Genomic DNA, 273307 nt, shown 5'->3' on the forward strand with positions numbered 1-273307 from the left:
AACTCATCCTCTTCTGGATTGTTAAGACAGGCACATAGGTGAGTTGAACAATGCTGCTGAAATCACCAGCAGTTAATGGGGAAAAAAACCTCCCACAAAGAAAGCACAAAAAAAACCCATAACCACCTCCTGCAAAGAGGAAATTGATAGATTCAATGCATTCCCAATCAAAATCCCAGCAGACTTTTTTTAGTAATTGACAAGCTGATTCTAAAATTTTTGTGGAAATGCAAAGGACCTAGAATAGCCAAAACAATTTTGAAAAAGAACAAAAGAAACTTCTGTTCTGCTTTCATGACTTTTTTTTTTTTTTTTGGTGAGGAAGACTGGCCCTGAGCTAACATCTGTTGCCAATCTTCCTCTTTTTGCCTAAGGAAAATTGTCCCTAGGTTAACATCTGCACCAGTCTTCCTCTATTTTGTATATGTGATGCCACCACAGCATGGCTTGATGAGCAGTGTGTAGGTCCGTGCCCGGAATCCAAACCCTCAAACCCTAGGCTACCAAAGCAGAGCATATGAACTTAACCACTGCACCGCGAGGTTGGCCCCTCAAGACTTATTTTAAAGCTACAGTACTGGTATTAGCATAAAGATTGATACATAGATCAATGGAACAGAATAGAGTCCGTAAATAGATCCACACAAATATGATCAATTAATGTTGAACAAAGTTGCCAAGGAAATTCAATGGGGAAAGGATAATCTTTTCAGCACATAGTGCTGGAACAACTGGATGGCCATATGCCAAAACAAAACAGAACAAAACTTGACCCTTAGCTCACACCATATTCAAAAATTAATTCAAAAGACAAATGTAAGAGGAAAATTATAAAAAATAGTGAAAATAATAGGGCACAAAAAGCATGAAAAAGAAAAAACAAATTTGACATCATCAAAATTAAAATCCTAGGGCCGGCCGGGTGGTGCAGTGGTTAAGTTCACATGTTCTGCTTTGGTGGCCCAGGGTTCACTGGTTCAGATCCTGGGTTGAGGACATGGCACCACTTGTCAAGCCATGCTGTGGTAGGCATCCCACATATAAAGTAGAGGAAGATGGGCACGGATGTTAGCTCAGGGCCAGTCTTCCTCAGCAAAAAGAGGAGGATTGGCAGCAGATGTTAGCTCAGGGCTAATCTGCCTAAAAAAAAAAATTAAAATCCTTTGTTCTTCAAAAGACACTGTTAAGAAATTTAAAAGGCAAGCCACAGACTGGGATAAAATATTTAAACATATATCTGACAAAGAACTTGTATTTACAATACATAAAGAACTCTTACAACTCTATAAGACAAATAAATAAAAACTGACCAATCGATTTGAACAGTTACTTCATCAAAGAAGATATACAGATGGCTAATTAGCACATGAAAAGATGCTCAACATCATTAGTCAGTAGGAAAACACAAATTAAAAAGCACGGTGAGACACCACTACTCACCCACTTAGAATGGTTAAAAGAAAAAAGACTGACCTTACCAGGTGTTGGCAAGGATGTTGAGCAACTGGACGTGAGCAACTGTGCTGCTGGTAGGAATGTGAAATGGTGAAATGGTCGGAAAACAGTTTGGCAGCTTCTTAACAAGTTAAACATATGCTTACCTTATGACCCTGCCCTTCCACTCCTAGGAATTTACTCAAGAGAAACCAAAGCTGTACACGAACATTCATAGCAGCTTTATTTCTAATAGCCCCAAACTGGAAACATATCCGTTGACTGGTAACTGGATAAATAAATTGTAGTTTATCCATATAATAACTACTCAGCAACAAAAAGGAAAGAACTAGTGATGTACACATAATATGGATAAATCTCAGAATAATTACACTGAGTGAAAGAAGTCAGACGAAAAAGACTATATGCTTCCATTTATATAAAATTCTAGAAAATGCAAACTTAATCTGTATAGCCCCCAAAGCAAAACAATGCCTCTTGGGAACATGGAGGTAGGATGGGCCGCTAGGGTGAAGGATATGTTCCTTATCTCGATTGTGGTAATGTTTTCACAGTGTGAAAACATATTGAAACTCATCAAATGGTACGCTTTTGATATATATAGTTTATTGTATGTCAATTATATATCAATAAAGCTGTTAAAAGAAACAATAAAATAGCAATAATATTGTGTGCTTTGGTTTACAAAGTTTGCAAAGCACTTTGTGATCTTCACAGCACCCAAGTAAGGGAGGGAGCCAGGCAGTATTTTCCTGGTTTCACAGATGAAACACTTAGGCTGAGAGAGGTAACAGGATTTACTCCGAGCCACAGCACCAGGATGTAGGTGAGTTGGGCTGGGATCCATGCCTTGGATTAGATTGGTAGGGTAAAAAGCACGGGAATTTATCCCAACCTGTCCCAGCCATTTACTAGCTGGGCTCCTCATGTTACCTCTTTGTATCTTCTTTTATTGTGAAATAGAACATAGGTACAGAAACATACATAAAACATACATGTACAGTTTAATAAATAATTATAAGATGAACACCCATGTAATCACGACACAGGTAAGTCAAGAAACATATTGCCAACAGGCGGCTCTCTCTACGTCCCCTCCCCTCCACGACCCCATCCCTGCACCGCCACCCCTCCCCAGGTAACCACCATCTTTCTGATTGCCACCCTGGTGTAAGCCCCTATCATCTCTCTTGGATTATTGCAGTATCCTTCTAACTAGGTCTCTGTAATCTACCCTCACCTCCTGCCCCTTCCTTCTCAACACAGCAGTCAGAACATCCCAACACAGCAAGTCAGATCATGTCACTCTGTTCAAGACCCTGCAATAGTCCCCCATTTCACTCAGAATGAAAGCTACCCTCCTCATCACTCCCTGTGCTCCAGCCACCTGGCCTCCTTACTGACTTTGAACAGGAAAATGCCGGACATGCCCCTTGCTTAGGGCCTTTGCTCTGGCTGTTCTCTCAGCCCCAGATGGCCTGAATTGGCCTGGAATGCTCCCTCCCAGCCACTTAACTGACTCTCTCCCCTCCTTCAGGTATTTGCTCAAATCTGTCCTTTGCGTTGAGGCTTACACTGACCACCCTATTTAGTACTGCAACCTATTTGCCCTCCCAATCCCATTCGGGAATCCCGACCCCCTACTCTGTTTTCTTTTTTCCACAGCACCACTTTCTGATATACTATATAACTTCTGTCTTTATTTTATAGATTGCGTGTTGCTGTTTCCCCTGATAAGATGTGGGCTAACAAGGGTGAGCATCTTTGCTTGTTTCATTCACTGTCATTGCTCCAGTGCCCAGAATAGCACAGGGCACGTTGCAGGTATTCAGTAAATAGGTGGTGAATGGAAGAACCACTCTCTATTTTTTTGGTGATAATTGTTTCCTTGCTGTTCTTTGTAGTTTTTCCACCTCTGTACCCATTCCAAATAATGCAATTTAGTTTTGCTTTTTTTAACTCTATGTAAATTGAATCATGCTCTATTTGTTTTTTTATGTTCCACTTTCTTTTGCTCAACATTATGTTTTTGAGATTCATTCATGTTGTTTTACGTAACTGTCATTCATTCATTTTTCCCTGCTGTCAAGTTTTTCATTGTATGAATGTACCACAACCCATCCATCCATTCAACTGTTGAAGTCTGGGCCCTGTCCTGTCTGGTTTTTGGACAATCTCGAATGTGTCTCCTGGCACATGTGTGTGAGGTTCTCCGGGGTACACACCCAGGAGTAGAGCCGCAGGGTCTCTCCATTTTATGAGACAATGCCAAACTGTTTCCCGAGTGGTTGCATCAGTCGGCCCTCCCATCTGCAGTAAGGTCTCCTCTTTCGGTTTCTCCTGTATTTCCTTTGTGAAATAAGAGAATCGGACCAGGGGATTTCTGAGGCCGTTTGGGCTCTAATGTTGTATGACTCTGTGATCAAGGAGCCCTGAATAAGTAGTACCTACGTTATGAGGGAGAGAGGTGAACACAACCCATGCTTGGGATGAGGCCTCCAAATGTCCTAGGTGGGGCACTGTCCTAAACTCTTAAGATTGGTGTCGAGGGAGAGACTTTGGCCCTGATGGAGTCTAGCAACGCTTATTTGTACACCATGACCTCTGCTTCTGCCTGCCCTTGAGAGAATTCTCAAACACAGAACATGGTGAACAGAGACAAGAAGCAGAAAAACCAACCTCATTCAGAGATAAGGTTCTACATGTCAAGTAAGAGTCAAGGGTAGGAGATGTGTGTGGGGGAGGAGCTGTGCAGCTTCTGTCTTAGGACAGGAAGTGGTCAACTGCCTTCCTAGGGGAAGGAAGGCTTCATGAAAGAGCAAGGAATTTCACAGGAACATACCTCTTCAGAAGGAGGCAGCAGCAGTTTTTAACAGAGTGAGGATAGAGTTGGGTGACTTTGGGAAGAGGCCAGCCAGGAGCCAGTTGGTCTGGCTGGAGAATATTTCCCCGAGCACAGATGCTGGCTGTGACCCCACCTCCCTGGGGAGCTTCCCCAGGACACACGGGCCCTTTGGCCCCAGTTGGAGGCTGGTCAGTGTTGGGCAAACAGTGAGTGTTGCAGAAGTGAGAACCCTCCTGGTTCTTCATAGGGTGGATCATGATGGGTCTCTGCCATAAGCCCCTACCTCTGGATCTCACAAGGAGAGGGGGGATTTAGAACAGTGCCCTCAGATAGACCCTCCTCCTGCCTGAATCTCCACCCTCCTCCCCTTTCCCTCCCTTACAATTTCTTTTTCATTCACACGTTCATTTCAGTGTTTATTCAGTCGTGCATGCGGTGAGTGCCTAATATATACCTGGCCTCGTGCTAGACACTGGGAATGCCAAAATGAACAAGGCATACTCCTGGATCTTGAGGAGCTCAGAGTCAAATGTGGGAGACCCCCTGGATGTGATTTTCTTCCCCTCTTCCTCTCCTGCAGCAGGTGTTAGGGAACAGGACAAGGGACCTGGTGGCAGAGGGTCAGTTTCTCATCTGCAAAATGACACTAAGTTCAAGGGGTTGGCCTCTTCCCAAAGTCACTCCCAACTCTACCCTCACTCTCTTAAAAACTGCTGTGAGGCATTTAACATCCAGGCCTTTGACATAGTAGGTGCTGAATGAATATTAGCTAAAAGGGATTATAATCCAGGAGGGACTCATTAGGCAGTCTAAGCCTTCTGAAACTGAGGTAGCATGCCCAAAGCCTGGGCACAGAGATGGTGCCTATATCCTTCTGTGTCCAGTGACATGGGCCCAGTCTAGAGGTGGGGGGAGGTGGTTCAAATGGGGGAAAACAGAAGAGTTTAGAACTTTAAAGTCAGAAAATGGAAAGATGAGAAGATGGGGCCCAGATCGGTTAATTCACAGCAGAGGAGTCTTTGTAGAGGCACAGTGGGGGAATGAGAGAGTCTTTCCTGGGGCGGTTGAGGGTTAAAGGTAGAGGCCTGGAATGGGACCACTGAGAAAACTGAAACATCTCAGTGGTCGGCTGGCTCATGGATCCTCTGGCCAGCACGTCTCCTCCCTCCCTCCCTCCCTGGACAGTTCCTTTCTTGTTGCCCCTGCCCAGGACTAGTCAAACTTGGGCCCAGCAACACCTAGATAGGGGACCAAATCACTCAGCAAATATTTATCGAGCGTTTGCTATGTACCAGGACCTATTCAAAGTGCTGGAGACAAAGCAGTTGAAGAAAACAGAAAAAGATCCCTATCTTCACGTATACATGCAAGTATATCTGAAGGATAAATTGTTAGAAATGGAATTGATGAGGCAAAGGGCACGTGCATTTTAATTTTTTTCTGATATTGCCAAATTGGTGTCCAAGAGTTTGTTACAGTTTCTGTTATATTCGGACGCCTGTTTCTCGATGAGTGCATCTTTCTTTTTCTTTTCTTTTTTAAAATGATATTTTTCTTTTTTTTTTTTTTTTTGAGGAAGATTAGCCCTGAGCTAACTACTGCCAGTCCTCCTCTTTTTGCTGAGGAAGCCTGGCCCTGAGCTAACATCGTGCCCATCTTCCTCTACTTTATACGTGGGATGCCTATCACAGAATGGCTTGCCAAGCGGTGCCATGTCCGCACCCAGGATCCGAACCAGTGAAGCCGGGCCGCCGAAGCGGAACGTGCGAACTTAACCGCTGCGCCACCGGGCCGGCCGGAGTGCATCTTTCTAAGCAGAAACTGCTGCTCAAGTGAGTCCTCCTGACTACCGTCTCCCTGCTAACCCTTGAAGACCCTGAGTTGCGGTCCCCCAAGGCCAGAAATGGAGCACCTTCTAGGAGATGTTTTCTTTGCCTACAGAGAGGTGACCTTTCTCCAAAATTGTGCTGTTTGGGGAGATTCTTGGTAGGGGTGGAGCCCAATCCATGAAGGGGGAGAAGATTTTCTAGGAGAGGAAAGAGGAGTGAAGAACTGCCTTTTCTTTCTTTTTTGAGGAAGATTAGCCCTGAGCTAACATCTGCTGCCAATCCTCCTCTTTTTGCTGAGGAAGACTGGCCCTGAGCTAGCATCCGTGCCCATCTTCCTCTACTTTATATGTGGGACGCCTACCACAGCATGGCTTGCCAAGCGGTACCATGTCTGCACCCGGGATCCGAACCAGCGAACCCCAGGCGGCGAAGCCGAACGTGTGAAGGTAACTGCTGTGCCACCGGGCTGGCCCCAAGAACTGCTATTTCAAAAGGATGCTTGTGAGGGAAGGGACCAGAAAGTGACATCATCAGGGATCACTTGGTTCAGGCATGAGCAGCAAGTTTAGCTGCCCTACTCCTGGTAGTTGTACTGCTACAACTGGATTGAGGGGAGGAGGGCTTGGGGAAGTTTTTGTCCACAAGAATGTTGAAACACTGTTGCAGTATAAGTATGACCCTTGGTGCTTGGCAGGGACACAGGCGTGCTGATTCTTTGCACAGTGGGCTGACCCCTTCACCTGACCTGGTCAGCCCATGATTCTTCTTCCTGGGGCTAGACAGCTGTTAGGGTCAGGGAGCTGCTAAGAGACCTACAGGACTGGGGTAGAGGTAAGGAAGCTCCAGAATGTCAAAGCAGTAAATACACGTCCTGGTTTCCAGGACTGTCTGATTTCAAATATTCTGCCCCGCGAGTTTACCAGCACCTGTCAGACCGAGTTGTCCCGTCCCAGTTTTTGGTTTGGAAAATATAGTCTGTCTCACAAGTAATGGAGAAAGGGGAGGCAGCAGTTCATTCATTCCAGTGTCTAAGCGTGGGATTGCCGGGAGGGCGCGGGTAGCAGGAGACTGGCAGAGATGGCCCCAGCCCTATGCTGGAATCTATCGTTGAATTCTCAGCTCCTCCCTGAAGTGTGGTCCGGAACGCTTGTGAGGTGTGCCTGGCACTCTCCTACCCTACCAGCTCACCCCTTCCCCCGCCCTATCCCACACTGGGAGGTCTGATCTAATCTCTCGGCCTGGCCCCACCCACTTAATGGAGAGGGTTCATGTGCAAATGGGAAAGCAGTCTGCCAGGGCTGCTTAAAAAGCACGTCTAAGCAACTGGTGGCAGATTTCAGGCAGCCAGGATGCGGCCGTCAGTTTCTCCCAAGGCGAAAGAGGAAGGAGAGTCCAGGTCCCCAAAGCTGCGCCACAGCCTGTTCGGGCAAACGCTTCATCCCGACAAAGCCCCCATCAGAGCGGCGGGCCACGCAGCCCCTAAAACATCAGACCACTGTCCCCAGCCTCGTACGTTCTCCACCCGCGGTAGCCCGGCCCATCTCCCCATCAGAGGCCCCGCCCCCAACCTCGCCCCGGCCTTGGGGACTGGGGAGAGGAGGTGCCCGCCCGCCATCAGGGATGGACGCGCCAGCTGGACTACAAGTCCCAGCAGCCCCTGGGCCACGCCCCTAAAGGCGGGGCCATACCGAGTAGCGAATTGAGAGGAGCCCTGGCGCTCAGGCTAGGGAACGCGTGTGACCAATCGCGGGGCGGCTCGCGCTGTGTGCCGATGGGGGCGGGGAGAAGCCCCCCTTCTCCCACTTCAGAGCCCAGACAAAAGCGGGATCCCGGGCTGCTTCGCGAGGTTGGAGCGCTCCGGGTAGTGGGCCGTGAGTCAGGGCCTGTGGAGGGAGCGCGGCGCACGGACTTTCGCGGAGGGGTGAGTGGGGGGCGGCTGCTTTCGCGGGAGGGCCCCCACCTGCCCCAGGAGCTTCCTGCTTCCCCCCCGCCCCGAACCCGGAACCACCTCTCCCGACGCGGGCTTAGTGCTCACGCCCCCCTCCCTGCACCTACTTGGAAGTTTTGGGGGTCTTTGCTTTAGATTAGCCTTCGCCCGGGACCTCGGCCGGTGGCCGCGTGTCGACTCTCCCCCCCACCCCCCTTTCTCACATTCCAGTTCCTGGGAGTTTGCATAGGGCTTGCCACCGTGTCTTGCTTCTCCTCTCTCCGCTGAATTGTATTTGCCCCATCCTGGCGCTCCTCACCCCCACCTGAGGGCGGTCATCGCGCCACTTCTTGCCTCATCCGGGTCCCCCACCGGATGCGGGGGCCGGGAAGTAGCGAGAGCGGTGGCCACACGCCCCACTCTGGCCTCTCCCCACCCGGGCTCAAGCCCTTCCTCTTAGTTCTGTGGGGAGTCGACTGAGGCCCGCGGAAGTGGAGGGAGCGAGCCCGGCGGGCCACGCGGGCAGGGCTGCCCCAGGGTGCCCGGGGCCTGGCCTCGCCGCGAAGACCTGGCCGTGGAACGGCCGCGCTGGAAGGACCCTGCTCGCTCTGGAGATGGCCTCCAAGCGACAGATGACCGGGGTGCCCGTCTCCCTCCTCATCCCTGACGCCGAGCTTGGCTAAGGCAAGGTCCTCAAGGAGCGTGAGGATGCTGCCGCCGCCCTCCTGTCGGGCCTGGCAGAGGGCCAGTCCCAGCGCCTGCTGGCCTCTCCAACCTTGGCAGATACTGTGTAGTACCAAGGTGTTCTGCCATTAGGTGGTCCCCGGCAGTCTGCCTGGGAAGAGGATTTTGGAGAGGATGGTGGGTAGCCGTGCATAGCACCGTGTGGTCACACAGCCCACTCCTCTCTCCGCCCTTTATCTTTGCTCTCTGTTTCAGGCAGCTGAGTTCCTTGGATTTCTGAAATGGGTGAGGGACAGCTGGTAGACCCCAGCTGCCGAGAGGGGTAATTATCACCTCTTAGAGAGCTTTTTAAGCAACTTGGGGGACGGTGATGGGAAGACCCCTCAGACACCGGGCAACTGGTGTCTCCACCCTCACTCTGACACCATGCTCGCTGCAGTAGGGGACACTCACAGAATTCTGCCCCTCTCCTCTACTCCAGGGAATGCCTGTTCTCTCGAAAACCCCCGTCCTACAGATACAACCTTAAAATGAGTGCTTTTTGTGCTTCCCAGAGAGAGAGACCCTAAGAAACATCCCCAGTGATTCCTCTCCACTGGCTGTGTCCCAGGGGTGTGTTCCTGGGAAACAGGCTCCTTTTATTCAGCTTTGGGCTGCTTCTGCCCTTGGTGGCTGCTGTGGATGAACTCAGTCCTGGGTCACTTATCCTGTCTGCAAAAAAGACCCAGTTTAGCTCATCAGGTCCCTCCCTTGGAGTGTGTATGTGTGTATTTTCAGGTTCTTTGGCATGATTTCCCCCAAATGGTTTACACGTTTAGCTGATACTAGGTAACAGTTCCTGGGGCCCCAAAGTGGACCCCCGGAGTCTTAGCTGTGCCCTGAAAACATCTGTCACCAGTTTGACAGTACATTTAGTTCCTAAGACTTTAGTGGGGTGCTCCCCAAACCCGGATTGGTATACACTTTAAGTCCTATTGTCACTAGAGCAAATACTCTTTTCTTTGTTTTTTTTTGAGGAAGATTAGCCCTGAGCTAACATCTGCTGCCAATCCTCCCCCCCCCCTTTTTTTTTGCTGTGGAAAACTGGCCTTGAGCTAACATCCGTGCCCATCTTCCTCTACTTTATATGTGGGACGCCTACCACAGCATGGCTTGACAAGCAGTGCATAGATCCTCACCCAGGATCTGAACTGGTGATCCCCGGGCCACTGAAGCGGAGTGTGCAAACTTAATTGCTGTGCCACCTGGCTCACCCCTAGAGCAAATATTCTCAACTGGTGGTTTGGGCCATCACTTCAGAGTCATAGATCAGCACCTTGAAGTGAAAGGCACTGTCAGGTATGTGCACATTTTTCTGGGCTTTTTTTCAGATGCTCAAAAGAGTCTGACACCTCAAATAGGTCAAGAGCTACTGCCCTAAGAGACTTCAAGATCCTGCTGAACAATTAAACTTCCGATTTTTCTCCACCAAGTCCACTCCTTGAGTTCAGGAGCCTTCTTACCCCACGTTGGTGAATGTGCAGAGCCGAAATTCTTTTCCAACTTTTATTCTGTCATATAAGGGCCTCCTCATCTAAGCCAAAGTACTCTAGTGGCAAATCTGTTGTTTTGGTAAACTGGCAAATCTTTTCTATCCTGTATCATCCCCCTCTTGTGTCTTTTCTCCCACCCTTCTCCCGAGGACCTTATGGAGATGAGCTCTTGGATCTAAGGTTTCATCTGGGGCTCAAGAAAATTGTGATTTTCCAGCTGCAGAAGATCCCTTTTGTCACCCTTGTCCTTTCCAAAGTTGGGTCTTTGACTGTTTTGGGGGGTGCCAGTTTTGGGGGTTTGTTGTTCTGGGAGTGTCTGTTAGACTTCTCTGCTGGAGAGGCTTATCTGAGGGGCTTCCTGCCTCCTGGAGTGTGTCATCACTTGTGCCTGCTGTGTCTAAACTGCTGAGGGTGGTCAGAAGCTGCCCCCTCCTTTCTCTGCTTGATCCACCCTGGGCTGCATTCTCTTTTGGGGGTGGGGTGGGGGGAGGTATACCCATCTGATTTCAAGACCAGTTTTTCTGGTCTGAGTCAAGAAGGTTGGGAAATGGAGCTGAAGTGAGTGGGGGGTGGAGGACTTTGGGGGCACAGGCACTGGTGGAGGTATCTCCTTTGGAAACTCATGTGCAGAAGCAGCTGGAAGTCATCCCAGGGGAAAGCCAGAAAAGGGAACATCTGTGAGCCCCTTCCCAGCTACCTTACTTTGAGCCAGACGCCAGACTGAATGTGCCCTTTGTGCCCAGCTGAAGGCTAGCTGGGAGGCTGAGGGAGCTGGCCAAGCCAGCATTACAACCTGAGTCCCAGCCTAGCCAACTGAGAGGGAGGTGCAGAGTGGCATCTGGAATGTTGGCCTTTCCTGAGCTGGGGATGGACACCAACTTTCCTGCATGTGTAAACTAGCCAGCTCCCTAATTCCACCCTCCTTTATTTGCACTTGACTTTTCTCCCCCAGCAAATTGAACAACTTCACTTGTTTGTGGGAGAGACAGGACTGACTTTTCCTGATCTGGCCAAGCTCTTGGCATGAATTGCTGGGCTTCCTTTCCCTTCCCCTCCCTCATTCCTCTCCCCAACTGTCCTGTCACTACCTGTGGGAGAAGGGTGTGTCAGGACAAAGCAATGGGAAGGGAAGATGAAGAAATTGTCATCATAGACTCTTTTGTGAGCTGAAGAGAGGACATGGCCTATTTCTTGGAGAAATGGTCTTTTCTCTTGGGTTGAGGTGTGCAGTTTTCTGGGGACTAGGAATAAGAAGGTTTGGATTCAAGTCTTGGGTCCCCTGCTTAGGCTTCGTGGGCAAGTTGTTTTAACCCCTCCGAGCTTTTATTTCTCATCTGAGAAATAGGGTTCTGAATCTCAGTGTACCTCCCAGGGCTCCCACAAGATGAATTTCTGTATACATGTGACTGAGGATGGTTTCTGCCTCCTCCCCCAGCCCTGGCTCACTTAAAGTGACCGGTACAGAGTCGTCCCCAGAGAGGCCTCTGTTTTGCTCTGAATTAGCAGCCAAGTGACTCAGTGGGGAGGGTGGGATGTACTGAAGGTCACAGTTGCCCAGCCTTGTGTCTACTCTGAAGTCAGGGCCGGATGGCTAGTGTCTATGGAGAAATGAGCTCTGAGATGACTCTTCCCCTTTGCTCCTGGGGGCTCGATTCTGCCTAAGGCTGAGTAGATTGCTGGCCTGGCCTCCAACTGGTGGTGTGTGTAAACATGTGAAATGGGTGAGTCTGGGTGGGGGGGATGAAACCTGTCGAGGGGAGTAATGCTGGCATTGCACAGTTCTGGCTGTGCTCCCCATCAGTAAGAGGCAAAGGATGTGTTTCAGTGTCTGTGTGCCTGCCTTGGGTGGGACAACACTCAGGTTTGGGTCACACCACTGGGATTCTTGGTCCCCATCCAGCTACCTTTTGCTCCAGGACAAATGTGGTTATGGGTGAACTGGTTTGCCTAGAGGCAGCTGAGGCGAAGAGTCCCAGGGGAAACACCACCTTTGTTTTTCTCCATCTTCCCTCACCCATCATTTCCTGATCCTCCTTCTTTGCTATCAAGAGTGCTGTTTGAGATCTCCCTTCTATCTCTCCTGCTGAGGCAGCTGTTTTTCTCCCTCTTGAGAAGGGCTAAGATCTGTTTTCCTGTCTAGGGGCAGCTGGGCGTGGGTCTCTATTGCCCTGCCTCTTCTGACCAGCTCCTCTTACCCCGACAGGTAGAGCAGGTCCCTCTGCAGCCATGTCGGCCAAGGCGATCTCAGAGCAGACGGGCAAAGAACTCCTTTACAAGTATATTTGCACCACCTCAGCCATCCAGAACCGCTTCAAGTATGCCCGGGTCACCCCTGACACAGACTGGGCCCACCTGCTGCAGGACCACCCCTGGCTGCTCAGCCAGGTGAGCCTTCCCACCTCCTGGGCCCTTCTTCCAGGCCTGGAGTCTGAGGAAGAGAAAGGGTCAGTTTGTTGGAGATGTCCGAGTGGGTCACGTGGTAGCAGACTCCCTGCATCAGTGCGCAGTGCATGAGCTGGGCAGAGTTCTGTGTCCAGCTCTGGGCTCCGCATTTTGAGGCGCTCTGGCATGATTTACAGAGCACCAGCATGGAACTAGACAAACTGGAGTCCACATTGCAGCTCTGTCTATTAACCATGTGACCTGCGGCAAGCCTTTCACCTCTGAGTTTTGGATTCCCCAGATGTCAGATGTTCATAACACTCACCCTGTGGGCCATAGAGATTAGTGAATGTCTGGAAAGCATTTAGTATGCTGCCTGGCACTTGGTAGGTGCTCAATAAAAAGTAGGTATGTACCCCCTCCCCCTTTCAAAGTAGAGCATATCAGGAATGGGCCATGAGGAAGTGTGATGTTGTACTTTGTGTAGAATGGCTAATGGCCCTGAGGGGGCCAGCCTGGAGCAGAGGCTCCTCTCTTCAGATCCCTGCAGGGCCATTGTTGGGAAGGCTTGGGAAGCTTAGACATCTTTGGCAGGTCCCAGAGAGCAGGACTAGGACCAATGGTGGGGGTTTCAGAGATGCAAATTTCCCCCCACTATGAGGCAACCCAACCACAAACGAAGCTGCCTCCAGAGATAGTGAATTTCCTGGCCCTGGAGGTGTATGATCAGTGCTAGGGGCTGCTTAGGATTTTAGATGGTTTTCAGACATGGATGGGGTTAACCAGATGACCTCTAAGGTCCTTTGTCACCCCAACGCTCTGTCTCTCTGTTCTTCCTTTTGGAACTCGGGCGCTGTCCATGTTCTGAGGAGTTTATGGTTTAATGGAGCTAAGATCCCATGTAGGGATTGTGGGGGATCACTTATTCATTTAGCAGGTATTTGGTGAGCACCTGCTTTGTGCCAGGTCCATCCTGGGCACAGATGGCTCTAGATTTCTGCTTGTCAGAAGATGTAGGCTGGGATAGGTGAAGAAGCTTCTGGGAGCCAGGTGGGGTTGGCTTTGCGAATAGAGTGGATGGGAAGCCACCCAGGCTGTCCTGTGCTTTGGGTCCCCAGACTATCACCTCTTACTCTACCCTCTCTTTCCTCATTCTGAATACAACCTCCTCTCGTTCCAGAGCTTGGTGGTCAAGCCAGACCAGCTGATCAAACGGCGTGGAAAGCTGGGCCTAGTTGGGGTCAACCTTACTCTGGATGGGGTCAAGTCCTGGCTGAAGCCACGGCTGGGACAGGAGGCCACCGTGAGTCTGGGTATAGGGTTGGGGTGGACGTGTTATGGTAACAGAAGCAAACATGGTCGCCTCCAGTTCAGCTGCCCTGTGGATCACCCCCGCAACCGATCAAATTGCAGCCTGGGAAAGGTGGGAGTGCTGAGAGCTGACTGAGGCAGCAGGGCCGGTCCTGGCGCTCATTGCCAGCTCTCCCTGTCAGGAAATGGCAAGATGTGCTGCAAAAGGAACACCAACACAGTTTGAGAGCCAGGTGGAAATGGTCTGTTTCTTTAATGACTGTCATGGAGGTGGGACTCTGAGGCCCATTCTGGGAACGCCTTTCTTGCCAGTTTCCGCAGAGTGTATGGTAGCTTGTCCTGACATGCACACCTAAGATGGTGGGTAAAAAAAGTTGAAGAAGGGAGATGCAGAATCGTTTAGGCAGAGATGTTATTGAGCCAAGAACCTAGGATGAGACTGTTAATAATGCTGAAGAGTAAATCCAGTTCCTGGCTTCTCCTGGCCCGGTGATTAATGTCAGCTCTGTAGATGAGAGAGCTGAAGTGAAGTATGGCTTAGGAAGGCTATGAGATGCTCAGAAATAAAGTTGCCTTTCCTTTTCTTCTCACTCCCAGAGGGAGTTGGAGACTGAAGGGGAGGGAACGGGCTGCCGCTTGGCTTACACTGGGGAGGATGTGCCATCCACACTGTTCTTTGTCCCATCCTGGGTGACCGGGGACCAGGGGAGAGGTGTTCTCTTCCTTGGCTGCCCCAGAAGTAGGATGAAGGTGGCGGTGGAGCTGTCTTTATCTCTTACTGAACTTCCTCAAATCAGCTCTTTATGTGAGTTCCCCAGTTTCTGGCTGTCGTGGGTGAAGAGGGATCCTTGAAGTTGTACACGGGCCGAGGGGCAGAGGGGTCTTGACCTTCATGCTACCGGGCCTTTGGGCAGAGGCAGCAGGGTTGGGGGCTGAGCAGTATCCCCAGGGAGGTCATCACGCTCCCTCTTCCTCAGCTGGCTGTTGGGAGGGGGATGTCGGGGACATCTGAGCTGGCAGCAGTGTCCGCCCTGGCAGGAGTGGCTCATTACCTCTGATGGATCACTGTCTGGTCCCTGACTCAGCAATGACACACGGGCGGGTGGGGCCTTCAGGGCATGCTGGGATGAGGGCTCTTTGGCCTTGGCTGCCACCAGGGATCCAATCAAACTGATTAGCTCTGCAGGCCTGTTGTCCTCAGTCAGGAAAGTCTGCGTGGAAAAGTTTTCCCTGTCCAGCTCCCCCCTGCCCCCAATTCCCCATGCCTGGACTCATGTCCTTGGGCTGGGTCTCCTTGCCTGAGCTGTGGGATAGATAGCCTTGATTTGTCTGAGCTTTTTATTTATTTATTTTAATTTAACATTTTATTTTTTTCTGAGGAAGATTGGCTCTGAACTAACATCTATTGCCAATCGTCCTCTTTTTTCCCTGAGGAAGATTGTCACTGAGCTTATATCTGTGCCAGTCTTCCTCTGTTTTATGTGGGATGCCACCACAGCGTGGCTTGATGAGTGGTGCCATGTCCGCCCCCAGGATCCGAACCTGTGAACCCCAGGCTGCCCAAGCGGAGTGTGTGAACTGAACCGCTACACCACAGGGCCAGCCCGTCTGAGCTTTTTAGTCTGTGCGACGACATCAGGGGGATGACTCCTGATCTTTGCTTTTGGGGTTAGGGCAGTGTTGCAGCTCATTTGTCATCCTCCAGAGGAGGCAGAATAAGAATGTGCAAGATCGGTACGTGTCGAAGTGTGGCTGGCAGAAGGGCAAGCAGATGGAAGAGGGGCTCTCCTGAGGACTTCTTTGGCTTAGGGGTCTGTGACCCCATTGCCCTGGTTTCTGGAGAAATCTCTTTGCTGAGTGTTGTGGTAGTGCTTGGGTCGCACCTCTGATGGGACACTGAGGTAGAGGGAGCACAGGGCCATCCCTCCTTCTGCCCTGGGTGGTGAGAAACACTGCCCATCTGAGCTTTCTCTCTCTTGATCTCCATAGGTTGGCAAGGCCAGAGGCTTCCTCAAGAACTTTCTGATCGAACCCTTTGTCCCCCACAGTCAGGTACGTGTGAGGTGGCTCCAAGCTGGGTTTTCTTCCTCCTGGATCTTTGTGTTTGTCGACCCCAAAATGATGAGAGGAGAAATTAGGTTGCTGGAGCAAAGTCAAGGGACCAAAGTTTCTGAAGTTGTGCTGAGGATCTGAGGATGCTACGGAGCAGGGAGTCCAGAGATGAAGGAGAGGGCTTAGTTTGCAGCAGGGAGGAATCAGGGCTGGTAACAGAGGGGACTTCCCAGTGCTGGGATGAGAAAGGCTTGAAGGCAGGACCCCATCCCCCAGATCAGGTCGTGCTGGCTCAATCTGGACTGTCCCCCAGCGAGGCAGTGGCCTCTCTTCTCCTGTTGTTCCCGAGGGAAAGCTGGTGAACAGGTCATCCCTCGTGAATGTTCTCTACTGGGTTTTAGAAATGAGACCGCAGGAGTTGGGCCATTCATCCCCAGTTCAGTCCCCCTCACCCGTGTGGTGCTCTCTTCCCCTGTAAGGCGGAGGAGTTCTACGTTTGCATCTATGCTACCCGAGAAGGGGACTACGTCCTGTTCCACCATGAGGGGGGTGTGGATGTGGGTGATGTGGATGCCAAAGCCCAGAAACTGCTCGTCGGCGTGGATGAGAAGCTGAGTCCTGAGGACATCAAGAAGCACCTGCTGGTTCACGCCCCTGAAGACAAGAAAGAGTTGAGTGAGAGGGCTGGTAGGGAGGTGGCAGCAGGGGGACAGGGAAGGCCAGCAGCCTCTGGGCACAGCAGGGAAAGCAGAGGGTGGGAGGTGGGAGCAGGCAGTAGGCACAGCCCCTCCCTGTCCCAAGGAGGGGAGCTGGGGACAGGGGAGAGGCTCCCTCCAACTGAAATATGCTGTCAGCATCCCTCACCTCCTTGCCCCTATCTGTCTGGCACCTCCTTGTCTGGCCCTGTGCCTGACAGCTCTTTCTGCCTCAGTGGCTGAAGAGCCATGTCCAGGGAGCAGGGTTTGCAGAAGAAAATGAGGGGTTGGCAGGTGTTGGGAAGTGGAGCTGTCAGTGGCAGTGTGATTGCTGCTCAGCCCGCTTCCCTGATAGACTGACTGTCCTTCTCTCCCCCCCTTTAGAATTCTAGCAAGTTTTATCTCTGGCCTCTTCAATTTCTATGAGGATCTGTACTTCACCTACCTCGAGATCAACCCCCTTGGTAACTGGCTTTGCTGGGGTGGGCTGGGGCAAGGGCCAGTTATAATGGGGCCCCTGTGCTTATAGTAACCCTGGCCTTGACTTTCGGAGGACCAGACGCCCACTTGTAGAGGGCAGTACTGACAGGCGTGTGTGCAGAGTCCTCTCCAGGCTCCTTGAGTGCAGGCTCCTGGTTCTGCGTTCTCAGAAGACAGTGATTATTCCTCTCTTTAACCAACTCCAGCTCCTGTTTTTGGTCTTCATTGGTTCTGTGATGGGGAGTTCCTGGTTTTGATCTGATTTTGCGCTCTGTGGCCGTTCCTGCCAGTGGGTCAGCCTGTTCTACCAGGAGCAGGCCTGCCTCTGCACTGGTCTGACCCTTCAGGCCCTTCTTTCCCCTCTCTGTCCTCGGAGGCCCCCGTGCAGTTCCCCCTCTGGGAGTTGGTCAATCATTGACAACCAAGGCTGAGAGGACCTTGGTCCAAGCCTTGTGTGCTGTGAAGGAGGCAGATGGCGTGAGCTGGTTCTGGCCGGGGCTTCTCAGGGCAAAGTCCTCATTCTAGATTCCAGCTGGGGCTAATGGGCCAGATGGTTCTGTGCTAACTTAATTAGCTAAATGGCCCTGGGGGAAGCGGAAGATGGATTCCAGTGAGGTGGCAGTAAATGAACCCTGCTGGCTGGGGGCCCAGTGCACCCATGGCTTCCTACTACCCTCGACAATGAGGCTTCCCCTAGCCAGACCCCAGGAAACCCAGATGTACATACCTAGTGGGGGTCTTCAAAATACTTTTTTTTTAACGGCAGGGCCCTGGCTGGGTAAATGGTTAGATATTTAAGGCATGGAGTGTAGCCTTTTATAAAAATGTTTAAAAATTGCTATGGCAACTAAGACAAACTTTACTATCACATTACCTTAGGTCAAGGAGGGGAAGCTGGTCTTAACAGGATTTGTTTTCCCTTTAATGGGGGAAGGCTCTGTCTCTATAACGGCCCTTCTGGTTTCTTGACAAGCTAGGGAATTGTTAGGCCTGTGTGGGACCCCGTGGGAGCGGTGTGTGAGGAAGTCTGGGGGTTTGGATGTTGGTGGTCACTTCTGCCTGTGGGTCGGTGTCTGATTGCCTCTGCTTTTCTCAGTCGTGACCAAAGATGGCGTCTATGTCCTTGACTTGGCGGCCAAGGTGGATGCCACTGCCGACTACATCTGCAAAGTGAAGTGGGGCGATATAGAGTTCCCTCCGCCCTTCGGGAGGGAGGCTTACCCAGAGGTAAGGCTGGTTTGGGGAGAAGATGGAGACTGATGGGGGCCGGGGGAGGGTGACTAATCTCAGATAAGCATCTGGCCCCCCCTTGCGGGCAGTATATTTGGCAGGGAAAGGAAGGCCAAGAACCATTTAATTTTCTTAAAACCCCAAAGGGGATGGGGTGGGAGTCAGCCAAGCCTCTGAATCCTGGCCAGAAATCCTTTTAGACTTCTCTCTCAATCAGCCTCCCTGGGCTCTTAACTTGATTTCTTGCTTCTCAGTAATTCCAAGTGGCCCCCCCAAATCCTGTTGGGAAGGTAGTTCTCTCAGCTGCTTGCTGAGAATTTTAATTGCTCTTTCCCACCCTGTCCTCTGAGAGGTCCTCACAGCAGGATCAAACCCGGGTGATGTAACCCAGGCCAAGAGAAGAGGCTGGGCTGGGCCAGGAGACAGGGTGGGGTCTGGGGAGGGGGAAGGGGCATGTGATGAACTAGGCAGGCAGATGCTAGGACTGGGGGCCCTGATAGAAGCAGAGTGATATTGCAAGGACCAGGACTTGGGCAGAGAGCCAAAGACTTGAAGTCAGAGAAAGGAGTTGCGAAGTTTGTCCCCAAGCGGTGACTGTGGCTGTGGGTGGTTTTGGTACTTGAAGACACCGTCATGTTCCGGGCACATAGGGCCCTGCAGAGCCCCTTCTCCCTGACCTTATTAAGGTAATTGATGACCTCTTCGTGCATCTCCAGGGAAAGGGGAGGAGAGGGTCTTGGGATCTGGAACCTGGTGAAGGGGGTGTCCCCAGGGCACCCACCTGTTGCTGTGTGGTCCCTAGGAAGCCTACATTGCAGACTTGGATGCCAAAAGTGGGGCAAGCTTGAAGCTGACCTTGCTGAACCCCAAGGGGAGGATCTGGACCATGGTGGCTGGAGGTGGTGCCTCTGTCGTGTACAGGTGACTGAGGGGGCTGCTGAAGGAGTGCTAGCCAGGTCCACACGTACGTGACCTGGGTCAGGTTGCTTCATTTCTGGAGGTCTCTAGTTTCCCACCTTGGTGCAGAGCAGGAACTTGTGGGGCATCCCAGGGGGGTTTGAGGGGCGCTGGTGAGGGCCTGCACCTTCTTATTTACTTCAAGATGAAGTTATTGTTACTAGTTTTAGATCTTATAATTAGTCACGTGTTCTCCATGCAAAGGTACAGCAAAAACAGAAAATGAGACAAAGTGAATGTTGCCTGGCCGTTCCCCATCCCTCCCCGACCAGGGCACCACGGTGGCTGCGTTGCCGTGTCCTTCCAGGAGTTTGAGTGCCTGGATAAGTCTTCATACTTCCACACTTCATAGAAATACTGGGATCATATTCTGCACCCTCTGTAGTAGTTGGGGGTTTTTCACCTGAGGCACAGTCAGCGTCTGCTGGCTTCTGGCATGTTCCCCCGTGGTTGGCTGGGCTCTTTTCTCGGCTGCAGCAGTTTTCCTTCCCTATTGGGCAGCCTGGCAGCAACTCCTGGAATGTGTGTTTTTTCCTTTGTGTCGGGAGGTGCTCCTTGTGCATTTTCCCTACCATTGGTGCTCCAAGGCCTCCCCTGGCCCAGGGCAGGCAGAGTGCACTGCCCGGGAGAGTCTGATGCAGCACAGTTAACCTTCAAGGGTGATGCATGTGGGGCTGGAGGGTGGGAGGTGAGAGGTCAGTTCCACAGCCTGACTTCAGGGCTTCGGGGTTGTCTGCGTGTCCTCCCAGGCACCAGGCTGCCACCCTCTGCGGCTTGAGTAGAGCCAGCACTGACTTCCGTGTCTCCCCGGCAGTGATACCATCTGCGATCTAGGAGGTGTCAATGAGCTGGCCAACTACGGGGAGTACTCAGGTGCCCCCAGCGAACAGCAGACCTACGACTATGCCAAGACGATCCTCTCTCTCATGACCCGCGAGAAGCACCCAGATGGTGAGACGCACACATGCTCCTTCCCCAGGACAGCCCAGCGTCCTGCAGTGGGAAGAAGTTTGGGCTAGGAGGCACTGAGGTTGTGGTCCTGGTCCTTTGCAATCTAGGCTAGTCATTTAACTTCTAGACCTCAGTTTGCCTGGCTGCACAATGGTGATGTGTATGTGACACCCTATGAGCAGGTGCAAGGGAGGCAGTGGCAGCATGGTCTTACTCTGACTGCTGTAAGCTTCGTTCTTCGTGACCCACTTAGACATTTGTTACCTAGGCTGTGCGAGTCCAGCCACCCTTTACTCCCTGTCCAGTATTTGCGGGCTACACATACCAGTTCCCCTTCCCTTAAGCTGGATAGAGATTCCCACCAGGGGTATCCAGAAACCAGGCTGGGTTGCCAGTAGGAATGATGTAGAGAGTCTGTGGGTTTGAATTAACCACCTGCTCGGTGGTGTAGGTCATGGAGAGTTGAGCTGATAAGGCTGGCAGACCTCTGGAGAGACTAGCCTTCTCCCCCTCGCCTCTGCACTGATACCTCCTAACAGCTGGGGGACCCTCGCTCAGAGGAAAGAGAACTCTCCTGGTTGATTTCTGGCAGGATGCTCAAGTCTACCTTCCTAACCCTTTTTTTTTTTAAAGATTTTATTTTTTTTCCTTTTTCTCCCCAAAGCCCCCTGGTACATAGTTGTATATTCTTTATTGTGCGTCCTTCTAGTTGTGGCACTAACCCTTTTTTGACTTCTGTCTTATTCCAAACCCAGGCAAGATCCTCATCATTGGAGGCAGCATCGCAAACTTCACCAATGTGGCTGCCACATTCAAGGTAACCAGCAGCAGGGGACAGTGCAGTTTCTGGGGAGTGTGGTTTCAGGGGAAGCGGGGGAAGGAGGTTCCCACAAGCAAGGTTTCAGACAGAAGCAAGTTCCCGTGCATTACCCAGTCCGGGTAGGGGCTCTTGCCCTAAGGTCCCTTGGTGGAGATTCAGAAGACACGGGGGCCGATCTAGATCAGAAGCTGTGTGTCTCTGGGCAAGTAGCTGACACTTGCTGGGCCATCAGTCTCCCATCTGAAGTGTGAGGACAAGGGGAATTTCTGCCTTCCTCCTTTTCAGGACCAAGTCTTGAAGAATTGGCTCAGTTGACCCTCCTTTTTAACACTCTGTTGTGAGACTCTCTGGGTTCTTTACAGCTTCTAGACTGTGTGTCTCCATCAGCAGCTCCTTCTCCAAAAGGTCAGAGTGAGGACAGTGTTTTGATGATCTGGGGCTCCTGCTCATCCAGCCGGGGGCCGGTGTGCTTGGGTCCCTCTGCACAGGTCAGGGATCAAGAAGGATGATAGAGCTGACATGTCTCAAAAGGCAGCCACCTCAGGAGGCCGTTTATTATTCCACACTGTCAGATGCTCATTGAAGCTATTAAGAAGAATGTGCTCCATCTGGTCGTTCCATATAACTTTTGAGAATAATGAATAAATAAATGTCAACCTTGGAAGGCTAAGCTCTCCAGAAGTGGGGGACCAGGCCTCATCAGTCCTGCTTAAAACACGGTGTCCCTAATTCGACCTGATTCAACAGACAAATCTGAGTCAGGTCAACCTCAACATTTGTTTTAATTTCTGAGCAATCCTGTACTAAAGGCAGCACTGGTGATAAGGCCTCCTAGGGCTGGAGCAGGAACTGGGTATCAAGCTCTGGGTGAAATGCCTTGCCTGATGCACGCTGGATTCCTGACCCAGTAAACTAGCCCTCTGTCTGGAGAGGCAGAACTGACGCACACCTGTACATTCTCCTGCGGTTCCAAAGTTGATCCCATTACAAGGGCTAGTCCCCTAAACTGCTTGAAGGAGCTTTTGTAGGACTTTGACATTTAGGTAGCCCATGTCCTGATACGTCTGAAAACTCTTGCATAGGAGCCTGGCATAGATTTTTCCCCCTAAATTGCAAGAACAGATGATAAGAATGACTGTAGATGGGACAAGAGAGAGACCAGAGTCCCACCCACGTTGGAGGCCCAGCACCTCCCCATGGAGGCGTGTCACTCCCCAGGACTCCAAATTCTCACCTCAGCAACCTTACAAATGATGACATGTCCTAGCCTTTGGGTTGCTAGTTCACAGTTCAGTCCACACATGTAAAATTTGTGACTGCCAGGGCCTGCCACGCCTCAGGAGGAGCAGTCCCTGGTACTTTTGTCAGGGATATAATTAATTGATTTATGGTGGCCTTATTTTTAACTTTTTTTGTGAGGAACATTGCCCTTGAGCTAACATCTGTGCCAGTCTTCCTCTATTTTGTATATGAGATGCCGCCACAGCATGGCTTGATGAGCTGTGCTAGGTCCATGCCTGGGATCCAAACCTACGAACCCTGGGCCACCAAAGTGGAGCACGTGAACTTAACGACTACGCAACTGGGCCAGCCCAAAGGGCTGCTTTACTTTTAGTCACGTGTCTGTTGCCCCTTTCTGTCCCTTTCAGGGCATCGTGAGAGCGATTCGAGATTACCAGGGCCCCCTGAAGGAGCACGAGGTCACGATCTTTGTCCGAAGAGGTGGCCCCAACTATCAAGAGGGCTTACGGGTGATGGGAGAAGTTGGTAAGATGGGGGACTTTTCCCTCCCACCCTGTGTCTTGGTGGCCTGCCTCCTTGGGATTCCTGAAGGAGCCCGTCTTTGGGCACACCTGTGCTCCCATGCTGCCCTTTCTGCATGTCCAGCTTGCTTCTACTTCCATTTTCTGCCCTCCTCTGACACAGAGCACCTGTCCTAAACTTCAGAATAGGCAGGAACACATTTTCATTCAGTTATTTTCTTAACAAATATTTGTGGCACACCTGCCCTGTGCTGGGCTCCGTGCTACATAAGCACTGGGGTTACGCACAGCAGACAGACAGCAAGCCCTCGTGCAGGTGAGAACATTGGCTGTTCTGTAGTGCTAAGTGCCATGAAGGACAAAGAGCAGGGTAAATAGCATGTGTGGGAGGGGACGGGGCAGTTTTAAATGGAGTAATCAGAGAGTGGTTGACCAAAAAGGTGACATTTGAGCAAAGACCTGGGGGAGAGGAGGGAGCAGGGCAGGGGTGGCTGTGTGCAGAGGAGAGTGCAAGTTCCAGGGCCCTGAGGTGGGAGCTGCCTGCACGCAGGACCAGTGGGGAGGACCTGGGACTGGGGCCAAGGGAGCAAGGGGCAGGGTGTTGGGAGACAGAGGCAGAGAGGCAGTGGGAGCAGACATGTGGGGCAAGTACAGGTCCCAGGAGCACTTGGCTGTGACCCTGGGCTGGCAGCTGCTGGATGACTTTAAGCAGGGGAGGTACACACTTTGACTTAGGTTTGAAAGGGTTATTTTGGCTCCAGGGTGGAGAAGAGACCCAAGGGCAGCCAGGGTAGAAGCAGGCAGACCACTTAGGTGGCTGTGACAGCAGTCCAGGACAGCATGGTGGCCTGGACTGAGGGTAGAGGTGGAGGGAGACAGAGGTAAGGGGTCAGGCCCAACCTCTGGTGGCCTGGATGTGGGGGATCAGCAGGGAAGGGTCTGGTAATTGGTGGAATGGGAGAAGGTTGCCCCTCACTGAGATGAGGGGGAGGGTGCAGCATGCCTTTTGATTTCCCTTCTCCCTTCTGCATTTTGAGTGTCTCCTGTAGGTTCATGAGACCTCACACCAGAGCTTTCAAGTCTAGGACCACATCTCATCAGTCAGGGCTAGAATCAGGTCTCCCTAAGTTGACCTGATTGAACTTGAAACACATGAACTTCGTGACCAGCAGCTTTGGGCTTAAGTAAAAGTGCAGGCCCCATTGCAAAGAACAGTCACGTGTGGAGCAGGGCTTCACGTGAAGTGCCACAGGGGTGACAAACATAAGACACTCTTGCTCAGTGAGCGTGTCCTCTGATTGAGCATTTTTCCGTCTTTCCATTTTTCCAAATCTGGCATCCATGGCAAACACTTAACCCATGTAAATCACTTGAAGTGGTACGAAGTCCTAGTTTTCCTCTAAAACTGCATAGCTGCCATGGGTCCAGCCCTTGGGGCAGCACATGAGTATTACTCAGTCATGGCTGGGACCTTAAACAAACAGTGACTCTGAGGAAACGCTGTCAGATAGGGATCTGTATGGGGAGGAGAGTGACTCCTGAGGTCAGGAAGGCCTTCCTTGGAGGTGGCAGGTGAGTTGAGCTGAGTGATGAAAGAGAGCAGCTGGGTGAAGATCTGGGCTGAGAGCTGCATGCGGAGGAATAAGCAGGGCCAGAGCCCAGGGGAAATGAGCCCAAGTGTCTGGGAACAGAGGCCAGGCCAAGAAGGCTGGAGCATGGCAACTACAGGCCAGGAGGCCCGGTCTGGGAGCCAGGGTCCAGGCTGTGTGTGGAAGGAGTGCAGACTCTCATAATGCCTGTGGTTGCTTGAGAGTGTCGACACAGAAAGTGCCAGACATCGGGCAGGACTCAAAAGGGACCTTTGGAGAGTCTTGGGAACTTGGGCACTTATTTGAAGACCTGAATGATGATTCTTTTCCCTCCCTCACAGGGAAGACCACTGGGATCCCCATCCATGTTTTTGGCACCGAGACTCACATGACAGCCATTGTGGGCATGGCCCTGGGCCACCGGCCCATCCCCAATCAGCCGCCCACGGCGGCCCACACTGCAAACTTCCTCCTCAACGCCAGTGGGAGCACATCGGTAGGTGCCGGCCGTCCTCCGCCTTAAAGCATGCCATGCCCTCTGTGCTGCCCCTTGCACCCCCCATCCTGTCAAGGACAGAACGTCCCTCCTCTACCCATTTGAGGGCCTTGGGGAAATTTGGGGGGCAGGTAGTACATGGCTGGTTTCTGGATCTCTGGCCAGTTTTCCTCTGCCCCAGTCAAGATGTATAATGAAAAGACCATAAGTTTTTAAATCAGACTTGAGTTCAAATCCTGGCGAGGGAGGGACCTTGGCAGGTATTGTACCTGCCCAGAGCCTCAGTTTGCTCATCTATAGCATGGGGACAATACTAATTCCTGTCTCAAGAGGTGGTTAGAATGGTACTTTTGGAAGCAGCTTATAAAGAGCAGTGCCGTACATAGTTTTTGGAACCTGATTTCTTTGATGCCTGAAGGACTAATGGCTTTTCTTCTCAGCTGCTACCTGTGACTCTTTCTCTCTCTCCTTGTCCCACACCAGACTCCAGCCCCCAGCAGGACAGCGTCTTTTTCTGAGTCTAGGGCTGATGAGGTGGCACCTGCAAAGAAGGCCAAGCCTGCCATGCCACAAGGTAACTCCCAGCGGCTTCAGGCCTTCCTGTGCCCCTTCCCTTTCTGGGCTCCTTCTCTTTCTGGGCCAGCAGAGGCGGATGGCAAGCACTTTGGGCTTTGCTATGAGAGTGGATGTGGGGCGTGGGATGGGAACAGATCACGTGGGTGTGATGACTCAAGCCTTCTCCGAGGGCTCTCCCGGTGCTGAGGACCCACGCTGCACCTGGGCCACCTCACTCCCCACTGCCTTCTCTGCCACCTGCTTATTTCCTGTGGGGGGGGTGTGTGAGCTGGGCAGGGAGGCTGCGGGGGAGACAGGGCTACAGAAATAGCAGGAGATGGGAAGATCTCCCAGACTCTCCTCTTAAGGGGAGGCCAGGAGCCCGGAGCTCTGGATGGGAGAGCAAGCACCCATATCAGTGGCTCCCGAGCCGCCCCACCACCACCCCCATTATCCTGAGGCTCCTACAAAGACATTCCCTTCCTGCGAGCCTGCCATAAGAGCACACGGCGTCTACCAGCCCCTCTGTATTTGTGCCTCCTTGGTCTCTCTGTCCTCTGATTCATCAATGATGTGATCCCTGGCAGCTGGCCCTTGCAGCCAGCCTTAGGCGACTGGCGTTAGTCCGCCCTGGGCTGCTGGGTTTGTGCAACCTCTTCCTGGTACACACAGGACGGGCTTAAGGCATTTTGTGAAATAGTGCCACTGGCTCCAGGCACTTGGGATTGGAAGCCACTGCCCTGTGGCCCCTGAACCAGCAGCTTTGTCCATAGCACAGAATGACTGGTCCAACCCCACGCTGGCCTAATCATCTTATTGTGCTTCATGGGGACAAAACAAGATTGGCATTAAGAGGGTGGGACTGGGCCAGCTGTCACTCCACGGGGCTGGGGGGCTTTGGTGTTCAGCACACCCTCCAAGCCTTTGTGCCCCCCTGCCCCCTTTCTGCCCGCTTTGGTCCTTTCTCGCTTCCGCTCTGCTGATCGGTGCTCTCTCCTCTTCTGTCGGCTTTACTCCTGTCTATTGTGGAATAGACGGAGATGGTGAGGGTGTCAGCCTTACAAGACTTGTCCGTGGGACCCTTCCCTATTCCCACCCTGTCCCTCTGAAACCTCCAGCCATCAGCGGGTCACTCAGTTGCCTTGGTCATTTTCTTTGACAGATTCAGTCCCAAGTCCAAGATCCCTGCAAGGTAGGATGCCCCTGCCCGCCCCAGCTCTGTGTGCGGCTTGTGAGCGGGTTACAGTCCTACCGTGTGCTTCGTTTCCCCCTCCCCAGTGGGTTGCAGTGTTGTCTGGGATATTTTCTGTGCCTGCCTCAGTGTTACCTGCCCCCAAGTCCTAGTCTTCGCTCTCCCTCCCTTCCCAGCCCTGCTTAGTATGAGCCCTGACTCAGCGCTCTCCTGGCCATGAGGCTGTCTCTGGCTCCACATAGGAAGAGGGTGGAGAGTGCAGAAGGAGCCAGAGCCAGGCCCACTGCCTCGGAGAGTGGAGTGGTGTCCAGGAGGGAGGATCGTCCTGGGAAAGATGGAGCCATCGAAACAGAAAGGGGCATGGCAGAGTGCAGTGGGCGAGGAGGGGGTCATGGACCACCCCGATTCTCATCTCCGTCTCATGATGTCTTCCTTTGCTTACTTTTACCACCTCAGCCTCACCACTGCCGACTTCGTCCCAGAACTCCCAATACCAGGGACGAGTTTAGATTTCTCTAGAGTTTGGGTGGAAGACAGATTTGAGAAGGAGAGAGAGAAACCCAGAAGGATGTGCAGTTTGTAGAGGGGATCTGGGCTTTGTCTGGTGTGTGAGGTCACTGCTTACGACAGGTGTTTTCTGAGTATGCTCACGCATGCTCACACCTGCATGCACAGGCACACACATTCACCAATGACCGAGCTGAATAGATTCATCGTTTCAAAGCATCAGGGCTTCCATTTAACTTCTGACACTTGCAGCTTTGGGAAATTCCACCCTGGGGCAGGGGAATCTTCTGATGACGACATTTGACTCCTTGCTAAGGGGAGGGAATGAGTAACTAGGCAGCATGCTGATGTCTCCAGAAAGGCCCAGAATGCAGCCCTCTGACCATCTACCTCTAATCCCTACATTTTCTGCCTCTGGTAAGATCCATTGTTACTAAAAGACCAGACACGAGGCTGAGGCCTGTGCAGAGAACAGGGGCGAGTCTCTCTCAGAGAGCTCTTCCAACCCGGGAGGAGGTATTCTTCCCCGCAGGCCCTGAGCTGGGCTGAGAAGTGGGAGGGAAGACAGACTGCTGGGGTGAGCCTCCCTCAGCAGGGCCGGAGGAGGAGGCTGGGTTAAGGTGCTTAGCCCCTGGAGCGGGGGCTCCCTGTAAGGCCTCCCTGCTGCTGCTGGGCTGAGGGTTGCCCCCTTCAGCTTTGGCTTCTCTGTGCTCAAGGTGGTGAGCGCTCTAGGTCTGCCCCTTTCATGCTGGAGGTGCAGGTGGATTTATAGAGCTTCCAGGCTTTTCTGATTTCTGTAGCCTTTTGGGTAGACAGAGGTGTGTGTGTGCACAGAAGCCCATGCTGACTCGGGTGTGGGTTCCCTCGAGAGTGGGGAGCGGGAGCGCCACATTGGCTTATCTTCCTCCTCCTCAGCTGCCGTTGAGTTGCATCTTAAGTTAGGGTGTGATCCTGGCTCTGACGCTAGATGACCTAGGCTCTCCATCATTTGGCATCTCTGGGTGTTAATCTCCTGGGACCGGGAAGTGAGGGAACTGGATTAGGTGTCTTCTCTTCTTCTGTGATCTCATGTCTCATTGGAACCCAGATGAGTCTGGGTGACACTAAATCTCAGGTATTTGCAACATCAGGAGCCTTCTGTCATGAGACGCTCTTGGCTGCGATGGAAGAGGCCAGCCCGCAGAGGGATAAGACTCCTACGTACCTTGGGAAAGTTATCTCTTAAATTTGTTTAATCGGACCTCGAATTTGGTTAGCGAAGTCTGCACTAGTACAGTAGGTTCTTTAGTACCAGAGGCCACCGAGCGGGTGCACTGTCTCCCCAGCAGAGTAGTGAAGGGGCCTTTCTCTCCAGGCGGAGGAGTGTACTTCTGCCAGCTGTTTTTGTTCCCTCCTTCTTCCCTTAATGCCTTCCTGGGCCACTGAAGAGCTCTAAGAGCTGGGTTCTGAGCGGGAAGGAGCCGGCCAGTAGAGGGAGGAGGACAGGAGGAGTGGCCAGCGTGCTGCCCCTGCCCCTGCCTGACCCCAGGCCAGAACCTCAGTTATAGATGAGGCTGCAGCAAACCTCTTCCCTGGACCTACACTGGCTTGCAGTCATGAGAATTCAAATGCTGACCCGAGCTGTTTTATGTCCAGATTTACAGGTTATAAGGATTGGTGGGGAGTTGTTTAAAGTCCTGTGGCCACCATAATTGGGAGAGCTTAACGTTTCTTTCCAGTGACTTTAAAAATAATTTATCAAGCCGCCAGTCACATGTAAGCAGGAGGCTGATTACCTGCCGTCCTGTGAACCTGAGCGGTCCTGTAGGCATTCTCCGCCTGTGGGCCGTGCTCTGTGTACAGAGTCCCTTCTCTGTTCATTGCTGAGCTATTTACCAGCCAGGCAGGTCTTCTGAGCTCTTTTTTCTCTCCTGCTACCTCTTCCCAGGAGAAATCAAGGCACCTCTCCCCCAGGTTCTCCAGATTCTATTCTCTTGACGTTCCTTTGCAGTTTTGATGAGCCAGCCTCCCTGGACTCAGGGTGTGGAGGGGTCTGGCAGGTAGCCCCTGTGGGTCTCCAGGGGGTGTGTGTTCGGGGTGCACTCGCTGTGTCTCTGCCCACCAGGAAAGAGCGCCACCCTCTTCAGCCGCCACACCAAGGCCATCGTGTGGGGCATGCAGACCCGGGCCGTGCAGGGCATGCTGGACTTTGACTACGTGTGCTCCCGAGATGAGCCCTCAGTGGCTGCCATGGTCTACCCTTTCACGTGAGTCACACTACGGCAGGGAGGCTGGAGATAGCTGCCTGGTGGGATTTCCCCATCAGTCTCCTCCCTCACTAAGCCTAAGCTCGGGGAGCAGCTGGTTATCCCCTTTGCTGGTAAAGATCAGTGTTGCTGGGATTTGCTGGGAGCAGTCAGTATTCCAGGGGGTGTTTTCCTACAGATAGAATCTCTTAGAGGGCAGAGTCCTGCCTTTCCACCCTCTGGGGAAGCTCGTACCCTTGGCCTTCCCCTCCCCAGCCCTGACAGGTTGAGGGTGTCCTGATTCCTCCTCCACCTTTCTCACAGCGGGGACCACAAGCAGAAGTTTTACTGGGGTCACAAGGAGATCCTGATCCCTGTCTTCAAGAACATGGCTGATGCCATGAAGAAACACCCAGAGGTAGACGTGCTGATCAGCTTTGCCTCTCTCCGCTCTGCCTATGACAGTACCATTGAGACCATGAATTATGCGCAGGTAGGTCCTGGGGCCCTGGGGGGCGGGGGAGCAGGGAGAGCTCCTGAATGGACAAAGGGCCTGGGACTCGGGACTGGCCAGTGATCAGGGTGAAAGTGGTTGGAGACACTTGACCTTCAGAAGGCAGTGTAGTAACCGAGGGCAGGTGCGCTGACCTGGGCTGACGCAGAGTCAGTTCAGGGTTGTCTGTGCCCCCTAGACCCTCTCTGAGCCTGCTGAGACTGGCTTTAAAAACAGAATCAAAAGCACTTTATTCCTTATTAGAAAATTATTACATATTTATTGTAGGAAATTTAAATACTGGTAAGTAAAATGAAAAGTATAAAGACCTCAAGTCCCGTTTCCCAGAAACGTGGCTGCCGACGTTTCAGTGCATCCTTCTCCACACCTTTTCCTGGATTGGAACAAATGGAATAATATCATATATAACCATTTTCTGATCCATTTTCTTCAGTTACTCTTTCTACGTCAATAAGTATTTATTGGCGACATCACTTTTGCTTTTTCAAGTCTTGTGCTGAGTATCTTGGATTAACATTTGCATCTATCCTTAATAACTTCTCCAGCATAAACGTCTGGAAGTCAGACTGCTGCGTCAGAATGTGCAGATTTGCAAGGCTTTGCTCCATCTTGCCCAGGTGCCCTCCAGAAAAGTCGTATGGACGCAAACGCCCATCAGTAGTGAGAGAATGCCCATTTCCCTGGACCCTTCCCAACGCTGAGTGTTTGGATTTTAAAAACAGATTTGACAAAATGATAGGCATTCTGTATAATTTGCATCCCTTAGATTACTAACTAAGATGAGCTTTTAAAAACATTTATTGGCCATTTGTATTCTGTGACTTGGCCTCCTCTCCTTGTCTTTTTTCTTAATAATTCCTAAGAGCCCTTATGGATTAAGATACTGATTCTTCTGTTCAAACTTATTGTCTGATCCCAGCCTGGCTTAGTTTGGTTTATGACTGCAAACATAAACTTGTTTGGCATCTAAATGAAGCAAAAACAAAAGTGTACCTGCTGAAAATGAGATGCTTTTTTAGTCTAGAGCAGAGGTTGGCAGACCACAGCCCAAAGACCAAACCTGGCCCTCTGCCTGTTTTTGTAAATAAAGTCTTATTGGGACACAGCCGTGCTCATTCATTTACAGATTGTCCATGGCTGCTTTCATGCTACAAAGACAAAGTTCAGTCGTTGTCACAGAGACCACATGACCCACAAACCTGAAATACTATCTGGCCCTTCCTAGAAAAAGTTTGCTGGCCCCTGGTGTAGAGTCAGAGATGGTTCCTGATCTTTCTGTTCCATCCCCACCTGCTCTGGCTTCCTCCCCCAGCCCACTCCCTGGTCTGAGTGTGGAAGCAGCTTGTTTCTGTCATATACTGGCCTGGTCCTGTGGGGATGTAGAGTCAGACACTCAGAGGGCACAGTGCAGAAAGCCGTAGATAGATGCTTTGTGAGCGGGCACCAGGACAGAGGGCGAACAGGTGGGTCTGAGTCTCATGAGTTTTTGGATGGGAGAGAATATAGCAGCTTTGACTGTATGTAGCAAGTTTTCGGAACATTGGCTCCTGATTGGTCACCGCATCACCACGGTGTTAACCAACGGAGATCGGTTTCAGGTGTCCATGCCTCTCTTTTTGGGAGAGGGTTGGCATGATCGGGATAGAAACAGAGGCCTGTGGGGAGAAGGGGGTGCTTATCGTTAGCAGTACTTTGTCCTTAGAGCCGGGAAGGGGGTGGGGGTGGGTTCTTGAATGGTTGCTGCCTGTTGCCCACCTGAAGCGAAAAAAGTTAACGGGGAAGGACTGCTGTCATCCTTTAGATCCGGACCATCGCCATCATAGCCGAAGGCATCCCTGAGGCCCTCACGAGGAAGCTGATCAAGAAGGCGGACCAGAGGGGCGTGACCATCATTGGACCTGCCACTGTGAGCGTGCCTTCCGGAAAGCCTTTTACGTTAAGGCTCTCTCATAAAGTCTGGGTCCTCAGGAAGCCCCCTTGTTGACTCCTCTGTCTCCCTCCTAGGTTAAAAAGATTGAGAGTACCTGCTGAAAGTCAATCTGTCCATTTCCAGTTAATTTTTTAAAGGGTTCTCCACTCAGTCCTTACCACCTTCATGGTTCCAAGCGGCTGATGAGAAGAATTTGAGTTTTAAGTGTTTGTCCCCCCTCATATAACCACAGTGTAGTCTTCCATTCTTCCTCTGACTAGAAACCAAAGGAAAATCCACCTGGAGGCTTTTTTTACCCAAAGGTCTTCATGTAAGAAGAAATCACTCTGAATACTTTTTTGTTGTGTGTTTCTATTCAGTTGTTGCATTAAAAATTTGTGTGAAGCTACGATTTCTGAACTAACCAGGGGACCCTTCATCTCAGAGGCAGGGCCTGGTTTTGAGCAGAGGTGCACACCTGTGTTACACGCCTTTCCTGGGAGTTGTCGCCCTTTTAGAGCAAAGGAGGCTCCTTACCCCCGAGTACACATATCTGAATCTGCAACAGTAAGCTGTGTTTTACAAATAAGGCTCTCTTTTTCCTGTGTAATGTCTCTCGGGGGAGACGAGATTCTTCCTAAGCAAGAAACCCAATGCAGCTATTAGCTTTCTTGGTTCATTTTCTCCCCAGCCTGGCCGGCGTGGGCTGGGCAGGTCCCACCGGGCTCTGTGATTCCCCTGAATTCTGTGGTCAGTCAGGAGCTCACTCTTCCTCCCTGACTGCTGTTTCTGCCCCTGCAGGTTGGAGGCATCAAGCCCGGGTGCTTTAAGATTGGGAATACAGGTGGGATGCTGGACAACATCCTGGCCTCCAAGCTGTACCGCCCTGGCAGCGTGGCCTACGTCTCGCGTTCTGGGGGCATGTCCAACGAGCTCAACAATATCATCTCTCGGACCACAGATGGTGTCTATGAGGGCGTGGCCATTGGCGGGGACAGGTGATCAGCTAGGGGGCCACACCGAGTGTGGCAGGCTGGGAGACAGGGCCCTGAGTCCTCTAATCTCTGCTTGCTGCTGCTGGGTTTCAAGCGCATGGGAATGTTGCTGAAGTCCATAAAGTGGGGCAATTCTCCTTTTGTCTCAGGATTGACATGAGCCTAAAATCAGAAAATATAGGGAAAGATGTTTTGTTTTTTAAGGTATGGTTTTTTGGTGAGGAAGATTGGCCCTTAGCTAAAAGGGAAAGATGCTTTTAAAAGGTGTTTGGGGTTTGGGGGTAATTCTGTTTGTTGTCTGAGGTGTGGCCATAGGGAGGCAGCAGAGTGCAGTGGTTAGCGGGACCAGTTCTGAGATGGGACCAAAGGAGTTGAAATCTGAGTTTCCCTGTTTACCCAGGGGTGCATCCTGGGCAGGTGACTTACTCTCCCTAGACCTCCATCATTTGCACATATCAAATGGGTAAAATAATCCCACCCACCTCATGGGGTTGTTGGGAGGATTAAATGAGGTCATGTATACAAAGCGGCTAACACAGGGCCTGGCACTTAGTATGTACTCACTAAGTGTTAGTGTAGTTAGTAATAGGGAAAGGAAAAGCTCTATTCCTTTACTCTCTACTGCCAGCACACTCACATTTCTGGCCACCAAATGTGGAGGCAGTTTTCCCACATGAAGCCGTTTTCCAGTTCTCTGCAGACACCAAATCGTGTCCTCGAACTCAGTTCAGCTCTGACACTATCCACCTGGACCAGCATCAGTTCCTCCAGGTTAAGGGCTGAGGCTCACAAGGCTGCCTCCCTAGCCCCTGCTTCAGATGCCAGTCACCAGTCTGGGCCTCTGGTACTTCTGACCGACTGGTTATAAATCGGTGATTTCCATGACCCGCCCCCCACCCCCCTCGGGTTTGATCCTTTGCTAGAATGGCTCACAGAACTCAGGGAAAGTTTGCTTACTCGCTTACCAGTTTACTATAAAAGGATACAACTCAGGAACAGCCAGATGGAAGAGATGCACAAGGCAGGTGAGGCGGGCAGTGCCGGGAGCTTCCATGCCTTCTCTGGGCACACTACCCTCCCAGCACCTTGGTGTGTTCACTCGCCCGAAGATCTCCAACCCCCGTACCTGAGGGGTTTTTATGGAGGCTTCATGTAGGCGTGGTCGGTCATTAATTCCACTTCTCTTGAGCATATCAAAAGCACATGAAGATCTGCAGAGAAGCTTGCATGGCCTTAAATAATCTTTTTGCAGACAAAAAGACTCATGTGACAGTAGGAAAAAATATATATATATACAGACCTATATATGGACCTTCTAGCAATAGCCTGCCCTCCTAAAACATAGTTTGCACATTGTATTAATTATCTATTGCTGTGTAAAAAAAAACAACAACAAAGCTTCAAATGACAGTAAATATCTACCCTCGGGGTTGCAGTCAGCCGTCAGCAGGGCCGTACTCAGCTGGAAGAGGCTGCTCCACGTGGCTGGCAAGGGTTCTTCTCTGGGCTTCTCTACAGGCTGCTTGGAGTCCTAAGGACTCAGCAGCTGGCTTCCCCCAGAGTGAGCAATACAGAGAGAGTGCCAGAAAGAAGCGTTGTTTTCATAACCCCACCTTGGAAGTCAATATCACAGGATCATTTGTGCCACATTTTGTTCATTAGAAGCTAAGCATGAAATCCAACCCATATTCAAGAGGAGAGGTGTGAGGTTCCCTTTTAAAAAGTATTTGTGGACATGCACTCTCCAGGACCTCTTACTCCAAGCGAGCCTCTCTGGGCTTACTGACTCCTCTTCCCTCCCTACCCTTCTCTTCCCTTGTGCGCCATTTACTGCCTCCTCCTCGCCCCCCGTTATCCCTAAGGCATCTCTGGACCCTCCCTGGGCATCCACACCAAGAAGACCCCACAGTGTTCCTCGTACAAGCGTGCTTCCCACACCTGTATACACACCCCAACATCTCCTCCTGATCCCATATGCCCCCCTGCTCTCCCCAGGTACCCCGGCTCGACATTTATGGATCATGTGTTACGTTACCAGGACACTCCAGGAGTCAAAATGATTGTGGTTCTTGGAGAGGTGAGTTATTTAAAAAAAATTTTTTTTTCTGATTGCAAAAGTAATGTATGACCTCAGTTTTTTAAAAAATTCATGGACTTTAGTTGTATATAACTTAAAATGACTGTCCCTGGTAATCACACCGCCTAGACTCTGGGGCCTAGAGGTTGTCACTGTTAACACTGCTCTGTTTGTTTCTGAAAAAGGAATTGTGCCTCCCAGTGCCACAGGACATTTAGTGCCAGTAAAGGAGGAGCTTTGCACTGGCTAGCCATGGTCTGCCTGGCGGGCAGTGCATAGTTGGCTGGAGTAAAAAGTGCATTTTTTTAAACTTGGGAGAGTCCTATAACCCCATCCCTTGCTTGTGCCTCTGATCAGGTCTAGTCCTCAATAATTGTGAGATCAGGAAAGGGGGTCCCAGGGACTCCCCTGGAATACCCATGTCTTCCTTCCATCTGATCTCAATCTCCCGGGCTATTATTTGCTAGAGCCACGTCCCCTTGGTTTATAACCAGGTTGTAACTCAGGACCCTTGTTGACTCTGGCCCCTCCCGATGTGGGACAGGCCTTGCTGCTGCACTGCTGCTCTTGGAGCACTCAGCGTGGGCCCCACTAACCTGTGGGCTTCCTCGGTCCCTGTTCCTCGGCAGATAGGGGGCACTGAGGAGTATAAGATCTGCCGGGGCATCCAGGAGGGCCGCATCACCAAGCCGGTGGTCTGCTGGTGCATCGGGACCTGTGCCACCATGTTCTCCTCCGAGGTACGCCGGGACGGGTCACTCCTGGGCGGGGGTTGAGAAGCCAAGAGGGGCATTTGACGTGAACCGTGTGGTCATCTTAATATTATCAGCTAGTTCCTCCAACAAATGTTGGTTACTTGCATCGTTGTTACAAGGTCCGGCTGGGGCCCTGCTCTCTAGGAGCTGAAATTGAGTTGGAGGAGACAAATTAATCAGCAGATGAAGGCTAGATCAAGGCCCTGAGCCCCTACTCGGAGTAGGGAGCAACCACTGTCTGGAGGAGTTGAGGCGTCACTGAGAGGGTGATGCTTGAACTGCGTCTTAAGGGGTGAGAAGGAGTTTGCTGAGTGAAGAGGCCGAGCGGGGAGAGGACACACCCCAGGCACAGAGCTGGGAGGGGCATGTGAGAAGTTCTGTGTGGGGAGAAGGAGGGGAGCTTTGTTCTCGATGTGTTAACGTGATATGACGTCAGTGGAAGTGCCTGCCAGCAGATTCTAAGTACAGCACGTAAGAGATGGGAGATACACACACTCTCCACCTGGGTCTGGTAAGCCAGACTTTGGCCCCTGTGCTCTGGCTTAGAGAAGCCTCTGCCTTGAAAACCGAGGAAACCACCACTTGTCGCCAGTCAGTTCATCAGTAGCTGAGCAGGCCCTGAGTGGAAGGCCTTGTCCTCGTGCTGTGTATTTATGAAGGGAAAACTTGGCCTTCAAGGCTTCCTGCAACGACGACAATCCCTGCACTTAAACCCTCAGTTCTTCCTACCAGTGAGCCTCGTCACACTGCTCTTTCTCCCTAGGAGGCTTCCCTTTCCCCTGCAGCTTCCTGCCCACCTCTAAGTGGCAATATTTGTCCAGTTGTAAAACACACCTCTCCAAACCAGCAGTTCCATTTGTACAGATTTACTCTATGGGTATGCATACAAAATATTTCAGAGTATATGTGCAAGGATCCTCACTGTAATGTTGTAATGGCCAAAAATGGAAACAACCTAAATGCCGGTCAGGAGGGGACTGTCACCCTGGCACAGCCGTGTAACAGAAAACCAGGCAGGCAGGAGAAGAATGAGGTGGATCTTGATATGTCAGTATATTAAGAGTTTAAGGTATATTAAATCTAAGAAAGGGTGGGGTCTAGTAAATGCTTATATTATGATCCATTTTGGTAAGTGTTAACTGTGTATATGTGTGTATATTTTTTTTCCTAGTAGGTGAAAGGGGAGGGGGGCTGGGTCATGGGGTCCTGCCCATCCTTTAGAGATGAGCTCTGCTTTTACAGGCTTGAGAATCAGCTCTTGGTGATCCTGTGTGACCAGGGCAAGTCACATAGCTTCTCTCTACCTCAGTTTCCTGGGCTGTAAAATGGGATGATATGGGGTTGTTGTGTGGCTTAAATAAGGAAGTAATTGTAAAGGTCTAGCACATACAGGTCTTGGCAACTTTTCATTTCCATTCTTCAATCCACTTATTCCATGAAGCTGTTCCTGATTCTCTTTCTTCTTGACTGCTTTCCCCTCTACCCCGACAGCCAAAAATAATTCCTTCCTCCCCCTCCATTGTTTCTCTTAACTAACTGTGCCTTCTCAGCCCTCGCCCTCCCCACCCCACCACGCTGAGGACATCACCTCCAAGAGGGCAACGACCTTGCTCTTCTGTTTCTGGCTGAGTGCTCATGATTGTCCCATGGGTTGGGCAGGTCCTCAAGAGGTGTTTTTGTTTTGTTTTTTGAGGAAGATTAGCCCTGAGCTAACATCCACCACCAAGCCTCTTCTTTTTGCTGAGGAAGATTGGCCCTGAGCTAACATCTGTGCCCATCTTCCTCTACTTTATATGTGGGACACCTGCCTTAGCGTGGCTCGATGAATGGTGTGTAGGTCCGCACCTGGGATTTGAACCAGCAAAGCCTGGGCCACTGAAGCAGAGCGTGTGAACTTAACAGCTGCGCCACTGTGCCAGCCCCTGTTTTTGTTTTCTAATTAGTTTTTAAAACTTCCTTTATGAAATTTTAAGCATACTTAGATACAAATGCAAATAGTATGGTAACTCCTCAGCTAATGGGTGATTTCTGAATTCTGAACAGGTCACATGACCTTGCAGGACTTTCTGCCCTCTGGAGGAGATATGATAGGTACACAACTAAATCTCTACTCATTGGCCACCTGAGACAGCTCCTGGGGAAAATGAATGAAGAACTGGGGGATGGGAGTAGAGACAAGGGAGTATCGGTAAGGTGGCATTTTTCAGAAGTGTGTTCCACAAAACACTGGTCCTCTAGCAATGTTCTCAAAACAAAACAGAAAAACCCAAACCGAACAAACAGGAAAACAAGAGAACTTCTAGGCATTATGAACATGCAGTATAATCTATTTCCCTTTTAAAATTTTTGCTTTTAGTTTTGCGAAATCTCGGAGTTACACTTGTTTGACTTCCTTGAACCGAGTGTTATCTCAGGTTATTCGAGTGCAGAATCTCTTCTTCTTCCCACCCCATCCACCCGATTATGTCCTACAGAGACTGCATTGGGAACCCACTGTGAGGCATGAGTTTTCAAGTGTTGTTAAACATAGCAGCGGTTCCTAACCTTTTCAACACGTAAGGCCCCTTTTGTTATATATGGTGATTGAGAGCACAGAGGTCAAATTCCCTAGGTTCAAATGCTGCTGCATACTACCCTGTGTGGCCTTGGGCAAGTTACTTTACCCCTCTCTGCTTCCATTTCATTTTTTTATAGGGGACAGGCAGAGCTACTGAAAGATTAAATGAGTAAAGCTCTTAGAAAAGTGCCTGGACGTAGTGAGTGTTATTTAAACAGGTTGGTATCATTATGATGCCCCACCACACCCCACCGTAGGTCAGGGCCCCAGATGTTTCATTAGGTGAATTCCTTTTCCCCCTTGCTTGATCAAAGACACTTGACACTTAGCTCTTCTGATTGGTTTTCTCTTCTCTCTCGCTCACTTCCCATAGCCAGTCAAGCCCCACATTCCACTGGATTGGTATTTTACCTCAGTGCACGCTCAGGTGGAAGGGGGCAGTTGCTAACGGCTGCAGGTGGTTGTTGCTGTGTGGGAGTGCAGGCCTACTGGTGCAAAATCTGGCTTTTTAAGAGAAGCTGGGAATTTGTTTCTTTACATGAAATCTTCTGTTTGTTTGTTTTTTAAATATTGGTACATACTTTATAAAAAGTATGTGTGGGACATTCAGATCATGCCGGTGAGCTCAGCTCAGCCTAAAGTTGGCAGGTTGTAACTTCCCTTCTCACAGATTACTCAAAACCAACCCCGATTCTCTATCCCCTGACCACTGACCCGGGGGAGGCCGAATGAACGTTTTGTGGAGTTGGGCTGTCAGACATTGTGTCCTGGCTCCAGTACACCAGCTGTGTGACCCTGAGTAAGCTCCTGAACTGCTCAGTGCCTCAGTTTCCTCATCCGTAAATGAGAGTCATCCATTGTACCTATTGAGTGAATCTGCTTGAGGCTTGAATGAACTGGGGCATGTAGAACGTTTAGCAGGGTACAGCCCATAGCCAGTGCCGACATGTCCCAGGAGCCTTTGTCCCGGGGGCTAACAAGTCCTGTAAAGTGCTCTCCTTCACCCTCCAGGTGCAGTTTGGCCATGCCGGAGCTTGTGCCAATCAGGCATCTGAAACTGCAGTAGCCAAGAACCAGGCTTTGAAGGAGGCAGGAGTGTTTGTGCCCCGGAGCTTCGATGAGCTTGGAGAGATCATCCAGTAAGTGGACCCTGGGGAGGACCCAGCCTCCTCCTCCCTTACTCTGTCCCTCCTGAGGACAGCAGCCTCGCCGACACGGGTGTGTCGAGATTCCTCCTCCCTCTCGGGAGTCTGGCGCAGCTGTACGATGGTCCAAAATCCTTTCTTTCTCTTTGGCTTTTGTTTTGTTTTTTGTTTCTAGAAGCATAGTTACAGGCTGTTAGGCTGGTGTCAAAACACGTTCAGTTTCTGAGCTTACCTGCTTGCCTGGCCACAAACGAGAGACGAGCATAGAAACGTTTAGAAAGGGTCACCTGTGAGTGATTGTTGAAGTGACTGGATCTCCTGTTGTCTCTTCCCATTCCTCCACTTTGTCCTTGCCTGGCCTCCAGGTTCGGCTTTCTGCAAAGCCTAGTTCAGAGAAGCGGGGTGGGGGGGTCTTGGCCATAACCTGTCTTCATTTAGTTCTCAGGAATCCCACTAGTGAGAATAAGCCTCTGACAGGACTGGGGACAGAGCTGAAGAAACCTGAAGTGTTTGGGTTGGATGGAGGAGCGTTCTTGGGATGGCTTAGAAGAGCCCAGAAGGATAAAATCCACGTGGATGTCTTTTCTCCTGCCCCTCCCCCATCTCCCAGGTCTGTGTACGAGGATCTTGTGGCCAAAGGGGTCATTGTCCCTGCTCAGGAGGTGCCGCCCCCGACTGTGCCGATGGACTACTCCTGGGCCAGGGTAGGTGCCGTGTGTGTCCCCGAGTGTGGGCAGGGGAGGTCTGGGGGCTAAGGAGGGGAGTTTTGAGTTGATTTGGCTGGAACCCCTAGAAACCAGGCAGGCCCTACTACTCAGAGCAACCACACAGCCCCAGCTCTCGGCTCCAGATCCCAGCCCTGACGGAGGCTTCCCCAAGGGCCTCAGAGGAACTGCGTGACAGACTCTTGGATCCCACCCCTTCCTTGTGTGCCAGGGCTTGCAAGGTGGCCCCTCTGACCAGTGGGTCAGTAGGTCCGATACAAGGCCGAGGAGGGCGAGGCACAGCATGGATCTCTCACAGCTGTGTGGCCTGACCTGGGAACCGGGCCAGGCCAGAAGTTGTGCCCTAGAGTTGTCTGCACTCGCTAACGGATTTCAGGGGTAAAGCAGAGTCTACTCTGCCTACTTGTCTGAACGGCATAGATGAAGAGCTCATTTTCTTAATCTACAAGAACTCTTAGAAATCAGTTTTAAAAAGACCCACAACCCATTAGAAAAATGGGTAAGAAATAGACTGTCAACATGAAAAGATGCTCAGTCTCACTCGTTATAAATGGAACCAGAGTAAAAGCTTTGATACCAATTTTCTCCATCAGGTCAGCAAAAATAAAAACATTCTTTGATATGCTACTTGTATGGATGTGAGGAAGCTGCTGTGCTCACTCGTGGTTGATGGGTGTAGAAATTGGCACAGCCTGTCTCAAAGGCAGCTGGGTCACATCAGTCAAATTTAAAAGTGCTCAAACCTCATGGCCCAGCAATTCCATGTCTAGAAAGCTACTTCAGAGAAATGCACGTACACACAAAGAAACACATTGAAGCATATTTTTCTAGTTGACGGTTATCAGTGGAGGAATGGCTAACTTGTAGTATTGTCATGTGGTGGGATGCTATACAGCGGTTAAAAGGAATGAATAGATCTGTCTATGTGCCAACATTTATGGAGTGAGCCCACATTCACTGAGTAAACAGCGTATTATGGGACAGTATATCTGTTATGATATGCACACTGAACAGTGTTGTATGTTCTCCCTGTGTCTATGGATGTATGTAAATAAAAGTAGAAAAAGAAAGGTCCAGAAAGGTGTCCACTCAACTAACAAACACTAAGGCAGGAAACCAAGATGGAGTGGAGGTCAAAGGCAACATAACTTTATCTCTTCTCTTATAGATTTTTAAAGAGGAGAGTGTATTTGTTCATGTTACTTTTGTAATTAAAATCTAATTTAAAAGTATATTTTGGGGCCGGCCCAGTGGTGCAGCGGTTAAGTTTGTGTGTTCCTCTTTGGCGACCCAGGGTTCACTGGTTCAGATCCTGGATGCAGACCTATGCACAGCTCATCAAGCCACGCTGTGGTAGGCATCCCACATAGAAAATAGAGGAAGGTGGGCACAGATGTTAGCTCAGGGCCAATCTTCCAAAAAAAAAAAAAAGTATTTTTTAGTTATAAGATTCAGAGGGGATAATTGAAGAAATAGGCTTAGACAGAGTTGGCCGATGATACATACCCCCATGTGCCCCAACTCTGGAAACAGGAAATTCAGGAGCTCGGTCCCCTCGCCTGGGGAAAGTGGGGGAGCCCCCATGTCCACAGCCATGGGCCTCATTACATTTTGGTGTGGGGTTGGCAGCCAGATGTGGAGTGTCTTAAGATTCTCCCTTTGGATTCATTCTTCCGTTTCTTAGCCAGGTGGCCTTGGGCTGGTGACTGAGCCTCTCTGAGTCTCGTTTCCTCTGCTGTAACACGAGGGATCAGTCTCCTTTGTGAGGTTAAAATGAGCTGATGGATGTCAGTGGTTTAGCGCACTGCCTGGCCCCGCAAATGCTCAGTACTGAACAGAAATGGTGCTGAGGCTGAGCCAGTGCCGTGGGCATGGTGCTCCCATTTTCTACGCCTGAAATCATCGAAGAAAAGGGCTTTTGTGCCTCTTTCTTGGGAGGTGTTTGTCTGAGAGTTGTTGGTTGGCTGCCAGAATTTAAGACATTCCTTGTGACACTGGTTCTGAGAGCACAGTGGGATAGGCCTGGAAACATCTTTGTGGTCACCATAGCACTGCTTCTGTCTGTCCCCACCTCTACTCAGGAGCTGGGCTTGATCCGCAAACCTGCCTCGTTCATGACCAGCATCTGTGACGAGCGAGGCCAGGAGCTCATCTACGCGGGCATGCCCATCACTGAGGTCTTCAAGGAAGAGATGGGCATCGGTGGGGTCCTCGGCCTCCTCTGGTTCCAGAGAAGGTGAGGCCTGGAGGGCAGAAGATAGTAGGGCCCTGCAAGTTGGAGTTAATGATTTTCTCCTGACAAGGGAGTTGGGGTGGGCAGCCTTGGGGAATATGTCCAAGGTCAGTCTTTATGGCCTCAGATCAGTTGAAAGGCCAGAGGGAACAGAGACAGGCTGTTCCCAAGTCTTCCCAAGACAGCAAGGCCAGACTCAGCCAAGAGAAGTAGAAAGCAATGACCTCATCAGACATCCTGAATCAGCCCCTTTCCCCTGGGAACTTTTAAAGAAATGGAACAGTTTAAATGCAGGCCTCTGGGGAGAAAGGTAGGGGTCAGCAGGGAGATGTGGATGGAGCTGGTAGCTCAGAGAGTGCAGGCCTGGTGGAGTTGCTGAACAGGCATAAAGTACCTTGATCGTACTGTGTCCTTTGCAAATTTGGGTCTCATCAGCCTGAATGTGAGAAAAAACTGGTTTTTTTTCAATTCCCAAGCTTACCCCTCCCCTAGGACCAACAGCTGGGCAGGGGGGCCAGCGAGTACATGATTCACAGAGCCCTGGCTTGGGGTGGCACTGGGCAGAGGCCAGGTTGAAATCTTGCTTTGTGTCCTGCCCTCACCTGCAGAGAGGTGGGTCTCAGTCCTGTCTGGGGCCCTTCCTGGGAAGAGCTCATGGGCTGTAACACCTGAGCAGGTTTCACTCTGCTTTTGTGTCCCCACATCTCCAAACTTTATTCTTTTTTTTTTTTAATTTTTATTGAGATTATGATAGTTTACAATCTTGTGAATTTCAGTTGTACATTATTGTTCGTCAGTCGTGTTGTAGGTGCACCACTTCCAGATTTTATTCTTAATTATCAGTTGGGAGGCTGACCATGCCTGGGGCCTCCTACATTGTGGAAGGGACAGGCACCTCACTTCCTCTCTGTCTGGTACCTAAAGGGTAGCCACAAATAGAGGTCCAATCCTCTTGCAGCAACTCATGCTGAAAACTGCTGCCTAAAGAAGAGATTTCAAACCCTGGTTTCTAACTCTTATTTTAAAGCAGAATTTAATTTTAGCAAAGTCCAGAGCTGCTCCAGAATCAGGAGGTTTTTGCCTTGGAGTCATATGAGGGTGTTAGACCTGGATTGGGAGATGCTGCCCTTCTTGACTTTGAGTGACTTATCTGGACAGATGGGAGAAAGTAGAAGCATGGCCTTGTCAGTGAACCTCCTGTTCAGCAGCTCGCCTTTGCCCACCCTCCTCCAGGTTGCCCAAGTACTCCTGCCAGTTCATTGAGATGTGCCTGATGGTGACGGCTGATCATGGGCCAGCCGTGTCTGGGGCTCACAACACCATCATCTGTGCTCGGGCTGGGAAGGACCTGGTCTCCAGCCTCACCTCGGGGCTGCTCACCATTGTGAGTACTGTTATCCTGGGAGGTGGACAGCGGGGACACTGGGCTTTGGCATCATGCCACTTGGTTGCAGCAGGGTCCTGCAAGGAACCCCTGAGTGTAAAACCCCATTGCTGGGGGCTCTTCAGGGCCTGCCAGGTGGGTCTGTGAAGCTGAAGGAGACTCTTACAGCTCAGGGTAACATGGGCTTGCTTCTCCTTCAGGGGGACCGGTTCGGGGGTGCCCTGGATGCCGCAGCCAAGATGTTCAGCAAAGCCTTTGACAGTGGCATTATCCCCATGGAGTTTGTGAACAAGATGAAGAAGGAAGGAAAACTGATCATGGGCATCGGTCACCGAGTGAAATCGGTAAGTTGTTGCTCCCTTACGGGACTGGATCTACAGGGTAGATGGTGAGGAGAGAGCATTGACTTAGCTGGGAATACCCAGGCTCTTGAGTCCCAACATGCAAAAGTTTGGATGTGTTGACAGATGCCAAATATAAAGCAGCTGTTTTTTCCATGATAATACAGCTTGCCCTTAAACAGTTTTTATCTTGTTGAATTGTGGTGTGAAAATATGATGAGCTGGCAATTTGGTAACCTTAGCTTCTGCCCAATGAACCTTATAGGATAAAGGACAAAGGTCAGGGTTAAAGGGACAAATCGGTCACCTTAGGCTAGATGATGTTGTGTGCTACAGTAAGACTACTCCAGAAATCTCAGTGGCTTACAACAGCAAAGGTTTGGTTCTTATTCACCCTACATCCACTGTGGGTTGGCTGCAGCTCTGTTCTCCATCATTTCTGCTGAAGGAGCAGCCCCTATCCAGGGTGTGCTGCCTTATGTCAGAAGGACAACAGCCATGGCAGAACCCCATGAAAGCTCTGACGGCTTCTGCTTGGAAGTTGCATGGCTCACTTTCGCTCACATTTCATTGGTCACAGCAAGTCACATGGTTAAGCATGCCATCACTGGGGCAGGAAGAGCAATAATATCAGGGTCAGCTTGATTGGGAAAAGTGTGGGGGCGTGGTGAATATTTTAAATGGCTAATAGAGTCCCCCATAGTGCACGGAGTCCCTGTGTGTCCTGGGAATGAGTTGTGTTTAGAAATCAAAGGGAAAGAGAAGAGGTACAGCTGTTCAGGGCCTTACAGGGACAGCTCCTTCTAGGTCCCTTAGCCTCGATGTCCTTGGTTCTGTTGCTCCAGAAACCTCATTCAGTCAGTCATTCTGCTGATCCAGGCAGGATGTATGACTCACATTAATAGAAGAGGGCCAGGCATGTGATCTGAGACACCCCCGTCCAGGCATCCAAGTGCCTGGCCAGCTCAGGGTAGGCCTCCAGAGTCTGCTTGATGAGTAAGGACTGCATTAGAACCAGGGCACATGGTTAGTTCTGGGGGACGTTTCATCCTGGCTTTGCTGAACTCTGCTCAGCCGTCCCCAGCTCGAGAGCAGACAGTGCACACACAGCGCAGGGCATCTTTCTGAGATAGCGTCAGCCCTGCACTGCCACACGTAGTCTTTTGGGCTCCCTCCTTTCTGGAGTCCGTTGTGACCTAGCGTGTCTCTTTGCTAAGGGAGGTCTCTGTGGCATTGGGATTCGGCGTGTGTTTAAACCATCTCACTCCCCCACTGACAGATTATTGCTTCCTGTGGGTTTCCTTACATGGTTCGTTGCCATTCAATGCAGGTCCAGAGTTTTTCCTGAAATGTCAGGGGTGCTTTGCTGCCCCACTGCCACCATGTGCTTGCTTAGTTAAAAACTGAGAGCTTGAGCCAGCCCTGATGGCCTGGCGGTTAAAGTTTGGTGCTCTCACTGCTTTGGCGCTCCAGGTTCAGTTCCCAGTCACAGAACCATACTACCCGTCTGTCAGTAGCCATGCTGTGGCAGTGGCTCATGTGGAAGAACTAGAAGGACTTACCACTAGAATATATAACTGTGCACTGGGGCTTTGAGGAAGGAAAAAAAACACTGAGAACTTTGTTACAGCTCAGCTTGACTACTGAGTTGGTGGGCAGCATGGCTACTGCTAGACCCTAAGACTTCTGGTTGGAGAGTGGGTGAGCCCCAGCCCCCTGCTGCTTAGCACCATAGGACCCACAGCTAACTCACGGAACGTCTCCACGTCTCAGTTCCTTGCTTGTAACGTAAAAGGGAGAACCTACAAAGGTTGTTCTGAGGCTCAAATGAGATATGAGAGGACTTCAGAAACCTTGAGCCCCACAGCAGCGTCATAATCTGTGCCACATGGAATCATGCACGTGGCTCAGGTCCCTGAGACACACCTCCCGGATACATTACGTACAGTAGTGTCCACCTGCGACACGACCATGAACACACCCCTTAACAGCAGTGTTAGAGTTGGTTCCTTGGGAACTGTGGGTCACTTTCCAGATCAACAACCCAGACATGCGAGTGCAGATCCTCAAAGACCACGTCAGACAGCACTTCCCTGCCACCCCCCTGCTCGACTACGCGCTGGAAGTAGAGAAGATCACCACCTCGAAGGTAAAGGAGAAAATGTCCCTAGTTCCCGAATCAGTTTTGGGTGAATTTCTTGGGGAAAATGAAAGCCAGGTTACGTTCTAATTGTGCAGCTAAAATCAAACCTGGTTTTCTGGTAAATTTTATTTCAGTTGCATAACTAAGTTCAACAGACATATATGAAGTGTCAACCAGGCGAGTAAGACACGGTCTCTCCTAATCAACCGGGTTGTTTTGGTGGGAGGTTTTTAAATGGTGGTTAGAATTGGTGGTAATCATAGTAGTAGTAATAGTGGGAAATGACAAGGAAGAAGTGACAAATCATGTTAATGCCTTGAATTTTTTGCCTTCCCAGAAACCAAATCTTATCCTGAATGTAGACGGCCTCATCGGAGTCGCATTTGTAGACATGCTTAGAAACTGTGGGTCCTTCACTCGGTGAGCTTTGCGACCCTCTTCTTCTTCAGAACATTGATTGACTTTGTTGTTATTTCTTCCAAACTCTAAAAGCCCTGCATGCTCATTATAGAGGATTTAGAAAATAGGGAGAGGCAGAAAGAAGAAAATGAAAACTGCCTTTTCTCCCACCACTGGGTACACCCCTTTTTTCTCCTTTGAAACCAAAGAGAGCCAACTTCTCGTTCCCGGGTGGAAGTCAGACTGTCTGTGGGCAGGAGGGCCGTCGCGTGAGCCATTTTAAAACTACAAGTCGATGGTGTGTTGCAGGGAAGAAGCTGATGAGTATATTGACATTGGAGCCCTCAACGGCATCTTTGTGCTGGGGAGGAGCATGGGCTTCATTGGTGAGTTGTTGTTATTGTTGTTGTTTTAAGAGTTTTTTGGGGTTTTTTTTTACCCCTTTGGTTTAGCTGTACCACTACCCATGTGGTTGAGTTTCTACAAAAGAGATGTCACGTTGTCTTAACCATTGTTCCTAATCCTTCCTTCCTTCCTTTAACTTCCCCCTTATCTTTATCTTTGTCCCTTTGTTTTTGGAAATGACTTCAGTTGCTAGCCTGAGAAAACAAATTCAACAGTTTCCTTTTACCAAGGCTGGCAGCTGCCTATGGAATGGATCTGGATTTACTTCCCCATTCCTTTGCATCAGGAAGATTTCCCTTCTTTGTCTTCTCTCCTTCACCAAACTTTAATAAACTCACCAACTCTTAACAAAAGGATGCACTTGCTCCATTTTAGGACACTATCTTGATCAGAAGAGGCTGAAGCAGGGGCTGTATCGTCACCCGTGGGATGATATTTCATATGTTCTTCCGGAACACATGAGCATGTAACTGAGACAGGAATCCTCCTGCAGTAAAGTGAAGACAAGAACTCCTCCCCCTGGAAATAGTGCTCAGATGGCTGGCCCTGGAGTTTGCTATAGGATAAGCCTGGATGTAAATAGCCACCAATGTACAGGCAACTGAGGACCAACATCCACAGGCTAACACTGTTCATTCCACACAAAGAAGCTTCATGTTTTTTGTGGGGTTTTTTTTTATACACATAGAAATAAAAACCAAGCCAATACTTGTGACATTTGCTCTGCTCCCTGCTGTATTTATTATCTGGAAGTATCTAAGCACGTCAGGGTAGTGTTTTTCCGCATTGTAGGGTGTTATGATGTTGCTTTCTTTTTTCCTTTAGTTAAATTTTTTTCTTCCCTTGGAGGAAGAGAATGAAACTTGTAAGACCTCAAGATACTATACATTTAAAGCACCCCTAATGTCTTGTTTTTCCATTCTCTCTTCCTCCCCATATAACATGAAGAGCATTGTATTAATCTTATTTTTTTTAGGATGTTTGTATGTTATATGTTAAAGATTTGTTTGGTATCCTGCTGAAATGTTCCATGTTGCAGACCCAAGTCTGCTATGTCAGTGGGATGGATGGGACCATTGCATCCTTAGCCATTGTCACAAAATATGTGGATTAGTAATTTAAAATGTAAAGTTGTAACATACATATTTTAAAATGGAAACACAAAAGAAAAAGCTGTGAAATGTCTTGTGTCTTACGTTCTCTGTATTTATGCAACTGATTTGTCTGTTACTGAAATATGGGTCTAAGGACTCTGCTCCAGCCAGTTTGCATCTGTAATCCACAAAGATTCTGGGCAGCTGCCAACCTCAGTCTCTTCTCTATATTATCATAGTTTGGTTTAAATAAACTATATAGTAACAGTGAAGACATACTGCTGTCTCATGTCATCTATATCCTTTCATCTGCATTCCTTTGAACTGTACTTTCTAATAGTTTTACTACATGTAGTTTTTAAAATGTTTATCCACTTCTTAAAAAAAGAAATCAAAACACTATCTTCAAAAAAACAGAAATCATTCTATCTTCTCCCCTAAATTTGCACCTCCCCTTTCCCCGTGAGCAGGAACCAAAGCCCTGCCCACCAGGATGTTCAAACCAAAGGCACCGAAGTCATCTTTCCCTCTACTTCTCTATCTGGGCGCCAAGTCCCTATCTGGTCTGCTAACTCTGCCCCTAGTTCTACCTTGTACCCTTACAGTCCATTTTCCACGCAGCCACCAGTGATATTTTTCAAAACAGATCTAACTGAGCCACTTCCTTGCTCAAAACCCAAAAGTGGATTTAGTCATCTTAACAAGTATATAGGGAACAGTAACTATGCACCAAGCGCTATGCAAAACACTTGACAAACATCATCTCATTTAATCCTCACAGCGATCTTCCAACGCAGATAATATACCCGTTTTCAGAAGATAAATTCGTTCAGAGATGATAAGTAACTTGATCACCCTCATCCTCGTAGCTGGGGCTCGGTCTCAAGTCTTTTTTTTTTCTTTTTAAAATTTTACTCCAAAGCCATTGTAAATCTTTAAAGATCCTATGTTGCCATACAAGACACCAACAATGGGTGATGGCCTAAGGTGGCTTTTGCTTTACCAGGCGACCGCGAAGAGCATGCCACCCACTAAGGGGAAGGAAACAAGCCATCCTTCCACTGACACCTAGCGGGAGGCGTCGGGGGGCGCAATCACAACTGGCCAGCAGTACGACCGAGCCTTTTCCAAGGTGGGCCGGGCGCGGCGGCGCGTGCGCAGACCCGGGGCCGCCGGCTCCGCCCCGCGCCCACTATTTATTCCCAGAATCCCTCTGTGTCGCACCAGAACGGCCGGATCGTTCCGAGGCTGCGGCGCTCGGGCGCGGCGGCGTCAAGATGGCGGCGGCGGCGGTGGCGGCTGCGGCGGCGGCAGCGGCGGCCGCATCTCTGCAGGTTTTGGAGATGGAGAGCATGGAGACGGCCGCCGCCGGCTCGGCGGGGCTGGCTGCCGAAGTCAGAGGCAGCGGCACGGTGGACTTCGGGCCTGGGCCCGGCTTGTCTGCAATGGAGGCGAGCGGGGGCGACCCGGGCCCAGAGGCTGAGGATTTCGAGTGCAGCTCTCACTGCTCGGAGCTGTCGTGGAGGCAGAACGAGCAGCGGCGCCAGGGCCTCTTCTGCGACATTACCTTGTGCTTCGGCGGTGCCGGCGGCCGTGAGTTCCGGGCGCATCGCTCGGTGCTGGCCGCCGCCACTGAGTACTTCACGCCCCTGCTCTCGGGCCAGTTCTCCGAGTCCCGCTCGGGCCGGGTGGAGATGCGCAAGTGGAGCTCCGAGCCCGGGCCTGAACCCGACACGGTGGAAGCCGTGATCGAGTACATGTACACCGGGCGCATCCGCGTCAGCACGGGCAGTGTGCACGAGGTGCTGGAGTTGGCCGACAGGTAGGCGGGGAGCGGGGGCCGCGGCGCCGGGAGGCGGAGATGCGGATGCTCCAGGGAGAGCGCAGAAGGCGGGGAGAGCAGTGCCCACGGGTGGGCTCGAGTGAGCCCTGAAAAACTGCCTTCACTGGAGACTTAACTGAGCGCCCACCGGGTGCTGTGGAGCAGCCGCTGTGCCGCGCATTGAGGACGCCCCCGGGCAGTCCCGCGAAGGCGCCCTGCTCTGAGGGAGCTCAGATCCCAGGTGGAGGGACAAAGACAGTCGAAAAGAAAGCCTGCGTGTAATAAGTGCTGTGTTGACATTGAAACGGGATGGAAAGATAGTGATTGGGTAGAGGAAAGAGGTTTCTGAGGAGATGACATTTAAACCGACCTCTAAACGGCAAGGAAGAACTGGCCGTGCAAAGATAGGGAACGAACATTCCAGGCAGATAGTGCAACGGCCCTCAGGCAGGATTCAGCTTGGCTTAGAGAAGAACTAAAAGAGAAATCCAGTAGGGCGAAGGGGAGAAGGTGTGTGAAATGCGTTGAAATAAGGAGTTGGATTTTACTGGGTGGTGGGAAGCTGGGTAAAGAAATTATCTGACTTAAATATTTTAAAAGATGATTCGGCTACTGTGGAAAATGGATTGTAGGGGGCAGGAATGGATGCTTCAGAGCCTGGTTAGGAGGCGGGTGAATGCCATTTATGGAGATGGGGAGGAGTCTGTTTTGGCAGTATTATGTTATGGCTGTGTCATTTTAACAAACACTTATTGAGTACCTATTATGCATCAGATCAGACACTGGGTTCTAAGGAGCTGGGGATTCACTGGTGAACAAAACAGACCAAAATCCCTTTTCTCATTGTATTTTTGTTGGTAGATGGACAATAAATAAGTGAAATGGGTAGCGTGTTGGATGATTGTTATAGCTATGATGAAAAATAAAGCATGGTGGGGCATATAGAAAGTGCTGGTGGAGAGAAACTTTTTAAAATTGGATGGATAGAGAAGGCCTCATCAAGAAGACATTTTGCAAAGAACTGAAGGAGGCGAGGTAAAGAGTGTTTTGGTCAGGGGACCCTGGTGTAAAGGCCCTGAGGTGGAGCTTGTCTGGATGTTAGAGAATAACAGGAATTCAGTGTGGCTACATCAAAGGGATGCAGGGTGAGGGGAGAAGGAGGGGCCTCAGGGTCGTAATGGGGATGGATCCAGGTGGCATCGGGTCTGGTAGGCCTGAGGAAGGACTTGAGCCCTTGATCTGAAGGAGATGGAAAGGTTTGGGGCAGAGGAATGGTGTAATCGGATTTGAAGAATTGTGCTGTGTTGGAAAAAGGACGGAGCAGTGGGGAAGGGGCTGCAGGGCAGAAGCAGAGACTAGTTTAGGAGATTGTTGCAATGGTCCTGGAGGCTTGGGCTGAGGAGGGAGACGTAAAGGTGATAAGAAGTACTCCAATTCTAGATATATTTTGAAGGTAGAGGAGATGGATTTGCTGTAAGGCATAAGGGAAAAGACTGCTAGTTTTTTGACCCAAGCAGTTAGATGGAGTTGTTACTTACTAAGATGTGGAAAACTGCAGGAAAGCAAGCTTGGGAGGAAGCTTAGGAGTTTGGTTTTGGTCCAGGAGATGTCTGAATAGGCAGTTGGGTATAAGAGCATTGGGAGCTAGAGATGGGGAGGAAATTAACCTAGGGATGGTAATTAAAGCCATGAGATGGATGAAGTTACTTAGGAAGAGAGGGTAGCTCGAGAAGAGCAGGGGCAGGACTGAGCCCTGGGGTTCTCCAGAATGTTAAAGAGGAGACTGATCCCATGGAAGCCTAGAAAGAACGGGTGTCAGGGAGGGCGTCGCCAATCATGTCAACTCTGTCAACCGTAAGTGATCTTTGGATTTGGTGATAATAGAGGTCTTTGATGGCACATTGACAAGAGCCATTTAAGTTATCTTGCTATAAAGAGCATCAGAAAAATGATACACATGGAGATGTTTGGGGAGGACTCAAGCGAGGTCTGTCTTCCTCTCCCCTGCTAAGATTATATAGAGCATGTTTGTGTGCTGGTAAAAAATGAATCGGTGGAAGGGAAATTGATGTTACAGGAGCAGAGGAATATTTGCAGGAGCAAAAGTCCTTGAAGCCAAGAAGGCGATAGAATCCATCTATGTTAAAAATGGAAAACCTGGGGCCAGCCTTGGTGGCCTAGTGGTTAAGGTCGGTGCACCCCGCTTCAGCGGCCGGGGAACCAGGGAACCGAACCCAGGTTTGGTTCCTGGGCCCCGACCTACACCACTCACCAGTGGCCATGCTGTGGTAGCAGCGGCTCACATACAAAAAGAGGAAGATTGGCAACAGATGTTATCTCAGGGCGACTCTTCTTCAACAGCAACAAAATGGACAAGTTGGACGGGGAAGGCAGAGTGTAGGGTACAGCTGCAGGCATGTTGGGTGGTGGGAAGATGAAGTTTCTGCCTGATTGCTTCTGTTTTCTCAAAGCATGAGGCTGGGTCACCTGTAAGAGGGTGGTGTGGGGCCGGGCGGGCGTAGAGCTGAGAGAGGGAGGTTTATTGAATGTAACTGGATGAAGAAGGGTCATTGTGCTTACGCAAGCTGTGCTGGCCTCCATCCTGTGAGCTTGAGTTTTTAGATTTGTCCCTGCTTTATTGGAGAGTTGCAGGCGAGGAGAGGAGAGAACACCCCAGGCAATTTACGTAAAACTCTAACTGCTCTCCATCTGTCAGCTGCCCAGCACTTTTAGGTGTTCTTCTAAGTGCCCTGCAACCATCACATCAAATCTCTCCATCACTTCTGAGGCAGGATCCCTCTCCCTGCCACCCACCTTGCAGGGCACTTACAACGTAAGGAAGTCATAGGGAGCGCCCAGTGCGATGCCCATCACGTGCAAATACCTAGATGTGATAGCTATTGTTTTCATAGAGCAGTGTTTCCAAACACTGTCTAAGGGAATGTGTGTCAGAATTACCTGGAGTGCCTGCCAAAAAGAGGACCTCTGGGTGGGGGTGGGGGCAGCCTGGGAATCCAGTGACTCTGGCACCCACACATGTCTGAGAGCCACTAGAGCTCTTACCACTCCCCCTTTTCTTTGTTTTATCTCTAAGATGCTGTGTTCCCCGAAGAGGGTGAAAGGAACCTGTCTCATTGATCTTTATACACTAAGCACAACAACTATAACAACAAATGGTTACTGAAATGGGAGAGGCCCGCACTGATGAAGTCATCCTTATATTGTTTACGGTTCTCAGTTCTGGGGACTTCTCTTTTTAAAGCAGTGGTCTCTAATTGGCCACCCTGGCCGAATTCTGCCAGAGTTATGGATTTGGCTGAAACTCTTGTGGTGTTTTGTTTTAACTTTAAATGAATTGAGGTCGGCAGACAACTTCTAGTCAGCCACATGCCAAACCCCCTTCTTCTCTCTTTCAACCTGAACTGTCCTGCACATGTTTTTTCTTGTTGTCGTTTTATTTCCTGGCTTCTTCAGATGTGTAAGTTTGCCTTGCCACCCTACTTAAGGGGAACTGACTTAGGCCACAGCCTCCAAGGACCAGCCCTTCCCCCGTCCCCGGCTGCCCAGGGAGAAAGCTGGTGCAGAGGAGGTTAAAGCCTCTGACATAAAGCCCCCACTGCTGCTCCTTCTGACGTTTGAGTCCCCGAGCGTCCCAGGAGCCACAGTTCCTGTGCCATGGAGTCCACGCTTAGTAGAGTCCCTTCGCTGAGAAGAGGCTGGTGCCTGGCATGGGGTTGGGGTAGGACGGCATGGACAAGTTCGGACTGGGATTTGTGAAAATAAAGTATGGGACTGTTGTACTTTAGTAAAGGATATGTTCTGGAAAACCTTAAATAATTAAGAACGCCATTGTGTGTGTGTTATATATATTATGTGTAATATGTGATTATGCATAAACTATATATAAAATAATTTAAAATATCTATAAAGATTTTATATATGCCTTTAAACACACTCAATTTGAGAGCGTTTGCTTTTCTTCAGATGCTGTGCATCGAGTGAGGTAAAGCTTACCATTTCAATTTGTATAATTCAGATGCTCTCAAAATGCACCCACATAAAATATGCACATTTGAAAATTAATCTTTTCTCTTTCTTTTGGTTTTAGGTTCCTATTAATTCGTTTAAAAGAATTTTGTGGAGAATTTCTCAAGAAAAAACTTCACCTGTCTAATTGTGTGGCCATTCACAGCTTAGCTCACATGTATACCCTGAGCCAGCTTGCTCTGAAAGCTGCCGATATGATCCGGAGAAATTTCCACAAAGTAATTCAGGATGAGGAATTTTATACTTTACCTTTCCATCTCATTCGAGACTGGCTGTCAGACTTGGAAATTACGGTTGATTCTGAAGAGGTTCTCTTTGAAACAGTTTTGAAGTGGGTTCAGAGAAATGCTGAAGAGAGAGAGAGATACTTCGAAGAACTTTTTAAATTGCTCAGGTTGTCCCAGATGAAACCTACTTACCTTACTCGGCATGTCAAGCCAGAGAGGCTGGTGGCCAGTAATGAAGTTTGCGTCAAGTTAGTGGCCGATGCAGTGGAGAGGCATGCTCTGAGAGCTGAGAACATACAGTCTGGCACATACCAGCATCCTGCTTCTCACGTCTCCTTATTACCTCGTTATGGGCAAAACATGGACGTGATCATGGTTATTGGAGGGGTGTCAGAAGGAGGGGACTATTTAAGTGAATGTGTGGGATATTTCGTCGATGAGGACAGATGGGTAAACCTGCCCCATATTCATAATCACCTTGATGGACATGCTGTTGCAGTAACAGAATCCTACGTGTATGTTGCTGGATCAATGGAACCAGGATTTGCTAAGACTGTGGAAAAGTATAACCCAAATTTGAATACGTGGGAACATGTTTGTAGTCTGATGACAAGGAAGCATTCTTTTGGGCTAACAGAAGTCAAAGGGAAGCTCTACAGCATTGGAGGACATGGCAACTTTAGTCCTGGCTTTAAGGATGTCACCGTTTATAATCCCGAGATTGATAAATGGCACAACTTGGAATCGGCACCAAAGATTCTTCGAGATGTCAAAGCACTAGCCATTGAAGACCGGTTTGTGTACATTGCTGCCCGAACCCCTGTGGACCGGGACACGGAAGATGGATTAAAGGCTGTAATTACTTGCTATGATACAGAGACTCGACAGTGGCAAGATGTGGAATCTTTGCCACTTATTGACAATTACTGTTTTTTCCAAATGTCTGTGGTCAATTCAAACTTTTATCAGACAGCATCGTGCTGTCCCAAGAGTTATTCTTTAGAAAATGAAGAGGCGGTAAGAAAAATCGCCAGCCAGGTTTCTGATGAGATCCTTGAAAGCTTACCCCCAGAAGTCCTAAGCATTGAAGGAGCAGCTATTTGCTATTACAAAGATGACGTTTTCATTATCGGAGGCTGGAAAAACAGTGATGATATTGACAAACAGTATCGGAAAGAAGCCTACCGATATTGCGCTGAAAGAAAGAGGTGGATGCTTCTGCCTCCCATGCCGCAGCCCCGTTGTAGAGCCACTGCTTGCCACGTGAGAATCCCCTACCGGTACTTGCATGGCACACAGAGATATCCTATGCCTCAGAACTTAATGTGGCAGAAGGACCGGATCAGACAGATGCAAGAAATACATCGGCACGCCCTAAACATGCGACGAGTGCCAAGCTCTCAGATCGAATGCTAGGTTCTCTAATACGCGCAGCTGAAAACAGTTATACGTACCTGTTTCGTGAGGGTGAAGATGCCCAGACTGTTACTTGAAAAAGTATGTTGATAACTTATTTTCTACCTGAACTAATTATTGCCCCATATAAAGGAAATAGAGGTAAAAACTGAAGAATGGGAAACTCAATTCAATATGTGGCAATTTTTGTTACTTGCGGTGTTTTTCTGACTTTGGTTTGTGTGTGTATGCTAGCTAAATAAGATCTTATTAAAGGCAAGTGGAAAAACCAGGTGTAGTTACTTGGCTGTCTTTCTGCCAACAAGTTTTAACTCCTTTGTCTTTAGGGACTTATGTTTTGAACATGCTTTAAGCACCAATTTTATTTGCACATTTACTTTGATATTCCTTTTCATTTTTTCCTGAATGGTTGGTTTTGGCAAGATCAGAATTTATGCACTGAGCCCTCATCCGCAGGAGGTATGTGCAATAGTGAGACTGAAATTTGAAGGAAAAAGCACAATATTTCATCAAGATTTCAGAATGTTTGCATTGATATTTTGTTGTATGTGTTTATCTAGAAATGCTATTTTTATTTCTAGAAGAGATGACTGATGAGAAATTTGTGATTGGCTCATGCATTTTTAAATATTTTCATTTCTTTTGCAACTGTGTGAGAGACTTCAAGCTATCACTCCAAGATGATGTCGCTGGCAAAAGTATTGATCTTTAGCTGATTGAATACAGAGGAAGTTATATATGTGAAATTTGTTTCTCTAAGAAGAAAAGTATTATTAGTGTAGCCTAAGAAATCAAAGGCATTAAAAAATTTAAAAACACTTTTTTCGGGAGTTGCAGGCTTACTTGAGTATAAGTTAATGAGTATAAATAATGCCTATGACAATCGACACTGAATGCCTTCAATTTTAAATTTTGCTCTAATGCGTATTGTATAGAATCATCATTCCTTTCTAAAAGAAACTTTTTTCAAAATGAAAAGGACATAATTTAGAGAAATGTTGCTAAAGAGAAGCCTTCTTACTTCTCAGCCCTGATTGTTACAATGTTTTATCTAGTTGCCCTAGACTTTCTTTGGAATTTTGCCTGAGTCTAGAGTACCAAATTTGGGTGCATAATTATGGCTCTTAAAAATATATTTCTGTAGTTAGTGTTTATTTATTCTTATGCATCCTTCTGATTCTCTTACGTATTCCCAAGCTTTATACACATTAGCATTCAGGTTGACTCTTAGCATTCAGTTAACAGAACAGACTCCTGCTCTAACGGTTTGCAATGTGCGGCCAGTCTATTTTTCTTGTTTCTTTCAGAATGTTTCTACCTTCTTAGACATTCCGGTATGCCATTCTAGAAGTTGAATTCCAAGTGCAGTTATTTTTTTTCCTAGTCCATTATAGTTTACCTTCCTATTAGTTGTGTCAGACATCAAAAAAAAAAAAGCACAACCAGAATTTTTGGCTCTCAATTTGCTGTAAGACTATTAATGTTTAACCCTTGGACTCTATGCTAAGAACTTTCCTGAAATTTCTAACTTAGTATTCCTGACTGGGACAAAGTTTTTCAGTAAAATGTGTTGAAAATCTGCTTTAAAACAATTTAATTTAGCCTGGGGTGGGGGTGGGAAACTGCAAGTTATATTTCTATGTGAGGATATATATCCTACCCCACCTCTACCATTTTCTCAATTTCCATTTGCTTTTAGTTATTTTAATAACAGCCATTGGGTTCTGAGAAGTGCTAATTCTTAGTTGTGAGAGGTTTATGCAAGTAAGACAGAAAAACCCACTGCGTACAGTCCTCGTTTCTCTGTGCAGACTCCCTTTTCTTGGTGGTGGTGATAATTTAGCAGCTCCCTAGGGTACCAGTTTCTCTCCACAAGGGCGTGATGTTAGGTTTCGGGTTGTTTTGTATCTCAGAGTTGTCTTCTGAGACAATCATTACCAATTTATTTGTAGGCTTGTCTTTTTTTCACATCATGTGGCAGAAATTATGACTCATAAGATTTAGGTATAATCTGGTTTTGAAAACTTGATTGAAACTGTTGTTTTTTGACTCAGCAGGCAGCCTAGGCCATGGCTGAAAAGAAGGGGTAAGTCCTTCCTTGCATGATGACGTGTGCAGGTTTTCCTGACTACTGAATTTCTAATTTTCATATTGGAGTTCACATGTGTGATTTCACATCAATAACTTGTGTTTCTGAAATATCCTAACTAACTTGTTAATAAAGAAAGAAACCAGATTTGCTTAAATCTGTTCAAGGCTGACATTCTGAAATTCTGAACTGGAAGTAACTTCCCAGAGTATTTGGAAAGTTTCTGATTATGATAACCAGCCTAAGATGGCTCTTTAGGAAAGAAATTTCCTTTCTGATGACAACTTAGAGATTGTGTTTGGTAATCTAAGCAGTTAAAAATACAGCTTTAAAAAGACAGCTTAATGTGTATTCAAGCAAACCTTTTTGTTGGTTTTGTTTTTGTTTTGTGGAAGGAAAAGAGAGGAATTGATAATACCAAAAAGTAAAATAACTGCACATAACCTTTTGTGAGGCTGCTTATATCTTAGAGTGGATATCCTTTAACTATACCTACCCCACACGGTTTATAGTAAACATCAGTGTCTCTGGAGAATGTCAGTCATGAGCTCACTGTGTAAGTCTCACTTGCGGTGTTTGCATGATTAGTCTTGTGTATCTTGATATCCAACTTTGCTTTTGCTGTGCCAATTCAAAAATATTTTGCTAAAAACATCTCAAAATTCATTGACATCAGTTTTGTTTTGATCACTTTGTGTCGTATAGTATTTCTGGGACCAAAAAATGTAAAAATACTAACTTTTAAAATATAGAACAGAAGTTTGAAGCTGGAAAGATAGTGTTTATGGAACACTTGTGTGCTTTTGTACTTTAAACTCTTCGGGCTGCTGGTAAGGCAGTTTCCAGGGCACACTTTTTCCCCTCTCTGTTTCTTGACTAGTGTAGCATGTTGTATGTTTAAATACTTCATTCTCTGCTTCATAACTCTAATATGAACACTATACTATAGCTAGGTAAGCTAAATTGTATATTTTAGTTACTTGGCCTAATCAAGCATAAATAAAGGGACTTTTTTTGTACTTCCTCAAATTAAGCTTAAATAAAAAGGGTATATTGGCCACCTTTTGTGTCTTTTGAAAGTATACAGAAGTGTGAGGCAAGTTCTCTGCCTACACTAGAAAAGTAGGGTGCTTATAGATGGCTGATTAACTGCAGAATATTTAAGAAACCATTCAGTTTCCTTTTTTGACTGTCAGACGTTTTGGCACAGTTCATCACTCCGGTTTGTGACATTCTTGAGAATAGTCCATTTTTGTTTTCGTTATAATGCTTATATTCTAACATGTTCTGGTGATTGGAAACAAAAGAGCTCACAGTGGAGTGATGCAATACAATAACAATAACATGATGTCGTAGTCATATTGCTTCAAGGAGTTTAACTGGGGAGCGGAATAACTGCTCTCTCGATTATCTTTGTTAGGGCTTTTGTCTTACTCTATATGACCATTACTACGAATGTCGTACTGAAGCACATACAGTAGAGCACTTGTTAACTTAATCCTCCTGCATAACGCACCCGTGAGAAGTAGTGCTTGCTAGATGTCTAAAGATCTTATGATCCACGTACTAGGGCTCGCCGAGTTATCTGTAAGATAAATTATTAGTTGGAGCTGATACCCAGTGAGTTTTTGGCTGGCGTTATCCGAGCCCCCACTCCACTGAAAGTGAAATCTCGACTCTCCTATGAAGTCAGAGGAGATGTAGAATTTAGGACACTTTGAGACATTACATTGTAAAATAGCTTGTTTTGTGTTCCTAAAGCTATCTTGTTCTGTGTTAAAGCTACTACTTGTCTCAGTGTAAGTTTTAAATAAACGTATTTCTTTAGAGCTGGTTTGTACTGTGTGATTTTTCCTTTTTATTTGCACTGTCAGATATAATTGCCTTCTTCCTTTTTACTCCCTCATTCATCCAATCCTTGGCTCCCTTAAGTTGAACATTTTCCAGTACTCTTACAGGTTTAAACACTGCATTTATTTTAAAAAAGAATTAATTCTTATTGCTTAGACTTTTTATTAGCTAAATGAAGAGGCTCATACAGGTAGGGTGCTTGTTGAAGCAGAGTACTTGACTTCATCTCGCAGTGCTAATCCTGTGAAGTTGTCCCGTCTAGCTGCATATTCCCCAACATTGGCCAGCCCTGGTACCACGCAGCAGCTCAGAGCACTGCGGTATATACTCATGTCGTGAGCATCGTACCACTCGTCGGTCTTTTCGTCATAGCACTCAACATTAAAGGTGGTGGTAAAGCCATTAAAGCCACCCACCACAAACAAGAGGTCATCTACCACCTCGATGCCAAAATTGCTACGAGGATTAAACATAGTGGGGATCGTGCGCCAGGTATTAGCCACTGGGCTGTAGGCTTCTGCGCTCCTAAGGCGATTGGCTCCATCAAAGCCGCCTACCTGCAGACGGCAAAGGAAACACGGTTGGCTGTTAGCCATTGCTTCTGTGCACCAGGAGGCCCTCTTCGAGGGGACCAGTGATTTCATACATCCCTTTTCCACTATCTTCTATGGGGAAAAAAGTTTGAACTGCTTCCCAATGGTAGTGTAAACCCATTTGCTGCTGAAAATCTAAGGGTATGGTTTTTGTGGTGGTACAAGATAAACTCACTGCATATACGTGTTCTCCGTAAGCAATTACGCCTATTCCACTCCTCCTGCTCCTCATGGGTGCTATGACTGTCCACTGATTGCTCTCAGTGTTGTACACTTCTGCTGTGAACAGGCATTCGTTTCCGTTAAACCCACCACATATGTAGACCTGTGTGTAAAGAGAGTTCCAAGATTGTTAAAATTGTTACCTCTGTGGAGTAGAAAGAAAGGGTATGTATATAGCGGTGGGGGGACACTTCTGATGCCAGCCTGTACAATCTGAGTTTCTTTGTTCCACGTTGCTTTTTACTAAGTAAAATAAGAAAAGACAGTTACAAAGGGCCGTTTAGTCTTTTCAGGAAGGCGTTAGTACTGCACAGTGAGTACTGCCACTTCTGTTTTCCATCCACCCCAGAAAACGAAGAAGAGCATTATTTCTGGGCATATTTGCTTCCACTGCCCCCACCGCCCCGTTCTTACCTTTCCATAGAGTGTAGTGGCACTGGCATCACTCCTCTGTTCGTGCATGGGGGCAATGAGTGTCCACTGATTGGTCTCTGGCTCGTAACGTTCAGCAGTGTTGAGACGCACGTAGCCATCAAATCCTCCCATGGCATAAATAAAATTGCTGAGGACTGTCACACTGACATAGCAACGTCTGGAGTGCATCGGGGCCACCTGGTGCCAAGTTTTCTTGACTGGGTCAAAACGCTTAACACTATTGAAATAGTCTACGCTATCGAACCCCCCAATGATATAAACGTAGCCTTTCAAATAGGCTGCCCCGTGGTAGGCACGGGGACTCTCTTCCTCACAAGTGACATTCACCCATCTGTCTGCCCGAGCATCATATGCCTCAATGGCATTGGTGGGGCTCCCACCACTCCAGCCACCAATTGCAAATAGGATGGCATAGGGCAGGCGGGGCCTGGTGAGTGGGTTGGTGAAGTCAGAATTAGAGGGTCCATTCATGTTTAGGTCATACATGGCCTTTAGGGCATTAATGATGACTGGCTTGCATTCCTCGCTGTCTTTGACATAGTCATTCATCTTAACATTGTTCATGAAGTACTCAGCATGCATTAGGGCCAGGCGAACCTAAAAAGGAAATACAGAGTCATTCAGATGAAGTTGAGGGCGCCTGGAAAACCCATATCCCAAACCGCCTGTTTTATAGTCTGCCTTTGAATTGTAGTAGGGTTATATTTTGTTTTGTTTTTGAAATTTAAAACTCACAGTTTAAATATTTGTTTTTTGGAGGTGGTATACATTTGGAGGCTGAGAATGAGCTAGATTGAAGGTACCTCGAGTGGTCACAGAGCTAGCCCATCCCTTGGCCATTGGATGTACTATTAGACCAGAAGGAGCTGTGGTAATTGTTCAGTAATTGAGTATCTGTATCTCTCTATGTAAAATAACATGAATTGGCACCAAATGGCTACAATCAAGTGCAATACTCGTGGTTTTGTTTCTAGTCCAACTTCTATCTTGGGTTTAGGGAGACTCACAAAATGGAAAATAGGAAAGAAAGACCTTTAGAATTTTTTTGAAGACCTTGCCCTTTCCTCCCACTACTAGGGAGAATTTTGGTCAAAGGCTGTCACTGGGGTAGAAGGAACTAGCAATGCAAGGGCAAAGAAAACTGCAAAGTTCCAGAGAATAGTAGCAGATGCCTTCTGTGTAAGTATGTGTAAATACAGCCCTGGACTCTCAGACATCTGAATATGGCTCTTAGGACAATCCCTCTGGGATAAATGAATCAAAAGTGAGCGATTAAGCATCCCACAAAAAACAACTAAACTTGACCTTGGGAAGCAAAACTGAAATATGCTGCTTCCTATTTTGGGGGTCATGAGAGATCCATTTTAAAATTGCCTCAAATACAGCATCTTCTTGTTTGACGTTGAGCTCATCTTTCTCAATGATATCCTTAAGTTCAGTGACTGAGAGCTCTAAAAACTCTGCTGAGACTTTCACCATCTCCTCGAAGTTGTGCAATATGAACATGTAGGCCTTCTGCCTCAGCTCGGGGCAGTAGTAGTAGTCTGTGAACTTGCAGATGCCGATACAATTATCCAAACACAGCTCCGACTTGAGGAACTCACAGCACCCCCTGACAATACCCATGATGTTAAACTGGTCTGCAGCAGCCAGCAGCTTCTCCACATTGTCCGGGGTGATAGGGACGGTCCGGGTGTACGCGTATTCAATAATGAGCTTCATCATGTCGGGGGAAATTCCAGGAATGTTGTATACCTTCTTTTCAGTGTTGTTCCAGCCACTTGTAAACAAAGCTCTGGAAAAAAAGAAAGAAACTAGCAGCCACTGCAACATTTCTCTCCAGTTTCCCCTGTTCTTCCCCACCTCTTCTTGAGCAGAGTTTGGACATTTTCCAAGGAGTGCACAACGAGTATGTTGGAAATAAACTGGCGTGGGGAGGGGGAGGGCAGACTGTACTTTATACACTGAGCAAGAGAATCTTTCCAAGAACCTTGACTTCGGTCACTCTCATCATCCTCAGGATAACTAGGTCCTTTTCCCATTTTGTGGATGGAGGGATCGAGATCGAGAGCTGGGAGTAAGACCCAGGTCTCTTCTGTCCCAACACATTGCCCACCAAATTCTACCTTGCTTAAGGAAATTAAACTTGAGCAGTACACTTTTTAAATAAGTATTATTCAGTCAACACCTATCCAGAATCGGATCACTTCTCACCTCTTTTCTTGCTATCTCCTTGGTCCAAGCCACAACCATGTCTTGCCCAGATTATTGGGAGTAACTTCCTAACTGATCTTCCTGCTTCTGCCCTTGACACCTCCAGAGTTTATAGTCTTATCGCAGCCACCTTATGAGTTTGTATTCATCTGTCGCTCAAAACCCTCCACTGACTTCCCTTCTTACAGTAAAATACAGAGTCCTTACCAGGGGCTACAAAAGTCCTCTGAAATCTGGACCAGTAATACCCCTCTGACCATACTTCCTCCCGTCTTCCCCCTTCCCTCTCATTCCATTCCAGCCCCTCCAGGCTTTCTTCCTTGACTACACCAGAGGTGCTTCCATCTTTGGTCCTTTGAACTTGCTGTTCCCTCTCTGCCTGGAAGGCTCCCCCATACTTCCATATTTCTCACTCCCTCATTCCCTTGACGTCTTTGCTCAAATGTCACTTTGTCAGCAAAGTGATAATCCTATTTAAAATTGCCACCCAGTGTTCTCTATCTTCTTTTTTCCCCTAGCACTTATGATATGTATTTTATTTACTTAATGCCTACTCCTCCTACTAGAAGGTAAGCTTCATGAGAACAGGAATTTTTATCTCTTTATTCATTGTTTTATTTCCAGTACCCAGGATAGTGCCTATCACAGAAGAGGCACTCAATAAATAATCTTTGAAAGAATGAGTGACTACAATTCCACAGCTATTTATTGGGCTGCCCTTATGTAGCTAAGTACTTTTCTAGATATTGAACAAGACGGAAGTCCCTACCCTAATATATTTTGCTTCCTTTTTCTAGGAAGTTTAAGGGAATATAGGCTTAGAGATCAAATTCTTCCCTGGAGCAGAGATTTGCACAGACAGCCTCTGGGCCAGATTTGGCCTGTCTCTTGTTTTTGTACTGCCCATGAACTAAGAACATTTTTACATTTTTTAATGGTGGAAAAATCAAAAGATTTTGTTACACCTGGTAGTTATAATAAATTCGCATTTCAGTGTCCATGAATAAATGTATAGGAACGCAGACAAGCCCTTCAGCCTCGTCTACAGCTGCTTTCCCACTACAGAGGCAGAGTGGAGGAGTGGCAGCAGACACAGTATGGCCTGCAAAGCTTAAAATAGTCACTGTCTGGTCTTTTTGTAGACTCTGCTATAGGTCTAGATGAATGAGAATTTTTAGCCACAGGTGGGATGCGTTCATCATATCTTCACTGGAACGGATCATTCAAACATTTTCAGCTCATGAACAAAAATCCCTCTTCCACTTCCTGGGTTACAATGGTTTTGGCCCAAACTCCCTTTTTCATCTGATAAATATTTTCTTGGTTCTTTCTCCTCATCCCCCTTCGCATCCCCTCAGTCCTTGTTAATTTATCACCCCGTTTGAGATGCAGGCATACCTCGGAGATATAGTGGGTTCGGTTCCAGACCACCACAATAAAGCAAATATTGCAATAAAGTGAGACACAAATTTTTGGTTTCCCAATGCATATAAAAGTTATGTTTACACCATACTGTAGTCCGTTAAGTGTGCAATAGCATTATCTCTAAAAAAACAATGTACATACCTTAATTTAAAAATGCTTTATTGTTAAAAATTGCTAACCGTCATCTGAGCCTTCAGCGGGTTGTAATCTTTTTTGCTGGTGGAGGGTCTTGTAAAAATCTCACTATTTGCGAAGCGCAACAAAACGAGGTATGCCTGTAGTCTCTACCGGGATAGGGACATAAGAGGTGGCTGAAGTGGCACTGTCATCTAGGTTTAAGTAGGAAATCCAGTACGGGTGTCCAACCTTCCCAAAGGTTGGTTTGGGTGAGAATCAAAGAAAAAAAGCAGCAGGCCCACCAACAGTTGGTTGAAAACTAGAAAGAAGAGGCTCTGGCCCTAGCTCGGCCTCTTCAGAAGACAAAGGAGCCAAGCGACAGGAGCCAGAGCTTTGACAGTGTCCCTAAACTTAAGATGGTGGGGTGGGAAAGATGAAATGAACCAAAACATCTCAAAATGAGCCAAATTCCCCCTTTGGCTTAGTTCAGCAACCCTGTTATACCTAAAGTAGGAACTGCAGCTACAGAGGATGTTCTTGTGGGCATTGAATTCAAAGCCATTGACCTTGATGACCACGTCGCAGAGCTTGCCCTCTAGCCTAAGCTCGTTGAAGATCTCACAGGTCATTGCACTCATCTTCCTCTCCATGTGAGGCTGGTGGAAACGTGTGGAGGCCGCTGCGCTCTCCATCTCCATGGCACCCTGGGACCAGCGGAGAGAGGCTGCTCTCCTAGGGTGATGGGGGAGGGTTGTGGGGGGGCCCCTTTAGCCAGCTGTCGCTCCTTTTCCCTACTACATCTTTCATATAGGGCCCATCAGGCAGCCCAAGTTCCAGAATCCTGGGCCCGCAGTGAGATCACTCTCGGGATTGTGTTCTCAGGTTCTGGAACTCTCTCCTGTCCCTGTCCTCCTTCCTTCTCCCCTCCCCCACCACACCACTCAGGCTGAAGACCACGCCACACCGCCTTCTGTGTCCTTGAACCTGGAACAGGACTGTGACCACCAACACCACATGTCAGTTCTTATGAACTCAGATTCCTGTTGGCCACTTCAGTCGCCCAGTTCCGTATCTCTGCAGCATTCATCTGTCTTCTTCTCCACACTTGGCCCCCAGACACTGAGTTCAGGGAAAGCAAGTCAGAGGAGGCAGAAGGCAAGAGGAAAGCTCATTAGATTTGATTCCGGCCCTGCTGTCCAGGGCCTTCCTGCCCGCGGGACTGAGAGTTAGCCACTCATTTTCTTCTGGGATGAGGAGTGGGTGCAGTTAAGGAAGCACCTTCAGGATGTTATCAGAACTCACTTTATGGCTCTTTCACACCCCCTCCCATCCGTTCGCTATTTTGTCGTGCAAACTGTTAAGTCTGGAAGTGACCACTCTTGCCAAGGTTTTTGCTCTAGAAAGAGTGGCATCCAGTAACCCCAACTCCTTGGGACCCTCACCCTCCTCAACACGGAGCCCTGAACCAGGGTCTCCTAGCGGACCCCGCAGCCCTTGAAGGCGGCGCCTGCATCTTCCCGGCATCGCCGGGCTGGCGGGGGACCCGGCGGAGGCGGCGCCTGCGCAGTGCGGCCGCGGGGCGGTCGTTGTCCCCGCGCCGCCAACCCGGTGGCGAGCGCCATGGCGGAGGAGGTGAGGCGGGAGGAAGCGTCCGGCGTGGGGCGGGACCCGACCCCCGGGACGCTCTGGGGCGCGCAGCGGGTTGCCTCGGCCCCGCCGCTCCACCCCAGCAAGTAGGTGCCCCCGGCCCGGCTTCACAGGGCTCCGAGCGAGCCCGGGCTCCCTTGGGCGCAACGGGGTGCCGTGGTCATCGGTTCTCTCGGGTCTCGGGACAGGTGAGCATCCTGATGAAGGCCACGGTCCTGATGCGGCAGCCCGGGCGGGTGCAGGAGATCGTGGGCGCCCTCCGCAGGGGCGGGGGAGACCGCTTACAGGTACTGACCCTGGTGAGGCCGCCGGCTGGGGCGGGGGGCGTTTCTGGGGGGGCCTGGGGAGGTGTCTGCCCATGGAGCCTTCCCGCGTTGCTGCGGACACCTACAAGCCCCCAGCCTCTAGAAATGGCCAGCGGCCTGAGGGCATGCGGGTTGGTTCGCCGGTTTTGCCTTGGGGAAGAGCCCACCTGCCTGAAAACCTGGATTTCAAATTCTCAATACTGTCATGCTGCTTCCTTTAGTTAGAGGGCACCCCACACCAGGCCCCGGGGCTTCTTCTCCACACCAGCCGCGGTCAGCGCGCTCCCCAAGAAGGTGCAGGTGTGGAGATGGGCCATAAAGGTGGAAGCACTTAGGAAGGACCCAGGGCACTGAGATGAGTGCAGTTGAAAGAGTCAAGGGGGTCCTGATTGTTCAGCCCCCACCGCCACCCCGAAGAGGCTGGGCGTCCGGTTAAACGTGTACTAGCTGGGATTGGTTCTTCCTTCCCTCTCTGACCTGTTTTGACTTCCAGTCACCCCCCACCCCCCCCCACCCGGGCAGGAAGGAGCCTGTCTAGGCGTCATCTCTCTCTTGCATTTTAGGTCATTTCTGATTTTGACATGACCTTGAGCAGGTTCGCATACAATGGAAAGCGATGCCCTTCTTCTCACAGTGAGTAACAGACTAGCTTGCTTTGTTGGGCTCCACAAGATGAAGGCTTCTAATGGGCAAGTAAAAGGAGTCTTATGTTTTTGCAGATATTCTGGATGACAGCAAGATCATCAGCGAGGAGTGCCGGAAAGAGGTGAGTTGCTCCCCTGCCTTGCTCAGGAACGGCTCTCACATACTGCTTCAAATGCTTCTCAGTTAGGACCGAAGATTCCGGGATAGAGACCTGAGAAGATTAATTTTTTAAAAATCTGTTGTTGTTGTGCTCAGATGGACCTAGTCGTAATGGACTGAGGCAGCTTTCCCTTATTGGCCCAGACTTAAGATGATTGATGGTCGGAATATGGGAGTTATGTTTACTACTAGCTATAGAGTTAACAGGAGACTTCGTGTTTGTTGTTTAACCCTCCCGCAACTCCGAGAGACGGACAGAACCATTATTGTCTCCATTTAACAGATGAGAAAACAGAGGCTTGGAGAGGTTGAGCAGCTTACCCAACGTCACACGGCAAAGCACAGAGCTTGGCTTTCCCATAAATCTGATTCTGTCCTAAACTCTTTCCACTACCTTATGCCCTTTCCTTGATAATACCGTTTCCTTGGCAAGGCTACAGGTATCAAGAAAAAATTCTGAATTAACGTCAAGGTGTGATGACTCCCATTTCTGTAAGATGCATGCAAATATTGTAAAGGGAACCCTGTAGCCTTGGAGTCCGTTTTCCTTGGCTCCATGTTCTTCCCGTCAGTGCCTCTTTGCCAGAGCAGAGCCGTGCTCATCGTGCGTTTCTCTGCAGGTTGCTGAGCTCTCTCTGCTGAATAACTACATCATTTAGTTCCACTTCGTTAGGAAATTCACTGAATTGCGTCCTAGGTGTCGTTGGTCTGTCATATTGGTCAGCTCTTCTAACACTCTGTCAGGCTTACTCATTACTGAGCTGGGTGGTGAATTCTGGGTAGCGCTTATATTTCTAAAACCTCTCTCTCTGGAGATGACACTTTTCGCTTAAGGTAGGTTCTGGCTCCACTGATTGCCTTTGGCAAGTCACTTTTTGTGGTTCCTCACGTCCCTGATCTTATCAGCCTCCAGAAAGTTGCATCCACAAATCAGACAGTAGCTTTCGATGCCCTCTCTGGTGTAAAAAAGCTAGAGAAAACTAAGATTCTTGCTGTTGATGGGCTCCTCAAAAAATAAATAAAGCAATTTTATGTATACAATCTTTTTTCTTTTCTTTTTTTTTTTTTTTTGCAGGGAAAGATTTGCCCTGAGCTAACATCTGTTGCCAGTCTTTCTCTTTTTTTTTCTCCTCAAAGCCCCACGCATGGTTGTAAATCCTAGTTGTAAGTCCTTCTAGTTCTTCTATGTGAGCTGCCGCCACAACGTGGCAACTGACAGACGGGTGGTGTGGTTCCACGATCAGGAAAGGAACTCTGGCTGCTGAAGCAGTGAGAGCACCAAACTTTAACCATTAGGCTATCAGGGCTGGCTCAAAATCTTTTTTTTCTTTTTTAAAAATTATATTCTTCTGGGGCCACCCAGTGGCTTAGCGGTTAAGTTTGCACACTCCACTTCAGTGGCCGTGGGTTCATGAGATCAGATCTCGGGCGCAGACCTACACACCATTTGTCAAGCCATGCTGTGGTGGCATCCCACATACAAAATAGAGAAAGATGGCCACAGATGTTAGCTCAGAGACAATCTTCCTCACCAAAATAAATAAATAAATAAATAAATAAATAATACTTTTCTGTCGAGTTCTACTATACTTTTAGAAAAATTTACCACACTCAAAAAAACACCCACATTGAGAATCTTAATACGTTTCTGGCACTTTCTGCCTTTATTCGTGTGTGATCTTTGCATTTAACCCTCCTTTGGACCGATGGTCAGGGACTCCATTGATCTCATAATATCCAAGACCGTGCATATATTAAAATTAGGATTCTTTACCAGGTCAATTCCCATTTTTATTGGGCACTGTTACTGACTGACCCTGTGTGACACGATCCCTAACACAGCCTCCCAAAAGGGTCAAGGGTCCTGGCATGTGGAAGGAAACCTTGGTGCAAGGAGCTCATAGAGATGCTCGGGAGGTGGTTCACCTGATGCTGGCCGTGGGAGGGAGTGGTCCACTGACGTGCTGTGTCCCAGACTACAGTCTGCTAGTTCCACTTTCATGATTTTTTTTTTTTGCCATATCTGTGTATGACTTTTACTAAGTATTTTCTTTAAATTGACCTGCTTTTAAAAATCTAAATGCCATTAACTTAGAAAAGAAACAAAGCTTTGTGAAAGCACGAGTTTGATGTGCTAGTTTTCTTCTTCTAATGTACATTTCTAATGGTCAAGCTGAATCTAAAACTACTAAAACGAAAAGTGTTTATCCATGTGACCCTCAGAGTTATCTTGCCTGCCGCCGGAGAAGGTGTACCACATTTTGGGGAACACGGCATTAAATCAGTTCTTACTGGTTAAAGCCTGATGACTGAGCTAATTAACAGCAACAACAACAACAAAATCCTAGTGACCCGGTTATGTGATAGCAAAAGCTCTTTATGTGCCTGATGCTCAGAGCTCGCTCTCTCAGGGTGAGTGCAAGGGGTGACCAGCTCTGCGGATCCCACACTTCCTCACGCAAGGTTGCGTCTTCGGGGTGATTTTCTTCTCCCCCTAAATTGTAGGACTTTGCTGGGGAAAACCTCATGTGGACTAACAGCTTTTCTCTTCATTTGGGTGTCCCAGCTCAAAATGCTCCTTCACCACTATTACCCGATTGAGATTGACCCACACCGGACCATCAAAGAGAAGTTGCCTCATATGGTGGAATGGTAAGTGGTGGTGGCAGTGACAGGCTCCTGCCCTCAGGATGGATTGGTCTGGGAGGGGTGTCTGTTTCCTGAGCTTAACGAGATGACAAGCCCCCTTACCTTACTGGATGTGTACCTGAACGCCACAGGCCCGGCTTTTAGAACCATTGTCCAGACACACCGGGGCTACTGATAGCTACTGCCAGAGCAGGTGCCCACCAAGAACCCTTGGAACGAGTGAGAAGCCCCTGGGTTTGGGGGAATAGCGCTTTGGGGAGATAACCCTCCTACAGAAGCCAGTGTCACTGGACAGAGCCCCAGTCCTCCCGAGAGTCGGGTCGGGGGGAAGGGATTCAGAAGAGCCTTTTTTTTTTTCTTTTTTGTTTAAAGATTAGCACCTGGGCTAACAACTGTTGCCAATCTTCCTTTTTTTTTTTGGCACCTGGGCTAACAACTGTTGCCAATTTTTTTTTTCTGCTTTATCTCCCCAAACCCGCCCTGCACACAGTTGTATATATCTCAGTTGCACGTCCTTCTAGTTGTGGGTTGTGGGACGCCGCCTCAACGTGGCCTGACGAGCGGTGCCATGTCTGCGCCCAGGATCTGAACCCTGGGCCGCCGCTGCGGAGCGCATGAACTTAACCACTCGGCCATGGAGCCGGCCCCTGAAGAGCCCTGACGTCAGCACTCCTCGTGCCCAACTCGTCTCCCTGTTGTGTAGCTTTCTCACCCTTCTCCTTTCAAGGAGCTCCTTCAGGAGATGGCTCTGTGGAAAAGGATGAGCCCTCCGTTGTCATCCCTCCAGAGGGGACATGGCCCTGCAAAGGGACAGGGTGCTGCACTCACTTAGCGATTTGAATTGAGGGTTTTGTGGGGTGTCTGTTTCCAGGTGGACCAAGGCGCACAACCTCCTGTGTCAGCAGAAGATTCGGAAGTCTCAGATAGCGCAGGTGGTCAGGGAGTCCAACGCGATGCTGAGGTAAGCTTTCTGCTCGGAAACGTTTCTGCCAGACTGTTTGGAACTAGTTTGCTCGCAAAAAAGAGGCTGGGAACGAGTGGAAAGGAGTTAGTTGCTGGGAGAGTCAGAAGAGGCTTAGCACCGCGAGCAGCTGACGTGGAAAGTCTTGCTCTCCTCTCTCGATACAGCTAAGGCAGTCTGCTGGTAGTGGACGTAGTGTGCACGTGACCAGGACTTTGTCTCCTAGAACAGACAGCGTCCAGATCATTTTTCCCAGTGGTAAAAAGACTTGTGCGGCCCCATGGTAACTGGTGTTCTTTATCCAGACGTGGGTATCAGCTGGCCTGGGACCCTTGATCATCGGCAGCCTTCACCGTACAGCTCTCCCTGCTGGAGTGTTCTTTCCTGGAGAAGGGATGCGGACACATAGAGGAAGGGGTTGACGTGGGTGCCTGCCCGCAAGGATTATGTGTCCTAACTGGGGAGAAAGGCTAGCTCGTGAAAAGCCAAGAGAGTAGAGACGTGTGCAGACCCAGTGAATGCCGGAGCGGGGTTGGGGTGTTCCTCAGTGAAGCTGCCCCAGGACAGCTGCCTGGTTGTGTTTTGCTAGAGCTAAATAATCCAGAAACAACAACAACAAAAATGAGTCCGTTTATATGAAGTTCAAGGAAAGGCAAAGCTAACCAATGGTGGTGTGAAGTGGAAATGAGGGATGGCATTGACGGGGTGACATGCGGGAACCTTGATCTGGTTAGTAATGGCAGGGGTGTATGTATATGTAAATATGAGCCGAACGCGTAAGATAAGTGCACTTTAACCATTTACTGTATGCATTTTATACATCAATTTAAAATATTTTTAAAAAAGAAAATTTAGGGGCTGGCCCCGTGGCCAAGTGGTTAAGTTCGCGCGCTCCGCTGCAGGCAGCCCAGTGTTTCGTTAGTTCGAATCCTGGGCGCGGACATGGCACTGCTCATCAGACCACGCTGAGGCAGTGTCCCACATGCCACAACTAGAAGAACCCACAACGAAGAATACACAACTATGTACCGGGGGGCTTTGGGGAGAAAAAGGAAAAAATAAAAATTAAAAAAAAAAAAAAGAAAATTTAATAATATATAACCCCAGTAGACTATGAAGAACTGTAGCAGAGGCCGTGCCATTTCAGAGCCTCTTCCTCTCTTTTCAGGGAGGGGTACAAGACGTTCTTCAACACCCTCTACCAGAACAACGTCCCCCTTTTCATCTTTTCCGCGGGCATTGGTGACATCCTGGAGGAAATTATCCAACAGATGAAAGTGTTCCACCCTAACATCCATATTGTGTCCAACTACATGGATTTTGATGAAGATGTAAGCCAGATCTCATTTGGGCTGGGAATAGAAGAGGCGTGGGGACTGCCAGCCAGGACACGTCACCCGAAACATTAGCCCTAACCCGGGGAGGGAGGTGGGGACATGCTCGCTTCTTTGCCCTCGGGCATTTACTTATTTCTTTATGCCAGCTAAGGACAGTTATTTTTGAAGGACCTACTCTTTGGTGTTTGGCCGATAGTCGGCTTCGCTGTGGGGGACCCTAGTTCAGGGGTCAGCCAGGCCCCACGTCTCTGTCATGGGTCATGTGCCACCCCGGGTACTCAAGAGCTTAGACTTTGACTTGTTTTTCTAGAGCCAGAGTTGGGCTGCTCCAACTCACCATGTTCTCTCTTCTTGCCCTTAAAACCAATGGCCGGAATTGTCATCCCTTTGACCTGTGGTCAGGACGCGGCCCACAGCTGAGGCTTAAGACACATGTAGCCTGAACGGTGCTTGTACCACGGGCCTCATGCTTCCACCAGAGCAGGGCATCAGCATATTGGATGGTCCCTGTTCGTTTAGACCAGAGGTTGCAGACTTTTTGTAAGAGGCCAGGTAATCAATGTCTTGAGCTTTGTGGGCTATATGATCTCTGTCACCACTCCTCACTCTGCCACACGAAAGAGCAGCCACAGACAAGACATCAACAAATGGGCCTGGCTGGGTTCCAGTAGACCTTAATTTACAGAAAGTGGCCAACTCTGGCCCATGGGCCTGAGCTTGCCAACCTTTAGTTGAGAAAACAGTGAAGTTTTGGCATTATCTATGGCTTTCAGGACTCCCTTTCCTCTGTGACGGAGACAATGGAAAACTGGCCTTAGAAGTGTCCCCGTAACGCATCTGTCTGTCTCCTGATGATTCAGGGCTTCCTCCAGGGGTTCAAGGGCCAGCTCATACACACATACAACAAGAACAGCTCCGTGTGCGAGAACTCCGGTTACTTCCAGCAGCTTCAGGGCAAAACCAACATCCTCCTGCTGGGAGACTCCATGGGAGACCTCACTATGGCCGATGGGGTTCCTGGGGTGGAGAACATTCTCAAGATTGGCTTCCTAAATGACAAGGTAGGTAGGTGACCAGGGCTCTTCGTGGCTTGCTTCTCCCTCAATTCCTGTTAACAAATGCTTATCAAACACCTTCCATGTGCTAGACACTGTGTTAAGTAGAGGTACCGAAGTAAGACACAAGCCATATTCTCCAGGAGAATATTCCATATTCTCATAGGAAAACAAGACCAGTAACTATGGCTGCGTGCTCACCACACGGCATGACACTGGAGTTCAGAGACGGGGTAACACCAGGCACTTAATTGGAGCCTACGCTTAATGAGTATCCACCACATGCCAGGCACATTAACCCATATAATCCTCACACCAGCCTTCTGAGGAGTAACCATTACACCATTTACACTTGAGGAAACTGAGTCGGGCTGGTTAGGTAACTTGCCCAAGGTGACATAGTTTAGGAATTGGTGAGGCTGACAAAATCCTAAATCCTAAATCATACCTGTAAGGCGTGATTGAGATGGGAGGTGTCAGCATTCTGGGTGTGGGCTTATAATTTAGAGAAGAGAAATACAAGAACAGACCAGGGGCGAAAGCAGTGTGGTCGTAAAGGGGCACAGTATGATATCAAGCTAGAAGGCCACCAGTCCACATCCTCAGTCAGCAGGTGCTGAAGTCCCACAGGATGCTTGGGCCTTGTGAAGATTCAATCCAGATAGATTAGAGGTAGCATCTGGTTTTTAAAATTTAATCTTTCTTACTGTCCTTTTGACATTGACCCAGGGGTTAATTATGGCAGCCCGTGCCCATTGCCATCCATGTCTCCAAAGGGCAGGTCCTGGGAACCTTGAACAACTCCTGGCGAGTTGCAGCTTGAATGTCCTCATCCCACAGCCCCGGGTTCTAGAGAGTCAGAGGCAGTGGGTGAGGCAGGGGGCTGGGGACTTGGGGGGACCCTCAGCCTCCCCTCCCTCCGGGCAGGTGGAGGAGCGGCGGGAGCGCTACATGGACTCCTATGACATCGTGCTGGAGAAGGATGAGACGCTGGACGTGGTCAACGGTCTGCTGCAGCACATCCTGCACCAGAGGGACTGGATGGAGATGCAGGGCTCCTGAGCGCACGGGGGCGGGGCTGGGCCCTGCAGGCCCTGACGAGGAGGGGGCCTCGCAGGGGCCGCTCTGCTGGGAGCACCGCTCTTCTCTGTGTGTGCAGAGGAAAGTCCAGGGCGCCCGAGCTGCTGGGCCCTCGCCCTCCCTCCTCCTTTCCCCAGCACCTTCCGTTGGTGTCCTCCAAGGCTCGAGGGCAGCCCTGCCTGGGGGGAGGGCAGCCAGAGCCGTTCCAGCTGAACTGTGGACCTGCAGGGTGTTGGCACTCAAGGGGTCATTTGGTCCAGGATTCTTTTTGCAAAATTTTTAAACATGGGAAGCTGTCCTTCAAACCGATCTAATGTGCAAAACAGATCACAATAAAGAAGGAACAAACAGCTCTTCGGATCTGCTCCCGGAGTCTGCACCCCTCGGCCCCGAAGGCGCAGGAACCTCCAAGAAGCCACTAGGGCTCCACGGAACACAGCTTGAAAACCACTGAATTAGCCCAGGAGAGCCCGAGCACAGCCCCCGTGTGTCTGTGGGGATCAGGGGGGCAGGCGGGGTGGGAAGGATGCGTTTCTGACCTGGAATGTTTGCCTTTGTTCCCATGCAGCCGTTAAATTCGAAATTCAGCTGGGCTCACTTGGGTTTGGCTGGCCCTGTCTGTGGAGCCCCCACTTTGGGATCCCCAGAGGGATCTGTTTGGGTGGATATCTTCCCTGGGGCCCTTGGCTCCTCTCCCTCCTCCTTCTGTGGGTCCAGGGCCACTGAAATGGATGACCTTAAGAGGGGGGTGAGACTGGGGACCTGAGGGGGAAGGATCTCTGTGGCAAAGTGAACTGGGGGTGATTTCCGCTGTCGTCTGGCGGTCTTGGGCTTCTTCACTTCCTTTCCCTTCTCCGCTCCCTGTTGACTTGGATGCTCAGGAACCACTGCGTTTTCTCTCGGGCACCTATTGAAGAAAAACTAGAGACCAGCCAGTTCACCTGGCATTTTCTTCGCCTGCCCTCCCTCAGAGAATTCGTTCTCTCACCCTCCTGCCCGCCTGGCTGTTGGGAGGTTGTGTTTAGCTGCACGGCTGAAGGAGAGGCAGTGCGAGTGTTGACTGAATGCCTGCTGTGTGCACCTGGATGGACACAGTGACCCTGACAGTGCGTGTAGCTCCCATCTGCAGATGGCTCAGGAAGGACCGGGACTTGTCCCAACTCCACAGCTAGGAGCTAGAGCCAGGGTCTGGGTGTCTCTGACCCAAGCCCTGCTTGTTCCGCATCACGCTGCCCCCATGTGGGCTCGGTTCAGGGCTGTCCTGTGGGCTTTTGGGCAGGGCATGGTTACCATCGGAGGCTGGGTCTGTGGCCACTGTCAGACCCTCAGGGTCTTCTGGATGTTTTGGGACCAGAGAGCGTCAGTCACCAGCTGTGGGGAGAGGCCACATCTCAGGGGGTCCCAGGCATGAAATCGGTGCTCGTGGGGGCAGTTCAGCGAGTCCAGTCCCAACCTGAGCACCCCTCCCCCCCGACGTCCTCTGATGGCTCAGGTCATCTTTGCACTGGCCAGAGTCCAGCCAGGCAGCAGAGGGCAGATGGCCTGAGTGGTGGCTGAAGCAACTCCTCCCCATAGACACCGGAGGCCTGAACTCAACTGCCTTTCCTTCTGACGAGAGGGACAAGGATGGAGCAGGTGGTCATGGCTGGTAGCCGGGAGCAGGGAGAGGTGGGAAGGTGGGAACACTGGAAATCGGCATGAAAGAGTGGGACCGCCCTGTGTGGTTTAATTTAATCCTTGAGCTTCGCGTGTCGTGTTTGAGGTCAGGGACCTCGTCTTTCCGTTCAGCAGGGAGTTAGGAGACAGGCCCCACTCCTCTGTGGACACCCACTCCCCATCCTCCCTCCAGCAGACTGGGGCTCACTTTCCGTGGTGAGGGCCCGGAGTTGGGCCTCAGGGAGGCAGGAACCCCTGGAGGAAGGGGCCGGGACCTGGGGACACAGAGTCTTGAGTGACAGGCAGGAACACAGCCTGCTTTGTTCCCTTTCTTCCCAATCTTTGGGTCTAAAGCCCTCCCCCCGAGAAAGACCAGTTTCTGAGCCGTTGGTGCTGTCTTTTATTTGGCACAAAGGAGAAGAGGATCTGGCACCAGTTTAGCCTTTTGAGTACGCAGAGCTCGCCCCCCCCCCCTTGCCCCTCAGCCCCCAGTAAGCCCCTCTTCCAAGTTTGTCTCAGCCCTGAACCAAGGATTTCGTGGCCCTGAGGCCCATGGAAGTAGGTTTCCTCACCTCTGCTCACTTTCTTCCTCTTCCTCGGTCCCTTAGAGAAAGCAGCTTTCTTTAAGGATGAAAGGTGACACAAAGTCCAGCCCTAAATGTAGCACCATGGGGTCACCTCACCCGCCACTGGATGCAGTGAGGGGAGATAGGACAGGTGAGGTGGGGCTGCCCTCCTGGAGCTGCCCCCTTCCCAGGAAGCAGCCAGAGCTGCAGGAGGAAGGCTGGGGTCCCGCCAGCCCTGGGTCATGCTCCTGGGGAGCTGCCACCACAGAGGAAAGATGCTGGATTTGGGGGTTTGGGGATGGTGAGAAGTACAGATAAAGGGAAGTTTGGGGAGACAAGTGGTGAAGTCGCCTTGCTCAGAGTCTGGTGACATGGAGGGGAGATGTGGGCGAGGGGCCAGCAATGGCTCATTCAACCCCCAGGCTCCACCAATGCCCACATTGGCTCTGTAACTCCAAACTGTTAGAAGGGGTTGGGGTTGGAAGAGAAAGCCCAATAGAGGTCTGTGCTGTGGATGTTACTCGGGCTTGTGGGAAGACCAGAGTTGTCTCCTCTGACCACTTTTTAGACGCTCCCTGACGCTATCCCAGCAGAGGGTAGGGAGACTGCTGGAAGGTCAGCCCCACTGCCCACTGTCCCCCCAGAAGTGGGCCCTCGCGTTTGTGCCCAGGCCCCTGCCCTTCAGAGCTCCTCGTGGACCCGCTCCTGGTCTTCGTCCGACTTCAGCTTGAGTTCCTCGGCAGTGATCTTGCCATCCTGGTTGCGGTCCTGGTTCTGGAACATGTCCCCTATGATTTTCTCCGGGTCCTGCCCAGGCATGAGGCGTCCTTTGCCCTCACTGACTTGAGCCTTGATGAAGGTGGAGAACTGGGCAAGGAGAGCCAAGGGGAGGGTGGGGGTGAGGGTCTCTCCTGAGCAGCTGTGGTGGCCTTGGGAAGGGCCCCCAGGTGGACACAGCCAGTAAGGACTAAGGGAGAAGAGCAGGGTGGAGAGCCTGCTGGGGACAGTCCGCGGCGGGAAATGGGCTGCGTGTGCACCCGAAGAAAAGGCAGACAGGGACCTTGGGCACAGTGACCAGCAGAGGGGCAGGAGCACGGCCACAGACAGGACAGTGGACATGGACAGCGTTCTTGCCACATGCCACCATGCGAGCTGGCTCCTGTTGGATGACAGCGTGGGAATGGTTATTATAAGGGCTGAACTCCTCACCCACCTCCTCTGGGGGGACCTCGCCATCCTTGTTAAGGTCCAGGTCTTCGAACAGGTTGGCAGGAGGGTCCTCATGCCACACAAACAGGTAGCCTGCGGGCAGCCCCTCCTCTCGGGACACCAGCTCCACCTCAAACAGCAGCACTGCACTGCCAGGGACCCCCCGGGCTGGAGGGAGGGAGAAGAGGAGAGAAGGGAAGAGTCCTAGTCAGGCCAGGGTCTGGGCCTGACTTCGAAGGCTGGCCAGGGTGCTCCCCAGCCCACGGGCCTCAGTTTCCCCTGTTGGGGGCTGGAGAGTGGAGCATGGGATGTTTACAGAATCATCCAGAAGGCTTCCCGGACTCCTCCCATCAGCCATCAAGGCCCAAGGCAGCCAGGGGCAAGGGGGACAGAACACCAATCAGACCAGTCTGCCCTCACCTCCGCTCTCCCCGTGTGCCAGGTGCGGGGGCACCACGAGCTGCCGCCTCTCTCCCACACACATGCCCTGCAGGCCCTTGTCCAGGCCTTCAATCACCTTGTTGGCCCCCAGAGTCGCCTCCTGGGGGACCTCATAGTCATGGCTGGGGGAGAGCAGATTCCCAGGTCAGTCCTCGCTGCCCTCGCCCCCAGTTCACACCACCCACTGTGCCCCCTCCACTCCTCCCCACACACCCCAGTTCACACCACCCACTGTGCCCCGGGCGGGCCCAGGACAAGCTCTCAATTCCTGAGTCACTCCTGGCGCCGCCCCACGCAGCAGAGTGCAGGGGCCCAGCGGTCCAGAGATGGGACTCCCTTCTCTTGCCACCGCCCTTGAAGTGTGGCCTTGAGGGCTCATCCCTCCTTGCTTGTTTCCCTCCATAAAAGGGAGCCAGCAGCTCCCTACTGCTAGCTTCCGCCTGCCGCCTGCCTGCAGAGTGAACAATTTCAGCTTCTCATGCTCCCCCTCCCCGACACTTGCTCAGATGGGAACTTAGGGAGGAAGCAAGAGTGGGGGTGCTGTTAGAGGACTCCCCATGCCTGGGCCCACCCACCTGCCCAGCCCCGGCCCTGCCCCGGACCCACGAGGAGAAGAGCCTGGTGCCATCCAGCAGAGAGCAGTTGTAGTGGTATCGCACGAAGTCCCCGGGCTTGGCGGTCTCGTTGCAGGGCTCAGGGGGCCGGGACAGCGTGGTGACTTCCACGGGATCCGCAGGGTTGTGGAAGTCGATGACGTGCACGTCGAAGACCAGCACAGCGGAGCCAGGGATCTTGTCTCCTGGGCCAGAGTGGGGGAGGGGATCAGCTCGCAGTCTAGGAGGGGCTGCTCAGGGTCTCCGTGGAGGCCCCAAGACCTTCCCTGCCCCGGACGGGATGGGGCGGGACGCTTGTCCACAGTCAGCTCTAACACAGTCTTGTTGGGGTGGGGGCGGGGCGCATGCTAATTAGACAGGCCGTTACACAGACCGTCTGGCAGCCTCCCAGGAACTCACCCAGCTGATCCGTGTGATCAGTCCCAGTCTACAGGTGAGGACACTGAGGCTGGGTCTCAACTCCAGGTCCCTTTGCTTCCTAGAGCTATGCCGTTTCTTTCTTCCACAACCACCCTCCCTCCCCAGACTCAGGAGTCTCTGCAGGGCAGCGTGGGAGGGGAGAGCTGGGGGACTGCCCCGGGAGAACAAGATGGAGTCCGTGTGGCAGGAGCTGGGTGGGCTGGAGTCCCCCTTGAGGGGAAGGTTAGTGAGCAGTTTAGGAGAGGAGCTGAGGTGGTGGCTTGGGGACAGGGAACGAGCCTACCAGTCCCGTTCTCCCCATAGGCCAGGTGAGGGGGGATGGTGATCCTCCGGCGCTCGCCCACGCATGCGCCCTGCAGCCCCTGGTCCATCCCGGGGATGATGTAGCCCTGCCCCACGTAGGTATTGTAGGTGTGGTTTCGCGAGTAGCTGCAATACAGGTGGGGGGGGGGGGGTGGGCAGCAGGGAGTCAGGGGACCCTGCCCCTCCGGGCTGCTCAGAGCCGCCCCACCACCTGGTACTTTCCTTCGCGCCTCAGCTGCTTCTGCCTCCGCCCAGCCCCCACGCCCCTCTGCAGGACCCTGACCTGGAATCAAAGAGGGTGCCGTCCATCAGCGAGCCGTTGTAGTGGTAACGCATGAAGTCCCCAGCCACGGCTCTCCGGACACAGCCGGGCGGTAGCTCCAGTGTCTCCAGCTGGACAGTGTCCTTCGGGTTGTGGACGTCAATCAGTAGGACGTGGAAGACCAGGGAGGCATGCGCGGGGATCACGGTCCCTGGGGAAGGGACAGGCTTGAACCATACAAGTGGAGAGCAGATAGGGGCTCCTTCTTGACTCAGGAAGGCCTTGTGCACTGTGCAAAACCTCCACCCTGCTCTCCAAAGCCCGGTTCCCTGCCACCGAGCAGCCCTGGTTCTTGCTCCCCCTGTGCGGTCTCAGTGAGTTTTCCCCAGGCCCACCACCAGTCCATACTGAACCTTTGTGTGGATCAAAATAAAGCACTCCTTCTTAGACAAATGATCACCAAGGGCTAGATTCATCTCTACTTGCCTCCTTGGCTGGGTACCCTTGTGCAGTGCACAACCTGAACAACTGCATGAGGCAACCCACTTGTGGAGAATCCCCCTGAATCCCTGCCTGCCCTCACCATAGCCTTTCTCGCCATAGGCCAGGAATGGAGGAATGATGATCTTCCTTCTCTCTCCAGGACACATGCCCAGCAGCCCCTGGTCCATGCCCTTGATCAGCCAGCCAGAGCCAACGTAGGTATCATAAGTGCCACCACTACTATAACTGCAGAGAATGAGGTAGAGGTGATGCTGCTGTAGTGGGAGAGGCAGGATGGGCACTGGAGTCCCTCCCCAACCATGCCACAGTCCCCAGCGCTCCAGGGCTCCTTCCAGCCCTTACCTGGTGTCAAAGGCGGTGCCGTCCAGCAGTGTGCCATTGTAGTGGTAGCGGACAAAGTCACTGTCCTGGACCATGCGGGGGCAGTGGGGTGGACGCAGCAAGGTGCTCACCTGCACAGTGTCCGCCTTGTTCCACACATCCAGCAGGACCACGTCAAAGTAGAGGGTGGCATCCGGGGGTATGAGCCCCGCTGTGAGGGCCGGGCAGCCAGGTTGGGGGTGGAGTGGAGGTCTGAGCCTCCTGCTTGGCCTCGCCCTCCACCACCCCTATTTCCCTTCTTCCTCATCAAGCTAGGATCCCACCCAGGGCCCTGTTATTTCCCCTCCTCCCAGCCCAGGGGCAGGAGACCGAAACTCTAGTTCCAGACCTGCCGCTATGCATCCTGCGCTGCATATGCAGTGTGACCTTGGGTGAGTCCCTCTCCCTCTCTGAGCATCAGGTTTCTGGCCTTGGGGTCCTTGCTTCTGCCTGCTGGTCTCCTGCATCCCCTGCCAGGGCCCCAGCCGTCTCACCCACGCCGATGCTGCCATAGCCCAGGTGGGGAGGCACAATGAGGCGGCGGCGCTCGCTGACACACATGCCCATGAGGCCTCGGTCCATGCCGGTGATGAGGCGCCCCACGCCCACCACGATGGCCACCAAGGTGGTGCGGTCATAGCTGGGGGGGGAGTGCACAGACGCCTATGGTCACATACATGCACGGCGCACACAAAGGCACAGGCCCCTCCCTGTACACACGTGTAGAGCCATGTGCTCCTCCCCTCCTTCAAGCCTCCTGGGGGGGCCACACTCCCCCCTTAACAGGATGGGCTGGTACAGAAGGGAAGTCCTGAGGAGGCCAGGGGTTTTTATTTGCCTGGGATGGGGGGTGCTTGCTGGTCTGTCTGCTGCTAGTATCTGCTCACAGCAAAGGAGGGATGGGTCCAGCACAAATGGGAGAAGGAGCATTTATTGATGACCTACGATATGCCGGATTAAACGCTTAGCATTTTACATTCGTTGTCTTATTTAGTTTTCTCCCCTGTGAGGTGGGCATTATCGTTTTCATGTTTCCTTTTCTTTTTTTTTTTTTTTGAGGAAGATCAGCTCTGAGCTAACATCTGTTGCTAATCCTCCTCTTTTTGCTGAGGAAGACTGGCCCTGAGCTAACATCCGTGCCCATCTTCCTCTACTTTCTATGTGGGATGCCTACCACAGCATGGCTTGTCAAGCCGTGCCATGTCAGCACTCGGAATCCGAACCGGGGACCCCCAGGCCGCCTGAAGAAGAACGTGTGCCCTTAAACGCTGCACCACCGGGCCGGCCCCCGTTTTCACGTTTCTTATGAGAAAAATTGAGACTTGAGAGATTGACTGACTTGCCCGAAGTCACACAGCTAAAACGTGGCCTGTGGAATGCCAGAGCCCACGTCTGTGCCACTGCACCATCAATTCGTCATCGAGGAAAGGAAGGAGAAGCCGAGCTGGCTGGGGTTTTAATGGCGAGTTTTCAATTCTGAAAAGGCCTATTCTAAAATTGCCAGGGCTTACTTTTGGTTTTAGTTCCAGTTTTAATTTAAAGTTTTCCACAGTTAAGGGAGGCTGGGAGATTCTGCTTTTGATTGAAGGGGCCACGGGTTGTGAAAGTTTTCCAAGCTCAGCCCTGCAGGAACGGGGCCCAGCCTGGGTCCCAGCGTCCTCCCCAGGGAAGCACCCCAACTCCTGACCCCTCCCCAACTCCTGACGGTCCAGGGCTCAGGGCTGTCCTCCTGGCTACTGCCCACTGAGTTGGCTTCACGTCTGGCCTGCTTCCTTCACGGTGCTGCTGTGGGAGCCTGAGCGATGCACGAAGTTTCTACCAGCTCAACACCATCAGGGCCTGCGGCTCCGGCTAGTGTGTACTGACCCGGCTCACAGACGCCCGCACTGTGCCGAGTCCACTTTCATTCATCACCTTGGGTCCTATCATCAGCCTTAGGAAGTAGGGACTCAGTTTTTCAGATTGTTTTTAATCTCCATTTTTCAGATAAGCAAAGTGAAGCTTAAAGAGCCCAAACTCCTTGTCCGTGATCGATCACAGCCTGGGGCTGAACCCTGGGTCTCGGACTCAGGACTTCCCGTTCTTACCGGCAACATGCCACTGATTCCCCAGGCCGAGCTGTGTGTTTGGGGAAGGGTCTAAGAGGGACGGACGGCCTGCGGTGTGGGCTGGGGGTCTGTGCGTGTGACTGGGACCCAAGCTTTAGCCGAGGCCGGTCAGCAGCCCCGTTCTGCCCCCACCAAGCAAAGTGGACTTGCCGGAGCAGACCAAAGGCCTGGAGCAGACCAGAAGCCAGACTCTCAAACCCCAAGGCTGGCAAGATGGGCGGCAGCACTGGCCTGGTAGAGCTAAGATGGAGGGAGGTGGGGGTGCAGGGACACCCAGAGAGAGAGGCACAAGAACCCTCCGAGGAGCCCAGGGTGGCATGTTTGACCGTGTGACACGTAGACAGCCAGGGTCCCTGCACTGAGCTGGGCCCTACACGCCCCGATCCACCCTGCTGTCTTATTATAATGCCCCCCTGCTTTATCCTGCTGGCTGCTGTGGATGACCCCCACCCCTCCACAAAAGGTCCTACTCCATCTTCTGTCACCTCACAGGCACTAAACCTGGGGCTGGAACCAGAGGGGAGGCAGCGTGGCGGGAAGGTAGGGGGGTCCCAGGCTGAGACTGGAGGATTCACATGCCCTGTCCCCAACACTGTGGACCAAAATGTTCCCCAACCCAGGTCTTTAAATAAAGCACCGGGAAGCAAAGAGAGCCGTTCACCTGGATTCTCAAGCACTTTGGGGGATGTGGGGAGCTTGTGTGCAAGAAACTGGGGTCCTTGGAGGGGCGAAGGTTTGAAGCTGAGGGCAGGGATGTCTTTGTGAGATGGATATGTGGGCGTCCCCCCACCCAGGGTGCCGTGTTTGGGGTTAGAGGACCACCAAGTGAGTATAGGGATGCACACACAGCTTAAATGAGGCAACAAGCGAACCCCAGGACTGAAAGAGCCTGGCCCCAGCTTCAGGGAAGGGGAGTGGCGAGTCTGGGGGCACCCAACCCATTACCTCGAGTCAAACTTCTTGCCATCCTCGAAAGTGCCGTTGTAGTGGTAGCGCACATAATCCCCCCTCTGCACTTCCCGGGGACAGGCCCTGGGGATGTGGTACCTTTCGATGACCACATCTTCCAGGGGGCCCCCGGCCGGGTTGGCGCGGCCCAGCCCCCTCCCCACGGCCTGTACCAGCAGCAGCAGCAACTGCAGCAGGGGGAGCCGAAGGAGGGTGTGGCTGGGGGGCCCCTCGCGGAACATGGTGCCTGGAGCTGCGACGGCCGGCAGTGAGGACGAGGGAGAGAGTCGCCGCCGCCAACCTCCTCCCCACCCCTCTCCTCCCCGAGCTGGCTCCCCCTCTTCCTGTCCTCCTTCCCCACCCCCGCCCTGGCTGGTCCACGTGGAATGGGGGTGGGGAGACTGAGCTGGCGGGGCGGGTGAAGGTGGGGTGGAATCGGAGGAGAGGGAGGCCGAGAGAGTTAGAGGCCGAGGAATGCACCACAAAGAACTCCAGATTCCCCCCTCGTCCCCCCACCCCACGCGAGGCTGAGAGACCTGGGGCCCGGAGGGGGAGGGAGGTTAGGGAAAGATGAGAAGTCGGAGCAGACTCCAAAAAAAAAAAAAAAAAAAAAAGTTGAGTGTCTTTTTTTTCCAGAGCCTCCGGGTCCTAAAGCCTGCCTGGGGCATCCCTGGCTTCTTTTGCTGGTACGCCCAAATCTAAGGCCTCTCAGGAGGCTGGTGAGGCTCCAGAAAATAAGGGGTATCTCAGTGCTCCCCCCTACCCTACGTCCCCGGGACTGCCCCCTCAAGGACGAGCTGCTTTGTCCCACGAAAGCCGAACTGCCAGAAGGACTTCCTGACGTGGGGCTGGAGATGGAGCGGGAGGTGGTGGAAGTGGAGGGTGTGAAGGGTCACACCAGGTGCGCGCCTCCCCGTCGGGGGCTGGGGGAGCACTTGGAGTGGCCTTCAGGGCTGGGGGTGGGGAGTGTGCAGAAGGGGCGCTGTGTGGAAGGAAGACCAGCTTCCAGGGTCTGGGCAGGGTGCAGGAGGTGGCACTTGCCTCAATTTCTCGATCTCAACGCGGGGGACTGTCTTTGTATGGAGAGGAGCTTTCCAGGCTCCCCATTCTTGGGGAAGCGTTCCCGGCCCACTCACCATCTGTCAAGGGGACGACCCCCAAAGGCAGGAGGTCTTGCCAAAGTAGGGGACGCAGGACACCACTGGGCCCTCTGAAAAGAGGGGAGACGCAGTCCTCTGGCCCTCGGGGGACCTGACCCAGACATCTCCCCGCCCAGCCCTGCTGCCCCAGTGCCCGGCGCTAAGACCCAGCGGGCGCGCCGGCCCTGCCCTGCGCCGCCCGCCCCCGCGGGTCCGCCCGCCCGGCCCGGACGGCAGCCCCTCCCGGGAGAGCCGGCGGTGCGGCGGGGGCATGGGGCGGGCGGCGTGGGGACTGCTGTGGCTGCTGCTGGGCAGCGCCGAGGCGCAGTACGAGAAGTACAGCTTCCGGGGCTTCCCGCCCGAGGACCTGATGCCCCTGGCCGCGGCCTACGGGCACGCGCTGGAGCAGTACGAGGGCGAGAGCTGGCGCGAGAGCGCGCGCTACCTCGAGGCGGCGCTGCGGCTGCACCGGCTGCTGCGGGACAGCGAGGCTTTCTGCCACGCCAACTGCAGCGGCCCCGCGCCGCCCGCCGCCGCGGCCCCCGGGCCCGCGCCCGGCCCCGACGGCAGCCACGGCGACGAGTGGGCCCGCGAGCTGCGGCTCTTCGGCCGCGTCCTGGAGCGCGCTGCCTGCCTGCGGCGCTGCAAGCGCTCACTGCCCGCCTTCCAGGTGCCCTACCCGCCACGGCAGCTGCTGCGCGACTTCCAGAGCCGCCTGCCCTACCAGTACCTGCACTACGCGCTGTTCAAGGTGGGCCCCGCCCTGCCTCCGAGGCCCAGCCGCCGTCGGGGCGGGAGGGGCGATGCGCTCGGGCACCACCGATCGGCTCCGTCCCCACCCCACAGGCTAACCGGCTGGAGAAGGCGGTGGCCGCGGCCTACACTTTCCTCCAAAGGAACCCGAAGCATGAGCTGACGGCCAAGTATCTCAGCTACTACCGGGGGCTGCTGGACGCGGCGGAGGAGCCCCTGACGGACTTGGAGGCCCAGCCCTACGAGGTGGGGTGGCGGGGTAGGGCCGGCCCGACGCCCCTCCCTGTGTCCCCATAAGGCCTGTAGAGGAGGGGAGGCCTTGGGCTCCCCCTCACCCCCTGCCCCGCTCCCCTCCAGGCCGTGTTCCTCCGGGCCGTGAAGCTCTACAACAGCGGGGACTTCCGCAGCAGCACCGAAGACATGGAGCGGGCCCTGACCGAGTACCTGGGCGTCTTTGCGCGGTGTCTGGCGGGCTGCGAGGGGGCCCATGAGCAGGTGGACTTCAAGGACTTCTACCCAGCCATAGCAGGTATCCCCCACCCGGAACCCTGCGGACATCCCCTTCACCCACAGGCCCTGCTTCCCAGAACTGCTAAGGCCCCTTAACACAAATACTCCTTCACCACACGTTTATGGAGCACCTGCTAAGGGCCTGGGAGGCAGACAGGAGTAAAGTGTTATCCCAGTGGCCCCCGGGGAGCCTTCGGTAGGCTGAGAGAGTCAGACAGGCTAACGGACCCCCTGAGGCTCCCGTAGAGGACTGCACTGCAGTCAGGACTGACCAAGGTGCTGGGCATCCGTACAGAGAAGTGGCGACATCCCCAAAGGGTCTGGGAGGTGGGGTCCACAGGCCCTCCAGGCAGAGGGCGATGCAGGTGCCAAGGTGCCCAGGTGGGAAACAGCCCAGCATTTTGTGGGCAGAAATCACACCTGGCCTGGGATCCCTAACTGTGGGTCCCCTCAGCTGGGGCAGAAGAGCTGTCCTGAGCTGTTCTCTCTGGGCTTCAGAAACACGTCCACACCTCACGTCAGCTCCCTGTGGCTTTGGGGTCGGGGTGGTAAGTCAGCCCAGCCCCCGGTAGTCTTCCTCAGCATCCCTCACCATTGACCGAGCACGTTACGCACATTGTCTCATGAGATCGCACAACGCACTTTCCGGACAAGGAAACAGGCTCAGCGGGCAGAGCTGGGATTGGAGGTCTTTTCCGTGGTCCGCACCAGTGGGAAGGAGCTGTTCAGCATGCCACCAGCTCCTCACCCTGTCTCTCATCCCGCAGATCTCTTTGCAGAGTCCCTGCAGTGCAAGGTGGACTGTGAGGCCAACCTCACCCCCAATGTGGGCGGCTACTTCGTGGAGAAGTTCGTGGCCACCATGTATCACTACTTGCAGTTTGCCTACTACAAGTGTGAGCCTCCTGGTGGGCTGAGGGGGCAGGGAGAGCGCTGCACTGGCAGCATTGCAGAATCGTGGGGAGCTGTCCCTCGGAATCCGAATCGAGGACCCTGGGCGATGGGAGGGAAGGCTGGGGGTGGCCAGGTGAGAGGAGGGGACAGAGAGCAGCCTCAGGGGAGAATTCGAGGGTCTCTGGGGTAAATGATTAGATAGCCAACAACTGCACAGCGCTTGACGGCTTACAGAGCCCTGCCACGTCTGTTTATCTCACTTGATCCTCTTACCAACCCCCTGCAGCTGACATTACTGGACCCATTTTTCAGATGAGGAAACTGAGGCTCTCCTGGCTTGAGGGAGATCCTGGCATCAGCTGGGGCTGGGACGAACAATCTCCAGGGTTCTTGCCATACAGAGATGCCAAGATTCAGACAGAGGCTGGAGTTGGAGTGGAGGGGCTGAGGACCAAGGGGCCAGGAGACCGTTCATGGGTTCACTAGGCAAAGAGATTGAGGGCGAGGCCACCAGCCTCTAATTCCCCAGTACCATTATGCTCAGCTGTGTGAGCTTGAGCAGCTTACCTAACCTCTCTGTGCCTTGGATTTCATGTCTGTAAAATGGGGATGACAGTAACAGTGAGGCTTAATGAGTTACACAGGCCTGGCACACGGTAAGTGCTCAGTACATTCTAGCTTGCATTATTCTTGAGGGGGCGAGTGAGGCGCCCAACAGATGTTCCGGGAGGTGGCTGGGGAGCCAGGGGCAGTGGACTGAATTGGGGGCTGGGGGTGGGCTGGGGGGGTTACCCCTCTGCTGGGGCGAGTGCAGGGCTCCTCACTCCTGTCCTGCCCACAGTGAACGATGTGCGCCAGGCCGCCCGCAGCGCCGCCAGCTACATGCTCTTCGACCCCGAGGACAGTGTCATGCAGCAGAACCTGGTGTACTACCGCTTCCACCGGGCTCGCTGGGGCCTGGAGGAGGACGACTTCCAGCCCCGGGAGGTGGGCACCGCCTTCAGCGACGCTCTCAGGGACCCATGGTTTGATGAATCCTGGCTTCCTGGGAAGGCAGGAGGGGAAGTGAGAAGGAATACGGCTTGTGGTTGGAGTCCTGGGTTCACACCCGGCCCACCAGCTGCAGGGGCCTGGGGAGATTACCTACTCTTTCTGGATCTGTTGCCTCACTTGCAAAATAGGGGTGGTGCTGCCACCTTGACAGCACCGTGCCTGGGCTGTGGGAAATACAAAAATACCTGTCCATTCTGCCTGCTCCTCGCCCCACCCTCATCCCCCTCACTGCTGGCCTTTGCCTTTCGTCCTCAGGGACCCCCTACTCTGGACCAACTGAGGAAACCCCTTGGAAAGTCTTGCCCCTAGGGCAAGCCTGGCAAATATGGGACACATGGTGCCACTGCCACTTTCCCTGTCAGTGGCAGACATTGCTAGTTGATTGAGGAACTCCTTCTCATTGAGCGCTCAGGATCCTTCCTAACCCAGCACTCCAGGCAGCTATGATCCTTGGATCAGCATGTGAGCTGATACCTGTTCCCTGCTCCTTGAGCTGGAAAGAGCCAGAGAACCCAGATCCTAGGAGCTCTGGCTCCGCCACCGTCTGGCAGCAGGGTCTGGCTCACCTCGCTTTCCTGCCCTTTTCCCAGGAGGCCATGCTCTACCACAACCAGACTGCTGAGCTGCGGGAGCTGCTGGAGTTTGCACACATGTACCTGCAGTCAGATGACGAGGTAAGTGGTACCCTGCCCTCCAGGATGGGCAGTGATGGGGACCTTGGTCCTTTTCCTGGGGCCGCTGTGCCAAAGCTCAGCCCCAACTCCTGGCAGTCAGCTGTTGTGAGGCAGGGGAGATTCACCTGTCCCTTATCTACACCTGCCTTCTCTCCTCTCTCAGTGTTCTCGTGCCCTCCTTCTCTGCATGTCTGAATCTTGCTCTCCCGGGCCCAGCTCAAGTGGCACCTCCTCCAGAAAGCCCTTGCTGCATGCCCTGGCTCTGTCTTCTGGGCTCGCGGTGCCAACTCTGACTCTCCATGCCTCCCTGGACCTACAGTTATTTGCAGCCCTGGTCCTTTTCACCCCCAGTCCCCTTCTCCAGCCATTATCCTAGAGTGGGGTCCTCCAAGATGGGGGACCAGGTTATTCCCAGCTCTCCCACTGCACCTGGCACAGAGCTGGCACTCAGAAGCTGAGTATGAACAAACCAGTGAATGAATGAAGGAATGAACGAACGAACGCAGGACGCCAGGAGGGAAGGACCACGGCGTGTTACATTGATTCTGAATGAGGGTTTGAGAGCCTGAATTCTCCGAGATATTGCTGCTCAGTGCTTAGTTATTCATCCCCTCCTTTGCTGATGCCCCCCCGACCCCCACTCATCACACGGGGGCAGGGTCTACACTAGTAGCACCCGGGCTTTGGTGCAGCCAGACTTGGCTCCACCACTTCCTGGCTGGGCAGCCTCCCAGCAAGTCTTAAGTAGCCCTCGGACTCCCATTTCTTCATCCATCAAACGGGGAGAAGAGTGGCCCTCTCACATCATCGTGGTGAAAATGAAATGAGATTGAGTCTGTCAAGCACTTAGTGTAGAGCTGGCACATAGTAGGTGCTCCGGCCCCGTGGTTGGGCGGGGGTAAGTTGATGAAAGGCGCACAGCTAGTGGGGGAGGCCCCGACAGTGCTGCACTGTGGGACGGATCAGCACAGGGCACCAGAGGAGGACTCTAGACCCTGCTGGGGTCATCAGAAGGGCTACATCCCCGAGCTGGTGCCTGGTGGGGGAGGGACAAACAGGAGCTCTCCCGCTCAGCAGAGCAGAGGCGTTTCTGGCTGGGAAGGCTCATGAGCAGACAGTAGGCATGGACTAGCAGTATTCACGGGGGTCTTTATGCTTAAAAGGGGCTGTGGAAAGGGTGATGATGCTTATGCTAACACTGACTCCCTGCTGGTGGAGCCGGGGATCAGCTCAGGGAGGGGGCAGTTTGGGAATAGGCCTTTGCGGGAGAAACCCTCACATCATTCCTGTGTGAGATCTTGAGCCTGGGGAAGGAGGGGCTTTGGGGCCTGAAGTCGGGCGGGGGGGGGGGGGTGCCCTTGGCCAGGAAGGGAGCCGATCCTGGTTTGTGCCCACTGTGACCTGGTTTCTCCCCACACCCCGGGACCCCTCTAGATGGAGCTGGAGGAGACAGAACCGCCTGTGGAGCCCAAGGAGCCCCCGTCCGATGCTGAGTTTGAGGGGGAGGGTGACTACGAGGAGGGCATGTATGCTGACTGGTGGCAGGAGCCGGATGCCAAGGGTGACGAGGCCGAGGCTGGTCAGTGGCTTGAGTCCTGGTGGAGGGATGGGGATAGAAGGACCCATGCCCTGGGCTGCAGGGGCCATAGAATATGCACAGTGGGTGCTGGGACTCTCCTCCGGGGGCTTCCAGCCTGTTAGCAACTCCTGTCCCACTTGTTGTGTTGGGGGGATGGCATCCCTCCTGGAACTGAGGCTAGCTGTGACCCGTTCCTGGGAGCCTCACTCCGGCCTGCCCCACCTCCCCCCAGGACAGCACCCAGATGCCTGTTGAGAGTGGGTGGCGGGCTAACCCCAAGGCTCTCTCCTTTCCTTTTCAGAGCCGGAGCCTGAACTAGCATGAGAAGAGGGCCACCCCTGCACCCCACAAGAGCTTGCGAAACCTTGGCCCAATGGCACCACCCTCACCAGCCTGGGCAGCAGCAAGAACTATTTATTAAAAATGTAAAATGGACATAGCTGACCAGGCCCCATCCCATCCCACCTGTGGGTGCTGTTCCCCAGAGCCCTCGTGCCTCCTCTCTGGGTCTCTGGACCACAGGATGGTGGTGCTGCAGCTGCTGACGGCCCATCCTCCTCCCCATGCTCTCCCCACCTGGACAGTCTCCTGGAGGAGAAGATTCTAGCTCTTCCTAGATGAGGTCTCAGCCTGAATTGCAGACAGCAGAGGGGCAGCTGGTGTCATGAAGAGCACTGGACCAGAAGCCCAGTGGTTCCTAGCAGTGGGTGCTCAATAAACATTTCTTGTTGGATGAATCACAGCGCCTGGGGTCCGTTCTCCTCTGGGCTGAGTGGTGAGGGCGCAGGCCCTTCCGTCCCTCCCTCTGCGTTCATCTCCCCTCATCTGTAAATGCGGAGGCGGGGGAGGGAGCACAGTTTGGGCCGGGGCTGCCCTCTCTGGACCCTGGGTGTTTGTGAGTGAGAGCGAGGAGCACAGCGTGCAGTCGCATCCCGCCGCCAGGGGGCGTGAGGACGCAGTTCCCGCCCGAGTGCTGGGAAGACGGTGGTTTCGGATTTCTAAGAGGGGATGTCCTGCATTTTCCTAGTTCAGCACCGCTTCCCTCAGGGAATGTGGGAGTGTGGGGAGGGGGCCAAGGACACTTACTTCCGGTTTGTACTTTCCAGGCATTTACTGACCCACGTTCCTTAGAGTCAGAGCGCATGCCCTGCCCTTTCTGCCCATTCTGTTCCACAGTGGGCGGGGATTGGGGCCCCATCTCAGTGGCCAGAGGACCCTGGGGATACGGTTTGATAACATGAGACTTCATGGTGGTAGTGGGACTGCCAGACCGGCTTGCCCAATCTTGCGTCGGCTCCAGGAGGCAGAGAGTCTGGAGGTGTGAGGGTGAGGGTGGTGCCCAGCAGCTACCACCCAGCCCTGTGACTCACCAGTGTCCCTACCATGTTCCACAGCAGGGAGGTGGGGGCAAAAGGGGTCCCTCTGGGCAGGGACCCTGGGCCAGGGCCAGCCAGGTAACAGTTCTGCCTCACTCCCCACGTTTCTGGCCTGCCAGGGACGGCAGTGGACGAGGCTTCTCTTCCTACTGGAGAGTGGAGCTGAACCTGGGAAGCCCAGTCTCAGTGTCCACACCCCTGCCCTCCCCCGGGAGGTGCCAGGTGACTGGGCCTGGGCCCCGCCCATCCCTGTGCCCTTGAGGACTCCCTGCCCCATGCCAAGCCCCTCCCCTAGGCCTTTGGTGATGATGAGGATGGGGAGGCCAGGGTCTGAATCTGGGGCGCGGGCGGGATCCAGGCTGGGAGCATCGATGACCTCACTCTCCCTCTCTCCCATAGGTGGGTCTGCAGTGGTAGCTTCTGCAGAGAGCTCCCTGGTGCCAGGGTGGCCCTGCCCCACCCTGCTCCTTTCAAGCTGCTGTGTAGACAGCTTCCACTGAGGCCCCGCCCCTGTTTCTGGGAGGGGCTGCCCGGGGCTGGCACTTCAGAGGGTGGGGAGCGGGGATGTGCTCCAGCGTGCCTGCCATGAGTAGGAGCTTTGGAATCTGGACGGCTGGGTGTAAGTCTGAAAGTGCCTGTGTGCGGGAGTGAGAAGGCCTGTGTGCTTGTGTGTTGTGTGGACGTGTGCTCGTCTGGGTGTGAGTGTGTGCCTACGTGCACATGTCTGAGAATGTGTGGCATGGCAGCATCTTGGGTCTGAGTGTGTCTCTGCACGTGCATCTCCAAGTGTGCATGCATCCGTGAAGGTGATTCTAGAGGGGTTCGTCCACTCACTCAGCATGTATTTACTGAGCACCTGCATGTGCCAGGCACGCTGTGAGAGCCGGGCATACAGCAGTGGGCAAAACAGGCTGAGCACCCTGCCTTCATGGAGCTTGCATCCCAGCCAGGAGACTGGCAGTAAACAATAAATTTTATAATCAATAACTTATCCGCTTATGTTAGATAAGTGAGATGGAAAAATAGAACTGGGGAAGAGCACAGGGGTTGCAGCTTAAGAAGGGTGTTGATGTGTGTGTCCAAGTGTGCATCTGAGAGTGGCGTCTCCGAGTGTGTGGTGGTGAGTGTGTGTGTGTGTGTGTGTGTGAGGGGGTATCCCCTGGGAACAGAAGGCTGGCCCCTCTCTGGGCACTCACCCCCCCATCCAGGCCGTTGCCCAGGCCCTCCCCCTCCAGTCCTTACTCAGCACCCCATTCCCAGCCCCTCCCGCCTCTCCCTGATGCTAGCGTCTCCCCATTGCCAGGCCAGCTTCCCAAACCGGTGAGACGGAGTTCCAGTGAGTTCCAGCGTGGGCCCTCTGGGGCCCTCCAGCCCATTCTCCCAACCCCACCCAGCCCAGACGCCCTGGCTTCCTCGACATCTCTGTCTCACTTGGCTCCTCCTTACCCCGCCCCCAACATCCCCACCCAGCATCTCATCCTTGTGGCATTTGTAGGATAATGAGTAGAAGGTGAGGTTAGGGATGGCCAAAGGGCACTGGGGATGGAGGCCTCACATAGTAGGGCCAGACTCAGATGCCCCAGAGGTGTCCTGGCCCCAGAAAGATCCCATCCTAAGGAGAACATCACGACTACAATGTATTGAGTACCTACTGTGTGCCAGGCACTCAGCAGTTTCCTCGTCACCCTCAAAGAGTCCAGCAGTGTAGGTATCAATTCCCCACTGCCACAGGTGAGGCTGGGGAATCAGAAACAACTTGCCCAAGGTTCCTCAAGGCGGGTGGTGGCTGGGCTGAGCTGGGGTTGAACCTTTTCTCCCCAAATCAGTGCTGCTCAGAGAAGGGAGAGAGAGGAGAAGGTGCCCTGGTCTCTGGTGTTGGCTTTGTCCCTATAGGCTGTCGGCTGGGGCCTGGAGAAAAGGTGAGGGCCAGATGTGGAGACAAAACCCCACACTGCCCAGCCCACTGAGGGAGGCAAGGAGTTCCAGAAGGGAGAGAGGGGAGGAGTGAGGGGTAGGGAGGAAGGGAGGGGGAAAGGAAGGGGAGGAAGAGCAGGCAGTCAGTCAGGCTCCCTCTGCCAGGCCTGATTCCAGGGCCTGGTCCCACCCCCACTGTCAGCAACATGGGATTGGACCGGATGTTAGGGGGCCTGGGGTCAGACTTGCTGGGCTCACTTAGACCAGCCTCTTCTTGAATCTTGAGAAGTGATGGCCAAGGGAGGTGAGGGGGGGTATCCCATGGGCTCCCCCCAAATGCCAGGTAATTCCAATGGAAGAAACTCCCCCCCTTAGGTTTAAGAAATAGTTTTTGAAGCCTCACCGCCGTGTTCCCCTTCTCCGGAAGAGTAGAGTCTCCCCTGGGGACAAAGAGCAACCCCTTTCTCTGTCAGAAGGCCGTGTCCAGCTGGCACAGGGGCCACCAGCGTAACCTGACTGAGGAAGTCCTGGCAGCCGCAGGGCCCAAGCCCCCCACAGCTTCCCCACCCTGGGACTTTCCTCCAGGCCTTCTGCAACTTCTCTCCAAGGACAGCTCTGGCAGGTGGCTCCAATTTCATGGATGGGGAAACTGACGTCCAGAGAGGCAGGATTGGGCCCCAGGCCTGGATCACTCTAAGCATGGCTGGTGCAGCCCTGCCTGGCTCCTTCCCGCGCTCAAGCGCCAAGATGCCTGGGGGGTTAGATGGGAGTGTGCCGGGCTGGGCTGCCCACCAGAGCCAGCTCCAGCCCAGACCCCAGGCCAACCTGGGGACAAGTCACCCTATAATCATCACCTGCCTGGGTCCCACCTGGCGCCGGGGTGCCTGGATAGCATCTCCTCTGTCCCCCAGACAGCCCCTGGGGTGGAGCGCCTCTGAGCCCATGACTCAGGTGGGGAAACTGAGGTAAGGAGGATGTGCCTGCTTGTTTACCCCTCTCCCCTCCGCATGTACTTGATCCTCTGAATCGGCAGAAGAACTTAGGTCACTCGCAAGGAAGAGGACAAGAGAACTTGACATCTTCCATTTCGGGTCACCTTTTCCATTTTTCCTTTTAGAAGAAGAGTGCGACATTATGTTCCTGGAGCAAAGGGAGGGGAGGCCACACGAGATTCCTTCCTTTTCCCTTGACCACTTGGCTAAATCCTTGTGGCCCTCCTGGAGGAGGAGGCTGGGAAGGAGCAAGGTTCAGCTAATCTAAGTCCAGAGTCTGGCCTCTCTCCTAGACCCTCGTGGATGTGGGGAGCAGGGGGCTTTTTGGAGGCCTCACAGCCATGAAGGACATCCTATTAAAAATTTTTGTTACCTCCAAAGGAGGTTATGTACAAGTTACAGAGACACAGGGACAGGAATGAAGTCAGAAAATGTTTGTCATGTGACTTTAACCTTAGCACAATTATTTCGATAACCCTGGTTTTCTTTGGTAATACATAGGCATCCTCAAAGACGGCACTGTCCCTCACCTGCCCCCAACACACACACTCTGGACAGAGATGACTTTTCTCCAGCACCCTCATCAAACGTGGGGTCCAGGCTTCACCCGCCCCCAGGCTCCCTGCCCCTCCCCCTCACCACTTCCAGGTTCTCTGCTGGGGCCATCAATTATCCATGAGCTGTAAGTTGGCTGCCTCTTCAACTGGAGGCTGAAGTGCTGATGAAATATTCAAGGATCTCAACTCTCAAATTCCCTGGTGGCCGAGGGACGGCACTGGGGAAGATGGGATTAATGTACCAGGCTGGGGGCCTCCAAGTGCTGGCCCCAGTCCCCACCCAGGCAGGGGGACCAGGGAGGCGGAGAGGGCGGGCGGAGGTGGGGGAAGGGTCTCTTTGCATCTTGGATTGCTGTGGCTCTGGGTGGTGCCCTTGCTCGCCTAGGGGGGTTAGAGGAAGTGAGGGGAGGTTGTTATTGATTTAGACCCCTGAGGACGCTGGCCAGCCGCAGCCGCCCCTCCCCCAGCCCTGGCTCTCTAATCCCGAGGTTTTCCTGGAGTCACACCTCAAGCTGACTTCCCACAAAATTGGTTCTCATCTCCACCCTTATCTTGTTGGGATGGAAAGAGACCTAAATTTGTGGGAGTGGTGGGCCAATGGCAGGTGGGCAGGTGACAAAGGTTCAAGTCCCAGCTCTGCCAGGAATTTCGTTGTGTAACCCTAGGGACGTTGCTCTCCTGGTTCCAGCCTCAGTTTCCCCATGTATACAAGAAAGGGGGCTCTGATTCAACCATTTCTTCTTCCTCTTCCCAAGGACTCTCGACAGATCAGGGAGAAATTCCTGCCCTCTGTGTGTGTATGTGTGTGTGTGTGTGTGTGAGAGCGCGGGAAGGGGTGGCCTCAGTGGGAAGGGCGCCTGTCAGGGCAGGCATCTCTCCTGGCTTGCTGGGGGAGGGAGGGGCAGGCAGGCTGGAGGGGTGGGTGGGGCCCCGGCTGTGTCAGCCTGTGTTGGAGTCGCCCAGGCCAGGAGCAGCAAGGGGGGTGACTCAGGTGGCAGGGCCTCGCCCCCTCTCTCCTGCCCCAATCCACTCAGGAGGGGGAGGGGGTTGCTCAGAGAGCCAGGGAGACCCAGCTCCAGAATACAATCCTGAAGCTTGGAGCCCACCCTCTTGGGCTCCTGAAGCCCTGGAATTGCACCTTGAGGGGGTTGGGGTGGGTGGGGGTGGGGGGGTGACCCCGGGATAGACATTTTCTGAAGAAGTCCTGACTTTCCTCCACCCGCTTCCTCCACCACCATGGCCCCTGGTATCTCCCCCTGGCCTGTGCTATTTCTGGCCTGTCCTATCTCTGTTTTCTTGTCTCCCTCTTTTCCCTGCCACATTCCATCCCCACCCACACGCCTTGCAGTGAAGTGTCGCTGGAGCTACCTCTGTAATTAAGGGCCCTGCCTGCTGGCTGGGCACTCGCCCACAGGACCAGGCCGTGGGCAGCCTCTGGCCTCCAGGCTCCTCCCCTGGACAAAGGGCAGCAAAAAAGGCAGGACCATCCCCTCCCCGCTCCTCCTCCTTGCACCATCCTGCCCTGCTCTTGCTCCCCTGATGCTTGGGCCCCTCCCGCTAGAAGAGTTTGGGAGCCAGTCTCCCCTCCCCAGCCCTGAAGGGGTCACCCGAGCAAGTCCCCTGCAACACAAGGGGGCAGGGGCAGGAGTGCAAAGGGAGGTCCACACACTGTAGTCCAAAAAAGATAAAACCAAGCAAACAAACTGTTAAATAAGCTATAACTTGATAAGTACATCTCCGCAATGACCAAGATGGAACTGAGAATTCTCAGACTCCTCAGAACACAGCAGCTCCAGGATCACTGGCCCCTGGCCCCCAGCCCCTGGGCCATCTCCCCTTCCCTTTGAACCCTGGGGTCCCCGACACCACAAAGGGCCTCCAGCACATGTGTGTAGACACCCCAGCTTGCTTGTCTGTGCTGTGTCCATCCCGCCCCACAACTGCCCCTCATCACCACTTTGCCTAAATGTGCACATACTACGTACGGTGCTGCTGTCCTCAGGAGGAAGGGCTGGAGTGAGAGACCGCAGCCCTAGAAGCCAGGTCAGCGCTGGGCAAGGAATTGCAGAGTTTCCGTACCCAGAGTGTGGTCTTGAAGGGGAGAGCTATCAACTCTGTGTAGGCTCATCCCTTTGGCCATGTGTGGAGGGCTCAACCCAAGGAGGGCTGGAGAGGGGGCCTTTGGAGGGGCGCCACTCAGCACAGGGGCCCCTTTCCCGGATCTACAATGGCTCTGCCCCCGGGCTCAGAGATGGCCTGTGCTCAAGATGCTTCTCGCTTTTCTTCTTGCCAGCTGATTCCAGCCTGCCACCTGGGAAGGACCCCGGCTTGTGGGCTTTCCTTTCCCTCTGCTGGAACGCCACGGGAGAGGGAGCTGCAGTGTGATGAAAGGGCCCAGCCTCAGCCTGAAGTTTAGCAACCCAGATCCTCACCCTGTTCTCTCTCGATAGAGGTAGCCATCCCTGAGTGTCCCTGAGGCCACCACAGCCGAAGAGGAGGGAAGAAGGGGTGTGTGTGTGTGTGTGTGTGTGTGTATTTGTGTGTTGGGGAGAGAGCGCTAACACATCTGGCATTTGTGTATCTGAATCTGTGCCCATGAGTGTTATCCCTGAGGTGTGAGCACAGAAGGTTGTGTGTGGCTTGTGCAGATCTAAATCTCCGCCTGCCTCTGTCTGGGGAAGGGGCCCCACAGAGAAAGGGCTGAGTTTGAACAGACAACAGAAACTCTCACCTCCTTATATGGCCCAGAGGCCTGGGTGGGGGGGAGGGGAAGCCAGATCAAGTGGGGAGGGCACTTGGCTGTTGTTCACCTTTCCCCAGGGAAGCGCCTCCCCGTCTGCCACCAGCTCCCCTCCCTCCCAACAGCCCCTCCTTGGACCCCTGTCTGCCAGTAGCTTCTGTCTCTGGGGCAGCTTGGAATGGGCCACTGGGCGCCCTTACCTTCTTTATTCCAAGGCCCCGGAAAGCTGCAGTGTTGAATTAACTGTATGTGTTCTTGGAGGCCCAAGGACTCTGCTTCCACTGAACTCTGGACAAGAGAAATGAGTGTAAACTGCAGGAATACGAATTGAGGCTAGACATGAGAAGGAACTTGCCAGTGTTAGAATAAGGAGACAAGGACATTCATGTAAGGGAGGCTGGAGACTCTCCTCTCCTGGAGATTTGTCAAACAGAGAAATCCCTGCCTTTAAAGGCTGGGAGGCAGGGGACTGGGTAAGATGGTCTTGTGGCCTTTCCTTCAAGTTCTAGCTACAGAGGAGACTGTCACACAGTGACTCTCATCCCTGTCCCTAGGCACCTTCCTGCCCTGTGAGACCAAATCCCCTATAAGGACAGCTGATTCGTCAACATCATTTTCTGATTCTTTTCTGTATCCTACAGATGAATCCTCAGTACCTGGCAGGCATGCAGTAGGTGCTTAATAGATGTGCAGAAAACCCCTTGACCTGGGAGGAGAGACGCAGCTCTCATCCCAGCCTTTCCTGCTGTGGTGGCCGTGCCTCCGCCCAGCCCCGGGCTGGCCTGAGCGCTGAGCTTGGGGCTGGCGTGTTGCAGCATGTTCCAGGCTGACACGCAGGGAGCATTCTGGGGAGACACACACACGCACAGGCTTTACTCTGAAGCCTTGTTTCTGCCCCTCCACCCGGCCCGGGCTCCCCAACCCGTCTGCAGCCAACCAGCCCTACCCTGCCTGTATGCTGAAGTCAGGAGAAAGGAAGGAGTAGAGCCAGGCACGGGTCTGGGAAGGGTGTATGCCTGTGTGTGTGTGTTGGGGGGTGGCGGGGAGGAGGGAAGTGGACAGGGAGGGGAAGGTGGGAAGTGGGAGAGGGAGGAAGTGAAACCCAGCCTAGGAGGGTGAGCTCTTTTCCTCCCAAGCTGGGGGCTGGTCACTGCATAGTGTAGCAGGGGTGTAGGTGAGTGGGCAGGGGTGGCCCACTCCAGGAAGACCTCTTGGATGGCATAACCCTCAAAAGTGTGACTGTTCAGCCATCTTTCCCGGTGGGGAAAGTGGTCAAGGATGCTCCTGGGCTTCCTTCACCCAGCCCACCTATGTGCTAGCTTTGGGACTCTAACGCTTCTTTGAGGGAGGACCCTTTCCTGAACAACCCCTCCCCCTACACGCATGCACACACACAGACTGGCTAAGGTGACCTGTTTACACTTAGCCCTCTGGGAGTCCTTTGAAAGTTGGGATCATTTTGATTTTCCATGTCACCAGGCTCTAACTCAGTGCCTTGCATACAGTTGGTGCTCGATACTTAAGTGTTGATGAATGAAGGTCTATAGGACCCCTGACACACAATACAGCCACCAGCAGCACTCATTTCATCAACTACAGGAAGGAAAGACCCTTGTCTTCTTCTTCTTCTTCTTTTTTTTTTTTTTGAGGAAGATTAGCCCTGAGCTAACATCTGCTGCCAATCCTCCTCTTTTTTGCTGAGGAATGTTGGCCCTGAGCTAATATCTGTCCCCATCTTCCTCCACTTTTTTTTTTTTTAATATGTGGGACGCCTACGACAGCATGGCTTGCCAAGTGGTGCCATGTCCGCACCTAGGATCCGAACCGGTGAACCCCGGGCCGCTGAGAAGCAGAACATGCAAACTTAACTGCTGTACCACCGGGCCAGCCCCAGACCGTTGTTTTCTTAACCTGCCTGTTGGGAAGGGCTTTCTGGTAACTAACCCAGACTCTTCTACTACTGAAGGGCCTGCTGCCCCATTTCTTTCAGGCCAGTGTTGATTTCCTTACTGCCTGATTTTCTGCATACCCACCAAATACTTTATCTTCGTCCCAAATCCCTGCTCTCCTGTCTCTTTCCGGAATTTGTTTTTGCCTTTTTGTTGGCTCCTCCCCACTGCTCTGACATTTATGTCAGTGCTGTTAATCCTCCAGGAGAACATGTGGTTTGGTGAGCCTTGAAATTAGAAGAAAGGGGTTCTAGTTTAGGATGTGCCACTTTCTAGTTTTGTGACCTCTCTGAACCTCAGTTTCCTCATCTTTGAAATGAGGATCATTTTGTTGTCCTAACAATTTTTCAGAACAACCATGAGAATGAAAAAAAAAAAAACCCATATCATTAAATTCTAACATTTAGCAATTGTCCAAGTGATTTCACAAACCTTACTTCATGTCATCCCCACACACCCTGTTAAGAGAGAGAGAGAGAGAGAGCGAGCCAATGTACCCATTTTACAGATGAGGAGAAACAGGGGGAACGATGAAGTAACTTGCCTAAAATCATATAGCTGCTAAGTGGCAGAACCCAAACCCAGGCCTTCTAATTCTAAATCTCATGAGCATTCCTTCTTTGGGGAAAAAAATCCCAACCCAGCAAACAGCCTATGAAGTGCTATACAAATATGTTATTATCACTTTGTGGCAAGGGTGAATAAGCCCAAAGAAGCATTATGCCTGACGCTGAGTTGGCTGGCTGGGGAAGGCGTCTGTCCTTTCCCATGGCGCCTCCTGACTCACCTGTTGGACAGGTAGGGGGAAGGGGAGAGTGGTGAGTCTTACCTGCTCAGAGCTAGGGTGGGGCAAGACACACCCCATCCCTCCCATTGGTTCTTTCCTTAGTCTCACTGACAACACCTTGCCCAATCAGGAGGAGGTAACCTTCTATCTGCCAATAGGTGCGGAGTTAGGATGGAACCTCAAGTTGGAGGCCGTCCCCAGAGCCGACTGGCAGTCCCTGGGGCCAATGGCCAGCGGATAAACAGAGGTGGCGATGGAAGAGAACTGGGCGCGAGGCTCCGCCCCTCGATGGGACAGTCAGGCGAGGCGGCCTGTGAGCCCGTATTAGCGGGTGGGCGTCTCCCTCAGGGGCGGAGCTTCGAGGGGGCGAGAGGCGTGGCTTGGCTGTCAGGTCCCTTCGCCTTTTGTTCGGTTACTGAGTTGCTGCCTTGGCCAGAGTCCGGAGCAGCCGCCGCCCGAGCGCGCCGAGCTCAGTTCGCTGCCCGCGCCGGCTCCCAGCCCGGCCCGACCCCTACCCAGCCCGGCCAGGCTCCACACGCAGGTGCGGACGATCGGGGCAGGTAGCGCTGGGGCGAGGGAAGGGCGGCGAGCGGCCGATCCCCGCCGTCTTGGGGCAGGTGAGGGCGGGCGTCAGGGGGCGCCACCCTGCACCGGCGGCAGGGGGCGCGCTGGGGTCCTGGGCGCGGCGACTAAAGGGGCGCGAGGTTTCGGGCCGAGTGCGCTTGGGGGCTCCGTGAGCCGGAGATCTGGGAAGGGTGGAGAGGGATCAGGGCAGGTGTCTCCGGGGTCGCGCCTCCCCCGGGGCCGCGGAGCTCGCCCGATGCCGCGTCCCTGACTCTCCCTGAGTCCTGCGGGGAGACTTTGACCTGCTCCGCCTGCGTCCCAGGGCTCACTCTGTAGTCAGGAATTTACTGTTTGGAAACTTGCTGCCCCTGGTCTCTTTGGGGCCACCCTCACCCCACCTCACGCGTCATCCTCTCCTTCCCTCCCTCCCTACTCCCCCAGGCCTGGGTGGGGCCCTATTGTCTGCTCCCGGCTTGCCCAACTGTGGGGGCCGAGCGCACATTTTCCCAGCGACGCGGGCCCCACCTGCCGAGCAGGTGAGCACACGGAGTCCAGAGGCTCTGCCCTCCCAACTCCCGGAGCCTCGTTGGTTCTGTGCCTGCGGCGCCTCCCTCCCCTCCTGTGGGTGCCGGGCCAGGGCTCCGCCAGGGGAGGTGGGATGGGATGATAGTGGGACTGGCGCAGAGCCCGGCTCCACGCCCAGCTGGTGTCTGGCACCAGTGGCTCGGACGGGGGTCTGAGCGGAGGGGTCGTGCATGGGTAGAGAATTGACTGGCCCAGTTTCCAGTAGATGCCACTTCCAGAGTGTTGATATAGGAACAAGACCATCCTTCTTCTCTCCTCTTATTGTCGGAAAAATCACCCAAAACAAACTTTCCAGTAGGAAGTATTCAGGGCAGCTTTCTCTGGGGGTTTTCCTGCCTCCTTGCCCAAGGCTTTCCCCAGGCTTACGGGGTCCTTCTTCAGCAAAGCCCCCTCCCCCAGCCAGCCTGGCTGAACCGAGGCCAGTGCCTGCGCTCTGACCCTGCCTCCCCGCCCCCACTTCCATCCTGTTTGCTGGGCCCCTGAGGCCTGAGGTGGGGGCCGGGGTGGGGGGGGGCCGAAAGGGGAAGCAGCTTCTTCCTTCTCTTCCTGCCTCCGGGGACCACCACACCCCCTCGCTTGAGGCCTCGGCGAGTGGCTCTCTCCCCAGCCCTGCCCCCCTCCCCAGGAATGGGGGTGGGGCAGGGCCGGGCCAAACAGACGAGGGTGGGGGGAGCGATTGTTCTTTTTTTTCCTCTACCCCATCCCCCACGTTATTTAGCTGGCTGGCAGTTGAGGCCCAAAAGCAAGGAGCAATGGGGCTTGATTTCCATTTGATTTCTGGATTCCCAAGGTGCATTCCTTCTGGAGGCTTTGCAGTCCGTCCCCCACCCACCCCTTTTCCTGGAGAGTTTGATGGGGAACGTTGGGACAGGAGGAAGGCTTTTAGGGGGAATGTTGCAGGCAGAGTTGCATTGGTCACCCCACCCCCATTTCCTGAGAGCCCCTTTCCTGGCCAGAGTTGGGGATCTCCCTCCGCTTTCACACAGGTTTTAAAAAATCTGAAGTGTGGTCTTTTTGCTGGGATTTGGAGCCCAGCCTCCTTGGGGAACAGAGGGGGAATGTAAGTGCCAGGTTCTCCCTCAGTCCTGGGGGGAAGGGAAAATTGGGGGGGAATCGGGGCTGCTTGCCCTGACTCGCTTGGGAAGACCCTACCTCCTCTTGGGTGGTTGGAGATGGAAGAGTGGGGGCGAGGGTCAGACCCTCCCTGCTCATGTGCCCCTGGGCAGGGATCAGGCCCCGCCCTGGGTTAGGGGGAGACTGAGGAGGGACCCCCATCCTTCTTCTGCTCTGGTGGGTGGGGTACCTCTGCGGAGCCACAAGGGTATGGAGTTTGGGCAAAAATAACCTGTTTTCCCTCCTCTCTGCCAAAGTGGAGGAGGGGAAGGCATTGTAATTACATTGGTTCAATGATTAGTTTAGCTAATCTGGTTTGTGGCTGTGATGAAAAGATAATACTGAGGAAGTATTGCTAGGAGGTGCCTGGTGAAAACTGGCTGCTTACTGGACAGGAGAGAGAAGGGAAAAAAGGCAGGGGCCAATTAGTCACTTCTTGCTGGACCAAGCCCTAGCTTGGGTGCCTTGAGCTGTCTCCACCCCCTCCACCCCGCCCCAGCCACGCACCCCAGCTCCACCCTGTTCCCTCTGGAACCTCTCTTTGGGCTTCCCCGGGGCTGAGGCTTTGAGAAGGCAATGTGTAGGAATGGAGGAGATTCAGACCAGGCTTGGCAGCCACGGGGAGTAGATGCGCGAATGGGGGCTGCAGGGGATGTCTCCCCTGGCCTGGGAGGGGTTGGGCAGAGGAGCTACCTTAGAATGAGAAGAGGCAATTGGCTCACCTGCGGGAGGGAAGGGCTGTTTATTCAGAGAGAGATTATAGTCAGGCAGTTTTGAGAAGAGCTATCTGGGCTTGGGTTGAGCTGGGTTTGAATCCCACCCCTGTCACTCATTACCTGTGTGGCCTTGGTCAAGTCGCTTCAACTCTCTGAGCCTCAGTGACCTCCTTGGCAAAATGGGAATAATAATACCTACCTATGCAGTAGGTACTTGACACATGGTTACCTAAAAGGCAAGGGGGGGACTTTTCAGATACCAAACACTTTGATGAACTGTCCTCACTGAATCCTTATGACTGTCCCTAGAGGCAGGTATCCTAACTCCATTCAACAGATGAGGAAATTGAAACTCAGGGAAGTTAAGTAACTTGGCCAAGGTTGCACGGCGAGACCCAAGCAGGGTCAAGACTTGCATTTGGGTTCTTTGGCTCCAGACCTAGAGCCCATCCTGCTGTATCACCCCCACTGTGAAGAATTTTTCTGCCACCCCTTTTTAAGAGCCTCTGCTTGGGCGTTTGGTGGAAGAGAATTCGGAAGGGCCCAGGAAGGTGTGTATGGGTAGCGAAGGTGGGAGCAGGTTTGTCAGGTGAGGGTGACTCATGTCCTGGCCTGCAGCACTCTGAAACCTCCCCTGGGGCTCGGTGGAGGGGGTTGTTTCCCCAAGGCCAGGGGCTGTGGAGGAGGAGGTTGGGGCGCAGAGAAGAGGGCAGGGGTCCAAGCTCCTGGTGCTCCCTGGCTTGAGCAGGGCAGAGCCCTGGGCTGTTCTGGGCTTGTCCCTGTATGGGAAGTGGGAGTTGTCTGCCTTGCTGGGGTCTGAGGCTGTGCCAAGATAAAGGGGGCCTGCTCCTGGTGGAGCGGAGAGAAATGAGAGTCGGATTTAGGACGGGGCCAGCGTCCCGCTGGATTGTGCCAGCCAGTGCTGCCAGGCTGCTCTTGGGCGGGGAGCCGGCCGTCTTCTGCTTTGGAGCCTGGGGGACTCTGTGCTGGGAGTAGGGGTTTTCGACTGCTGGGGGGCCTTTCTGGGGATGGGGATGGGGTCAGCTAGAACCTTGGTCCTCGAGGGAGGGGCTGGTGTCACTGTCTTCTCTGACCTGCTTGGCTCTGGCACCTGCCAACGGGGTACCTGACCCCAAAATCAGGGTTCTGTCTGTGTCGGCACAGCCTGGGTCCTGGGCCTATCAGCACTGGGCTTCTGGGTCCCTTGAAGTCAGGGGGGATCCCGGGCATGGGGAGTATTGATCCTGGAGAAGAGAAGACTGCAGGACTTGATGTGGCAGAGAAGGAAAGAGAATGAACTCAGTCTGGCTGATTGCTGTCACCCTGATTGCAAGAGGCTGATGGGTTTGTAGTTTTCTGTCACCCCCCGAGGCCACAAGAACATCTGGAAGTGATGCTCCTGTGGTTGGAGCGGAGGCTAGACAGGAGGAAGACCCTCCTGTGAGAGAGGAGATCTTGAATTGAAGAGCCGGGGAGAGAGGGAGGCTCAGAGCTGACTCTTTTCTGAAGAGGATGAGGAGGGCACCATCCCTCTGAGCTGGGGAGGCCATCCTGCCCCAGGAGAGAGGGCAGGCAGGGATCCGTGCCCTTTGGGGTGAGTCTGAGGTCTGTTGGGGTCCCTGGGGATACTCTTAGTGGTGTGTCTTTTGGGAGAAGAGGGCCCGGGCAGTGAGAGGGGCAGGTGTCCATGAGCAGGCTGGCCCAGTGACCCCTGTGAAGAGAAAGAGCAGTGTGGCTGGGGCAGCTCACTGGGGTTGGTGTCCCTGTAAGGGACACTGTGAGGCCTCTCTCCTGGGACGCAGTTGAAGCTGTGGAGGTCTGGGGGCATGGACTGCCCCAGTTTCCAGCAATTTCCTTGGCCGGGCCTGAAGAGAAAGCTCTGTGACCACTCATCTTTGCTCCTGGCACCTCAGCCGTTGGGGGCCCTCAGGGCTGGAAGGTCAGCTCCCTGAGACCTGCGTGTGGGTTACATGGCCTGCTTTCTGTCCCCACCATGGGCACAGCGGTTTATTGTCTCCAGTGAGTGGCGGGGAGGGGAGGAGAGTTGGAACAGGGCTGGGCAATCGGTACCTGCTTATTTGGGGGTGAACAGGGGTTGGACTACACGACTCCTCCTCCCTCTTGATTGAAAAAGTAATATCTGATCATTTTACAAAGCAGTTGGGAAGTTTAGAAAAGTTTATGAGAGAAGAAAAAACATCTCCCATGATGCCACTCCGTCGAGGCAACTACCGCTAACATTTCTTTCCCTTCTCTTTTCTTAGCATCCTCTTGTTTCTTAGCCTCGATCTCGATGATCTCATGCTCTGCGTACAGTAACAAATTCTATCCAAACCTTTATCTAAATCCGAGTTTTCTCCAGCAAATGCTGAACAGGGAACTAATAGTCGGGTCTTCTCTGCGCTTCCAGGAGAAGGCCAGGCGGCCACCCCTGCAGGATGAACCCCTGGGCAATCACATGCTAGGGGGTGGATGCCAGCTGGGGTCAGGGCTGCCCAAGCTCCCTGGAGGTGGTCAGGTGAGGACAGGGGGCACTCGTGGCTGGAGATACGTCACTGACACACGTCATCCCCTTGCTGTTGTTTCCCGAGACTAGGTGAAGTGTTTTTCCATTCCTGGGAGCCCTGGTTTGGGGTCATCTGCCGGTTTGGGATTTTGCCCACCCGGGGTCACCAGCTGGTAATGGAGCTCCAGCTGGAGCCCTGTCCAGGGGAGCCCAGAGGCTCCCGGGGTCGAGCCACCTGGCGGACATTTCCGCTCCTCCTGGTCCCCTTCGTTTTCCCACCCTGGTTTGTTTGCTTTGGGAAGGAGCCCAGAAGGAAGAAAACCAACAGCAGCTGGGTCAGCCTGACCTGAGCCTCCCCCACCCCCAGCCGGTCCTGGCGACAGCTTGGGCTGTCCTCCAGACCGGAAGTGAGGGTTTTCCTCCGGAAGTGCAGGATGGGCTCCTCTGTCTTCACTGTCTCCAGGGCCCTGGCCATGCATGGCGCCTGCTTTATTTAGTCTCTGCCCCCTTGGAAAGACCAGTCTCGGGGAGGGTGAGACCACAGTCTCTGCCAAGGAATCTCTAGTGTGCAGGAGTTTCCTCCTGGAGTCGCCGGTCTGAGGGGAGAGGCCTAGTTGGGAAGCCCCAGCCTGATGGGGGAGACAGGGCTCCCAAGGGAAGAAGTGACGTCTGTCTCTGTACTTTTCTAGAGTCTGTTTCCATCTGTGCTTGGGACCGCTGGCCAAATCTCAGCTGGAGCCAGAGACAGAGTCGGGAAGGGTGGGGGCTGACCCTGTTGAGCCAGCCTCTCCCTGGGGGCTGCTATGTGGGGAATGTCCATGCCTGGCTGGCCTGACCACCCCTGGCTGCAGGAGGCAGCACATATGACTGGGGTGAGGGCAGTGCGGTGTCTCCACCTGGCCTCCTCTCCCCTCCCAGGACCCGGACATAGCTCCTCTCCAGCCATGCTCCACCCCACCCCAGGGACTCGGGCCTAGGGCTCGGAGGCAGCTCCCTGCCTAGCCCTCGTCTGAGGTCAGGGAAAGGAGGCCTGGGTCCCAAAAGAGCAGGCTGGCTGCCAGGCACCTTGCCAGGCCTGTCTCTGCCGGCCACTTCCTCTGTCATTTCTTTGGTTCTCTAAGAGAAAGACGGTTGCCTGGGCCTTTACTGTGACAGGGCTCCCATGGTCATGGGTGTGTTCGAGCCATAAGGAAATTGAGTGACTTGCCCAAGGGCACAGGGCCAGGGAGTAATGGCCCTGGATGGAGCCCCTCTCTGACTCCCATGCCCTCCCGCCCTGCCCATAGCTTCCTTCCCCTGTCACTGTCTGAGCAGGTGATCCAAGTCTGCACCGGGTGCTGGCCTCTGGCCCAAGCAACTTCGGGGGACCTGGGCCTGCCTGCTCTTCTCATCCTCTAATGCAGGGTTTCAGAGCCTGGGTCCAGCATGCCTCTTGGCAGCCCATTCCTGTCCCTATTTCCAGGTGTCTTACTGACACTTGGCGCCCTGCAGCCCAGCCCAGCTGTGCCCGTCACTGATGGCGGGTGCTGGTGGGGGCAGGAGCCTGATGTAGCTCTGGTGGGAGTTATTTTTAACGTTAGGGCTGGGCCACACTCTGCTGGGACAGTCTTGGCTTTAGGGTGCCCACCGCCAACCCGCTTGGTTGACCGAGCCAGGGAGGAAGAAGGAATGAAGGGCAGGGTATGCCTCATTGCTTGCTCGAAGATTCCTACCCAGTGTGGACCATTTTGGGGGAAGAAGGGTCCTTTGCACACCCTCTCCAGGTCCGCATCTTCCGTCTTCCTGTCCCTTGCTGTTCTCCGCCCCACCCTGTGATCTTTGAACTGGCTTCTTCCTTCCATGTTGCCAACAATAGAGCGTGTGCTAAACAAAGGCCCCCCATTCAGCTCAGACAACCGCTCTGTGTCTGGCTCTGCCCGTCCCTGGCCAGGGTGCATGGGCAGGGCCCGCGTCTGTCTCACCCGCTTCCACCCTGGCTCTGTCCAGGGACACTGTGGCAGGTCTTACTTCAGGTCCAGGGTGGAGAGGGATGAGACCAAACTGGGTGCGGCCCCCTCCACCCTGGGAACTGCAAAAACAGCACTTGTGTTTCTTGTGGGAGAATTTCCCTGGTTCTCCTGGGGAGTAGGTGGGGAGAAAGGTGGGGCTGGTTGACCGTCCTGCCTGAGGTCTAACTTCTGGCCTTCTTGTTGCAGGAAGAGCTCTCCCCATGGTCCTTCCCTCAAGGAGAGTTCTGGTGTGTGTCCTCTCTGAGTTGCTTTCCTGCTCTGCCCTTGCCCACCCTCCGCCTTCTCTTATCCATCCTGAGAATCCTGCTTCCTTATTCCTAGAGTCTTAGACATCAACATTCCTCTGAGATCACCTGAGCCACCCTTTCTGTAGGTGAAGCACAGAGAGGGAAAGTAATCGCCCAAGGACACCCAGCAAGTTTGTGGCGGAGCTGGGACTAGAAGCTGGGACTCCTGATTTCCCGGCCCCTCCTCTGCCTCCCACTGTGAGCACCCTAGGCCTCTCCAGCCCCGCCTTGGCCAGGGGGTTCAGCTCCAGCCATGCCCCCATCCACCCTGCCCCTCGCTCTCCTCTGCAGCAGGGTGTCTGGCCCTCGCTCCCTGACCCTGGGCATCCCTCTCTCCCTGGATCCCCAGTGAGGAGTAGGGGGCGGCCCTGCCTCACACAGTGAAGCAGACCTGGATTTGAGCAGTGACGCCATGTTCTCCATGTGGATCCTCAGGTTCCTCAGCTAGAAATTGGGGTAATCAAATGCCTGCCAGAGTCGCTTCCGGGGAAGCAGGAGATTCATTTGTTAGTAAACACACGGACACCCCTCCCCCGTGGACCCTTTGACCTCCCTGTGGCCTCTGTCTCGCCCCTGGGCGGCTGTCCAGCCCTCAGCTTCTCTTGGCTCCAGGCCTGGGTGGGCGGGGTGGTGAGAGGCCTGCTGAGGCAACGCCCCTCCTGTGGCCAGCCTTGACCTCGGTGGATGTTGGACACAGGGCCAGAGGGAAGATAGTCCCTGAGGTTCCAGGCCAGGCCCACGCCCCTCTGGCGGCTGAGAAGCCCCGGGGGTAGCAGCCGGCTTTCCTGGCGAGGGCCTTGCGACTTGCACGACCTGCCCGGGGTGTTTTTCCTGCTCAGAGCTGCAGATGTCCAGTTCGTCCGGAGACTGAGGCACAGCGTCCACTTTGTCTGGCAAAGTGGAATCTAAAGGGTTAATGCAACTGTATTTACTACAGAGGCAGCTTCACCTGCTCCCGGCTGGGCTGTCCCAGCCTCCTGCGAGTTCTCTCCTCCCTGGGCGGCTCTGTGACAGGCTTGCTCCTCCCAGACTCTCCTCTATTCTCTCTCTCCCTCCAGGGAGGCGGGGTGCTGGGCAGTGTGTGGTTAAGGTGGGGGTGGGGAGCTCCTCCTGAAATAGCCACACTTGGCCAGTGCCTGGGAAGCAGCTGGACACATCTGGTGGCACTGAACCTGCTGTCTGGTGTTCTGGGCCTGCTTCTGTTTATCGGCCTGAAACTCTGAGTCATTGGGGTGATGCGAGGGGAGGAAAGTGATGGCTGGAGCTGCTCGGACTCCTGCCTCGGCCTGTTACAGGTATGCTCACGGCAGGGGAGGAGACCTGAAGAATCCTTCATCCTCCTCCTTGAGGGTGGCACTGGGAAGACATATCCCTGGTGACCTTTGCTCCTGGGGTGGGGCCAGGCTGCACTGGCCACCCCACCCCTGTCCTCACCCCATCCCCCAACACAGCAGGTTTGAGGTGCTTGGGGCTGCCACCTCATGGCTGGACCAGCCTAGGGTCTGCGTGCTGTCTGAGGTCACACTGGTGTGCAAAGCCCACAGACATGGGTGTCACTCGTGCCTGTGCCTGGGCCCGGCATTTCTCCACTGTGCTACTTTACCTGGTGCAGCCTCAGTTTCCCCATCTGTAAATGGGGAAACAAGCACATGCCTCAAAACCTGCTTTTGAGGCTGGTAGCATTAGTGAAAGGTCTGGCACAAGGAGGGCCCTCCCTGGAGCACAGCTCCCCTGCACCTCCTCCCAGGGGTGGGACGCCGGAGGTCAGCTCCCGAGACAGGGCAGCCGAACAGACCCAGTGGGAATTCACCTCCCTGGTGCAGAGTGGGGCCCAGCTCTTCCTTAACCTCAAGTGCCCCCCAGTCCCTGCAGGGAGAGGGAGGGGCACCTGAAGAGCAGTCACTGCTGAGGCCTGCCCCGCCCCATACCCTCACTCAGCTTCGAGGAGGCCAGGAGGGGAGAATACGCCTTTGGGGAGAGGCAGTACTGGTGGCCACAGCCATGGCCACCATTGTGGAGTACCTACTATGCACCAGGCACCGTGCTGGGTTCTTACAAATATGGTCCTCGCAACACCCTGCGAGGGAGGTGGTCCTACCCCACTATACAGATGCGGACGGAGGCTCTGCGGAGAGCTGAATTGTCCCAGTAGCATGTGGCTGAGATTTGAACTGGTCGGTGGGACCCAGAATTCTGGGAAGGGCTTCTAGGAGGTGGGGTGCTGGAGAGACCGGGGTCTTAGGGCCTGGGCCTCTGGGATCACTGGTGATGCTGCCCCATCTGCAGGAAAGTGAGATCCTAGGGTCTCTGAGAGAGCCTGGGGCGCCCTCCACTACTCCCAGCAGGCTCCTCGCCTCCCCAGAGAAACCTGTCTGGCTCCTTCCCTGCCTGACCTGGTGTCCTGTCCAGTGCCTGGGGTGCAGCTGCCTCACTCCACAGCCTTTCCCAGGGAGACCCAGTGGGTGGGGGTGGGTCTGTGGGACCCCAGAAGCTGCTGGAGGCCGTGAGTGCTTTCTGCTCTGGGAGTGTTGGGCAGGGACCGCAAGGTGAGTGAGCCCAGGCCTGGGTTGCGGCATCTGGCCCTTTACTGCCCCACCCACCATGGAGTTCACCCCACCCTGGCAGGAGGTCAGAGACGCAAGCCCAGGACTCACACATGGGTGTCCCATGATGGTCAGTCTCTCCCTGGGCCTGGTGCTCTTCTGCCCCCACCTCCATCCACGGCAGCCCACTGGGGCCCTTACGGCTGTGGTAGGGGAACGGGTGACAGGCAGGGCCTGATGATGGGCTGAAGCTGGGGGCAGGGCCAGGCGGTGGGACGCCCCACTGGGGCTGCCTGATTTCCCGCCCCTCCTTTGTGTCCCCAGCAGCTACCATGGACGTGATGAACCTGATTGAACAACCCATCAAGGTGACCGAGTGGCAGCAAACGTACACCTACGACTCGGGCATCCACTCAGGCGCCAACACCTGCGTGCCCTCAGTCAGCAGCAAGGGCATGATGGAGGAGGACGAGGCCTGTGGGCGCCAGTACACGCTCAAGAAGACCACCACCTACACCCAGGGGGTGCCCCAGAGCCAAGGTCGGGATCCCTGGGGACTGTTCCATGGGAATATTCCAGCAGAAAACCAGGCCGGGCTCTGGAGGGAGGTCCGAAGAAAGAAGGCGGACTTTAGGGGGCTCCCAGTCTGAAGGGGGAGGCACAGGTCCTGTTCTTAGAGATTCACCCGGTCTGAGGGAGGAGGCACAGCTCCTTCAGGACGCCCCACCTGGGAGGGAGGCAGATTCCTCTTCCGTGAGCCTCTGGTGTAGAGGGGAGGCCTCGACCCTGTCCTCCAGTCTGAAGGAGGAGGCCTAGTCCTTGCCTTCCATGAACTTACAGCACGACGAGGGGGCATTACTACTGCCCTTAGAGAACCGTGGTCTGCGGGGAAGACACAGTCCTTTTGCTCCAGGACCCTCAAGTTTGATGGGCAGGCAGAACTCCAGCCCTCAGGGAGCCCCCAGTCTGGTAGAGGAGATGCAGTTCTCAGGCCTGGGGGCTCCTGGTGGGGGTGGGGAGGAGACTAGGCCACCATATGCTGACATGCGCATAGGCCAAGGCCAGGCAGTGGGGTAACCGACCCAGTGCTGGGGCTTAGTCAGGAATGGGGATGCCCCGCCAGCCCAGGGCACCCCGCCTGTGGGGGAGAGGCATATCTGGGTCCCAACGCCATCCACAGATGCCTCCAGGGCCCTGAACACTGCAGCAGTTGGGCTGTGGGAGCTGGGGAAGGTGCAGGGTGGGCTGGGGCACTATGGGCTCAACCTCTGCACCCCGGGGGGCTCCTCCCTGGCAGCAGGTGGAAGCCTCTTGGCTTGGCAGGGCTGGGCATTGTGTCAGTAGCTACAAGTGCAGCATCCAGGTGGGAGAGCCATGTGGATGTCTCCTCCTTCCTGGCTAATTGCAGGGTGGACCCTCTGCCTCCCTCCCCTGGGGCATCGGTGCCAGGGCAGGGTAGCCTGGGCACCTGTTTGTGGGACTCCCAGACCCACCCAGGTCCTGCTTTCTGAAACCACAGTCCTGGCTTTCCCTCTGATACTGAGCAGCCCTCTGGGCCTCTACGTGCCTGCCCATACAATGGGAGAGTTGCTTCCTCTGGGGATGATGAGAGTGTAATATATATAATCACGAAATTTCAGGGTTGAAAGGGACCTGGGTTGTCTCCTCCTATCCCCCTGATGGTTAAGAGCGGGGCAGAGAGTTGGGGTTTGGGCTCTGGAGTCAGGCTGTCAGAGTTCAGATCGCAGCTGGGGTTCTTCTAACCTCTGTGCCTCAGTTTTCCCATCTGTAAAGTGGAGGTAATAATAGTACTTACCTTATAGGGTTGTTGTAAGATTAAAAGAGAAAATATAAGAAGAGCTCTTAATTCACTGCTATGCACATAACAAGTACTCAGAAAATGTCAGCTCTTCCTATTCACAGTAATAATCGCTAACATTTTTGTAGTGATGTGTGCCAGGCTCGTGCGTCCTTTCTTTTCAGAACAGTTCACAACGCTTATCTCATTTAATTCTCATAAGAATTCCCTGTGATGGACAGAATAAGTGTTCCCCCGTTTACAGATGATGTAACTGAGGTGATGGTGACCTCCCCAAGGTCATTGATTAGAGGCAGAACCGCGAGTTGTCCTGGGGCGGGAGGCAGCCCAGAGAACCCGAGTGGGCTGTCTGCAAGGCGTGCCCTGCAGCATCCCCTGTCCACCTCCTGCTGCTCAGTCTCTGCCTATTGGCCCCCAGGTGACCTGGAGTACCAGATGTCCACGACGGCCAGAGCCAAGCGGGTGCGGGAGGCCATGTGTCCTGGCGTGACGAGTCAGGAGAGCTCGCTGCTGCTGGACACCCAGGTGGAGGGGCAGACCACCAACCTGCAGCGGCTGGCTGAGCCATCCCAGCTGCTCAAGTCGGCCATCGTACATCTCATCAATTACCAGGACGACGCTGAGCTGGCCACCCGTGCCCTCCCCGAGCTCACCAAACTGCTCAACGATGAGGACCCGGTCTGTGAGGGGCCCTGCTGGGGTCGGGGCAGGGCAGGGAGGGCAGAGGTCAAGTGTCTGCAGGGGAGGGCCCTCCCTGGGGTGGAGAGAGGTTGTTGACCTAGAGCCCCATCAGTGGGAAGAGTCTGACTTGGGTCCACCTGAGCTTTTGGGGGGGGTCTCCTGGCCCCCCCTTCTCACAGTGGCAGCCACCCAGCCCATCTGCTCACTTCCTCTCATCCTTGCTCCCCCTCTAAGGTGGTGGTGACCAAGGCAGCCATGATTGTCAACCAGCTGTCGAAGAAGGAGGCGTCGCGGCGGGCACTGATGGGCTCCCCGCAGCTGGTGGCGGCCGTCGTGCGTACCATGCAGAACACCAGCGACCTGGACACAGCCCGCTGCACCACCAGCATCCTGCACAACCTCTCCCACCACCGCGAGGGGCTGCTGGCCATCTTCAAGTCAGGCGGCATTCCTGCCCTGGTCCGCATGCTCAGGTACCCTCTCCTGTTCCTTGTGGGAGCCTGCTCCGCTTGGGCTTCCCCCCTCCCTTCCCTGGGCTTCCATGCATTTATTGAGCCCCTACCATGTGCCAGGTGCAGAACCACGCCCAGTGCTGGTGCTCAGCTGCTCACAGCCTGGCAGGGGAGACAGGCATGTAATTAGTAGGTTAGTTATCAGGTACGGTGTAGGCCAAGGCAGAGGTGTGTGAGATTGCTCAGAGCTGAGAGGCTGTTCACTCTGATGGCAGGGAGTTGGCAGATGAGTGGAGTTTAGCCAGCGTAGATGAAGGGAAGAGCCTTCCAGGCAGAGGGAATAGCATGTGCAAAGTATCTTGCCACCTTTATCTTTCCCAGCCCTGCAGTGTTGAGCAGCTTCTTTCCTCATCCCCATCCCAGGCTGCGAGTTCCCTGAGGGGGAGATGCTGATCTCTCTCCCCTCTGAGCCCCTTGCAGGGCCTCGCTAGCACGTGGCCTTCCACATGGTACTTGCTCAGTAGGGACTGCTGTTCAAGGGGACCTACTATGTGCTCGGCACTGAGCTGGGAGCCGAGGATCAGGAGGAGTCATGGTCCCAGGGGGAGAGGAGAGGTGCTGTGTGCTCTGTGCATGAGAGCGGGGCTGGGTCAAGGGACAGTATTTTAGCAAAAGGCTATTGCCATAGGGGTATCAGTATTGGGGAAGGCTTCCTGGGGGAGGTGGCCCACATTTCTGCCAGGGCTCTGGGCCCCGACTCACACTAACCCCCTGGCCCCGTCCCAGCTCCCCTGTGGAGTCGGTCCTGTTCTATGCCATCACCACGCTGCACAACCTGCTGCTGTACCAGGAGGGCGCCAAGATGGCGGTGCGCCTGGCCGACGGGCTGCAGAAGATGGTGCCCCTGCTCAACAAGAACAACCCCAAGTTTCTGGCCATCACCACCGACTGCCTGCAGCTGCTGGCCTACGGCAACCAGGAGAGCAAGGTGGGCCCCTCCCCACCCCCAACCAGGACCCGCAGCCCACCATTAAGGCCCCTTCCATCCACGGGCATATTTATATGTAGCTGCGGCCATAGCAAATGTACAGCTTTGCATCTGTTTTCTAGACGATATTTTTAAAATCTTTTTTTGCTATATTGTCCTCAAAACCACCCTCTGTAATGGCAAGGCTCATTTCATTAAGTGGAGGCCCCAGGCTTTATTCTGAGGGAGGGCATCTAGGTTGCTCCCAGTTCCACCTTTGTAAACAATGCTGTAATGAACATCTTTGGGTACACAGCTTTTCCCAAAGAGTGGAAAATTTTTCATCTGTAGGGCTAAGGGTTTTTAATACTTCTAGGCTTTACCCCGATTACCAGATTGCTTTCCAAAAGGACTGTATTGTTTTCAGTGCCCTCAGTGGCGATGTGTGTTAGGACAGTTTCACCTCATCCCTGCCAGCACTGTGTATTACCCTTTTTTCAAAATTTTGGCTTATTTAGTAGTCACAAAAGCTATTCAGGTTTTCGCTGAGGCTCAGTAATGACAGCTGCGTTGACCCTCTCGCCCTTCCTTGTCCCTTGTCATAGCCTCTGTCCGTCTTACACATATGCTCCCTCTTCCCCGTAGCTCATCATCTTGGCCAACGGAGGACCCCAGGTCCTCGTGCAGATCATGCGCAACTACAGTTACGAGAAGCTGCTCTGGACCACCAGCCGTGTGCTCAAGGTGCTGTCCGTGTGTCCCAGCAATAAGCCTGCCATTGTGGAGGCCGGTGAGTATTATGGACTGTGAGGTGGCCCATGTGGCCGGGAGGGCCAGCATGGGGGCCCTGTCTAGTGGCCAGGCTCCGTTAACTGTGTTCTCCTATGGCTGACTTGACCCCTGACCCCTGCCCCAGGTGGGATGCAGGCTCTGGGCAAACATCTGACGAGCAACAGCCCCCGCCTCGTGCAGAACTGCCTCTGGACCCTGCGCAACCTCTCGGATGTGGCCACCAAGCAGGTGAGGGAGACGCTCTGGCCTGGGCTGGCCTCTTCAGCCGCCTCATCCTGCCATCTTAGCACGTCCAGCCTCCTGTCCGGGAGTCTGACTTTAGGTGCCACAGGAGGCCTGGGACCTCTCAGTCTTGCCCTGTCATGGCTGAGGCTGGAAGTACCCTGAGGACCTTCATGGCTTTAGCTTAAGGCTCTACTCCCTATTAGGGATTTGGGAAGAAGATTAGATGAAGGGGGCTGATGTCACTAAGCTGGAGTTCAGGTGGTACTAGGGAAGCAGTTTTGACCTAGACCCTAGGGTGGGGAGCTATCGTGTGCCAAGAGACAACTTGGGGGCCCCAGTGACGTAAAAACACAATATAAGGAAAAATACAGTTTCAGGACAAGGCTCCTGGTCCCTCCTGCCAACCTGACTGCCTTTCCTAAGAGCCGCCCATCAGCAGACTGTTTATTGAGCAGCTGCCGTGCGCTGGACTCTGCTGGGCCCTCGCGGACATGGGCTCCTTTACCCCTTTCAACAGGCGGAAGTAGAGTTTGGGGCCTTGTTGGTTAGATGAAGAAACAGAGGCTCAGGGAGTTAAGTTATGGCCCTTGGTCACAGCTAGTAAATGACAGAGCTGGGATTTGAACCCTGGACTGTTGACCCCCGACCCTAGGGTTTTTCTGTTCCACCGCAAGGCCCACTGGCACCCCCTGGGAGAAATGAGGCTTCTGGATTAGGCATGTTTCCTGAAAGTAGGTTTGGCCTGGGGATACTGAGGGGCAGCGGTGAAGGCCCAGAAAAGTGAGAAACATGTCAAAGTGGGTGAGCTCGGCCGCTGAGGCACATGGCCTCCTCAACAACTTCCTCCTGGCCTCAGGGCCTTCCCTCGGCCTGAGTAGGGCTCTGCCTGGATCTGAGGATGCAGAGGAGGGGCAGGAGGGGTTGGAGGAAAGAGCCTGGAGCTTAGACACAGGCCTGGGTTCAGATCCACCCACCAGCTATGGGTCTGGGACAAGCCCCTCAACCTCTCTGAGCCTCAGTTGCCCCACAGGGTGGTGCTGCCCCTCCTGGATGGCAAGATCACGGGGATGGAGGTTCCCGGGCACACACAGGGAGGCCCCAGCGAGTGTCAGCTGAGTGGGCTTCAGACCCCGTTAGGCCATCTCGCTCGCCTCAGACATACCCGGGAGACTTCCTGGAGCTGGGAGTCTCCCTCACTCTCCGCCGCCTCCCCCAACCCTAGGAGGGCCTGGAGAGCGTGCTGAAGATTCTGGTGAACCAGCTGAGTGTGGACGACGTCAACGTCCTCACCTGCGCCACGGGCACCCTGTCCAACCTGACATGCAACAACAGCAAGAACAAGACGCTGGTGACGCAGAACAGCGGCGTGGAGGCGCTCATCCACGCCATCCTGCGCGCCGGCGACAAGGACGACATCACGGAGCCAGCTGTCTGTGCCCTGCGCCACCTCACCAGCCGCCACCCTGAGGCTGAGATGGCCCAGAACTCTGTGCGCCTCAACTACGGCATCCCGGCCATTGTTAAGCTGCTCAACCAGCCCAACCAGTGGCCGCTGGTCAAGGTACCAACTGCTGCTGTGGTGGGGGTTGGGGAGGGGGAGGGGCCCTCTGCAGCAGGATTAGGAGCTGTGTCTGCACAGGCACAGTATTGTAGCAGAGGCGCTAAAATCCAGTGGCTCCAAGAAGATGGCAGTTGGTTCCTCTCTTGTATAACGGTTTAGAATTCCACAGTGGCTCTGCTCGAGAGACCCAGGGTCTTTCCGTCTTGTAGCTCAGCCATCCCTCAGAGAGGAGCTTCCAAGTGTAATATGCATGTGACTGCCCTGGGCGGTCTCATTAAACTGCAGGTTCTGATTCAGTGGGCCTGGGGTGGGCCTGAGACTCTGCGTTTCTAACAAGCTCCCAGGTGATGCTGCTGGTCCAGAGAGCATCCTTCTTGTGTCAGAGGGTCTGGACGAGAGGCTTGTCCTCATGCAAGCGGTGGGACTGTATCATCCCTACAGATGCGTTCTAGCCCCGGAGAAGTGGGAAGGGGCTCGTAGTGACCAGAAAGGCACACATCACCTCAGCCCACACCCCAGAGCCTGGTCATTTGGCCACATCCAGCAGTGTGTTATGTGTCAGATGGCTGTGTGTCCTGCTAAAACTCAGGAGGGATATGAAAAAGGCAAAGGGTAGAGGGGATTCTAAGGGACATTAGTGTCTGCCATGGGGGGGTCAGAGGTGAAGGGGTGAAGCCTTCTCCTCAGGAGGCTGCCTGGGTAGAGGAGAGCCAGCTGGCAGGGGCTCCTGTTGGCTGAGTTGTAGACAATTTAGCAGTGCAGATAAGAATGACTCTAAGTGATTATATACATTGAATTAAAACAAAATCCATAGTGAGGGGAAAAGGGCAGCGTGTGGCCCCTCCTTGGGCTCGGTCCCTGCTGCCAGCCCACAGTGGGGGAGGGTTTGCATCCCGACCCAGCGCCTAAGCGATAAGTGGCCTTGGCATGTCAGATATTCTGTTCCCTCGGCATCATCTCTCACAGGATTTTCACCCCTGCCCTCCTGGCTTCTTGTTTTGAAGATCAAATGAAATGATCAATTGCTTTGCAAGACCCTGAGGGACCCTGGGAGGCCAGAGTGGCTCCTGGGAGATGGGGCACCTGGGGAGGAGACCTCTCCCCAGAGCTGCCCTGCTGGGGCCTGATGACAACATGAGCATCACCAAAGCAGGAGGCTTGGGCGTCACCATAGCAAGCACTCCCTGATAGTCAGGGTTTGGGGAGTATCAGAGAAGCAAGCCAGACTATGGTATCTGTAAGGGGAATTGAGACAGGGGATGAGGTGATGGTCAGGGCGGGGGGGCTGGTGGAATGTTCTGGACTGGGGTATCATTTTAGCAGAGGCCATTAGACATGAGGACTCACAGATGCTGTGCAATCAGGGACATGGGCTGGGAGTAGAATGACTCCCTGGAGATCTTCCAGCATGTCTGTGTGTGGCGTGGGGGACAGAGAGATGATAGGGGAGGGAGGACATGATGCTGGGAAATTAGGATCCTCCGGAGGCCCAAGAAACGCCCTGCTTGTTGTCCCTTTTCTTGCCAGGCTACCATTGGCCTGATCAGGAACCTGGCCCTATGCCCAGCCAACCACGCCCCACTGCAGGAGGCCGCGGTCATCCCCCGCCTCGTCCAGCTGCTGGTCAAGGCCCACCAGGATGCCCAGCGCCATGTGGCTGCAGGCACACAGCAGCCCTACACAGTGAGTGAGCTGTTGGTGCCTGTGGCGGCTCTCCCTGGGGGTCAGGGTGTCTCCTTGTGAATGTGTGTGCACATGAGTGTGTAAGTAGAGAGGCGAGTTGGAACTGATGCCAACTCCAGGGACCACCGAGGTTTGTCAGAGTGTCATGGGGCGTGTGGCCATGTTTAAGGGAGCCACCTGTCGTCATGCCCCGATGCCTCGTCTCGTGCAGGATGGCGTGAGGATGGAGGAGATTGTGGAGGGCTGCACTGGAGCCCTGCACATCCTCGCCCGGGATCCTATGAACCGCATGGAGATCTTCCGACTCAACACCATTCCCCTGTTTGTGCAGGTGAGTCTGGCTAGGTGGGCAGGAGAGGGCCCCACGCCCCTGCTTGTCCCCACTGCTGACAGGGGAGGGTTGGCAGCCACAGCTTGAGGGGCCTGGACCAGGCATCAAGAGACCTTTGGAGAAAAATGGCCGCACCAGGGGTGACCACTTAGCAAACCTCGCATGGAAATGGCTTTCCAAGCTCAAAAGCAAGGGACGAGATCACAAATGAAAAAAATAATCTTGAGATTCAACCATATAAACATTAAAGCCATTTGTATGTCAGAAACAGCCTAAAAAGTATTAAAAAGTAAACAGCAAACTGGGAAAATAATTGTGAGCATCACAACAGATAAGAGTTTAATATCCTTCATATAAAAGAGCTCATTCATACCAGACCCCGTAGTTAATGGGCAGAGCTGGGAGTAATCCCCAGGCGGCTCCTGAACAAATAATGCTCAAATCCAGGAATTTAAAAAAATGATGTCCCCACCCTGCTACCATCCCATGAGAGCCCATTTCCCACTATCAAGTTGGCAAAGAAAAAAAAATGGGAGTGGCCTGTGCTGGTGAAGATGCAATGAAATAGTCAGTTTCATACCCTGCTGATGGGAGCTAAGACGTAAAACTTCTCCAGAAGGCAAGTTTGCAATTTGTGCAGGGAAGCTTTGACCAATTAGAACACGTCTGGACCTCTCTCCTTATGCTATCGCTTAATTTAAAATAGGGGCAAACAGCTAACAATCTCCATGTTACTGATAATAATTGAAAACAAACAAGATGTCCAGTGTTGAGGGAATGGTTCAACAAAGAATGATCCATTATATACAATGATGTTGAAGAACTTTTGGCTTTTGAATTTTTTTCCCTTTAAGTCCTAGAGTTCAGAGTGAGGGATTGGTGCCATAGCCACCGCCAATCGTGATCCATGATGTTTTTTTGTCTTTGTTGTTGTTTTGCTTTTTAGCATTCTTTGTTTTTTATCAATATGAACGCAAAGATTTTTAGAAAAGCTTTTTAGTAATATAGGAAAATGCTTTCTGCTATAATGTCAGGAGAAAAAAACAGGAATCAAAATTAATGTTGTACTATGATGAAAATCCAATGGAAATACGCCAGTGTGTTGACAGAAGCTGTGTCTGGGTGGGGAGTTGTGGCTGGGTTTCTTTTCCATTTCTTTATATTTTTCTTAGACTTTCCACACTTTCTCATATGAGCTTGGGTTGTCTAGAAAGGGGAGGTGGCGATGGGCAGGGCTGTGAGGTGCGCTGCCGGCCTGCCTTACACCTCCTCCCCCTGCGCCCCCTCCCCCAGCTCCTGTACTCCTCGGTGGAGAACATCCAGCGCGTGGCCGCTGGGGTACTGTGCGAGCTGGCCCAGGACAAGGAGGCAGCCGACGCCATTGATGCTGAGGGGGCATCGGCCCCACTCATGGAGCTGCTGCACTCACACAACGAGGGCACCGGTGAGGGGCTGGGCTGGGGGCAAGGGGGCGAGGGGGCAAGGGGGCGAGGGATCAAGGGAGGAGGCTGGGCCTCGTTCCCTCAGCCCGAGTGGAGGTAGGTGCTGACTTGGCTTTTCCTTTTCTCTCTGCTCAGCCACCTACGCCGCTGCCGTCTTATTCCGCATCTCCGAGGACAAGAACCCAGATTACCGTAAGCGCGTGTCTGTGGAACTCACCAACTCCCTCTTCAAGCATGACCCGGCTGCCTGGGAGGCTGTGAGTACCTGGGTTGGACTGCAACATATTGTTGTGCAAGTTGCGCACTGCATAAGGACAACACTTTTAAGGGAGCTCCTAATCGTGTCAACTTCATAGATTTTTATTTTATAATTGGATCATTTATGACAATGTCCAGCAGATGGAAGTAGTAGACCGGGTAGTAGTAGCATCTCTTTTTGACCTACTGAAGTGGCCATTTAATTTTGTTCTAAGTAATATAGTGTTTGAGGCTGGGGTTTCTTTTTCTAACTTGTGCACAGGTGCTGTATAGGCCAGTGGCTGCCCTGACTCTGGGTGTGGCAGCTCCCGGCACCCATTCTCCAGTCCTCTCCCCTCCCACTGATACTCTAGTTCTGTGGGTGCCCTCAAGCATGAGCGGTGGGACCCTCGACCCTCAGGGAGGTGCCTGAGGACAGGAGTTCATCAGGGCACTGGGTAACCCCTCTTATCTTCAGCTCCTCCACGGCTCTTTGCTTTGCCCCGGCCCTCTTTACAGGAGCGGCTCGCGCTGCCCCCAGCCCAGAGCCTGCGTTTTCCTCCTTTCCCCCTCCCTGACGTCTCTCTGTGTCTCCTTCCTCAGGCCCAGAGCATGATCCCCATCAATGAGCCCTACGGAGATGGTGAGTGTGTGCCGAGTCCTCAGGACCCCGGAGAGCCCTGTGGGAGGGGCTGTGTGGCTGTGGGCGAGGGAGAGGCACGTCTCCAGGACCAAAGGACCAGTGGCAACCACCGTGCAGCACCCCCATGTCCTCTAGGTCCCCTGACAAGGGAGTTTGGGGGGATCAGGCCCACCGGGGGTGAGCAGATGGAGAGGAGGAGGCTAAGGAGTCCAGACCCCCTGCAGCGTGGCCTGCAGACCTTGAACGGAGCCCCTTCTCCTCCCCAGACATGGATGCCACCTACCGCCCCATGTACTCGAGCGACATGCCCCTGGACGGCCTGGACATGCACATGGACGTGGACGGGGACTATCCCACTGACACCTACAGCGACGGCCTCCGACCCCCCTACACCATGGCGGACCACATCCCGGCCTAGCCGCTTGGCCCCAGTACGGTGCCTTCCACTTTGCAGCCCTCCCTCATGCCTGCGAGCTGCTGAGACATGCTTTCCCGTCCTTCTAGAACCTTCTGCTCTAGGAGGCCCTCCCTTCTAGAACCTCCTTCTCTAGGAGGCCTTCTCTTCCTTCTAGAACCTCCTTCTCATGGAGGCCCTCTCATGTTTCTGTTGAAACCCTGGCTCCTTTTTGGGGGGAGCAAGTATGGGGCCTTTTGCTGTGAGTTCCCCTGAGGAAGGCAAGGCATGCCTTGGCTGCCTTATTCTGTTATCTTTGCTGGTGGCAAGGAGTCCTGCCCCTTCTGTGGGTAGCAGGCAGGTGACACAGGGTGGCATGAGCTGGTAGGGGATATAGGCCTGCCCTGACCCCGCTACGTCTGCCCCACCCCCCAGGTGCGGCTCCTTGTCAGAGAGGCTATGTGCAGGCGGTGGGGCAAGACAGAAAAGGGCCTGAGCCAGGGGCAGTGGGGCCGTGATTTCCTACCAAGCCCCACGCCTCCAGGGGGCTCCAGAGGGTCCTGTGGCCCTAGCCACCACAGCTTTAGACTCAAACCACCCACTCTGTTGTCCCCTGCTGGCCCTCTGGGCTGCCCTGGACTCCACAGGGCTGTGTTTCCTGCTCTGGGTCTGATTTTTTTCACTGAACTCCACCTGACCAACAGTCCTGAGCCCCGTGGGGTCTCCAGGACCCAAGTTAAGACCCAAAGTCCCAGAATCCAAAGTTTCTCCTGAAAAGTTCAGGGACCGTGCGGGAACATGGGGTGGAGATGTGGAGAGAGTCCCCCGCTCGCTCCAGGATGCTGCCCGCCTCTTTCCAGGACACTGATTGGCTTGGCCCCCTCCTGGGCGGGGGGCCCGTGGACCCACACGACTGCCCTAGCTGACCCCTGAGAAGTGCTCTTGGCTGACCCCTCTGGTGTGCGGTGAGGGGCTCTCTTCCCCTTCCTGTTTCAGACTCCCGCTACCACCTCCTGCACATGGGGGTGGGGGCTGGGGAGGTCCCGGCGGAGAGTTTTATTATTGTCGCTTTATGTTTTTGGTTATTGGTTTTTTTGTATAGACCAAAGCAAAGAAAATAAAACTAACACACAGATCCAGTGGGGGCTGTTTAGGGGAGTGGGGTGGGGAGACCCCTTAGCAGCCCGGCGCCCTCCTTGGCCAGATCCCTCGTGTCCTCACGGCCGCCTTGTGTGTAGGAAAGACAGAGAGAGGGGCGTCTTAGGAGGTTGGGGGGGTGAAGAGACAACTGGAGGGAGCCCCCACTTCGGGGCCACCAGGCCCTCCTCATCTCTCCAGTGGGCAGCCTCCTTGCTGGCCTCTCAGCCCCCAGCCCTGCCCTGCCCCTGTCCGGCCTGAATGCAGATTCAGCGGCTTTCTCCTGGGCATCACGTTCCCCGTGGCCTATAGCTTGGGGTCCAGGCCCCTTATTGGTCTGTGGTGGTTCGTCCCAGCCCCTGTCCCCCCACCCCCCCGCTGTCCCCTCAGCCAGCATCCTCCATGCTCTTTCTTGCCTCCTGATCTTTGTCCCTGCCATTCCCTCTGCCTGGAATGCCTGTCCCTGCTCACTCACTGGGATCCAGCTCAGACCTCACTCCAGGAACATTTCCTCCATGACGTCCACCTGTCCCGGCCAGGCTGAGCTGGTGCCCCTTCTCTGCTACATAGTCCCTGTGCATGGCTGTCATTTCACCCATCATGTTTCCGACTGTCAGCTTATCTATGGTCCCCCACCTGTGTCCCCAAATTTTTCCTGGGGAGAGCTAGTTACAGCACCCCTGAAACATGGCACCTGTGGGTCTGCTCTCACCAGGCCCGTTGTCTCATTTCTACACCTGCCTGGAGCTCGGTGGTGGAGGGAGGCCATGGCCTCCTTCACGGAGGATCGAGGGCACAGGGATGGCTGTGATGTTGGGGGCAGGGCAGGGAGCCCCATTAGGAGGCGGCTGGATGGCGCAGGCGAGAGAAGATGGGCTGACGCTGACGCACTGTAGGAGGGGAGGCTCAGGGTGGGTTTTCAGAGGTCACGGTCTTTTAACAATGCCCTTCATTTGTACCCTGTGTTCGGGGCCTGTCTTAGTCTGCTACAACAGCATACTATAAACAGTGGCTTAACAGACGTTTATTTCTCACAGCTCTGGAGGCTGGAAGTCCAAGATCAAGATGCCAGCCAATATAGGGTCTGGGAAGAGCCCACTTCTTGACTTGTAGGGAGCTGCCATCCTGCTGTCGGCTCACGCAGCCCCACCTCAAATATCATCACACTGGGGGCTAAGACGTCAGCACGTGAATTTAGGGGGACACAGATTCAGCCCACAGCAAGGCCCTAGCAGGAAACACTCAAATCATGTCATTTGAGAAGAATTTGGTAAAGGGACAGTTTGCCAGGGTGTGGGCAGGTATGGGAAACAGCAAGGGCGAGGCGGTACCCTGGGCTAATGACAGTGGCCTCACGAAGGGAGGGAGTGCTTACTGGGGACAGGACCCTGTGGATGAGGCTCCTGACAAGGGGAGGCCCCTTCTGCCCCAGAGGGAGGTGCGACCTCGACTCCCTCCTTCTACAGGTGCTCCCTGTGGGCCAAACCCAACCGGAAACCAGAGGGCCCATCAGTGCGGTCCATTCATGTCCTCTCCCATTCCCAGGGCAGAGTGGAGAGAAGACCTGGAAAGGCCAATGAAAGTTAGCTCAGCACGCTTCCCCCGCCCCCGTCTTCCCAAAAGAGGATCCGAGGTGGCTTACAGGAAGGAATTGCTCTCCAGCCTCGTGACAGGCAGTGAGGACAAGGGAAAGGAAGGGACAGCAAAGCACCCATGTTAGGGGTTAATACTAGCTGTGATTGGACTTCACGTTAGATACTGAGCTCCCTGGCAGCCTGGGCAGAAAGAGAACTAAAGGCAAGTTGATCTCAAAGGAGTGAGTTGGCTACCTTTTCAGCTTTAGTGTGGGTTCCGTCTGAGCCCTGTAGCCTTGAGAAAGTCAGTTCACTTCTCTGAACCTCAATTTTCTCATCTGTAAGATGGGACGATGCCTGTTCCACCTACCAAACACAGTGAAATGAGAAAGCACAGTGATTCCAGGCGGGAAAGGGGGGAAAGGGCAGAAGGCTTTTTCCTGCAGAGGCTGTGCCTTTTTGTTTTCCAGAAGGGCCATCCACACAGGGACGTATCTGGACGTTGGCTGGAAACGGTCACATGACCCTCCCTCACTGCTAACGCAGCTGGGAAATTGAGAACATTTTAGCTTCACACGTGCTCCCTTGATAAAAATCAGGTTCTGATAGTAAGAATGAAAAGAGACATAGACGACGTGGGCTAGACACCAGCCGTGTCTGCCATGACTAGGAATGAGTGTCCTGGACCAACCTCTTCCTTTTATTTTTTATTTTATTTTTTGAGGAAGATTAACCCTGAGCTAACATCTGGCGCCAATCCTTCTCTTTTTGCTGAGGGAGAGTGGCCCTGAGCTAACATCCGTGCCCATCTTCCTCTACTTTATATGTGGGACGCCTACCACAGCATGGCTTGACAAGTGGTGCATAGGTCTGCACCTGGACCTGAACCCGTGAACCCTGGGCCACCAAAACAGAGCGCACAAACTTAACCGCTGTTCCACGGGGCCAGTGCCCCAACCTCTTCCTTTTAGGTAGGCTTATTTAGGGGAGCCAGCAGAAGAGCTGAGTGTCTGGGTTTCAGCAAAGGGGCTGACTAAGTAGCAGACCAGAAAGGGAAACGGGGGCTTAGGTGAGCTGGGCAGACCTGACGGAGCAGCCACACCAAGGACTAAGAAGCCTGGCCCTGTAGCTCTGGGGGAAGGCCCCTGCCACCTGCCATGTCAACATGTCTACCTTGGTGTCAATAATACCAATGGAGACAGAGCCACCATTCACAACAGCACGTGCCACGCTGACAGCGAGGGAGTCACTCACAAGATGGCAGAACCACGGCTCCCCAGAAATGGCAACAAGCCAGGATGAGAGGCAGAATCCAACGAGGTGGGGTTTCAGTATCAAGTTGTTGAGCTAAGTCTTAAAAATGCGATCATCTGTGAACCTAAAACTCTCAAAGTCTGGCCATTTAAAAAACCCAAAAAGTTATTCAAAACTAAAAAATGTTATTCAAGTAAGCCTTACACTAGAAAAACTTTAAAACACGTCTACATGAGGTTTCCAAAGTATATAACTTGGCTTAAAGGATATAATCAAGACAAAGTAATAGGTAGGAAATAATTAGATGGAATCCTAAATCCTATACTTTGATCGAAAAACCTCTGTTCATGTATGGAAAGTATGGGGAAATTCATACGCCCAGGACATGCGGGAAAAATTTGAGAAATTGGCTTGACTCCCAAGTTCACAGTAAATTGCTAGTACGATGAAGCTGTGGAAAGGGGCTCCAAATGCTGTCCTGGTCTGTCCTGGTCAAAGAGAAATGTCTCTGGAGGGAAGTGATGGCACTCTGCACTGGCTGGATTCATTCATTTGTGCATTCATTCATTCACCAAATGCTTCCTGAGGGCCTGCTCTTTGCCAGGCTTTGTTCAAGGTGCTGGGGGGATAGAGATGCCCGGCACCCTCGTCTTGCAGTGGGAAAATGGACCGTAAACCAAGACTAGCGGGAGACTGTGGAAGAGAGCCTTGTGCTTAGAGTCTGGGTGGGTCCCCGGGAGCCAGAGGACGGAGTAGGTGATGTTTGAGCCACATTTTGAATAAGGAGGAGGTGTTTGCTGGGCATCACGAGGGCATGGCCCTTCTGGCAGTGGGGGCAGCAAAGACGTGGAGATGGGAACCCGGGTGGAGAGTTCAAGAAATGACAGTGGGTTGGTATGCCCGGCCCAGGGGAGGAGGGGGCGATACAGCGAGAAACAGGCTGGAAAATGAGGCAAAAGTCAGAGGGCAGAGGGCCTTGTGCCTCAGGCCGAAGCTTGATCCTGGAGAAGATGGGGCTAGCGGCCACTGAAAGGTTTTAACTGAAGGCAGCAGCGACCCCACGTGGAGGGTGAGGTTCTGCCCTGGGGTCGTTCTTGGACAGGCGATCCTCGAGACAGTCAGTGATCAGACCCATCACTGATGGAGCTCTTTCTTTCTGTGGGACCCTGTGCTAAGCGATTTCCTCACAACGACTTTGAGTGGGAGACCTTTGCCTCTCATTTTACTTTTGAGGCTGAAAAATCCCCAGTGACCTGCCTAGGAATGCAATAGTTTTTAGTAATAATATTAACAACAGCAGTTATGATTTGTTGAGCCCTCGGTAGGTGCTAAGTGCTTTCCTGCCTAGCCTCAGTTAATCCCCACAGCCCTGTGAGGTGTGCACAATGAAGGTAAATTATGCAAGGTGAGGCTCCTGAGACTCAGAGAGGTTAGGAAATGTGCTGAAGGCAGCACAGCTCGTGTGAACACCAGGGCTGGGATTTGAATCCAGGATGCCTGACTCTCAATCCTGGGGCTCTTTGCCCATCCCCCAAGGTTGGGACCCCGAGCCTAGGCTCCACTGGTAACCCCTGGGCTGTCCCGGAGCAGCCCGATGAGATCAGGAGGGATGCGGGTCATGCCTGGCCAAAGATGGGGGGGTCTGGAGAAGAGCAAACTAGCAAAGGACCTGTCCGACGTGCCTGGAGCACAAGAGGGTGCAGCCTCGTTCGGAAGACCCCCAGAGAACATAACTGGACACAAGAAGTGGGATTGGAGGTGGGGGTGAGAATTACAAAGAGGAAGATTTTTGCTTGAAGCAGAAGTCTCGAGGAAGACTTTTCTAGAATGAGGGCTGTCTAGAAGGGCACAGACCCCTGAGCTCCCCACGCCTGGAGGGATTCAGGCAAAGCCTGGAGGGCCACCTGGTGCAAGGTCATGGCAGAGATTCTGCAGCAACTGGTCTCTAGCCAAAGGTCCCCATGGAAGGCAGTGGGGCACCTGTGATAAGGGGACCTCCCCCCACCCTGGTCCTGCACACCATGGACCCCACAAGCAGGGCCCTTGCTGGGAGGGCTGTTTGGGTCTGTCTTCTCCACCGGTGACAGTCACCACCGTTGATGGAACACTCAAAATGGAGCTTTGCCTGTGTGATTGCTTTAGTTCTCAAATCAACCCAGTGAGGGAGCAGCTCTTATTCCCGTTTCACACACGGAGAAACTGAGCCTAGCCAGGAGTCGTGTGTGCTCAAGTTGAAGCTAGTAAGTGGCAGGTGGCAGGCTGGGATCAGAACCTGGGTTGGTCCATGGTCTTTCCATTACACCTGCTGAATTCCCATCGGGGAGCCATGGGATTGGAGGGCGGGGGAGAGCGCTGGCTCCCAAGCACAGCCCTCCCGGCTCCACCAGCCCCACTGTTTCTGCTCTGCCCGGGCCCTCGGGCCCTCGGTTGCCCCAGCACGGAGGGGGGCTCTAGGTTCTGCCTGCCTGGCCCTCCCCTGCCCCTGGTGGGCTCTGCCCATGTCACTGCTCCTTGTTCTCCACCCCTGGAGGGAAGGGGGTGAGAATCCCTTGCCCCTTGACTCTCCCGGAACCATCTGGTTCTGGCCTTGAGGGACGGCCTGCTGTGTAGCGTGCCAAGTACTCGCTTTTCCTACTGCCTACTGGCCACAAAGTCTGCGGAGCAGAAGCTTGATTCATTACCCCCGTTTTACAGATGGCGGCGCTGAGGTTCAGAGAGATCTTATTCTCTGGGAAGGCTCTGTGACATCCCTTGCTAAGTGGGAGCTGAGAGCTCGGGGCAGGAGTGGACACCACCTCCCCCTGTGGAGGCTGGGACAGGGGCCTTTCATTGACAGAGGGCCGATGTGGGTGTCGGGCCCCGACTTGCAGGCTGTAAGGGCACAGGAGTGTGTGCTGGGGAGAGCTGAGGGACTTGGTCCCGTCCACTGCAGTGGCCACCCCCCACATCTCCTCCCCAGGGCCTGAGTTTCAGGGCTCAGGGGGAGTGGGCATCATTGGGGCTGTTTGGGGTTCTGGCTTCCAGAGCGGTGGAGGCCTCTGCTGCTCAAAGAGGAAAGAGGAAGTGGACAGGTGACCCCCGAGACAAGAACAGTCCACGCTACCTGGAGGGAGGTGTTCTGGGACCAAGCCCCCTTCTGGGGGTCTCTAAGTTAGGTCAAGATCTGCAAAGGCATTGTTTGTTTATTTACTTATTTACACAATCACTGGGAGCACTGAAGTGAGGGTAGAGATCCATTTATCAATCTGGAAACATTGGCACACACAAAACAAACACTACAAACAAAACTCAAAGTGTGTGTTGGCATCAAGCACACGCTGGCACAGTCAACTGTGGTTACTCCGGGTAACCAGAGAGCTACAGGTGATTCAGAACTTGTTTATCTACATTTAAGAAATATCACCTTGCTTCAAATTGAATTGAATATTATAAATGTCTGAAAACATCCAAAAGAACTTTCTATTGGGAAACATTTCAAGAGTACATAAAAGCAGAGAGAACAGAACAAATAATTCCTGTGGGTCCACCACCCACTTCAGTGGCTCCTAAGCTTCTGCAATTCTTCTTTCGTCTACCACCCTCCTTTTGTTGTCTCTTTAAGCAAACATCAGACACTGTGTCATGTCACCTGTAAAATCTAACGCAGGGGTCTTTAGCCATTTTTGTGCCCAGGTTCCTTTGGCAGTCTGGTGAAGCCTGTGGACCTCTTCTTACACTAATGTGTGTAAGTGCCTAAGACAAAATACGTAAGATTGCAAAGGAGCCCTATTATATTATATATAATATCATCCTATTATACTGAAATATAGTGATCAAAGTGTGTTGAAATTTGTGGTTTAGTAATAGATGAGCGTCTTTGTTAATAGATCAAGCTATAACATCTAGCAGTGGGCCTGTAACTACTGTTACATGCATTGCTTAATGATGGGGACACATTCTGAGAAATGCGTTGTGAGGCGATTTCATCATTGTGTGAACATCATAGAGTGTGCTTACACAAAGCTAGATGGTGTAGCCCACTACACACCTAGGTTATATGGTACCGATCTTATGGGACCACCGTCAGATATGCTGTCTGTCGTTGAGCGAAACGTTGTTATGTGGCGCATGACTGTATGTGGAAGGAAGTTCTATGAGCATAGCCAGCCCCAAGGAGGGGAAGGGCCAGATTCCTGAGCCCCCTCCCCAGTCTAGGAGGCAGTGTGGGGCAGTGTGGGGCAGTGGATGCACACGGGCTCTGGGTAAGACAAACCTTTGTGATCAGATCTACATGATACTTCCTGGTTGTGTGGCCTTGGATAAGTCTCTTGACCTCTCTGGGCCTGTTTCTCTCTGTAAAATGGTAAATTTTTTTCCCTCCATTGATGATAAAATGAAATAAAACCAGGTCTACACACAAAGTGTAGACCTATCGGGGGCTCAGTGAATGTGTTTTTCTCCCTCCTTTGCTGTCCCCTAACCCCACGAATTGCCCCCAAGGGCTCAGGGTCTAGACATGGGCCCAAGGATCAGATGGAGCTGCTGACCCCCGGTGCAGAGGTCAGGGAGTGAAGGGCTCCTCAGTCTTGTCCCTGAGCTGGGAAGTTGCTGGAGAGGCCCAAGGGTGAAAGATCACGCTCCCGGGCTCGTCCCCACTGTGGGTCCAGCCGGCTGGACAGCGCTGACGGCCCCCCCTCCCTCACGGTGGGGGCTGTGTCTCCCCCAAACCGCTCCCAGCTGCTTCTCACAGAGCCTCCCTGGTCGGGGCCGCCCCCTGACCTACCAGCGGGCAGCACACAGCTCTGCATCCTGCTGAGGCCTCCAGCTCCGCTCCCTGAAGGAAGCGACTGGGGGTTGAGCTGAGGGGCTCTAAGTGAGAAGTGGGAGAGCGTCTGTGGCTCCCATTCTTGCTGGAATTCTCCCTCTCCCAACAGGTGCCTCCGGGGGGTTTCCTGGTGGGGCTCCCCTAGGCATGGGAGTGTGGAGCACTGTCAGGGGGTCCAGAGCCCTGGGTTCTCGCCCTGCCTGGGCGAGTCAGCCCTCTCTGGAGCCTTCGGGGGTCACTCTCCTCACACCCAGACTCAGCTGGAGAATCCATCATGTTCATTCAACGAATACCAAGTGCCGACTCAGATCAGAGTCCTAAGGATGCTGAACCCAGCAAAACAGACACCGCCCTCATTGTTATTGAAATAATCATCTCCTAAGTAACATAATCTTAGACTGAACAGTGAGAGACAGGAGGGGATGTCAGGAGGGGCAGAACAGGGAGCAGGGAGGGCTTCCCAGAGGAGGAGGCCAGCCTCAGAAGGAGAGCTACAGATGAGCAGGAGTGAGCCTGCAGGCTGCGGGGCGGGGATGCCAGGAAGACGGGAGCCCCAGGCGGGAGAGAGCATGGTGGGGTTCGGAGTGGAGGAAATGGCTCTCTCCCCAGGATCCTGGCTGCCCCCAACCCCTGGTCATCACCCAGGGTACTTCCCCTCTGCCCTCTCTTTCCTTCTCTCCCTTCCCTGTCCAAACCAGCAGGGGGCCTAGAAACCAGAAGACGGGCCCCCAGCGCATCCTCATGTCCTCACCCCAGGCTGGGAAATGCTCAGAGCTCAGTGCCCCAGGAGTCTGGCCTGGGTACTGGGAGGCAGAGTAAAACAAAAAGCACCCCCCCCCGCCCCCCGTCCCCCTGTCTTGCTCCCCAGTCAGGGGCAGAAAGTTGTCCTGGTGCCTGGCCCTGCCCGGATCTCTGGCCCCGACCCTTAGGGCCTTTTTCCATGGGGTACACTGTCCCAGGTGACTTTTCCCAGGGTCAAGCCAGGGGAAGTGGCCTCAGTGGATTGTGTGCTGCCCAAGGCTGGGTGTCAGAGTGACTGTGCCCCAGGTTCATGGCTGTCATGGGGGGGTGTGCCTGGCTTCATGGCCTGTGGGTGGCGTGCCCCCTCCTGTCCTCTTTCTGGTCCAGTAAGGGTCGTAAGGTGCATATCGGGAGGGAGGGCAGGGAGCCTAGGGTCTCTGCTCTGCAGATCTCTGAGGTGGAGCAGCAGCAAGAGGAGAGAGGCAAACAAAACACTGAAGGCCTGGCCCGGAGACCACGGCTGGGTCTTCTGGGCAGCCCTGGGCAGCTGCAGACCTCATCAGCCAGGCCAGAATGCTTACCGTGGAGAGGCTGGGGGCCTGAGCCCTGGTTCCCCCATCTGTAAAATGGAGTGGAGTCACTATCCAAACACTGTCTCTTTTGTGGGGTGAGTTTCCCTGCTGGTGAGCTAGCTTGGGGGGGCGGGGGTGGGGGGGGTGGGGGTGGGGGAGGGAGGCGTACGTAGACTAGCACTGCCCTCTGCTGGCTGCTGTGAGAGTTGCTGGGCGCGGGAACCAGGACCCAGAGGGTGGGGTCAATTGGGAGCCTGCAGGGTTCCCGTGTCTCTGTCTTCTCCATCCCACTTCCTTCTTCTTCACCCCATACTTCCCAGGGGCCTAACAGCTGCTTTCTCAAGGGCAGGGATAATTCAATTCAGCAATCATCTGTTCAGCAGGAACTGAATGGGCCCCTACTGGATGTCCCGTTCTGTGCTTGCTGTTGGAGCTGCAGAGATTCCAAGACACAGTGAGACTGTCCGGGAAGTTGGAGGCTGGTGGGGGAGCCACTCGCCAGAGCTGCAGCTTCAGGAAGTCTGGGCCGTGCTAATGCTGTCACTGCCTTTCCTGGTGTTCAACCTCACTGTCCACAGCAAACTCTGCAGTTGGGTTGCGTCTCCTTAAAACTTTGCTGACAAAGAAACCATAGAAAACATGGACATTTTGAGCACTGAAGAGAATGGATTCGGTTGCCAGGGTTCCTCCATTCCCAGAATCATTCCTGGGCGATGGGTTCTGTCTTCTGCAACAGTTTTCTCATCCCTGCTAGAACATTTCCATCAGCATGTAAGCTTGTTGTGGTATCTCCCATCGGCAAAACACCTTCTCTAGTGCCCATGTCATCTTTCAGCTGCTGTTCCCTTTTTCAGCTCTCCTTTGTTGCAAACATCTTCAACAGAGTTTTCTATATTCTCTGTCTTCACTTCATCACCTCCCATTATTTCCTCACCCCTTCTCAAGATGGGGAAAAATGAGGAAAGATCACTTTTGGTAGGGAAAATCAAGAGTTAGTTTTAGATGAGTTAAATTTGAGATGCTCATTAAGTATCCAAGTGGACGTGTTGGGTAGACAATTAGACATATAAATCTGAAGGTAGGGCAGAGATGGGGGCTGGAGATTTACATTTAGGAGTCATTGCTCTGTGATGATAACTTAGAGCTATGGGACTGGGTGAAATTCCTGAGGGACTGAGAGTAGATAGATAAGAGGGCCCAGGGCTAAACCCTCAAGCATTTAGAGGGTAGGAAGAGAAGGAGGAAGCATCAAAGAAGACTGAGATGATTGGGGCACTGAAGGACAGGGAAAGCAGGAGAGTTGGGTCCTAGAGAAAGTGTTTCAAGGAGGGAGTGGCCCCTGTGTTGAGTAGTGCTACCAGATCAGGCAACGTGAGGACAGAGACTCAACTTGGCAAGATGGCGGTCATGGACAGCCTTGGCAAGAGTGATCTCGCTGGAGAGGTGGAGGTGAGAGAGACTGAGAAGGGGCTTTATAAAGCCCAAACAATTAGAGTCATCTTGATTTCTCCCTTTCCTTCACATCCTTAATCCAATCCATCAGTAAATCCTATGCCTTTACCTTTGGAATATGCTTCTAATTTGGCCTCTATCCAAATAGGTGGAGTAACTGGTGCCACAACTCTCTTCCTGCTGAAAACAGCTAGAAAACTGGAAAAAATGTGTGAAACAACTGTTTTAAGACATTGGACAACAGGCAGCACAGGACTGTGGTCTCAGGGAGAAACAAACAAGACTAACCCTACAATCACCCAGCTTTCTGTCCAGAGGCAACTTCCACGGGTAACTCAGGGAGGGGGAACCCAAGCAGACCCTGCTGTCTCACTGATTTACAGAGATAAAGGTCAGGGTTCAGGGAGGCTGAGATGACTGGAATTTGTGGAAGGGTTGTTCCCAAGAGGAGGGAGCCATGCAGAGAATGTGTTCCAGAAATCCACAGAGGGATCCTCTGGAGTCTTTGGTTGAATACTGAGCTCTACATGTGCAGGATGAGATGCCACAGGCTGGGAGAAGAACATCTGCTGGAGAAAGAGAAACTGTCAGGAAGCTGTAGGTGAGGAACTCCCAGCGCTCACACAGGGCAGGAAAACACTCAAGTTCTGACCAGCCCGCAAGGAGAGTCATCGTTGAACATTTGGGGTGCTTGGTAGAGACTCCAGAAGGATCACTCTTTAGTAATAGGGCTAAACTAGCCCCAGAGTAAAGACCCTTCTAGATCTGCCCTACCAAGCTTTAAAACCAAGCCTCAAGAAGATCAAGCTGATCCATAATGACTTAATTGCCTGGCAAAACAAAACTCAACACTGTTCAAAGGAAGATAAGAAAATGCAGCAGCTCAGCAATGTAACATTCACAATGTCCAGCATCCAAAAAATTACTAGACGTACAAAGAAGCAGAAGGTGTGACCTAGGAACAGGAGAAAAATTAGTCCACAGGAACAGACCCACAAATGACAAAGATGACAGCGGAGAAGGACTTCTAAAAAGCTATTATAGCTAAGTACAATATATGAGTATTATGAGAAATATGAGTATAATGGGGGCAGAAATGAAAGATACAAACAAGGACCAGATGGAATGTTTAGAGCTGAAAAACACATGATCAGACATGAAAAAAAGTTACTGGATCGCTTCAAAGGAGGTTAAAAGAATAGATCAGTGGACATGAAGATAAGTCAATAGAAACAACTAAAACTGAAGGGCAGAGAGAAAAAGGCTGGAAAAAAAGGGAACATAGCTCAGTGCCTTGTGGTTCAATATCCAGTAGTCTAACGTACACTTAATTCCAATTCCAGAAGGGGGGCTCAGAAAGAAATATTTAAAGAAATAAAAGCTGAAAAATGTCCAAATTTTGATGAAAGCTGTTCACCCACAAATCTAAGAAGCTCCGTGAACCCCAAGAAGGATAAAAGAAAACCCCACCAAGACACAGCATGATCAAACTGCTGAAATCTGGTGATGAAGAGGAAAATTTAAAAGCATGCAGGGAAAAAAGACAGATTACATTTAGGGAGATAAAGACAAGAATGAGTGCTGGTGCAAGATGTGCTGTAAGTATAAATGCACACTGGACTTAGTATAAAAAATGTAACATATACTCTCATTAATAAACGTTTATGCTGATTACATGCTGAAGTGATAATATTTTGGGGATATTAGGTTAAGTAAAATATATTATTAAAACTAATTCCACTTGTTTTTTAGGTAAAAAAAAAAAGTAAGCTTTTAAAATATGGCAGATAGAACATTTAAAATTACACGTGTGGCTTGTGTTTGTGACTCACATTCTCTTTCTCCAGGACAGCATTGCTCCAGAGTCCATCCTCCAGCCAGCAGCCAGAATGATCTTTTTACGAAAGTAAGTCAGACCATGTCACTCGCCTGCTAGGAGACCCTCAGGGGCATCCCATCCCAAGAGAATCCAAGCAGACTCCTGTCTCCAGGTCTTTGCACTTGCTGTTTCTCTGCCTGAGCAGCTCTGCCCCATATGGGCAGGGCTCACTCTTAATTCATTCAGGTCTCTGCCCAGATGTCACCTCCTCAGGGAAGCCTTCCCAGAACACTCAGTCTGAAACAGTAACACCCGCTCCTTGTTCCCCTCACCTGGCTCTCTTTCTCCCCCATGTTTGTCACCATGGGATATTATAAGTGGTGTCATCATATGACATAGGTGGTGTTTACCTAGAGTGGAAGCTCTTGAGGGCAGGGGCTTGCCTTGCTCATTGCTGCATCCCCAGTGCCTAGAACAGTACCAGGTAAGTGCTCCATAAAGACATGTTGGATGAATAAATGAAAGTATGACACGTTCCAAGAGTGCGGAGAAGTCCCTGTGGCTGGAGTGGAGGGTACGTCAGGGGATAGCAGAGGTGCAGGTGGGTGAGACGGGAGCCCTGAACAGGAAGAGCTTGAATGTGGTGCCAAGAGCTTGGACCCCTGTTAGCCACGATGACAGTAAAACTCCGTGAGATTGGAAGGTTTCAGGCGACAAAGCAGGGGAGATGCCAACAACTGATTTTCAGCTATCCTTGTAGAGGATGGGGATTCATTGGGGGGTAATGTGTGTATTATTACTTTAAAAATACCATTTTATTATGGAAAACTTAAAAAATACACAAGAGAGAGAGAACAGTGTTATGACCCCTGTATTTACCTCACAACTTCAACAGTTATCAATTCATGGCCAACCTTGTGTCATCTAAGTCCCCGCCTGCTTCTGCCCCCTGCATTATTGTGAAACAAATCCCAGACATCACGTCATATACAAAAAGTTCAGTATCTATCGCTAAAAGATAAGGGCCTTTTTCAAAAACCTAAGGACGTCAGTGGGTGATGGATTAACAGACCATGGTACATCCGGGTGATGGAATATTAGTCAGCGCTAAAAAGGAACGGGCTATCAGGCCATGAAAAGACATGGAGGAACCTGAAATACATATCACTAAGTGAAAGAAGCCAGTCCAGAAAGCTGCGTACCGTATGATTCCAACTATATGACATTCTGGAAAAGGGGAAACTAGGAGACAGTAAAAAGATCAGTGGTGGCCATGGGTTGGGAGTGGGGAGGGATGAATGGTTGGGGCACAGAGGATTTTTAGGGCAATGAAAATTCTCTGCATGGTACTATAATGATGGATACATGTCACTGTACATTTGTCCAAACCCATAGAATGTACAACGCCAAGAGTGAACCCCAATGTAAACTGTGGACTTTGGGTGATAATGAGGTGTCGGTGTAGGTTCATCGGTTGTAGCAAATGCACCATTCTGGTGGGGGAGGTTGACAATGAGGGAGGCTGTGCCTGTGCGGGGCCTGGGGGTACATGGGAACTCTCTGCACTTTTTGCTCGATTTTACTATGATCCTAAAGTTGTTCTAAAATATAAGCTTAATTTTTTAAAAAGATAATATATGAGAGTGATGGAAATGCTCATTATCTGGATTGTGATGATAGTGTCAGGAGCATTATGTAAAAACTTATCAAATTTTACACTTTAGGTATGTACACTTATAAATGTCAATTATTCCTCAAAACAGCCGTTTTTTTAAAAAAGGAATGAAGTATTGATGTACACCACAACATGGAGGAACCTTGAAAACATTATGCTAAGTGAAAGAAGCCCGTCACAAAAGGCCGCATATTGTGTGATTCCATTCATGCGAAATGTCCAGAATAGGCAAATTCACCGCGATAGAAAGGAGATTAGAGGTTGCCAAGGGCCCGGGGGAGACAGGAATAGGGAATGACTATCAGGGGATGTGGGTTTTATTCTGGGGTGATGAAAATCTGAAATTACATAGTGGTGACGGTTGCACAACTCTGTGAACAAACCCAAAACCGCTGATCAGACACTTTAAAATTGTGAATTTTATGGTATGTGAATTATATCTCAATAAAGCTATTAATTTTCAAAAAAGAGTTATAAAGTTGTATGGACGAAATGTTTGTGCCCCCCCCCCAATTCATATTTTGGAATCCTAATCCCCAATGTGATGGTATTAGGAGGTGGGGGCCCCTTCCTCCATGTGAGGACACAGGGAGAAAAGACAACAGCCTATGAACCAGGAAGCAGGTCCTCACCAGACACCGAATCTGCTGGCACCTTGATCTTGGACTTCCAGCCTCCAGAGCCGTGAGAAATACATTTCTGTTGGTGGTATTTTGTTATTGCAGTCTGAACGGACTAAGCCACCTTCTGCTGTCTGTCTATTCTCAGCCAAACAGCCAGAGCCTTCCTGTTAAGACTTAAGTCAGATCAGGTCACTCCTCTGAGGAAAAGCCCCCCAGGGACTCAGGTAAGGTCTGGTCCATCAGCCCTGCTGCCACCTTCCCCGCCCCATCCTCTACTTTGCTAATGGAGCTTTGCTCGCTCCGTTTTAGCCATTTTGACCTCCTTCTCTGGCCTCAAGTCTGTGCATCTGCTGTTGCTTCTCACCCAGTGAATATCCTCTCTTGCTCCCTCCCTCCCTCGGCTCTGGACTTAAGGGACTTTCAGTGAGATCTTTCCTGACCCCCCTAATTTTTCTTTTAATCTTTGCTATTTTTATTTGTATTTCTTTGATTTCAAGTGAAATTGAACATTTTTTCATGTTTTCATGTTCTCTTTTTTTATTGAGTTCATAATAGTTTACATCAATGTGAGATTTCAGTTGTACGTTACTTCTTGTCTGTCATCACATAAGTGCTCCCCTTCACCCCCTGTGCCCCTCCATCCCCCTTCCCCTGGTTCCCGCTGAACCGTTTTCTTTGTCCATGTGGTTGTTTATATTCCACATATGAGTGAAATCATCTGGTGTTTGTCTCTCTCAGTCTGGCTTATTTCGCTTAGCGTAATTCCCTCTAGGTCCTTCCATGTTACTGCAAATGGGATGAATTTGTCTTTTTTTCTGGCTGAGTAGTGTTCCATTGTATATATGTGTATATATATATATATATATATATATCTCCCACATCTTCTTTATCCAATCATCGGTCGATGGGCACTTGGGTTGCTTCCATGTCTTGGCTATTGTGAATAGTGCTGCAATGCACATAGGGGTGCATATGTTACTTTGGATTGTTGATTTCAAATTGTTTGGGTGGATACCCAGTAGTGGGATAGCCGCTGACCCCCCTAATATTTAAACTTGCAACCCACAGTCCCCCCCAGTCCCTCCTCCGTGCTTTCTTTTATTATTTATTTATTTTTAAAAGATTTTATTTTTAATTTTTCCCTTTTCTCCCAAAGCCCCCCGGTACATAGTTGTGTATTTTCAGTTGTGGGTCCTTCCAGTTGTGGCATGTGGGACGCCACCTCAGCATGGCCTGATGAGCAGTGCCACGTCTGTGCCCATGATTCAAACCAGAGAAACCCTGGGCTGCTGAAGCGGAGTGTGCGAACTTAACCACTCGGCCACGGGGCCGGCCCCAATTTTTAATTTTTTTTGAGTAAGATCAGCCCTGAGCTAACATCAGTGCCCACCTTTCTCTACTTTATATCTGGGACACCTGTCACAGCATGGCTTGATGAGCGGTGCATATGTTTGCACCCAGGATCTGGACCTTCGAACCCTAGGGCCACCTAAGCGGACAAACTTAACCGCTACCCCATGAGGCTGGCCCCCCTGCTTTCTTTTAATCCATAGCATTTGTTACCTCTAATACTATGTGATTTACTTCTTTATTATTTGCAGCTCCCATTCATGTGGGCCCTATGAGGCCAAAGATCTTTGTTTTGTTCACTGATGTGTCCCCAACACCTGCCACAATGCCTGACACCAGGTGCTTAATAAATGTTTGTTGAATGAATAATGATTGGAGGATAATTTAGGGGGCTGAGAAAAGTTGAGATGAAAGAAGAAATGAAGCCAACAAATATTAAGGCTGCTAAAGATTATAACCATAAAAAAAGGCAGCATGTGAAATGCATAGAGAGCAGCTGTGGATCTTAGATGTCCCACCTTTTTATCCAAGGCCCCTGGCCTGAGCCACCCTTAACCACTTGGCAGAAGTGCCCCAGAGTCTGTATGGGAGGACAGGAGAGGAAGAGGGGACAGGGCCAGGTGGGCGAGGGTTGGAGGGTCTGACTCCCACAGAGAGCCTCTTCTTGCTTCCCTGCCCATGAGAGGGCTGGAGTTGGAGCCCCTGCTTCAGAAACAACATCGCTCCTGAGGACTGCCCCTTTGACAGACAGATGAATCCCCGCAGGGCTGGTGGAGGTGTGAGGATTTGGGGGCGGGGAAGTGAATTGGCACAACTCAGGAATGAGAAACACTGCAGACTGGGCATGTGGGTTGAGGTGCAAAATCCTGAGCGATTAATGATTTCTGCCCTCCCACTCAGACCCCACTCAGACCCCACTCAGATGGGTACTTTCCATTTTTCTCAATCAAAGCTCCCTGTTTGTTTCTTTCAGAGAACTCACCATACTCAGTAATTATCTCACTTGTCTCTTTGTTTATCTGCCTCCCCTTCTGGACTCTAAACTCCAGACAGCGGGGAGGTGGTTTCTCTTGTTCCCTGCCCTAGCTGAGAGTCTAGCACAGTGCCTGGGATATAGAGCAGGCACTTAACATATATTTGTCAAATGAAGGAATGAACCCTGATAGAAGGAAACATTCTTATCATAATGCTTCTCCACTGGAGAGCTGGTGGAGGGGGCACCTTGGTCCTCCTTCCTGGGCTGTGTCTCTTGTTCCGTGATGTGTCATGGACTCCTGGCCCTAAAGGCACATTGTCAGCACTGGGACCTTCTGTCCTAGGCGCAGAGCTTGGTCAATAGCCTGTCCTGGGCTCAGGCTTGGAGTGGTGGCTGTGGGGAAGGGGCTCCTGGAGCTCCCTAGCTCAGACAGCAGTATGAGAGAGAGATGGACTGGAGATGGATTGCATCACAGTGGTCTAGAAGAGAGCATGAGGCCTCACCAGCAGAAGGGCTGAAGAGGAGAGGGCACATTTGAGAAACATTTAGGAGGTAAATTAAGCAAGACTTGGTGATTAATTGGGTATTGAAGAGAAGGAAACTGGGACACCGAGAATGATCCCAAGGCTTTAAAAGAATCAGTGCCACGGCCATCTCTTTTTGGCCTGTAGGTTCCTCCAGTCCAAAGGCACAGAAACAGCCAGTGGACTCCGCCGCCGCCCACAGTTCATTCGCGACGCTCGTAGGTGTCCGGTCCCATGCTGCGCTCGGAGGGACACGCTCCCCGAGCCGAAGGGGCGGAGTCGGGTCTTGGAGACAGACACACTCCGATCACTGCCAGCCAGCGGATAAAGGATACTCTGGGGCGTGGGAGACAGGGTCCGAGGAGTCTTTTTTGGGAGGTATCTAAGCGGTGTCGGCCGGAAGAACAGGTGTTCGCCTGGATAGAAGGAAGTGGGCAAAGTCAATGAGGGCTGGAGGTGAAGCACGAGAAGAGGCAATAAGACAAATGAAGAAACAAGAAAGAGAGCTGTCGAGTGGCTCGACCACACGGGGCGGGGGGCGCGCGAGGATCAGTCTGTGACGCGCCAGACTGAGCGGCGCGCGGAAACCGTGCAGGAGTTTGGATTGATCCCCCAGACCACGGGGAAAGACACGATACTGCCCTAACTCCCAGGTCACCCCGGATCATGCCCAGGGAGGGCAGCCAAAAACCTCCAGGCGGGACCGGAGTGACTGCGTGCCCCCAGTTAGGGACCTCGGAATCGCGGTACCCGAATCCGCGAGAAGCGGCGGCTTTGGGCAGAACCATTCTCCGGAGGTGGAGAGGGGGCGGAAAACGCTACACTCGGAACCCAGCCCACGGAACCAGCTGGAACCTGCACTCGCCTCTTCTCCTTGCTCTTCTCTTTATTTTACGCTCTGCCCCGCCACTATTAGGTCGCCTCCCGCGCGCCCCCCTGTCCCGGGCACCACTAGTTGCTCCTCGGCCGCCCCTCCCGCGCGTGGTAAGGCCCGGCGGGCGCGCGCTCCGGGCACAGGTTATAAAGGCTGGGCTGCGGCAGCCGACTGCGGACCAAGATGCGCCCGAAAGAGTGCGGGCAGAGCTGCGCCGGGGACCGGCCCGGACCCGGACCCGGGGATCCAGCAGCGGTCACCCCCGCACTGCCGCCCGCAGCCGGTCCCGCTCCAGAGCCCTCCGCCGAGCCTGGACCCGCTCCTGCGCAGGCACCGGCGGCTGAGCAAGGAGTGGGATCTGGATACCCATCCGTCTCGGGACCCTCAGACGGAGTTCGCCCGGCCTCCGAGGCTGGATCAGAGGCAGGAGCCCAGCGCGGATCCGCATTCTCGGCCGTCCAGGGGAATGCCCAGTCCGTGCCCGGCAACTCGGATGTACCGTGGACCCGCTTCATATTTCAAGGACCCTTTGGTCCCCGGGCCACTGGCCTGGGGACTGGAAAGGCTGCGGACATCTGGAAGACGCCAGCTGCCTACATCGGCCGGCGGCCAGGGGTGTCGGGCCCCGAGCGCGCCGCCTTTATTCGGGAGCTGGAGGAAGGTAAACCGGGTCCTCGGGACCCCGGAGCGGGAAGGACTAGGACAGCTCCAGGGAAGAGAGGGCCCCGTCTGGTCCAGGCGCACTGCCCCCTCTTGACACTCAGTCCCACCCTCCCACCCACCCTCGCCACGTCACTGTCTGCGGTGCCAGTCCGGTCGCCTCTTCCCCGTCTCCTCCTCCCCTTCTCTCGCTCCCTGATTTCTGTGGGTGGGCCAGGTCCCGGGGCCTGCGCGCTTCCCCTCCCGGCTCTGCGCGCCTGTTGCTGCGGCAGATCTGAGCGCTCTCCGGGCCCCCTCCTCAGTCTACCGCAGTGCCAGGAGGGGGGCGGGGGGCTGCGGGAGGGCGCTGCCCAGCGCGCTCTGAGCCTGCGCTGGCCCGCCGCGCCAGCGGTGGGGAGGTGGGTGGGCGGAGGGAGGGTTGCCAACCTCTAGGGGGCGGGGGTTAAGGTGGGCTTTCCCCCGAGCCTGGGAGTGGGCGGGGCCTCAGGCAGAATCAGCCGGTCCTCTTCCCTCCCATCCTTTCCTGGGTTTCGGGACATCTCTGGATTGAGTGTAGAGGCTCAGGTGCCCCCCTCTTCCAGTGCTGGAGAAGTCTCTTAACTCTTCTCCTCTGCGCGTGCAACAGGTGCAGGGTGGGTGACTGCGTCTGTTTTTATGACCCATGAGGCTTCCAGTGAGCTGGCCAGGCTGCCCTCCGGCTAACTGATGATGAGTCAGTCTGCAGCTGTACTTCCGCCCGCAGCCTCCATTCCCCTAGGTTCCAGGGACCCAGGCGTCCTGAGAGCCCGGCTCCACCTGAGCCGGGAAGACTGTGATCTCCTTAGTTTACCCAGGCCCCTCTAGAAATAAAATGAGTCCAGTTGACCCTGGGAGCAGGGAAAGGAGTGCTGAGTACTCGGTAGTATGGAGAGGATGTTGGGGGCAGGAAGGGAGCTCAGTCTTCTCCTCCCTTGTTGCTGACTCCTGCTGTTAGGGGAAAACAGGGGATAGGGCCGGAATCAATGGGGTGCCCGGGACCGTATGCCCCCTCTTTCCTGAACTGGCGGCCCTGCTTTCTCTTGCAGTGCTGTGTCCTGACCGACCCCCACCAGTCAAGAAGATCACTCCAGAAGATGTCAAAGTGATGTTAAATCTGCTGGAGGAGGTGTGTGCTGACTTCCCTCCCTGGGCCAGCCTGAGCCTGAGCCAGGCCCCTGTTTTAATTCTGTCCTGTAGGAGTAGGAGCCTTGTCTGTTTCCTGCCTGGCTGCCTCTTTGGGGGCCAAGCTGGGGGCCCCTCTTATGGAAGGCAGGTAGATGTGGGGTATCCAAGCTGGAAGAGCTCTTAGAGCCATCTGGTCTGATGTGTTCTTTTTCTGGAAGGGGAAACTGAGTCAGGCCCCACAGTGGGTTATGGCAGACTCTTGTCTAGTACCCTGGAGAGCTGGGGGATGGCGAGGGTTTCCCCCTGAGCCCTGTGTACTTCCTAGCTTCTCCCACCTAGCTGGGAGATCTCAGAAACCAGGGAAGTATTTCCCATGGTTGGGGGGGGTCCCTCTGTAGAGAGAGCGGGACCTGAATACGGCGGCTCGCATCGGCCAGTCCCTTGTGAAGCAGAACAATGTCCTGATGGAGGAGAACAGCAAGCTGGAAGCCATGCTGGGCTCAGCCAGGGAGGAGGTAACTGGGCAGGGAGGAGGGGGTGGGGGGTACGCCATCTCAGACCTACCTACATCCCCCTCCTGCCGGGACCCGCGCCTGCCCCTGCCTGTGTCCTGACCCAGGGCTCCTCTCCCCTCTGCCAGATTTTACACCTCAGACACCAGGTGAGCCTGCGGGATGACCTCCTCCAGCTCTACTCAGACTCTGATGATGAGGAGGAAGAGGAGGAGGATGAGGAAGAGGAAGAAGAGGAAGAGGAGGAGGAAGAAGAGGAAGAGGAGGAGGAGGAGGAAGAGCAGCAGCATGATCTTCCCTATGAAGCCCCCGAGCCGTGAGTGGTCTGCCTGTGCACCCCGATGCTCCCTTCTCTGAGCCTCAGTTTCCTTTTTAGCAAACAGGGACACAGACAGTGTCACTACCAGCAGGATTGCTGGGGCTAGTTGAGACCACCACACTCAGCCTGGGTGGGAGAGCCCAGGGTGTGCTGGGCCCTGGGTCCCAACTCCCTGACCCCTGACTCCCATTGCTCCCTCCCCTAGGACACCTCTGACGGAGTCGGAGTCGCTGCACCACTGCCCGCAGCTGGAAGCCCTGCAGGAGCAGCTGAGGCTGCTGGAGGAGGAGAACGACCAGCTGAGAGAGGAGGTGAGGATGGGGGAAGAGGGTGCGCCCGCAGGCAGGGGGTGTTGACTCCCCTGCCCCTTCCTCTCTCCCTTCCTCCAGGCCTCTCAGCTCGACGCCCTTGAGGAGGAGGAGCAGATGCTTATTCTGGATTGTGTGGAGCAGTTTTGTACGTGAAATTGCAACTTGGGGTCGGGGGCTGTCCCAAGGAGCAGAGGGAAGAACTCAGGTCTTGGGGTCTGGAGGCCTGAGTTCAAGTCTAATCCCAGCTCCGGCACTTCCTAGCTGTGTGAGCTTGGGCAAGTTCCTTGACCTCTCTGAACCTTCATCTTTAGAAGGAGGATTGATAATCTCGGTCCTACTGACCTCTCCAGGGGCACAGCTGAAGATGTACTTTGTGCAAACTGTAAAGAGCTATACAGAAACTTTGAATCTCCTCTCAGCCAGTCTCCTTTTGTTATTTGGGGCAGGAAGAGAAAGGGGGCTGCAAGCGAGGAAGGGAGGGAGCCGTGAGCTGCCAGAGACCAGGTACCCCGAGCACTGGGGTTGGGGCAGGTCAGAGTTGTATTTTAGGTGGTGGCTGTGCCTGGCACTGTGCATTTATGAAGGTGAGCGAGGCACAGTGTCCCTGAGGAGCTCAAGTCTAGCTGGGGTGATGCCCACTCAAGGTGGCAGCTGAACTCATGCTGTTCCACTCACCCCAGACCTGACATTCCTTCCCTGGGGGTTCCCCAGCTTCCTGAGTGGCCCCATGGGTCCCCAGGCGCCTGGAGGAGGAGCCAGTCGTGGAGTTCTGTTCCTTCTACCTCCTAGGACAGCCTCAGTGTCCTTCCTCCTCCCCTCCCCGGCTGCCTCTGGCCCAGGCCCCCTCTAAACTGGGCTTCCTGCCTTCCCTCCTGCCCTTCCAGTCTCTTCTGCACACAGCCCAAATGATTTTTCTAAAACCAGATCTGACTATGTCACTCCTCTGCCTAAAACCCCCACATGGCTTCCGATTGGCCCAAGGATGAGCACCCACCTGCCCACTGCCCCAGCCACGCCCCCTCCCAGGGTCCCCTGATGCCTCTGGGCCTCTCCACACCCTGCCTGGGCCACGTCCGTCCTTCTGCCTGGTGGAGCCCTACTTGCCCTGTGGAGGTCTTAGCTTCGCAGACCTTGCAAGGCTGGGTTGTGTGTTGCAGACTTGACCTCCGATGCGCCCTTTACAGGCGCCCCATCATAGCCCATAGTGTGCACCACTGTGATTTCCTTTTCCATCAGTCTCCCGCTAGACTTGAGTTCAGTGTGGGCTGGGACCAGGTCATGTTGACTGCTCACCCAGTGCCCTGCTCAGTGTCAGTCAATGAACATTTATTGAAAAGAAGACCTGAGGGAGGAATGCCAAGCCCTGTGGAGTCAAGGGGACTCTGCAGGAGCTGAGGGGTGGGGACAGACAGAAGCATCTGGGAGGGGCACACTGTTCCCCAAAGGCTGGGGGAGCCAGGGCTGACCTTCTCACCCCCACTCGTCCCCAGCTGAGGCCAGCCAGCAGATGGCTGAGCTGTCGGAGGTGCTGGCGCTCAGGATGGAGAACCATGACCAGCAGCAGAGGGAGGTCAGCCAGCTGCGGACGCAGGTCATGAAGCTGCAGCAGCGCTGCCAGCTGGTGCGTCGGGTTGTGTGCGGGGCTCCCTCCTCCTGTCACGGCCTGTGGGACCCAAGCCCCCTTCTCCTGCCCCACCTCATGGAGCTCCCGGCTCAGCCAGGCCCAAGGCCCCTCCCTGTATCAGTCAGAGCTGGAGGAGACCTCAGAGAGCCCCTCATTCTGCCCCCTTCACTGCCCCAAGTTAGGGACCGAGGCCCAGAGAGGGTCACAGGGTCTTCCAGGAACTAGACTGCGTGACTGCCCCTCCTTGTTTGGCCTTAGTTCCTGTGACTTCTTAAAGGCCTGCCAAAGATTCTCTGATGTGCCCGGGAGGACTGGCGGGAAGCGGGGGTGTACGGGGTGGGGAGGCCTCGGGCGGGGCTTCAGTGGTTGTGGGTCCTTCCAGTACGGGGCTGAGACTGAGAAGTTGCAGCAGCAACTGGCTTCGGAGAAAGAAATCCAGATGCAGCTCCAGGATGAGGTGAGGCTCCCCAGGGGTTCCCGCCCCAGGCTGGGGGTCTCGAGGCCCCTGGGGCCACCTGAATCGCCAGAGAGGACAAGCTTCTTGCAGCAGGGCCTGGGTCTGTCCCTTAACGTGCCCTCAGTGACGGGCACGGGGCCTGGCAGGTGGCAGTTCCGTTGGGGTCTGTGTGGAGTGGTGCCCGGGGTCCCCTGCATGTTGTTAGGTGCATCCAGAATCTGGCTTCCCAGCCCCCTGGGGAGAGAGTGGGCAGGGCATACTGGGCTGGGTGCACCTGGGTCCCAACGGAGCCTGCGGGCGGGTTCCCAGCTGCAGGACCTGCGGGAGAAGTACACGGAGTGTGGGGGCATGCTGATTGAGGCCCGGGAGGAGGTGAAGACCCTCCGCCAGCAAGCCCCGGTGTCCACTGGCTCTGTCACCCACTATACATACACTGTGCCTCTGGTGAGGACCCCCAGCTGCCGCCTCTGCCTCGTGTGCCCTGTGTCTCAGCCCTGCTGGCCGATTTCGAGCTTCAGTCCCTTTCTGTGCCTGGCAGTGTGGGCGGGGGTGCTGTGGGGGTCCCCTGCTAATGTCACCCCATGTCCAATGCAGGAGGCACTTCCTAGTTTCCAGGAGACCCTGGCTGAGGAGCTCAGAATGTCTATAAGGAGAATTATCTCAGACCCTGTGTTTTTTATGGAAAGGTATGCAACGGGACCCCAGACCCTTGCCTGACCCCCTCACTCTTGCCTTTCCTGTCGTGGGAGGGGGTTTGCCTTCCTGCTTCTGACCCTCCTTCCCCCTAAGGCCCTCTTCCTGCCTCCCTACACCTGCCTCCTCCAGCACCCAGCCCCTTCCACTCACCACCCTTTCTTCTATCCGCACAGTCTGGGTCCGTCATTTCTCCCTGGGATTTTTTTACATGAGGGGGCCCCGGGGACTTTGCACTTTCAGCCTCCATTGCCTTGGGACTCTAAAGGCCCTTTTCTCTGTTGAAGGAATTATGAAACGACTACAGAGGAGACGTCCAACCTGGGGTAAGCTGGCCCAGGGGCTGTCCCTCACCTTTCGGCAGCCAGATAACCACCTGCAGCAGCTTCTGTGACCCCATGACTCTGGAGACGGCCCCGCTCTCTGGGCTGGCTGGGCTGAACGTTGTTCTGGGAAGGAGCTGCTCCCTTTTCATTCTAGTCTTGCCCCATAGGTGGCCGTCTGATTTAAGGCTGCTCCACATGGGGACCAAAGCGTTCCCTTCACCTGACCAGGGCCTGAGAGGCAAATGGGCACTGGCCTAGGAGCTGGGAACATCTGGGTCTGAGTCCCAGCTTGGCCCCTTTACTGGCTGTGTGTCCTTGGGCAAGTCACTTGACCTGTCTGAGCCTTACTGAAATGGATTTGTTCCTATGGCAGCTAGCTGTGGGATGGGTTGTGAAGGTTAAACAGTGAAGGAGGGGACAGAGAGGATGTTATCCTTGCTGGTCTCTTCCGTTCAGCAGGGTAGGTGTACTCTGGGAAGACGGGGCCTCTGCAGAGTTGGTGACCATTCTCCCCACCAGGGGCGTGGGATGGGTGTGGGAAGCCTCACAGCTGGTACCCAGCTCCCCTCTCCCCTGGCTGGGACAGAACTGGTGAGTGACCACCAGGGTCTCTGTGTAGACTGGGGCAGATTGCAGGAGAGCTCCTCAGTCCCAGGGGCTGGAGATGTCCCAGGGGGAGCGGAAGAGGGGGCTGGGGGCCCTGTCTGGGGTGGGCTTTCCGGGGTATGCAAAGACTTTCCCGTCTCCTCGCCCAGGTACGAGCTGCGCTACGGTGAGGTGCGGGAGCAAGAACAGGAGTTCGAGGCTGAGGAGGGTCTGATGCCGGCAGAGGATTTTGTGCCGGCGGAAAATTTCGTGCCTGCGGAAGACTTGGTGCCTGAGGAAGAGCTGGGGGCCACAGAGGAGGTGGTACCAGCCGAGGAGGAGGTGACGGAAGAGGCAGAGCTTGTGTCAGAGGAGGCGGAGGCCTGGGAGGAGGTGGAGCCGGAGCTGGATGAGACAAGGCGGACCAATGTGGTGACCTCAGCCCTGGAGGCCAGCGGCTTGGGCCCTGCGCACCTGGACATGAAGTATGTCCTCCAGCAACTGGCCAGCTGGCAGGACGCCCATTACAGGCGGCAGCTGAGGCAGAAGATGCTCCAGAAAGGTGAGTGCTCCCGTGGGGGCCTCCCTCCGGCCAGCCGGACAAGCTGCAGATCGTCAAGCCGATGAGAGGTGAGGGTAGGTGAGCCCCCCAAGTGCTCACTTACCCTAGGCTGGCCCCACCCAGCGTGCTGATTTGCATGGACTTTGCATATCATTTGCATAGGCACCTCAGGTCCCCCTCAGCAGGAACTGTGACCCCAGTGCTAATTTACATGGAATTTAGTAGGATTCCAGATCTCCACCTCCTTTTCTCCCTGGGGCTGGGCTGGGGGTCTGGGCTGCAGCCCCCCACTGCACTTCAGCTTCCTGTCTCTGCCCACTCCCTTCCCTTATCCCCCACCCCTGCCTCCCCCCATCCCCAAGGCTCCCCAACCCTGCAGCAGTGGCAGCAGCGGGCCAAAACAAACATGGGGGGCGGGATCGTGGAGCAGCAGCCCAGGGTGCCCACCCAGGACTTTCGGAGGCTGGAGGAGGACAGGGTCAACCACCCTCCCAGGGCCTGGGAGGAAGAGGGGCCTTCTGGGGCCACCCAGGCCATTGGGACGAAGGCCTCCGCCAGCAAGGGCCACGGTCGGACCAGTCCCCTGGGTGAGTCTGAAGGTGGGCTCCTACAGGGTGGGGGTGGTGGGTCAGGGTCTCCTCTCCCCAGCTTGAAACCCTGAAGTCCGGGGAGCTGCACCTGCTGAGTGCCATGTGAGCCCTGCTTTTAAGGAGCTTGCAGGAGTGTCAAAGAGGATTTAGTGACGTGCAGTATCTCCTTTAATCCTCACCCCCCCATAGGTAGGTGTGATCATCCCCATTTATTTGGTGAGGTTCAGAGAGTGAAAGCAACTCATTCAAGGTCACACAGCTAGAGTGGACCTGAGCCTCTTCTCCTCACTACTATGCCGTTAGACTTTCCTGGTCCATCCCCACCTCTGACCCTGTCCTGGGGCCTGCCTGGCCTTCTGGGTCAGCCATGCAGTTGATAATCTGTTGCCAGCCTCATCATTATGTGTGGCCGCCCCCACTCTGATGGCGCTTTGGTCACCAATGGGTGGCTTCCCTCTTCAGGGCTGCCATGCAAGGTTGTGCAGTTTGTAACCTGAATGGTGACCTCTATGGCCAGGCAGTGGGCGGCCTGCATAACCACCAATGGTGGCTGTCTCTTTCTGAAATAGCTGACCAGGCCCAGCCCCTGCCCGCTGCCCAGGCCACGCCTGTGGTCCTCAGGCCCCCGGTTCATGTCCATGCCCCCTTCTCTTCCAGGCTTTGCTGTTTCCCAGCAGCCTGCAGAGGCCCCACAGACAGCCTGAGGCCCCTCCTTCCGCTGCCTGGCCAAGTCCCACCTGCCCCAGACCCTCCTTCCCATCCTCCAAAACAGGACTCCCTGTCTGTCACCAGCCCTCCCTCTGTCCTGATGACTCTGGGCCGGAGCTTTAGGGCCCAAGCCTTGACCCTCTTCTGGGAGAGGTTGAAGGAACCCCGGCCCTCATTCTGCAGCTGGTGCAGAAGCTGTGGCTGCTGGGCCTGGATCACATGGTGGCCCAGGGGGCGGGAAAAACCCCGGGGGAGGCCCTCCAGCTACCAGACCCAGCTCTGAGAGGGTGGCGGGGCTCTGGCGCTGGGTATAGGACGTTGTTCTGAGCAGTCTCCTAACAACATGCCCCCCGGCACCCTCCAAGTTCAAGGTGGCTCCCAAGTTCTTGTTGACTTCTGGGACCTGGCCCCCTCCCCCAATTCTTGGCCCTTTTTCTCAGTCTCTGATTACTGTTTGCAACTGGAAGTGTCTCGCGTGGGTGAGGACTCCCTCTGCCTAGTGGCCTGTGAGTGTCCAGGCTCCTGCCTAAGGCCCAGCCCCGCCCTCCCACTGTCCCCCCTTCAGTGCCCCTTGTTTCGTACTTGTAGATGTCCCACCTTTTCCCACCCTTTCCTCATAAACAGCTGGAGTCTGGGGCTCAGGACCCCTATCGGTACCACCCTGCTTCTCGCCGCGCTTCTCGCTGTCCTGTTGCTTGTCAGCCTGTGTACCTGCCAGTGCAGGAAATAAAGGACCTGTGCGCTACCTGGCCCAGCCTCCAGCCGTCTGTCTCAGGGAGCATGAATGTGTGTGTGTGTGTTGGTGCGTGTGTGTGTGCGTGCACATGAGCGTGTTTTGGTGGAGCAAAGTTGTAGAGAGAGTTTGAGCTCCAATATTGAATGATGTGCCAAGGGCTTTGATTAAACACATAATCATATCAATAAGCCGGGTGGTGAGTGATCTGATAAACGGTTGTCGAATGGGGAAACTGAGGCCCAGGCAGGTTAAGTGACCCTCCCAAGGAGGAGCTGGATTTGAACCCAAGCCCTTGGGCCTGCAGAGCCCATGCTCGGACAGGCTTCCTTCGCTGATCCTCATGCTCCAGTCGTTGTGACCCAGTACCCTGCTGTGAAGGGTAAGGCAGGAGTGCGTTACCCACTGTTGTGGGCAGAGGTCCCCCAGAAGCAGGCCTAGAACAATGTTTGAAGACACGTAGTTTATTTGGGAGAGGATCCCAGGAAGCACTCCTGAGGGGTTGGGACTTGAGAACAGAAGGAAGCTAATGGAAGGGAGTTTTAGACGCCTGAGGCTCAGTCCCACTGGGGAACTTTGGGAGGAAGTGTAGACCCTTGCAACTCACAGTGTGGTCTGTGGACCGGCATCATTGACTTGCCTGGAGAGTTTATCAGAAATGCAGAGTTTATCAGAATCTCAGGTCCCTTCCCAGGCCTATAGAGCTGGAATCTGCCTGTTAACAAGGTCCCCAGGCAATACACATGCATGGAGACACCAATATGGAACCCATCTGGGTTATCCCACCCAGGGGTGAGGAAGCTGGAGCATGCGTCCTCCAACTGCCATCCGTCCTTGGCTGAGGGCTGCTCCTGGGGCCATTAACTCATTGGCGCTCTGGCCTCCCCATGCATGGGCTGAGGAAAAGTCCCTGGCAGAGAATAACCGTACTTGTAGTAGAACATGGTCAGCACATAATAGAATGGTGAGTGCCGAGGATGCGGGCAGGGCATTGACCGTGTCTGCTACGGTCCACCTCTTGCACCCCTCAGATGCACTCCAGCTCCATGTGGACTTCAGTCTGGCCTGGCATTGCTTCTTTTTTTTTTTTTTAGGATTTTATTTTTCCTTTTTTTCCCCACAGCCCCCCGGTGCATAGTTGTATATTTTTAGTTGTGGGTCCTTCTAGCTGTGGCATGTGGGATGCCGCCTCAGCATGGCCTGATGAGTGGTGCCATGTCCGCGCCCAGGATCCAAACCAGCGAAACCCTGGGCCACCAAAGTGGAGCGCGTGAACTTAACCACTCAGCCACAGGGCTGGCCCCATGGCATTGCTTCTTTAACATGGTGGCTTGTTGCAATATCTTAAAATCAATCAGTCAATCAATAAACTTATGCCCGGAGGGTGAGTGGTCCCCACTGCTGCAGTTGGTCTTGAAGCCCTAAATGATATTTCTCGTTTCCTTCCTCTAGCCCCATCCTATGTGCCCTCATCTTTGGCCAGCACTTCAGCTGGTCCAGGTTGTTTTCTTGGTGAAATCACCTAGGCCTTCATTGCTGAGAGGTCCTTGATCACCATGTCCTTGTCAGGTCATTGTTGCTGCAACTGCCTGTTTGCTTTCATCAGATAGGAAGCGCCAAGAGGCACCCCAGTGAACCCCCCAAGTTCCAGACCCCATGTACTCCTTCCTGCCCCCACTAGGAGGCAGTGATCCTGGCTCCTCATGCTAATCAAAGTAATAACCTCTGATAGTAATTGACCTTTCTTTGCCTGCTGGTCTAATGTCAGGAAGACCAAAATGGCCAGGCAGCAGCTGTAAATTTAGGTTTAGGGGACTCTTTACCATATTCCCTGCTGAAAGCATCCTCCCCCAGGAACCAGGATTTCTAGCCCAGAGGTGTCTAGAACTGTGGGAACAGGAAGCACAAACTCCTGAGGTGGACCCCTGGCAGTGATGGTGATAGGGCCCACTCCCACTCTACCCCTGGGTTCCTGGACCCACGTGTCCTGTCTGTCGGGGACGCAGCACCATATAATAACCACTGGTTCAAAATATATACTGCATTCCAAACCCCAGGGTGCATGCCCAAGTTGATGCCTTGGCTGCGCATTTAATTCCAACATCCTATCAGGCCTGCCGTTTCTGGGTGACACGGTATTTGGTAGGACAAGTAGATCCCATGGTCGTGTGCTCATTGCTGTACCTCCTTCACTGTAAAGTAGGTCCCTTATCTGAGGTCATATTTTATGGGATCCGTGATGACAACTCACACACTGTAAGTCCTTTGACGCTCTGTCGTCCTGTAGTGCTGGCGGAGGCACTGCGGGCAGGAAGGCAAACTTAGAACATGTATCAATCCCCAAGAAGATGGGTCACCTTCTAGGGCGGAAGGTGTCTGATGCAATCAGTTTACCTGTAAGTAGCTTGTTGGACTTGTTGATATGGGAGCATGGTCCCATATTAAGGGCTCACAGTTGGTCTCTGTTGCTGAGATTGGCTGTTGGGTCCATGCGTAACCTCTGTCTCTTCGACCATCGTCACTGTATTCATGGATCCACAGGGCAAGTGTGGAGTGGCTGAAGACTGTCTGTTCACCTCCACTGGATAAGCAATCCTGTCCGCCTGGTTATTCAGGTGGGCGCTCTTGGGTGGGCATTGATATGAGACTCAAAGATCCACACACTTTGTGCCCTCTCCGTAGATCCATCTACTTGCTCTTCCCCAGAAGTCTTCGTCTCTGATTTTCTAATCTTCCTCCTACAAGTCCCCTGACCAATCAGGTGAGCCATTTGCACTGCCCTGAGGGCTGCGTATATCCCTCCTCCTGACCACTTCTCCCTCCATGCCAAGTTCACGACCAGGTCTACTGCTTGAAGCTCTGCTCACTGGGAGGATTGCCTCTCACCACCGTCTTTCAGGGCCAGCCCTGAGTGGGCCGTAGTTCGGCAGCACTCATTTTGAGTTCTTACCAACATGTCAAGCCTACCCACTTGTGAACCAGACCTGGTTTTTCCTCCTCCATGAGCTGTCCATAGGGAACCTCCAGTGAGGCCACAGGGACGAGCTGAGCAAGGGGCTGGTTTGAGTAACCTGTTCATGTTCTCTGGCCCTCCTCAGGCTCAATCTCAAATGTGCCATTTCCATCCTAAACTGAATTGCTGCTGGGCCCACCCAACCTTATGACATGGTGGGTCTGAAAATACGCAGCTCCTGATGGACAACTCGGGTCACGTAGTAACTTGCTGTCCAATGGTCAAGCGCTCACTCCCTGCTGGGGCCCAGTAGCATGCCAGGAGTGGCTTTTAAAATGGCAAATAATTCTCTTCTGCAGATGGCGTGACCTTGCTTGAGAACAGGACTCAGCAAACTGTGACCTGTGGGCCAAATATGGCCCATTGCCAGTTTTTCTATGACCTACAAGTTAAGAATGGTTTTTATATTTTAAATGATTACACTTTAAATGGTTATTTGAATACCTACACAATATCCTTGATTTTTCCTCTTGGCCTGCAAAGTCTAAAATATCGTCTATCTGGCCCTTTAAGAAAAGTTTGACAGCCCTAAGCGTCCGCACTAGAATTCTCTTATTGGGACTTACCAGAGACTTCACATGGTATCCTTGTCCACCACGGATACTTCTAGCACTGTGGGGGCTGCCAGGCTGTATGGCCCAATCAGCAGGGCTGCCTGAACCTGTCAGAGAGTTTTCTATCTCTCTCTCTTTTTTTTCTTTTTTTTGAGGAAGACTGGCCCTGAGCTAACATGCGTGTCCATCTTCTTCTGCTTTATATGTGGGACACCTGCTACAGCATGGCTTGCTGAGCGGTGCCAAGTCCGCACCTGGGATCTTAACTGGCAAACCCCGGGCCGCCAAAGTGGAACGTGCGCACTTAACCACTGCGCCACTGAGCTGGCCCAGAGAGTTTTCTCTTGATCTGGGCCCCACTGGCAGCCTCCTGACTCACTTGATAAACTCAGGGCAGTATTTCCAAGTATGGTAGCATCTCAAAACCTGAAGAATCCTAGCAAGCCCTGTAATCATTTAAAATATAAAAACCATTCTTAACTTGTAGGCCATACAAGTGGCCTGATGTGTTAGCTTGGGCTCTGTGTACAATAGTTTTTGAAATACCTGGGTCTGCCTCTTTCCCCAGTGTACAATTACACTGATAAATGGCCGAGTCTGAGAACTGATGCGAATTTGCAAACCAGGCAAGGGATTCTGATTTTCCGTTTTGGCAGCCGACATCAGCCTTTGGCACATCCGCTTTTGATCTGTTCTGATGGCATAAGTCAAACAATACCCTCACTGGCCATCCATATATCTCAAGTCTAGGAACCCCAAAGTCTGTTAGCCGCTGCTGCAAATCCTGTTGGTCAAGGCCTCCTGGCTGCCGTTTTGGTCTTGCTCCTCATTATGTCCACCTTGCCTCTGATGGTTAAGTGCTGCCACCTGGCCTCCTGTGTCCTGCAACCCTATCATCTCCATTGGTGCCGGGAAGCCTGGGTCCATAGGAGCATCTCCTACATCAACTCTGGCCTACAGAGGACAACCACCGCCGAGCTTCTCAACAAGGCCTATGTCCCCTCACTAACGTGTTCCTTATGTCCTCTGGGAAAGGAGTCAGAGGCAGGCTCGGAGATAAAGATTTGAGTGCTAGTAGTTTCTTCGGGTGGTGGTCCCAAGAAACACCAGTGGGAACATGAGGGCATGAGACAGGGAAGGGAAGGAAGCCAATAAAGGGTGTCATCGAGCAGGTTTCTGCCATGGGCCATGGGCTCAGTCCTGCTGGGACCTCTGGGAGACAGGGTTGAATATAGCTCAGAGTTACCCTGCCCGAAGGGTGAGGGAGCTGGGGTATTTATTCCCTGTCACTTGTCTGTCATTGACTGAGAGATGCTTTTGGAGGCGCTAACTCTCCAGCATTCCCAGCCTGCCTTGCCCTCGGAAAGCCCTCAGGTGGAGAGTAGCCTGTGCCTGTGGTGGGAGGCTGCCTACAGGCACAAAGACGGTGAGGGGCCATGGGCGAAACAGCAAGGGCCTGCAGCCACCACTTGCTCGTGCATTCGACAAATACTTATTGGGTACCTCCTGTTCTTGGCCCTGAGGATATAGCAGGGAAGAGGGACATGTGATCGCCACTCTTACAGAGTTTTCCTTCTCACCAGGGAGGCAGACAATAAACTGGCAAACCAAACAACTACAGAGTGTGCAATGTGCTCTATAGAAAATATTAGGCTGTGATTAGAGGATATTGGGGTCCGTGTGTGGAGGGTGAGGAGCAGAAAGGGCGGGTCTCTCAGGAAGCAGCATTTCAACCAAGAACTCAAGGAGAAAAAGGAAGCCAGCCACATTTCTGCCTAGGGAAAAGCATTCCAGGTGCAGGGAACAGCAAAGACAAAGATTCTGAGCAGGAAAGAACGTGGTGCATTTGTTTAAGGGGGAGGGGGAGAGAGGAGGAAGAAATGTACCCGCGGTGGCACCCTCCGTGAGGTTGGCTGTTAGGGTTCGCTCAGGAGTTTAGGTTTTATTCTAAGTGCAATGGGAAGCTTTGGAGGGTTAAAAGCTGGAGTGGCATGATTTGCTTTGTCTTTTAGAAAGCTTTCTCCAGTTTCAAGCCCACCACCTCTTCTCCCACTCACCCATGTAGATTCTTGTTCAGTGCTAGGCTCTGGGGACACCGAGAAGAATTAGCCAGGTCCCTGCCCCCAGGGGTGCTCAACTCTCCTCCCTGCTTCAGTCTTGCCTCCAACCAACTCCCCTCCCACGCCCCACGACACTTGACACAGAGTCATCCATCCGAAGCTAGTTTATTTTGGTTGGTTTTTCACAGGGCAGGGCTGGGCTGGGTGGGAGCCGGCTGGGCTCCCAAGCTTTTTCTAAGGACTTTGATCCCCTTCCTCAGCGCTGCGGCGGCCAAAGTCCATCCATCCGTAGGCTGCTTCTTCTTTTTCCAGCCATGGCCCTTGCTTCTTGGACAGGTCTGACGGTCAGAGGAGGGGAAGGAGGTGAGGATGGAGGAAGGATGCCTGGCCTCTGGAGACTGAGGCCAAGGCCAAACCTGGCCGGGGTGGCTGTCAGCTGCTCTTACCTGCTACCAAGTGTGGGGAACCCTGGAGCCCCAGCTGCCTTCGGTGATGAGAGGCTGGGCCCAGCCTGTCCAGCTGGTCTGGCCAATGCGGGTCCAGGCCCTTATTGGCCCCTGGACCTGAGGGTGCGTCCTGCAGCTGGGAGCAGGGCTTCCAAGAAGCTTCGGAGAAGGCGGCCAGAGCCAGCGCAAAGATCAGCACATACACACACAGTCGCCGCATCTTGTCTGCAAAGGAGAGAGGGGCTGACCTTAAAGGTGGGGCTGTCCAGGCACCCGGAAGCGGGGCCCTGGACGGACGGCCTCCAGGCCCTCCTTGCTGACGGGTCTGCTGTCCTGCGCTGGGTTGCGGATTGTCCCTCCAGGGAGCTCCTCCAGCTCCTGCCGGCTCCCGGGCGCCCGCCTGGGCCTTTCCTCCTTACTTCCCCCAATTACAGCAACTGCTTCTCTCGGAGGATTTTAAAACCTAGAGCAACGTTTTCCAAACTGTCCTGCAGAATTTGAGGCCGTGTGAGCGGCTCTGTAGATGTTTACGTCTTGTAATTTAAAGAACTTTTCAATAGTAAAACCCCACAAACCGAAAATTCAAATCTAAACTTCGGTTCTCTGGATTCATCGCCTTTGTCTTCTTCTAGCCTCGTTGTTCTGATTGGCTCTATCAGAAGTAAATTACAAGAATTTTTACCTTCTCAGAACACACTGGTATGAATAAAACGCTGCCTTGATCTGTTTTTCGTGGTGGGGTTCTCGGTTAGATTTCTTTTGGGAGAGAAAGAGTTTTGCTGCTAAAGAAACAAAGCTGAGCAATCAGTGCTATAGACCATGCTGTCCGCTATGGTGGCCACCAGCCACGTGTGGCTCCTTACGTCTAAAAGAATTAAAGTGAAAGTTCTTCCCTGGCCTTGCCGCATTTCCAGTGCCCACGTGGCTGATGGATACCGTGGTGGACGGTGCAGATAGAGAACATCACCATCATCGTGGCACGTTCTTTTAGACAGTGCTCATCTAAGAAAGTGCTTGAGATGGGATCCAGGAGCCCTGGGGTCCAGTCCCAGCCCTGCTCAATAATTTGTATGACTTTGGGTAAGTCACAGCTCCCTCTGGGCCTCGGTTTTCTCACCTGCGAGATGGGAGAATAGCCTTCATCCTCTCACCTTGCAGGGCTAAGGTGAGCCTAGAGTAAGAGGGGCAGGGCAGGGCCCTGGGTGAAGGAGCAGGTCAGCTGGAAGGCAACGGTTGGGAATGCCAGGGTGGGTCCCAGAGCTGAGGCGTAGTCCGACCCTGGGCTGAAGAGAGGGCCTCAGGCCTGGAGACACCGAGGTCTGAGCCTGGTACCTTGACCGGGGTAGGGGTCCTGTCAACCCTCTTCCTAGCCTCTGCCCCCTTCGTGGGTGCCTCACCTGCAGAGCTGGGACGTGGGAGAAGCTGCGGCTGGCCTGGTGCCTCTCTGTTCTCTGCTTTGCTTGGGGCTCCAGCCCTGCCTTATAAAGCTCTCAAGGTCCCTCCAGAACCCTCCTCCCCCATGAGGCCAGGCTGCCCACAGCGAGAGGAATGGGGTGGGTACAGGTCCATCGCCCCTGCCCCGCCCTGTCACTTGGAGTCAACCAGTCATCCGGATGTGGGGGAAGGGAGGGGAGCTGACCTCCGCAGTGAGGGACAGGAGCAAGGTGGGGCATTTCTTCCGCTGAGTATGAGGGCAGGTAGGAAACAGGCTCCTGGGGTCAGGAACAGTGCCCCCCGCCACGTCCTTGGGGTCAGAGGCCTGGTGCTCATCCCTTGGACCACGTCCCATTGAGGGGCAAGTGAGGCAGATGGACCAAATGACCTTAGATTGAGAGAAGCGTGTTTCATGACACATTGATGTTTGAAGAGCAGGGAGTGTGTGAATGTGGAGTGATGTATTGACCCCCTGTCCCCTCTGCCGGGCTCTGCAAACAGGACGTGTGGCAGTTATCAGGAGCAATGAGCCGTGGGCTGATGGCCCCGCTCTCTCTGCCTAGTGGCTGCGTCCTGGTTGCCTCTAAACCCCCTTCACATCCCCTCACCTGGAAAACCCTGGCCGCCCTCGCTCCTTATGCCCTCTGTGCTGGGCTGGCTCTAGCTTGCAGACCTCTCATCTCTCCAGGTCTGCCCCTCAGCCTCCATCTCTTGCAAACCTCCTGCCCAGAGCCAATTCCTTGAGGCTCCTGCACTTCTAGCCTCCCTTATTTTGTTCTCAAGGGGAGATAGTAATCTGCATAATGTGTTCACCACTTTTCAACACAAAAATACATTGTAAAATGGTTAGCAAAGAGACTAAAAGAATTGTCCAAGATGTACCGGAAAACCAAATGGTGTGCTTGTTGACTTATTTGGTAAATTCCTGCCTCGACCACGTTTGGATGGATGTAACCAGCTCCAGGCTGTTCTTGATTTTTCAGCTGGGACAAGAGATTCTGCTCTTGTTTCTGCGTCATCGGAGCCCCTCCCTGTCTGGAGGAGTTTTGATGCCCCTTGGGTCCTGGAGAAGGGGCAGTGGTACCCACCCTCGCAGCCAGTGTTGCTGAGAATGAAGAGGTGATGAGGGAAGCAGCCTGGGAGGTGTCCATGGCAACCAGCGGCAGAATGTTCTGGTGAATAACCACTCTAATCCAGAGCAGGACTCGGTGACTCGGCAGATGGGATAAATGAAAATGGTAAAAACAGCGCAGGCAGTGGTGATAATTAATTGAATCACAGGATCTCAGAGATGGAAGGGACTAGGAGGGGGCTTGGGGGAAGGGCGGGGTGGGGAGCAGCTCTGCTCACATCCTGGGGGGACAGAGCCTTTCGTGTTGCCGTGGTAACGGGAAATTATAAGCTTTCAGCAGAGCGCTGGTTGTTCCGGAGCCCAAGACTTGATTTCTGGCCCCTTAGCTGTTCTTCCGCAGGCTGATTGCACGAGGGGGCCGACTGCATCAGAGAAGCGCGGACTCCCATTCAACAGGCGATGGTGGGGCGCCGCTGTCTGTAGGCGCTGGCGGGCTCGCGGGAGGGCTGTGTTCAGAGCTGAGAGAGACAGCCCTTGCCCCAAGGAGAACACAACCACAGGGACTGCGTGTTCTCCTCATGGGGAACCTTGTCCGGTGGAAAAGGGAAGGTTTCCGGCGCTGCCCTTTGGAGCTGTTGAGATTTGGGCAGATCTCTCGCCATCTCTGAGCTCTTTTCTCCTCCGGGAAATGAGGAAAACAACTTGGGGAGGAGTCCTGTGAATGTGGTGTCCACAGAGCGCTGTGCCTGGGCCCAGAACTTCGCGGGTACATACTGTGTTTGCACCTTCTCCCCTTGGCCTCTCTGGGCCTCAGTTAGCCTCCTCTGTGAAATGGGAATCATTCATTCCTACCTCGTAGGGCTGCAGTGAAGGGGAAATGTGACAAGGTCTGTGCACACGCTTCGCACACATGGGGAGCTTCTCCTCCTCCAAGGATTAAGGAGGGTAATTCCCTAAAAACCATCGTCTGTGAACCCAAGGTTTTCCCCCCTGCTGGCCGTGACCCAGAGGGACACCTGCCCTGAGCTGCCGTTGGAAGAGGAGCCTATGGAGGCTGGACCTCTCAGAGGCCAGCACCAAATGGTGTGCAGCGGGCTTTGGAACTGGTGAGGCCGGGGTGGGATCCTGGCTCCAACACTCTGACTAGCTGGGTGACCAGAAAGTCCAGTTTCTGGGTCTATCAAGTTGAAGACCAGATCCCAGCCCCTGGGGCCCAGCCGCTCTGCTTCCCCGTGGACCTGACTATCTCCACGACGATGACAATTCTGGGTGCCAGGCACCCAAAAACGCTTTGTACATGTGAATGCAACTACTCTTCTCCATGAGCCTGGGATGTAAGTGCTAGAGTGTCCCCATCTTACAGAGGAGGAAACTGAGGCTCACACAGGCGACACAATTCCTGTCTGAATTCACGTGACCAAGAAGGAGAGCTGGGCTTGAAACTTGTCTCTGTCCTCCTGCTTCTGGATCCCAGGAGGGGTGTGGTAGGCTGAATAGCAGTCCCCCAAAGATGTCTGTGCCCTAGTCTCCGAAACCTGTGAATATGTGACATTACATGGCAAAAGGGACTTTGCAGATATAATTAAGGTTATAGACTTTAAAATGGGGAGCTTATCCTGGATTATCTGAGTGGGCCCAATTTAATCAGATGAGCCCTTAAAAGCAGAGAACATTCTTCAGCCAGAGGTAGAAGAGACGTGGCTGAAGGATGAACCACACATTTGAAGAACGAGGAGGCCTCGACCTGCCCTCGCTGGTTTGAAGATGGGACGGGGAGAGCGACAGACCAAGGAATGCATGTGGCCTTAAGGAGCTGAGAGGGGCCCTGGGCTGAGGCCCCGCCACTGCAAAGAACTGAATTCGGCCAACAACGTGGATGAACTTGGAGGTGATTCAGCCCCAGGATCTTCAGAAAGGAAGGCAGCCTGGTAATTTCGGCCAGGGAGCCGTGCTGTACCTGGACTTCTGACCTACAGAACTGTGAGAGAATGAATTTGTGTGGTTTTAAGCTTGTAAATTTGTGGTAATTTATTACGACGACAGCGGAAAACGAATACAAGGGTTTCCAGCCTTTTGAAGGTTTCTGTCAGTAAGAATGGCCCTGCATGAGTCCGCATGGGATTTTTCAAACGCAATTTTTAGAGAGGTGTTCGTTGAGATATTCAGCCGTGCGTCTAGTCCACTTTCACCCCAGTTATTGAGCACCTGCTGAAGCCAGGGTCTGGACGAGGCCCTGGGGATAGGAGGTGAATGTGATCAGCCCTCTCATTGCGTTGATGGAGTTCAGACTCTGTGGAGGACACAAAAAATACGATGTGAAGGGGACAATGTTCCCTGGGAGGAGACTCCCCAGGGGCGACTCCGCACGCCTGACCACACTCCTGCCTGCCAGGCCGGCCTTGGGAAACATCGCCACTGAAGAGCTGCAAACGCTGGCTTCCTAATTGGTTATTGATAGCGGAAAAGGGAGAAGCTGATAAGGACTCAGTCACCCTGCCCCAGGCAACTGGGCCTTGGAGGGAGTGAAGGTGCGGGGACAAACAGTGACACCTGGGAGGTGTTCCAGTCAATACGGGTATCCAGTGGTCGTCCCCCCCAGGGCAGGGGGCTGGGGAGGGGGGAGCGGGCTTGTGACTTCTGCCTTCACCTGCTGCCCAAGTGATAAGCTAGCAGGACCCAGAGGACAGCTGCTCCCAGGCTGAGCTGGCGAGGCCACCCCCCAACCTCAGGGGCCAGGTGACAGCCCGGCTGTCTAGGAGAGAGCAGAGGGCACCCCTCCCACTCCAGCCTCTGCCTTCTCTCCCAGGCCCTCCCCTCTCACCTTCTCATCTGAAGCCCACCTGTACCTTTGGAGCAGTTAGGGTCACCAGGGGAGCTCTAACCAGCCCCTGTGCCCAAGTCACACCCAGGTCCCCTGGAATCAGAAGCTGGGGAGCAAGACCCAGGTGTCACTGGAGTCTGTGTGCAGGACAAGGCAGGAGGCTTTGCAATCCTGGGCTCAAACCCGAGCTTTGGCACTTCCTAACTGTATGTGCCACCTAAGGCAAATCACAGACTTGAGGATGATACTGGTACTTACCGGAGGGTCCTGGCGAGGGTTAAATGAGGCGCCTGCAGCATTCACCTGGTCTCTGAAACATGGTAAATTCTAAGTGAAAGTCTGCTATTATTTTCGGTATTTTCCTTACCACAGTCTTACCCGCACTTCATCGTGCTACTGCATCCCACTGACTTCCAGAATATTCTGCCCCTTTCCTGGGTTATTTTCCTCTCTACTCATCCCTGCAATAGTCCCTGGAGGCCTCCCCTACAGGGTAATGCCCCCTCCTTCATGCAGGCCTCACACTCGCTCCTCATGTCCACCTACCTTCTGCTTCCCACAGCCCTGGTCACATCCTGGCCTCCCTCCTTGGGACGGAGTCCCCTCCCATATCTTAACAATAACCCCGTGCACTGTTGAATGAGCCCTCCCAGGGCATATTATCTCGCTTAATACTCAAAATCAAGCCCAAAACCCTGTTTGCAGACCGTCAAAACCCATTACATGCACACTTTTGTCAAAACCCACAGAGTGCACGCTTAGCCTTACGAATTCCATTGTATGTAAATTTTACTAAAAAGAAAAGAACTGTAACAAATGTTGAACTCTAGTTAAGGAATTGTTTAGGGCAAAGTGTACTGTGAATTTATTTTGAAATGCATGAAAAATAAGACAGACGGATGGATAGATATGAGGTTGAGAACAATAAAATGTAAATTACAGAATCTAGTGATGGGCATATGAGTGTTCATGTTAAAATTCAACTTTTCTGTGTGTTTGAACATTTTTATAATAAAACATTAGAAACTCTTTTGTGTAGCAATATCTGATAGTGGTTTTAAGTGGGAAAATAATCTTGAAAGTAGCTATGTGAGAGCAGTCTGTACGCAGGCGCAGCTCAGAGGTGAGGAGGGGAGGGCCAGCCCGCCTAAGTTGCTTGCTCCAGGCCCGCAGGTAGACCGGGAGGGAGCTGAGCTGTGAACCTGGTCAGATTTCTTGGACTCCCTGTACTGCTGTCTTTCCTCGCCCACCCTCTCTGCAGAAGCCCAGCTCCCGCTGAATCTACGTTCATGGTAGCCTCTAGTTCCTCCCCCTGCCCGAGTCCCCACAACCTACCCACCCTTCCTGGTCTCATGGTCCTCCCTCCCCAACCTGGCTTCACAGTTTGTCATTTCAGGTACGTGTGCAGCACCTAGACTGCTGCCCCTGTCCTGCTTCAGAACCGGCCAGGCTGGTCCCCCGTTCCTGGAGAGGACACCATCACCCCATCCTCAGCTCCTGTCTCCCTCTCCTTGCAAACGGGAAAGTTCCTGAAAGTGACCAGTTGATTCAATTACAGATTAATGTTCTGCAGCTGCGTTGTTGCCTGGCAACCTTGTGACTCATCTCTCCCCTCCCTCCTAGCGTCACCTGACGTCAGCCCCTTTTGCTCGCCATGACCACGGTTGTCTGAGTCCACCTTCCGTCCTTTTCTCCTTTCCCCCAACACTGGAGGGTGCGGAGCCCTGTTCAAGGTCAGCCTCTCCACCAGGGCCCTTCATCGCAGAGCCCTCTTGCCTCCTTAGAGACCATGTGCCTTCACTTTTTCATTCGTTCATTCATCTATTTATTCAACAAAAAATTTCCTAAGTGCCCACGTTGTGTCAGGCACTGTGCTGACTCTGGGGACACAATGTTGGTCACCAGGGTGTTCATTCCTTTTCTCTTGGAGGGGAGAGAGTATGATATGAGCTTAAGGTGCCCTGGATGGTTGGGAGGGGAGGTAGGCAGGGAACACTTCTCCTTCCCCCTGGACCTTGAAGCTCTCCTACCTGCAAGCCTGATGTTTACAAAACATTTTCACCTCCCCTTACCAGAATAACACTGATTAAAATTTAGGGGGCCCTTCCATGGGCAGGTCCCCATGCTAAGCACTTTACATGCATTACGTCTGCCAATCCTCACCACAACCCCATGAGGAGGGTAACACTATGGGCCCTAGTCTTTAGCCAAGGAAACTAAGGCACAGAGAGGTTGGTGATTTTGGGGAGAAACAATGAAGCAATCCACCACAGGCCTTGAGCATCCCTGAATGTTCTTGCTGAGTTTGCCAGGAATGCAAGGTCATGACCACTCTTTCTCCTGGCCATTTCTCAGGGTTGGGTTTGAAGAGAGTAATCTTGAAGGATGAGGTAATATCTCCCTATGGGACAAAGTGCAGGCTTGCTACTACTGGCTATAAGAGCAGTAGATTCCCCAAGCTCAGTGTTCCTCAGCTGCAAGCAACTACTGCCCACATAGAATCTATGTGGGTCCATATTGTGTCACCACCAAGGAACTCAGGGGCAAGGGGAACTGATGTAAATCATGCTGCTAGTTGGGTTGTGAGTAGTAAAGTTCTTTGTCTCTGACCCGGGAGTCTTGTGTCTTCTGCCAGCATTGGTGAAACAGTATTAGGATAACTTATCGGCTTGTAAGTCAGGTAAAATCAAATACCACACTCAACCCAGCGATTTGCCCAGGACACAGCTCACTGGACACATAGCTGAGACTGGAACCTAGGCAGTTGGACTCTATGAACATTAAAACAGTCTTTCCTTGCTGCATTTCTGCTTCCTCTACAGAGATCTTCCTTCCCTTCACTCTGTCTATCAAGCCAGTGACTGGGGTTGGTGGGAGTGACAGGCAGTGGGGGCAGGGAGAAATGGGGGGTTCTGGTGGCTGACCTCACTTGACTGTTGTAAAAAGCTATTTCAGGGAAGGGAGAAGGGGCAGCACATTTCTTTAGGCTTTCCTGGAGTTCTGCATTTATAAACCCACCTAATTCCAAACTCTCCCTGGCAGAGGGTAGAGGACATTTTCATTCACCGGCCAAAGTGGGGCTGCCATGCGGCAAGGGCAAAAACCCTGCCCATAATTTGCCCACCCAGCCAGCTTTGAAATGATGTAATTAAAAAAGTATACATATACATCTAACCGGTTTATTGAGATATAGTTCACGTATCACACCATTCACTCTTTTAAAGTATACAATCCAGTGGCTTTTGGTATCTTCACAAAGTTGCACAACCATTACCATTATCTAATTCCAGAACATTTTTGTCATCCCAAAAGGAAACCTCATACCCGTCTGCAGTCACTCCTCGTTCCTCTCAGCTCCTGGCAACCACTAGTCTACTCTCTGTCTCTATGGATTTGCCTATTCTGGACATGTCATATAAACAGGATCATACAATATGTAGCGTTCTGTGTCTGATTTCTTTCACCTGGTGTAACGTTTTCAAGATTCATTCATGTTGAAGCACGTAACAGTACTTTGCTCCATTTTTTGCTGAATAAATATGCCATTGTATAGATATGCTACATTTTTTTTTTTTTTGAGGAAGATTAGCCCTGAGCTAACATCCATGCCCATATTTCTCTACTTTATATGTGGGACGCCTACCACAGCATGGCTTGACAAGTGGTGCCACGTCCGCACCCGGGAGCCGAACCAGTGAACCCTGGGCTGCTCAAGTGGAACGTGTGCACTTAACCACTGCACCACCGGGCCAGCCCCATATATACTACGTTTTATTTATTCATTTATCAGTTGATGGACATTTGGGTTGTTTCCACTCTGGTTGTTATGAACGATGCTGCTATGAACATTTATGTACAAGTCATTGCCTGAACATATGTCTTCACTTCTCTATGTTTAACTCTCTTCATATGTTCCCGTCTCTATGTTAAACCCTGTGTTTAACTTTTTGAGGAACTGCAGGGCTGTTTTCCTCCGCGGCTGCGCCATTTTGCATTTCCACCAGCAATGGATGAGGGTCCCCACTTCTCCACATCCTCCACCAAACATTATCGTCTGTCTTTTTGACTACAGCCATCCTAGCGGGTGTGAAGCGGCATCTCACTGTGGGTTTTTTTTTTTAAGATTTTATTTTCCCTTTTTCTCCTGAAAGCCCACTGATACATAGTTGTATATTTTTAGTTGTGGGTCCTTCTAGTTGTGGCATGTGGGACGTCGCCTCAGCATGGCCTGACGGGTGGTGCCATGTCTGCGCCCAGGATCTGAACCAGTGAAACCCTGGGCCGCCGAAGCAGAGCGAGCAAACTTAACCACTTGGCCACAGGGCCGGCCCCTCACTGTGGTTTTGATTTGCGTTTCCCTGATGGCTAATGATGTTGAGCATCTTTTCATATGGTTATTGGCCATTTGCAGGTCTTCTTTGGAAAAATGTCTCTTTAGACCCCCTGCCCATTTTTCAATTGTGTTCCCTTTTTATTATTGAGTTTTATTATTGAGTATCACTTTCTTGATAGCATCCTTTGAAATGAAAGTTTTAAAATTTGATAAAGTCTGATTCATCCATTTTTCTTTTGTCACTTGCAATTTTGGTGTCTTATCTAACTAAGAAGACTTTGCCTAATTGAAAGTCATAAAGATTAATTCTTTTATTTTCTTTTAAGAGTTCTGTAGTTTTAGGGGCCGGCCCGGTGGCACAGCAGTTAAGTTCGCACGTTCTGCTTCTCGGTGGCCCGGGGTTCACTGGTTCGAGTCCCGGGTGCGGACATGGCACTGCTTGGCAAGACATGCTGTGGCAGACGTCCTACATAGGAAGTGGAGGAAGATGGGCACGGATGTTAGCTCAGGACCAAGCAGCAAGAAGAGGAGGATTGGCTGTAGACATTAGCTCAGGGCTAATCTTCCTCAAAAAAAAAAAAAAAAAAAAAGAGTTCTATATTTTTAGGGGCTGGCCCCGTGGCTGAGTGATTAAAGTTCATTGTACTGCACTTAGGCAGCTAGAGTTCACGGGTTTGGATCCCGGGTGCAGACCTACCCTGCTCATCAGCTATGCTGTGGTGGCATCCCACATACAAAACAGAGGAAGACTGGCACAGAAGTTAGCTCAGGGCTAATCTTCCTCACGCACACAAAAAGAGTTCTGTATTTTTAGCTTTTTTATTTAGGTCTACGATCCGCTTTGAGTTAATTTTTGTATCCAGTGGAAAGTATGGGTCCATCTTCACTTTTTCGCATGTGGATATCCCCTTGTCCCAGCATCATTTGTTGAAAAGACTATTTCTCCCCATTGAATTGTCTGGGTACCCTTGTCGAAAATCAGTAGACTGAAATATGATGATTCCTGACAATTTGTAATTTGTGTTATTTCAAATGTAATGTGTAGAGTGAGGCTTTATTAGTGTGTTTTATAACAGCTTCGCAACTTTCCAGGCACACCAGAGTCCCCTGGAGGTCTTGTGAAGAGGCAGATTCTGATTGGGTTCGGCTCAGATGGGCCCTGGGACTGTATTTCTAACAAGTTCCCATGTTAGCCCAGTGCCGTTGGTCTGCAATCACACTTGGAGTAGCAGGCCTTTATAAAACGTGATTTCTTTTCTTTTTAAATATTCTTTTCTGTGTTTTCTCCCCAAATCCCCCCAGTGCATAGTTGTATATTTTAGTTGTGGGTCCTTCTAGTTGTGGCATGTGGGACGCCACCTCAGCATGGCCTGACAAGCAGTGCCACGTCCGCACCCAGGATCTGAACTAGCAAAACCCTGGGCCACTGAGGTGGAGTGCACGAACTGACCCACTTGGCCACGGGGCCGGGCCCTAAAACGTGATTTCAAATGGCCCAATTTAAATTCACATATGAAAGCTCCAGTGAAAAAGAGGTTTGTGAGTAACTGCTCAAAGAGCTGGCAGCACACAGATTACCTTAAGAAATAAGAACTTCTCTCTCCTCATCGATTATCCAAAACTTAAAGCTACTCTCTCAAACAGCCCTTAAAAAGGAAATGAAAACCATAGGGTACTTCGAAAATTATAGCCATGAGAATTCTAAGAGATGGGGCCAAATCCAATTTAGAGCGTTAAAGCATTAAGGAATTAATATAAATGTGTGAATCTTCAAACTCAAGAAGTTAGAAAAAGAACTGCAAAGTCAACCAAGGAATGAGGGCGGAAAGAAAAATGATAAAAAGTGGAAAGCAATGATTGAGAAAAACAAAAAAAATGATAGGGTTGTTAAGACTGAGAATGGATTTTTTTTGAAAAATCAATAAAACAGAGAAACATCTAGCAAGACCAATTGTTCAAAAAACAGAAATCCCATGTGGTTAGACGTGAGAAAGAGGATTTAATTAACAAAGAGAGATTTTTAAAATTATAAGAAATACTATGCATTATTTTATGCTAATAAACATGATCATCTCAATAAAAGGGACAATTTTCTCAACAAAAGGGAAAAATACACATTTACAAGATCAAGAAGAAAACTCAAATAGTTCAAAATTAAGGAAGAAATTGAAGGAGTCGTCAAAGAATTACCTCTAATAAAGATTAAAGGCCAGAGGATTTAATGACGGACTATCATTCAGCCATTAAAAACGGTGTTTACAAAGAACAATTAAGGACACAGGGAAATTCTCACATAGTGGATTATGGTGATTTCTATTTTCTTTTTTCCTACATTTTGCTATTTTCCCATTTCTTTTCAGTGAATGTATATTATTTTCCTAGTCAAATAAAATGCTTTTTAAGGAAGAGCAGGGTGCACCCAAGCCTCCATCTCTTCATCCCCAGCTCACTGCTCCGGGTGGGGCTTCTGACCCTCCTTAAGGTCATCAACCCAATGGCGCTGGATCTCTCTTAGTTTCCCACCATAGTTTCCTGCAGCAGTTGGCAATGTTGGCCAGCCCTCTGGGCTTCTCTGATAAGGTCCCCTACTAGGTACTTCTCTACCTGCTTCATCCTTCCATTCCTTCCACTCTCTAAATGTAGGCGCTACTACGATGTCCAGACTCTCCTTCCCTCTCCCTTGGTGGTCCCTCCCTTTGTCATGACTTTGGTTACGCCTTCAGTGTTCTTGATCCTCAAGCTGTCTCCAGCCACAACTCCTCTTCCAAGTCCAGACTCCATTGCCAACTCTTTGCTGTGTTCATTCATTCATTCACGCATTCATTCACATTTATGGAGTACTTAATCGGGGCAGGCATGGTGCCAGGTGTGGGGGTTCAAACCACACCTTTTCTCTCATGGCGTTTATACTCCAGCTGGGGAGTCAGATGTTAAACCAACCACTGTAGAAATATTTCACCTGCTGCAAGGGGTCACGTTCGGTGTGTGATGGGAGAGGCTCTCTGTTTCTCCATCGCAGCAGTCACTGTCTGGACAAGAATCTTATTTATTAATGTTAGGTTGATTTTGTTTGTCTTCTTCCACTGGAACATTTGCTCCACATGGGCGGGGATCTCTGTTCGGTGCTACATCCCAGTGCCTTAAAGGGTGTCTGGCACATTCTAGGTTTGGAATAAATGTTTACTGAATGAATGCATGGTTCATGCTATAAGAAGTTTAAAATTAGCAGGGTTATCCTATTTGGTAGACTGGGAGGGAAAAGGTGGGTTAAATCAGTGATTCTCAAAAGGGGGGTGTGGTTTTTGTCCCCCAGGTGCATTTGGCAATGTCTGGAGACAATTCTGGTTGTCCAGGGGGTGAGGGAAGAGGTGCTATTGGCCTCTAGTGGGTAGAGATCAGAGATGCTGCTAAACATCCTATGATACACAGGACAGCTCCCCTCCTCCCCAACAAATACCTCTCTGGCCCCAAACATCAATAATGCTGAGGGTGAGAAACCCTGGGTTGCCTGAGCCCACTGGGAACTATCATAAGCCTGGGCCAGCTTCTCATAGAGTTGCCCACATGAATGTCTTCTGTCCTGCGTCCAGCAGCAAAGCAGCTGAGATCTCTCTCAGTGAGCCTCAACTTTTTTGGACTCAACAATCCTTTTCTCTCTTCTGTTAAGAATCTAGAGGACCAACTTGGGAATTTTAGATCATTTGCAACATATACCAGGGATACACCAGGCATTTTAAGTAAAAGGTAATTTATTGGAAGTTGGCAAATTATGATAGGTTCTTCTCTGAGGTTTAATTTAAAATACAATCTGGGGCTGGCCAGTGGTGCAGTGGTTAAGTTCGCACGTTCCACTTCTTGGTGCCCTGGGGTTCGCCGGTTCGGATCCCGGGTGTGGATGTAGCACCACTTGGCAAGCCACGCTGTGGTAGGCGTCCCACATAGAAAGTAGAGGAAGATGGGCACGGATGTTAGCTCAGGGCCAGTCTTCCTCAGCGAAATGAGGAGGATTGGCAGCAGTTAGCTCAGGGCTAATCTTCCTCAAAAAAAAAAAAAAAACAATCTGTAATAATCATACCATTTAAAGACAAATTTCTGGGGGCCGGCCCCTGGCAAAGTGGTTAAGTTTGTGCGCTCTGCTTCAGCAGCCCAGGGTTTTGCTGGTTCCCATCCTGGGCGCCAACATGGCACTGCTCATCAGGCCATGCTGAGGCGGTGTCCCACATAGCAGAGCCAGAAGGACCTACAACTAGAATGTACAACTATGTACTGGGGGGCTTTGGGGAGAAAGAAAAAGAAAAAGAAGATTGGCAACAGCTCAGGCGCCAATCTTTAAAAAAAAAGATAATTATTGACTTTCCCCATTAGAAAAGCAACACAATACTTTTTATATTTAATTAGAAGAAAAAGCATGACTTCCGACAAATTAAAAAGTGATACTGTATCACGTTTGGTTACAAGAATATATATTAAAATGCAGATTTAAATTTCATTATGTATTTTTAAAAAAACTAAAGTTCAGGGCTGGCCTCCTGGGTGCTGTAGTTAAGTTTGTGTGCCCTGCTTCGGCAGCCTGGGGTTTTAGGGGGTTTGTGGGTTTGGACCCCGGGTATGGAGCTACACACAACTTATCAAGCCACGCTGTGGCAGCAGCCCACATGCAAAATAAAGGAAGACTCGGAACAGATGTTAGCTCAGGGCCAATCTTCTGCACCAAAAAGCAAACGAAAACCCCCTGCAAACTAAAGTTCCTTAAGATCCCCTTACATTTGTTATACTTTTGTATTATTTCTCCCAGAGGGTGATACAAGAGAGTTCCAGGCTACTCACACACAAGCCCACTGCAAATAGCACGTGAGAGATGTAGGCTCTCTTTGGTCCCAGTGAATGAAAAGCCAAATTAGACCTAGCCCTCCCTATATTTTCTCCTTCAACATGGTTTTTGACACCTCGGAGACCTCTTAATTGGATGAACAGGACCTGCAGGTCTAGTGGGGCTCCGCGGGGGTGAATGGGTAGGTCAGCATCACCCGAGGGCCACCCCCAATGGTTTTGGCCTGGGGATGTGAGGACTGAGCCCAGGCTTGGTACCACTGAAGAGCTCCCCAGCTGATTTCCGGGACAGCCAGGTTTCTGCCCTTCTCAGCCGGTGCAATCCTACTCAGTCCATATGCAGCTCACAACTGTTGCCCTCCGTACTCCAACAGCCTGTTTTTGTGCATTTCAGGGCAGATCTCAAACTGAAATGGAAAACGTACTTATAAAACATTAAAAGTCATAATGTTACTGTCTTTTTTTAACCAGCTCGCAGATCACACTATGAGGTCTGCTAATTTTATGGTCCAACCCAGTGCTTCTCCAATTGTGTTAAATGAAGATTGTTAAAGTGAAGATTGATTTAGTAGGTTTGGGGTGGGGCTGGAAGCTCTGCCCGTCCAACAAGCTCCCTGGTGATGCTGAGCAGAGAGTCTTTAGTTCTGTCTCCACGGTGGACCGCGGAACCAGGCGAGCCACGTCTCAGCACTGGCTTGCGCCTGTTTCCCGCAGCCTCACAGAAATGGAGTGAGAATCAATGGCTTGACACACACACAGAGTGACTGTCGTGTTTATGTTTTAACTGCCATATTAACATTTTTCACCCTCTGTGTTCCCTGTGCTTCCTGTTTTTAACCAATTGTCCTTTCTGGATATAAATTAACCATAAAGGACTAAGATTAAAGACAATTTAAACTGTGCAATGACCCTGATTGCTGCAGCTGCACGGCGGCTGGCGACAGTGGCTGTGAAGCGAGTGAGTCAGGCATGGCTCCTGCCTGACTCACACTCCGTTTTGGAGATATTTAAAAATATTTTAAATAGTTATTAATTTTAAAAATCGATATTGAAATATGCACCGTTACTGCTTGCAATGACGTGCCTGGAAAACCTTGGTTAATCCCTGGGGCTCTGGAAGCCGCGGAAGGAAACCACGGACCAGTGACTCTTAACTGTTTTGGGTCGTTGGCTCTTTTAAGAATCTGATTATTGCTATGGACAGTCTCCCAAGAAAATGCATGCACGTACATTACACACGATATTTCACTCTCAGGAGTTGGTTTCTCAGATGCTGGTAACCAAGTTCTGACCCTCGGCTGCCCCCTTGTCAAACCATCTTAAATATAATACTCCTGATTACTTTCCCGGAAGTTTAGCTCGATGATGCTTCTCTCCTGCTCAAGTTTCCGGGATAGCTCCCCATTAGGCACAGTAGTGTTTCCACAGGTGTGGTTTGTGGCTCTCCCAGAGGAATTGGCTGATGCTGGTTAAAAAGGCCGGTTCCTGGGCCCCACATCAGAGCTTCCGGATCAGAATCTCTGCCTGAAGGCAGGCCATTCCCTGGAGTTTGTAGGCTGGGCACTCGACCCTTGGAGCCTCGGTCACATCTCGTACCAGACGAAGAAAATGCACCCACGGGCCAAACAACTATGTATTTTCCATAATATTTTTGAAAAGATGTTGATAAATTTTACAAATCTAAGTTTTGTTAAAAATAGTCAATATTGGGGCTGGCCCCGTGGCCAAGTGGTTAAGTTTGCGCGCTCCGCTGCAGGCGGCCCAGTGTTTCGTTGGTTCGAATCCTGGGCGCGAACATGGCACTGCTCATCAAACCACGCTGAGGCGGCGTCCCACATGCCACAACTAGAAGAATCCACAGCGAAGAGTGTACAACTATGTACCGGGGGTGTTGGGGAGAAAAAAGGAAATAATAAAATCTTTAAAAAAAAATAGTCAATATTGTTCTTTCTCTAAAACGCTTATTACGTTTCCATATAGTTATGTAAGAATTGTGCCGCAGCTACTGCCAATGTTCCCTGTTGTAAGCGTCCCCGTTATTCATTCTGATTTTGCAGATTTTTGGTCAAATTTTGGAGAAGATACGTTTCTTTTCAGTTCGTAGACATTTTTGAAGGCCCTTGGGAAGTGGGTGGGACCTGGGCATTGTTCAGCTAACACCCAGGAGAGCCAGACTGTCCTGGGTGGGGCCTAGAACTGGAATTTTTAACAAGCTCCCCAAGAACAGTGCATTTTATGAATATTTGAATTAGGAAGATTTAAGAGAGCGCAAGAGAAGAAATTACCAAAGCCTCAGATTTTGTGTTAATTTTGAAATAATGTCTATCTCCTGAAAAGTTAAAAACTAGTCAAGGAGCTCTTAATTTCGCTCTTGTGAAGAGAGACCTGTGTTTCGACACTGACGCCACAAGAGGGCACCACTCCGGCTTGTAAACAAGGACGGGGGTCAAGTCGAGCTACCGAGTGGAATGTGTGGCTCCCGAAGATACTGTTTCTCTGACCTATTTCTAGGTAAAATTAGAATAGGCTTTAGTTTTTGTAGATTGCTGCTCAGTTTTAGCTGACCAGTTCACATTTTGTCTTCACAGCACCATTTTAAGGAATTTTCGGTTTGTCCCTGCTTGTCCCTATTGCAGAGGGTGGGCACCGGGGCAGGAGGGCTGCTGAGGCCTGGGGTGGGGCAGGCAGACTGAGGGGAGACACGGGAGGTAACGGGAGAAGAGGGAAGGGGTGAATGTTGGACAGAGAGGGGAACGAGGACATAGACAGAAGAGACTGGAGGTCGGGGAGAGGAACGAGGGAGCAGAGCGCCGCGAGACATTTGTCAGAGATGCTTTTGTACAGAAACATCTAAAGGTCTTAGCCTGCTCTCATCTCACACCAACCTTCCAGCCCTCACTTTCCTCTACTCCCTTCTCTCCACCTACTTGCTAAGTTATGTTACCTCTCTGAGTCTCAGTGTCACCATGGGACTGAGGCTCTACTGCTAAATCAATGAGTCGATGTACACCTGAAGCCCTTGACACACGCCTGGCACACAGTGAGAGACAGAACTGTATTTTTCTGCTCTATGCAGGCCCTTTGTTCCAGCCAAACGGTCCTAGCTTAGATTCCTCATACACACTGGGTGCTTCCACCTCTAGGTCTTGACTCCTGTTCCACGTTACCTGGAATGCCCCACTTCAGTGGCACCTCCCTTATGAAGCCTTCCCTGGCACAGATGAGGGTGGGGAAGATTTCCCAATCCTCAGAGATCCTGTGGCTCTTCGGCCACACCAGTGGTGGCATTGCCCCTTTCTGCCTCGCGTCAAGGCTCTGTGCTGGTCTTGACAGCCCTCTCAGGCCGTCAGCTTCCCAAGCACAGGGTGTCTGCTTGACTCGCCTTTGTGCGCTGATTCCCCACGATGCACTGCGCGTACCAACCAATCTGTCAAATGAGCTACTAAGATTGTGAATGTCGTCATCCGACGGAAGAGCAGAGAGTCCCGGGTTCCAGATGAGGTTCCACCACTTACCAGCCTTGCAAACTCCCACATCTGTTTTCTCAATCATCAAGTGGAGAGAACTATGCTTAATTTCAGCCCTGAGGTACACCCAAGTCACATCAACTGCACTACAGTGTCGACAAACCTCCTAGTTCACAGGTAATTGGTTTTGCTTGGTTCCAGACAGCTGATTTTAATACTGATGTTGCTACTTTAACTTGGAATAATCCTTCTAGAGAATTGGAGGTCCTTAAAAGGAGCAAAAGATGTTAAGCTGAGCTACAGCACAGCACAGGACCTGCACATCAACCTACAGCCTGTGATTGTTTCCTCCCACCCTCTGCTTGTGGTTTTCTGTGGGGACAGCCTCCAGGGTTGCTTCCACAAGTGCCTCAAGAAAAGCACTCTTGTCTACAGTCAAATCTTACTGATTTCAAAGTATCACCCACACGTTTGAAGACTATCAGTCTGGAGTCAAGTGGTAAATTCTTCCTTTTACTAGATCAGTTTTGTAGGACCTTATCTTAATAAAGCTTCCACCTCTGGGGTTAGAATCATCTTCTATTTCCAGAGCACATGCCGGTGGCTCAGCCTTTCACCCACCCTCCCCCACACCTCAGCCGGTTCCAGGTTGGCCTTTATCTACAAGACAGGGGCTGGCAACAAACACGAAAAGGGCTGATTCCTCATGACCATTCTCAGCGGTTTGAAGCCTTTATTTCTGTACCTGAAATTAGTACCAGTTCTCGTGATCCACATGCTGGCAGAATTCTATTATGTAACAGAATCAACGGCCCCAAGAATAGACCTCTATATACTTACTACTCATCATCCTTTGTGAAGGGGTGGCCTCCCAACGTTCAATTTCATCTCCAACACTTTAGTCACTGAACTTTTTAATACTGCAAACCTATTCCCTAGAAGTACACGCTCGTGCATCTCTTCCAGGGCTTTGTGGATTAGATCAAATCCCACACCACGTTTGCCCTTTTGTTACAGCTTTAAGCCATGGCCCCTTTACTGAGGGAACTCAGGGATTTCCAATCAACCTGCTCTGTCACCTCACAAGTTCCTCGACAACCACTGAGAGCAGTGACAGCCCAGTAACCACTGATCACTCAGACTACTGGCCAAGCATCCATCAGCCACGCAGCACCGTCTTTCAGGACAGATTAATGGGATCGTGTACCCCTGGCTAAATGCTCGCAAATCAGCTGACCCGTGGGGCACTTGGAAGGGACAAGCTCACTAGGTTTTCTTGGCCAAGAGATTCAGGCCCCAGTTGAGAAGCTACGGGTGTAGACGTAACAGCCACTGCCCATTTCTGCAGTTTCTTCACATACAAGATCGGCTATACAAAAAAATAGAATCTGCAAATCAGGTGTTTCTGAAAACCAAGTTTTATTTAAATAAGGGTTTAAATACATTACATAACATTAAAACTGAAGGGAAGGAAAAAACCAAAGACCAGTTTGTTACTTCACATGGCATTGGGCAGCTGCTGCTAGTCAAGCCGCAAGTTCTACAGCTGGCTACGTGACTGACACATATCAGTTTGAGATTTGTTCCCTTGTCAAAAGTTTAACTCTGCTAGAAGGGTGGCCTCACATTCTGGTGTTTGGACATCAATTAGCTAGGATATGTCTGGTCAAAAAGACCTCGCTGGCAAGCCAGATGTCCTATCACCTCATTAGAGGGAAGGGGGCCACTCTAAGCTCTGTGCACCCGGGCAGGCTGGAGACACCAGGGCATCACTCTTCGACCACCAAAGGCTCCCGCCTAGTGGTGCAGCTGCCGTTGCTGCCTTACCCCATCCTCTCCTCTCAGCTTCACCAAGGGCTGCTCAGGTGGTGACATTCTCTCAGGGCAGGGAACTCTGTAGAGGGAGAGCCGAGGAGCTTCTGGCCAGACATAGCCATCTGTGATCTCGGGGCTCTGGGCTTGGCCGAAACATCACATTATTGCTTTGTTTCAGGCTGGACACTGCCAGGCGCCCACTGCTTGACCTCTGTTTAAATGAGGGACTTCAAGACTAGACAGCATGGCTCTTTTCAGTTTATTGCATGAAGGAGTTACACTAGTCCAAGTTAAAAGCAGACCCCAAATGGTTACATTATACAAGCTGTGAGGTTTTTAAACTTGTGACAAGGGACAGAAGGGAAATTCTACTCATTGCAAGGAAATCCTCACTTAAGCTTCAATGAGCCAAAAGCACTTAAAACCCATGAACCTTCAGCTGGTCCTCCTTAGCCAGTCCAATCTGCAAAGAAAAAAGGGCAAAGTTTTAAAGAGGGGACAGAGAGAGTTAAAGCCTGTATTTCTGATGCTGACAATTCTGTCTTCCTGCTTCTACACCGGGCAAGTCCAAGAGCCAAGTGCACACCTCACCACCACGAGCACAACGGTTTTCAGTTCAGGGTACACAGTTAAGAACCAATGCAGCAAGATTGTAGCACTTAGGAACAGCCAACTAGATATCTTATTTCAGTATTTGTGTGCAATTTAAATTTGCATCTTTAAAGTAGATCCATGCAAACAGTAAACTTAAGGCAAACAAATACCTTCTGTTTTTGGAAATACCTTTGTCTATATACCTCCAAACAACTCTTCTGCATAGTCGTACAAAAGGAGCTTCTATGTCCCCAGCAGAAATAGACTAGACAGGATCTGAGATTAGCCAGGGCAGAGCACAAACGGATTATCAAAAAGCGACTGAACTTACCTCTACCAGGAACTGGCATATGTTCTTGCGCTGGTCACCCTGTAGTTGAATTACTTCTCCATATTCTGGATGCTCAATTACAGTACCATTGCAGGCAAATTTCTGCAAGCACAAGGGAATCAAAGCAAATTAGGTCAAGCAACAGCACCAAGGCGCCAATGATCCTCTCTGGGAAAGAACACAACACAGCACTGCCACGTGGGCAAGTTAAATGTGAGTTCCCTACGATCTCATCGAAGACTTACCTTCTTAAACGCCTTCACTAGTTTCTTTTTATCGTAATCATCAGCGATCCCTTGGACAGTAGTAAGAGTCTTCCTGCCGTTTCTCTGTTGAATTCTTATATGGATATAATCCTCAGTGCCAGCAGGAAGTAGATCATCACCCTTACTTGCATCAGCAAAGGGGTCTGGGGAGAAAGTTCAAGCTCGTTTGGAGCTGTCGTAGCTCTGCTGCCACTGCCACCCTCCCACTGGATCTTTTCCAGGTGCAGAAACTCATACTGAAATCGCCAGTTAGATCAGGTATGTCCTTTCTCGACTCTCCCGGAACAGGTCAATCCGGGACGGCCGGCTTCCCCAGCCCCGGAGAAGGCCTGGGCCTCCTGCCCCGGGCCCGCCCTCGGACACCGATCACGTGTCAGGGAAGCCGGGGGTGGCAGACAGCGCCCCTCCCGGCTGATGCAACCGGCCGGAACCCGAGCCCCGAGGCGGGGCCGAGCTTCCCGCCCCATTGGCGTGCGCGTTTGTCACTTAGGGCTGGCGCCGCCTCTCCCTCCCGGCGCCGTGACAACAGCGGTGACGTAACGGACGTGACGCAAGGGTGGCAGGAGGGGCAGGTGTGGCCCGAGGCGGCCCGGGAGCCATTAGTAAATGCGCCACCCGAGCCACCGGGCCCGCCCAAAGGCTGACCTCCCGCCCGCTCCTTCCGGTCGCGTTCTGGGGCCGACTCCTGGGCCCAGGCCTCGGCCCCGCTGCCCGCGCACCCGGACAGCTTCTCTCTGCTCAAGTTCATGAAGGGCCGGGCCGCTCGGCAGCTTTCCGGGCCCCGTCTCCAGGCCGAGAGTGCTCCGCCGCCCAACCGGGCCTTCCCCCCACGGACCGTCCGTCCCGCGGCTTACCGAAAGAGTGGAGGTTCTGGATAGCGGACATACGATACGATTCCTTTTCCTCGGTGGAAACGGCCTGCGGAAGGCGGCGGCGGGAGAAGGCGGGCGGGGGGGACGGAGCGTCGGGAAGCGAGGGGGCTCGAGGGGGAGGCTGCTGAGTCCTCGGCGGCGGCTCAGTGACTGGGGCGGAGGGGCGGCGCCTGTATTCACTTATATAGCCACCCCTGTGACGCCAGCGCGTTGCACTCACGTCCCGGCCCCACCCACGGCGTCGTGCCCTGAGCGCCCAAGCGCCGCCTCTTCCAATTGGTTCGGGGGCGGAGATGCGGCGCGGCGCTTGCGCAGGAGCTCAGTGCTGCAGGAGGGCGTCCTCCTGGCTCTCGGAGAGCTGGAAGGGGGAGGGAAAGCTTAGTCAGTCTAGGCGCCTGCGCAGTGCGGAAGGAAGGTGTCTGGGCTGCGCAGAAAATTGGCGGAGGTTTCGGGCGCGCCTGCGCACTATGTTATCTGGCACGTTCCATCCTCTTGACTCTGTTGCGGCGTTACCTGCTCCAGGAAGGATTGTTCCTGGGGGTTATTGGCACTCCTTAGAGGGGATTTAGCTGCCGAGCGTCCCGCACATGACAGATGCCCCCTATCTCATACCCACCCACCTACCCACGGGGTCACACACTTACTCCCACTTTCTTTGCAGATTTACGGCGGCACCTTTATTTAATCAACCTAGAATAATATAACCCAAACCCTAACTTTGGCATTTAGATTAATTTATCATTTAGATGAATCTAATCTAAAAATGGATTAGTCTGTAAATTTACCATTTAGATAATCTAAGGAAAGGACACCTAGCTCATTAGCACGAGGCCAAGAGAGAGTAATGCTGGTTCTGGGGGACCGAGAAGAATTCAGGCGCCTGAAGGATGTCCTTTGTGTCTTACAAATCGTGTGTGGTGGAGCCTTCTCGGAGCGTAGATGAATATTTCCTTCAAATCAGTCAACCCTTCTTGTTCTTTGCATTTATTAATGGAAACGCTCTCCGCTGCAGGGGTGAAAAGAGTGGTTTTAGACGCCACAGGCCTCCAGGGGCCAGGCAGGTAAGATAAAGGAGTGCAGACCGTAGCCAAGTGTGATGTCATGGGGTGTGGTGGGTGTTAGGTTGGAGCTAGAGGCTGCAGCTGCTACTCACATCCAGCCCCTTGTGCTAGATCTTTTTCAAGAGAACCTGGAAATCCAGATTTTTATATAAAATCTCTTGATTTTTAAATATTCCCAATAAATTGAATTTTTGGAAAAACACTGCACAAGCCAAACCAAAAAAAGTGTGTGTTGGCCCCATGGACTGCTGGTTTATGACCTTTAGCAGTCAGGGTCACTGGCCTCGTGGAGTCTAGTGGGAGAGAGAGACAGTAAACAAATAAAATGACAGATTGTGGGAGGTACCAAGAAAGAAGGAAACAGAGTGATGGGAGAGAATGATAGGGGCCTCAGAAGGGCCTCTGAGGAGCTGACATCCCAGCTGTCACTTAGAGGGTAGGAAAGAACCTGCTATGGGGCGAGGTGAGAGGCTGTCCGATGGAAAACCCTGAGGGAGGAGAAGCTAGGTGGACTCAGTAGTTTGGTTTGATTCTGTGTTTACTAAGTAATCTTCTGATGAATAATTTGGCTTCGTTGATTCCAGGAAGCGGGGACATGGGCGTCGATGACATGGGCGTCCCAGTCTCACATCTCCCCAGTCTGCGAAGCTGAGTGCCCTCCTGCCCTCCACCTGGGAGCCTCGGCACTCACAGACCTGGCTCTGCCTGAAAGGGGTTTGGGGCGACAGTGGGTAAGTCAGAGCTATCCTTCCCAGTGTGCACACATTTTGTTATACTGAGTTTTAAAATAACAATGTGGACCAGCTTATCGATCTTTCTTTTTTGGGAAAAGATCCTTTCCATGTTGTATTAAAGAAACCCTTTCTCTGCCCGAAGTTTATAAAGATATCCTGTATTTTCTTTTTTTTTTTTTTTTGAGGAAGATTAACCCTGAGCTAACATCTGCCATAAATCCTCCTCTTTTTGCTGAGGAAGACTGGCCCTGAGCTACTATCCGTGCCCATCCTCCTCTACTTTATACGTGGGACACCTGCCACACGTGGCTTGCCAAGTGGTGGGTAGGTCTGTGCCTTGGATTCAAATCGGCGAACCCTGGGCCACTGAAGTGGAACGTGCGAACTTAACTGCTACACCACTAAGTCAGCTCCAAGATATTCTGTATTTTCTTCTGAAAGCTTTAAAGCTTTGCTTTTTACATGGAATTTACTTTTGTGTGTGGTGTGAGACCGGGGGCTATTTGTTTTTTCCTCCGTGGATAACCAATCTTCCCAGCGCCCTTTATTGAGTAACACATCTTCTCCTTACACGCTTGTGCCTCCTCTATCATGATTGTGTTTCCATTTATGCGTGGGTTTGTTTTTGGAGTCTATTCTGTTCCACTGGTCTGTTTATTTATCCCTAAGCCACACTCTCTTAATTATATGAGTTTTACAAAAAGTCTCGAGGTCCGGTAGAAGGAGCCATTTTGTTCTTCAGAATTTCCTTGGCTCATCAAGGTGCTAGTTCCCCTTTCAGCCTCATGACAAGTCAGCACTCCCCACTTGGCACACCATGGGGTTCTGTGAAGCCCCTTAACTTTGCCCTCCCAGGGTGTCCGTGCGTGCTCTCACTCTGCTTGGTACATTCTTCCCACCTCTTCTTCACTTGGTGTTGCCACGCACCCTCAGGACTCCTTCTGAGAAGCCTGTGTTTGGAGCCTTTCTCAGTGCCCTCACTTCCCCTATTTTGGCATGTAGCACACTGCATTTTGCTTGCCTGTTCTTTGGACATACATAATTTGCTGGTCCTAGTGCAAAATGAAAACGTGAGGCCTTTTGTTCAAAATGGCTAAGAATTTCAAGACAGCACAGCAGCACATTAAACCAAGCACAGGGCCCTTCTAAGCACGGGGCGCTGTGTGACTGACACCGGCTGCATGTCTGAGAATCTGGCTCTGCCCTTCCCTGTGTGTCTCCCTGCTAGGCTGTGAGCTCAAAGAGCGGAGTGCGGGCCTGTCTCCTCTACTCTGTGTGTGCGGTAGCGGCCTGGCCCAGCGCGGGAGCTCAGTGCTTGTCCGGTGAACATGTGGACGTACATTGTAGGTGCTCAGTTCCTAGGAATGGCCGGTCCCTGGCTCCAGGCTGTAACCTCTGCCACCCTCTCAGAGAGTCCTGGGGTGGAGGATTGAGAAAAAATCCTTTTCAGAGGTCTGACTCTGGGCTCCAAAGGTCACTACTGGACCTGGCCTCCTGCCGCAGAGCACAGAGGGTGGCCCTAGAGAAGCCACATTCCCCATCTTCTCTTGCAGGGACCTGGTGCCCGGTGCCAGACCTGACCTGAGTGCACTATAAACAGTTATTGCCACAAACACGCACAGGCGTTGCCCTGGGCGGGATGCAGCTGAGAGGGCAGGCTTGGGGTGGGGGGCCAGGGAAATGGGGGACCCGGTTCTTGATTGCCACCAGCTTCCTGGGTCACCCTGTTCACCTCTCAGGGCTTCTGTTTTATCCCCCATAAAAGAAGGACTGGGTAATTTCTAACGCCTTTGCCAGGTCTAAAGTCTGAAGCTGTATCGTAGGTTAGGAGCATTTCCAAGGAGGGTCTGCAGGGCTCCACTGTCCAGTGTGGGAGGTTGTCTCAGCCCTGGGAGCTTATGGAGGAACAATGGAGCCAGGACGAATTTGTCTGAAAGTGCCATCTGTGCCTGCTGTTAAATGCTGGCTTATTCATGACTGTACTCCCGGTTCTGAGGTTCTGGTCCCGGTAGCCAGGGGCAGGGTACAGAGCACAGGTCTGGTACCTGAACCTGAGTGCCAGCTCCACCTCTTCCTGCCTGGGAGACTCAGCTTCTCCCAGCCTTCATTTTCTCATCTGTACAACCGGGATAATAATATCATTTTCTTAGGCTTTTGAGGGGATTTAAAGAGGAGAACATGTGTGACAGCATACAAATCTAAAGTCATTAAATCACTACATAGATTATGTCAGCTTCCCAGAATCTCTGAGAGCAGCCGGGGACAGGAGTGAGCTCCTCAGAAGGTGGATGGGACAGAGGTGGGCGCCTCTCCATGGTGATCTCCTTGGGATGTGGCGAGGGCATGGCTGTGTGGGACACCTGGGGACCTTCGGCCTCTGTAAGATTCCCCAGGGCCCCAAACTTGGCACAGAAGCAGCAGAATCTCCCTCCAGGAAGATTCCTCTGGGGAAATAGGCATCTCCATGGTAACCAGGGCAGATGGATGATTTGGTCCAAGGGGCCTCCCTGGAGCTCTGGTGCTATAGAAAACCCTGTGACCTAGAGGAGATCCTGGGGGGCGCTAGAGCCCCTTTCCCGTCCAAGATCGGATTTCTGGGCAGCCAGGTGAGACGTTAACTGGCGCAGGATTTAACCTGATTTAAAGAAAGTCAAATAAATGTGGTATTTCTTGCATTCCTTATTTGGGAGCTACCACCCAGGTATGTAAATGACTGGAATACTAGCCCCCTCACTGCCACACCCCCACGACTGAAGGCTGCTATTCTTTTTTTCTGTTCAATTATTTTATTGAGGTCATAATGGTTTATAACATTGTGTAATTTCAGGTGTACATTATTATTTATCAGTTTCTGTATAGATTGCATCGTGCTCACCACCAATAGTCTAATTTTTATCTGTCACCATATATGTGCCCCTTTACCCCTTTTGCCCACCCCTCAACCTTCTTCCCCTCTGGGAACCACTAACCTGTTCTCTTTATCCGTGTGTTTATCTTCCACATGTGAGTGAAATCATACGGTGTTTGTCTTTCACTGGCTTATTTCGCTTAACATAATACCCTCAAGGTCCATCCATGTTGTTGCAAATGGGACAATTTTGTCTTTTTTATGCCTGATTAGTATTCCGTTGTATGTATATAACACATCTTCTTTGTCCAGTCATCAGTTAATGGGCACTTGGGTTGCTTCCATGTCTTGGCTGTTGTGAATAGTCCTGCAATGAACATAGGGGTGCATAGATCTCTTTGTATTATTGATTTCATGTTCTTTGGATAAATACCCAGTAGTGGGATAGCTGGGTTGTATGGTATTTCCATTTTTAATTTTTTGAGAGATCTCCATACTGTTTTCCATAGTGGCTGCACCAGTTTGCATTCCCACCAGCAGTGTATGAGGCTTCCCTTTTCTCCACATCCTCTCCAATACTTGTTATTTCTCATCTTGTTAATTATGTGATGGGTGTAAGGTGATATCTCAGTGTAGTTTTGATTTGCATTTCCCTAGTAATTACTGATGTTGGACATCTTTTCATGTGGAAGGCTGCTATTCTTACCCCGTGGAAACGGAGGCAGACCTGGGTTTGCTGGGGCTCTGACCCCGATGGCGTGGGGTTATTGTGAGATGTGCGTGTCAGGCATCAGCCGGGGTTCTACTGGCAACACCTCACCCTTTCACTCTCCCCTTGCAAGGTGTGTACTGGGAAAGGCCGCAGGGGAGACTTTCTGGGTGCTGGAAATGATCTCAGTTTTGATCCAGGTGATAGAAGTTGATCGAGCTGGACCCTTAAGGCTAGTGTGCTTTACGCATATCTGTTAGTTATACTTAACCTATCTGCAGCCCCCTCTCTCCACCCCCAACACAGCCAGGCTTTCTTTTTGCTTCATCCCCTCACCGCGGACTCACCGCTGCCCACCTGAAGCAGTACTCCTGCTCGGTTCCCCTTCGCCCCTTTGCTGGCGGAGAGTCTGCCCTCTCCATCCTGCTTTCTGCTCCTTCCCTTCTTCTGCATCCTCCTCCTCCTCCTCCGAGAAGTCCTGTAGGAGCCCCTGGAGATGGGATGAGGGGGAGGAGGCCTTGTTTAGGAAGGGGGATAAAAGTCAGAGCCCCTGGCTCCCCTCGCCGGGGCAGGGCCACCTGGGTGGTCACAGTGCTGACTTAGCTGCTGAGGGTGCGATGATAAAGTGCAGCCTGGGCCCGTGGAGGAAGCAGAGGAGCTCAGAGACGCTGCCCCAACGAACCAGGAGCCCGGAAGGAGTGGAGGAAGCGCCCGGCACGGGTGCAGAGAGGGCCCTGCATTCTGACAGCACTGGAGTAGGAGTTCCCTAGGCGGGGGAGGGGTGGACATTCCAGACGGAGGGAAGAGCACTGGACGTGTTGTGTGGAAATCAGTTCAGACCCAGTTCTCGGCCGTCTCCTGGCAGAAGCTCACAGGTGTGTTTGGGTAGGGTAATCTGCCTTAGACTGAGACCATAGTTCCTTCAAACTCTTTTCATTTTTTTTAAAGATTTAATTTTTTTCCTTTTTTCCCGAGGCACCCGGGTAAATAGTGTATTTATGTATTTTGAGGAAGATTAGCCCTGAGCTAACATCTGCTGCCAGTCCTCCTCTTTTTACTGAGGCAGACTGGCCCTGAGCTAACATCCGTACCCATCTTCCTCCACTTTATACGTGGGACGCCTACCACAGCATGGCGTACCAAGTGGTGCCATGTCTGCACCCGGAATCCGAACCAGCAAACCCTGGGCCGCTGAAGCAGAATGGGCACACTTAACTGCTGTGCCACCAGGCCAGCCCCAGTTGTGTATTTTTTAGTTGTAGGTCCTTCTGGTTGTGTTATGTGGGACTCTTCCTCAGCATGGCTTGATGAGTGGTGCCACGTCTGTGCCCAGGATCCGAACCGGCGAAACCCTGGGCTGCCGAAGCAGAGCGTGTGAACTTAAACACTCCGCCATGGGGCCGGCCCCTACCTCTTTTCATTTTATTTTTATTTTTTAAAAGCTAGTGTAAACTCACCTAAGGGCCATCTTCAGGAAGGCTTCTGTGTTCACCCGGCAGCAAGTCTGCAGCAAGGCTCAAGTCCTTCCTGTGGATCTGAAGAACTCTCTGCCAACTTTGAGAGAGCAGGGTGGTTTGCACTGAAGATCCGGAGAGGAGACACAGAGCTTTCACAGCGCGCAGTGGGGTGCCCTCCCCTCTTCACTTCTGGGACCCCTTCAGCCACACCTCTGCACCCGCCCCCAGCACTCAGTTCTCCTCCCTGTGCAGCTCTGGCCGCAGGCCCATGTCACCTGGAGGTGCCCGGGCCTCCCTGGGCGGCCTTTGTTCTCCCTGCCTCCACCCACCTTCACCAAATTAAATCCAGCTCCCAAAGGGCTGTGGCAGCCACGGGCCGCACGTGGCGCACGAGCCCTGGAATTCAGGCTAGTCGGAATGCCCGTGGGCTGGAAGCGTAAAATACACACAGAGCTTTGAAGACTTAGCATGGAAAAGAGTGTAAAATAGCTCAGTAATTTTCTTAGAAATTACTAAATAATATTTTGGGTATATTGGATTAAATAAAATATTAAAGTTAATTTCACCTGTTTCTTTTTACTTTTTAAAAAAACGTGGCTCCTGGGAAATGTAAAGCTGCATAGGTGGCATGCACTCTATTTCTACTGGATGGCGCTGCTCTAGACGATTGTGGACTGAAGAATATCGCCGACCTCATCCTTTGCCCCAAACAGCTTAGTGATCGTCCCCTCTTACCTGCAGCCGGGACTCTTCTTGAGCGGAATTCGGGGCAGGAAGATTTTTTCATTTTGTTGAGCACCCATGGCTTGCTGGGTCCTGTGCGAGGTATATCCCACCCCGGTCCCACGGAATCCTGACGAAGCAGGGTCCTCAGCCCATCTGCAGGTGAGGCGGCCGGCTTGGACCAGGACTTGGGCTGGGGTGGCGGTGGATCTCTTCCTGCCGGGCAGCATGGCCACCCGGGAGCGACCAGATTCCCCCGAGGCACCTCTGGGGTGATTCTGCCCTTGTAAGGGGTCAGCCATTTCCTTGATGGGGCCAGCACCATGTGTGTGTTCCTTTCTTCCTTCCCAAATGCTCCCGGAGAACTTCCTGCGTAGCCGCCCAGGCCCAGGGGAACCATCTCAGTCCCTACAGGAGCCTATAGGGGAGCCCTACAGGTGTGAGTGGGGTTTTGAGTCAAGGGACCATTTGAGATGCTCTCCTGCTAGTTGTCTGCTCTGTGTCCTCAGGAAGCTTGGATAATCTCTCCGAGCCTGTTTCCTTTCCTGTATATATCAGGAGAAAACCCACTGGATTTACTATCCATAACCCCCCAGCCTCCCTTCTAAGGAGAGCTGCTTCAGGTGCCCCTAGGGGCCTCAGCTGGCTTGGGGAAGAGCCTGGGTAGAACTAAGATGCTGGAGGAGGCTGGAGACCCTGGGGGAGACCTGAGCTGAGAAGGAGGCACAGCCAGTGAGGCTGGGGGCGATGAAACTCACCGCAGTTGATGGGGACAGAAGCAGCCAGAGGAGCTGGGAGGAACGACACATCTCCGGGGTCTTAGGGAGGGAAACCTTGTGCGCTGTGTTCTATCTGCCCGTCCTCACTGCTCCTGCGAATCTTTAGTAAATTATTGATAGCTCACTGGTGCTTTTGGGGAGAGGGTTTTCTTTCAAGGACACAGTGAGGTTTGGAGTTCTGTATCAAGACTGGCCAGGGCTGCTCATGGGGGCCCTGTGACACCTTGGCTAGTTTATAGGGAGTCCATGGCTGGTCGCAGACCTCTTATTTATTATCTGCTTCCAAGTGCCGGGCTCGGCGTTAAGCAATTTCCATTTGCCTCTTTGAATCCTCCCAACACCCCACCAAGTGGGAATAGCTATTCTCTTTTACAGACAAGGATACAGAAGCTTAGAGTGGTGGAATTATTTTTGCAAGATCATAGCTAGTAAGTTGCAGGGCTGGATTCAAGCCCAGAGCCTGTGCTCGTAACCATGAAGAGGCACCCGCCCTGGAGGGCTGTCGGTGCCTGGCCCGTGTGCCCCACAGCACCCCGGAGTCACTGCTGGCTTCTCTCCCCACAGCTAGTAGGGGCACTCAGGGCAGGGTGGCCTGGCGTGGCCCTTGAGTGAACCCACTTCCTTCAGATCTTTTGGTATCTCTATGTTTTATTTATTTTATATTATTTTATTTTTATTTTATTTTAAAATAACGATATTTCTCTCCATTGTAAAATAATATCTTCTTATTGCATAAAAATTTAAAAAGTATGAAAATGACCAAAAAAAATCACTGGTTAAATCAGTTACCACCTAGGGATGACCAAAACCTGTTTTGGCGTGCTTCCCTCTGTTTATGTGGATATTTATGAAGCTGTCGACTGCTTTGTGCCATGTTAGCCTGTACGCAGCCTTCAGCACTGCTTCGAGTTCTCCCCAAAGAGTCCGTTCTTACTAAATACGCGTGAGTGATGTAAGCTTTACCCAGTGACCCCAGAAGGAGGTGGGGGAGGGCATTTACAACTCTCTCCCCCAACACAGCTCAAAAGTCTTAGCAGGCTCAGACCCCTCCTGACCTCTCAGATGGCATCTCTTTCTCCTCTGGGATCTGCGTTTCCCGGCTCCTTCATCTCCTCTTTTGATCCTATCCTAGTTTCAGACCTTAAACTCTTCTCCCCTCAGTTTTGCAGTTCAGCTCTGCCCCATGCCTCCCCAAAAGTGTACAGCCAAGATCTAATATCAAACCTGAAGTGAACGATCACCGTTGTGCAGCCAATCTATGACACTGGGTGTAATGGAAGAAAGTAGGAACTTTATTGTGAAACGCTGAGCAGGGAGAATGGGTGCCTGAACTCCGTGAAAAACTGCAAGCATGGGTTTTTTTTTAAAGATTGCCTCCTGAGCTAAGATCTGTTGCCAATCTTCTTTTTTTCCCCTCTTTTCTTCTTCTTCTCCCAAAGGCCCCTCAGTATGTAGTTGTATATTCTAGTTTCAGGTCCTTCTGATTGTGCTCTGTGGGATGCCACCTCAGCATGGCCTGACAGCAGTGTGAGGTCCACACCCAGGATCCGAATCAGTGAAACCCTGGGGCGCGAAAGCAGAGCGTGTGAACTTAACCACTCAGCCACGGGGCTGGCCCCTGGGTTTTTATTTGGGGTTTTAGGCAGAGGAGGGGGAGCATGTGGCCTTGGGGGCTAAAGTTCTAAGAGTCCTCTGCACAGGCGTGAATGTCTGTTCTATGTGTTGCATGGGGTGGAGTTTTAGTCTGTGATGTCTAACGTCTACAAGCAGTCATTTTAGCTTCTCAATGCTCCTCCAAGATGCTGAGTCAGGCGGGGGAGCTGTCTGGAAGTTCCTCTATTATCACTGGTCCTCCTGCTGTTCTGCAAGGCAAGCTCAGAAACTTTGGTTATTTTGTTTCCCACGTTAACCTTGTGGGTACAAGGCAGTTTCACCCTGACCCAGGGAAATTTTAACTCCTTCACCCTCAGTTTCAATCCCTCCTCTCTTTTGATCATTGCCCAATCTTGAGGAATGGGGGCAAAGACTGCTCTAGTTGCTTCCTGCTGTGAAAGGGCAAAGTTCAAGGTCAGAGGAATGAAATTGTTCTACCTTTATTTAAAAATATTCTTGAATGCCAGGTGGGGGAGAGTGAGGTATATTCTGCATGACTAATATTTAGTACCCTGATCAATGGCTTTGGAACAACACTTAGGTCTATGTTTTACAATTACACAGACCCACCACAAATATTAGCAAAATAGACAGCCCAAATTTTAGTATCCCCTCTATAGTGGACCTTAATCCTTGGGGAATCCAGGAGAAGAGGCCTGTAAACCAATCAAGGTTAGGTCCTGGAATCTGAAGTGAAATCTGATGTAGCCAATTAGCCTGCTGTCTGATAGTCCAACAAGTAAGGTAAGAACCTGGGAGTCATTCATTAATTATCTTAGGGAGATGGTCTTCTATACAGCAACTTGAAGTCTATCACAGTTTCACTTGTCCATTTGGAGAAGTTTGTGTCTAGAGTATGAAGCCAACCATGGTTTGGGTGGTCCTGGTTGTGATGTACTTCTGTGGCATGTTTCCTGTTCCCTGTGGCACTTCTTGTATGGCCCATCCAGCAGGGATGAAGTTGATCTTCCAGGTGCTTGTGTTTCCAGGATTTTAGTAGGATCCAGTCTCCACAACAAAGATGATGCAGAGGAACATCTGACAGTGTCTAGTTCTCTAATTTGAGTTCTCTCTGGATCTTTTGGATCATCTCTAGAACAGAGGGAGGTCCCCCAAAGTTAGGCCTATATTGTATAAGCAAGTAACCAGGTATTTAATAAGAAGAATTTCTAGGGAAACAAAAAGAAAACAAAGTTAATGGTTGGAGCAAATTATAAACCAATTCCTGAACCTAGGGGACAGCCAGTCAAGAATATTTCTTTTCTTTCTTTCTTTCTTTTTTTTTTTAAAGATTGGCACCTGCACTAACATCCATTGCCAATCTTTGTTTTTTTCTTCTTCTCCCCCAAACTCCCCAGTACCTAGTTGTATATTCTAGTTTTGAGTGCCTCTGGTTGTGATATATGGGATGCTGCCTCAACATGACCTGATGAGTGGTGCCATGTCTGTACCCAGGATCCAAACCAGGGAAACCCTGGGCCGACAAAGCAGAACATTCAAACTTCACCACTTGGCCGTGGGGCTGGCCCCTCAAGAAGATTTCTAAATGTCAGGGTCAAAGCATCTTTTGCAGTTTGAAATGTCTCTGTTGATGTCATCAGATGCTCAGGTAAACTTTTTGAGTGGCTTATACAGCAGTAGGCTTAAAGATTGTCTAAACATGGGCTATCATGGTGTTCTCTCTTAAGTTTACATCAAGTTGTCCAGCTTCAGTTTGCAGATAGAAAACAAAAATCTCAAAGACAATTAAAAGAACCAGAATACAATATCCACAAATGTGCATTATAGTTTCTATTTAAGCATAATTTTTTTTCTCTAAAATCACCCTCAGGGGCTGGTCTGGTGGTGTAGTGGTTAAGTTTGCACACTCCACTTTGGTGGCCTGGGGTTCATGGGTTCAGATCCCAGGCACCCACCTATGTACAACTCATCAAGCCATGCTGTGGTGGCATCCCGCATACAAAAAAGAGGAAGATTAGCACAGATGTTACCTCAGAGACAATCTTCCTCACAAAATAAATAAATAAATAAATAAATAAAATCACCATCATTTTCACCAAAGATAGCCAAATGAGGACTCATTGATTTGCAAAATAAGTCTAGTTTCAATAAACTTGGCCCAATTATTTACATAAGTACAGCAAGAATAGCAATTGATCACAGAGGCTCTTTTAAATATGCTTTGCTGGAACTTTTTATAAGGAATCTAAGATTGAAATTTATAGGCCTCTGGAGGCCAGGCCAAGCCAAGGACTTGTCATTAGACTCTGCCTCCAATACCTACAGATTTGGGTGAATTCCTCTCTTCTCTTGAGGTTGCCAAAATATCCTGGGGTTCTTGCACTTGCCAGGGAAGTGACCTTTGTTAATCACTTGCTGAGGTTGCTGGGAATCCTGTAAGCAAGGTACTAAGCCAATATTTCCAAGTAGCTTTATTTGTTCCATGCAGTCAATCCTTGTCCCTTAAAGCTGTTTGGTCATATCTGAATTTATGCATGTTTCTCTCAAATATGACATTCCAGTCGAAGCCTGGTGATATAACCAGTGTTTCCAATTGTGTTCTGCTATAAAAAGAACAGATTGTTATTGAACTTATGCAAATAACTATATTGCCATGAAAATAAGAATACTCACTCATCAAGAGTTTTCAAATTCTAGAGGGATAAGATAAGGAGAAAAAGATAAATGCTTCAATTCTGATTACAAATTGCAATGTCATAGTTTCTTAAGAGAAAAGAGAAAATGTTTCCCTTAAATCTGGAAAAACAAAACATTAAGAAAATCGGCAATATTTCAAATGAAAAATCACAAAAATTATAAACATCCTCATCAATTTATTCAGTCTCATATAATTAATTCTTGATCTTGATCGTCTATTAGTGGTTTTATGAGGCCATCAGTTTCTCCATTAGAGTTCTGTAATTTCATATCCAGCTCAGTTTTATAATCTGAAAGTTCATCAGAAACCTGCATTCTAGAGCACATGCAGTCCTTTCTATGAATCTCTCTAAAGATGAAAGACATCTGCAAAAGCATCAGAGTAAAACAACAACTGTCTGCAAATAACAAAACATTCAAAAATGGCAGTTGACAAAGACACTTGGCCATTTATGTGACGTACAACACTTTGAGATAATAACCAGAATTATGATTGATAACCAAGACAGATAAGAATTTTAGGAATGTTATATAACTTTTTAAAAACACTCATATTAATAATGTTTACCCACACAATATAACCTAGGAAGGTTTATCATCATTTATTTGACAATGCTTCCCATGTAATTTAATATACCAAATAAGTCTAATTAGTTTAATATCTCTATGAAAAGAGAACAGATTCTTTGAGATGTTCCAGGGCCCATTGGAAATTCTCAAAGTTCCTTTTTAAGTCAAAAGAAAGACTTTACCCAGGATTCAAACCTTAGAGGAAGATTGTCAAAAATATCAAAAGGGTTTAAAACACTTAGTAAAACAGGAAACAATGCTTAGTTATCCATTCAATCAAGGTGACAACAGAAGGTGTCAGAGGCAAACAGAGAGAGTTTAACAGTAAAAAGAAACGTCAATAGAGAGACCTCAGTCTTTTCAAACATGGGAAATTATTTTAACAAAGCATAGACTTTCTGTCCCCTAGGCAGACTTATTCAAAAAAAGAAAAGAAAAAAGAAAAAAGAAAAACTGTCTGTAATCTCTTTATCACGAGCAGACCAAAAGTTCAAAAAGATCACCCTTTCAAGAGAGAGAAAGACAAATTCAAATTTTGCACCAGCTTACCTTTGATATTGAAACTCATTAATTTAATTGGATTCATTTTAATCTCAGCAACTTGACCATGCACAAAACTCCTCAGGGTTTTACTTCCACAAACCTTCTGTCACTCACTTTTTACACTCAGAATTTGTCCCATGCTTTTTTTCTTTTTTTCTTCCTAGTACTTGTGGACAAATTTATCTTTCTTTACAAAACAAACAAAACTATCTCCATTCTTTATACTTTCTTTACTGAAAACATACGTTTTACTTTCCTTGTATACAGAAACATGTGCTTTCTTGTAGAAAATTCCCCAGCATGCACAAAACATGTTTATCAGTAAACCTCAGCATCTTTTAGTTTCTCAGATAAAAAAACCAAAGGCAGACAAATCTATGCTTAGTAATCAATTTCTAATATTTTATCTTATGTGAAAATGATGCAGATACTCAAACTTCTATCATTTAACTTAATTTGGCAAAATTCTAAAATTTCAAATTACCAAAAAGATTTTGAAAGTTGTTTTTCAAGTATACAGACAATAAAACGTAATTATTGTACTCAAAAACTTTTTTTTTAAAGATCTTTATTTTTCCTTTTTCTTCCCAAAGCCCCCCAGTACATAGTTGTGTATTTTTAGTTGTGGGTCCTTCCAGTTGTGGCCTGTGGGACACCATGTCAGCAGGCTTGATGAATGGTGCCATGTCCGTACCCAGATTCTGAACTGGTGAAACCCTGGGCCACCGAAGTGGAGTGTGTGAACCTAACCACTTGACCACAGGGCTGGCCTCTGCACTCAAAAACTTTTACTGATTTTCGTCTATCTAAATCATTTGTTCCCCCAAATTAGGTTTAGATTATTCACAAAAACTTCATGTGACATTAAAGCAGTTAGCCATCACAAGTTGTTTAAAATATACACACCATAACACATTATACCTTAAAAAGTTCTCCCCAAAACTTTCATCCTTTTTACATCTATTTAGTTTCCCTGTTCTAAATAATTGTGTTTAGGTGGCCTACAGAAACTTCATGAGACATCAAACCAAATCAGCTATTATTCTAAGTTACTATTTTTTGCTGACAAATTTTGTAACAGAGATAACATGTTTGTATCATATCCGATGTTGATAATTGTGAAAGCATGTTTATTTCAGTTAAACCAACAAATTTAAACTAGCTCTTATTTACCAAAGCTCATTTTATGTCATGTTAGCTTGAAAGACATCAGGGCTAGTTTTTATTACATTTAGAAACAATTTATATGAGCACTTTAAGCAGATTAATAGAGTTCTTTAGAAATTATATCATTCAGAGGCAGACAAATACATAGAGAGCCTTGCACACGTAAACATACAGATAAACACAAACAGAGATCTTCCAAGTTTTAGCCATGTCTCATGTACAAAACTGGAAGAGTTGGATCCCAACTGTTGCTCTCGCAGATGAACCTGTTCAGATGGCCAAAGATTTTTAGTATCAATTCCTTTCTTTTTGGTGTAAGGATCCTTTTTAGAGCAGTTTTTGGAGTCATTTTGTCTTTTAGAAGCTTCTGCGTATTAGTCAAAGAAAGCATTCTACTGCGAGAGGTTTTGATTTCGCTCTCTTAAGGGTGACCCTTAAAGTGGACTTATCCGAGACAGCGTTCCCCAGAATGGCCATTGTAAAGTTAGCTTCCCTTTAGCGTGTTTAACTAACACTGCCCACAGGGTGGATTTCTATGCTCTTACAACATCAGGCAGGGGAAACGGTCCCCAGTGAGACACAGTGCTTATCCCCACAACATAGTCTATAATACCATCAGGCAAAACAGATGAAATCATTTCCCATAAAGCCCATTTAAATATACTAATTTTTTTTTACAAAATTTTATTTTAATTTTACCAACTCCTATACCTCTAATGATAGTTTCCATTAAGAGTCCATTAGCAAGCCTTGGTCTTATAATACTGAGTAGGGGAAGCATTCCCAGCTAGACACAACCTCCGTTCCCAAAAGACCCTCAGGCAAAGTCTACATGACCTCTTCATATAACATTAGCTCAAACATTTTAACCTTTATTCCACTTTTTCTTTTTAATAACGAGCTAAAGATTTCTATCCTGCTGAGATGAGCCCTGTGACTCTTCCCTTCTCTGATTCCTCTTTGTTTTTCCCCCTTTTAATATTTGTCTTATTTACCTTAGTTTTTTTAAAAACCTTTAAAAATTTCCAACTTTTTGAGAAGAATCCCTTTGTTCTTTTTCTCAGCTTCTTCTTGTTGTTTTATTGACTTGTTTTCATTAGCATCTCTAAGATCACGAGAGGAAGCTGAGACCCCAAATTTGATTAAGTTTCATCTTTTTCTTTTTCATAGGTTTATAACTGAAAACATCCCGATTTTGCAAATATGCAACCTAGAGGGCTGCCCCTGGGAACTGAATCTGAGCTTCCCATTGTGGCACCACACATACACACTCCCATGTGCGCACACACACAGACACATACATCAAAATAAATGGGGCCAAAGGGTTCCTCTGTGAGCGAAAAATTTCTAGTCCTTTCAACAAATCGAGCTCCGCGCCCTCCCCCCCCCCCCAAACAAACTCCAGGTACCTGGAATAAAGCCCTTGAAACAGAGGCAAACAAACGAAAGGAAAAATAAGATTTCAGTCAGTTAACAAGGAAACTCAACAAAAGGACATCCATTGCAAACTAAAAGAAATGGAGCCCAGAGGGCTGGCTGGTGTAATAGCACTCTGAGGACCCATTATTTCCTCCTGTTGGAAAAGGTCGGTGCAAAGATAAAAGCAAAAAACTGCCCACTACTTATCAAGTCTCCCCAAAGCCCGAACCTAGTTTCTTCCACCACCAAAAGCAATAGTGCTGTGGGCCAATCGTGTATGCTGAGCAGCCAGTTGCTTGGGGCTGTCCCTGAGACAAGGGGCTCAGGGGGCTGCAGGACAGCCTCCAAGAGAGGCCTCTCTGCCAGAGGCCGGTGTGCCACACATGAGACGTCCACTTGGGACTGTGTCCCTTCGTGGTCGCCAAATTTGGTGTTCAACCTGAAGCGGGTTTGGTCACCTGTCATGCAGCAAGCCAATCTATGACACTGGGTGCAGTGGGAGAAAGTAGAAATTTTATTGCAAAGTGCTGAGCAAGGAGAATGGGCAGCTAATGCTGTAATCTGGAACTCGCCGAAAAGCTACAAGCAAGGGTTTTTATTTGGGGGTTTTAGGTAGAGGAGGGGGAGCATGTGGCCTTGGGGGCTTCAGTTCTAAGAGTCCTCTGCACAGGCGTGACTGTCTGTTCTTTGTGTTGCGTGGGGTGGAGTTTTAGTCTGTGATGTCTAACGTCTACAAGCAGTCATTTTAGCTTCTCAGTGTGCCTGCAAGATGCTGAGTCAGGCGAGGGAGCTGTCTGGAAGTTCCTCTATTATCACTGGTCCTCCTGCTGTTCTGCAAGGCAAGCTCAGAAACTTTGGTTATTTTGTTTCCCACGTTAACCTTGTGGGTACAAGGCAGTTTCACCCTGACCCAGGGAAATTTTGAGTCCTTTACCCTCAGTTTCAGATCCATCTCCACTGGGCCAACAAGGGATCTGCCAGCTTGTAGGACCCCTGGAGCAGAGATACAGAGATGCGGTTAGAGACATCAAAATGTTTTTACTATTACTGCACACTTAAACAGTGTATTTTGTTTGGGATCAAATGCTACAAACTGGTGCATGACGTGCTTTTTGTCATGTAATAGAGAATGGAGTATGCTCCTGTTATATAAGAAAAGGGATATATATATATATATATATATATATATATATATGTGTGTGTGTGTGTGTGTGTGTGTGTGTGTGTGTGTGTGTGTGTGTTTAGTCTAAAACAACAAGGTACCTGTAAGGAGAAGGAGGAGACAGGGTGGAGAGGACAGGGATAAAAACTGAATTTTCTTGACTTTGGCTTGTTTTGCAGATTTGGTTTTGGAACCATGCACAGTAGTCCCCCTGTATCTGTGGGGGATACCTTCCAAGACCCCCAGTGGATGCTTGTAACCGTGGATAGTATTGAATTCTATACATACTCTGTTTTTTCCTTTACAGATATATCTGTTATAAAGTTTGATTTATAAATTAGGCACAGTGAGAGATTAACAACAATAACTAATAATAAAATAGAACAATTATAACAATATACTGTAATAAAAGTTATCATAGATCTGAGCTATCTCAACATAGATTTTCTGTTTAAAGATTGTCCCTGAGGTAACATCTGTTGCCAGTCTTCTTTTTTTCCTTCTTCTTCTCCTCAAAGCCCCTCAGTAGGTAGTCGTATATTCTAGCTGTGGGTCCTTCTGGTTGTGGCATGTGGGACGCTGCCTCAGCATGGCCTGATGAGCGGTGCCATGTCTACGCCTGGGATCCGAACCAGCAAAACCCTGGGCCTCCAAAGCAGAGCGCGTGAACTTAACCACTCGGCCACGGGGCTGGCCCCAGCATAGATTTTTTTCCCTTTCCTTATTAAGACAAGAGCTTTCAGCTTTTCACTTACAGGAAGCACTTCCTCTTTGGCACATCTGAATTGCCAGCATCACTACTGTTGCACTTTGGGGCCATCATTAAGTAAAACAAAGGTCACCTGAGCACAAGTGCTGCGGTGCCCCAACAGCTGATCTGACAACCGTGGGCAGGCAGCAGTTACAGTGCGGGTACACTGGACAGAGGGATGATTCACATCCCAGACAGGAAGGAGCGAGATTTAACCAGGCTACTCAGAATGCGGCACAATTTAAAGCTTATGAGTTGTTTATTTCTGGAATCTTTTATTTAATATTTTTAGACTGTGGTTGACCAGGAATAACTGAAACCATGGAAAGTGAAACTGCAGATAAGAGTGGACTCCTGTAAATATCTTACATAATCACAGGGGTAATAACTGCAATGGGTTGAAACACATCAAAGATGCTTATATCAAATACGTTTGAATTCACAAGTTTATAACAATTTAAAAAATCCTTACTAGTCGTCTTTCTGGGATGCTAGAGAATTATCTCCTCACACTGAAAACTGGTAAATAAAAGGAAATTATTTCCTTACCTTTCCTGTAAGAACTTGCCTCAGTGGAACCAAATTGTAGGTGTGTGTGTATTGGGGAGGGGCATGGTTCTCTTTATAGAAATATTCCAGGTAATGAATGAAGAAGGAATGATACAGGGGCCTGCCCAGTGGTGTAGTGGTTAAGCTTGCATGCTCTGCTTCAGCCTCCCACAGTTGGCAGGTTTAGTTCCCCTACGCACAGCTCCTCAAGCCATCCTGTGCCATCCCACGTACAAACTGGGGAAGACTGGCACAGATGTTAGCTCAGGGGCAATCTTTCTCAAGCAAAAAGAGCAAGATTGGCAAGAGCTGTTAGCTCAGGGCCAATTTTCCTCACCAAAAAAATTAAAAAAAAAAAAAGGAATGATACACTTAGAATATCACCATTTTGTAACCCCTAATCAATGAATGGATCCGGGCATTGATCATCAATGGCTACTGAAGTCACCAAAAGACAAACAACACATCTCTCCAGCACCACACATGAATTGCCCCTGCTGAGAAAGAGGAGGAAACCCTGAATCTGGCCAAGACTTTAGGTCTCACTAGTAGGTTTCAGACAATACAGAGGACAGAGGAACATGTTAAATTACACCATGGGAATGCAGTCAGCCAAGTCCAGACTGGAACCTCTACAAGACCAATGATCTTTTCTACAACAAATAAATTGGAAGGGGAAAGAAAACAGAGGGAAGCGGTACCTGTAGTTTGAAAGACTTAAGATACATACAACTAATTACTTTGTGTGGACTTTGTGTGAATCTTGAATTAAAAAAAAATAACAATTGTCATTTATAAAAGATTTTGAAATTTAAATACTGCCCAGATATTTGATTATATTAAGTGTGATATTGTGATATAATAAGAAATATATGTGGTCTCTGCCCCCAGTTCCTGGCACAGAGCCTCTAAAATCCTTGTAATTTCCTGAGTGACAGAGGTGCTAGGAGCATCTTTTATTATATAATGTTTGGTCTTAGACCCTAGTTCCTGAAACAAGAGCTTCTAAGACTCTTGGAATCTCTGGAGTGACGGTGTCTTCTGTATGCTAATGAGATGGCTGGCGGCTGGGAGCCACTCGGGAGCTTCAGGATGGGGGCTGGTTGGTAAGGAAACAAACCGTGTGTTAGAGGGCTGGAACTTGCCATCCCACCCCCTGACCTCCTCCGGGAGAGGAGAGAGGATGGAGAGCGAGTCAGTCGCCAGCTGCCAGTGATTTAATCAGCCACACCTACATAATGGAACCTTCATAAAAACTTTAAACAGTGGGGTTCAGGGGAGCCTGCTCGTTGGTGAACACATTTGTCTGCTGGGAGAGTGGTGCATCTCACCTCCACGGGGACAGAAGCTCCTGAGCTTAGGACCCTTCCAGAACTTGTACTGTGTACCTCTTCATCTCACTGCTCACCTGTATCCTTTATCACATCCTTTAGAATGAACTAACTGGTAATACTAAGTAAAGTGCTTCTCTGAGTTCTTTGAGCCATGACAGCAAATGACCAAGCCCGAGGAGGGGTTGTGGGAACTCTTGATTTGCAGCCAAGTTGGACAGATCTGTGGGTAACCTGGGGACCCACGACTTGTGACTGATGTCTGAAGTGGGGGCTAGTCTTGTGGGACTGAGCCCTTAACCTGTGGGGTTTGTGCTAACTTTGGGGTAGTTCGTGTCAGAACTGGTTGGTGTGGAAAACCCACACATTTGGTGTCAGAAGGTTGTGAGTTGAGAAACAACTTTCTTTTATTAAGGAATTATTATTAATTATTTTAGTTGTGATAATTAGATGTGGTTACGCTAAAGAAGAAAAGTTCTTCTCTGCTAGCCACATAGTGAAATATGTATGGATAAAATGCTATGATGCTTGGCCTTTGTTTGAAAACAATATGTAGGAGGAGGGAGGAGGGGGTGGGGTGATAGATTGAGACTATCCATGAGTTCATAATTGTTGACTTTGGGGTGATGGGTGCCTGGGGGTCTATTATATCATTTTTTCTACTTTGATGCATGCTTTAAAATTTCTATAATAAAAGAGTGACAAACGTATGTCTTGAGCCTCTTACTGTGCTGATAAACAGAATTCTACAACCGCATTTTTAATGGCTACCTAATTGTCCTTTGTCTTGATGTAGCATAAACAACGTAACCAGTCTCCTTTTGTTGGGCATCTAAATCAGCTCCAATCTTCTGTTCTCGTCAACAGCACTGAATGAATATCCTTGTGGATAATTCAACACGTAAGTGATACTGAACCAGGATCGTTTTGCCTGATGCACAGTCATGCCAGTTACTGAGACGAGGAGTTTGCAGCAGAGAGAGGTTTATTCACAAGGCAGCCAAGCGAGGAGATGGGAGAACCAATCTCAAACCCACTTCCCTGAAAAATGGGGATAAGGGATATTTATGGGATAAAGGGGTGGGGTGGTCTGAAGTGTGGGAACAGATGATTGGAGATGAGGAGAAGTGAGGTAATTGACGATCTGTGCAAGCGTAGTCAGACTTCACAGCTCTTCATAGGACCCGTTCATAAAATGGCGGTGTTACCATGATCTGAGGGTGGAGTTTTTGGCTCCTTGACGTCAAAGGGTCACCTGTCAGTCATCCACGCAGGCCCAGTGGATGAGTCAGTGGTCTTAACCAGCCTGCACTGCACAAGGAGTCAACTCTCAGTTCCTGAAAAACTTAGTCACTCATTACCATGGTGACCCAAGTGTCAGAGACGTTATCTGTGGAGTGGGTTTTGGTAATGCGTTAACTACTTGTGCAAACAGACAACTAACTGAGTATAGTTAAAGCAGGTTGGCCCCCAGTTTTGCACGTCTCTCAGTATTTCTTAGGATAAATTCCTCTAAGTGGATTTTCTGAGTCAACAGGTAAGTGTATCTCTAAGGTGTTTGCCAAACTGCCCTGCAGAGACAAATTGGTTCACATTCCCTCCAGCAGCCCGGGAAAGGGAGGTCCTTACTCCTCTCTCCCAGTGACTTCTCATACTCTTTTCTCCCTGGGCTTCCGTGATCGTCTGTCGGCCTCACAAATCCTCATTCATCATATTTAATTGTCACATTAACCCAACGAGGCAGGTACTTTTATTATCATCATTTTCTAGTAGAGATGGAGGCTCAGAAAGGGCAAGTAACCAGCCCAAGGTCACAGAGCTCTAGTAAGATGTGACTGGCTCACATAGCTGCCTGATGGAGGACCTGGCCTGGGAACTACTGGCTGTATCAATGGGCACCTCTCCCTTTGCCTTCTCTGCTGGCTCCCCTTCTTTCTCTGAACTCCTCCGTGGTCCCAAACTTCTGCTTCCTGCTCTCTTGGGTCTCTCATTCTTTTCTTCTGTGGCAAATTCATTCCCCACCAGGTCTATGAAAATAGCTCCTAAATTTGCACCTCGGTTCAGTTTAGTTCTCACGAGTTTGTATTTCCAGGTCTGTCTCTGGAGCGTGTGTCAGAATCACAGTGGCCTAGGGAACCAGAAACATCTCTGGGGCAAAGTTCGGGACATGGGTGGTGATGATGGTTGCACAACGATGTGAATATACTTGAACTATACACTTAAAAATGGTTAACATGGTGAATTTTATGTATGTGTATTTTGCCACCATAAAACACACACAGATACCAAGTGTGTAAGTTAACAACGTGTTTAAGAAACATCCCAAATTTAGCATGCCCTAGACTGGGCACCTAATGTCCCCTCCCTGCCCAAACTGTCCCATCCTCAGCCTTCCCATCACAGCTGATGGCAGATCCATCCCCTGGAGACAGAACATTTGACGCTTCTCTTCTTTTCCACCCCACATCCAATTGGTTAGAAACCCCAGGGGTCTCTCTACACGATATAGCCAGAGTCTGACCATGGCTCACCCCTCCTTGGCTCCCACCCAGGTCCAAGCCACCGTCATCTCTGGCCTGGATTATTGCAATAGCCCACGATGGGTCTCCTGGCTTTGGCTCCAGCTCCCTGGCGTCTGGTCCGTACACAGCAGCCGAGGGAGTGCATTGGAATGTAAGTCACATCATGGCACTCCTCTGCTCAAAGGTGAAAGCCGGTCTCCACTGTGTTCTGTGAGGCCTCCGTGATGAATCCGTTACCTCTCTGAGCTCACCTCTGTTCCTCTATCCTTCACCTCTACTCCAGCCACACCAGCTCTCTTGCTGGGCCTAGAACATGCCAGCAATGCTCCCACTTTGGGGTCTGGACGCTTCTCCCCAGATATTCGCATGGCTTTCTTTCCCAAAGTTTTGTAGGCAAGGAAAACGTAATTTTCCCTCTGCCCTTCTAAGTTTTTAGCTGAGACCGCTGCAATCAAAGACAGATTGACAAGAGAAAGAAAAACAGAAGTTTATTAACATGTATACCTCATGGAAACATGGGAACACTCAGGACAAATGAGGGACTCCTCGAGGCGGCTTAGAATTCAGGCTGAAATCCACCATAAGAGGGAAAGGGAGCGGGAAAGAAAGGCCTCCTAGGGGACAGTAAATGACTTTCAGGAAAGCACAGCTGGGAGGTGTGACGGTTGAGACAAAGTTTGGCTGTGGTGTCACTTCCACTCTCCTCTCCTGTGATGAGTCAGTCTTCGTGGGTGATGAGGCCCCCTCCCGGGAGGGGGTTTATGACAGCTGAGTTCCTCCTGGAGAACCTGTCTTTAGGCAGAAAAGAGGAATTTAGAGAAAGCCTCTCCCCGCATTTGCTGTTTTTCAAGTGCCTACAGCTCAAAATAATCACCACAGGAAAGTAGTGGATTTTGGGGTGCACGTCCTGCTACGGGTCCATCTCGAGGTTCTGCTTAAATGCCCCCTCTGTCCCAAGGCCTTTCCTGACCCGATTTTAAATGGTGGCCCTGCCCAGGCCTCTCACCCCTTTCCCTGTGTTACCGCTCCTTTTCCCATAGTACCTTCTAGTATGCCATGTCATTTACTTATTAGGGCTGTTACGTAACGTCTGTCTCCCCCACTGCCATCTAACACCACGTACTGCTGTATGCCAAACCAGCCAGCACAGGGCCCGGCACAGAGTCCGGGCTCAGTAAACACAAGTCAAAGGCGTGTGTGGGTTAAAGTGCTTTATTTACGACAAAGTCTGTACACACGTGAGCAATTGCTCTTGCTTCCACTTTAATAGCTTATTATTTCCAGTGGCCGAAGGACGTCTTCCCCAGGATGTCCTGATAGCGACTCCAGCCAGGGCCGGGTCTCCTGCTTGGCCCTGGCTTGTCCAGCTCTGCGGGTAGCGCCACCATCAGACTGCTTGTCCTCCCTCTGTTCTCTTTCCCCAGCACCTTCTCCCTCTCCCCGAAACGTCTCCCATGTGCCCTGTCCACTCCCCTCCAGCTATGGTGCTGCTTCTTGAAGAGATGCCTGGTCAAGCTGCGCCCTTTCTCAAAGACCTTTGCCGGCTCCCCATTGCGTAAGATTTACGTACAAACTCCCTGGACTGGGCTCAGACTTGCCCGCGAGGCTCCCGAATGACCTTTCCTTCTCTGCTTTACATGTGACGGAGGCTCGGGACAAACTGGATTCCTTAGAACGATGTTTTTGCGCCTCCATGCCGTTGCTTAGGCTGACCCCTCTACCTGGAGGGCCCTCCTGCATCTTTGCTTGCCCCAAGTCAGGCCCGGCGTCAGCATCACCCGCAGCCGAAGCCTTTCCTGAGTATGTTCTACGGGCACGCCCCCTCCGTCTTCTGGAACCTTGTGCATGATCTTCTATTCTGGTGGGTGTCTGGTGCTGACTTGAGTTTTGGATCATGTCGTTTGGAGGCCACCCTGCCGGACACGGGCTGAGCTGTGCCGCGTTCTTTTCTATATCCCCTGATAGTCGCAGCACAGCGCCCACTTTCCTTCAAGCCAAGTGTTACTTCGAATTTCAGGCCAAACGCGGAGCCACAGAATAGGCACATTTCCTGCAGTGGCCACAAGATGGCAGCACAGACCGCGCTTCGGGACAGACGCGGCCTCTAGTTCCTCCCGCCTTCCCAGAGGCCGCAGCCCTAAGAGGTAACCCGGTCCCCTCCGGGTGTGTGGAGGAGGGGCCTCTCTCTGTGGCTGGGGGCGTTAGGTCTGGGGTGGGGGTGCGGGCTGGCGGCTTGTAGTGTGTCTGCGTGTCTCTCCTTCCCTCTCCTCACCAAGGCCCACTCTGAGGTCCCGTTTCCGAGAGAGACCCGGGTGGGATGGACGGAGCACTGGGCAGAGAGTCGGCAGGTTTGGACGCCGGGTCTGCATTGCGACTTTGGGCGAGTGTCGTCTGTGTACCACGAAAGGGCGGTCACAGAGCCCAGCTCCTGGCTCCAGCCCGTGAAGATTCCTCTCCCCGTCCTCCTCCGCGGGCCCTTGCCGGTTTCCCGAAGGCGCAGTGATGGATGGTCGCGCTGACATCTGCCGTTCCCCACCTTCTCTCTCTTTCTGCGATTATGTGTGGCCGAGAAGAGGGAGAAGGTGGGGTCCCTGGGGCCCCAGAAGGTCCTGCCTCCGTCTCCAGGCCCACTTGTCCATCCTTATCGAGGCAGGACAAGCCCCATCCAGGCAGGAAAAAAACGTCATGTTCCTTAAGAGTCTGGCCTGTGACCCGGAGGGAGCTCCTCCACACCCGTGGCCGCGCTCACCGGAGAGGGAGCGGCGCGCTGCCTGGGGGGTGGAAGGTCGTGGGGTGACACGGCCGGCAAACACAAGTGTCCAGGCCGTGGGAGCCGCAATAATACTCACACTAACATTAATAATTAAAATCCCGTCTGACGATTCTAACTTTACCCTGAGACCCACCAAGAGAACAGGGGAGGGATGGTGGGGACGTAGGGATGCCTGAAATGTGCTCGATGAGGGAGCAGGAGAGAGGAAGGACGAAGATGTCCGAGGAGGGTCATCCCTGGGAGAGGGGGTGCGCGGTTCAGCCTCCCTCCCCGCGGCCGTGGGCCCGGCCAGCAGAGGGCGCCGCGAACGCGCCGGCCGCCCTGGGTCTCGGGCAGCTCCGGTCCGAGCTCGTGTCTTCCTGAACTGCAGGCCTCCGCGCGCGCGGTCGCTGGGGATGCGATGCTGGTTAATTTGGGGACGTGTCGCCGTTTGTAATTGCTGGCCTGTGTCCCGAGTGGCAACCGTGGGTTTGCCTGTAATCACCCCAGCAATCATGCATTCAGTTAGCACTGCTGAGCACCCCGGCTCGTGTCAAGCGCTGTACTGGGAGTAAAGTGGCAAGCTAGGAGCATGCCCTGATAACCAACACCCGGGTCACGTGATCCAGGTGACAGAGGCCAGCTCAGGCTGCTGGGGGAGCACCGAGGAGGGGTCAAGCACTTCTCACTACCATCCCTCTCACATGCACCAACCCTGGGGTGAGCGGGGTTATGCTTTTTTAACAGAGGAGAGAATCGGTTCAGAGAGGTTAAGTCACCTGCCCAAGGCCACACATTCAGTAAGGGGATGAGCTGGGATTTGCCCCCAGAACCTGGTTCCAGAGTGCCCTCCCACCTGCCCGGTGAGACTGCCTCTGCCAGGGAGCAGCCAGTGAGGCTGCGATGGCATGAGGGCCTGCCCTGGGGTCAAGGAGGCGACTCCACCGGGACAGGAGCCTGTGGAAAGGGGAGGTTACAGGGCAGCTGATTTCATCTCAGAATGAGGAAGAACTTTCCAGTAATCAGAGTTGCCCAGTCATAGAATGGAGGAGTCCAAGGACAACAAGTGCCGTGTCTCTCCCCACACTTGGCAGTGGCTCCCTGCTGAGCCGGGGGCATTCCCCCAGTGCTGGAGGCTCTGTCTGGTACAGGCCCCTTCTCTCTCCGGCCTCGTCTTGCCCCCTCTGTGTTCTTGCCTCTCCGTCCTTCTTTCAGCAACTTGCTGGCATACTGCTTGCCTCTGGGCCTTTGCACGTGCACACTCCCTCTTTGTCTGGGCCAACTCACCCATTCTTCAGGCTGCTCAAGGCCTTCCCTCACTCCTAACAAGGTCAGGTGGCCTGTGTGCTGCTCATTTGGGCTTCTCTGCTCCCCTAGATGTGCCTGGTCGTGCCTTCCTGACAGTATTGGGTGACAGCCTCTCCCTCTAGACTGTCAGCTCCGTGCAGCCGGGTTGGCATTGCCTTGTTCTCTGGCATCTCTCCAGCGTCCAGCAGGCCAGGGCTGTGCCTCACTCCGTGCTCAAGAATTTTGTTGGAAAAATGAGTGAATGATGAATGAAGGCAAGAAAGAATGAAGGAAGCGTGCAAAGCCAAATGCCCGGGCAGGGGGACCGGGGTCAGCAGACCTGCAAGTTCCCTCCCGTCACCCTCTGGCTACAGCTGACGTTCTTTGCTCAACTCCCCAGGAATTAGAGACTCAGGGCCACAGTCAACAAGCATCATTCAGCATCTAACACGTGCCTGGCACCCGGCCAGGCACTGTCACGTGTGTTCTCACCCATCAAATCACGAACAGGGACGAGGGGAAACGTTTTCGGTGGACACGAGCTTGAGGCTTCCATCCCTGCCTGGAAGGGTTTGCGCGTTGGTCTCGGCCACTGCCACCCCGGGCTGCACCGGCCCTGCCCTGTCTCTCGGGCCCCACCCGTCCTGGGCTCCCGGCTGCGTTTCCGGAGAAGGCCAGCAGGTGACGGCAGAAGCTAAGAGTCGGGGCTCAGCGCGCGCCTGCCAGCCGCGGACCGCCGGCAGGGGGCGCGGCTGCTCCACCTGGTGCACAGGTGATTTCGGTGGGTTTTACCGGCGGGACGAGGCAGCCGGAGCAGCCCGGCCAGGAGTGGGGTGGGTCCAAGGCGCAGCAGGGGAGGAAGACTGCGTGGCACTCTCGTTCCTGCTCATTTGTGCAGTGCGGTCTTAACCTCTACTTTCAGGTAAACTTTCTTTGTATTGGGCCAGAAGGTAAATATTTTAGGTTTTGCTGGCCATATGGTCTCTGTTGCAAATACTCAACTGTGTCCTAGAAGTGGAAACAACCCAGGACAAATGCGTGTGGCCGTGTTCCCATGAGTCTTTATTTGTGGGCGTGGAAATTTGAGTTTCATACAACTTTCAAGTGTCATGAAATATTGCCCTTTTTTTACTTAAAAAAAAAACTACTTAAAAAGGTAACAAGCATTCTTAGCCCTTGGGCAGGGGGACCCCTGATCTAGATGAAGTCCCAAACCGGGGCCTGGCGTATGCTAAGCGCTCACAGAGTGCTAGCTGGTGTCAGCCATCTGGGGGCGGAGACAGGGGCCCACGCAGCCCTGCTCTGTGGCTCCGTGGGCCCCTGTCTCCGCCCCCTGAGAGTGCAGCAGGACACTCTCCTTCCAGTGTTGGCCCCTGTCTCCTCTCCTCCTGGCATCTGGCTGCATTTTCACACCTCCAGGTCTCTACCTTGGCAGTTCCCTCCTCCTAATGACACCCCTGTCCTTTTCCTCCTCCAAGGCTCCGTCTCATTGGTCTCTTTGTAAAAATTCAACTTTATTGAGGTATTGAGATATTTACCTATTTTAAGTACAGAGTTCATGAGTTTTGACAAATGTATGGGACCATCACTACAATCAAAATACAGAACATTTCCTTCACCCCAAAAGCTTTCCTCGTGCCCTTTCCTAGTCAACCTTGGCTTTAAAACAACATGTCTCCCAATTATTCAGAGCTTGCAATGTGCCAGGCTCCACGGAGGTGTTTGACAAGTTCTGTGTCACTAAAAAGCCTTGAGAACCTGGTGAGATGGGGACAGTGTTATCAGCCGGCACCTGCCAGCTCAGGACCGTGAGTCAGGGGCAGAGCTGCAATCTGATCCTGGCCTGCTGGTTCCCAGGGCATCCCTCTCCTGTCTGCCTCCCCCGCTCCTTCATGTTCCCAGGGGCCTTGTGCACACAGCTCCTGTCCTCCTGGCTGCTCACGGTATGGCCTGGGCCCAGCAGCGTCCGCATGCCCTGGGAGCTGGCCAGAAATGCAGAGTCTCAGGCTATGCCCAGAAGTCCTGAGTCCCCAAGCCCCCTAGTAATTTCAAGGCTGAGAAGCGCTGTCCTGAGGCCGTCTCTTACTGGGGACTGGTGGCTGCATTGTGTCCCTTTCCCTCCCAGACTGTGAGCTCCTGGAGGGCAGGGGCTGAGCCACCTCAGGGCCTCCACCCCGCAGCCCCCAGGGAATCTAATTAAATTAGTACAAGAAGGGAAGAGCAGGAGGCCAGAGCTTCCGGGAGCGGGGCTGTGTATCTTAGGAGCTGGTGGGAGGAGTGAGGTCAGCTGGCTGGGGGGGTGAGGGGCGGGGGTTTGTCTATCCACTTGGAGTCCTGAGATCTGTCTCCCCACTCACTCTGGCCACTGTCCAAGTTGACTCAGAGAGTCTGGGTCCATCTGCATATCATTTGCATGCGATTAGCATATCTATCTGGTTCTTTTCCTCTTCTCCCTTACATGAGCAGGAGCAGGCTAGATTTGGAGAGCAGGCTGGATTTGGGGAGCAGGCTGGATTTGGGGAGCGGGCTGGATTTGGGGAAAGAGTGGACAGGACAGAGGGCTGGGAGTGTTGGGGATGCCTTGGGCTGCACACCTAGACCTGGCCCCTCACTGATGCCCATCCAGGGAGCAGGTCTGGGGTTAAGCGATGACACTTTTTGGGTGAGGGGGTACCTGCTAGGCCCTCCAAGCTCTGGACACTTGCTCTGGGAGCAAGGCTGGGGCCGGGATCCCCAAGTTCCCCTGCCTGGGACGTGCTGTTCACACAGAAGGATTCTCTACAGCAGTGAGAGAACCTTGCAGACGTAATGCTGAGCAAGAAGACGTAAAGGAAGCCATATTATATGAGTGCAGTTATAGAAAGCACGAAAGCAGGTTGTGCGAATCTGTGCTGCCGGAAGTAATGGTCCCCTGGGGCTTAGTGCCTGGAAGGGGCACCAGGGGCTCTGGGAGGCTGATTGTTTTGTGATCTGGGTGCGGTTACACAGTGTGTTTACTGTGAAAGTTTGTTCACTTGTACAGGGATTATAGGTGCTTTTTTCTGTATATGAACAAAAAGTTGAAAAAAGATCCGCTTTAAATTTCGGGAAGAGTCCTCTGCGTACTCCACTGTGAGGAGACCTTCCTGGCTGCTTCTCTCCCTCCTGCCCGCCCTTCGCAGCTCTCAAGGTCCTGGCTGCTCCACTCGTGTAATTTTTGGTTTCACTTGCCCTCCTCTCCACTGGGCTCCCTGAGGGCAAGCTCACGTCCTCTTCATCCCGTGTCCCCTGACATGGGGCTGGGCACAGAACAGATGCTGAAGACATGGATGACTCCTGGGGAGCAAAGTCCTGCTGGGGAGGGGGGATGGTGAGAGAGGGCCGTGCACCCCCCGTTCAGCTGGGCTGGGGTCTGCATGGGGTGGGGCGGGTCGGGGCAGCGACGGGGTGGGACTGGTGGGTGCTGCTGTTCCAGGGGTTCCCTTGGGAGGTGGGTAGGGGTGCCGCGGAGAGCTCAGGTGAGTCAGGGGCCTGAGTTTTGGCTAGACTTCATCCTGTCTTCCCCCTACAGGCCCTGGGGTACCAAACAACCTGAGGGAGTGTTTCTCCTTACTACCCAGCCCCCAAGAAGGCCAGCACTGAAACACCTGGCTGCCGTCCAGGGCTAGAAGAGGGCTAAGGGATGGGACAGCAGAGGGTGCCAGGGGAGAGGGGTGGGACTCAGGGGTCCCTGGGTGGGCATGGGCGTGGGTGTGGGTGTGGGGGACTGCCCACATCTGGGTCCTCAGCCCCTGGCCTCTCGCTGCTGCTCCCTCTAGCCCAGGTGGGCACCTCCTGTTGCCTGTGAGTTCGCCCCTGACCCTGAGGCCACCTGGGCCTTTGCTGAGGCCCCTTCAGACTCGGGCTGGGGAGGCTGAGGTCTGGCTGCTCTGGACTTGCCCTGTGCTGGGGCTGCTCTGAGCCTGCCCGGTCCTGCGCCTGACTCACCCCTGTTCTCTGCCCTGTGCGTCGGGCCTCCCCACCTCCCGAGTTACAGGGGCATCAAAGCACCACAGAGCCCCTCCCTACCATCTGGAACTTGTCGTCAAAGGGCTTTGGGCAATGGCCTGGCCTCTCTGGCCTCAGTTTCCCTTTTCTGTAGAGTGGGAAAACAATTCTGGCAGCTGTGAGGTCAGACAAGTTGGAGAGTATGGGAGACCTTGGGACCCAGAAGTGTAGGGAGCAAAGGCTTGCTGGGGGGAGGATGGTGAGTGAGGGGCCACGCAGCCCCCGTCAGCTGGGCTGGAGTCTGCACGGTGGGGGCAGTGACGGGGCGGGCCCGGTCTGTGCTACTGTTCCAGGGGATCCCTCGGGAGGTGGACAGGATGCTGTGGAGAGCACAGGAGAGTCAGGGGCCTGGGTTTTGGCCTGACTTGATCCTAACTGTCTGCAGGCCCATTCCCCCTCTGGGCCTCAGTTTACCCTCTTGTCTAGGGGGCCATGGGGTTCAATGGTCCCTCAGGCCCCCAGGTCCAAGGCTCTCTCCTGTCCCTGCTGTTTGACCTGCGTGGGGGTTATTTTGCAATCAGCACCTACATTTTAAAGCTTAGGCAGCTTCCCAGCAAATCCAGAGTCTGGCTTCCTGAGTGCGACATGAGGAGGTGAGGTGGCTTTGGGACCCCCACGTTTGTGGGCAGCAGCCTGGGGTGGCTGCTGGGGAGGGGACTTCCATTCCCCCGGGGCCCAGCCCTCCCTGCTGTCCACTCCCCGGGGGCTTGGCCCTGCAGGCATTTGAGTCTGTGGCCTGCTGGCTTCCCTCCAGCCAGGGGGCCATGCCTGCCCAGGACCCTCTGTGCCCCGTCAGCTTGGCCCCCGGAGCGACCCCGTGGCTGGCGCAGCTGCAAGGACAGGCCTCCTCCCTCTGGCTTTGCCTATCTGAGGCCTCAGAGGACAGGTCTGGACTGGATTGCCGTGAGCTCATGTGTTTATCCAAAGCAGAGGCTGAGGGCTTGGGGCTTCCGGGGGTGTCCAGAGCCTTGGTCAGGGCCAGAGACAGTGTCTGCTTGTGGGGAGCTGGGTCCCTCCCACCCGGGGCCGGGTCCTTCCCCTCCCCCTGCGATCACCTCCATTCAGTGTCTCAGCCTGGTGACAAGGACCTTAAAGACCAGCACCTTGCCTGTCTGCCTGTCCCTTGGCCTCACCTCCATGCCCCCACTTGCAAATGCCCATACTGATTGGGGTTTTTGTGGCATGGCTGTCCACATCCTTAAATCCTCTCCCTTTCTTCCCCTGCCAGCCCCCTCCCCCAAGACCCAGCTTCTCCATGTCCTGGAAGCCTTCCCTGTCCTGTCTTCATGGGGCCCCCATGGTGCTGCCCATGGCCTCCTGCACTGGGCTGTGTGTCCCTGATGTGGGGTCAGGGCCCCGGTCCTGCCTCCCCAGCCTCCAGCACAGAGCCAGGCACACAGGTGGTGCTTAATAAATGGTCTAATGAATGAAGGCTGGCTTTTGTCTGAGAGGCGGGGGCTGAGGCCGTGACAGGGACCTGGTGAGAAGTCACCAGGGGTCAGGCCGGGAGTCTTTTGGCTATTGCTCGGCCAGTGCTGGGGGAGGGGGAAAGAGTAGCCCCCACCCTCAGGACCAGCAGGGAGGGAGGCCCCCTCCCCTCCAGCACCATTCCTGGCCGCAGCCCTGGGCTCCTGCACTCAGCCATCCCTTGGATCTCATGGGTGGCAGCCCCGGGCCGGGCAGTGGGCCTGTGGGGATGTGTAAGGAGCCCTCATGGCCAGGGGTCCCCAGCCAGCCACAGTTCCCCCACCATAGCCCAGCTGTTCCACCTCTCAGCTCACAATGGGGGGAAGAGAACTAGGGAGGCTCCTCAGGGACACTTTACTGATGGGGAAACTGAGGCCCAGAGAGGGGCAGTAACTTGAGCTGGTGTCCTGGGAACCTCTCCCGAGTGGCCTGAGCCAGGCTGTGGTATGGTCAGTCCTGGGGGTCAGGACATAGCAGTGGCTGCCTTGTTGGGGTCCCAGGCCCCAGGCCCCCATCTGAGCTGCAGGAGAGCCCGCCCTGCCCCCAGCAGACTCAGCCTGGCCCGGTGTGTCCCAGAGCCAAAGGGAGGGCGGGAGCAAGTCTGAATCAGCTCGGGAGCTGCGAGTCCCAGCTGGCTCTCCCTGCCTGCAGGCCCTGGGAGTGGGAAGCCCGCGCTCCACACCGCAAATCCTCCGCCTTCCCTCCGCACCCACTCAATCAGCCCGGGGCGCAAACACGGCAGGGAGCCAGCCCCAGCCTCCCTCCTTGGTAACCAAGGCGCAACACCCAACACTGGAGACTGTTTGTCCTGCCAACGCCACACCCCAACCTGGGCCTGCACGCCTGGCGGCTGAGGAGAAGCCTGGCTGCAAGTGGGAGCAGCTGGGCAGGGGGCAGCAGGGCCCCGTGGGCCTGGGGATCTGTCCTCTCCCTTCCCAAGCTCAGGCCAGCCAGCTGTTGTCCCAGCACCCTTTGACTGTGTGGCCCCCAACCCCAGCCCCGGCTCCCAGCCCCTCTGGTCTTGGTGGGGCTGGAGAGGAGACGGCCGGCGAGAGGCACTGTGCCTGAATCACAGCAGAGAAGTGTGGGTCCCAGGAAGAGAGCCCTCCCGGGCCGGCCAGCTGTGGGGAGGGTTCAGGGGAGGGAGGGCAGGAGGGGGCCCTCTGTCCTGCCTGGGGACAGCAGGGGACGCATGGGAGGTTCACCAGCCCCCAGGGTCAGCGCCAGCATCAGGTCTGCGGACTGGCTGGGTGGGTGAGCAGCAGGGATGTCAAGGCCTGGGGAAGCGGGGGTGGCGCTGTGGAGGGAAGGACAGTTTTTCTGACCCTCTCTGGCTTTTGGTCTCCTTGGCCCAGGGCTTGGGATTGTGGGGAGACAGAGAAAGGAAGATGGGGCGTCTCGGTCCCTGGGAAGCCCCCTGTCTGAGGGAGGAACATGGCCCCAGCCTTCGGGGAGCTCCTAGTCTGAGGAGGGAGACGTAGCCCCTGTCCTGGGGAGTCTGGGATATCCATACTGGAGGACAGACAGAGGACCCACGGGATCACCCGGGCCTCCTGGGGCTTGGCAGATGGCGCTGCGACTTGGGGAGGGGAGGAACCTGAGGGTCTTTCCGTTTCTCCTCCCTCCCAAAGTCACCAGGCCAGGTCAAAGCTGTCATTGATTTCCCACTGCTTGTCAAGTGCTTGCAGGCTGAGCAGCTGCTTCCTCGCCACTTGAGTCCTGCACTGCGGGAGGAGCCATCACGGCCCCCTCTGACAGATGAGGAAACTGAGGCTCAGAGAAGGGATGAAGCCTGTGCTAGAGGGCTCAGGTCCTATGGGGCAGACCGCTGTGTTTGGAGCACCCACTATCCTGACATTTGGGGGAACCTGCTGTGGGCAGACCCCGTGCTGTGCAGGAGAAGGGCAAGTCCAGCAGTGTCCCTGCTGTGCCTCCAAGTCCTGAGGCCCGGTGGGCACTGACCCAGCCCGTGGCCCCTCTCACGCCCTCTCACAGGCTTCAATCCCTGGGTGCCAATGGGGAGGGTGGGGCGGAGAGACTGGTCCTGCTGAGGCTGCAGCTTCCCGGCCCACCCAGGCTGAGTCAGGGCCAGGCGGGAGCCAGGGGGTGGCAGCTTTCCCAGGCCAGCCCGGGCGGCGTCCACATTCCTCACAAGCGGGTGCGTCCGGGCTTGGCCAAGCCAGGTGTGCTGCGCCCCGCCCAGACCCCTGCTTGCCCCAGCCAGCTCAGCGCCACTGCCTTGTAAGGACGGGGCCTGGCAGCTGCCTGGGACGGGGTGTGGGAACTGCTTGCCTTGCACGTCCTTGCTTGGTGGGGGTTTCAGGCTGCTGGAGCCCCAGCCCCACGATGGGCTGGGCATTTGGGGTGCCCCTGTTCACCCCCTACTCATGCCCCTCCTTGGTCCCTGCACTCAGGGAGCTGGAGGCTGAGGCTTAAGATAGTCTGTAGTTCGGGACTTGCTCCTTTTCAGCAAATTCTGGTGGAAGTCTGAAGGGTGTTCTGAGAGCTGGGGGTGGCAAGCGTCTCCCAAAGCCTGGGAAACCTCAGGGGGCACATCCTGCTCATTGCCCCCAGTCTCTCAGGGAGGGCTTTATCCTCACCAGCTGGAGCTCTGGGTGCTGGGTGGGGCCCTGTGCCCATGGGCCCTGGCCTGCTTCCCCCACCCCCCAACCCCTGGCTTTCTGCATTGACAGGGGCTGGGAGGGACCTACGTGGGTGTCAGTCCAGGTCATCCCCACTACTCACTTGTGGTGGAATTCTGCCCACAGTCCACTTGCTCTCTCTGGGCCTCAGTTTCCTCTCCTGTAAAAGGAGGACAGAAGCCCCTGCCCTGCCAAGGCCCCTGGGCTCTTGGTGGAGGGAATGTGACCTGGAGACTGAGGAAGTGCTTTGGGACTGAGACGGGCTGTGCTGGGACCCCACCCCTTCCCCACTGGGGGACCCCCAGCCCAGCCCATGGCAGCTCTACAGCTTCCCCATCAGCCTCTGTGGCTCAGGCCAGGCTCCCAGCTGGGGGAGGGGGAGGTACCCTCAAGTCTGGGATTTGGGGACCCTGCCCACTGTTCACCCCTTCCTCTGAGGTCTGCGGTAGAATGGGTACAGGGTGCCCTTGCCTCCCCTCACCCTGTTCTGTAGCCTCAGCAGTTTTGAGCTTAGCCCGTGGGCCGGGGCTGGTCCTCGTCATGCCCCTGCAGCAGGCAGGGCAGGGCTGTTTCTTGGGCGGGCCCTGGGCTGCTGGGGCTGCAGAAATCACTTCCCAGCACTTGGTGGGAACAAACGGCCCCGGCCCTGGGCCCAGGGTGGGCGTGGGAATCCCGTCCTGCCTGGAAGGTCAGGAAGGGTGACACCAGGGCTGTGGGAGAGAGACTGAGGGATGAGCCGAGATGTTGATGCTGCACCTGTGAGGGGCAGCACCTGAGCTCCAGGCAGCCAGGGGGCCTGAGTCAGGGGAGAGGGGTAGCAGAGTGGGTGCAGCCCCCCGCCCCAGCTTGCCCATCACTGAGCAGTGGGGGCAGGACTGGCCTGGGGTGTGTCAGGCTGGGGCAGGGACCCTCAGCATCCTCCTCCCCAGCCTTCCTTTCACTGAGCCCTAGGGCTGGCATTCTGGGGTGACCTTGTTCCTGGGGACCCTCTAGGGACTTTGGCTGCCATCCCCCCTCCCCTGTCCAGGGCCTTGTGGCAGGAAGGTAGCACCTTGTCCTGGGAGGTGATGCTGTTTGCAGTGGAAGGAAGTGCCTCAGCTCCTTGAAGGCCCTGCTCCGTGTCCTGGCATCCTGGGGTTGAGGCTAGTTCAGTGTGTGTGTGTGTGTGTGTGTGTGCGCGCGCGCATGTGTGTGTGTGTGTATATGTCTCTGCTTGCATGTGTGCATTCGTGTGTATATGCTGGGGGGAGGCAGTTGTCCCACTGGAAGTGGGCTTCTGGATGTTTGGACCAGGGTCCCTATAGTTGGATTCCGAACCCTGGAAGGACTCTGGGAGTTGGCCCTGAGAGCCGGGCCCAGGGCAGCCTGGGAAATCGTGGGAACAGGTGAGAACAGGCTGGAAGGGTGCGGCCGCAGCTGGAATGTGTGGGTTGGAGCAGCCCCACCCTTCCCCAACCAGGAATGGGCCCTAGCTGGGGAGCCAGGACCCAGTGCCCTCCCCCAGCTGTTCCCAGCTCTGCTCTGCCATGCCTGCCAGCCCCTGCTCCTCCTGTGGGTGATCCCCACACCCCCTCACTCCTTGCTGGGCTAGAGCCAGCCTCCTGGCTCCGGCAGGCTGTTTGGGAGGAGCTGGCAACTTTTCCTGAAGATTCCTAGGTTCTTGGTGCCATGTGTTTGTTTCTGACCCTTTGCACAGACAGACCCTCTGTCACTGATGGGGGACTCAATCTGATGAGTTAGGGAAGGACATGGCTGCACCTGGGGGGTTCCCTGGACCAGCGGATGGAGTTTTTTTTTTTTTTTTTTTTTTAAAGATTTTATTTTTTCCTTTTTCTCCCCAAAGCCCCCCGGTACATAGTTGTGTATTCTTCGTTATGGGTTCTTCTAGTTGCGGCATGTGGGACGCTGCCTCAGTGTGGTCTGATGAGCAGTGCCATGTCCGCGCCCAGGATTTGAACTAACGAAACACTGGGCCGCCTGCAGCGGAGCGCGCGAACTTAACCACTCGGCCACGGGGCCAGCCCCAGCGGATGGAGTTTTTGGGCTAGCTCTGCTCCCAGGAGAGGGGCTGAGGGCAACTGCCAGTCCTGGAGCTTCTGGACACACACTGGCGGCCTCTGCAGAGTGTCTTTGTCTCCTGTCTTGCACAGTTGACCAGGGTGTCCTGTGGCCTTCAAGAGAAAGTATGCCTAGTATGGCATACAGGGCCATCCACAGGTGGGCTCCCGCCAGACTCTCCAGGCCCAGCTTCCATCTCACTGTCCCCAGCCAACTTGCCTTGTGCACAGCGTCTCACTCTCCCGGAAAGCACCAGGCCCCTGTGCCTCACGGCCTTTGCCTGGAAAGCCAGGGTCTACCTGGGACCCCTCTGTGTACGGGTCCCTGTTCAGACTCTGTCCCCTGCTGTCCTGTACCCCTCGTAGGTGCCCCCACAGCCGCACCTGCTCAGGCCTCCATGATGCCCTGCTCAGTCAGTCTGTGAGGTCCATGTGTGTCTCCTGGACACAAAGCTCCCCAAGGTCAGGGTCGACTGTGTGTCCACTGTCATGGCCCCAGGCCCTCCCTCACGGAGCTCAGGGAGTGACAGAATGAACTAACGAATGGGTGCGGGAAGTGTGAGGCATTCCTCTGAGGCCTGTGGACTTGCAAAGGCTGTCATATGATCCTAGCTCTGCTTCTGCTTCCTCCAGTCTGAGGAGACATCCCTCCACCTTGGGATTGGGGTCTCCTGGAAAGGTTCCAGAAATCTCTTTTAGGATCAAGGTGGTACAAGCTCCTTCTCTCCCCCTGTGAAGACTCAAGTTTAATGGGCCAGTGTGTGAGTAGTAATGGCTGCTTTGTGTGAGTGTGTGAATGTGTGTAAAGTATGAACAGTGAGAGGCCTGTAAATGTGCACAAGTGTGAGTGTGTGCATAAGTGTGTCCATGAATGTGTGAAAATATGAGTGTGTCAGTTAATGTGTATTAGTGTGTGAGGCTTTGAATGTGTACTAGTGTGTGAGGTTGTGCAAGGCTGTATGAATGTGTGAGAGTATGGATGTGAGTGAGTGTGTGTATGGGTTTGTGACTGTATGTGTAAGTCTATCTGTGAGTGTGAATGTGTGTAAGTCTGTATGAATGTGCACGTAAGCTGATTGTGTTAGTGTGGGAGTCTGTGAATGTGTAATGTATGTGAGTGTGTATGGATCTATGAGTGGGTGTGAGTATGTGTATACCCGTGATTGTGAATGTGTGTCTATGAGTGTGACTGTGTGAAGGCTGTGGATGTGTGAACCTGGGAGTGTGTATGTAAATGTGTGTGAGCTTGTAGGAGTCTATGAATGAGCGTGAGTGTGAATTTGTTTGAGTATGAGAGTGTGAATGTGTGTGAGCTGTGTGGCTTATTGGGGAGAGGCCTGATGAGGACCCAAGGCCACGGTCAACCCTGGGAAACTCAGAGCCCTTCCCGGGAGTTCTGGGGAGACCAGGGCGCTGAGGCTCAGTGCTGCCCCAGGAGAGTTTACTCAGAGGGGTGAGTGGTCTTTCCTCATCCTAGAGAGAGCTCGGAGGCCGTTCTTTACCAGAAAAAAAAGTAATACTACAAATAATAATAATAATAAGACTATAATATTTTATATAACATAATATATATTATATTTATATATGATATAAAATAATAATAAAAATAATATCTACAAAATCTGCATAGGATTTGAGAATTAAGATACAACAAATACCCGTGAACCCACCGCCCAGTTTCAGAAGCTCTGAGGAGCGCTCCTTCCCAGGACGCACTGTAAAGCACTACCTGGATTTTGGGTTATTCTTTTTTTTTCCCCCAGTAATTTTATTGAGGTCATAATGTTTTATAACATTGTGTAATTTCGGGTGTACATTATTGTTTATCAATTTCTGAACACACTTCCTGGTGCTCACCCCCAGTAGTCTGATTTTTGTCCATCATCATACATACGTGCCCCTTTATCCTTTTCACCTGCCCCACCTCTGATAACCACTAATCTGTTCTCTGATATCTACGTGTTTATCTTCCACACACGAGTGAAATCGTGCAATATTTGTTTCTGTCTGGCTTATTTCACTTAACATAATACCCTCAAGGTCCATCCATGTTGTTGCAAATGGGACGATTTTGTCTTTTTTTTTATAGCTGAATAGTACTCCTTTGTATATCTACACCACACCCTCTTTATCCAGTTTTCAGTTGATGGGCACTTGGATTGCTTCCGAATCTTGGCTATTGTGGATAATGTTGCAATGAACATAAGGGTGCATAACTCTCTTTGGATCATTGATTTCATGTTCTTTGATAAATATCCAGTAGTGGGATAGTTGGATCGTATGGTATTTCTATTTTTAATTTTTTGTTGTTATTCTGAAGTCATTCTCGCCAGGCCTTCGTGGGCGTCTGTACGTCTGGGTCAAGTCGCCCAGCGATGCCACAGTGGCCCAGTGCTGCCCTCTGGCGGCGCCGGACGCCCCCTGCCTCCAGCTCAGAGCAGCCTGAAGCCTGGGCGAGGAGTCCCACCAGGGTCATCCTACAGAGACCCCCTAGAGGTGGACGCACTGTCCTGTCTGTGCACACACACACAGGGCACGCCAGGACACAGATGCACACACTGGTCACTCACAAAGGCTTATACACAGACACGTTCCATCTATTGGGAGTGGAGTGGGTGCCACACTCTGCATGGGGCTCTCCGACAAGAGCGAGCTAAGAGCAGCTGCAGTCCGTAAGGAGTTTGCAGCAGGAAGAGGGTGGCCCCACGGAGGGACAGTGCCTCAGGGACCCTCACACTCAGGGCTGGCAGAAGCTGAGTAGGAAGGTTGACTTTGGGGTGAGCAGTTTAATAGAACGACCTAAGGTGGGAGCGGGGAGGAGAGCTCTGTGCCAGAGGCAGGGGAGGGTTTTTTGAGATGGAGAATAAGGGGAGAGTAATGCACAAGCCAGCTTCAGAAAGGATTTTCATGTCCATTGGCCTGGAGGCAGGGGAAAAGACACAATGGCCCAGCCTAGGTCCCTGGTGCTATGCAGGTCATGGGACTGGAGGGAGAGGAGCTGAAGATGGTGAGGAGAAGCCAAGGCCCTGGAGGAGGGACAGTGTGAAGCGGAGATGGAGGACGTCTTGAGTCCCCTCGTCCCTCCGCCAGCCCCAGGCAGTCACTTCCCAGGACTGCAGAGCAGAGGCGGCGGCCCAGAGTGGCCAGCAGAGGGCGCTCCTGGTACAGATTTGAGGCTCCAGCCGGCGTGCTGGAGAGTCCGGGTGGAAACGGGGATCCTTCTTGGAAAGCCCCGGGGCCTGCAGTCCTGAGCGGAAGCTTTCTGGCTTCCCCCTTGGGAGCTACGGAGCCTAGCGGTGAGAGGGACGACCTCGTGAGGGGGGAGCCCCCCAGTGTCCTCTTTCTCCCCCTCCCCTGCTCCCTGGTCAAGCAGTCTGGTCAGTGTTTCCATCCCGTCTCCAGGTGGTGACCTGGAAACTACCCCCAGAAATGTGATCAGCCTGCCTGCCCTGCCCTGGAGGTGTTCCTCTGGGCCTCGGTAGTCTACTGGGGCCAGCCGGCCTTCTAGAAAGTTCTGCAGGGCTCTAGCCCTAGGGCTCTGCTTCTGTAGTCTCTCTCCTGACCTCACTGGCTCCCTGCTTCCCTCGCTCTCGCCTCTAGGTGGAGACTTCCTCACCTGGTGTCCAGCAGGGTCCCTCAGCTGCCACCTCCTAGGAGCCGGTGGATGCCAGAGTTCTCGGGACACACACCCAGGTCTTCTGCCCCAGGTTGGTGGACACGGCCAGGTCTGGCTGGCTCAGACGAGGTGGGGCCAACACCATCAACTCCTTGGGGGAAAAGTAGGGAGGAGAAAGTCCCCTCTGCTGTGAATTCCTCCTTCTGCCTCCTGACATCTCCACCCAGGCAGAGCCACCCTCAACTCAGGTTGTTCGCTTATTCATTCATTTCTACGGTTATCAAGCACCATTGGCTACGTCTGTTTCTGGGGATGAGAGAAGAAGGAGGCAGGGTCCCTGCTCGTGTCTGGAGGAGGAGACAGGCAAACAGGTGTGACCTCGCAGGCTACTCAGTGCTTTGAGAGCCATGAATTGTTCTCTTCCTTGGAATCCTGCTTTCCCCTCTGGCTTCTCCATCCTAGTCAGCAGCATCATTACCCGGCCACCTGCTCAACCCCCAAAAATGCAGAGTCATCCAGGTGTGTCCGCCGCACAGGCCTGCCTCTGAGCGGGCCACCATGTGCCGTCCTACCATCTCTCTCCCAGGCCATTGCTTCAGCCGTGGGCCCAGCCCTGGGCCCATCCAGCTTTCACATCGCCACCAAAGTGAGCCCTTCTTCAAACTACCTGCCGCCCAGATGCAGGAAAGAAGAAATCAGCGAATGTCACCTAAGGGAGGTCATCCATGTGGAAAATGACTATAAACAAGGTTGGAAGACTGGTGGCCAACTGGGAAAATGCGTTCGCAACCCATGTGCCAAAGGCCTTCTTCCCACATTTACCAACAGCTCACATGAGACAGGAAGAAGACCGCACGGAAAACAGAGGTGAAGATGAGGAACAGCTGGTTCATAAAAAACAAGAAGCGACCCAAAACATTTAAGGAAGGAGCTTCAATCTCACTCGTGACTGAAGAAATGCAACTGAAGCAAGAGAGAGGCCTTTTTTTTTTTTTTTAAAGGAAGATCAGCCCTGAGCTAACTGCTGCCAATCCTCCTCTTTTTGCTGAGGAAGACTGGCCCTGAGCTAACATCCGTGCCCATCTTCCTCCACTTTCTATGTGGGACGCCAACCACAGCATGGCTTGCCAAGCGGTGCCACGTCCGCACCCAGGATCCGAACCAGCAAACCCTGGGCCGCCGAAGTGGAACGTGCGAACTTAACCGCTGCGCCACTGGGCTGGCCCCGAGAAGCCTTTTTTAACTAGCAGAAACAAAAATTGGAGAACAGCAGACAAACCTTCAAACCTTGGCGAGACCCGTGCTGGTGGACGTGCCGGGGAGAGTTATTCTCATTTACGGTTGGTGGGAGCAAAAATTTGTAGAACTTTTCAAGAAGACTTTTTTTTTTTTACTGTGGAAAATTTCCAATATATGCAAAAGTAGAGAGAATAGCAAAACGGACTTCTGTATGCCCACTGCTAGTTTCAATAATTGTCAACATGCTGCCATTCTTGTTCCTTCTCTCTCCCCCTGCTTTTGTGGGGAGATGAGAGTATTTTAAAGCAAAGATATAATTTCATTTCACTCTGGAAGAAAATTTGGCAATAGCTATCCAAGTAAAAAATGGATTTACCCTTTAGCCCCGTAATCCTGCTGCTGAAATTTCCCTAAGGATGTATTCACAAAGTTCCCCAGGCGCCCTGTTCAGGGCCGTTTATTACGCAGTTGTTTGTAAAAGCCGAAAAACCTGGAGACCAGAGAGGTGGTTGGTAGGGACAGGAGTAAATAAATTATAGCTCATGGTCATGATGGATTAAAAAGAATGAGGTGCTTCTCCAAGAGAGATGATTAACTGGGGCACGGAGGCATTGACAGGCTCAGTAATATCCCTTTGTATGATTAAAATCTCTATAAACAGACACATTAAAAACAAAACTGCACAGCAACGCTTGGCTGACTCCATTGCTACAGGATAAAGTCCAGACCCTGCGGCACGCCCTTCGTGGCGGTCTCCCTTTCCAACCTTCATTCTGGCCGTTTCTTCCACTTACAGGAATTGGCCCAGAGATTCCCAAGATGAGTTCTAAGGAACCTGAGGTCCACATGCTCATCCCGGAAGTGGCTCCATGGGTGAATAAGTTTGGGAAACGCTTAGCACTTTGTTCCCTCCTTGGAGAGTCACAGTGCACGTTAGCTCGTTAAAGGCAGTGAAACAAGCAAAAACTGACAAGGAGGTGCCTTGCCTTGGCCTACCAGGCTCTGGAGCACTGTCCTCGGGTCTGGCTCTCTTTAGCACCCCTGGGCCCAGCTCTGGTGCAGCAGGGCTGAGAGCCACTGCTCTGCCCCATCTCCCCTTGTGTAGCCCCCTCTCTCCCTTGCTCACCCACCCCAGCCACACTGGCCCTTCTTTATGTTTGCTGCAAAAGAGTACTTGGTCCAGCCTCAGGGCCTTTGCACTTGCTGTTACCTCAGCTTGGAATGCCCTTCCCTGTATCTCACTGGCTCCTTCCTTAATTTGGTTTCCCCCGTAAATGTGGCCTAGGAGAGGCCTTTCTTCCCTGGCCCCCAGAGGCACCCACGTTCCCTTGTATGTTTCCATGGAGAACGTATGGTTCTCTGGTTTGGTTATTGCCCATTTCTCCCGCTAGAGTGTCTGCTCCATCCAAAGATGCATCCATCCAAAGATGTTGTCTGTTGTGGTCATCCCCTTATCCCCAGAGCCCAGGACAGTGTCCTGCACACAGTAGGCGCTCAATGAACAGTAGCCGAATGGATGTATTTTTTTCTGGGATCCATTTTCCTTAGCATTCCTATTGCACCCCCTTGGGAATATGGATCCAGCTACAAGTTTCCTGGCTTGGGTTCCCCAAACCCACCAGGCGTGTCCCCACCTCTGCCTGGGTGATTTCTCACCTTGTCTTCTCGGCTTGGCAGAGCCCTACCCTGGCTCCGAAACCCAGCTTTGTTGTCTCTCCCTGTGAAACTGTCCTCAGCGGCCTGGTCTGAATGAGTCGCTCCCTCCCGCTCCTCCCAGGTGCTGTACACACATACCTTTATCACGGCACAAAGAACACCGTGCTGTGACGGACTGTTTGTGCATCTCCCGCTCCCCGGCCTGCGCTTGTTAAGGGCAGGGCTCGGCTGACTCAGTGCCGGAGTCTCAGCACCCAGCCGGGGAATGTCACACAGTGATGCAATGAATGGCTGCTGAATGGTGTCCAACTTAGGGCCCTGCCTGCCTGTGTCCACTCACCAAGCATCAATCAGGTACTTACTGTGTACGAAGCACTGAGTGAGACCTTATCGTGGGCCCAGAGATGAATGGAAAGCCATCTTTTGGCTGCAAAGGATTATGATTCTGGAAGGGGAGCAGATCCACTGCTGAATAATTCTAACACAAGTGAGAATGGCTAGCACTCACTGATGCTAGAATGGGCCAGTGGAATGTATTAGTTCTCTATTGCCGATGTAACAAATTACAACTTCAGGGCTTAAAGCTGCACATTTATTATCTTACAGTTCTGAAGTCAGAGGTCTGAAATGCATCTTACGAGGCTAAAATCAAGGTGTCAGTAGGGCCGTGCTCCTTTTGGAGCCTCTGGAGGGGGGGATCTCTTCCTTGCCTTTTCCAGCTTCCAGAGTCTGCCCACATTCCTTGGCTCATGGCTGCACCACTCTGACCTCTGCTTCTGTTCTCACATCTCCTTCTCTGACTCTGACCCTCCTGCCTCCCTCTTATAAGGACCCCTGTGATTATATTGGGCTCCACCAGCTAATCCAGGATGATCTCCCCATAGCAAGTCCCTTAACGTAATCACACCCTCAAGCTCCCTTTGCCGGGTAAGGTACACCTTCATGGGTACTGGGGACTGGGAGGTGGACGTGGTTGGGGCATTACTTGCCTGGTGCAGGGAGGGAAGGGCTGTGTCTCAGCCCCGAGAGCCTTCGCCCAGCCAGCTCTGGAGTCGCCGAGCCTTCACGGAGTCCCTTGTACATACAAGGCACGGTGCCAGCCGCTGTGACACGCTCTCTTGTTTAAGCCTCACGAAGAGTTGGCATGGATGTCTAGTAGCCTCATTTTGCAGATGAGGGAGCTGAGGCTGAGAGAAGGGACGTGATGTGCCCCAGGCTACACAGGGTCCAGATGGACCCCAGGCACCTGAGCTCTTCTCGTAAGGTGCAGGGTCGTGATCACAGATGATGTGCCTGACCTGGGGCTGGGGGAGATAAGGAGTTGTGGTTCCTCCCACAGCCTTGCTGGGGAAAGGCTACCTCACCTGAAAGGTTGGATTACAACCCCCAGGGCCCGGGTTCTGAGGCAGAGGTAGGACGAGGGGACTGGGCAGGGTAGCGGAGGGAGCTTGCTCCTGGAGGCCGGTTGGGAGCTTCAGGAGGAGGCAGGCCTCCAGGGGAGGAGCCGGAAGGGGGCCTGTGGTGGGGCAGGTGTGCCACCAAGCCCAGGCCTCTGCCTCCTGTTTTGCCCTTGGAAAGGACGGATCACTCCCTTCCCAGTGTGGACTTCCTGAGCTGGGAACACTGGGATCCAGGCCACTCTGCCTCCTCTTGCCTCCCACAATCCTCCTCCCCTGGTCCTCCTTCCCTGATCCTCTTCCCCTAGTCCTCCCTCCCCTGATCCTCCTCCCCTAGTCCTCCATCCCCTGATCCTCTTCCCCTAGTCCTCCTCCCCTGGTCCTCCCTCCCCTGATCCTCCTCCCCTGATCCTCCCTCCCCTGGTCCTCCTCCCCTGGTCCTCCCTCCCCTGATCCTCCTCCCCTGATCCTCCCTCCCCTGGTCCTCCTCCCCTAGTCCTCCCTCCCCTGGTTCTCCCTCCCCTGGTCCTCCTCCCCTGGTCCTCTTCCCCTGGTCCTCCTCCCCTGATCCTCCTCCCCTAGTCCTCCCTCCCCTGATCCTCTTCCCCTGATCCTCCCTCCCCTGATCCTCCTCCCCTGATCCTCCCTCCCCTGGTCCTCCTCTCCTGGTCCTCCCTCCCCTGATCCTCCTCCCCTGATCCTCCCTCCCCTGGTCCTCCTCCCCTGGTTCTCCCTCACCTGGTCCTCCCTCCCCTGGTCCTCCCTCCCCTGGTCCTCCCTCCTCTGGTCCTCCCTCCCCTGGTCCTCTTCCCCTAGTCCTCCCTCCCCTGATCCTCCTCCCCTAGTCCTCCCTCCCCTGATCCTCTTCCCCTGGTCCTCCCTCCCCTGGTCCTCCCTCCCCTGCTCCTCCCTCCCTTGGTCCTCCTCCCCTGATCCTCCTTCCCCTGATCCTCCTCCCCTGGTCCTCCTTCTGATTCTCCGTCCCCAGGTCATCCTCTGACTGTCCCCCCTTTTTGGTCACACTGTGGTGGGCTGGGTGGTCATGCACCGAGACAAAGAGCCAAGAGCCCCCTTCCTGCCGGCTGTGTTAGGTGAAGGAGGGAGGAGACCGGCATGCTCAGCATCCCCACGCTCACACAGGCAGTCACAGCCCCCACCCCAAGTGAGCTCCCAGTGTGAGGGGGAGGCACAGCTGCTACCCTGAGGAAGGATCCTCTCTGGGGGGAGACCAAGCCCCTCTGTCAGGGAACCTGGGCCACAGCTGCCCTGCAGGAAATCTCTCCAGGGCACCGAAGAAACAGCAGGTCCCAATGAGTGTGAGTGAGCCGGAGCCACCAGCCTCACAGGGCATGAGGGCAGAGAGCAGCGCCGGCAGGTGGGGCTGGCCCGAGGACCCTGGAAAGCCGGGGTCCGGAAGGCAGGGTCTGGGTCCTGGGGCGCCCTCAGGGCCCCCTCAGCTGGTCTGCAGGGCCAAGGGGGGTGCCAGCCTGAAAGAGGACCCTACCTGGGCTGCTGCCTCTCACCCTCCCCCATACCCCCTTAAGCCAAGGAAGCGGGGGAGTGGGAAGAGGAAGGGGAGGCTGAGGGAGGAATGCAGTCCTGTCTCCTGGAGTCTTCCAGCCTGTGGGCAGCAGCAGGAGTTCCCACGGGTGCCTCCCTCAGCGCTCGCTTCCCCTTCCCAGGCTCCCCGACTTCCTCCCCGCCCATTCCCGCTGCTTCCTGCCCGCCCTCCCTTGCCCTCTCCTGACCTGGGTTCCATCAGGGGAGGGTCCTTTTTGGAGAGGGGCCCGGGGCAGCTGATGGCCCTGCCTGGAAGTGTGGGGTGACCCCAGGTGACTGTATCTGATGTCTTGTGTCCACCCCAAGCCGATGGTTCCTGGAAACCTGTCAGAGGGAGGTGGCTGAGTCTGCTTGTCCCTGGGGAGGGCGCACTTGGCAACCCCTGGGGTGTGCAGGGGGCCCTGGGGGACCCCGCCTCTGACTTCCCACTCTGGAGGAAGCTCCTGGGAGCCCCAGGAATGTTCTGCATCTCCTGCTGCCCCGGGGAGGGTGGGGCCCCTTTGGAGCCAGACACAAATCATTAGTGGGTGGATCTGGGCAGGCGGCAGAGAGGAAGAAGCAGATTCCCCCTGAGGGCAGGTGTGGCTGGGCAGGGTGCATGGCTGGGCAGGGGTGGGGAGTGCTCTGGGATGAGGTAGGCGGCAGGGCATTGTGAGTTCCTTGCTGGCCCTGCCTTTCCCATCCCGGGCAAGGTGCCCGCAGGTGAGAGGTGAGAGTGGGCTCCGTGTTTGTGGGGTGAATGGAAAGGAGCCGACAGGCACCCTGGGGCAGGGATCCGGGATGGAGTGAGGGACTTTGGGACCCCTGAAGGATTTGGGGTCCTCTTCTCATCAGCCAAGCCAAGCTAAGCTGGGAGCCTGCCTCTGGGCTCCTGGGACTCTGGCTTTCCCTGACCTCCCCTGATGTGGACCCTTTTCCTTGGGGGGAGGGTAAGTGGCAGTGTATTCCTTTCCTGGGTCCCTGTTGCCATCTAGTCATGGCCCAGGCTCCCTGTCTCTAACAATTCAACAAGCACTTACAGAGCGCCTGCTGCATACAAGCCATGCCCTGGGTTCTGGGAAGGGATCAGGGGTGGACGGTTAATGCTTAGGGGATCTGTAGGAGCCAAGGTCAGCTGGGCAGATATGTCATGACCTGTGTCAACGTCAATATGCATCTGTTGAACATCCACTGTATACCTCAGGTTGCTCCTCACCCTGCACCTTCTGTCAGCATTGTGGGGGTGGTGTAGACCCGGGACCCTCCCCAGTTCCCTGGGCCTGCTCAGCTCTGAGGTGGGGCCTGTCCGCCCTCCACGCTCCAGCACATGGGCTTCTCAGCAACCTCTGGAGGATATCCAGGGCTTGTGGGGTGGTTGAGCCTGGGGCTGGCCTGAGGACCCCGGGGGATGTTGGAAGCCATCCCCGCTGTCTCCCTGGGGGCCTCCTGTTGTCTCCTCTCCTTCTGTGCTTGGCTCCCAGAAACCTCTGGGGCTGATCTCTTCCTCCTTTTCCTCTCGTCCCCTATGTGGGCCAAGCTGCTGACGACAGCGGGGGCTGTGGGCCCGGGGCCTCTCCCTGCCGGGGGTGGAGGACAGGCCCGGGCAGGAGGAGTCATGGCTGAGAGGACCTCTGTGCAGCCCTCTGGCTGCTCCTGCCAGGCCTTCCTCCCCCCCAGGGAGCCTGGCCCCAGCCTGCTCTGCTGCCTGGCCGCCGCCCAGGAGCACCGGGCCTCGGTTTCCTCCCACCGTGGTTGGGAAGATCTGGCAAGGGCTGTCCCCGAGCTGTGTAGGAGGAAAGTCCAGGTGTTCTTCGGCCCTGCCAGAGATGGCCACACACTCTGGGGAGCTGGGGAGGCCTTCCTAGGGCCTCACCCTGCCCTTGCCCTTGGGGAGGGGGCTGAGCTGGGCCGGGCCTTCAGCAAGCGAGGCCTTTCTGGGTTGAGGGGCAGAGGGGTCCACAGGCAGCAGCATCTCCAAAGAGCAGAGGCACAGGGCCTGGGAGTCACTGGTGTGGGGAAACTGAGGCCCAGCTGGCAGTGTGCAGCCTGACGCCCGGGGTGAGGGGCAGATGGTGGTGACGTAGGGTGAGGCTTTGGTGATTCTAGAGGGAGGAAGCCAGGCTCGTAAGCTCTTTTGCCCCTTCAAACTGGGCCTCAAGACTAAGGTCTGAGGGAGTTAGAAGTGGGGTGAGGGCAGGCGGGGGCTCTGGGGAGAGGCACTGAGGGCGGTGGCCCTCTTCCCAGGCCCAGATTTGAATTTGGTTAAATTGACTGTGCGCCAGGTTCAGCACTGGAAGTCCGGCCATCCCGTTTGAGCCGAGTGAGGCCTGCCTGGGGGAGGAGGGCAGCCAGCTTCTGGGGAGAGGGTTCCGGGGAATGTGGCTCCGGCAGGGATGGTGAGGGTCTTCACCGCCTGTCATTCCCTGTGTGGGTGACTGGGGCAGGGCCTGCCTCTGGCCCACTCAGGTGACCCCAGGTTCTATTGGTTCCCTCTCCTACGGTCTTGGGGTGCCCGGAAGTCCTCCCTGACATCTGACCTCATGGAAGAGCCTTGGTGGTCTGCCCTGGCTCTCTAGCCTTGGCTTTGAGCCCCGCCACCCCCAGCAGCTCTGGGAACCCCAGACTTCACAGCTGGGGTGGGAGCAGGATAAAGTTGGGGCTCATCCCTTCTCTCCCAGACAGATCATGTTGTCCCCACTCTCCAAGCGAGGGGCCACCTTCAGGTGAGAGGCCACCCACTTGCTAGGCAGGAAGTCCTTCCGGCAGTCTAGCCTCAGCCTGGGAGCTCCAGCCCACATGGAAAGTCTGACTCCCTCCCTGTCCCCGTGTGTGGGCCTCTCCAGAGCCTGGGCCACCCGCACGCCTGCCGCCCCGGGCCAGGCTCGCCCTCCCCTGCCCGTGGCCGCCGCTGGAAGCTCGGCACTGAGACAGGCCCGGTGCAGACACCAACATCTTGGCAGCACCTAAGTCATTAGCGCCGCGGAGATTAGGCTGGTAATCTCGTTGTCGGGAGGTGGGTGCCAGCTGCCAGGATGGGGGCTGGCGCCCTCCCTCGCAGGGTGGCCCCCCAGGGCATGGCCCTGATGGAGGGGCACCCCACCACACAGATCTGGGGGCCCCTCGGGGTGGCTTTTCCCAAGCCCTGGGGCATGAGTGGGAGTGGTCACCCCACCCTCTGTGTCTTCCTCCCCCTCGGCACCAGCTTGACTGATGTGACTGTCTCTCCATACCCCCTCAAAGACCATGGGGGGCGGGAATTACCCCCACTTTACAAATGGGGAAACTGATGCTCGTGTATTAACTTCCTGCAAGGCTTGGAAACAAATCTCCCTCAGGTCAGTGCCTGTGTCTGCTCCCCTCAGATACGGGGACCCCCTCCAGGCCAGGGCTGTGTCTCCTCCCACAGTCCTGGACTCATCCCAAGATGGCTGGGGGTCCCTGCTGTCAGAGACTGATTTTTCTCCCCTCGGCTGAGGGTGGGGGGGTGCTCCCTCAGGGCCACGTTGTACTTGGGGGAGGGTGTCGAATCTCTCCGCCTTCTCCCTGGGGCCCAGGAGTGCTGGGTGGGGGGCGAAAGCAGCCCCCGGGCTCTAGGCCTGTGGAGGCTTGTTCCAGGCCCTTCCTGACTCCTGGGGCTGGGTTCCCCAGACTCCCCCCAAGAGTGAGCTCAGCGGCCTAATTGCGGCCAAGGATGGAGGATCACCCCACCCTAGGGCTGTGGCTCCAACACCACCTTTGTTTCTGAACAGACAATGGGCAGCTAAGAGGCCACCAGGCCCAGGCCAGGCTCGGGCATGGGAGGGGACCTGGGGGATGCACTCAGTGTGTCCAGCCTGAGCCCCAGGCCCTGGGCGCTGGAACAGAAGCAAATTACACAGCTGGAGTTTTGGCTCTGACTTCAAGGGCCAGGGGCCCAGCCCCCCTTTAGCCCAGTTATAAAGGGCTGCCCGGGGTCTCTGTCCAGACTGGACCCTGCTCCTGACTTGTGCACACCATGGCTGCCACCACCACCACCATCCGTCAGTTCTCAACCTCCGGCTCCCTCAAGGGCCTGTGTATGCCCAGCGGGGGTTTCTCTCGGGTGTCCTCAGTCCATGTCGGGGGTGCCTGCAGGGCGCCCAGCTTCCTGGGAACTGGCAGCCTTGGCAACACGTCGGTCACCTCGTCCCGCTTCTCGGCAGGCTTGGGAGGCGGCTACAGTGGGGGCTACACCTGCAACCTGGGCGGGGGCTTCGGCTCCAGCTTTGGCGTGGGGGATGCCCTGCTGGGGGGCGGCGAGAAGGAGACCATGCAGAACCTCAACGACCGCCTGGCCTCCTACCTGGAGAAGGTGCGCGCCCTGGAGGAGGCGAACGCCGACCTGGAGGTGAAGATCCGAGACTGGTACAAGAAGCAGGGGCCCAGCCCCGCCCGCGACTACAGCCACTACTTCAAGATCATCGAGGAGCTGCGAAGCAAGGTGGGAGCTTCCTGCCCTCTGCCCTCTGTCCTTAGTACCTGCTTCTGACTCACCCTGTCCCAACTTTGGACCTTTGCGAACATTTCTCCCCCGTCCCAGGTCTCCATCCTTTATTCATTCATTCATCCATTCACTCTCTCACTTGCTCTGGAACGCAGCCCCGGGCCAGTCACTGGTCCCAGGCCTGGAGGACATCCAACGCAAGGAGGTCACTCGGAGTTAGTTCTCCCTTTCTGGGGGAGTGTGGGTGGGGTGGGTGATGGAGGAGTGGGCAGGCAAGGCTGCAGGTGGCCTGGAAGGTCTGGAACAGCTGGGCAAAGGCAAAGAAGTGGGAAAGAGTTTGGTGTGGCTGCTGGGAGGTGAGGCTGGAGATCTCCTTCTCACTATTCCATTCACTGCTGGGTCTGCCCCCCTTCCTGCCTCACCTCTTCCAGGCAGTCCTCCTGGATGGATGGCACTGGGCTTTATCCCCAGATCTTGGGGTCCCTTCAACACTTTGAAGTTCTGCCTCCACCCTGTTCACTGTGCTGGTTTCATAGTCTGGCATTTTCTCGTGGCTGCTTTCGTTGTGGGTCCTCCATCTCGCTCCACGATGGTCACTCTGTGGCTTCTTGAGGGCAGGGGCTGTGTCTCCCCTTGCAGACTGGGGGGATCCCTGAGGGAAGGAGCTGTGTCTTCCCATTCAGACTGGAAGCTCCCAAGGGAAGGAATTTCTCTAACTTAGTTTGCTGGAGAAGACAGGTTACACACATGCACACGACCTCTAAGAACACAGCCTTGGCGTTCTGTAAATGTGGCACCTGGGTCTTCTGCACAAACCCTGCCCCTGGTGGGGGGGGTCCTACAGTGCTGCAGCCCCCAGAGGCAGGTGAGAGGTCAAGGACCTCTGGTAGCCGGGCTTGGGAGAAGGTTGTGGAGGCCCCAGACAGCAAGGCCTGCTATTTCCTGGTGCAGAACCAGGCCTGGTGCTGCCCTGCGAGGGGCCTTGCCTGCTCCTGCCCGGGGCCTCCACCAGGCAGGGAATTCCTGCAGGTTCCCCCCGGAAGCGGAGCCACAGGGAGCGCCAGATCAGATATGGGGCTGGGTCTGCGCAGGGGGGAACCCAGGGGAGCCCCGGTGAGTCACCGTTCCAGCTTCGGGGTCAGCCAGCTCCTCACTGCCAAGCCCCGTGCACTTGCACCAGGCCTCTGCGCCTCTGAGTCACCACCCCCTCCTCCCGGGAGTTTGCACAACTGCCCCTCGCTGGGCCCAGTGAGCCTCCTGAGCAGGGAGGTGGGTGGGGGCGGGTTTGCAGGCCATAGATGGGCCCACTGAGGCCCAAGGACAATAACAAACTGGCCCTCGGATTCAGTCTGGAAACAGGGCCTGACCCGGGGTCCCTTCGCAGGACTTAGGGCCTCGAGCGGGCTCTGAGGCCCTGGAGGAGCCACTGGAGCTGCGTGTGCCTCCTGGGGCTGCCCGTCTTCTGCCTTCTACATTTCAGTCCTGGGCCCTCAAGAATTCCAGATTCTCCCCGGCTCATCTGCCCCTCCACCGAGGCCTCCCCTCTGTTCCCTCCGGGCAGTGGGGAGGGGCCTCGCTCTCCTCCGCCCCCAGCGGCCCTAGATTGGAGCATCTCTTGGGCATTTCTCACAATAATAACAACAGCAGCAATAATAATAACCAATATTCTGCTCCCTCCAGAGCCTGTCTCCTGTGTTCCCATTTAACCTCCTGGATGACCCTGTGGGAAAAGAAAACTTTGTCCTGGGTTTGAGGTGGGGCCAGTCACAACCTCATTAATTAATTAATTAAGCTCTTAATTAAATGAATATTTCCTTGGGGTTGACTCTGGGCCAGGCACTGTGCCCAGGGCAGGGGATTCCGAGGAGAATGAGACAGACGTGTCCTTGTCCCCCTGCAGCCCAGGGTGCAGTGGAGGATGAAATAGCCAAAAGGGTAATAGAAATATTGCACTGGGGGAAGTGCTGTGAAAGAGAGACCAGCAGGGAGGAGGTATGGCAGGGCATCGAGGAGGGCTTCCCGGAGGGGGTGGTAACTGAGCCTAGAGGTGAATTTAGTTGGGGAAGAGGGAGTGAGGTCCAGGCAGCTGAGGCAGTGACCCCATGGTGGGAGAGGGGTGCATATCGGTCCCTCTCCTGGCATCATGGTTTCCTGTGCCTGGGTAGCATGCCCTCACCACTCTGAGAGCCCCCCAGGGAAACCCCCCAGCCGGGTGCCCAGAGGAGGAGACCCCAGGAACCCGCATCTCCCTCACTCGGGCCCGTTCTCCAAAGGGCTGCGAGAGGGGTGTTGCAGGGCCTTCCCGGGGCTGCCGAGGGTGTTGCTCACTGAGCCCACCATGTCCCCCAGATCCTGGCAGCCACCATGGACAATGCCAGCTTCGTGCTGCAGATTGACAATGCCCGCCTGGCAGCCGACGACTTCCGCACCAAGTGAGTCGGCTTCGGGGCTGCCCTGGGGGGCTGGCAGTGGGGCTGGCTCTGCACACCACAGAGCCCTCTGTGTGCACGAGGGGGTGTCCTCGTGGCACTCCACGGCTTGCGCCTCCCTCCTGCCCAGGTACGAGACGGAGCTGACCCTGCGCATGAACGTGGAGGCCGACATCAACGGCCTGCGCAGGGTGCTGGACGAGCTGACCCTGGCCAGAGCCGACCTGGAGATGCAGATCGAGAACCTCAAGGAGGAGCTGGCCTACATGAGGAAGAACCACGAGGAGGTGGGGCCAGCTCGGGAAAGCAGGAGAAACTCGCCCGGGAACAGGCGAGGCTGGGGCCCCCGAGACTTCCTGGGCAGGGCCATGCTCTCAATCCAGTTTCTGTCTCTGGTGGGCTCTTGGTCTGACCCTGGGAGACCCCCAGAGGGTCCTGGGTGAGGCCTGGAGGGCCCTCTTCCCCACAAAGATACATTTTTTGGTCCCTGGAGGCACAGTCCATTGCGTGGTGACAGTTAACTATCTAATGAGCGAATCAGTCTAAGAACACGCATGCTAATTATTATAATGAATGATAATAGCGATAGTCATAACAACAAGGAGCATCTGCCCAGCACATTGCAAGTGATTCACAGCAATTATCTTAGCTGATACCAGCAGCAGCACTGGGAGAAGGGAGCTCTTTCCTACGTCTACCAGAGAAGAAACTGGCGATCAGAGAGGTTAAGGGATTTATTCAAGGCTGCACAGCGGTCTTCCCTCCCATCTGTCTGACCCGTAAACACACCCAGGTCTGACTCCACCAGGTCTGCCACCTCTTGTGCCCGATTCCCAGGGACCTCAAGGCTCAACCCAATGACAGGGATCCAAGACCTTGTAGGGGGACCAATGAGCCTTGTGGCTTCCTTCTCAGTCGACCTCTGGGCTGGCCTGAGCTGGGGGAGCCTAGTCCTAAGTAGCAGGTGCCCAGAAAGTGTCTCCACCTGGCTTTGAGGCTGGTTATGTGAATTGCATCCCCCCCAGCAATTTATCATTTCTTGATGAGATCTGGCTCAGCCGATACTGACATAGGGCTGCTCCCCTGCTGGTGCTGTGTGGTTGGCGGTGGGGGACAAGGTGGGCAGTCAGGACAGTGAGTGAGGTTGTCCTGGCTCGTCCTCCACCGTGATGGGCATTTGCCATCTCTCCTGCCACAGCACACCTTGGGGGTGGACCCTGAGTGTGTTTTGGGGAGATGGTTGATATCCACAGGCCTGCACGTTTGGGACATGATGACACCTGCCTCACCTTCAGGGTGAGGAGCTGTTGGTCTGTCTGTATCTGTCTGTCTGTCATCTGCACCCATCTCTCCGAGGTAGAGAAGGCAGGCCCCAGGGTCTCTCCCCAGGATAGCTCTGGGTGAGCTCCCGCTCTCCTCTCTTCCCAGGAAATGAACGCCCTTCGAGGCCAGGTGGGTGGGGACGTCAGCGTGGAGATGGACGCGGCTCCTGGCGTGGACCTGAGCCGCATCCTGAACGAGATGCGCGACCAGTACGAGAAGATGGCGGAGAAGAACCGCAAAGACGCGGAGGACTGGTTCTTCAGCAAGGTGGGGCCGCGCGTGAGCAGGTGTGCGCATGTGTGCTGTGTGCTGAATGAAGACTTGTGGACTCACAGGCTGTCCCAGCTGGAAGGACCTTTGGAAGCCAGGTGGACCAATCCCTCGTGTTTCTGGCAGATTGTGGGGCTCAGAGGCCTTAAGTCACACACCCTCACTGGGGCCTGGAGAACAGAGTCAGGTCTCCTGGCCCCTTGCTGGCTGTGTGTGGCTGTGTGTGTTGGATGCATAACTCCGGCCCTGAGTAAACTCCCCATGAGCATCTACAGTCCTGGATGGTCATAGGCACAGGACGGGTAAAGCCTGGCGCCTGGTTCTGAGCTGCGCCTGCAGTTCGGCAGTAGTAAGAGGTGCAGATGACGGTGAAGCAAGGTGATTCTGCTCAGGTCCAGTGGGGCACGCTGTGTGTGGGGCCCCACAGAGGCCAGGGAGGACCTGGGACAGCAGTTGTGGGGGGGTGAGGGCTCATGGGCGGCTCCTGTCCTCTGCACGCCTCCCCCAGCCCCCTTGGCTCGCCCTGCCTTGCAGACGGAGGAGCTGAACCGGGAGGTGGCCACCAGCACCGAGGCCCTGCAGAGCAGCAGGACGGAGATCACGGAGCTCCGCCGCTCCGTGCAGAACCTGGAGATCGAGCTGCAATCCCAGCTCAGCATGGTAGGGCCTCCGTCCCCTCCCTGCCCTGAGTCTGTCACCCCAGGATGGGCCCAGCCTCTTGGACCCCCAGTGGGAGAACCAGAGAGTCCCCACCCAGCGTGTCATTCACACTTGGCAGCTCGGGGCCCCCTCTGCCCCAGTCACGACCCTGCCACGCTGCAGAACCCACGACCCCACAGGTGGGCCCCTCTATGGGTGCTCCACTGTGGGGAAGGAAGGGTCCGAGCTCAGTCTCAGCCAGCTGCCTATGCCTTGGCCCACAGAAATCATCGCTGGAGGGCAGCCTGGCAGAGACTGAGGCCCGCTATGGGACCCAGCTGGCCCAGCTGCAGGGGCTCATCAGCAGCATTGAGCAGCAGCTGTGCGAGCTGCGCTGTGACATGGAACGCCAGAACCATGAGTACAAGGTGCTGCTGGACGTGAAGACACGGCTGGAGCAGGAGATTACCACCTACCGCCGGCTGCTGGAGGGAGAGGACGCCCAGTGAGTGGGGGCACCTGTTCCAGTGGGCTGGGGGCCGCTTCACCCAGGGAGAGATGTTTGAGCTGAAGGGACAGCACCCACCAAGGCCAGGAGGAGGTGTGGGGTTTCGCAGGAGGTGAAACTGAGAACCCTGGCGGGGTCTGACTGTGAGGAGCACTGAAGGCCAAATGAAAGCATCTGGACTGGAGCTTGTAGGCAATGGGGAGCCATGGAGGGTTATGATCCTCAGGATGGCTTAGAGGGAGAAATGGATCAGAGGGCCAGGGCGGGGTCAGGGAGACTTGTGAGGAGGCTGTGGCAGCGTCAGGCCAGAGAAGTCCTGCTGTGGCTGGGGGCAGAGGGCGAGGAAAGGGAGGTGAGGCAGCAGAAGCTGTGTTATAGCTAAAAACAGCAGGGCTGGAAGCTTGAGCGTGGGGGCGAGCGTGGCTCGTGGGCAGGACTCCGTAAGTGTTGATGAGCACATGCAGTGGGTGATGCTGACCCTGGGTTTCTGGTTCCAATGACTGTGTGGTTGGTGATGCTATCACCCAGGAGGGATAAGGAACAGAGTGGGTGGTAATCTGGTTTGGAGCTGGGAAGCTTGATGGGCCCCTAGTGTAAGGGGGCTGAGAATGTCCTGGAGTCTCCATGCTTAGTCACGCATTCCAGCTTCTGTTCCCTGATGATGGTGAAGTCCATCCAGAGTCTAAACACAGTATCTCCTGCTTTAATTGAGTTTATTTGTTGGGACCTTCAGGATATGGAAAACCACTTGCTCAGCTTCTCCTTGTAAATCCCTGGTTAACCGCAGTGCCTCCCGGCCTTCCGGTCTTCTGTTGGGATGCTCTCTCCTTACTCCTATGCGCTGGGCCTGTGCCCTTTGACCCTGTGGTTGCCCTGCTTTTCCCTGCACTCCCAGCTGTGCTTTCTCTCTGATTGCTGGGACCTCTCTCCCCTCACCCCTGGCCTCCCAGCTGCTCCTCCTCCCAGCAGTGCTCCCAGGGGCTGGGTTCCCTGCCGGCATCCCTGGGCTGACAGGTCCCCCTCTCCCTGCAGCCTGGCCACCCATTACTCCTCGTCCCTGGCCTCACAGCCCACCCGGGAAGGTAAGAGCCTGCCCAGAGGGAGTGGGGAGAGGCTGAGGACCCTTAAGTGTGGGAGACTGCGGGAGGGGCTCTGGCCTGAGGTTCCCTGTGCCCCCTCCTCCACGGCCCGCAGCCTCGGTCACCAGCCGCCAGGTGCGCACCATCGTGGAGGAAGTCCAGGATGGCAAGGTGGTCTCCACCCGCGAGCAGGTCCACCGCTCCACCCACTGAAGCCCCTTTTCACCTGCAACACCCCAGCCTTGAAGGTCAAGGGGCAGCCATCGCCTCCAGCTCCCAGTGTGCTACTGCTGTGCCCCAACTACCGGTCTGGGCCCCCACCCAAGAGCTGTTGCCTTTCTGTACCTGCTTCCTGCAGCCCCTCACCCAGGGGGCCTCCTGGGTTTGCCCCAGTGACTGCTATTAAAGCTTTGCCAGAAGGTCAATGCCTCGTGTGCTCTGGTCTGGTCCTTGGCTTGGGACAATATGGCAGAGGGATTGGAGGGAGGGGGGTCTGTGGAGTGTTTGGGTGGCGCTTGTCACCTGCCACCCTGTTCTGCCCACTCCCCTCCAGGCCTGGGGCTCCTGGGAGGCCCAGAGGGAAGGAGGCAGAAGGATTGAGGGTGAAGGGTTAGAACAGGCCATCAGGCTGGGAAAGTTTCTAAGAATCAGTCCCCAGGGTTCCCATGGCCTGTGACTGGTCCCTGGGAGGGCCCCATAGATTTTCTGGGGAACCACGCCAGTTATAGAGCACTCCCTGCCTCGTCCCGGGGCAGATCCAGATTCAAGATCAGAGGGAGAGGGGCTGGGCAGGGGGCTTTCTCAAGGAGTGGTCCAGGGCAAGGAGAGCGGGTGGCAGCGGCACAGCCAGCCCAGGAAACCAGACTGGCTCTGCCTGGCTCCGAGGTGTGTGTGGGGCGGGGTGGCTGCTGTGCCTGTGAGCGTGGGGGGCGTCCTGTTTGCTTTGATGGCTTGGCAGCGGGCTGGGCTATTGGAGAATCTCTCTCAGCTGCTGGCCGGGGCTGTCTGGGCCTGTCTGGGAAGTGGAAGCCATCAGCAGTCTGAGACACGACTACATTCTGCCCAGTGGGCCTGCCGGGACCCTGGGACCCAGGGCTGGGCTGGGGGTGGTGGGCAGACACACGACCTGTCCTGCGGGGCACATCAGGGATCTGGGGGGGGGGGGTGCGCTTTGTGGGAGGTTACTGGGGAGGGGGACTGCTGGTGGGGTCTCAGGAAGACCCCCTTCTTGGGCAGTTTCCAGCTGGCTGGGACCTGAGCTGTATGCCCCTCGCCTCGCCCTGAGGCCTCTTGGGGTATAGGAGGGGTAGGAAGGGTGGAAAGGGGGTGCCCCTCACAGCTCTTTCAGCCCCCTTTACCACCAAGCTTCCCTCCCAGCCTGCCGTTTCCCCACCTACAGCTAAGCTCCTCTTTGCCCACCCTAGCCGAGGACGCCCACCTGTAAGAGGGGTTGGGGAAAGGTTAGAAGAGGAGACTGAGTCACCGGTGGTCCCAGGGATGGGGGCAGGGTCAGAAAGCTGGCCAGATGGGTTCACAGTCCCTGGAGTGCTTGCCTGGGTCAGGGCTCTGCAGAAGGGGATGGTGCGCCCAGGGCCCGGGGGGAGGGCTGTGGGGGCTGTGGCACGGGGGTACAAAGGGTGTAGCCAGCCAGCTCAGTTCTGGAGTTAGGTGGGGCCGTGGGACACCACCCTGTCTGAGCCCCAATTTCCTTTACTTGTGAAATGGGGTGGTAATCTGAGACTTGACAGAGTCACGGTGTTATGTGGTGAGCCAGGTGGGTTTAGGGCCAGTTTCCAAGGCAGGATGGGGCTTGGTCCTCACTGCCTCCCCAGCACCCAGCCCAGGGCCAGCACCGTGTGGGGTGTGCTGTGTGATGAAGGAGAGCAACCTCAGCCTGGAGGCTGCCTGGTCCCCAACCTGCTTCCCCATCAGACACCAGGTCCAGGAGGGCTGGGCTGGGGTGGCAGCTGCCTGGGAGGGCCCAGTGACGGTGACGTCCTGCCTTCTTCTCTTCTCCGTATTAGGTCATGGGAAAGCGTAGCTGGAGGGCCTGCCTGAATCACAGGTGACGGGCCTGAGACCAGAGACACGCACATGCACATGCAGACGCCCAGCACGGGGCTTCGGAGAAATGAGGCAAAGCCCTAATGGTGGGAGGGGAGGGGGCCCACAGCCACCTGGGAGCTGGCTGGCAGCCAGCGGTGATGAAAGCCCAGGGGAATGGAAACAGAGGAGCGAGCCTGCCGTAATCGCTACGCCCACTGGTTGGCCTATAAAGGAGGCAGGCGAGCCCCAGCAGCAACCTGTGCCTTGGGCCTCTCTCCTCTCGAACCCTCTTGCTCTGCTCCGTGCCTGACTGACGCCTGCTGTTGCCAGCATGACCACCACCATCCGCCAGTTCACCTCCTCCAGCTCCATCAAGGGCTCCTCTGGCCTGGGGGGCGGCTCATCCCGCACCTCCTGCCGGCTGTCTGGCAGCCTGGGTGCCGGCTCCTGCAGGCTGGGGTCTGCTGGTGGCCTGGGCAGTGCCCTTGGGGGCAGCAGCTATTCCAGCTGCTACAGCTTCGGCTCTGGCGGTGGCTATGGCAGCAGCTTTGGTGGTGTTGATGGGCTGCTGGCGGGGAGTGAGAAGGCTACCATGCAGAACCTCAACGACCGCCTGGCCTCCTACCTGGATAAGGTGCGTGCCCTGGAGGAGGCCAACACCGAGCTGGAGGTGAAGATCCGTGACTGGTACCAGAAGCAGGCCCCGGGGCCCGCCCCCAACTACAGCCCCTACTTCCAGACCATCGAGGACCTGAAGAACAAGGTAGGGCCTGCTGGTGAGAGGGGGCCTGGGAGGGGCAGGACTTCTCCTTCCTCACCTCCTGCCCTTGACCAAGGCCTAGAGTCCAGCCTGGGGGCAGCAATAGGGTCTTGGGGAGCCAAGGACTGCTTGGCGCCAGCTTGGCCTCTGGGAGTCCACCTTGGCAGCACTATGTGGCCCACATTTCCCTTTATCGTGGGCAGCAGCCTGGACCAGGGACAAGCAGGCTTTGAGGAGCTCCTTTGAGCTCAGTTTCCTCATCACAGAGCTTCTTGCCACCTCATGTGGTTATAGGATGAGTGAATGCACGTGGAAGGCTGGGCCCATGGGGTGGCCAGATATGTGGGCACCTCTCTCCTTGGAGTAAGAGGGGGATTCTGGGCGATGGCAGGGTGAAGGGTCTGAGTGAGCTCCTGATGACACCTGCTGGGAGGAGGCTGGAGAGAGGGGGCGGGCCCTCAGGAGGCCTCTTGTGTGCCTTATTTGGGGATATTTCTGGCTTCTCCATCCCTCCTGCTGCCTCCTCAAGAATGGGCTCAGCAAACCTGGGGGGGGGGGGGGCAGGGCTGCCTGCTGGGGCCTGGGGTTAGGGTTTAGTGGGGCTCATGGCTTCTGATTTGGAAATGCTCTTTGGTGAGGGCTCCTTAACTTCCTTTTTGGGGAGTCTCTCAGAGGTACCATCTCCCCAACTGTAAAAGGAGGGGGTGCCCACATCTCCTCATCTTTCTGGGGTTCTGCCCTGGGGCCATTCTCCCATTCCGCTCTGGCTCTCCGAATTCCCAGCTGGGCACTCGAATGCCTCCTCTTGTTTAAGGTAGAGCCTGGCCTGGGGGTCTGTGTCGGGGGAGGCAGGTCCTGGGGGCAGGGGAGGTAAGTTTCAGGGCATCAGACTCCTGCTGGCCTGGCCCCTGCCAACCACTGCAGCACAGTAAAGGGGAGAGGCTGGGGGGGGGGGGGGAGGGGAACCTTCTTGGAGAAGGCAGCTGCATCCTGGCCCCTGGGCCAGGAAGACTCATCTCAGAACCCTGGTCTGGGCTGAGGTGCCCACACCCAATGACCTGACTACTCTCTCTTCTCTCCAGATCCTCACGGCCACCGTGGACAATGCCAGTATCCACCTGCAGATCGACAATGCCCGTCTGGCTGCTGATGACTTCCGCACCAAGTGAGCCCTACCAGTGGGCTGGGGAGGAGCTGGGGCACCCCTCTCCACCCCAGGACTCCTCGGTTGCTTGTGGCAAGGGCCAGGAGTTAGGGGTGGGCAAGTCCCAGGAGCTAAGAGCCTACCTCTTAGTCCAGGATGCAGCAAATTCTGATGGTCACTGGGCTTAGGCAAGTGATGGAAGAGAGGGAGGCAGGAGGCAGAGAGGAGAGAAGCAAGGATGCTGGGTGGGTGTGGGGCCTTGCCTTTTGTGGGGTCCCAGGGGCCCCAGGGACAGGCTAGAATTTGCTTCCACTCCATCCCCTCATCATTCCTTACAAGCCCTTAGAGCTCTGGTGGAGGCGGGATGAGGGCCAGGTCCTGGCTCTACCAGTCCAAGCATCTAGTCTGAAGTCTCTGGTTCCCTTTGCAGGTTCGAGACGGAGCAGGCCCTGCGCTTGAGCGTGGAGGCCGACATCAACGGCCTGCGCAGGGTGCTGGACGAGCTGACCCTGGCCAGAGCCGACCTGGAGATGCAGATCGAGAACCTCAAGGAGGAGCTGGCCTACATGAAGAAGAACCATGAGGAGGTGGGGCACCCCAGGCAGCAGGTCAAAGAGGCTGTGGAGCGGGTGGCAGGGCTCTGGGGCTGGGCCAAGGCTGAGGCCGTGGGAAGACAGCAGAGCAGGTGCACCAGAGCTGATCACCTTACGGGGCTGCCCTGTCTGCAGAGCCAGAGTCAGGGCAGCCTCCTCCATGTGCCACCTTGCTTCCCTGCATCCAGGGAACCTCCCAGGGGCCTGCAAACGCCTCTTCTGCCCATCTGGCCTCCCTCACAAGGACAGGGGATAAGCGAGGTGGTCTCCTCCTTGTCTCAGTTCAAATCCTCGAATCTGGGCCCTATGTAGAAGTTTGGAAATTAGAGGGGATATTTTGGGGGCACAGACCTAAGAATTAGATTTTATCTTTGGAGAGCCCTTAGTCTAAGGGGGAGACACAGGGAGCTCCCAGTCTGATGATGGAGGCAGAGCCCTTACAGAGCAGACGACGAAAGTTTTTAGGAGGGTCAGAGGGGAGAGGATAGGCAGAATGAAGGACTCCTCGGGAGGGGTCTGGAGAGCTTGTGTGGGAAGGGTTGGGAGTGAGAGGTCAGGATAGGCCCGGATGCCCACCCCCACAATCTCCATCCCCCACAGGAGATGAACGCCCTGCGAGGACAGGTGGGCGGTGAGATCAACGTGGAGATGGACGCGGCCCCTGGCGTGGACCTGAGCCGCATCCTGAACGAGATGCGCGACCAGTACGAGAAGATGGCGGAAAAGAACCGCAAGGACGCGGAGGACTGGTTCTTCAGCAAGGTGGGGCCACGCGTGCCAGAGGCCTCTCCCAGGCTGTGGGGTTTAAGGACTGAGTCCTGACAGTCAGCCGAGCGCCTGGCATCTTGGGCTGGCCTATCCTCAGGGAGCTGCAGGGACCCCAGGGGTTTTGGTGTCACCCTCTGCATCTACAAGCCTAGAGCCTGGCTAAAGCTTGGATCTGGGGGATGGGAGGGGAGCCCCTCAGGAATGAAGCCAAAGGGTAAAGACCCTGGGAGCTTCTGCCTCTCCGTCAGGAAGTCAGGAACCAGCACCAGGGTCTGGGCCCCTGTCCTGGCTGGTTCTCGAGTTTCCTACTCTTGTGCCTTCCACTTGTAGGGATGAAAGATAAAACTCAACATCATTTCAAAGGCTTCTGGGCTTTGGGAGGTGGGAAGCTGCTGAGAAGGCACGGCTCCCACAGTGAGGTTTGGGAGGAGGCCTGAGGGGCCCAGGGGAGGTCAGGAAGGTGACCATGGTCAGGGGTGTTATGGGGAGTGCTGGGTCTGGGCACAGAAGGGGCTGAGCATGTGGAGACCATGGAGTCGTCTGACTTGGAAGAGGGATCCCAGGCTCATGCTGCACTGTCCTGTGTCTTTTCTGCAGACAGAGGAGCTGAACCGTGAGGTGGCCACCAACAGCGAGCTGGTGCAGAGCGGCAAGAGTGAGATCTCGGAGCTCCGGCGCACGGTGCAGGCCTTGGAGATCGAGCTGCAGTCCCAGCTCAGCATGGTAGGGGTGCAGCCAGGCCTGGGGTGTGCCCAGCGTCCTGGAGGGGGCCCTGACCACCCTCACTCACCTCTGCTCCTCCTACCCTCCTGTAGAAAGCATCCCTGGAGGGCAGCCTGGCGGAGACAGAGAACCGCTACTGCGTGCAGCTGTCCCAGATCCAGGGGCTGATCGGCGGTGTGGAGGAGCAGCTGGCCCAGCTGCGCTGCGAGATGGAGCAGCAGAACCAGGAATACAAGATCCTGCTGGATGTGAAGACACGGCTGGAGCAGGAGATCGCCACCTACCGCCGCCTGCTGGAGGGAGAGGATGCCCAGTGAGTGGGGGCCCTGGGCCAGGGCTGGGGCCAGGGGCAAGGGTGGGGCTCTCAGACCCACATCTAATCTCCTCTCTGTTTTTTTTGCAGCCTGACTCAGTACAAGCCCAGAGAACGTAAGGATCTTGGTAGCTGAGGGCGGAGCTGCATGGGTCAGGCCATCCATCTGCACATTGCTGGGGGAGGGTCCCCAGGAGCTCCAGGAAATGATGGCTGATCCTCAAAAGGGGTGGGGAGGGGGGAAGGGACCCGTTAGGGCTCAGGGTCCATGCTCAGGGGAACCAGATGAGGGAGTTTGATGGGGGCGGGGCAGGGAGATGGTCCTTACCCTAGAGATCCTAGTCGGACAGGGGAGACATCGTCTTAGCTCTGGAGACTCTCCTCTGATGGCGAGATAGGGACACAGTCTCATGATCCTTGCTCTTGATGATGCGGGGTCGGTGAGCCGAGGAGTCGAAAGAAAGATTTCTTGGACTCTCAAGATCTGGCAGTAGGGCTCTTTTATTTAGAGAATAGTGTGGAGTAGCATGGGGACAGGACCCATGGGCAGTCAGGCTGCTGCGTGGGAACAGGGCCCACGGGCAGGAGGAGGTGCTGCTCCCGCTACTGCTGCAAACATGGCTGGAGAGTAAGGCTAAATTTAAGGCATAGGTATGTGAGCCATCTCTTTACAAGACAGAGGAAAGAACATGGAAAAAAGTTAAAATGGTATCAGTGCAGGTGGGGTCTGGCCATCGGGTGGTCCCACAACTTTTAGATAAGAATCAAATCGGATTAAGTAAAGGCCAGAAGCCACCACCCTAAATCAGTTACATGAGGTTGCCAGACAGTAACCAACTTAAGTTCTTGCCTTCTGCATTAAGAGTTTCCAGAGACAAGGCCATCCCCCTTCCCCCTGGCACAGAGAGGGAGGCATCTCCACAGATGGAGCTTCTCCCCACAAATGCAAATGCCTCCCAACAAAGGGCAAGCAAATTCCACTGCTCGGAGCCTGCTTCTCATCTGCAGTTTTAAAATTAACCAGCCTAAAATCCTCATCACTGGAGACTCTACAGATGAGCAAAGCAGTCCTGTCTCTGGGGTCTCTAGTCTGATGGGAGAAAGAGACTCGGTCCTTGTCCTCCAGATCCCAGCCTGGGGGAGGATAAGATCTTAGCCCTGGGGTGTCTAGCCTACTGGGGGTGATGGGGACCAGGTTCTTGTCTTGGAGATCGCAGTCTGATGGGGGAGACAGGAGCACAGTCCTCACCCTCGGGACTGCAGAGAAATGGAGGTAGACCCTGTTTGCTGTAGTGCCCAGGCTGCTTGGTGCGTCTCTTGCAGAAGGACTCAGTGGGTCAGCATCAAGCGACTCATCTGGAGGCAGGACTCACTCCCGGACACCAGAAGAGGGACAGGATAGAAGTGGGGAATGAGTGGCAAGGACAGGAGGGAGAGGTGTAGCTGTGATGTTGAGGGGCCAGGAGAGGCCTGGACACCGAGCGGCTGTGGGGGAGAAAGCAGGCTCCAATCTGGGGGCTGGGGGTTGAGCGAAGGTCTCTTGGCCCCTGCCCACCTCCCGTGTCTGTCTCTTGCAGCCGTGACCACCCGCCAGGTGCGCACCATTGTGGAAGAGGTCCAGGACGGCAGGGTCATTTCCTCCCGAGAGCAGGTCCACCAGACCACCCACTGAAGACTCAGCTCCCCCAGCCAGCCCCCAGGGGCAGGGAGGCGGCAGCCCCCGTCAGCCCTGCAGCCACTGGCCTCCCCAGCCACAGCCCCCTCCCCACCCCTTCGATCCCTTCCCACACTCCTCTGCCTGATCAATAAAGCTTGTTGACTCACTCACGGAATGCATCCTGATCGTGGCCACTGAGGTGGGCCCCAGTGAGAAATGGGTGAACCTGGGGGCACAGGAGGCAGAGGTGGAGTCCATGGACACCCACTATTGTTGGCTTGGAGGTCAGGTCATCACAGACCATCTTAGTAAAGAGTAGGGCTGGGCAGAGCTGGGGGCAGGGGGCACTTTGCATCTCCCAAGGCCCAGGGATCCAAGGCAAGGTGGTCCAGGCAGTGCCAGACCCAGGGTGGGGTCACCACATCAGAGGGGGTCTTAGGTGGCCTCTTCTTGCCCTATAAGTAGGTCTGTGACCTCGGGCAGTCACACCCCCTTGCTAAGCCTCTTTTTCCTGTGACTAAATGGACAAGAAGTTCTCAGGTGTGGGAGCCAGACCCCTGAGGGATGACTCATCCAACCGAGTGCTTCCCAGGGTCCTGGGGGCCGTGCCCTCCTCTGAGAGGGGGCAGGGGGTGAGCAAGGACTGAGAGGGGAGGCAGGATCCTCTGGGAGAGGCACGAGGGTGGGGAAGGGGAGGCGGGCTGGCTAGTCAGGGCCCAGGTTCCTGCGTGAGTCTCAGGAAATCCCCAAGAGGGCTTGTGGGCCCCCAGGGGTACTCCAGGAATATGAGCTGGAGGCCTGTGCTTCTGGAGAAGACTGTGGACCCCAGGGGGCAGTGGGAGAAAGGCTGGGGCCTCTCTCAGGGGTGTTTCCTCAAATAGTCAGCTGCTACTCAGGATGGGGGTGTTAAGAGGGGCACCAGCCTCCTGGCAGTTTGTCTCCTCTGCGTTCCAGCAGCCTGGAGATGGGAGAGTGGGGAGGGGCAGTCCTGCCCCAGCCATGCCCAGGACCCTCTGGGCCCCAGCCCCTCACACTCTCGGGGCGGGTGATGAGCCAGTTGGGGAGGAGCCCTGATACCTGGAAGTCTTCCTCTGAGTAAATCTGGAAACCACTGGGTGGGGCCGGCCTGCTTTCCTGGTTTTCTCCAAGAAGTGGGGTGGGTGTGTCGACGAAAATAATCCATATCCAATCTATAAATGAAAATTTGGGTGAGTTTATTATGAGCTTAAATCTGAGGATTATAACCCGGGAGAGTCTTTCCACAAAGGAACAGGGCACTCCAAAGAAGTGGGGGTACACAGGGTGGTTATATACCCTCAAAGAGGGTGTTTCACATATGATTGAAATGTCCCTTTTACAATAGTCGCGAGACTGCTCTGTCTGCACAGCGATTGATGGAAACAGCAGGTAGGTCTTCTGTCTCAGAGACCACAGCAGGGTGGCAGTCTGTTGTCTCCAGCTGAGTGGTCACAGGTGGGCTGGGTGGTCAAAGGTGAGTGCAGCAATCAGTTCCTAGCCTAAGGAAAAATGCTTATCCCTCAGGAAATGGCAATGTGGGGGGAAGTTGCACTTTTATCTCAAGAGCCTTTGTTCTGGCCATAGGAAATGTCTAAGCAGATATACAATGCGTGCTCAATGGCCAGTCAGGCCCTTTTGGAAAAAACAAAGTCAGGCCGAATTAGGTTTACACCAAATGGCTTCCACATATATTCCAATATGTCCTATTACTTGTCATTTTTATTTGTCAGGTGGAAGGGGTTAGTGAGAGGAGGGGAGCCCCCACACCAATTCACAGACAGGCCTGGGGCTGTCTGCTGCTGCAGAATCAGACGAGGGGGTGGGGCCCTGGGCCAGGAAGGGGGAGGAGCAGCCGGAGGCCCCCCACTGCCCCAGGCTTGGTGCAGAGACGGGCTTGGGACTAGCAGAGGCCAGAGAGGGGCAGGTGGGGCAGAGGCACCAGCGCTGTCGCTGGAGTCGGCAGCTGGGTGTGGGGACTTGGTGCAGGTTGTAGTCCTCTCCGACCTCAGAAGCCGCGGTAAAATGAGGGGTGAGAGGAGCCCCAGCTAACGGCCCTTTGGGCCTTGATATGGGGATGGTGAGGATGGCGAGTTCCTTTCTGTGGCAGGACCACCGGCTGGAGTCCAGGATCCTGGGCCTGCAGCATCAACTGCAAGACTCAAAGCCAGCTGGGAGTGTGGGCTCAGCTCCGTCAGAGGCTGGTGGCTCCCTCAGAGGCTGGCGTCTCTCAGCTGCCTGGGCAGCAATCAGGAGGGAAGCACTGTACCCACCAGGCCCCCACCGCACATCCAGCTGCAACCAGAAGAACCAGCCCGGGGGGCCAAGGATGGCTCACCTGCAGGTTGATCTCGTTTATCTGAACAACAGTCCCAGGAAGCAGGGAGGGTCTGGGAAGAGGCTCCCCATTGTGCGGATGGGGACACTGAGGCTCCGAGGAGCAGTGACTCAGCCCTTGTCTGGAGCCTGGCATGTCAGGGGTGGAGCAGGAGCCAGAGGGAGACCTCTGTGCTGGGAAGAGGAGCCGAGAGCCCCACCCCCGGCCCCGCCCCCGGCTCTTAGGCAGGTTCACTCCTATGATGGGGTGAGTGAGGAGGGGTCAGAGTGTGGGGCTGGTCAGAAGCAGCCCCAGACTTTGCCCCTCTGCTCTGGGAGCAGCCCCTGCCCACAAAGGGAGTGGGTGGGCGGCTCAGGAGGCCATGATGGAGGAGCAGCCAGGTGGCAGCCTGCTGGGATTGGGAGTCCTCAGGGGATAGTCTTGGGCCCAGAGAGGGAAAGCCCCACCCTTTCCAGGAGGGCTCAGCCCAGGCCCTGGCAGGTGGGATCCACAGGGAGGAGTGACTAGGGGTGGGGGCCCATGGTCCCCCTCGGGATGGTGTGGGGAAATTTGGTGGCTTTGTCTAGGCACCCCAAGCTGACCCAGGCTGCTGGGGACGTGTGCCTGTGGCTGGACTGGGGCACCCAGCTGTAGGACTCTCCAGCAGTTTGTCCACACCCACCCGTCCAGCCCACAGCCTGTTTCACCCCCATCAGCGGACTGGTCTGCAACTGCCCTGGGCACTGCCTCGCCCACTCTCATATGACGGACACACACACCTGATTCCCAGGCCCGGGCCCTGGCCCAGCAGCAGCCAGCCCCTGTGACTCTTCCTCCACCACGCCCACACCCTGGAAGGGCGGCTTGGCAGGGCTTCCTGCAGGGAGATGACACGGCAGCAGCATGGTCCACGGCATTGCACTGCTCTGTGCCTGGGTCTGCACCTGGCCCTGGGGGAGGAGGGGACACAGGCCCTGGCCTGCAGGGACCCCGAGGAACCCCAGTGTAGGGGCAGTGAGCAGGACACAGCGGGGGGCTGGCGGCACTCCCTCAGCCCTTAGGCAGTGCGGGTCTCCTGTGCCACCCCAGGCCGTGGGGGGCTGAGGCGAACAGGGGGTAAGGAGGGGGGCAGTTCTGCCACCAGGCACAGGGCTGGGGCTGTAACCGAGCGTGACCCAGCCATGGGCTCCCCTGAGGGCTCCCTGGTTGTGCAGACCAGTATGAGGGGCTGTGACAGCCCCTACCCTCAGAAGAGGGGCATCAAACACTGGGGAGGGGAGAGGACCATCCAAGGCAGGCTTGGTGCTCACAGATTCACCCAGATCCTGGGAGCAGTCATGGGGCCAGAGCCTGGACAGGGGACATTCATTCACTCCCAGGGAGCCGGCCCCTCCCTGCAGGTCCCCTGCGCCCCATGGCGGCCTGACCACACGGTATTGGGATTACCGTGTCTCCCCTGCCAGACATTGTGCCCTGGGGGATTCTCTTTCTCTTTCTCTGCATCTGAGGGCCCAGCACAGCATGTGGCATGTAGTAGGTACTTTATAAATACCTGTGAGTAGATGCAATGGCAGCCGCCAGTCTGTGCCAGGTACTACATTTACTTTACTTCGAATCCTCTAACATGCCTGCGAAGCAGTGTTGACATTCCCATTTCCCAGAGAAGGAAACTGAGGCTCAGAGAAGAAGAACGACTTGCCCAAGTTCTGGCCCCCGCCTGCCCAGCTTCAGGCTGCTCTGTCCTGTCTCCTTCGGGCTCTTCTCTTTCTTCATCCTGCACGAAGCCCGTGGCTCCGGCTGCCACCAGGGGCGGGGGCCCTACAGCAGCCCCCTCTCTCCCCTCAGTCTCCCTGGGGCCTCCTTCCCCTGCCCTCCCTGCCCCAGCTGCCTTCTGCTTCCCAGCCTGGCTGGTCACCAGAATCCCCTGGGGGCTTGGAAACCATCCCCACAGTCAGGCTTGTGTGCGATGCTGATGCAGTGGGTTTGACAGCCCGGGAATCTGGATGGGGATTCTGCTGCTCGGTCAGGTTTGGGAACCACTGCAAGTTGAGACGTGGCATTGGCCAATACTATTTCCCAGCCAACTCAGGGGCAAGATGACCTCATACCTGAGACGGGGCGGGACAAAGGAGAGAGGAAAGAGGCTAGGTATGGGAAGGAACCCACCGCCTGGAGGAGGAGTGCCAGCTTGGTGGGAGGCTGCCCCCTGCTCCTTCTCTGCCAATTCAGATCTTCTGAGGCCCCGCTGGAGCCTCCCCTGGTTACTCCAGGCCCCTTCTGAAGAGGATCTGAGGGGCAGCCCCCTCCTTCACTGCTGAGGCTCAGAGTCTTACCCAGCTGCATCCTGCAGGCCAAGCCCCCCACATTTCCTGCCACGTGGTGCTGTATTCCCAGCCTTAGTTTTCCCTCCAGGGTCAAGTGATAAGTTCCAAGGTCAGAGACTCTGTCACCATCTCCCCAACTCCCCACACCCCGAGTGCTGGGCACACAGTGGGTGCTTGGTCTGCCATGTGGACTGAGTGGTTTGATGGCTTGGTTGGCAACTTCCCGCAGCTTCTCAGCCCAGGCAGACCCCTAGACCTCCAGGGCTGGGCCTGTGTGTAATCCCACCCATGATGCCTCCAGGAACGGGGGGAGGGGCAGTGATCCCAGTGGCGGGGGGTGCTGGGGACAGAGAAGGAGCTCCCAGAGATCACTGGGAGGGTCGGCGTGGAGCTCAGTTAGGGTGTTAGAGCCGGGTTGAGTCTCTGCTCCTCTGCTTCCATGCTGTTTAACCCGGGACAAATGTTTCACTCTCTCTGGTTGGGGCTTGGTGACCTTTGGAGACCTCAAAGGTCATTTCCAGTTCTGAGGGTGATGAGTCTGTGACTGGACCTGAACCCCAGGCCCATGCTGGTCTCTGGGATGGTGGGATTTTTGTCCAAGATTCCAGAGTCCCCTTTGCCCATTTTGGGGGTTGGGGGAAGGGAGTGCCGAGTTCTCTCTCCCAGGCCTGGCGCTGAAGGCGTCGCTGGGCATCAGTTCTGCTCATACCTCTGGGCCCTGTGCCTACAAGCTGACGGGATGCTGAGCAGCAGTAACAAAGCCCTGGTTATGCTGAGATGGAGAATTTCTTGCCCGAGGTTCCAGGTGGTATCGGCTGGCAGAGCTCAGGCTGATGCAAGCCCTGTCCTGGCTCCTCTCCCCTCCACAGAGGCCCCTCACAGCAAGGACAGGAACCAGGAATGTGGGTGAACCCCAGAGAACCCTGAGGAGGCCTCGTTTTTAGGTCCACATCCCCTAATCCTGCCTCCAGCCCTCAGGCCAAGGTCATGCCCACTGTGGGCGGAGCTTGTCCTGGGCACTGTGGGGAGGTAGATGAGAATGGACATACCTGGTCCATACTTGCCTGCAAGGCATCATGGGAGAGAGGAGATGGCCTGAGCTCTGGGTTCTAGTCCCGGCTTCATGGCTTAAAGCCGAGTGACTTTGGGTGAACCACCCCCTCTCTGTTTCTCCCTCTCCCCTCCCCCCTTCACAGGGTTAATTCAAGACAATGATATATTTTGGAGGCACTAGAGAGGGCAGTTCAGGATGGTGGAAAGGGCCCGGGCTGGGTGAGCCAACAGACAGGGGTTCAAAACCTCAGCTCCCCAGTGACTGTTGTCCAGGGAAGCCCACTTACTCTTCCAGCTCCCTCGCCTGTGAACTGGTGGCAGGAATAACGACCCTCACAGAGCCGTGTGGCATGAGCAGGGCACTCCTTGCAGTATCTGAGCGAGGCAGGTGACCAGAGAGCTGCCTTCTCCCTCTCCTGGACTGCATGAATGAAGCTGCCAAGCCCAGCCTGGAATTTGTGGACACGCGAGAGGAAACTGTTGGGGACTTGAGCACTGGATACGACTGTTTTCTGTGTGGGTAGCCCATGGCTGAGTCAGGGGTCACACACGGCCCTGGTGGCAGGACGGGTCTCCCTCCCACCACAGTTTACAGTGGGCGCCTGGGATGAGGTGTAGCAATGCGTTGGGGTGGGAGTGTCGGGGTGCGGAGGAGAGGGCAGGGTTGTGGTAGGGAGGTGCCAGAGCACAGAGGTGGGCGTGAGGAGGCAAGCGAGGGGCAGCTGGGCTGGAAAGGGAAGGTGGGGAGGCTGAAGGGCAGGGCTGGCAGGGTCCTTCATGCATGTTCTTTGTGGCTGGTGGTGTGTCCTCCCCTTTTACAGATGAGAAAACCGAGGCGCAGAGGGGCTAGAGGGCTGCCTATGCCATGTAGCTTATAAGTGGCAGAGCAGGGGTTCAAGCTGAGTCTGTCTGGCTCCACAGAGCGTACTGCGTCCATGGCACGCTCCACTTCTGGAGGTCCTGGGGCTCAAAGGCAGCCTCTGACATTGGGATTAAATCTCATAAGGGAAACAGAGTCATAGAAGTTTTAGAACTAGAAAGGATTCCAAGATCACCCAGTCCAGGCCACTTTACTGAGGGGAAACAGAGGCCCAGAGAGGTTGTGAGGGGCCTCAGTCACACAGTGAGCAAAGCAGAGTGAGGCCACAGAACCAACTCTCCTGTGCAGAGCCAGGCATTTACGATCCCCACAGCTGCATCCCGAGACAGCCCCGGGATGGCATCGCTGAGGCCATTTCAGCAAGGCTGTCACCGTGGGGCAGGGAGTCCTTCCATGGGCTGACTCACTGCCTGGGGATGCAGCCACCACGAAGCTGCCTGTGCCAAGGCCCCACTGGTCCCTGGGGCTCCAGGAACAGAGCTGGGTCCCCACCACCCAGCCTGAGTCACGACCGACTCCCGCTTGTGTGTTTTCTCTCGGCCCCACACCCCCAAAGCTGGGTGGGAACTCCGAGCAGCATGCAGCAAAGTGAGTCCACCCTGGGCTGAATAATCTGGAGTGGGGAGTTGGGCAGGACCTGGAATGATGAAATCCAAAGGGGAACCCGGAGTCAGCAGTTTGGAGGGCCCCGCCTTCCCCAGGTGCATATAAAGGCTCCTGGGGTTGGAGGCAGCCCCAGCATTCTCCCAGCCTCCTGGAGCACCTTTCTCTTCTCTCCGCCAACTCGCTCGCTCACTCGCCTCCCTCGGCACCATGACCTCCTGCAGCCGCCAGTTCACCTCCTCCAGCTCCATGAAGGGCTCCTGTGGCATCGGTGGTGGCTCCAGCCGCATGTCCTCTGTCCTGGCCGGAGGGTCCTACCGGGCCCCCAGCGCCTACGGGGGCGGCATGTCGGTCTCCTCCAGCCGCTACTCCTCCATGGGAGCCTGCGGACTGGGGGGCGGCTATGGCGGCGGCTTCAGCAGCAGCAGCTTTGGTGGAGCTCTGGGTGGCGGCTTCGGTGGAGGATATGGTGGTGGCCTTGGTGCTGGCTTTGGTGCTGGCTTTGGTGCTGGCTTTGGTGGTGGTGATGGTGGCCTCCTCTCTGGCAATGAGAAGATCACGATGCAGAACCTCAACGACCGCCTGGCCTCCTACCTGGACAAGGTGCGCGCCCTGGAGGAGGCCAACACCGACCTGGAGGTGAAGATCCGCGACTGGTACCAGAGGCAGCGGCCCACTGAGGCCAAGGACTACAGCCCCTACTTCAGGACCATTGAGGACCTGAGGAACAAGGTGGGTGGCCAGATGGGCTGCTCCGGTGGGTGGCACGTTGAGAGATGCCAGGGCATCAGTGGCCCTTAGAAAACTGCTTGCTAGCATCTCCACTTTACAAACAGGGAGACCAAGGCCTGCCTTGGGGGAGCAGCCAAGGTCCACTCAGAATTGGTGGCAGAGGGTCCCTCTTCGGCATCTACGTGTCTGAGCTGGGCCTGGAACCCTGAACCTCTAATTCCCTGCAAGTGTTCTTGCACTGCACCCTCAGCTCTCAGCCTTGGCCCAGGATGGGGTGATGGGAGATGTAGGGTGCCTCCCTACACACCCTGAGTTGGGTGGAGAAGGCACCCCGGGCTGGCTGGGGGAGCAGAGGACCTGACCTGACAGCCAGACAGCACTCAAGTTTGGGGAGGCTCCTTTCTCCCCTCTCTGCTCTCCTTCACCTCAGGGTCTTGGCTAACCAGGCCCCTTGTCCCTCACGCCCTCTGCAGATCATTGCGGCCACCATTGAGAATGCTCAGCCCATTCTGCAGATCGACAATGCCAGGCTGGCGGCGGATGACTTCAGGACCAAGTGAGCAGCCGCTGTGGTGGGCTGAGGGCAGAGAGAAGAGGCAGGGGGCGGGTAGTGGGGCTGTCCATCCGGGTGGACCAGTAGGTCTTGAGGCTCAGAAGCCTCACAGATGGAACCTGATGCCCTGACGTCTGTCCTGCCAGGTATGAGCACGAGCTGACCCTGCGCCAGAGCGTGGAGGCCGACATCAACGGCCTGCGCAGGGTGCTGGACGAGCTGACCCTGGCCAGGACGGACCTGGAGATGCAGATCGAGAGCCTGAAGGAGGAGCTGGCCTACATGAGGAAGAATCACGAAGAGGTGAGTTTGCTGCTGGCGTTGGGGGTGGGAGGCTGGTTCGGTGGGGTTGCAGATGTGCCTGGGGACAGGAAAGGGGTCAACTGAGCTGACCACCTCCCTGAATCCCTTTCTAGGAGATGCTTGCCCTGCGGGGTCAGACCGGTGGGGACGTCAGCGTGGAGATGGATGCTGCACCTGGTGTGGACCTGAGCCGCATCCTGAACGAGATGCGCGACCAGTATGAGCAGATGGCGGAGAAGAACCGCAGAGACGTCGAGGCCTGGTTCCTGAGCAAGGTGGGGCTCGGGCCGTCAGCCCTCCTGCAGGGCTTCCCAGCCAGGGGGCACCTCTGCATTCCTCACACCTTCTGCTCTTCTTTCCTATCCCAGACAGAGGAGCTGAACAAAGAAGTGGCCTCCAACAGTGAGCTGGTGCAGACCAGCCGCAGTGAGGTGACTGAGCTGCGGAGGGTGTTCCAGGGCCTGGAGATCGAGCTGCAGTCCCAGCTCAGCATGGTATGAGGACCTGGCCCAGCCCTAGCCCCCAAGTCATCAGTAATGGCCACCAGCCCCTCAATACTGCCACGATACAGTTCCATCACTCTTTTCCTAGGAGTGGGACAAATTATATAGATGGACAAATTAAGGCCCATAATGGTGGAGCAACTTTTCTCCATGTTGTCTGGCCCCTCAGTAGCCCAGCTGGGGTCAAAATCCATGCACCTCTCAGGAAACATACCCAGAGACTTGGAGGGACAGGAGTGACCACCACTGTTGACTCTTTTTTCTCTCTCTCCTGCTCACAGAAAGCATCCCTGGAGAACAGCCTGGAGGAGACCAAAGGCCGCTACTGCATGCAGCTGGCCCAGATCCAGGGGCTGATCAGCAGCGTGGAGGAGCAGCTGGCCCAGCTGCGCTGCGAGATGGAGCAGCAGAGTCAAGAGTACCAGATCCTGCTGGACGTGAAGACACGGCTGGAGCAGGAGATCGCCACCTACCGCCGCCTGCTGGAGGGAGAAGATGCCCAGTGAGTGCCCGGCCCCCAGTCCTGCCCCATAGACCTTTCAGCCCCCCACTGCTCCCAGCACATCTAACCTCTCTGCCTCTTCTCCCCTACAGCCTCTCCTCCCAGCACATGTCCAGCCAATCCTATTCTTCCCGCGATGGTAAGGCTCCTGAGGTTCCTGGGCACTCCAGAGCCCCCAGTCTCCCCTTCTCCATGTATGGGGTCTGCTTAGCTCTCAGAGCTCTTCTCACCGCCTCTCCTCTCTCCCACAGTTATCTCCTCTTCCTCGTCATCCTCCGGTCGCCAGACCCGGTCCATCCTCAAGGAGATGGACTCTTCCAGTTTCAGCCAGGGCCAGAACTCCAAGCACTGAGTTGCCTCTCCCAGAGCCTCCTGTCCACCTGCTGGCCTCCCCTCCTGAAGGCCTGGGTCGGGCCCTTGTTCTCCCAGCGCGGCTCCCAGCTGTCTCCCCTCCCCCTCCGCTGGTGGTGGGCTAATAAAGCTGACTTTCTGGTTGATGCAAACCTGTGTGGTCTCTATTCTTGAGCTGATTGGAGGGGAGTTGACAGTACCTCCCAGGAACCCTTTGGGGCCTCACACTTGAGGGATTCAGGAAATCAAGCTCAGAAGAGCTTGTAGGGTCTTCCTAGAAGACTTTCATGCCATCGTGGGAGTGGAAGGTGGGACACAGGACAGGAGGGAGCTCACACGTGTTGGCAGAGGCATTTTACAGAGGTTCTTTCCTTAGATTCTCTGGGCAACTCTGTGAGATGGATGTGGTCAGGCCCATTTTGCAATTGAGACAACCCCCAGAATTCAGAGAGGTCAAGTAACGTGCCCAAAGTCATACAGCTAGTAAGTGGCATGATAGAGGGTCACACCCAGGTCTCTAGCTACCCATATTTTAACCCAAAGGCTCCAAAGGTTGAGCTCTTAACTCTACCCCTTGGCTCCTCACATCTGAACACGATTTTTGTATTGGGTGGTGGAAGGGAGAGCCTTCTTCCTTTGGGCTCCTCTTTGGGTCACCCACGTGCTCCTCTCATTCCCACAACCACCGCCATGTTCAGAGCTGTCCTCTCTCCCTAGAAATGGGCACAGCCTCCCAAGAGCCCCTTGCCATCCATCTCTCCCACTCCCTTTTTTGCCTAAGGATCTTCCTAAAAAGAATCTGGTCAAGATCAAGATCAAAGCCATGATCAAGACTCCTCTGCTTAAGCACCTGAGATGTTTCCTTTCCCCTCTGACTCTTGGCCCCAGTCTCAACCCGCTTTGGTGCCTTCCTGCCCTTCCCTGCCCTGTTCCCCGAGTCAACCATCCCTGGCTATTGCAGCGTCCCACACCTTGCCATGGGTGCCTTCCATATTTTAAAATTTTAATTTAAAAAATCAAAGTTATGTATGTATAACATAATAATAAGACTTTTTATGAAAAAGAGCCATCCCTAGGCTGGCTCCCATTCCTCCATTCCCACCTTCCACTTTCAACTTTTAGCTGTTACTTTTGGTATTTTCTCCTTGTTTCTAAATCACAGGCTTATACTATTTCTTGATTGTTTCAGTTTTATTTTTAACCACTTGACTTCCTGCCATGAAGGATAGGGATTTAGCTCTCTTATACATCATAGCCCCTCCCCACTTCTTCCCACCCTCTCAAGATATTCATGAGACAAATGTTTAAGGCTGAAATAATTATGACTATTTAAGTGTTATTCACAGTTGAGTCACATTTTATACTATATTAAATATGCTTGGGATAAATATGTGTTTTTCAATTTGCTTGTTTTCTATGTACCTACCACTAATTTATTCCCTCATTCATTGCCAGAAGTATAAATCTCCTCTTTATACGTTAAACACTGTATATCATCCATCAATTTCATCTTCGTAGAGATGCCCCTCCTGGAGCCCTCTGTCCTCCTGTTCTGGTCAGTTCTGGGTGCTCTTCAGGCCTGCTGTCCTCCTGGAATCTCCCTTCGCCATCATCCTGGGCATCCCTTCTTTCTCTGTTGCAGCGCTTGTGTCCTGGATCCCATTCTTTCTTTCTTTTTCCCTCTTCTTTTTTCCCCTTCATTTAAGTGAAGCACATCCTCTAGTAGTTTCCTGAGAAAGGATTCATAGGGGTTAAGTTTTTTGAGACTTTCATGTCTGAAAATATCGTTAGTCTTCCCTCAGTCCTGAGTGACAGTTTGGCTGGGTATAGAACTCTAGGTTGGAAAGAATTTTCCCTCAGCATTTTGAAGGTATTGCTTTTCTGCATTCTGACTTTCAGTGTGGCCCCTGAGAAGTCTCATGCTATTTTGATCCTCTATCCTTTGCACTGTCCTATCCCCACCCCTTTCCCTGGAGCTTTTAGGTTCTTCTCTTTCTCTCTGGCCGGCTGAAATATCACACGTTCTGCTTTGACGTAGCTGTGTCTTCATCTGTTGGATTGAGCACTTAGCAGAATTTTTCAGGTGGGAACTCATGTTCTTCAGTTCTGGGAAATTTCCTTGGCTATTTATTTGATGATCTCCTCCCCTCTATTTTCTGTCTTTTTTGAATTCCTCTTTTGCCTATGTGTTTCATTCTATTTTCAAGTCTTTTTTTGACTTTCTGAGATTTGCCTAAAATTTGCCATCTAACCTTATTATTTTGAGTTTAAAAAAATCTGATATATTTTAAATATCTCATAGCTCTTTTTTTATAGTCTTTTGTTCTGTGTCAAGGGAATATCTTCTCTTATCTCTTTGAGCCTATTAATCATGGATGTAATAATTCTTCTGTTTCTGCCATCGTCTCAGTTTCCTCTTGGTTCCTTTTTTCCTATTTATTTTGTCTCCATCCTCCATGTCAGAGGTTTTCCTCAAATGTCTGGTGGTTCTTGGTAGTCTGCTAATATTTAAGGGTAATAATACTAAGAAACTGATTGGAACACATGCACGTGTGTGTGTGTGTGTGTTTGTGTGTGTGTGTGTACAGCAAGGGGGCTTTTTCCCTGGTGAGTCTCAATATAGAATATTCTGGTGGAGAATAAACTGTTTCATTGGGGAACCCCAAATGTCAGTATCTGTGGGCTTTTTCTTTTGGGCAGAGTTTTCCTCAAGGAGGATGCCTCTAATGTCCTTTCCGTAAAAGTGTAAAAAGCTGCCAGCTTTTGGGAAGTTACATGGAGAAGCGGGGCTGGGAGGGTCTCAGTCTCTGTTAATCTGACTTATTTCAATTTATTATCCCACCTTTGGCTGTGCTCGGTGTCTCAGGGTTCGGAGTCCCTCTGGGTAAACCCTCCAGAGTAAAGTTCCAGTTTCTCCTGGGGTAAGGGAGGGGTGGGTGATGTGAGAGGAGCTATGGAGGTCTCCCCTGCTTTACACAGTCTTGTAACCCATCCATCCTCCCGTTTCTAGCCCGCCTGCACCTCCCTCTCAGAGGTGCTTCGTGCCTCCCGTTCCAGAGATTTTCCAGGGTTCTGATGTATGAATCTGCTGGCTTCTCTGCTTCTCCCTGGGAAAGCACTGAGATTTCTTTTTGTCTGTTTTCCAGATTCCAAAATTTTATTACTGTCATCTCCTCTCCGGTTCTCTTTGTCCAATGTGGGCTTTATCACTTATAGTAATTTTAGTGGAGTTTAGGGGGAGAAGATAAACCACGTAACCTGCTAGTTTAACCAGAAGTCCCTGATCTATATGGCAAAGTATTTTTCATTCCTCCAGGCTGCTGAGGCTGACCCATCACTCTATAACGCATGACCACTGTTGGTGGTTTGGCATACATGTCTCCCTGTTTCTGGCCACTGATCCTGTCCTCCGGGCCATGGGGTGAGCTTGTATTCAGACTGACCCTAAATCCCAATGCCCCAAGGTAACCACCAGTAACATTTTGGTGACTTCCTTTCATATATTTAAGCATATATATTACAAATTATATATACATAAAATATAGCTACAATCACACTGAATGTCTATACCGTTTTATATTAATTTCATAAGAGAAACACTTCCCTGGGTTATTAAAAGTGTTATACATTTTTAATGCTGTTTCCACTGGTTTTTTGGGTTGCCATTTGAAATAATGCAGCAATGAACATCTTTCACCATAAAGCTTTTACAAATATTTTGCATTATTTCCTTAGGCCAGATTTCCAGAAGTATAATTACTAGGTGAGAAAATAACAAATGGTTTAAGGCTCTTGATTTGGATTGCCAAATTGATTTAAAGAGAAGTTGTACCAATTAGCATAGTTTGCTAGCAGGGAATGGGAGTGCCTATTTCAAAACGTGCTCACCGACTTTGAGTATCATCTTTTAAAATCTCTTTTATAAATTGATTCACCTGTCACTTTTAAAGTGAAGGTGTGGAAGGACCTTTACACAGAGATGGAGTCCTGGCCTTGGTGACGAAAGCTCTGAGCGGGAGCATATGCTCCTGAGCTGTTCAGTGAGAGATGTCCCCGGGCGTGGGGAGTGATTTTAGCAAAGCTGTCTGTGCCACTGTCTTCAGAGGGCCTAACGCCCCTCAGTGGACCCTCTGGAAGCTCCCTGAGAAAGGCCTCCATTTGACAGATGGGGAAACTGAGGTCCCAACTAATTAAGGAAAAAACAAAAACTTTCTTGATGAGGATTATTTTAGGCTGATTACTTTTAAAACTGCAGATGAGAAGGGGGCTGGTTACTTTTAATAAAAGCAACTCTGAGGAGCAGAGTTTGCTTGTCCTTTGTTGGGAAGCATTTACATTTGTAAGGGAAATCTCCATCTGTAAAGATGCCTCCCTCTCTGTGCCAGGAAGAAGGGGGATGACCTTATCTCTAGAAACTCTTAATCAATGCCAAAGGCAAGAACTTAAGTTGTTTACTGTCTGGCAACCTCATGTAACTGACCCTCCCCCCCAACATCCTCCTTTGTCTTTAGCTGAAGATAATATTTAAGTGGTGGCTTCTGCCATTTACTTAATCTGGTTTGATTCTTATCTAAAAGTTATAGGACCACCCAATAACCAGACCCTACTGGCACTGATACCATTTTTAACTCTTTTTACATATTCTTTCCTTTGTCTTGTAAAGAGATAACTCACATACCTATGCCTTAAATTTAGCCTTACTCTCCACCCATGTTTGCAGCAGCAGCAGCTCTGACTGCCCATGGGTCCTGTCCCCATGCTATTCCACACTATTCTCTAAATAAAAGAGCACTACTGCCAGATCTTGAGAGTCCAAGAAATCTTTCTTTCGACTCCTCGGCTCACTGACCCTGCATCATTTCTTAGGGTCTCCCAGCTGGTTAGTAAAACTCCCTGAGAGCAGAAACCACATTTGTCCTGTTCGTGGCTGCATCCTGTGGAAACCAAGCATGAGAGCCCTTTAGAAAAGGACAACATTAAAGCAGAAATGTGAGTTTCCCCTTCAGGACGGGAATCAGCTTTTCTACCCAAAAACGCCTTGCTGCCTGTGATGAGGATTTTTTAGGCTGCTTAATTTTAAAATGGCTTATGATGAGGATTTTTAGGCTGGTTAGTTTTAAAACTACAGATGAGATTCAGGCTCCAAGGAGTGGAATTTGTTTGCCCCTTTGTTGGGAAACATTTACATTTCTAAGGGAAACCTCTATCTATGAAGATGCTTCCCTCTCTGTGCCAGGAAGAAGGGGGGATGGTCTTATCTCTAGAAGCTCTTAATCAATGCCAGAGGCAAGAACTTAAGTTGGTTACTGTCTGGCAACCTCATGTAACTGACACCCCCCCCCCCCAAATCCTCCTTTGTCTTTAGCTGAGGATAAAATTCAAGCGGTGACTTCTGCCATTTACTCAATCCGGTTTGATTCTTATCTAAAAGTTGTGGGACCGCCAAACGGCCAGACCATACGGGCACTGATACCATTTTAACTTTTTTACATATTCTTTGTCTTGTAAAGAGATAACTCACATACCTATGCCTTAAATTTAGCCCTAACCCTCAACTCGGGGCAGCAGCAGGAGCTCTGACTGCCCGTGGGTCCTGTCCCCATGCCAGCGGGGGCAGCAGAAGCAGCAGCAGCAGGAGCTCTGACTGCCCATGGGTCCTGTCCCCATGCTATTCTATACTATTCTCTAAATAAAAGAGCACTACTGCCAGATCTTAAGAGTCTAAGAAATCTTTCTTTCGACTCCTCGGCTCACCGACCCCGCATCACCTGGATCTCTCAAACTAAGATTCAAGCCCCAGATTGGAATGCTTTTTGCTCCTGGCTGGCCTTTCCCACTTCCTAAGATCCTGGCGCCTGAGATGAGGAGGTTGAGTGTTCTGGAATGTTCCTCGTAACTTGTCTGCTTGAACACACCCTCAGATTCTTTAAGCTTGAGTTAGAGTCAAAGTTTGTGAAATACTGTTTCAGATAATTGCATAAAGTGCTAAAACAATGGCTGGAGTGAGAATTAATGATAGCCCATAAAGCGTGTCTGCTGAGCTAAATGAATTAGTGGTAAGCTTGTAAGGGTTTGCTTTCTTTGGGCCCATTGTTTCTGAGAGCTATGAAAAGAGCAGTGTCCCTCCCGGCGTCTGAGATAAGCAATTTCTCCTGTTTGCCTTCTCACCGCTGTGGCTTGTCGTTGAAGACCTTCTAACAGCTCCCTGAAACATAAACATGAAGGAAGCTTCTGGTTTTGCTCGTCCCCAACAACCCCCAGCACCCAGCCCGGAGCTGACGCTCGGTGAAGGTTTGTGGAGTCAAGGCCACGGGTTTGGTGTAGAAGCCTCTGCTCTTTCTGGTCTCCATGGAAGCTTCTCAGAAGCAAGTTTGTTGAGGTCAGGCTTCTCTGAATTCCACATGCCTTTGGTCACGTTGGTACAAGGCAGCCGCCGTGGATAGGCATAGTGGAGCTGCCACGGAAGAGGAAGCAAGCATCTTCTCAAGCCGTGGAGGGATGGGGCTGAGGCAGAGAGCAAGTGCAGCTCCTTGTCTGGCCTTCCTCTGACGTGCTTGTGTGGTCACCACCATGAGCAGCTGTATCTCTGCCTGACCACCCCCCCAGCCAGCCGGGGCCCCTCAAAGGCTCTGAGCAGATCGGGATGTTAAAGCAAAGATGGCAGCTATTTAGAAGGAGAGTCCACTTCTGACTTGGGTCCTTGTGAACTCATTGCTGGGGTCCAAGGGTCCCGTTCTTTCCTACATCATAAGATTGTTAGACATAAAACACATGTTTGGTTCCAGCTTTTATCTGCCATACGAATAGTGTGACAATGTAAACGGAAGTATAAAAAATAAAAACATTTGTCCGTTTTTCTGTCCCCAGGGATTTTATTCTCCCAGGCTCCTCTCTGGCCTCATGTGTGAGTACATGACGAAGATGATTTTCAAACATTTAAGGGACTTCATTATGAAATGAATAAGTTCATAGAAATAAAGGCCAGTATAAAAGGACACATATGCAAGGGTATTTATCGCTGCATTAATTACAGTGACTGAAAATGGAAAACAAAGTGGCTACCATTGGTAGCATACAGTTGAGGAATTAGCATCCACTCATATTGTGGAATATTAAGCAGCCATCACAGTCAATAAATCGGAGCCATGTCAGATGACAAGAAGAGATTCCTCAGTGTGTCGGGGAAAAAGAAATGCATCATGTGGAAAAGCATATGTAGCATATTGATCTCACTGGTGTGAATAAACAAAACCCAGTGCCTCATTTATGTAAATACACGTGCATGCATGTATAATGACGTGAGCACCAAGATACGGAAGGGTGCCTGTGAAGTTATCAGCACGGCTTACCTTGGGGGCAGGGCAGGAGGCTGACGTGGGTGGAGGGAGAATAGAGAGGAAGAGGGGATCCAAGAAAAACAAAAGAGGAAAAAAAGAGTGCATGTATTTTTACATACATACATAAAATTGTGTATGTGTGTATAAGAGCAAAGAAAATAAGCAAAAATCGTAAAAACCAAAGAATCAGTTACTTTGTTGAATATCGCATCAAATTCCTAGTTAAAAACAGACTGCATACCCTAATGTTCTGGACAGTCAATTTTATAGCGCTATGTAATAGATATTTTTACCATCTTAATAATTTTTAAGTGTACGGTTCAGTAGTGTTAAATATATTCCCTTGGCTGGGCAACAGAAATCTAGAACTTTTTCGTCTTGCGACATTGAATTCTGTACCCACTGAGCACTAATTCCCTCTTCTCCCCGCCCCAGGCCTTGGTAACCAACCTTCCACTTTCCGTTTCTGTGATTTTGACTACTCCAGGTACTTTGTGTGAGTGGAATCACGCAGTATTTCTCTTTTTCGTGACCAGCTTATTTCACGTAGCATAATGTCCTCAAGGTTCTTCCGTGTTGTTGCAGGTGACACCATAGAATACATTTTTAAGTCACTTTGTATTTAAATAATAATATGACCTCACAAATTAAAAGTGATAACCAAAAGAAAAACAATAAGCTAAAGTAAGATGGTAGTCCCTTGCAGAGGTCATGCGGAATAGTGGAAGGAGGCAAGAGGCCAGCCCAGGTTGAACTTTGAGCATGACCTCGGGCTGGTCCCTTCAGCTCTCTGAACCTCGCTTTCCTCTTCTGTAAATTTAGCGTATTGGTATCCACCCGAAGGGGTTCCTGTGAGGATTAAAGAAGATAAAAGCTGGACAAAGTACAAACTAGACACCCAATAAATGTTTGCTTGCTCCTTCCGTCTCCCTCTGACAGTTTTCGAAGCAGCCTGATCCGTTATTACCTCATTTGGTTCTCGCAGCAAAGCTGGGACAGGCGGCTGTCCGTCTGCTAAGGCTGAACCGGGGCAAACTCCTCCCCGCAGCCCGCTCTCTGCCAAGACTCTCGCTACCTCCCCATACCGCCCTCATCCCATTTTAGAGGTGAGGAAACTGAGGCTCAGGGAGGCTGTGACTCGCCTGAGGGTGCACAACTGGGGTGTCAAAATGGGCCCCCCTCATGCCACCTGCATATAGATCTTCCAGATGAGCAGACTGCTGGCCTCGTTTGACTTGATCGGGTCTGCAGAGAAGGCGAGTTCCCGCAGGAGCCGAGTGAACTCAGCCCACGTCCCCTCAGAGGCTGCTCTGGGCCAGGTGTGCTGGGCTCGGGGGCGGGCGAAGGGTCGGGGCTACAGTGATCAACCAGGAGCTGCCCCACCCTGATATGAGACATGGACTTGTAGCCTCTGCTCAGAGAATGGCACTCTGTCTTGCTTCTCCTCTAGGTGCCTCTAGTGCGCGGAGGGTGGGCGGTGTTCCTGCAGCCTGGCCTTGGCTGGTGCCTCCCTTTCCCTCCTCCTCCCCTGGGGAGGGTGGTGGGGCGTTTACAATGATACAAATCGGGGCTTGATTTGTTGTCTTTTGATTGTCTAGACTTCAACCTTTGAAGAAACAATGTCAAAAATAAGGCAGATTAAACTTAAAAGCGTGTCATGTCTGTAGTCACTGCACTGTGAATAGCAAAAAACGTAAGAAAACATCCATTCAGTATTCGAAATCTGCTATCTGATTTGGAAAGAAGTCACACGTCATCGATGAGTGACTGAAGTTAGGGCATGGGTCTTTGTCGCTTCACTTTTATCATACTCCTTACTGTAAACACAAATTCCAACTAGCATTCACGTCGGCACTATACTCGTTTGTTACTTGCAGCTACAGGTTGCAAGAGTTTGGCAAAAATCAGTGAAGGCATCCTATGAGATCAGTTGATTATACGGAATTTACAATAAAGAGTACTTCTTATGATTAGTAAATTGAGCGTTACACATCCCTTATATTAGTAAAATTTATAATAAAATTGTATATATAATATGTATATCCTCTCCCGCCTGGATAGCTGGTGGTTAAACACTTACCAGTATATCACTGGCTTATATAGTTAAAACTCAAAGACTCAGGGGCCTCAGTTTGGGCTCTAGAAGCAGACTCTGAGACAGAAATTCGAGCGCAAGCAGTGTTTTGGGCGGTGTCCCATGAAATGTCATTAGGGAGCCGGTAGGTGAGACAGAGAAGGGAAGGCAGCCGACAGGGGGTGTGTTATCAAGCAGGTGATTACCGCGGTCAGCTGTAGCTCAGTCCTGCTCGGGAACTCCAACAGATGGTGAAGATCAGGCACCTCAGAGTTCTTCCCAGCGACGAGGGAGCTGGCATATGTGCCCTCCGACCCCATCAGTCACAGGTGGAGGGGTGCTCAGGCAGGGGAGTCACGTTGACTCCACAGTGCTCTAGCCTGCCCTCAGTGCAGGCAGACCAGGCTCTGGTGGCCAGAGAAGGTCCTCAGCCAAAAGTCTCTGGTGCTGACAGTTGGAACCCTGGCCAGTAAGTGCGCAGGAGAAGTGGCCAGAGCTTGGTGGTGACAGGAGGCGAGCCATGATGATGCTACCAGGGGTAGGGGATCTGGCTTTCTGGAGTACCTTGGCACCTTTGTGACACCTGCACATTCAGCGGCAGCTGGGAGGGGCTCAGCCCTTGGGGGCTGAGGCCCAGAGAGTTTCCTTGCCTTTACCTGTCTAAGTCTGTAACACGGACACAATAAGACCTTCCCCAAGGCGGTTGTTAGGACTAAATGAGAACATCTGTGGCAGTGCCTAGCACAGAGCCTGACAGAGCAGGGCTCGGTAAACTGAAGCTCTTAGTGTCCTTCAGAGTCTATGAAGACAGACTCTTCTCAGACCTCAGATCTTAGAAGATGTTTGTCTTTCTTGACAGTCAGATGTGCCTCCTTCTTAGTTAGTGAGAGTTTCATATTCCATCACGTTTCCCTTCTTGTCTTGGCTGCTGGGAAACCCAGGGCCAGATATCAGGTATAGCAGCCTCCTTCCTATAGTTACTGCCACCTCCCTTTTGCAGTAGACGCACGTTGGGGTGACCGCTTAGTTCGTAAATGTTGGGGCCAAAGCTGTGCCCCCTCCTTCTGATACTAGACTCTTCCTCGTTGGTCACGGTGGGGGGTGTGCACATGCTGGGTTGGTCATATAGGATTCTGGCCCCTATCGGGCCACGCAGAAGCCTTCCCTGGGGTTTTTCAAATTCGAGTTGATCCTCTCTGGCCATGAGGCTGAAGGATGAGTTCAGGGCTGCCGTCAGCCTGATTCCAGCCTTGTGGAGGAAGTCAGGAGGCAGAGCAAGGCTGAGGGGAGTGTGTGTGTGTGTGTGTGTGTGTGTGTGTGTGTGTGAGAGAGAGAGAGAGAGAGAGAGAGAGAGAGATAGAGACTGTGTGTGTGAAAGAGAGAGAGAGAGAAACAGGACAATAAATCAATGAATTACCTCTTTTTGAAATGAATTCAAGTTGGGTTTCTGTTTTTTGCAACCAAAACGTGTTCATCAATATACCCTATTACCTAAACCTCAATTTATTGGACCCTTGCTGGATATTTTTAGTTTTATTGTACACGTGTTTTTTTAATCATAAGCTGCCCAAAACCACTCCTTTGAAGTGAGTGGCATAGAAACTGTGTATGTGTGCATGCGTGTGTGTGCACGCATGCATGTGTGTAAGAGTGTGTGTGTGTATAGATGCTGCCCCCGCTGTACTGACAGCCAGAGCTGGGAGGAGAAGAGCCAGGCGCTGGGTGATGCTGAGTGACCGGTGGGGCTTCCCCCAGCCTGAGGACCTCACCGGAACCCAGAGCAGCTGCTCCCCATCCCTCACTCCCAGGCGGGGGGGAAGCAGTGCTGGGCCTCCCGCCTCAGGTTGTGGGCCCCACTGGCAGCTCCCGTGTCTTCCCCCCTCACACCCAAACCCTCCTGCTGACTCCTCCTCAGCTAGGCTTCCGGGCCTAGTTCCCGTCGACTCCACCCCAGCCAGGCCGTCACGAACGCACCAGCTCATCGCCTCAGCCCGCTGGCCTCAGCAGCTCTCCGCGGCCGCCCTCCTCCTGTCACTCCAACGCCCCAGCACCGTCCTGACTCCTCTTTGTTCTTTGTCCCTGTCTTTGCCTGACTTTCAATACCTGTTCTGCATGTGGGCTCATCCCCTGCCCCCACTAGCCAAACTCTAGGGCTTAATTTAAGGGAACTTTTTACCAAGCGTTACTCTGTGCCAAGCACCATGCTGGTCACTTGCCATGAATTATCTATTCTTCTTAACAATGCTGCGAGGCAGGAACTGTTCTATGCCCACTGGATAGGAGACAGGCTTGGAGGGCTGCAGTGACTTGTCCAAGGTCACGTGGCCGGTCAGTTGGGGAGCCCAGACTGGAAGCCTGGTCTGACGGACTTGGGGGGCCCTGCAGCTTCCCGGAGCCTATGGAGTGTCTCTGCTCCCCAACCTCTGACCACTCCTTTTCTTTCTCCCCGCCGAGGCTGGAAGTACCTGGGGACCCCTCTCCCCTCTTTCCCTTTCCCTCTGTCCTGCCGGCCCCATAGCTTAGGACTCCTGACACAGCCATTGTGACTCCCAGGTGCTGACTTTCCTGCGACTCACCATGGTGCTGGAACTCGCACAGCCACGCCCCTGCCTGGGAATGCCCTCTCCCCACTCCACCCACCCAGGGCTCTTCCTTCTTTGAAAACCTGAGTCAAACACACCCTTTCCAAGAAATTTTCCCTGTGCTACCCACCCCACCTGGTGGCTCCTCGGTTCCCAGCTCCCCACAGCCCACAGAGCAGAGGAAACTCTAGGCTCATTTGCCCTCCCCCATCAGACTGGACATCCCCAAGGGCAGGGGCTGTGTCTCCCCATCAGACACAGTAAATTAACATGCTGAGCACCCACTATTCGAGAAATACTTGGTGCCCCCCTAAGGCACTGGGTAAGCCATAATGAGGGGTGGGGCACAGATCATTGAGGCAGTGGGAGGGCTGAGAAGGGGAAAGCCAGGTGATCTGAGGTGATGGGTGGGACTTCCTGGGAGCAGAGCGAGCTGAGCCAGCACCATCCCTACCTGCAGAATGACATGGCAACATCTTCCTCCCTGGGTTTCCCTTTTCTGTCCCCTCTCCCAAAATATGTTCCACAGGGATGCCAGAGTGGCCATTATAAAAGACACCTGACAGTGTCACTCCCCTGCTTAGAACCCTTCAGTGCCCGCCGTGTTGTCAGGATAAAGTCTGAGCTCCTCAGCACGGCCTTCACCACCCAGCCTCTGCTCTCAGTTCCATCAGGCAGATCCAGCCTCCAGCTGCGCACCAGCAGCGCTTCAGCGCTTGCGTTTTCCGTCACACCAGTGTTCCACGCCTCTGCGGCTTTGCTCAGGTGCTTCCCTGAGCAAATGGAATGTCCATCCTCACTGTCTGTGCTTCCTCAGCACCTACTCATTGTCAACATTCAGCTCAGTTAAGAACTCCTTTAGGGGGGCTGGCCTGGTGGTACAGTGGTTAAGTTCGCACGTTCCGCTTCGGCGGCCCCGGGTTCATTGGTTAGGATCCTGGGTGCGGACATGGCACTGCTTGGCAAGCCATTCTGTGGTAGGCGTCCCACGTATAAAGTAGAGGATGATGGGCACGGATGTTAGCTCAGGCCAGTCTTCCTCAGCAAAAAGAGGAGGATTAGCAGCAGATGTTAGCTCAGGGCTAATCTTCCTCAAAAAAAGAGAACTTCTCTAGGATGCTTGCCCACCCTGGGATGGGTGGGATGACTGCCCTTTTTCTGTGTCCCATCTATCCTTTACCTACCTCCCCACTCACCATCCATCCTCCTTCCATTCTCCTCTCTATTTACCTATCCATTATCCTTCCATCCATCTATCCATCCATCAGCCCAGTCACCTGCCCATCCATCCATCCATCCATCCATCCATCCATCCATCCTTCCACATTCTCTTACTAACTTCCTTTTCCTCTCTTTCTCCCTTCCTCCCTCCCTTCCTATTGTCTGTCTTTCATTGAGCACCTACTTTATGCCACACAGCCTGCAGAAATCATATCTTAAATCTGTGTGTTAAACTGAGGCTCAGCCTTAAAAAACGTGAGGGATTCGGGTAGGAAGAGAGGACAGAAGCAGAAACCCAGGCAGAGGCTGGGAGATGGGTGGGTATGGAGGAGTCAGCAAGGGGACGGGCTGTTGGAGGTAGAGCTCAGTCTGCAGAGGGCATCATGGGAAATCGGCTGGCTGGAGAACTTAATCTTTACTTTTCTGAGAAGGAGCCAGTAGACAGTTAGTGAACCCATCTGTGGCTGGCCCTTGGCCACCTAACCATTTGTGTTCTTAACACCCCAAATGTGATTCTGGGGTGCAGGCACAGCTCTTTTCATCCCACACAACCTCACCCTACCTAGCTCAGATTCCTGGGTGACAGTTACGAAACATTTTACACTTTCAAAGCAGGCTCTGCTGCATGAATTTGGACATGACCCGTCCCCTCCCTGGGTCTCAGTTTCCCCATAAGTAAAGTTAAGAGGCTGGTCTGGATGACCCCCAAGGCCCTTTTTGGCTCTGACTTTTGGGGACCCTCTAGCAGGAGGGGACCTGTCATTGGAAAGTGATGCTTGCAGCTAGGCAGAGCTGGGGTTGAATCCTGCTGAGCAGCTTCCATGCTGTGGACCTTGGGAATTTCCTCAAGTTTCCTTCGCACCTGCTTCTATAACGCAGGGTGATCACTCTCTGTTCCAACAGCTTTAGCAGCTGGCGGGCTCAGACAAGGCCATGGACACTGAAACACCTGGCTCAGCCCATCTGTTGTGTCAGCCCAGGCTCTCACAAGGACGTTTGGCCCAGATGGGCAGGTTGGCCTGGGAAACCAGCGGGTGGCAGAGCTTTCTAGAGGAAAGGGGACCCGGACCTCAAGGAGGTGCTCCAGGCTCCTGATTGCCTCCTGTGCCTGCAATCTTGCCTGCCAGCCTGCTCCCAATTCCCACGCCAGCCCTGCCTTTCTGGTGGCAGAGGCTGAGGTTCAGCTCAGTTCAGTCCCCTGCCTGTCATTCCTATAAGTGGCAGCCCTCAGCTCTGGGAGACCTTATCCTCACTACACACAGGTGGCTGGGACTTGGTGGGGAGAGGGATGGGCACAGGGAAGGGGCTGGGCAGAGGCAAGTGTGGAGGGCCAGAGAAGGAAGGGCAGGAGATATGGGACTCTGCCAGGAGGAGAGGAGAAGCCCAGCCCTGGGCAGACCCTGTGGGTCTGAGAATCACAAGGAGAGTTCTAGCTGGTCACTTAACTATGAGTCTCTCTGGACCTCAGACCTCTTACCTGTGACAGGAGGAGGATCCTGACTGTCCCCTCCTTTCCCCCAGGGCTGGTGGGGGCCTAGGAAAAGACTCTAGACATCAATGATTAGAGAAGCACTTCCCTGTTCAAGGGAGGCCGGCATGGGAGAGTTGTAGGGCACGCAGAGGGTTTGAGGAGGCCCGGGCTGGCTTTGGGGCTGGACGAGATAGGTGGAAAGAGTTCTTTCTTGGGTCTGGACTCCTGCCACCAAAGTCTCTCCTAAAAACCACAGGCCCTCAAGGGGCAAATGAGGTTCTTGAGCCCGGTGGGCGTCCAGAGCTCTTTGCCTCCACTGATAGATGGGAAAACTAGTGGGTGACAATTTAAGGGGAAACAGGATAGTTGCCTCGTCTCAAGGTAACTTCCTCAAGGTATTTATTAATTTCAATGGAAAAAATAGTAACTTTACAGTGGAGAGATCCTCAAACACCGCCTTAGCTAATGGACGAGGTTAACGTCACCAGCAATAAGACATTGACATATGTCTTATATACCTGAGATGACGCACTGAGAAGGAGACCACGGCATTTCTCTGTTTTTGTTGCCAAAAGGCTTAAGTTAATCTGATGATGAGAGAATATCAGAAAAACCCAAACTGAGGGATAGTCTACAAAATAACTGACCGGTGCTCTTCAAAACTGTCGCAGTCACGAAAGACAAGGAAAGACGGAGGAGCTGTCACAGACTGAAGGAGACAAAGGAGACACACGACTCATAGAAGGTGGAATCCCGGATTGGGTCCTGCAACAGAAAAGGCAGATTAGTGGGAAAACTGGTGAAATTCGAATCAAGTCTGTAGTTAATTACTAGTATTGGGCCAATGTAAATTTATTGGTTTTGATAATTATATAATGTTTACGTAACATGATCATATTAGGGGAAGCTGGGGGAGGGGTGCACATGAACTCTCTGTTCTATTTTTTTTTTTAAATTTTTCTGAGGAAGATTAGCCCTGAGCTAACATCCACGGCCAATCCTCCTCTTTTTGCTGAGGAAGATTGGCCCTGAGCTAACATCATGCCCGTCTTCCTCTATTTTGTATGTGGGACCTGCCACAGCATGGCTTGACAAGTGGTGTGCAGGTCTGCATCCAGGATCTGAACCGGCGAACCCCGGGCTGCTGAAGTGGACTGTGCACACTTAACCACTGTGCCAGGCTGGCCCCTCTCTGTTCTATTTTTGCAACTTTCTCCTGAAAGTCTAAATTATTTCAAAATAAAAAGTTAAAAAAAAGAAAAGAGCTCTCTCCCAGAGCAGTTGTCTGTTTGCGAAGGAGCCAGAGAAACTGGGTGGTGGGAAGCGTGGTCCGGATACCTGAGAATTCTATGCCTCCCTGCTGCCCTAAAAGCTGCTCCCAGAAGCCTTCAAGATTGGCCCTGCCCACATCTTATCACAACCATCTCCCCACCAAGTTTTCACCATCCCCTCTGCAACATGGATAGCTCCTGGTCTGTTATAGGGTGTAGGAGGTTGAACAGCGTCCCCCCCAAATTCATGTCCACCAGAGCCTCAGAATGTGACTTTCTTTGGAAATAGGGTCTTTGCAGATGTAATTATGGTAAGAATTGAGATGAGATCCTACTGGATTAGGTGGGCACTGAATCCAAGGAGTGTTCCGATGAGAGACAGGAAAGGACACACAGAGACACACAGAGCTGAAGGCCACGTGAAGACCGGGGCAGGGGGACTGGAGTGATGCAGCCACAATGCAACCAACTCAAGGAGCTGCCACAAGCTGGAAGACGGAAGGCAAGATTCTGGCCTGGAGCCTTCAGAAGGAGCGTGGCTCTGCTGGCACCTTGATTTTGGACTTCTGGCCTCCAGAACTGTGAGAGAATAATTTTCTGTTGTTTTAATCCCCCAGGTTTGTGGGAATTTGTTATGGCCATCCCAGGAAACTAATACATATGGATTGCACTCTTCTTAGGTTTGCTCACCTCTGACGTAATTTCGATGTGTCTCCTGTCTTCCCTCTTGGGCTGCGGACTTCCTACAGACAGGGACAGTCTCTTCCATTAGACTGGGCTCTAAGCGGGGTGCGGGCGGGGGGGGGGGGGCGGCTCAGACTGGGCTGTCCCCGAGGTCCCCTCCTTCCTTAGGATCCCATCACCTGGGCGGTCCCGCCCCGTCCTCAGCACACAATACGGGCTCTGTGGGGGGCTGCCTGGCCCTGCTGCCTCACCTGTTTGCATTGGCGTGAGTCCCCCCCACTGGCTAGGGCGGGGGAGACTCACCGACCACAAGAAGCGCCGCCCAAGCTGCTCCTGCGCCCCCTCCTTCCTGAGGCAGCTGCAGCGAGGGTCAGGTAATGGCGCTCACACAAAACGTGCCTAGGAGTCCGAAGTGGGGGGTACTCTGGGCCCCAGCAGACAACCCCCCATCCCATTAACCCCACTGCCCCAGAAAGCTGCCTCTCCTCTAAATGTCATGAGCACCAGGCTGGGCCGTTGGCGCCCAGTTCCATGTCTGCAGGGGGAAGGGAGTCGGCTTCGGGATCTGAGCCAGGGTTCCAATCCTGGGGCCGGGGCAGACGTGTATTCCACGCTGCGTTCCATGGTCCGTGGGGGCAGGGAGGGCTGGCAAAGTCCTCTTAGATTGTGTGCATGCGTTTATGTCATCGGTTCCCTACCCTCTTGATCTTTTGGATTCCCCTTGGAGGGGCAAGGAGGGAGCCTCTTTCGAGGTTCCACTGAATCAGGCGAGGGGAAAGGAGAGCTGTTCTCGAGTCCTATGCTCCAGGGACTTTATCGGAGGTTCCCCGTGGCGGAGGAAGACAGGGTGGTGGGCGGCGCAGCAGAAGCCCCTATGGGGCTCTGCACCAGCTCTTGCTGGGGGGGGGATGTCCCTCTCAATGCTGCTTTTCTGTCTGGTGAGCACCCGCTGCCCCCCACCCCAGCCGAAAGCAACATGCCTCCCAACAAAAGCATCTGTCCCTCAGCTAAAATTCGCGGTGCCTCTCAACAGGGAAATTGTAGGGCTGGGCCTGGGTGGGGGCCCAGCCTCTGGAGGGAGATTAGGAGTGTCTGTCAGTGGGGGGCGGGGCCCTAGCTTACTCACATCCTTGCAAATGCTCCCCGTGGCAGATTTGGGAAGCGCACGGCCTCAAGTGCCTGTCTCAGCATTGTCTTCTGGGCTCCTAAGCCCCCCAGGTGGGGGCGGCTCCCAGACTTCTGCTTTGGTGGCAATCGGGGCGGGGTGGGGGGAGGGGGAGAGGGAGGCTGCGCTTCCCTTCTGGGAGCAGTTGATCCTAGGAAGAGCGTTGGAGCCTCCAGCGGGGGCTGTTGGGGCCTGTCTGGGGAGATGGGACGTGTCAGGCAGCCCCAGACACGACCACATTCCTCCCGACATGCCTGCCGGGGTCCGTGGAGCTGAGGGGCCGGCAGGAGGGCGGGGTGCGGCTGGAGGGGGTGCCTTTGGAGTTGTCTGGGAGATGTGGGACTGCTGAGGTCCCGATACACAAACCTCCAAGGCAGAACCAATGGACCCCTGGAAATGTCCCCTGACCCTCGGGGCCTCAGGAGTCTGGGATCCTAGAGGGTCGCCCCCACCTCAAAAAAAATCCCTTGAGCTGGCTCCACAGAGGCCCAGATAAGGGTGCTTGTGCCAACCTCTCCTTCTGAGGTTGCCCTGGGGGCCTGAGAAGATGCCTGGGGCTGGAAGCCAACAGGCCCCTTCAGTCCTGTTCCAGGGGTGTGGCTCCACCTCTTTCGGGGCCCAGACTGGGCTACAACAAGGCCAAGCAGACTAGTGCCTCACTCGGCTTACAGAACCCTTTCACACACTCCGCCAACGTTGCATTCTCAGGGCTGGCTCTGCAGTAGGCACGGTGGATGGTGTTTACTCCCACTTAACAGATGTGCAAACTGAGGCTTAGGGAAGTGTCAGGGCCTGGGTCTCGCAGGAGTAAATAGCAGAGCCAAGACTCAGTCTGACTCCATGCTCTTTCCCCACTTCCCTGGTTGTGCCTGTGAGGCCATCTGCCCTTGGCCAGACTGAGCAGCCGATGCCACGGGTCTATCCACAAGCCTGTGGAGGATCTTAGGGTCTGTGCCCAGGGTCAGGCAGTGCTGCGTGGACCTCACTTTAGTGGGGCTGTCAGGGTGGAAACCTGAGCCACTGGGCTGGCTGGGCATGCTTCAGGGATGTGACAGACTCCTTAGCTCAGCCCAGTCGGTCAGCCCTGGGAGGGTCCTGAGACCCTCTCGTCTCACTTTTATAGATGGTAATGCTGAGGGGGCATCCCCGTGCTCGACGTGACCTTGCTGTGCTGGTGTTTCTCCAGCCAGGCGCCACCTGAAGTGGTGGGCTTTCTTTAAGTGGATGTCAGAGGCCCACCTAGTTAACAGGGAAGCAACAGGTCACCAGGTTTAAGGTGCAGAGTGGCCCTGATCCCTGCCACCTGGCTGAGCCCAGCATGGGGGCTCCTGAGGGCCGCGGTTCCCAGGGCCCCACGGGAAAGTGTAGCCTGCAGGCCCACACCTCCTGGTGTGAATCACGCCTGGCGGGACAAGAAACCAAAAACACCCCAAACAATGAGTTTCCAGTAAAATATGACAGACATGATGAGGCGGAGGAGAGGAGGGATCTGACTGGGAGTTGGCACCCGCCTGCGGGTGATGAA

The 273307-nt window shown here is 53.0% G+C and overlaps 14 protein-coding genes and 5 long non-coding RNA genes across 51 annotated transcripts in view; 13 read left to right on the top strand and 6 right to left on the bottom strand.

Moving 5' to 3' along the window:
- The first annotated feature begins 7909 nt into the window (after positions 1-7909).
- On the top strand, positions 7910-48429 carry ACLY (ATP citrate lyase). 4 transcript variants are annotated; one of them, XM_008519230.2, is made up of 30 exons: positions 7930-8050; positions 8996-9062; positions 12476-12657; positions 13835-13957; positions 15955-16017; positions 16497-16687; positions 17097-17176; positions 18289-18419; positions 19225-19343; positions 20194-20330; positions 21086-21147; positions 22800-22917; positions 24844-24998; positions 25482-25572; positions 26716-26745; positions 29357-29498; positions 29802-29970; positions 31793-31897; positions 32702-32898; positions 34891-34972; positions 35602-35712; positions 39296-39423; positions 40040-40133; positions 42236-42390; positions 43621-43771; positions 43972-44115; positions 46148-46261; positions 46593-46675; positions 46964-47040; positions 47435-48429. In XM_008519230.2, the coding sequence occupies exons 3-30, from the start codon at positions 12499-12501 to the stop codon at positions 47527-47529; spliced, it is 3306 nt and encodes a 1101-aa protein (XP_008517452.2). In that variant the 5' UTR covers positions 7930-8050; positions 8996-9062; positions 12476-12498; the 3' UTR covers positions 47530-48429. The 4 variants fall into 4 exon arrangements, with proteins under 4 accessions (XP_008517450.2, XP_008517453.2, XP_008517452.2 ...); XM_008519228.2 differs by lacking the exon at positions 8996-9062 and having other exon boundaries at positions 7910-8050; XM_070561960.1 differs by lacking the exon at positions 26716-26745.
- Positions 48430-48431: 2 nt separating this feature from the next.
- KLHL11 (kelch like family member 11) lies at positions 48432-59583 on the top strand. The gene is made up of 2 exons (XM_070561961.1): positions 48432-49975; positions 54084-59583. The coding sequence occupies exons 1-2, from the start codon at positions 49431-49433 to the stop codon at positions 55663-55665; spliced, it is 2127 nt and encodes a 708-aa protein (XP_070418062.1). The 5' UTR covers positions 48432-49430; the 3' UTR covers positions 55666-59583.
- A 164-nt stretch (positions 59584-59747) lies between these two features.
- On the bottom strand, positions 59748-65489 carry KLHL10 (kelch like family member 10). Of its 4 annotated transcripts, none has more exons than XM_008519233.2 (5): positions 65116-65489; positions 62161-62650; positions 60835-61452; positions 60374-60523; positions 59748-60162 (listed from the first exon to the last, which is right to left on the bottom strand). In XM_008519233.2, exons 1-5 carry the CDS (start codon positions 65307-65309, stop codon positions 59788-59790), a joined length of 1827 nt encoding a protein of 608 aa, XP_008517455.1. In that variant the 5' UTR covers positions 65310-65489; the 3' UTR covers positions 59748-59787. The 4 variants fall into 4 exon arrangements, with proteins under 4 accessions (XP_008517455.1, XP_008517456.1, XP_070418063.1 ...); XM_008519234.2 differs by having other exon boundaries at positions 62230-62650; positions 65116-65475; XM_070561962.1 differs by having other exon boundaries at positions 64636-65454.
- An 11-nt stretch (positions 65490-65500) lies between these two features.
- Positions 65501-74801, top strand: NT5C3B (5'-nucleotidase, cytosolic IIIB). Of its 4 annotated transcripts, none has more exons than XM_070561967.1 (9): positions 65501-66243; positions 66447-66545; positions 67127-67196; positions 67283-67329; positions 69934-70019; positions 70888-70977; positions 72146-72308; positions 73175-73375; positions 74297-74801. In XM_070561967.1, exons 1-9 carry the CDS (start codon positions 66232-66234, stop codon positions 74429-74431), a joined length of 903 nt encoding a protein of 300 aa, XP_070418068.1. In that variant the 5' UTR covers positions 65501-66231; the 3' UTR covers positions 74432-74801. The 4 variants fall into 4 exon arrangements, with proteins under 4 accessions (XP_070418068.1, XP_070418070.1, XP_070418069.1 ...); XM_070561969.1 differs by having other exon boundaries at positions 65507-66243; positions 67264-67329; XM_070561968.1 differs by lacking the exon at positions 66447-66545 and having other exon boundaries at positions 66194-66446.
- A 1680-nt stretch (positions 74802-76481) lies between these two features.
- FKBP10 (FKBP prolyl isomerase 10) lies at positions 76482-84336 on the bottom strand. Of its 2 annotated transcripts, none has more exons than XM_008519241.2 (10): positions 83838-84336; positions 81279-81424; positions 80767-80956; positions 80504-80649; positions 79942-80131; positions 79639-79784; positions 78928-79120; positions 78301-78443; positions 77885-78048; positions 76482-77538 (listed from the first exon to the last, which is right to left on the bottom strand). In XM_008519241.2, exons 1-10 carry the CDS (start codon positions 84080-84082, stop codon positions 77353-77355), a joined length of 1749 nt encoding a protein of 582 aa, XP_008517463.1. In that variant the 5' UTR covers positions 84083-84336; the 3' UTR covers positions 76482-77352. The 2 variants fall into 2 exon arrangements, with proteins under 2 accessions (XP_008517463.1, XP_070418065.1); XM_070561964.1 differs by having other exon boundaries at positions 81134-81424; positions 83838-84165.
- LOC139074038 (uncharacterized) lies at positions 79101-80373 on the top strand. The gene is made up of 2 exons (XR_011523352.1): positions 79101-79368; positions 79914-80373. It is a non-coding gene; the product is annotated as an uncharacterized lncRNA (long non-coding RNA).
- Positions 84337-85199: 863 nt separating the features above from the next.
- P3H4 (prolyl 3-hydroxylase family member 4 (inactive)) lies at positions 85200-91179 on the top strand. Its single transcript, XM_070561966.1, has 8 exons — positions 85200-85730; positions 85826-85978; positions 86090-86261; positions 87010-87138; positions 87978-88123; positions 88780-88863; positions 90298-90442; positions 90744-91179. Exons 1-8 carry the CDS (start codon positions 85251-85253, stop codon positions 90764-90766), a joined length of 1332 nt encoding a protein of 443 aa, XP_070418067.1. The 5' UTR covers positions 85200-85250; the 3' UTR covers positions 90767-91179.
- Positions 91180-100869: 9690 nt separating this feature from the next.
- JUP (junction plakoglobin) lies at positions 100870-123442 on the top strand. Of its 6 annotated transcripts, none has more exons than XM_070561977.1 (15): positions 102053-102696; positions 108437-109832; positions 111405-111620; positions 113318-113577; positions 113815-114053; positions 114819-115020; positions 115645-115789; positions 115916-116019; positions 117239-117577; positions 119105-119260; positions 119472-119591; positions 120885-121035; positions 121169-121290; positions 121874-121913; positions 122180-123442. In XM_070561977.1, exons 3-15 carry the CDS (start codon positions 111413-111415, stop codon positions 122329-122331), a joined length of 2238 nt encoding a protein of 745 aa, XP_070418078.1. In that variant the 5' UTR covers positions 102053-102696; positions 108437-109832; positions 111405-111412; the 3' UTR covers positions 122332-123442. The 6 variants fall into 6 exon arrangements, with proteins under 6 accessions (XP_070418072.1, XP_070418073.1, XP_070418074.1 ...); XM_070561976.1 differs by lacking the exon at positions 102053-102696 and adding an exon at positions 103584-105329; XM_070561971.1 differs by lacking the exons at positions 102053-102696; positions 108437-109832 and adding an exon at positions 100870-101298.
- A 17718-nt stretch (positions 123443-141160) lies between these two features.
- On the top strand, positions 141161-150921 carry HAP1 (huntingtin associated protein 1). Of its 14 annotated transcripts, none has more exons than XM_070560451.1 (15): positions 141161-142343; positions 143407-143486; positions 143884-144000; positions 144126-144313; positions 144522-144627; positions 144706-144772; positions 146118-146248; positions 146634-146708; positions 147018-147152; positions 147303-147394; positions 147689-147727; positions 148184-148318; positions 148483-148874; positions 149237-149461; positions 150122-150921. In XM_070560451.1, the coding sequence occupies exons 1-15, from the start codon at positions 141866-141868 to the stop codon at positions 150166-150168; spliced, it is 2307 nt and encodes a 768-aa protein (XP_070416552.1). In that variant the 5' UTR covers positions 141161-141865; the 3' UTR covers positions 150169-150921. The 14 variants fall into 14 exon arrangements, with proteins under 14 accessions (XP_070416552.1, XP_070416545.1, XP_070416551.1 ...); XM_070560444.1 differs by having other exon boundaries at positions 149254-149461; XM_070560445.1 differs by having other exon boundaries at positions 141834-142343; positions 143923-144000; positions 149254-149461.
- Positions 150922-156679: 5758 nt separating this feature from the next.
- GAST (gastrin) lies at positions 156680-159423 on the bottom strand. Its single transcript, XM_008519246.2, has 3 exons — positions 159295-159423; positions 156979-157203; positions 156680-156870 (listed from the first exon to the last, which is right to left on the bottom strand). The coding sequence occupies exons 2-3, from the start codon at positions 157196-157198 to the stop codon at positions 156767-156769; spliced, it is 324 nt and encodes a 107-aa protein (XP_008517468.1). The 5' UTR covers positions 157199-157203; positions 159295-159423; the 3' UTR covers positions 156680-156766.
- A 16912-nt stretch (positions 159424-176335) lies between these two features.
- On the bottom strand, positions 176336-179908 carry EIF1 (eukaryotic translation initiation factor 1). Of its 2 annotated transcripts, none has more exons than XM_070561980.1 (5): positions 179719-179908; positions 178796-179171; positions 177921-178084; positions 177676-177777; positions 176336-177213 (listed from the first exon to the last, which is right to left on the bottom strand). In XM_070561980.1, the coding sequence occupies exons 2-5, from the start codon at positions 178824-178826 to the stop codon at positions 177169-177171; spliced, it is 342 nt and encodes a 113-aa protein (XP_070418081.1). In that variant the 5' UTR covers positions 178827-179171; positions 179719-179908; the 3' UTR covers positions 176336-177168. The 2 variants fall into 2 exon arrangements, with proteins under 2 accessions (XP_070418081.1, XP_008539224.1); XM_008541002.2 differs by having other exon boundaries at positions 179599-179908.
- LOC103565052 (uncharacterized) lies at positions 179736-202643 on the top strand. 3 transcript variants are annotated; one of them, XR_011523353.1, is made up of 5 exons: positions 179736-179874; positions 180459-180605; positions 186238-186507; positions 199724-199828; positions 201480-202643. It is a non-coding gene; the product is annotated as an uncharacterized lncRNA (long non-coding RNA). The 3 variants fall into 3 exon arrangements; XR_011523354.1 differs by lacking the exon at positions 201480-202643 and having other exon boundaries at positions 199724-201160; XR_548197.2 differs by lacking the exons at positions 199724-199828; positions 201480-202643 and adding an exon at positions 196476-197956.
- Positions 202644-210036: 7393 nt separating this feature from the next.
- Positions 210037-221224, top strand: LOC139074040 (uncharacterized). The gene is made up of 2 exons (XR_011523356.1): positions 210037-210107; positions 219281-221224. It is a non-coding gene; the product is annotated as an uncharacterized lncRNA (long non-coding RNA).
- Positions 215434-222429, bottom strand: LOC139074039 (uncharacterized). Its single transcript, XR_011523355.1, has 3 exons — positions 222330-222429; positions 219297-219447; positions 215434-215794 (listed from the first exon to the last, which is right to left on the bottom strand). It is a non-coding gene; the product is annotated as an uncharacterized lncRNA (long non-coding RNA).
- A 3528-nt stretch (positions 222430-225957) lies between these two features.
- Positions 225958-236262, top strand: LOC103565057 (keratin, type I cytoskeletal 42). The gene is made up of 8 exons (XM_008541006.2): positions 225958-229586; positions 231939-232021; positions 232149-232305; positions 233447-233608; positions 234146-234271; positions 234535-234755; positions 235791-235840; positions 235953-236262. The coding sequence occupies exons 1-8, from the start codon at positions 229122-229124 to the stop codon at positions 236048-236050; spliced, it is 1362 nt and encodes a 453-aa protein (XP_008539228.2). The 5' UTR covers positions 225958-229121; the 3' UTR covers positions 236051-236262.
- Positions 236263-236590: 328 nt separating this feature from the next.
- On the top strand, positions 236591-244011 carry LOC103565056 (keratin, type I cytoskeletal 17). 2 transcript variants are annotated; one of them, XM_070561978.1, is made up of 9 exons: positions 236591-236722; positions 237862-238646; positions 239726-239808; positions 240218-240374; positions 240981-241142; positions 241746-241871; positions 241964-242184; positions 242275-242300; positions 243762-244011. In XM_070561978.1, the coding sequence occupies exons 2-9, from the start codon at positions 238215-238217 to the stop codon at positions 243854-243856; spliced, it is 1302 nt and encodes a 433-aa protein (XP_070418079.1). In that variant the 5' UTR covers positions 236591-236722; positions 237862-238214; the 3' UTR covers positions 243857-244011. The 2 variants fall into 2 exon arrangements, with proteins under 2 accessions (XP_070418079.1, XP_008539227.2); XM_008541005.2 differs by lacking the exon at positions 236591-236722 and having other exon boundaries at positions 236949-238646.
- A 4475-nt stretch (positions 244012-248486) lies between these two features.
- LOC103565054 (keratin, type I cytoskeletal 16) lies at positions 248487-254129 on the top strand. Its single transcript, XM_008541004.2, has 8 exons — positions 248487-251765; positions 252239-252321; positions 252465-252621; positions 252735-252896; positions 252990-253115; positions 253406-253626; positions 253719-253765; positions 253878-254129. The coding sequence occupies exons 1-8, from the start codon at positions 251244-251246 to the stop codon at positions 253976-253978; spliced, it is 1419 nt and encodes a 472-aa protein (XP_008539226.2). The 5' UTR covers positions 248487-251243; the 3' UTR covers positions 253979-254129.
- A 14915-nt stretch (positions 254130-269044) lies between these two features.
- LOC139074042 (uncharacterized) lies at positions 269045-270710 on the bottom strand. Its single transcript, XR_011523357.1, has 2 exons — positions 270624-270710; positions 269045-269427 (listed from the first exon to the last, which is right to left on the bottom strand). It is a non-coding gene; the product is annotated as an uncharacterized lncRNA (long non-coding RNA).
- A 2510-nt stretch (positions 270711-273220) lies between these two features.
- Positions 273221-273307, top strand: part of LOC103565053 (keratin, type I cytoskeletal 14) — a 4635-nt gene continuing 4548 nt past the window's right edge. The window contains exon 1 of the mRNA XM_070561981.1: positions 273221-273307. This exon is cut by the window's right edge and continues 679 nt beyond it. The gene's annotated coding sequence lies outside the window, so the exon portion shown is untranslated.

Source organism: Equus przewalskii, chromosome 10 (genome assembly GCF_037783145.1).
Source record: "Equus przewalskii isolate Varuska chromosome 10, EquPr2, whole genome shotgun sequence".
Taxonomy (NCBI): Eukaryota; Metazoa; Chordata; class Mammalia; order Perissodactyla; family Equidae; genus Equus; species Equus przewalskii.

Excerpts from the sequence above, each read along its gene's own strand:
- KLHL10 (XM_008519233.2), bottom strand. The coding sequence starts at position 65,309 with ATGGAGATGGAGAGCGCAGCGGCCTCCACACGTTTCCACCAGCCTCAC. Across the intron at positions 61,453-62,160 it reads TTTCAGTTTTGCTTCCCAAG|GTTCGCCTGGCCCTAATGCA; the intron begins GTCAAGTTTAGT and ends TTTCCTTTTTAG. Across the intron at positions 60,163-60,373 it reads ACGGAGAACACGTATATGCA|GTAGGCGGCTTTGATGGAGC; the intron begins GTGAGTTTATCT and ends TGCCGTCTGCAG.
- JUP (XM_070561971.1), top strand. The coding sequence starts at position 100,929 with ATGGAACCTCAAGTTGGAGGCCGTCCCCAGAGCCGACTGGCAGTCCCT. Across the intron at positions 115,021-115,644 it reads ACGGCAACCAGGAGAGCAAG|CTCATCATCTTGGCCAACGG; the intron begins GTGGGCCCCTCC and ends TCTTCCCCGTAG. Across the intron at positions 115,790-115,915 it reads GCCTGCCATTGTGGAGGCCG|GTGGGATGCAGGCTCTGGGC; the intron begins GTGAGTATTATG and ends CCCCTGCCCCAG.
- EIF1 (XM_070561980.1), bottom strand. The coding sequence starts at position 178,826 with ATGTCCGCTATCCAGAACCTCCACTCTTTCG. Across the intron at positions 177,778-177,920 it reads TAGTGAAGGCGTTTAAGAAG|AAATTTGCCTGCAATGGTAC; the intron begins GTAAGTCTTCGA and ends TTGTGCTTGCAG. Across the intron at positions 177,214-177,675 it reads TATGCCAGTTCCTGGTAGAG|ATTGGACTGGCTAAGGAGGA; the intron begins GTAAGTTCAGTC and ends TTTTCTTTGCAG.
- NT5C3B (XM_070561967.1), top strand. Across the intron at positions 67,197-67,282 it reads GCGATGCCCTTCTTCTCACA|ATATTCTGGATGACAGCAAG; the intron begins GTGAGTAACAGA and ends ATGTTTTTGCAG. Across the intron at positions 70,978-72,145 it reads GAGTCCAACGCGATGCTGAG|GGAGGGGTACAAGACGTTCT; the intron begins GTAAGCTTTCTG and ends CTCTCTTTTCAG.
- LOC103565054 (XM_008541004.2), top strand. The coding sequence starts at position 251,244 with ATGACCTCCTGCAGCCGCCAGTTCACCTCCTCCAGCTCCATGAAGGGC. Across the intron at positions 252,622-252,734 it reads TGAGGAAGAATCACGAAGAG|GAGATGCTTGCCCTGCGGGG; the intron begins GTGAGTTTGCTG and ends ATCCCTTTCTAG. Across the intron at positions 252,897-252,989 it reads AGGCCTGGTTCCTGAGCAAG|ACAGAGGAGCTGAACAAAGA; the intron begins GTGGGGCTCGGG and ends TTCCTATCCCAG.
- KLHL11 (XM_070561961.1), top strand. The coding sequence starts at position 49,431 with ATGGCGGCGGCGGCGGTGGCGGCTGCGGCGGCGGCAGCGGCGGCCGCA. Across the intron at positions 49,976-54,083 it reads GTGCTGGAGTTGGCCGACAG|GTTCCTATTAATTCGTTTAA; the intron begins GTAGGCGGGGAG and ends TTTTGGTTTTAG.
- HAP1 (XM_070560444.1), top strand. The coding sequence starts at position 141,866 with ATGCGCCCGAAAGAGTGCGGGCAGAGCTGCGCCGGGGACCGGCCCGGA. Across the intron at positions 144,628-144,705 it reads ACGACCAGCTGAGAGAGGAG|GCCTCTCAGCTCGACGCCCT; the intron begins GTGAGGATGGGG and ends CCCTTCCTCCAG. Across the intron at positions 147,395-147,688 it reads CCTGTGTTTTTTATGGAAAG|GAATTATGAAACGACTACAG; the intron begins GTATGCAACGGG and ends TCTCTGTTGAAG.
- GAST (XM_008519246.2), bottom strand. The coding sequence starts at position 157,198 with ATGCGGCGACTGTGTGTGTATGTGCTGATCTTTGCGCTGGCTCTGGCC. Across the intron at positions 156,871-156,978 it reads TTCCCCACACTTGGTAGCAG|ACCTGTCCAAGAAGCAAGGG; the intron begins GTAAGAGCAGCT and ends TCTGACCGTCAG.
- P3H4 (XM_070561966.1), top strand. The coding sequence starts at position 85,251 with ATGGGGCGGGCGGCGTGGGGACTGCTGTGGCTGCTGCTGGGCAGCGCC. Across the intron at positions 85,979-86,089 it reads TGGAGGCCCAGCCCTACGAG|GCCGTGTTCCTCCGGGCCGT; the intron begins GTGGGGTGGCGG and ends GCTCCCCTCCAG. Across the intron at positions 90,443-90,743 it reads GGGTGACGAGGCCGAGGCTG|AGCCGGAGCCTGAACTAGCA; the intron begins GTCAGTGGCTTG and ends TTTCCTTTTCAG.
- ACLY (XM_008519228.2), top strand. The coding sequence starts at position 12,499 with ATGTCGGCCAAGGCGATCTCAGAGCAGACGGGCAAAGAACTCCTTTAC. Across the intron at positions 31,898-32,701 it reads CCATCATTGGACCTGCCACT|GTTGGAGGCATCAAGCCCGG; the intron begins GTGAGCGTGCCT and ends CTGCCCCTGCAG. Across the intron at positions 44,116-46,147 it reads TCGGTCACCGAGTGAAATCG|ATCAACAACCCAGACATGCG; the intron begins GTAAGTTGTTGC and ends GTCACTTTCCAG.
- LOC103565057 (XM_008541006.2), top strand. The coding sequence starts at position 229,122 with ATGGCTGCCACCACCACCACCATCCGTCAGTTCTCAACCTCCGGCTCC. Across the intron at positions 233,609-234,145 it reads AGGACTGGTTCTTCAGCAAG|ACGGAGGAGCTGAACCGGGA; the intron begins GTGGGGCCGCGC and ends CCTGCCTTGCAG. Across the intron at positions 234,272-234,534 it reads TGCAATCCCAGCTCAGCATG|AAATCATCGCTGGAGGGCAG; the intron begins GTAGGGCCTCCG and ends CTTGGCCCACAG.
- FKBP10 (XM_070561964.1), bottom strand. The coding sequence starts at position 83,955 with ATGTGGTCATCGAAAGGTACCACATCCCCAGGGCCTGTCCCCGGGAAG. Across the intron at positions 81,425-83,837 it reads GGCAAGAAGTTTGACTCGAG|CTATGACCGCACCACCTTGG; the intron begins GTAATGGGTTGG and ends CTCCCCCCCCAG. Across the intron at positions 80,957-81,133 it reads CGCAGGATGCATAGCGGCAG|CGGGGCTCATACCCCCGGAT; the intron begins GTCTGGAACTAG and ends CGGCCCTCACAG.
- LOC103565056 (XM_070561978.1), top strand. The coding sequence starts at position 238,215 with ATGACCACCACCATCCGCCAGTTCACCTCCTCCAGCTCCATCAAGGGC. Across the intron at positions 238,647-239,725 it reads TCGAGGACCTGAAGAACAAG|ATCCTCACGGCCACCGTGGA; the intron begins GTAGGGCCTGCT and ends TCTTCTCTCCAG. Across the intron at positions 241,143-241,745 it reads AGGACTGGTTCTTCAGCAAG|ACAGAGGAGCTGAACCGTGA; the intron begins GTGGGGCCACGC and ends TCTTTTCTGCAG.